The 253,587-nt window shown below is 33.8% G+C and overlaps 10 protein-coding genes and 2 long non-coding RNA genes across 20 annotated transcripts; 7 read left to right on the top strand and 5 right to left on the bottom strand.

Annotated features, from left to right (window-relative positions):
* Positions 1–340: 340 nt before the first annotated feature.
* On the top strand, positions 341–20,769 carry LOC123704282 (choline/ethanolamine kinase). The gene is made up of 11 exons (XM_045652591.1): positions 341–587; positions 8,594–8,715; positions 14,609–14,768; positions 15,169–15,321; positions 15,715–15,900; positions 16,449–16,578; positions 17,366–17,418; positions 17,488–17,640; positions 18,009–18,089; positions 18,410–18,595; positions 18,903–20,769. The coding sequence occupies exons 1-11, from the start codon at positions 504–506 to the stop codon at positions 19,011–19,013; spliced, it is 1,419 nt and encodes a 472-aa protein (XP_045508547.1). The 5' UTR covers positions 341–503; the 3' UTR covers positions 19,014–20,769.
* Positions 20,770–27,558: 6,789 nt separating this feature from the next.
* LOC123704248 (zinc finger protein 761-like) lies at positions 27,559–30,336 on the bottom strand (the record flags this gene model as incomplete). Its single annotated transcript, XM_045652556.1, has 2 exons — positions 27,559–29,990; positions 30,260–30,336. Coding segments are annotated over 2 exons (1,527 nt in total), but the record flags the coding sequence as incomplete, so codon positions are not given.
* Positions 30,337–33,587: 3,251 nt separating this feature from the next.
* On the top strand, positions 33,588–41,281 carry LOC123704326 (acidic fibroblast growth factor intracellular-binding protein). The gene is made up of 11 exons (XM_045652659.1): positions 33,588–33,792; positions 34,351–34,447; positions 34,934–35,035; positions 35,569–35,650; positions 37,309–37,454; positions 37,931–38,030; positions 38,314–38,441; positions 38,755–38,823; positions 39,503–39,589; positions 40,113–40,211; positions 40,816–41,281. The coding sequence occupies exons 1-11, from the start codon at positions 33,708–33,710 to the stop codon at positions 40,892–40,894; spliced, it is 1,074 nt and encodes a 357-aa protein (XP_045508615.1). The 5' UTR covers positions 33,588–33,707; the 3' UTR covers positions 40,895–41,281.
* Positions 41,282–50,740: 9,459 nt separating this feature from the next.
* On the top strand, positions 50,741–52,771 carry LOC123704455. The gene is made up of 2 exons (XR_006753134.1): positions 50,741–50,861; positions 52,698–52,771. It is a non-coding gene; the product is annotated as an uncharacterized LOC123704455 (long non-coding RNA).
* An 8,712-nt stretch (positions 52,772–61,483) lies between these two features.
* On the bottom strand, positions 61,484–63,937 carry LOC123704322. Its single transcript, XR_006753114.1, has 2 exons — positions 63,826–63,937; positions 61,484–63,104 (listed from the first exon to the last, which is right to left on the bottom strand). It is a non-coding gene; the product is annotated as an uncharacterized LOC123704322 (long non-coding RNA).
* LOC123704249 (tau-tubulin kinase homolog Asator) lies at positions 63,938–121,844 on the bottom strand (the record flags this gene model as incomplete). Its single annotated transcript, XM_045652557.1, has 30 exons — positions 121,730–121,844; positions 103,098–103,456; positions 95,196–95,263; positions 93,606–93,691; positions 93,234–93,292; positions 91,345–91,480; positions 90,442–90,592; positions 89,693–89,834; positions 88,813–88,885; positions 85,662–85,791; positions 85,067–85,206; positions 83,187–83,390; positions 82,708–82,782; positions 82,084–82,179; positions 81,240–81,326; positions 80,734–80,821; positions 77,087–77,164; positions 76,431–76,499; positions 75,776–75,864; positions 75,312–75,413; positions 74,090–74,344; positions 73,596–73,776; positions 72,950–73,113; positions 72,110–72,236; positions 70,878–70,971; positions 70,268–70,342; positions 68,340–68,397; positions 66,286–66,469; positions 64,628–64,739; positions 63,938–64,085 (listed from the first exon to the last, which is right to left on the bottom strand). Coding segments are annotated over exons 2-30 (3,327 nt in total), but the record flags the coding sequence as incomplete, so codon positions are not given.
* Positions 121,845–125,346: 3,502 nt separating this feature from the next.
* LOC123704316 lies at positions 125,347–129,348 on the top strand. 4 transcript variants are annotated; one of them, XM_045652645.1, is made up of 6 exons: positions 125,347–125,393; positions 126,723–126,807; positions 127,424–127,521; positions 127,996–128,171; positions 128,428–128,594; positions 129,029–129,348. In XM_045652645.1, exons 2-6 carry the CDS (start codon positions 126,764–126,766, stop codon positions 129,222–129,224), a joined length of 681 nt encoding a protein of 226 aa, XP_045508601.1. In that variant the 5' UTR covers positions 125,347–125,393; positions 126,723–126,763; the 3' UTR covers positions 129,225–129,348. The 4 variants fall into 4 exon arrangements, with proteins under 4 accessions (XP_045508601.1, XP_045508599.1, XP_045508600.1 ...); XM_045652643.1 differs by having other exon boundaries at positions 125,349–125,393; positions 126,723–126,811; XM_045652644.1 differs by lacking the exon at positions 125,347–125,393 and adding an exon at positions 125,424–125,597 and having other exon boundaries at positions 126,723–126,811.
* A 1,596-nt stretch (positions 129,349–130,944) lies between these two features.
* LOC123704319 (glia maturation factor beta) lies at positions 130,945–140,854 on the bottom strand. Its single transcript, XM_045652648.1, has 4 exons — positions 140,659–140,854; positions 139,375–139,484; positions 138,412–138,499; positions 130,945–133,137 (listed from the first exon to the last, which is right to left on the bottom strand). Exons 1-4 carry the CDS (start codon positions 140,761–140,763, stop codon positions 133,018–133,020), a joined length of 423 nt encoding a protein of 140 aa, XP_045508604.1. The 5' UTR covers positions 140,764–140,854; the 3' UTR covers positions 130,945–133,017.
* A 330-nt stretch (positions 140,855–141,184) lies between these two features.
* On the top strand, positions 141,185–194,814 carry LOC123704315 (copper-transporting ATPase 1). 6 transcript variants are annotated; one of them, XM_045652640.1, is made up of 32 exons: positions 141,185–141,461; positions 142,821–142,871; positions 143,102–143,138; positions 163,930–164,047; positions 164,454–164,578; positions 165,083–165,210; positions 165,788–165,943; positions 166,431–166,501; positions 167,162–167,273; positions 168,128–168,288; positions 169,439–169,539; positions 170,062–170,190; positions 171,115–171,304; positions 172,079–172,176; positions 172,977–173,112; positions 178,385–178,525; positions 179,815–179,923; positions 180,582–180,741; positions 181,406–181,505; positions 181,786–181,980; positions 182,728–182,884; positions 183,637–183,787; positions 184,621–184,747; positions 185,349–185,484; positions 186,226–186,368; positions 186,979–187,071; positions 187,987–188,097; positions 188,740–188,889; positions 189,414–189,484; positions 191,204–191,356; positions 191,635–191,668; positions 193,006–194,814. In XM_045652640.1, exons 2-32 carry the CDS (start codon positions 142,850–142,852, stop codon positions 193,030–193,032), a joined length of 3,642 nt encoding a protein of 1,213 aa, XP_045508596.1. In that variant the 5' UTR covers positions 141,185–141,461; positions 142,821–142,849; the 3' UTR covers positions 193,033–194,814. The 6 variants fall into 6 exon arrangements, with proteins under 6 accessions (XP_045508596.1, XP_045508597.1, XP_045508593.1 ...); XM_045652641.1 differs by having other exon boundaries at positions 191,635–191,681; positions 193,006–193,119; XM_045652637.1 differs by lacking the exon at positions 191,635–191,668.
* Positions 194,815–195,903: 1,089 nt separating this feature from the next.
* Positions 195,904–198,387, top strand: LOC123704318 (NADH dehydrogenase [ubiquinone] 1 alpha subcomplex assembly factor 3). Its single transcript, XM_045652647.1, has 6 exons — positions 195,904–196,074; positions 196,344–196,446; positions 196,730–196,788; positions 197,040–197,133; positions 197,511–197,647; positions 198,067–198,387. Exons 1-6 carry the CDS (start codon positions 195,989–195,991, stop codon positions 198,176–198,178), a joined length of 591 nt encoding a protein of 196 aa, XP_045508603.1. The 5' UTR covers positions 195,904–195,988; the 3' UTR covers positions 198,179–198,387.
* Positions 198,388–203,981: 5,594 nt separating this feature from the next.
* LOC123704320 (enhancer of rudimentary homolog) lies at positions 203,982–205,977 on the bottom strand. Its single transcript, XM_045652650.1, has 3 exons — positions 205,859–205,977; positions 205,557–205,742; positions 203,982–204,315 (listed from the first exon to the last, which is right to left on the bottom strand). The coding sequence occupies exons 1-3, from the start codon at positions 205,859–205,861 to the stop codon at positions 204,193–204,195; spliced, it is 312 nt and encodes a 103-aa protein (XP_045508606.1). The 5' UTR covers positions 205,862–205,977; the 3' UTR covers positions 203,982–204,192.
* Positions 205,978–208,325: 2,348 nt separating this feature from the next.
* Positions 208,326–235,381, top strand: LOC123704321 (RNA-binding protein 26). Its single transcript, XM_045652651.1, has 24 exons — positions 208,326–208,511; positions 210,892–211,010; positions 211,790–211,939; positions 212,504–212,733; positions 213,211–213,282; positions 214,040–214,128; positions 214,803–214,886; positions 215,358–215,501; positions 216,413–216,498; positions 217,125–217,238; positions 218,266–218,362; positions 218,715–218,797; positions 222,253–222,386; positions 223,878–224,009; positions 224,362–224,517; positions 224,925–225,123; positions 226,013–226,131; positions 227,509–227,553; positions 229,591–229,674; positions 230,167–230,270; positions 231,126–231,309; positions 231,970–232,098; positions 232,641–232,733; positions 235,274–235,381. Exons 1-24 carry the CDS (start codon positions 208,453–208,455, stop codon positions 235,361–235,363), a joined length of 2,796 nt encoding a protein of 931 aa, XP_045508607.1. The 5' UTR covers positions 208,326–208,452; the 3' UTR covers positions 235,364–235,381.
* Positions 235,382–253,587: the final 18,206 nt, after the last annotated feature.

Below are 253,587 nucleotides of genomic sequence, written 5' to 3' on the forward strand. Positions count from 1 at the left end.
GTTTTATCATTAATAGAAATTACTTCTACAAGTTTCTAGCAAAGAATACTTCGTACTAACATTCTCATTTAATTTTTAGACTGATAACCCTCACGGATGTTAATTGTTAGTGGATATTTTATTAAATATGTAATATAATATTTAAATGTATATTACAACGATATCGTTTGGTTCGAGATGGAAACGTAAAATAAAATAAAATATTTTTGCAGTAAATCACGACTAACGGTTATAGTAGACTATGAAACAAATATTCTTATTAGTGACAGTATGTTACGATTTAAATAAATAAAAATATTACATCAATATATAAGGTTGATTTCGGGAATTTATTTGGTATATTTAGGGCAACATATCGATTGTCAATGTCAAAAAATCAATAGCAAGGGGTTACGAAAGTGATGAGCGGACGTATAAAATAAGTCTTATGTCAAAATTCAAAATAGTAAATAAATGCAGTGTTTTATGTGTGGTGCACTTTGTGGTTTATAAACGAAATAACAATGTTTTCTTCAATTAAAAACGTGTTAGTTCGTGTGCGATCTCGTTACCGGCGTTGTGTAGAGATGAATCGCAGCAGTTATTGGGTATGTTTCCTTTACCTAATTAGTTTAACACGGTTTATCGTTTACTATTTTCTGTTCGCACTTTTTGGTATTAAATTCATACGCACGCTCTTAGCGACGAATCATAATATCATTAGTGTTTCAATTCAAATAGGTACAATCATAAGTTATAAATTAGTTTTTGCAGAATAGTTTTTCATTTATACTTAAAATGACAATGTTATACTTATCGTGGTTGTATAAGGTTAGATTACAGTATGAATGACGTCACACCGAGTTAATATTAATTGCATTCATATAATTAATATATTCCTCTCTAATGCAAACAAGATAGTTGAATCCATCCTTGCACTAATATTGTGTTTTCTAAATAAAACTGGCTGATTCTGATTACTCTGACTTGGTTATTTCATGGCTAAGTGATTGCATTGACACTGTATTTACTTGCATAATATTTGAATAAATTATTTACTAAAACCATTTCATCTGGATTTTTCTGATGCAATTATTTAAAAGCAAATTTTTCATTCAAGACTTTGGCAAGTAATAATTATAGATTAATTTCCCAAACTCTGTGCAAGTAGGCATTATATTATTGATAAAACTGTTGTAAATAATATTAGTCTGTAAAAAATAGAAGCTGCTTTTCCAATCGGTGATATTTATATTACAAAGTGCTAGTTGAAATTATGTGACAATTGAAAAGTGCTTCTTAGGGAAGTCTAGCTGAATTAATAAATATTTGTATTTGAGATCTATAAGTTACATGTAATGTTAGTCTTTAATGTCAGGTTTTAGACAAAGCAGGCAAAGCTGGGCCGTAAGCTAACATAATAATAAAGCTTAACCACATGTCTGATTTGTAAAGTAATTTCACTGTTAGATAGTCCATCTATCGAGAAGGCTATATATCAATAGCCTAATACCCAAGGTAGCAGAGCAATGCGGGTAAAATTACAGGGCACATTGACGGCGGTTTTATTAAAAAAAAAATATTCTAAGAATTATTATACCTATGCTCTATCTACGTACCTATTAGTCCTGCCCAAGAATCGGTTCCGGGATACCTCGATTCAACGCTCACGCGATAACCACTGTTCTAAAGAGGCGACCAATAAAAATAATAAAAATGTGACAATTTAAAGCTTTTAATTGTCACATTTTGTGATATTAATTAATAAAATGCTCCAGGAAAATTTCCGGCGAATGAACATGGCGTCATAGGAATTAATTGTCACAAATGAATGTGGCAACTAAATCAGAGTTGAGTGCAGTAAATTGGCTAATTGATGTTGTCTCACGTCTGATTGATATTGCACTGTTGTTGCTCATTATCTTATGGAATTGTCTGGAATCAGCGATCATTTGTAACTTAGATGATTCAGCTTATAATTATGTACTGAATTTTCATAATTGAATTAAATTCAACTGTTACAGCATAAAAAATATTCTATAAATTATTTACATATTTACATAAATAAGAATAAAGAAGTAAAAAAATCATCCAGTAATATTGTGTAAATTATCATTTCCTAGATATTTAATTTTCTCACTGTATTTTAGAATTTACAACAGAAATAAAGATTATACGACAATTTTAAATTACAAACACATTATGATTGATTACCTACTAAAACCAGAATATACAAGAGCTGAATCCAGTATATTTTTTTGAAGTGATTTCTTCTTTATCAGGGTTGGAAAAAAATTTAGTGTAACATTTTTTCGTTACGCGTGACATTTTTCCGTTACGCGCCATCCTTTTCTTATCCCTACCACGCGTGATTCGACGTATTTCTGTAAAGTTGCATACATATGTATAGTAAATTATTTTTTGAAAAATAAGGTCATAAAGAAGTTTCACTTCTTAGTTCTTACGTGTGTACACTTACTAGTACACGCACACATTTTTTTTACTTTTGTAAAACCGTTTCTGCAATTTTTCTGGTAATTCTGTACATCTGTCAAACTATACTCAGTGAACGATATAATCAGAAACTCTCATGACCTCAGACCCGTTTTTCTGGAAGACTACACTGGCTGATGATGATTAAAATAACAAAGGTAAATTTCTAGAGAATTTATTGCAAAGATGTATGGGCTCTAGTCCTTTTTACATTTAGTTTTACATCATCCCCAGGCATCTTCTACCTTTTGGTCTTCTTACTCGTAACATATTACCTTGTAGTAATTGTCGTCGCTCGCCACTAAAGAACAATGGCGCTCTTATCAAGGAGTGATAAAACAATAATAAGATGTAAGCCCTCAAATACATCAATTGTACATAAGTAATGAGGCCTTATCGTGAGGATTACGAGCCCGGCACGTGCCGCAAGCAGACAAATGCCTAGCAATAGCGTATCTAAGATTTAGGCTCATTGGAAAATGCCACAGAAACACTGATAGTATGTTATAGGCCTTCGATAATGTATTGTGTTGTAAAATATAAAATAAAAAAGACGTGTGACACTCGGGGACTGCCGCGGTAAAGCTATTGCATAGCATGCGTACAAGCAACACCTTCGTGCCCGTCGGAGTGGGGAGCGTGAGGTTTTTTCGTTACGGAATTTCTGGATACGGTCCCCGCGCTCAAGGCCCGCGATAGAAGCTATGCAATAGCTTAATAATATAATATTGAAGGACGATGAATCATGTTCCATCAAACAATCATGTTCTAATAATGGCATAAAATTAGGAAAATAATGCAAAATTAGAATATTTTTAGATCATCCGGCAAAGTATGTTCTGCCATCACACATCACCCTAGCACAGAATCTATACTAATATAATATTATAAAGCTGAAGAGTTTGTTTGTTTGAACGCGCTAATCTTGGGAATTACTGGTCGATTTGAAAAATTATTTCGGTGTTAGATAGCTCATTTATCGAGGAAGGCCATAGGCTATATATTATTATCATCACGCTACGACCTACAGGAGTGGAGCAATTGGGGTGAAACCGCGCGGAGCAGCTAGTACTAAATAATAACTAGTTCTTAAAAACATATTTTACGTCCGATTGTTTTTTGTTATTATAAATATTATATTTGATTCATAGCTTGTTTACAAACACTGTGACACGAGAATTATATATGAAGAATGTATAGTTATGTACGTATACATTGATAATTTTTGCTTCATATTCACAATATTATTAATGTGGCTTGACTTTGGAATGTACTTTGTTCAAAAATTGGTTCTAATGGTAGGTTCGTTTTAATGAAAATCGACCATTGCAGTTCCATTTGATGTAATAAGCGATGTTTATGGCTTTACAAAATGTGCTTTATGATAATTGCCTTAGCCTTTTCAGACATTAGATATTTCCATGAAAAGTTACCCTGTAGTTTGAAGTTATTAGGGCATATAACCCTCCCCTAATTTGCCACAGTTGGCTAAATTATAATCTTCACTAGCTAGGTATTGTGTTCACTCACAGACTTTAAAAGCTATACTCTATATATGTGTGTATGTGTACAACCTTAGCGTTAACTCCAGTACAAGCTACCAAGGTTATTCTGTTGAAGTAATCCATTAGTGAAACCTAGGTTATTTGAGTTTAAAAGAGCTACGCGAGTATCGAATATTTCGTGCAGCTACGGCATACGTCATAAAATCAATGTTAATTACTGTAAGAAATTTGTTTCAAATGGTAATTCAGAACCCGCTGTTTTTAACAGCTACCTTCAAATTTTGAAATACTAATTTTCCGCCGGCGTCTATAAAACCTAAAACCTTCCTCGAGAACTACTCTATCGATTAAAAAAAAACCGCATCAAAATCCGTTGCGTAGTTTTCTAAGCATACAGACACACAAATTAGGCGGAAAGTGACCATGTTTTATACTACGTACTGATACAGTAGAGAACCAGTGTAAAATCGAAATAAATAATAAAAACAGACTTATCGAGACATACCTACACACATTTGCATAGGTAGCATGGATGAATACAAAATAATAAGGTCTATAGATATTCCTGTTAAAGCATTATACATTTAAGGCCTCTGGCAATATTATGTAAAAACCGTGAAAACTGTCCGGCTACTGGGGTAAATTCTTTTGATAGTCCCCTAAGTAACATATCTAAAATTCAGCTTTTATACTATAATTATTGTAAGTGTACAATTATTTTTTTGAGTTTGGGGGTGTCCGACAGGGGGTTAAAACCATACTAAGTGTCCGGCAATGGATGACATCATTTTAAATATTATTCTAAAGAAAATATAAAAAAACCGAGCTTTATGCTTTAATGTATTTGAGGTGCTTTTTTTACACCTTTTTTACCTGTTACCTGTCAAAGTAACCACTACCCAAACTACATAGTCGCTCATCGTTCTTACCTGTGTTGGTGTCGTGCGCAGACAAACTTTCTGGTTTTATGAAATATTGTGCGCCTGGCTGAAGCGGGCTCTTGGACTATGTATGTTAATGTCAAATGACGTGTCTTGTATGCACATAATATAAAGCAACAAGAGAGCCTCGTCATCAACGGAAAGAGATAAAGCTGGAGAGTCATCACATACCAGATAGCGCTATCGGTCGAGTGCAAGCAGTTGTAAACACTATGTACTAACATATCACTTGATACATACATGTCACTTGACTATAAAGGTCTGTACTTACATATCACTTGGTAGGAGATGCGGCTGTTCAAAAGAATATAACAAGGCAAATGGGGGGGGTTACCATGATGTCTTTGAGCAGTATTATTTCCACAGTAGGAAAGTGATGATGGCGCTCTGTCATCTTGCCACACTGGAAGTAATACTTAAGACGTCATGTTAATTGCCATGGATCTTTATTTAGGGTTTCATCAGGTGTAGGTATGTCAAAAAAAATTGACTAGTCGGTGGTAGGCGCGAGTCGATGCGTGCAACGTAAAATATCTCGTATACTACAGTAATAAGAACTAGGTACTTAAATGAGTAATGGCAACTTTAGGCAGGCTAATAAGTTTGTGAAGTACGTACTATACGCAAATGTTGTTAACATGAAATTCAAAGAAACATTGAACTCGTAACATCTCAATTATAATTTACAACCATTATCTGCTTATTACTACACCGATTGCACCAAAGCAGGGTTCATTACCTCATATGTAATTTTATGAATCGAGTAAAGTATAGGTATGCTTATAGATTCAGTGCGATAGTTGAGCTAGAATTCAGCTGATTGTTCATAAACCCACACAGAAATGATAATACAGTTTGTTATTGAGAATCTGTCATAATAAACAAACAACAAAGTTTTTAGTTTTCTATCACAGAAATGGGACTGTTTTTTAAGAAGAGAATATAATATTATGTAGATAAATACATCCAATGGGAATAGTAATCTTTTCTACAAAAAAAGTCGCCGACACAGACACAAAAAGGATCACGTCAATTCTCTGAAAACCCACGGAGTTATCAAATAAAATAACCAAAGCAGAAAATACAGGCGTATTAGCAAAACAAAGGGCTTTAGAGCTCTTCATTCAAAACAGTACGATAAAAGAAAATACAGGCGTATTAGCAAAACAAAGGGCTTTAGAGCTCTTCATTCAAAACAGTACGATAAAATATCTATTTATGGAATCTGCCCATTATAACTCGGCCTCAAACATTTCCCAAATAATTTAATTAAATATCAATTTGAGACTAGATATGGTATCGTTTTAATGTGCCAATTAAGAGGAGTTATTACAGATATGAAACACTGTAATAAGTTTTATCTTAATTGTTTGGTATTCTTTAAACAAATCATTTAATGTAGCCATGGATAGCATATGAAATCTAATCTACATTTACTATTGTCCAAAGAAAGACATGTTATTTGTATCAGTACATAAAATAATGAAATGCCATGGAGACAGTGCATTATTTTCCCTATTAGTGTTTTTGTTACATGTATCAAACTTTACATACAAATGAAATAGTACAAGATTCCAGGGCCGCCAGACCTCACCTATTTTCTGACAGATGAAATGTGGACGATTGGGTAGTGTTAGTATGTGATACCATCGTACGCCTACCCGCTAGCTTGGTCAATGGCCCAATGTCCTCATATCAGGTGATGAAGGTTCATAAAAACAGTAGGTACTTACTTCACGTATTTTCTCATGGCTGATTTTCACATATGTTTAAGAATATTCACTTTAAAATCCCAGTCAGTCAGTCAGTACTCCCAGCCACTTCCTGTGGACCATTTTGCTTAACAGACGCCTTAAATCTCTTAAAATTATTAAAAAGTCATCGAGATAAGTGAAATTCCATCAACATCAGTCCCCGTAAAAGATAAGCTTCATCACCTGTAATCTGGAAAAAGGCCCATTGACCAAGCGATCGATGTACGATGGTACCACATACTAACAACTAACACTACCCAATAAATGCAAAAGACTATCTACTGTTGATAAAGCAATACTTTCCATAACTGAAAAATGTATTATTTTTAAGAGGGTAAAACCTTATTAGATATCCTGCATGTGTTTGGAACATTCTAGCACTTGGTAAGCATCCCTTGCTCTGTTAAGTCTTTAAATGATGTTTTCCTTGATGACATGAGAGCAGACTCGCACATTACTAAGGAAAAAGTTTATTATACAATGTTAGCTTAACTCCAGATTAACATTTAATAGCCAAATGATTTGCTAAGATAAAAGATTAGTGATATCTAAACATGGTTGGATCGGAGTAAACATCGTGAGTTGGTCGGAGTTTGGCAAAGCCGCTGAGTCGCGACAAATTAGCTATGTCATAACGCACCTGCCATTATATTATATTGTAAACGTACAATTTAGATTAGGTCATTAGGATAATACTATATACCAGTATTGTATAGTAGAATCTTTGACTAATAATAATTAATTATAGACTTTACTTTGGAATTCGATCGGTGTTGTAGTTAGTCATTGGGTTGCGTCGCAGTTTGATGTTATAAACACTTTGGAAATGTATTCTGTTAACGACGTTTTTATTACGTAGAAGATATTTAAATACATAATATGATATGAATGTATTTATATCTAGATATCAGTGTTGTTATTTGCTCAGTAAAAGACGAGAGCACCTTGTGATTTGTGAAATGTTTGGAATATTTCTCATACAATAGTTGAACATATGAATCAAAGCGAAATACAAACACTAGTTATCTGTTATCAGATACATCTAAAAGATAAGCAGGCCTGTTTAACTTGTAGGTACTTCAAATTCTATTAGTTTATCTTCTCCATATTGATAAATATTCGTACTGAATACTAGTCTATAGGAACTTTAATTAGTGGATTGTATAGGCTATAGACAGTCAACACGCTGGGTCATGGTCGGGTCTACCGTCTACCATACGTAGATCAAATTATGTAGTCGATACAATTACGTCATAAGTTAAGCTCTAGATAATCAAATTTTAGCCTAATTGTACGCCTAACTAAACGACGGTTCTTAAGTAACTTTTAAGTCTTCATTATATGGGGAAGTATATTCTAGCGGTTTCTGTGCCAATTTATATGGCAAGATAAAAATTAGGGCAAATTCGGAAGTTTGCGGTTGCGTAAGTTTATCTAGAACAAGTCATTTGAAAACATATCTTGAAACTTGAGCGAAGTTGACGAGAGGGTGCTTACTGCTTATGGCTCTGCTGTTTGCATTACCTTATTTTTTATTTGAGTGATACGGAAAGGGTTTTACTATTGCGAAATAATCATTATTTTATTATACCCTTTTTCCCGTGCCGCATTTAAAAATCTTATTTGATGTAACATGTTACTCTCTAATTGTGTTTAAATCTGCACATTCAACTTTCTAATTGCGTTTTTTCTTCTATTTAGGTACACGTATTTAGTCGACCTTAATCTACTAGCGCAGTTCAGAAGTATTTAATAATTATTTCACCTTTCAATAAATATACTGTAGGTGACTATATGAATATACCTATCCGCATCCATTGTTCAAGCTACTCCAGCGCTCGAACAACGTCATATGCAATAATTAAACTATAAATGACTTATGAAAGAACTGAATACTGAGAGACCTGTATCTCCGTTACAGAAGCTCCAGATGTGCGGCACGGAGGAGGAGATGCGAGAAGTGGCGGGCCGTATCTGCAGGAACTACCTCCATGGAGCATGGAAGACCACAGACCCAAGAGATCTGGACTTCAAGAGGATCAGGTGAGATATTTTCCACAACAGTCGATCTTCAAAAACGGCACACTTACGATTAGACGTCACAGTGAGATGGCAAGGTTCAATTGTCGTTAGCGAAAAGAGGCAACTGAAGTAAATTGTGGCTAATTAGCCACATCTCCTGGAGCACTATAAGTATCTGATCTATACCTTTTTACCGATATCATCGTTTAACCGACTTATTTTATAACTTGCACAATTTATTGAAGTAGGAGGGTAGTTTGATATACGATTCTGTCAATATAATTAACATTGAAAAGAGAAAATATAGTAAATAAATCTGTCGGTATCGTTTTGCCATTGTCAAGTATATGTTTATCTTAATTTTTCATGTGTGTTGTTTTTGTTTGATTCTAGTGTTTGCCAATAACTAGTTTTATTGATAAACAAAGGTATAACAGTATTTATACCCATAGCAGAACGTTTTGAATGAACTGCAAATAAATGGTAATTAATATTGTAGAGTACCATTAGTAACTATTTACAAATGAATGGTACCATGCCATAAATAGTTTTTTTAGGAAAGATAGAAGCAATAAGATGAATAAAATATTAAACAGTTTAGCGCTTGGATACAGGGATGATGCATAAAATGTCGTGCGACCCTGTAGACCTCGCGACCTCAACATCACAACCAATTATAAAGTTATTTGAATTGTAACATCGATAATGTTTTCCGTGTTGGATCAGATCTGTCGGATCGCGTGATTTCATAGCATTGTTTTTATGCGTTCCAATGTCGTTTGAATTATTTTGGTGAACTTCCAGGGACCATTGTCAATGCATAAAATAATTTTTCTTTAGACTGCTGTCTATTGCTCATTTAATTAATAATTTTGGTTTCAATGTTATACATTATATTGAAGTTTTATGTCCTCTAGATATGTAATTACGTATTACACCTTCTGTAAGTTATACAATACATATTTTGTGACAATTACTGGTCCATGTCGAGATTAGTAAAAAGTCTGCAAAGGACTCGAGACCTCTAGATCCAAAAAACACGTAAACTATATAAATACGAAACTCGGCAAAACCAGAAGTTTTTGTGAAATGAACAATAGCAAGTGTTTTCGTCAAAAAATCGATTGGTTTTTGCGAAATGCGATTATCTTTTACGGTGATCGGTTTCATTATGTCGTGACGTTACGGACTCGTGGGGGGGTACGGGTAGATTAATTAATGAGTTAATTTCATGAATAGATCTTTAATTAATGTTAATTTTTTTTTGCAGAGTATACCTATGTACCTCTTATAAAAACAGATTTGTATTGTTGATTTTAGTGGTACTTGAATTATTATTAATATTTTGTACTCTAATCCGCCACACTTACCCATTTTTCTAGAAACTTGAAGTAAATAAACTATGCCTATCAGTTGCGCCGCATGCCACTCCGGCCTGCCGTCAAGGACACCCTGTGTTTACGTTTTTTATGGCCACAGTAAGCGGATAATACGAATGTAAAAACATCTCTATTGTTGCATTTTTATACTGCTTTTTGCTCTTTTCCTTACTGGATACATTCTCTCGAGATAGGAGAATGGGTGCTTTAAGTGCCTTTTTGAAGGAGGTTCTTAATTTGACTGTATTTTTTTTTGAGTTTGTTACCTCAGTTCTTTTGTATGGATGAATAACCTATTTATGCATTTGAATATGTATTGCTATTCGTACGTTATGAACGAAGCTATGAGCGAAGAAGAATTATTATAGTTTAAAAGTTTCACGGTCCTGCTTTGTGATATGTGTTTTTAGAATAATTTAATTAATTTTAGCTGAATGTATAATGTAAAATTGCCTACAAAGATGTATGACTTCTTTGAATAGGCTCTACATAATTATATTTATTGCTTGATGTTTGTTTTAAGTTTTATTCTGCACTAAATTAGATAATTGTGGAATACGTGTAATCATCTTGGGCTAGCGCATACAACTTTTAGTTGAACAACTATTTTGTTGGGTCTCATATGAACGCGCGCATACTATCAACTCGATAGTTGATCGATAAAAAAGTCAAAGAGCTGTATCGATTCGCTTTTGATAAAAAATTTGGATTTGGACAATAATCAATCACGCGCTGATTGTGTATTGCAACGTATTGAAGTGCACATAAAATCGACTAGTTGATCCGCGACCGTTCAGTATTGCTTTAGCTTTGGAAGCGGATTCGAATTTTGCTATTTTTTTAAACCGTATGTAAAGCAAAGCACAAGCCTACAGAAGACTGTTTATAGATTTGTTCGGGATATAAATATTTAGACTGAAATGGATTGTATGCGCACCTTCAATACGTTGCAACTTGCAATACACATTGAGGGCGTGATCGATTATTGTCCAAATTTTTTAATCAAAAGCGAATCGATACAGCTCCTTGACTTTTCTATCAAACAGTATCGATACGAAAATTCTATGTATGTGCGTGCCCTGTGGTCCTGTGGAATTGGAATTTCTTGGTTTCAGCCTGGCGAAAAATTAAATGTTAGTCAGACTAAATGTATATAGCTTTCGAATGGAAAGATAAATTTAAAAATAAAATATTTTTGAATCTCTGTTGACAAACAGGTTTTTGTGCGATGGGCGCAAAACATCGCTGAAATATTATTCAGCGATGTGAACGACGTGATGAAAACGACGCACATTATTATAATTACGATTCGCGAGAACTAAAATAATGTTGTTTTTGTTTATAAACAAGTTTGATGTGCGTCGAATTTAATGGATAGGTACGCAGTTTCAGTTCATTTCCATTTCCGATGTTTTATGTTTTTATGTCCGACCGACGTCGCGTCGTCAAGGTTGTTTATTTATTATTTTTTTGTACATAATTCCACAGATTTCCTACTAAATAATACACATTTACAAAATAGGTTACATAATATATCATTATATAAATCTTAGTTTTTTTTGTGTTTGTTACCCCAGAACTTTCGATTGGGTTCACCGATTTTGATTAGTTCTTTTTTTTATATTTATTTGAAAACTAGCGCAGCGTCTCCCGATTGGTCCTATTAAAATTTGTTCTAATTTTTTCAAATTGCAGATTTTTTATAAATATTCTCGTAAGCGGGGTTTTCTTTTCTTCTGCAATTATTCGATAAAGTCTGTAGGTGGAATTATTGATTCTTCCCTCGTTATTGTGAAATTTTCTGTGTATTTGCGAGGGTCGCTTTGAGGGTTTGTCTTCAATGCGTATCGCCTGTTGGGTTTACAGGACTGAAGAGGCTTTTATTGTAACGAGTTATAGAAACGATATATTAATAACTTATGATTAAATTTATAAAGATGCTGGAAAGAAGTTTTTATTTATTTCTATGACCAGAATGTACGAATATTCAACCGACTCTAAAAGAAAGAAGTCGAGGTTTAAAAGGAAGAAACTCGACGGTATTACTATTTTAAACAGCTCTTTTTCATAAATTGCTATTATTATTTTCGTTGATAAAATTAGCCCACTAAATAGTTAGCTTAATGTAAACTAAACTACCCGCATTTACTTTTTAAATTGTAAGCATTCAGGGGCATTACCATGATGTCAAAAGCAGTATTATTTCCAGTGCACTTTTTTCCACCCTGGAATGAATACTGCTTTAAGACATCATGGTTACCCACTGGATTTTATCACTACCCCATTTCAGTATGTATGTTTATGTTGTATGGGATCTTGTTCGACTACCTCCAAAAGAATGTTGCTGCGTATTGACTCGATTATCAAAGGTCAAACAGTAAAGGTATTGGAGTACACTTATCGAGAGTAGTTTTCCGATGGCCTACATTCGTTTGATTGTGGCTCTTCAATGGAATCGCTTGTGATAAGAAACAAAACAAATACGTGAATGGCCGGAGCTTAGCGATTGTTGAAGTTATGATTTGTTGGTTTTTCAGTTGTGCTTTAAGGAAAATTCCGTCGGTTGATACATGATCTATTCGACTTTTCCTCCAATATTGCGAATAATAATAGAATTAAGAAGTCTTTCCTTTTTGTAATCGAACTTCATCGTCGATAAACATCTATTAATGTTATTTTTTTTATTTAATACATTTTTTTAATGCCAATATAGTAAAGTGAGTGAATTACGACAACAAAAATTTATTTGAAAAATAAATTTTTGTACCCGTACTTCGCCACTTGTTTACATTATTTTATGCCCGGATATAGTATTTAATCACATTTGATAGTATTAGACACTTTTGTTTTTATAACATATAGATTATTATCGATAGTTTAATTTTAGATTAATAATAGTTCGTCCTCACTTGGCCTTGTAAACACAGTTTTGCTTATATTTATTGAATACTTTGATGCCAAGTCTAACCGCTGTCAATACATCACCAAGTTTTATGGTTATCTTTATTAACTCATAAAGGCATAACAATGTAGGTAAAGATTTACTTTATTCTATGTGATCATAATGAATAATATGGCTCGCTACAATAACTTTTGGATTATCTTGCCATAACATTGTCAATTTTATGGCAAGATAATCCATTTCATTCCCATTCCCGCCCGCGGCTTCGCCCGCGTTTGCAAAGGAAAACCCGCATAGTTCCCGTTCCCGTGGGATTTCCGGGATAAAAACTATCCTATGGACCCCAAAATACAGGCTGTCCTAGTTTGGGGTCCAAATGTTACATGTTTGTACCTAACCCACAAATCGATCAATAATTAATGATTTTTATTTATTATTATTTATTATGTTTTAATCCAAGTTACCCTCTATATGTGTGCTAAATTTCATTGTAATCGGTTCAGTAGTTTTTACGTGAAAGAGTAACAAACATCCATACATCCATACAAACTTTCGCATTTATAATATTAGTAGGACTATATTTTTTATCCGTGGGTATGTGTCGTATTAAAAATTGATATAATGTTTCGCTTCCCAACCTTTACCAGTCATTAAAAATGATGCGATAAAATAAAGACAAACAAACAAACAAACATTCGCATTAATTTATGATTTATTAAACATATTTATGTTTAGTCTACCACAGTTGAATTATAATCAGATGATTGTGTCTAGTTTTTATGCGTCATTTAATTAATTATAGACATAAGAACTCAATGATACGGAAAAAATACTGAATGGATGCGAACTACGGGAAATAAATACAATTATGTATGTTAAATTATACAAAACGACACAAACAAATACATATATATAATACTTTGTTGATATTTTTCCTTTGCTTAGCGCTAAAAATAGATTATGAAACCTAATTAATTTTAATAGATTAATATAGATTTCCATTCAGAGCCACCGCATAGTAATGGCCTTATTTGCGACGCGATGACGTCACATCACCTTGCTGAGTTTTTTAATTTTCACACAATTGCTTAGTTTTTGTCTCTTCGTGTCATTATGGAACACGCGAAGGTACTTTTTTAAGGATCACTTTATTTTTTACTACTTTGTTGAGCATTTCTATACAAAATCGATCTTGCTTTTTGTGATTGTAAGTAGATACAATAGAATGTATGAGATTTACTCGTGATTGAACACTAAAAAGCTTGAAGCATCAATCCGTAGCAGTCAAGTTCTTTTTTGTAGGCAATTATTTTGCCACTCGCATAGTTTGGGCTCACAGTAGTTGTCACTTAGAACTTAACTACTGTTACAGTGTCTGGAAAACGACTGAAATAAATCTTCAAATTTTAGATGTCCATATGAAAATATTATTATAACATTCGAATTTCTATGTGTCCTACACCTATTTGAAATTTACAAAATTAATTACCGTACGTGTAACAATTGAGCAAAAAATAACATACTTGTTTAGCTTCAAAAGCACTATGTCCTACATGGAATTTGCGAACTTTCACTTCTGAACTTTTCAATTTTGTGCACATTCCTACTGACACGCTATTTGGTCGTACTCCAGCGGTGGGCTCTCCAACTTCCTGTACTACGTGGCGCTGCCGTCGGACCCGGCCAAGCTGGGCGGCTTCCGGCGCGAGAGCTCGCCGGACGCCGAGCAGGACCACAAGCTCAAGAAGCAGATGCTCAGCGCGCACTCCTTCTCGCTAGATGAGCCCAAGAAGGTATGCTATAAGAGGAAACTCTAATATGGGAACGAACAGAGACTCAGCTTCTAACTTAACTATTCTAATAGGGTTGGCAGAGGAAAATAAAATAGAATGAACTTTAATGAGCTTTATTATATACCAGCTGACCCGACTGACGCTGTCCTGTCTTCGCGCAAATTGTCAATTTACGCATTTTCTTAAGTTTTTGGCGCTAATTTCTTGATATTCTCTGTCATAAGATCCTTCTCCTGACAATAACGAACACATCAAAATAAGAATTATCGAAATCCGTCGAGACGTTCACGCGTGATGGCGTGACCCAGTGAAATGGGGATTAACTTTTATGAATAGAAGATTAGTTGAGCGAACTTTTGAATTTCTTAATTTGTATAATTTGATGAATGTTTACGTGCAGGTTTTACTGCGCATCTACGGGCAGGTGCACGGCGAGCGAGCGATGGACGCCATCGTGACGGAGTCGGTGATCTTCACGCTGCTGTCGGAGCGCCGCCTCGGGCCCAAGCTGCACGGCGTGTTCTCCGGCGGACGCATCGAGCAGTACATACCGGTAAAACTGCTACATCGTACGTTTGCTTACAGATCCGGCTCGAAGGACCACTAAATTTACGAATTTTAGTACGCACATACTACGTACATTTGTATTATTCATCTTGAATCTGTCCCTCAGTAAATTTTTTGAATTTTCGAAGTGAAACTTCTTTAGGCGCGTTGAGAGTAAAATTGCAAGGTAGTGTCATGACAAAATCGTCACGACATGGAATAAGGCGAAGATTTTGGTATGAGATTCTTGCCAATCTTGCCACAGTTGTTTCACTTATGACTCGTGTGCTTCGCACACATGCTCTTTTTTATATATTGCAAGTCATACAATTTTTTCTACTTGATTTGTATCCATTTTGTTTTATCTCATCATAAATGTTACTATTAATATAACCTCCAGGCGCGGCCGCTGCTCACAAAGGAGCTCTCGGAGCCGGCGATGTCGATGAAGATAGCGGAGAAGATGGCCGCCATACACTCGATGGACGTGCCGCTGTCCAAGGAGCCCAACTGGCTGTGGAAGACCATGGCCAAGTGGCTGCGCACCGTCAAGGAGGAGCGCCTGGCGGAACTGCCCCGCGACATGGTGAGTCACTCACGGGACTAACGTGACTAACCTGACCAAGGTGGCTAACGGTGGAAAATTGGGGGAATGACGCGTGTGATACATGCTGACTGATGTGTTTGAAGCTAGGTGGCTGATGGGTGTGCAACTTGGTGACAGATGTGTGTAATACGTAGTGACTGTCGCGTGTGATATTGGATGACTAGTGTGTGTGAAATTGACTGATTTATATTTTGTGAAACTTATTTGAAATAAGGTTATGGACACGTTTTTGAATGTCATAATATGTAAAACTTGAGGACTGATGCATGTGAAACTGGGTGACAGACGCGTGTAAAACTAAATGACTGACGTTTATAAGTAACTAAGCGACTCCTGTGAAAGCTGGCTACTAACGTATGAAAAATTAACTGTCTGACGTGTGTGATTCCAGCTGTCTGACGCGTGCGAAATTAACAGATTCTTGCGTGTTAAACTAGCTTTTTGGCGCGTGTGTGTATCGAGTTAAGTTTAGAGCTATGTTTAGAACTCGACGTAGAGCTTTATATGAGGTGTGTGTGTGTTTGCAGCGAGACGAAGAGCGTCAGGTGGCGGAGCGGCTGCGCGCGGTGCCGTGGGAGGCGGAGATCGAGTGGCTCAAGCGGCTCACTGCGGCGCTCGCCTCGCCCGTCGTCTTCTGCCACAACGACATGCAGGAGGGTGAGTGTGCACACGTACACGCACACGTGTACACATACACGCACACACACAGATACACACGCGGATACATAACACACATACGGATATAACACTCACACGCACATAGATACACATTACAAAAGCAAACACACGCACACGTACACCCACACGTACGCATAGATACACATACACACACATGTACACATACACGCACACACACAGATACACACGCGGATACATAACACACATACGGATATAACACTCACACGCACATAGATACACATTACAAAAGCAAACACACGCACACGTACACATAGATACACATACACACACATGTACACATACACGCACACACACAGATACACACGCGGATACATAACACACATACGGATATAACACTCACACGCACATAGATACACATTACAAAAGCAAACACACGCACACGTACACCCACACGTACACATACATGACACATACACATGTTGATACACAACACTCGCTCGCACACACGTATGCATAAACATTTGCACTAATATGCAATACGCGTATAGACACAAGCGCTAATGTTTATTTGGTAGGTATGTGTTTACATACCCCGATTATACGCACAGTTTACAAAATCCGATTTCTACTTGTTTCGTTGTCATTTCACGCTATTTAGCTGTATTTCTGTTATTAGGTTTTGAATCTTTACAATTTCCGTATTTGAATAGTCTTTATTACACTCGCATATATAAAGCAATTTTTACTCACAAATTTTCAATAAATCATATTTCGTTACCTAATAACATGTTATATTCAATTCCAGGCAACATCCTCATCTTTGAAGACGAGGTAGAAACGGGCGGCGAAGGGTCCGGCGTTGAAGGCTCGGGTGTGGAGGGGGTCGGGGGGGTCGGCGCGGGGGTGGGGGTCGGGGAGGAGGGCGAGGACGGGGAGGGGGTGGGGGGGGAGTACGCGTACAAGGAGGCGGACTCGGCCTCGGTGTCGTCCGCCGAGCTGGGCGAGCCGAGACTGGTGCTGATCGACTTCGAGTACTGCGCGTACAATTATAGGGCCTTCGATATTGCTAATCACTTGCAGGTGAGTGGAAATGGTGAATTTGTTGATAAATATTTGTATTTTTAATTGATTGTGTAATTTAATAAGTTTTGTATTGAGTCTAGGTAATTTAGTCGGATAGTACATCAACTTGATCCATATTAATTGTTCTATGCAGTGTACCACAATGACAGCGTATTTTTTTAGTGTATTGTACTGTAGTGCAGTGCACACAGTGTACTGTAAATATATATAAATTATGACATTAATTTGTAAAAAAAATATTTTACGCCATTTAAAATGACAGTATATATGAAAAAATATTGTAACCTATAACACCTAACTAGCCATATACGAGCAAGATATTTGATTTTATTTGATATAATGTATAAACACTAAATGACTTACAGGAGTGGTGCTACGACTACACGAACCCGGAGCACCCGTTCTACTACGAGAACTACGAGAACGCGCCCACGCTCGAGCAGAAAGTGAGTTTTTCGTAATTTATTTGGTTAATGATATTGATATGTTTACGTAATTGGTTATAGTCCGGTCAAATAAGACTAAAAAATAATATTCAGGTGAACTCGAAGTGAAATTAATTTTTATCTTTGTTAGTAACAGTAATTGGTAGGTTCTCTCACAAAATTACTTTGGAGTGACCGTAGAATCTCTTTATTAAATCTCTTTATAAGAACGGGTGCTCTTTGCATTGACTCGCGTTGCCATGGTGACCGCGCACCTCCAGGAGCGGCTGTGAGTTAGTTTATGACGTATGTACATTGACGCGTTGCCATGGCGACCGCAGGAGATCTTCATCAAGGAGTACCTGAAGCACGTGAGCGGCGACGCGGTCGGCGCGGGCGCGGACAGCATCGACGAGATCAACCGCTTGTTAGATGAGATCGACGCGTTTGCGCTCGCCAGCCATCTGTTCTGGAGCCTGTGGTCCATCGTCAACGCCAGCAAGAGCCAGATACCGTTCGGTTATTGGGTGAGCCATACATGTCAATAAATAATTCAAAAAAAAATAATATAATAAAAAAGATTTTGTGTATTTTATCATAGATAAGTAACCGGCGTGAAACAATCAAGTTGCGAAAATTTATCTTGAATTTTTTTTTTTGTTTTTTGAAGCGAATTTGCCTCTTATTCATATTCATTATTATTATGTTGAGTGTTGTAATTTCTTTCCCAAACAACTAGGTATACCCTTTATGTAATGGTTATGTTTATTTGACTTTGTTTTACCGAAAGAAGAGTGTTAGTATTTATTAATCTCGCCATGTTATTTTTTACAGGAATACGGTCTATCGCGCCTGGAAACGTACTTGCGTCTAAAACAGGAGCTGATCAAGAAGGACAAGTACGGTTTCCCGCAGAAGAGGAAAATCTGCGAAGTGGACATTTGAGCCGCGAGCGACTGAGCACTGCGGTGTGTACTGTACTGTATACTGTAGTGTACTGTAATGTACTGCAGCGTAGTGTATGTACTGTACTACGGTGTATAGGGTAATGTTCTGTATAGTGTGAGGTACTGCAGTGCGACGTACTCTAGTGTAACTTACTGTACTGTATATTGTACTGTACTGTGCTATATAATATAATGAACAGAGCAGTTCAATGTGCTGTAGTATGCCGCACTATATGCCACTGTAGTAGATTACATTGTTATGTAGTACTCTATAGTGTAATATACTATACTGTATATAATAGTGTACTGTACTGTGCTGTGTACGTAGTATACTGTTAAGTATTTTTGTCTCAACTATGTATAGAAATTTGTGAAATCTGTCTGTTCCTCGATGTACCTAAAATATTATTACAAAACCAAATATTATCTAAATATAATAAACATAATTTGTTGGTTTCAGTATTAATTGAACTATTGAAAATTATTTAATGTGATTTAAAATTATTTAAAGCATTTTGTGTTCTTTCGAATGTCAGTGAATTGGTGAACTGTTTTTGACGCTTTTAAAAAAAAGATAAAAAAATAGTTTATGTTATAGTCAAGCAATAATTTTGAGTGTGAATTTTGAGCTATATGTTTTGCTCACGAGAGTCGGATATTTGTCTGTTCTCACACGATATACAGTGTGTTTCATTTGTCATTTTTTGACAAAAATTAGTTATCAGTGATGATTGAAAGCTTTTTATCACTATTTTTTTTTTCAATTTTTCCCAAACAGACAAAATACTACTGGTTGTATTTATTTGTAAATAAATTTCACGGACTGTAAAATATCTCGTTTTAAAATTTTAATATGTAAATTCCTCATGTATCCGTATAAAAAAAATCCAAAAAAAAATCACAAAATCAAAAACTTCCTTGTGCTGTTTGTTCAAATAGATTTGTAGCAAGTCAATCGCCTTACAGTTGTCTCTGTGTAACTCCATACGATAGACAAGGACGGCACATCACAGCTTTTCGTAATTTTGTACATTCGTCTCGCTCTAGCGTTGGAAGTTAGACAGAGACGGCTATATCTCCAATAAGAGAGATATACTGTAAATAGTAAAATATGTAAGTTGTTATGTTATATAACACCTTGTACATAATATTTATAATTATTTGACAGTATATGTTTGCAATGTCACTTCGAAATCAATGGACATTTTTAAGGGCTTGGGAAAAAGTAGGTTATCAAGTAGAGTTTATATTTTTTGGTGTGTTATTTCTAACTCAGGGAGCTGATTTCGATAATTCTTTTTTTTATTTGAAAGCTGATGCTTTGGTTCCATTTAAATATCGTTCTGAACATAATATGAAGGCGGTTTGCTTTTTGTAAAAAAAAATTATTGTAGGTGACCAATATGGAAAAGTCTGGGAAAGAAATTAAGGTCGTATATGTAATGTAAAAAATATCGCGCTCGAGTTTTGTGTGAGAACTCGTGTTAAAATCTCACTGCTTCAGTATTCGCACAAACATTCCTTGTGATTGTCTATTTGTCTCGCTCTCCCTTATGTATAAGCGCCTGGGATAGAGTGGGAGGGCATGATTTTAGAACGACTGTTTTTAACCTTTATACGCGGGAGAGAAATGAGTGCCTTTGGGTGGAATTAATAATAGATGACGTAAAGTAGTTAGGTAGAACTAAATACGGTTGATCTACAAATCTTTTTTTACGCTGGACGCATATTTACTTCATACAAAAAGTATACAATAATGTAGGCAAGTAAAGACCATAGACAATTTATTTTGTTCATTGTCTCTTTGAATATCAATCAAGTTTATCTATGCGTCCAGAAGTATAGTCTATTGCTTATTATTTTATCTCTCGTTAAACACACTATATCTTACGACATTGAAGACATCAATTTTATAAACCATAGATTTCTCGTAAAAACATTTAGACCTCGAATAGCTTCCGCAAATTCTTGAATGTAAAAATATTTGTTGTGTAATCTCGATTATTTATTGAAAATGAAATGTTTGCCAAAAAGTCGAGTGAAGATAGTTAGTTAACGTTATAGTAATTGTAATAGTATAGATAGGTATATAGTTATTCACTTTTTAATAGTTTGTACAAATTTTTAATATCCCTTAATAGCTAACCTGCTTGGAAAAATAGAGTAAAAGTTTCGGTACAATATGATAAACATATTTTGCGGATTAGCCATAATTTTAGTTAGCAGCATTTAATATAATCGAATGAAAATTTTCAATTACAAACCTAGACTAGAGCCAAAAACGTTAAAATTCGGAGGTCTGCATTCGTCTCGCTTGCACGTAGGCGGTAGGTCGCATGCTATCTCGCTCGCACATATCATGTCGTGCGTCCATTTCAAAATTATTGGCGCCAACATCACAATATTACAATAATATTAAACAATAACCGCATTAATTAGAAGAAAAATATATCTCTACAATAATAATACTTGACAAATTAAAAACATATTTTGTTTCAATGAACATTAAATTATTTAGACTTATAAAAAAGGCGTTATTTTTTTTTATTTGGCTTAAATTTGTTTATATTTGCGTCCGCATTTAGTCATTAGTACTTTACTTACTAATGACTAAATGTACTTTTTTAGAAGCAGCTATTTATTTAAGAATGGTGTTGGTTTTCCAAAGAGGGTTGTCAATTTGTGCTTAATATATTTGTTTACATATTTTACAATGTACCTACGAGAATATGGTATTTAATATTAAATTATTATGTAATTATATTTATAGTGATTTTTGTTCCAATTGGTGACCCTACGTTAGGTTATTATTATTACCTAATTAGAGTTTTCCTATATTATTATGAATTAAATATTTTTTAAGTTTAGTGACAATACTCTATTCGTAAATTTTCGTCGAGAATGTGTTTCCAAAAGTTGTCGCTTGTGTGTGGAAAAATGTAATAATTACTATAGAAGCCCAATACTTAATACTTAATAGTATTTATTATAAAAAAAAGGTTATTCCTCAATTACTGAGTAATACCCTTATTGAAATGGCGAATTATTTTTTAATATAAAATATATGTTAAAATTGTAACAATTTAATCATGTATGTTTTGATATTCTGCTTTATTTTATACCTACTTAAGATTATTTTTTTCAACCATAATCATAGTACATTTTTATTAAAATAATAATAGTCTCTCTTAATTTTGTTCTTAGATGGAGGAATTATTTATTTTATTTATTTAAAGAATACGTACCTACCCACATTTTGAAATTTTACTTTTAATGCAATAATTAATGCATATTATGTATTTGTAAATCATGATCAAGTAATAAATATCGTGTTGAGAAGTGACTACAGAGTACTTATGTTTGTGATAGTTTGTGAGACGCGACTTTTGTATAAGTTATGGAATATAATAAATTGTTTTAAATTACCTAATGATGTTTCATTTATAATATATTCATCTATAGTACGACAGAATTACCCTGAGACTCCCTGTAAAAAACAATTGCTTTTAAGGATTGCGAACCCAAAAGGAAAAAACGGAACCCTTAGTAGTTACACTTTGTTGTCCGTCTGTCTGTCAAGTCCCATTAATAGCTGCTTATAAAGCTATGAAAAAATCACTCTTATAAACCAACGCAATCAAATGATACAGCCATTTACTGTAAATTTTCGAAAGTTTCAACACAAGCAATTAATTAAGCAAGGCAAAAGCAACAGAGTACTTCCCGTGGACATTTATTTATTTATTTATTCAATTTAATACACACAACAGGCCACGATCTTGCCGGGTCCATAGGCGCCACATCAATTATTTTACGAGCAGATCGCAGCCCAACAAAATGTGTACAATTACAATACTAAAACGGGATACAGTTTAAAGTTATCTAAAGCGTATTACAATAAATTCATATTTAAAAATTCGATAATTCAATATTACATGTATGAAAGAAAGACAATAAAAATAATGGTTACATTACACAATACATTACAACAAAACTAGGACATCATTTCAAGATTCGACAGACATGTTCTTTGAATATGTTCTTGGTTGTACAACTTGGTAGGTAGTTATCGTTCAGATCCATATGCAATAAATTCTGGTATCAGTCAAGGCAACCCTCGGTCCTACTCAATTTCTGGTAAGGATCAACGATCTTCCAGATGTTATTAGTTCTTACCAGTGTCTTACGTTTGCCGACGATCTAAAATTATACTTGGCTTAAGGTGATTGCTACGATCTGTTCCCAGCCAATGTCCCGCTAGATGGCGCTGAATTCTACATTTCTAGTTTATTTGAGTTTTTGCGTAATTGGAAAAGATTAAGGTCGTAGGAATAGTCATGGCGATTACTGAATATTATATTTTATTTAAATATGTCATATCATTGCCATAAAATCCACCCAATTCGGTAAAACCATGCGTTTTAACATCTGTCATTGCATACAGGGTCGTTTACACACACAGACGTATACAAAAATGATAAAGATTGAACTCTAGATGGCGTGAATGTAAAACAAGTTTGGCGTGTATGTATTTGAGTAGTTAGTAGCATATTATATTCTGAATTTCTGATCCATGCCTATTCACTCAAAACTACCTAATAACACTAATGATTTGTAACAGTAAATTATTTCAATAGGTAGGTATTTGAACATTTCCCAACAAGACGTAAGAATAATTATTCGTAGGTATACAAGATACAATAACAAATCTAATACACTATTTATTATTTTATTATTTACTAGCGGTCCGCCCCGGCTTCGCCCGTGGTACATGTTTACGTTTTCTCTCCATAAGAAGTAAGAACCATCCTCGTACTTCAAGGAATATAATAAAAAAAGAATTATCGAAATCGGTTCAGCCGTTCTCGAGTTATGCGCTTACCAACACATTTTGCGATTCATTTTTATATTAGACTAGCGGTCCGCCCCGGCTTCGCCCGTGGTACATGTTTACGTTTTCTCTACATAAGAACCATCCTCGTACTTCAAGGAATATAATAAAAAAAGAATTATCGAAATCGGTTCAGCCGTTCTCGAGTTATGCGCTTACCAACACATTTTGCGATTCATTTATATATATATAAGATTATGTGAAAATAACCAGGAAGGTGAAAAACATATTTACGAAAACATAGTAACATATGGCTGTCGCTACAATAATAATTATATTTCAATTTTATCTTTTTATACCTAGTAGAACTGGCCGACGAATAAAAAAAATCGTATTAGAATACAATATATTACGGAACAAAAAAAGGATTGTAACTGAATTAGGTAGGTATGTTTGTTTCTGGGCGCACCGTTTTCGACGACGCGACGCGACGCGCGACGTAAGCGTATAGGTATAGGTACCTACTTTGCTAAAACAAACTAATAAAATTGTGTGTCTGTCTGAAAATTCGGAAAAGCATATTTTGCAAGTTTGTGATTACTTTGATAGTTTACCGATTTATAATAATTGTAATTGTAATTGTATAATATATAATTTGCAATGTGGTGAAATTTCATAAAAATCACGGGCCAATTTTTTGTTTTGAATCCCACCGAAAATATAATTGCGTTATTAGAATAATTAATTACTATACCTACCCACGATCAATTATTACAATATAGTCTCAAATGCATACTAGAGAAATATTGCAATTTGATTCAATTAAAATGCATAGCATACAAAAATAAATTCACAACACAAGAAATTCCGCGCGCAAATCATAGCGCGTGTCAATGAAATCAAGAATGTTTTATATCAAGCCGACGCGGACGAGCGACGACGCGACGCCGAACAAAAGTACCTACGACGGACGACCACGCTTCGAGTTGCCAAACACACAGCCAAACAACAATAATGAGTAATAAATTGTTTACAAAAAAAACAAGTTTTCCATTTTTCTGTATGAGTAGACAGAACTTCAAAACGCCACCTGCTACGGTTTATATTATGAACGATGGTTATAAAAATAAAAGTTATATTTGTTGGTGTAAACTATTTTATTGATCAATAATTTTGGAATTTAAAACTGTCAACATTGATTACAATAAAACGCAGTTTTATTTTATTACACTATTGTTTTTTTATCAAAACATGTATTTGAAGTACCATATAATATTATGCTGATCCAAGCATTTTCACTCAAAACTAATATCACTAATGATTTGTAAAAGTAAATTATTTCAATATACATTTCATAACCAACAAGTAAGAATAATTATTATTATTCCTACCTACAACAACAAACCTAAAACACTATTTACTATGGGAAAATAACCAGGAAGGTGAAAAACATTATATTATTATTTACGATTTCGACGCACTCGACTTTTAGTAAAATATAGGTAGTAGGTAAACATAATATTATGGTTTTGATTTTTGCTACTAGTATAAGAAAACTGCGTGTTCAAACTACTTGTTTGTCTGTCTGAAAATTCGGAAGTACTTTGGTAGTTTACCGATTTATAATAATATTGTATATATCGTTGTTTAAAAAATATTCAAACACAATAAAATATGATATACTGATTTATCACTGGTTTCAGTGATGAACTGATGAGTCAATGTTAGCCACTATACTTTCGTCATACGTGTGTTATGTGTATGATTGATGTGATTTGCAACGTGGTGATATTTCAGAAAAATCACGGGTCAAATTGTCCCACCGAAAATATAACTGCGTTATAAGAATAACTATACCTACGATAAATTATACATAATACAATATAGTCTCAAATGCATACTAGTGAAATATTTTATTTGAATCAATAAAATAAAAAAAAAATAAAAAATAATAATAATACAAAAATAAATTCACAACACAAGAAAATCCGCGCGCAAATCATAGCGCGTGACAATGAAATCAAGAACTTTCGAGCCGACGCGGACGCGACGCGGACGACGAAGGAGCCTAACAAAAGTACCTACAATCATAGGCGGCTCGTGACAAAATTGTATGGCCGTGTTCACTTGAAATAAAACAACGAAAATAGGTACCTACAATAGCGTTAGCAGTACAAAAAAAATGAGCACCACATTATAAATGTCTATTTAATATTTATACACTAAAAATTATAGAGTATTTCAAAACGAATTCAATTATTATTTAGCAATAATTAGAAAATCCCCGAATTTGCATTCGTGATCGTATTCATAGTGTTTGTCTACACTAATATTATAAAGAGGAAAACTTTGTTTGTTTGTTTGATTGTAATGAATAGGCTCATAAACTACTGGACATTTTACCAATGTTTGCAAGTTTGTGATTACTTTGATAGTTTACCGATTTATAATAATTGTATACTTATATCATTGTTTAAAAATATTCAAACACAATATGATATAGGTACTGATTTATCACTGGTTTCAGTGATGAACTGATGAGTCAATGTTAGCCACAATACTAATCACTTTCGTCATACATGTGTATGAACTATGATTGATGTGATTTGCAATGTGGTGAAATTTCATAAAAATCACGGGCCAATTTTTTGTTTTGAATCCCACCGAAAATACATATATTACTAATTGCGTTATTAGAATAATTAATTACTATACCCACGATCAATTATTACAATTTACAATATAGTCTCAAATGCATACTAGAGAAACATTGCAATTTGAATCAATTAAAATGCATAGCATACAAAAATAAATTCACAACACAAGAAATTCCGCGCGCAAATCATAGCGCGTGTCAATGAAATCAAGAATGTAATTTATATCAAGCCGACGACGACGCCGAACTAAAGTACCTACAGTACCATTTACCTTCAGTGTACAATACAGTTTACAGACCTACGACGGACGAACAATAATGAGTAATAAATTGTTTACAAAAAAAAACATAGTTTCTAAGGTCATTAGTTTTATTTTATTTTATTGTTATTTTCTTTGAACGATTGGAAATGAAATTACTCAATTTTTACATAGAACTTTGATTTATTAGAATTATGCTCATTATGTATAAGATAACGAACGCGAATGCACGACATCTAGCGCGTCTTATGTCTAAACATCGCCTTTCGTTTAGACATTGACGCGCTAGATCTGTAATAAGTATATAGTCTATGCGCTAGATGTCGTGCTTTATGTCGTGTTTCGCTTGGCAAAAGTCACGCACACTACTGTAGAAGTGTCAAATTTTTCCGGTATTTTACTGTTGTTTTTCTAAGTAAATATTGTAAATTATTGATTAAAAAGGTCGAACGCGCACACATTTCATTATAGAGAAGTGATAAAATGATTAGTTTTAAAGAAATAGTGTCTGTGTTAAGTGTTTAGAGGTAATCAAAAATGTATGGAGGGACGGTCGGAACATCCACCTTAATAGGAAGAATTAAGGATTGTTAGATGTTTGAATGCTATAAAAGTTAAAACTAAATGTCAAGGATGAATATTTTTAGTGCTTTTAGAAACACAGACAGAGAGATCGAAACATAAAAATTAATGGGTACTAATGTTATAATATGAACAATGGGTGTACAATAAAATAACCAGTTTTAAGTAAAATTTTATTATTTACACAAAACATACTTTCTATGTTATTTATTTACAAATTACACATTGTAATGAGTTAAAAATATAAAATGGCAACAATTAATAATTTTTAAACAAAAAATAAATGTGATGATTAATTGCAGATTGGTAGATAACATACGAAATAATGAGAAATAAAACAATACTCAATATGAGAATATTAAAATTATGTTGTTTTTACCTTTTATTTTTAAAGTTGTTAACATAAAATAACACAAAGATTATATAGGAGGTATACCTTTAATTTGGGCTATTTATAGCGCCAAATTAAAGATTTTTTACATAATATATTTATTGTCTATTAGTGCTGATTTACACAGGGTCAGTAACTGACTACAAATTCGAGGCAAATCAATGCTGACCCGAAAAAAAACCCTGTGTAAACAGATTTGAAGTGAGTACACAGGCTTAAAGTCAATGTAAACAGTTAAAGTCAGTCGCGGCGCCGAAGTCTACTGACCCTGTGTAAATCAGCACTTATGTACAATGAATCACTCACAGCTTTAAACTTAAAATTAATTATATACCTACTTTCGGCTTTGTATATTTTAGTTTTTACACTGTATGATCAAACAGCAACAAAATAATATAACAGCATGGCTTTATGTTAATTATAAATCACAATAAAAATTAAATCAAATATAAAACTAAATATAGGTGACTTATGACTTCATAAAAATATGGATGAGTTTGACTTTATTGCATAAAAGAGTAAATTTAGAGGGATATGTGGTATATTTTCATATCTCTTTATTACAATTATTTTGTTATTTTCGCGATTTCGTATCAAAAATAATTGTTGTTATACCAAAGTGAATATAAAATATAAAACCAAACATGTGAAAAACATCAAATAAACTGTAATGAGCGATAATGCGACTTTTAGTATTTTTCTGAATTAGAGAGCAATCTTTTTCATGTAGCAACATAAACTTATATTCAACGTATTGCTTATAAATTTCTATTTTATCTTTACAATGCTACCTACACCCCACTCGTCACTGCAAATTCTCACTCATTTTAATTGTGTCCAGTAACATCGGCAAGGGAACTTTCAATGATTCAATTTTATCATCACTAACGATAGTCACATCAGTTTTAATTTCACTGTGGTACCGTTTCACATGAATATCGAGTAGCGAGCGTCTCACCGACATATATTTGCAATACGCACACTTAAAAGGTTTATTTCCTGTGTGTATCGCTTCGTGACACAATAAACTTTCTTTCCTCGCAGCTTTATAATCACAGTAACTGCATTTCAAGCCTTTACCCATGTGCATTACTGAATAATGCTTCTGTAAGTCGTACTTTTGCTTGCAAGAGTATGTACACATTGAGCATTTGAACGTGTAGTGGCATTTCTGGTGCATGGCGTGTTGGCACTTGAAGAATGTAACAAAATCACATGCGGTACAGGTTAATACTTTATCCGATTTACTTCTTTTGTTGTGTAGAGCGATTTGGTCCTTAGTTTTGGTGGAAAAATCGCAGTTACAACACTTGTATGGACGGTTCTGACTGCCCGTGTGATGGCGTTGAAAGTGACGTTGAACGGCTGCTTTGAATTTGGACGTATAGTTACACATTAAGCACATGAATGGCCGCTCTTTATCATCTGACTCTAGAACTTGAATACTGTTCCAGTCGAGGCAGTTGGGATCTATTAAATACTGGTCCTTTGAGGTTTCGTGATCTTCTTGGTATGGCATTTCATGGTCGATTTCTGTTTGAGGTGGAGGCTTGGCCGTTTCTTGTTCGATTTGTAGTGACTTGTTTTTATAGATCTCACCAAAATGCCTCTGTCTGTGTTTCTTCGATTCACACATGTACATAGTTTCGAATTCACAGTAATCACACTTTATTATGTCCTTCTGCAAGCTTCGTTGCTTGTGCGTGTTCAACCGCCACTTTATCTTAGTTGAAAAATCGCACAAATCACATTTATTAGCACCTTCTGATACTTCATTATGTATTTTTGCTAAGTGCCTTGTTATGTGTCCCTCGAACTTTGTAACAAAGGGACACTTATCACACTTGAAGTAAACCCCTTCGTTGTGTATTTTCCCATGCTTTATGAAGTTATGTCTGTAGGCTGTCTGATAGTCACATTTCGGGCATTTGTGCTGTTTCTCTAGCTTGTGTTTACGTTTATGAGCATTTAAATTCCATCGGTAAAATGTAACATATTCACAATCTTCGAAATCACACTTGTATTTGGCTATGGCACGTTTCTCGTCGACAGATAGTTGATGCCTCATTTTGCGATGTCGGTTAAGTGCTGTAGGGTATTTCGTGGTGTATCCGCAGTGATCGCAACTCAACGGGTTTTCGTCTCTGTGACTTATTATGTGAAATTTCAAACAGTTTTTATGTTGTGTCGTGTAGTCGCACTCTTCACATGATAATAGTGGCTTTTTATTCTTTTTTGAGCGCTTCTTTACCTTGCTGAAAATGAAATCGTGTTTTATTAATATTAATCAAAATTTAATTATTCTTTGGCTGGTAACTAAACTTTTATCCAATTCAATATCAGACCTTCGACTTTATATTATATACTTAAATTTTAACTCTTGTATAATATTCCAATTAATAATTTTTGAAGTTATAGTAATTAGACTGACAGACTACTGGGCTACTGAAATATTACTATGATGCTGTTCTATAAATTCACTAAAAATTCATCATATAAAGTTCATAATAAGTAGCATACTCACACAACAGGCTCTGCATTGTTCTCGGAGCCCGACTGCCCCCCCTCCACCTCCCCCACTTCCACCTTCACCCACACACTCGCAAACATGTTGGTGACCCCCCCCCTCCTCTGGCTCACTTGTTATGAGGTTACGCTCTTCAGAATCTGACATTTTCTGGAAGAATAGATGAATTTTATTGGAAATGGTGAAAGAAAACATGAATGTTATGTTTAAATAAAAAAATAAAGAGATGTTTTCTTACGTAAATGGATTATAATTATCTGTTAAGAATAGGGCATGCACCCGGGTTTACCCGGTTCCGAAAAACCCGGGTAAACCCGGGTTTTTTGGTGATCTTGAGAACCGGGTCTGAATAGTATGAAACCCGGTTCTCCCGGTTCCGACCAAAGTATTAAAATATAAAGTATTATTTATATTTTGCTGCATTATTTTAACAAATTTATTCTATCTGGCAACGTCAGACTCACGTGCATCACGAATTTTCGTGCCATGCCTCAAGCGTGGCTCTGATTGGTTGTCTAACCTTAGATGTTATAAGTTTCCTACGGGTGTATTTACAAAAAAAAAATTGGCTTCAAAAATGACAAAAATTAGGCTACTGAACCGATTTGTAAAGCTGTTGATTTTACTGTTTCATATAATGATCCAGTCATGTTTTTGTTTTTGATATTATCAAGCTGAAATTTATATGGAATACCGAATACTCAAGTCTTCGGTCCCTTGATGTTGTGAAAAAGTCAAACTCACAAGGCAACGCATCAAAAGATACGGCCGTAAATGCTGAAAATTTTCGCAAATTTCGATATTCGCATGGGACTCAAAACCTACAGGGTACTTCTCATGAACACAGAGCCTTTAAATTTGGTAAAAGTAACGTCTTATAACACAGATAATATTGCTAGAAACATAAATTTTAAAGTTACAACATTATAAAAAATAGGTTTGTTCGGAGCCCTCGGAGCGCGAGTCCGACTCGCACTTGGCCGGTTTTTTGCTTTACAGTTTGTAGTTAATGGTTTACGTTTATATGTGATATTATGATAACAAGGTACTTTTATAAGACTGATAAATGAAGAGAAGTGTTGAAATTTTTTTTCTTTATTAATTTAATAAAATAAGACACAAGCCGCGTAAAATAAAAGGCCCATCAGGTACTTTTACAGTTACTTTTGTTTAATTTCGTATTTTTTTCCGAGGATTTGTTTATTATTATAAAAGAACCGGGTAACCCGGTTCTACCCGATTCTGAGCTCGATTTGGAACCGGGTTTCAGAAACTTGGAACCGGACTCGGTTCTGCATGCCCTAGTTAAGAATTTACAAATATTTGAAAAACATTGATTGTGAAGTAGGATTTGAACCTACATCTAATGCTGTAGAGAAAAGAATCAAGTATACATTAAATTAATTCTTTTCAACATCTGAGAAACTAGTTTAGAACTTCTAGTACCTATAACGTCATAGAATCTGGTTTTGTATAGGTCAGGTACATTATTATTGTGAGCATGATTTTATTTTACAGATAAAGTAATGTGACCTTGTAGATAAAAAGCTCTAAAGAGTAAGTATTGAAGAAAGTATGAAAGAAATCACCAAGATGTTCATAAACTCGAACTTTAGTCGGCACAGATTTATAACTTTTACAATAAATAACATTATTTATGATAACAAAGTTAACTAATATAGACATCCAGGAATTGTATACTTTTACATATATTATTTGTGCTTTAAAATACTGTAGAGTGTAGATACTAATACCAGTGCCGATTTTGAAGTATTTAAGTAGGTATGTACCTAGTAATTCCTATAACTAATATTTTCATATATATTTTATGAATTGGTTGTTTTGTTATTTCAATGAATTTCTGTACCTTGAACGTAGTGAAGGACGAATTTGAATAATTGTTATATATAATAAGCATGCTGAATCTTAATTTTGAATATCTTTATTATGTTTATGAAATTACCTGTTTACAGTCGGCGTAAACTAAATAATTTTATCGTAACATTTATCCATCAACTGAGACGTTTCAAGGTGTTATCTGGTTTCCTATTTCGTTGGCAGACGTTTGAGATAGTTTGAGATACAACCACGCAAAATATAAAGCTTCATCTATAGGTTATTAATTACAAAACAAAAAGATAAAAGTAGGTACCTATTGTAGATACCCACTCAAATTCCGATGAATTTATTTTATGAAAAAAATCAATCATGGCTATGATGCGTTCTGAATGATGACCTTTGAGTTGATTACAAACACAACAAACATTTATTTTGTATTCTTGTTTATATGTAATCAATTATATTTATGTAATTAATAAAAAGAAAAATAAGCGATAACTGTAATATTTATAATAAATTTCATTTCGTTTACTTTGAGAGAATAAATATATATTTTGAGCGGGATATCTTGAAATTTCCGACACTATCCGAAATTGGAACACATCTTCGCAAATGTCAAAAATATGTCAAAATGTAGTACGTTCAGTGCCATCTATACAAATTAAGTCGTTAACCACTCAAGTGCGGGAGCCATTTTGCAAAAATCGGGAAATGTGCGGAACCGGCTCCCGGTGCCGCCGCAAATGGGGTTTTTGGCGGTCCAATATTTTTATAAAGTCGATTAACTCAGATTCCTATAACAATAGCACATTTCCAAGTATTTAAATTCATAGATAATAAAATAGTCTATGCCTTGTCAAAACATGGTAACATTTAAATTAATAAAACAACTTGTAAGTCAAAGCAAATGTACCCTTGTAATTTTTGTTACATTTTGTCTGCTAATAAAAAATTAAAACAGCTGTTCAGTGAGATTTTAATATATATTGATCCTTTGTTACACTCTTCTTACGAGAAAATAAAAACATCATACTCTCCCATACATTTTTTTTACACATTCCCTGTTTATTTTTTTGTACAAAAAACTACCTACTCAATGTGTCATCAAAAGTGGGCCACTTAAATCATGTGGTTATGTTGTTATCTTGATTTATAGCTAGCCTGTTTTTTCCTTAACATGTCATATAAGTTAGAAAGAGGAAGGTTATTAGACCGTTTTATAAAGCGAACGCAAAACCCCTGTCTGTGGATCGACCGGGAGCCGGTCGCAACGCACCAGCCCCTGTATGTGGATCGACCGGCTCCCGGTCGTTCAGCACTTGAGTGGATAAAATTTGCTTTAAACATAATGTACAGATTAATCGATAGTAATTAAATTATATTTTAGATTGCAATTCAATTTTTTTAATAAAAGGTGCGAACTATCTATCCTAACAATATGTATAATTAATAATAAATTATCTGTGTATACCTATCATTTTTCAAATGTCAACAAAGCGGAACAGCTGATAAGTTGTCAATTATATTGTAATGTAAATTGTAATTCTCTCACTTCTCAATTGTAAATAAATAAATCTGAAATAAATAAAAAGAGAAATAATATAAAATGTATACCGAAGTGGATGTTTTTGTGTCGAACTACACACTTATAGACCCAGAGATATATCAGTTATGGATAGAGGGATGTTCATGTAAGTTATTTTTCAGGTTTTATCTTATAAAGATAAATTGCAATTAATCAACTTTCGTAATCATATTCTTATTTGTATTCTAAGATTTATCAATCAGACAATCACTCGATTGATATAGATTTATTTGCTAGATCTTAGTTCAATACAATGTTATTATTAGTAGATAAATTTCTTTGCAATGGGACAGAGATTCTCAAACTTATTTGACCATAGTCCATAGCCCACCTAAATTGTTGTTTTAATTACATACCTTTATTATAAATTACTAGCTGTGCCGCGCAGTTTCACCCGCGTGGCTCCGCTGCAGTTGGTGCGTGATAATATATAGCCTATAAGAGCCTATATTACTCGTGGATAATGTAGCTTTCGAATGGTGAAAGTATTTTTAAAATCGGTCCAGTAGTTTATGAGCCTATTCATTACAATCAAACAAACAAAGTTTTCCTCTTTATAATATTAGTGTAGAAGTGTAGATAAATCTTAAACTGTGTATGTACATAGCTTCAAGCTTGACATATATTATAGTCCTGTTAATATGTATAATAATGTAATTTCCAGCAAGTGAAGCAGTGTCGACGCTCCACCAGCGCGCCGCGGTGAAGCAGACCGGCGCCACTGTGGAGCTTATAGCTAGCGATGTGCTCGACCATTATAGGTATGTGTATGAAACTAATGAATTTGTGTTTTGATGAAATCTATCATATTGTAATATGTGTGTATAAATGGTCATTTTGAATTTTTCCACAGTTGTGTACAAAGTGTATAGTAATTTTTTATAGTTTATAATTTACTAGCTTTCCACACGCGGCTTGGCCCGCTATGTCTTATAATAAATTATACACGAAAACCATTCTCTAGAATCTATCTATTATAAAAACACACCAAAATCCGTTGCATAGTTTTAAAGATTTAAGCATAGATAGGGACAGAGAAAGCAACTTTGTTTTATACTATGTAGTGATAATTAGTTGAAAAACTTAAAAATATCTGCATTTATTGGGTTCAAATCTTACCATGTTACTAAGACATACTTTTAACAAATTACAATGCCGACAGTCATAGAGTTTTGGTAACAAAAAGCAATATGTAACTTGGTTAAAATCTTGATTTTTAAATACTTATACAAATTTATCTTTCACAGGACATTTGCCTTGTTGGAGCGTCTACTCACAGTGCCGTCGAAACTGTCAGAGCAGATGATCTTCCAGATAGATGAGCCCACTAAACAGATGCTTATTGAGAAGTAAGTTAAATTAATAATAGTTGAAAAATATATAAATGAGATATTTAAAACTTTTTCAGAGAAAATAACTGGAATGCAGTGTTCCCTTTATTCCTACTTAGCAAGTAAGAGGTGTTCTCTTACTCGAGATGTTGCTATGGCAATACTTACCTGTATGGAATGTATAAAATGCATTTTTTTTAAACCCATCCTAGGACTAGCTTCGGATTATTCAGAAGATACTTTAGACGCGACGTTTTTGTGATCGACAGGATGATTCCCAATTTGAAGAATCCTACTAATATTATAAATGCGAATGTTTGTGAGGATGTGTGTGTGTGTGTTTGTTACTCTTTCACGCAAATTCTACAGAACCGATTGTAATGAAATTTAGCACACATATAGAGGGTAGCTTGGATTAACACATAGGATAGGTTTTATCCCGGAAATCTCACGGGAACGGGAACTATGCGGGTTTTCATTTAAAAACGCGGGCAAAGCCGCGGGCTAAAATCTATTATTTTTATAATCCATTTTATTGTATGAATTTCCAGATACTATGAATTGGACGATGCTGTGATACGAGAACTACTCGGAAGGAAGCTATCGTCGCGGCACAGAAAGGATTTAGATGAGGTGAGCGGAATTTAGTTTTATAGTGTTGTTTATTCCTTTTGTAGATGTTCATTTATTTATTTGACATTTTTTTGTAACACACTGATAATTAGAAATGGTTAATTGGCTGTGTTGAATTTTGTTATATTATTTTTATCACTAAAATAATAACCTCGCTAAGTACAGTTATACAAATGGGTGTCCCACAAGGTTCTGTTCTAGGTCAATTTTAATTTTTCATATACATATTTTAATGATATCATTACAACGGTTTTCCCGGTGCTATTATGAAATTTTATTATTTACATTGAAATAATGCAATAAAGAGAGAGATGTGTTAGTTCACACGGCTGATGGTTTCATCGAGAACTTATCAGTGAGTTCCTAAAGATGAGTACACTAACCTATTTCAATGGCTGGGAGCTGACTACCAAATACTGACACTAAATTCATGTTAGTACGATATATGAATAGTTTTTTCGTAATTCATGTCAGACGAATTCGTTACGGTTCGGTTTTTTATGCACAGACTTATACCATGTATAAAAATTAGTGATTACTAAGCATTTTGTTTTAAAGTTTTTCTAGTTATTGATGCATCCTTAAGGCGTTTAAATGCTTGTAGTAGCAAATGTATGACACTGATTTTAAAGTAGTTACACGTTAAATTATTAATTTCTTGATTAATAATAATTTTAAGTATACTTAAGAGGGCTTATTCAATTTAACGCAAGTCAAAATCTCCGCGATCTATTACGATAGATCGCGGCTTGCGCTATCCTTTTACTATGAACAGCATAGGTCCACAGGAGAGCGCCGAGCAACATGTCCTCTCTCTGGAAAGGCTCGCTGCCGACTGATTTTAATCGGGTCGCGCGCAGTGTTTTATAGTACTTTAAAAAAAATTGTAGAAAAATAATAGAGGTACCTTAGTTGATTTTTTAAATTTTATCTTATAAGTAAGACGTTCTTTTATTGCAATATGTAAAAATTATATTAAACTAAGTCAAATATCTTGCTGAAAATAATCATTTTGTCGACTATAATTTCTAAAAAAATTCACATTGTTCGGATTTTAATTTCGTAAGTTAGGAGTACAAAATAAAAAAATCTTTTAACTAACTATTTTAATAAGGATTTTTGCAGTTAGTTAAAAAAAATTGTGTGTTAGATCTGTCAGCGATTTCAGATATTTTTAGCTTCGAAATTGACACTAAAAGCGAAATCAAGTAATCATCGGCTCAGTTATCTTGATGGTATTCACAAATACTGTATTAATTGAAAAAAACTCTTAACTAACTATATAGACAATAAAATTTCCTAAAATTATTAGTAATTCATATGTTTGTAAGATAAGTGGTTGATGGACAATCTGGTTTGAAAAATCACATATTTGAGCCAAACAGCGCACGGACCGCGTACACGGCCTTAATTATAGATAACATTAATAAAAAATAAAATATTTATATTGTAATTAAATTATCTGTTATGTTCATAAATAATTCTATTTAATTTCGGGAACTATTGTAAATGCTTTGTACACCTTTTATTGATAAGTGCATAATTTTAATTAATTAATAACGTTAATTATATCGTTGTCAAATGTATATATTTATTGTTGGTGTGCCAACTTAAAATAAATAAATAAAAGTAAAATAAAGCCGCAATCGCTCGCGTAGGTGTCGGACCGTTCTGGCGCGCCGCTGCGCTGCTGCCGGCGGCAGTTCGACAACGTGCGGCGCGTGTTCAAGGCGGTCGAGGAGATGCCCGGCAGCGTCGTCGCCAACGTGCGCGCCACCTTCCTCATCTCCGAGCCGCTCGCCAGGTGACGCGCGCACACACACGCACACACACACACACGTACACACACACACACGCACACACACACACACACACACACACACACACACACACACATACACACACTTGCAAAATTAAAACTCTTTTATGAATCGTCAAAAATAAAAAATTACCAAATTTAGGTCAGAAAACAGTTTCTCAAGATGAGAACCGGCAATAAACTCCGTAGTTGCTCTCTGCGCGTACGCACACACACACATATGTAACACGTCTAGATAATCTATACTAATATTATAAAGCTGAAGAGTTTGTTTGTTTGTTTGAACGCGCTAATCTCGAGAACCATTGATCCGATTTGAAAAATTCAATCGGTGTTAGATAGCTCATTTATCGAGGAAGGCGATAGGCTATATATCATCACGCTACGATCAACAGGAGTGGAGCCACGGGGGTGAAACCGCGCGGAGCAGCTAGTGATAATATTATAAAATACATTTCCAGAAAGTACGGCGCCGTGGTGTTCCTCGCGTGTATGCGCTTCGAGACGACGAAGAGGAAACTGCAGTATTTGTCGTTCAACGACTTCTTCCATTGCGCACAGGTTACTTACTTGTTTATAATCTAACTGAATAATGAATATTGATTATATTGAGTGTTACATGTACATTGCTTTCGTCACTTGCTTTGATCTCAATCCTAATGTTACTATTCCAAAAGTGTTTTAGTAGCCATTGAATCGTTTAATAGTGGCCAGCGACATTCACTAGACACATTTTTTCAAATATTTTTGATCACCACTAGCCGTGGTCACTTATTTAAATGACATTAAACATTCGTATTCTAATTTAAATCGGTTAATATGTCTAAAAAAATAACGTGAACAGGCGATAATGGGCAGCTGGACGTACAGTTGCACGGGCCCGGAGTACTACGACACGGAGATGGACCGCGAGTTCCTGCTCGAGCTGCGCGACCTGCGCATACTGCTCGACAAGGAGAAGGAGCACAAGCAGTACGTGCCACTGACTGACCGACTGACCGACTGACCGACTGACCGACTGACCGACTGACTGACTGACTGACTGACTGACTGACGAATAGAAAAGTAATCTATTCGTCAGTCAGTCAGTTCGTCAACTAATAGAATAGAAAGATATGATCATCGATTACAATAACAACGTTTACAAAATTCATAAATGCATGATGTTTTGGTCCCCAAGTAAATCCCCAATCTTGGTAAAAATAATTAAAATAAATGTATTTCTTAATTTTTTATTAAACCAGCCACTATAATAAACCTTTAAAAATATATTTGTAATTTTCAGTTTGATCTGCATGCGGTTGAAACCGAAGCTGTTGGAAAAGTCATATCAGGAACTGGAACTTAATTTTAGGTAACATAATGTTATGGCTTCGCTCGTGTGGTCAAATACAATTATCGAACATATCTCGTTACTAGCTGCGCTTCGCGGTTACACCCGCGTGGCTCCGCTCCTGTTGATCTTACCGAAATGATGCCTATAGCCTTCCTCGATAAATGGGCTATCTAACCCCGAATGAATTTTCCGAATCGGACCAGTAGTTCTTGAGAGCAGCGCGTTCAAACAAACAAACTCTTCAGTATAAAAAAAACTATTTCTCCGTCTGTTTATTTTGTTAGAGCCACCTATCGGAACTTATAAATTTGGACTCTTGTGAATGAGATGTTTTACTGCGGTAAAGAGTAGCATATGATATCTTCTACTATCACTAGCTTCCTATCTCTAGACCTAAATAATAAATTTTTAACCGACTTCAAACAAAAAGGAGGAGGTTATCAATTCGGCCGGTATATTTTTTTTTTTTTTTTTTATGTATGTACACCGATTACTCCGAGGTTTCTGAACCGATTTACGTGATTCTTTTTTTGTTCGATGCGGGATGGTGTCGAATTGGTCCCATAAAAATTTTATTCGAATAGACCCAGTAGTTTTTATTTTATGAGCATTTTTGTCTGTAGGTATTTGTAAATTTTGTAAGTGCAAGTTTGAAGTCGGTTGTTTTTAACGCAGTTATCACTTGTGTATGTTACAGATTGTACACACGTGCACTGGTGGGTGTTGCGGTGAACTTGCATCGCGCGAGGGAACTGCGCTCGCTGTTCGTAGATCTGCTTGAGAGGTGACTCAGTATATATAGTTGTATCTGGATAAGTTATTATTTTAGTCCGTGCAATAATCTGTACAAAACATTTTGTATCAAATCTATTCTTTAGTAGTGTGAAAAAGTACTTCTTCACTTTCTGACTTAATAATATTGACATAAAAAAGATATTTCTCTGTCTGTTTATTTTGTTAGTTTTAGGGCCGATTTTTCAATGCTCGGATAAAACTTATTCGTCGAATAATGTGTAAAACTACCATTTTAAAAACGTACTCTAATTGCTCGTATTTGACAGTTTACGTGACATTTTAATATTAACGTGTAATACTTTATTGGACGGATAAGTTTTATCCAAGCATTGAAAAATCGGCCCTTAATGTATTTTATTGTGTTCTTGAAATAAACATTTATCTATCTAGCTTAATTATTATATTTATAAATTGAATACTATTGAAATGAGAATAAAAGAAAACTAAAACCAAGTGGAAAGAATAAAAGTAAAGGACCTCGATTGCTGAAATTTCCAATGTAATGACCACAGATGTATAGAGCCGCTGCGTCTGGGCAGTTGGCCGAAGACCGACCTGGCGCAGTTCCTCTGTGCGTACGAACAGTGCGCTCTGCAGATGGATGTGCTTAGGTGTGTACATATTGTATTTATAATAATTTATTAAGCTATTGCATAGCTTCTATCGCGGGCCTTGAGCGCGGGGATCGTATCCAGAAATTCCGTAACGAAAAAACCTCACGCTCCCCACTCCTTGGGGCGGAGGTGTGGCTTGAAGGCATAGCATGCAATAGCGCAACCGCCCCACTCCCCGAGTTACACACGTATTTTTTTTTTTTTATTAATTAGGGTCGTCTGCAGTAGGAGGTGTTTCTTGTATGCCAATGCACGTGGAGACAAAACTATCAAATATCATTAAAATCGAGAGCGACACAACAGTGTCGCTCTCGATTTATAAGGGAAGTAATTAACCCCACTGTTTTACACATTATGAATATAGAACTTAAAAAAGTTGTGCAATTTTATTAAAGATACGTTTTTCTCGAAAAACGCAGGTTCGAATCCTGTTTGACGATGAAATTTTACAATTATCAAAATATCTCGAATATGAAAACATTGATTTATAACCTAAGACATTATCAGCAAGTTGTGTTATCGGTCCTTATGGGTTTATAATAAAAAATCATATTATTAGATCTAACATATTAAGGTTTTTAACAAATATGTCTGTCCCCAGGGAAGCGGACCTCAAGTCGGTGTGGGAGCGCTACATGCGTGTAGTGAGTCAGTGCTTACTCACGATGTATCACACGTAGTGTTAAATACACAGACAGACGGACAGGTTTTGCGTGTTTTGTATTTGTGTCGCGTAGGTATATGGATGATTTTGTTGAGAATTTCATTGACCAAACCTAACAAATATGATGAAATAAAAATAAATACTAAGAGAATATACATTTGTTATATGTTTGTTATAGACGAATACACATTAAAATAAACAACAAAGGTAATGAACTATGTTTGTGCACTAATTAGGCCTGCCATTCAGTGTAAGATGACTGATTTGTCAGTGGATGCTAGTGAATAGAATCATTTCGTTGTTTTTGTTAGGTTCAGTTTTGTTAAAAATGTCATAAGAAGTATTAGAGCTAGCGCGCAAGAGCAACTTTTGTCTCGTTCACTATTGAGTCTCTCCCATCAACTCTATGGGGAGTTGCGTCGCTACGTGCGCGCACTTTCTTACTAGCCCATAGGCCGGTTGCAGAGCTTGACCGACCGTCAGTGCGTACGTCAGTCGCGCTTGTCATATGTATGGAAATTCATAAAACCGTTCATAGCTAGACCGACCATACGCACGCGTATTGTCATGCGCATTAGTGTCATAGTCATACACATTGTTGATGCGTATCGTCAGGACCGACGGTACGCACTGACGGTCTGAAGCTCTGCAACCAGCCTATGGGCTAGTAAGAAATTGCGCGCACGTAGCGACGCAACTCCCCATGTTGCTCGTGTGCGCTAGCTCTTTATAAGTCAATAAGCAATTAAATTAACCTATACTAATATAATAAAGCTGAAGAGTTTGTTTGAACGCGTTGTAGACTACAGGCCCATGTTGAAAAAATAATTACGGCATCTGTGTCATACTATTTCTATACTGCTTTTAATAAATTATTCCGCAACGCCGTACAAAAATCATGGAGACAAGGGGAGAAATTCTCTACCTCAACTTTCGAATTCTCATCTGAACTCAGGTGGACAGCTTACAAGTGACCTCATAGTGCTGAACCTTATTATTTTATGCTCTTATATCATTCTAGATAGGTCACCTGGTGGGTCAAATGATCCATAATTTTTTCAACATGGGCCTGTAGTCTTAGAAACTACTGGTCCGATTTGAAAAATTATTTCGGTGTTGGATAGCCCATTTATCGAGGAAGGCTATATATCATTACGCTAAGAACAATAGGAGCGGAACCACGCGGGTGAAACCGCGAAGCACAGCTAGTAATATCTAAGTACAGCTTTATCGTTTTTATTAATTTTGATGTGAATGAATTGAACTTAATGTAATTATTTTTCACTCTTAACGTTTGATAAAAAATTTCTACTAATTATGTATAGATTATTAAAAAACCTAGATGAATAATGTGTAAATATGCCAAGTAGTTTTAGCTCTTATAATTCTAATAAAACTCTTTTAAATTGTATAAGAAAATGTGGTTTTGTGGATTGTAATAATTATTTATTGTGTTCCTATTAAAAATATATTTTGATTGTTTTAAATGTTGTTTTATTTACTCCGTCATTTCTTGACTTTAGAAATTCTTCAAACTTGTTAATGTTTAAGTACTTACACATCAAATTTCAATAATCAATCTTCTTAATGCTATATAAAATTTACACAAGAGCTTTTGATTATTTAATAATCAAGCTCTTGTGTAATGCACCGCAGAGCCGTGATGACAAACTTGTACAATCATCTTTGATGCAATATTCTGAATCTAGAAATTTCATTCTAAGTACTTCTACGTCGTCATCGTCTAAACTTTAAACAGCTGAACGTTTAGACTAATTGATCACACTGTAGAAATAGTACAAGATCCCAGGGCCGCCAGACCTCACCTATTTTCTGACGGATGATATGTGGACGATTGACGAAGCGATTACTTATCTTTTACGGGGACTCATGTTTATTTAGGTATTATTACTAGTTTAACGCCCGCGGCTTCATCATCATCATCATCATTCCAGCCTTTCAAGACGTCCACTGCAGGACATAGGCCTCCCCCAAAGATTTCCAAAACGCCCGCGGCTTCGCTTTGTCTAAAACCTAAAAAATTATATACCTACTAAAACCTTCCTCTTGAATCACTCTATCTATTTAAAAAAACTGCATCAAAATCCGTTGCGTAGTTTTAAAGATATCGACTGAACGGTTGGCTTGGTTGGTAGTGGGCCTGCCTTCCAAGTTAGAGGTCGCGGGTTCGATTCCCACCCGGGGTAAATATTTGTGTGATGAGCATAGATGTTTGCTCCGTGTCTGGATGTTAATTATCTATATAAGTATATATTTAAAATTATATATGTATGTTTATCAACCATGGGATCTTACTCTAAAAAGATGACTCATTAAACACTACATAGTTAATTAAACAAAATCGCTTTTCCCGGCCTTATATTCCTATGTATCAGTAACCGCTTATATTTTTAGTAGCTTATACTTAGTACAACGCATCGAAATCGTAAGTAGGTAAAGTAAATAGGGCACGACACGAATTTCGCAGCATTTTCATAACAGCCGTAATAGGTAGCTACGCTTTTCGTCGTATCTTTTACTGTAGTCACAATGCATTGTGATTAATTCGTTTATAAGCGGTGTTTGAGCATATAATCAGTACCTACTTGAGTATTTAATTCATACTAATTTTGCTTGTATTTTTTGTATAAATCATATTTCAAACAAAAAATTGATCATGAGCCTATGAGGCGGGATTCTATTCTTCTATTCATTTGGTTTTATGTGCCTATTCTTGAAATATGTATATGTATGAGTAAAATTTAATATATACCACTATCTCTTCCACTACTTATTAAAAAAAAACCATCAAAGTCGGATGCGTAGTTTTAAAGATTGAAGCGTACACCGTTACGGGAACCTTTACATGGTTGTAAGATAAATTTTTATAATCTGTTGGAAGATTTGTTTGTAACGTGTGTTTATTGTTCTGCCTCCTCCACACTACTCGCGAAGTTCCTCGGCGAAGTCATAGAGGAAGGATGTATAACTGAGATAGAGTGGCTACTCTGTGGTAATAAGTGCATGTATGGAACGTGCTGCCATCTGCAACTTTGTAGGATAACTAATGCTATAAAGGGGTATATATATATATATATAGCTATGCAGTATGCATATCAAAGAGTATAGTAATATCACAGACTAATAATAATATACTACGTATACAAGTAATATCATATCGACATTTAGGATATGGAGCGAAAGTATATTTACAAAAATATTACTAACACCAAGAAAAGCGTCGTTTTCGTGACAGCACTCTTTTTGTGGCGTTAGTAATATTTTTGTAAACATACTCTCACTCCATAAGTTGCCTTGTAAGTTGAGTAAATAATAAATAAGTAATGAGAGCAACCAGGGGTGAGAATAAAAAACAATTTCTTTAGCGGTATTCACGTTTATTAAATTGAAATTGAGATTTATATACTATACAATTGCAAAAACCTCTAAAATCTGCTAAAACCAAAAGCTTTAGTTATTTCAGTGCAGTCACTGAAATAACTAAAGCTTTTGTTCTAAATAAATAAATCATTTATTGCATAAAAACATGGTACATACAAAGATATTAAGGACGCTATAACGTATTTTTACAAAAACACGCTGTTTTTCGGTACCATTTTAACTTAAAGCAATTACACGTGAGAACATAGTAAGGTAAACGCAGCTATCAACGACCCATCGAAAATCTGAAGGTATTACCGACCTATAAAAGTAATTCGAAATTTAAACGTTTCCAGAACTATTCTAGCTATAGGTAGGCAAAGTTATACACGAATGTATTAATTGAGCATCGTATACTTTAACGTTAGAGTGAGTAACTGAGCAAAAAAGAGTTAAAATGCGTAAGTTGCTGCGGGGTAGCGTGGAAGCAGGACGTGTCGTACTGTTCCGTTGTTCCTTCGGGTAAGTACTGTGAGTATCTTTTTAAGACATTTACAAACAAATGACATCTATACTTTAATTTATATTACTAAATGTCAATGCATTTAAGTGTCAACTTTTCATTTCTTACAACATTTTATTAATAAAAAGTAATTTGAAACGATAAAACTTAAAATTAAAATGGGACGGTGTTAGCTTCACCAGTTTAAGTCGTGGCAGGTATCAACGACCCGTAAGTCGGCAATGGCAGCAACGTAACTTTTTGTTTTATTTTCTTTTATGTTATTATATCACACTAACACAAGTGGTCTTATGGACCAGTTTAAATCTAAGCTATGAGTCTTCATAAAAATCTATTAGCGACTAAACTTTTTTGTCTAGTGTTGTGTCTTTTAGCGTTGTCAATTTATACAAAGTTATGATATTTTCGAGGATCCCTATCGAATAGTTACAGTAGTAAATCATTGTTTTTTTTTGTTTAAACAATATGCATTTGTTCATATTTTGTATGACATTAATCAATTATAATCTATTTTATAGTCTGATGGTCAAATGAATTAAAATAACCATTTTTTTATGGGTCGGTAATACAATTTAGGTTTATACTTACATACTTTAATACCGACCCATGTGGGTCGGCAATAGCAACTATAGGAAGCTATTACCGATCGAATATAGATTGTTTAGTTTCTCATCTACAAATTCAAATTCAAATTGCTTTATTTGCAGAATGTAGAATAAAGATGTTTGTATATACAGATAATATTGATCCTTAAACATTCCGCTCGTAATTGAGCGTGCAAATATATTTTTATTACTTTTATGACATAATAGGTGCCTATTAAAAATTATATTTTTTTTAGGTTCAATTAACATAAAACATATAATTAGGTATATTTTTTCCAGAAATATGGAGCCACGAAAGCGGCGAAAAGTATTCAGTAAAACACAACTCGCCGAAGCAATCAATCAAATAGCATAACGAAATATCCTAGAGTTTGAAATCCTTAATTTAATATAATATGTACATATATTAATAGTATTATGTTGATTAATTTAAAAGTTTGTAATTATTTAGTTCATTACTAAAAAGTACTCATTTGTTTTATTAAAAATAACTACAATAAAAAAATACGAATATATTTGCATTTTTATTTCATTTTATTAAGATCGGTAATCATCATCATCACTAGCTTCTATACATTCCATTGCTGGAAAAAGGCTTCCTCTCACATACGATCGGGAATAGCTGCATAAAAATCGTTAATAGCTTCACAGCCGTTTTTATGGGTCGGTAATAGCAACAATCGACTAAGTCACATTGTAAATTATTTTTTACAAGATAATCCTTTATTAGAATGTATTTGCTTCAATAAATACATTTTTTATACATAACACTAGCATATAAAATGAAATTATAAATCTTTAGAAGAACCAGTATACTTAAAAAATATGGTTGATTTTGAAATTGCCTTAGAGGGGTCGTTAATACCTGCGTTTACCCTAATATCTTAATTTAAAGATAATATATTCAGCTCTACGTTCATCTTATAAAAATTGTACGACGTCATACAAAATTGTCGCTGAAATACGTTTTTTCCATCACAATAAACGCATAAAATGCAAAAAAATGGGGTCTAAACCGGTACCATTTTAGGAAAATTAAGAGCCTAATCTATCTTCTTAACTATATCTTATTGAGGGATATATAGTCCTTTATATATGGTGTAATTTTTATGAATCTAAATCAAAATTTTATTTCAATAATGAGCTAAATTAAAAATACTTGTCGATTTCTTCATACATTTTGTTCTCGCGGTTCGTCAGACCGCGCTCAGAAGCGCTCTTGGAAGGACGGGTGTATCGCTCCTCGTGCCAAAAATAAAAACGAAATAAAAAAGATTATTGTGCGTGCACTGTCTTTATCGTGATTTGAAATATTTGATACTTTTTATGAGTAAACTGTATAAGTTTCATATTCCAATTATTTGTAATTTAAAATTATATTTTTAAAATTACCTTGCCTGATATCCTCTTTTTTATGGATTGTTGAATAGATTGGTGGGGTAAAACAATTCAAGATGGCGTCGATGAAAATTTGGCTTTTTTTCGTGATGGGTGTCATTTTCATAGTTTTTGGGGTAGCTATTACCGAATATGAGGTCAAAACTGAAATCCAAGATGGCGCCGACGAAAATTTTACATCTTTTCGTCATGGGTGTCATTTTCATGGTTTTTGGGGTAGCTATTAACCAATATGAGGTCAAAACTGAAATCCAAGATGGCGCCGACGAAAATTTTACATCTTTTCGTCATGGGTGTCATTTTCATGGTTTTTGGGGTAGCTATTAACGAATATGAGGTCAAAACTATAATCCAAGATGGCGCCAACAAAAATTTTACAACTTTTCGTCATGGGTGTCATTTTCATGGTTTTTGGGGTAGCTATTAACCAATATGAGGTCAAAACTGAAATCCAAGATGGCGCCGACGAAAATTTTACATCTTTTCGTCATGGGTGTCATTTTCATGGTTTTTGGGGTAGCTATTAACGAATATGAGGTCAAAACTATAATCCAAGATGGCGCCGACAAAAATTTTACATCTTTTCGTCATGGGTGTCATTTTCATGGTTTTTGGGGTAGCTATTAACCAATATGAGGTCAAAACTGAAATCCAAGATGGCGCCGACGAAAATTTTACATCTTTTCGTCATGGGTGTCATTTTCATGGTTTTTGGGGTAGCTATTATCGAATATGAGGTCAAAACTATAATCCAAGATGGCGCCGACGAAAAATTTGACATCTTTTCATCATGGGTGTCATTTTCATGGTTTTTGGGATAGCTATTAACGAATATGAGGTCAAAACTATAATCCAAGATGGCGCTGACGAAAATTTGACATTTTTCGTGATGGGTGTCATTTTCATGGTTTTTGGGGTAGCTATTAACGAATATGAGGTCAAAACTAAAATCCAAGATGGTCGTCGAATTTCAAGATCGCGTCATGGTAATACTGTCGCGTTATGGAGCAAGGCGGCGATTTTGGTATCTATGAATCTCGCCAAAGAAGTTTCACTCCTGACACGTTTTCTCGGCACACACGTTCTTTTTTATTTTATTATCTTCGTTTAAATGTTTTAGATAAACTTTATTTTAAATAAAGTTTAGCGAATATATTTAAAGAATATATTTAAAGTTACTAATATCTGTCAGAATATTAACATGATTGCCACAGAGTTGCGTTTTATATTAAATTTCTAAATATGCATTTCTTTAAAATCGTTTTTTTAAAGACTTTCTACAAAACTGTGGTTGTTAACGTTTTTGTTATTTTATTTAAGTTTACTTTAAAGGAGTAAGAAAAATATACCTAATTATCGACGGTTACATTGGGGATTTGGTAATAGCTGTCTCAAAAACCTTGAAAATGACACCCATGCCGAAAAGATGTAAAGTTTCGTCGACACCATCTTGGATTTTAGTTTTGACCTCATATTGGTTAATAGATACCCCAAAAACCATGAAAATGACACCCATGACGAAAATATGTAAAATTTTCGTCGGCGCCATCTTGGATTTTAGTTTTGACCTCATATTCGTTAATAGCTACCCCAATAACCATGAAAATGACACCCGTGACGAAATGATGTAAAATTTTCGTCGGCGCCATCTTCGATTTTAGTTTTGACCTCATATTGGTTAATAGCTACCCCAAAAACCATGAAAATGACACCCATGTCGAAAAGATGTAAAATTTTCGTCGGCGCCATCTTGGATTTTAGTTTTGACCTCATATTCGTTAATAGCTACCCCAATAACCATGAAAATGACACCCATGAAGAAAATATATAAAATTTTTGTCGGCGCCATCTTGGATTTTAGTTTTGACCTCATATTCGTTAATAGCTACCCCAATAACCATGAAAATGACACCCATGAAGAAAATATATAAAATTTTTGTCGGCGCCATCTTGGATTTTAGTTTTGACCTCATATTGGTTAATAGCTACCCCAAAAACCATGAAAATGACACCCGTGACGAAATGATGTCAAATTGTCGTCGGCGCCATTTTGGATTTTAGATTTGACCTCATATTGATTAATACTTATTTAATAGCTACCCCAACTCCTTGAAAATGACACCCATGACGAAAAGATTTCAAATTTTCGTCGGTGCCATCTTGGATTTTAGTTTTGACCTCATATTGGTTAATAGCTACCCCAAAAACCACCCACATATGCAAATGTGTTTGCTACTTAGGAAAAGTTCATATATATAGGTAATGTGAATGTGTGGTAACGAATTTAATTTATTTCATTCCGACTGTTTCTCGGAATAACATACATTTACTAAGAATTGCTTACAATGCCGGGTTTAATATATTGCCGGTAACATATAATATTATGTATGATAATAATTCTTAAAAAAGTATTTTATACATTTCTTAAAAAGCTTCGATATTGTATACAATAATACAATTCATATTCAAATTGTTGTAAAATAGTCACACTTTTTTAAGTTGGTTGAATACACTAAAATACTTATAAGGATCGTACCTACTAATAATATGTAGTAACAAAATGAATTTTTAAAGTTCCCAGTAATCTTCTGGAATCAATTTCAATAAAAATATAAAAAAAAATAATATCAAGTATGAAGATGGTCTATAAAATGGAATGCGCTATGTTTACGTGAGCGCGATGTTCCCGCGAACCACGTGGCGACGTTAGATACCTAAATTTGAGTAACGCAGATTTGTGACAGCGTCCTTAAGATCAGAATTAAGGAACATTCATGTTTTTACTATAACTACATAGCATACAATAATTATTATTAATTGACATAATGAATGAAAATGATTAGATATCTAAAGTAAAAATACGAGTCAGGAATATTGTCACTTAAAATTAGGTTATACATAAATCATTAGTCATACAGTCAATCAATTAATATCAATATCATTATTTTATATTATTTAGACATTTTTCATATCATACAGAAATTCATTTAGGTTGTAAAAACAATTCTCTAATAAGTATTTATTTAATTTATTTTTAAATCCTGGAAGAGGAACCCCTTGCAAGTCTTTTGGGATTTTATTAAATATCTGAATACCTATATAAGGAACATTTTTTTGTACAAAGTTAATTTAGGCCTCGGTAAAAACAAATTGTTTGGATATCTTGTTAATTTTCCAATTTCTTTATTAGTTTTAAAATATTGAGGATGTTTTTTTATGAAAATACAAATTTCTTTGATATAAATACATGCAAGAGGCAGGATTCTCAAGTTTTTAAAAAGTTCTAAGCTTCTAGCGTGTTTTCTCCTCCGTTGAAAACTCATGATCACAACGTTCACAACAGTTAACAACAATAAAACAAGTAACAAAATAACAAAACAAAACTTAACCAAAACAAAAACTTAAAAGATAACCAGATATATTTAACAAAAACAAATGAGATAACCTCGAAATCGCATCAGGGCATTTTCGCCAAAATGTCTACAATCCAATTCACGGGATGTCCCACACATAAAAATTGCAAAAAAACTCAGGATTTTTAATTTAGAAGTGTTGAATTAATTTTAAATAGTTAAGGATGACTTAAGATTTCTTGTTTTTTATTTTACTTATGAGAAAATTAACCCAAAGTTCCAAAATTTAATCCTGAAAACTGACATCTTACGGATTGCAGTACTGTCCCCTTTTCGAAATGTGATCTTTATTTAACAATTTCTCAGCAATTTCGCTATTTATTACTTACTGCAAACGTTTAAATTATTGTAATTTCGTTGTAGTTTTCAAGTGTAATAAACTCATAATACATTTTAATACAATTATATTATTTAAAATTAGTTTTAATCGTGTCCCCTTGGTATCTGTTAACTGGACATGTCCTGCACCGTTACCGTAAATGCTCAATAATTTCGTTCGGTTTTTTTTCTACCTTCCACAATTTTTTTATATAAATAGCAACACCAAATCGAACACGAGCTATGTCAGCAACCATTTGAAGTGTCAGCCGTTTTAGCGTTCATTTTTGACAGTGTTGTGAGCGGTAACGGTCATTTTGCAAAGTTTTCACCTCATACTGAGCGGTAAGTGTTTCACGATTTTAGAACGATTTTGTAATGTTAAAGGCCCTACTCACGGTTCAACACAACCAACAATCTGCTGAAACAATTTGTTGCAGTCGCGATTGAGCGTTCTCTACTCACGATTCATCCAACCCTCAATCTGATGACACAATTTCATTCCGCGATTGCTTGCCACAACGTGTGCACGTCACGTTGATGCCTGGCCTGATGCTAAACCTCAACGCAATAATACGCATTATTAATGGATATACTAATTTATGAAATATAAGATAATTATCTTTGTAAAGCTTGTATTTTTTCCAATTTTATTGATAGATTTCAAGGGCTATAAAGTATAAACGGCTATAAAATATAAACATCTTCCTCAAATATGTAAAAATGTCTTTCCCGCGTTTATCTCAAAACCGCCATTTTGCGATTACTGCGCAGCGCGATTGAGCCGAGATTGCACGGTTCCCAACTTAGGGGTTTTCCCCCCAGATTTAGGGGGTAAATAAGTGAGATAGGAATTTTTTAGGGGTCTGAAATTTTTAGGGGTATTTTTAGGGATTTTTTTTGACTGTTTAATATTTTTAAATTGATAATTACATAACTAGTTTTAATATTTATTTCTTGACCTAGCGACTCATAGCGACATCCAGTACGTAATTAAATAAAATTTTGCAAAGCATCATGATGGTCCGATTTACATTAAATCGAAATGGTGGATCTTGTACAACATATTTTAATCCATCCAATAAAATGTTAAATTTATTCAACATGTATGATTTCAAAAACGCTGAATCTTCAGATGAAGACGAAATATTTTATGTATTAAATAACTTGTAATAAAAAGACTTTTGAAACATATTACAGCATATTATTTCTAAATCATCATGAATTTATATTTGTATGTTTTTTTAGGGGGACAACTGAATAATTTAGGCGTTTTAGGAGTTTTTGACACAAACTTTAGGGATAAATATTTTTGAGAGTTGGTAACACTGCGAGATTGGAGCAATCACAATACTCACGTTCCAACACGCACACAATCTGCTGAGACAATTTGTCGGGTTGCTTCCGCGCCGATCCAATTCGCAACATGTTGGGTTACGCCCCCAACGTGCCCTCAACTATACTATTCACGACACAATCTGTCAGCTCACTGCAGATTGTGTCAACAGATTGTTACTGAAATTGAATCGTGAGTAGGCTACTTTTATGTTAAAACAAAGGTAGTTTCACATGGTGACATTATTTGTGGCTTTATATAGAATAAAGATATTCAATTATCTTAACATATATTCAGTTTATGATTAAAAATCTAAGAGAAGATGTGCGACCGTTACGTCCTTTTCGTTACCAAATGGCTGGTAACGTATTAGCTGGACAAAAAAAGTAACGAACAGGACAGCGTAAATATGTGGATACACTGAGAGAATTTTTAGTACTATTTAATTTTTAATTGCTCTGCTTATTAGCCACCTGCCAAATGTAACTTGAGGTTTATAAATTTGCTTTTGCTCTGAATTTAAATTTATAACAAAATGCATGTCAACTATGAGAAAAATATGCTAGCTACAAAACTACATTAAGTAAAAGCTTTATATTTTTTAAATTACGGCCATGGTCGAATTTTGCTAGGTGGCTCGATTTAAGTCTCTAAGTGTATTTTTAGAAGATGTTGTTTCGACTTTTTTTAAATTACGTATGTTAATTTAAATAAGATAATTAATTATTAAAAAAAAAAGATTTTTGATTTTAACTAATAGTATGAACACAAACCGTTTTGAACTTTCGTTATTTTTATATAAGTCGATTCTTGTCCGTCTGTTTGTTTGTAATTTTATGTTTTAGGTACTTATAAAAATGGCACATACCGCTGCCGAAAAAATTAAGCGGTATAGGGAACGAATAAAAAGTGATCCCCAAAAATATGAAGAGTATCGTAAGAAAAATATAGACCGACTTAAACAAAAGCGCAAGAAGATTTTGATTTTTTTTGAAGTTAAATGAAACAGCATTTTTGGTGCTATAATTGTGATTTTAGACGCCTAGACACAATAGATTTTCTATTGTGTCTGTGATTCCGGGGGCTGAGGGATTAAGAACAACTTTTTATACTAAGTGAAAATTTTAAAACCTAAGCTCGTTTTAAAAACAATTATAGACTGAATTGTTGATTTTTGATCTCATGTAAACATGCGCCTTAAATAATACCTAATGTAATGAAAGTCAAATAAAAATGATGAAAAGTAAGGTAAGCGGGTGTATTTAATTAGTCCCAGTATGTCCTCAACTTTACTATGTCAGGACCGTTACTGATTGGTCAGATATACGTGACTGTCCCCTGAAATATTGAAGAGTTTTGATAGTTTTTCTTTATTTTGTGAAAAAAATTTAATACTTTTTTATATAATTTCGAAACAAATGCATTCTCAAGTACTGATTGGTATTGAAATTCAAGATTTGCCCCTAGTTATTTCATTAATAAAATAAAAGTTAAGTATTGCATTTTCGTAAAAGTAACGGTCATGACAATTTGTTACAAGTTACAATAAGTAATTATTTCGTTTTTAACTAGAGTTTATGATCATTTGCTAGACAGGACAATTATTAAGCTACTACATGCCAAAAAAACCCAATTCTAACTTTAGTTTTATTTCAAAAGCAAAATATTCTTAGGTAACGTTCTGGACCAAAAAACGTGCCTAAGTTACTATTTTTCACTATTTCATATAAAATCGGGGTTTAAAATTAAATTCAAAAGCGTTTTTAGTAAAATTTAATTAATCTATTAATCTAATAAACCAACAATTACCCAAAAAACTGAAAAAAATATTCAGTAGCATATTTTGAGAGGTGGTACCAATTGAAAAAAAAATGCCCATCAACGTCCGTCCGAAAGTTGAAAACTATGGTTGACAATGACAGTCGCACATCATTACAAGATGGCGGCTTTTTTTTTAATTTTAGTTATACCACTCACCGCCCGCGTCGCTGTCGTCTATGCGTTTACATGACAGTTTTGAGTGTGCCCCCCCTGGGCGAAGTAGTCGGCCGAAGTTGACTGAAGTCCGCGGTGCTACACTACACACTCGTTCAACTTCGCGAGCAGCGCATACGTTCATATTCAGAACGAACTTCAGGTAACTTCGTGCCCTTTGACTCGGGCGCAAAAACCGACAACAAACGGAAGTCGGCCGAGGCGAGGTAAAGTTGGACGAAGTAAGCCGAAGTGCCTCTTTACATTATTCTATTCGTCTAACCTCGTTCAACTTCGCGAGTAATGTGGAGGAGGCATTCGAAATTTTAAATTTTAGGTATCATCATGCGTAATTCCGAAATCACTTGAAACAAACTTCTGTTTTTTGTTTTAAATATTTATAGGATTCTATGATCATTATTTCTATATAAAAAATAGAGAGGAAAAATAATTTCGAATGAAAAAAGCGTGTTATATTATTTTATATTTAGGATTTTCATAATCATGGATGAATGTTCCTACATACCTACTTAAGGACATATTTACAAATTGACGCGCATCAATTTTAGGTATTGAGTCTTACTACTACACGTGCACGGCTCACACACACATCGAAATGCGCGAAGCGGCGAAATTATGAGTAAACTGACACGACTTGATAATTGAGCTTATTTTTATTGCTATGTTTTTTTTAACTTTACTTTGATTTGTAAAGTTTGTAACGTTGAATGGTCACAAAAATACCATTTATCTAATTTCATTGGACAGTGATTGTTTGGTAAACAAGTACTTGCCAAAGTGTACTTCGAAGACTGGTACTGGAACTCATAGACGAGTGGAGCTAGGTGTGCCGAGTTTGGGCTCGTTTTGAAAAATTATACTGCGTCCATAGATAACAGGTATACCTGTTATCTATGGACGCAGTATAATTTTTTTAAATTGTACCGATTTCGTACAAAATCGATATCTGAGGATCTCTAGGATCGCAAAACAGGAAACTGTTACCAAAATTGAAAAAAAGTCAACGCCATTTTGAAATTTTCTGTTATTGTACCGATTTCGTTCAAAATCGATATCTGAGGCTCCCTGGGATCGCAAAACAGGAAACTGGTACCAAAATTTTAAAAAGTCAGCGCCATTTTGAAATTCTTTGTTACTGTACCGATTTCATTCAAAATCGATATCTGAGGATCCTTAGGATCACAAAACAGGAAACTGTTACCAAAATTGAAAAAAAGTCAACGCCATTTTGAAATTTTCTGTTATTGTACCGATTTCGTTCAAAATCGATATCTGAGGCTCCCTGGGATCGCAAAACAGGAAACTGGTACCAAAATTTTAAAAAGTCAGCGCCATTTTGAAATTCTTTGTTATTGTACCGATTTCGTTCCAAATCGATATCTGAGGATCCTTAGGATCACAAAACAGGAAACTGTTACCAAAATTGAAAAAAAGTCAACGCCATTTTGAAATTTTCTGTTATTGTACCGATTTCGTTCAAAATCGATATCTGAGGCTCCCTGGGATCGCAAAACAGGAAACTGGTACCAAAATTTTAAAAAGTCAGCGCCATTTTCGATTTTGAACGAAATCGGTACAATAACAAAGAATTTCAAAATGGCGCTGACTTTTTAAAATTTTGGTACCAGTTTCCTGTTTTGCGATCCCAGGGAGCCTCAGATATCGATTTTGAACGAAATCAGTACAATAACAAAAATTTCAAAATGGCGTTGACTTTTTTAAATTTTGGTACCAGTTTCCTGTTTTGCGATCCCAGGGAGCCTCAGATATCGATTTTGAACGAAATCGGTACAATAACAGAAAATTTCAAAATGGCGCTGACTTTTTAAAATTTTGGTACCAGTTTCCTGTTTTGCGATCCCAGGGAGCCTCAGATATCGATTTTAAACGAAATCGGTACAATAACAAAGAATTTCAAAATGGCGCTGACTTTTAAAAATTTTGGTACCAGTTTCCTGTTTTGCGATCCCAGGGAGCCTCAGATATCGATTTTGAACGAAATCGGTACAATAACAAAGAATTTCAAAATGGCGCTGACTTTTTAAAATTTTGGTACCAGTTTCCTGTTTTGCGATCCCAGGGAGCCTCAGATATCGATTTTGAACGAAATCGGTACAATAACAGAAAATTTCAAAATGGCGTTGACTTTTTTTCAATTTTGGTAACAGTTTCCTGTTTTGTGATCCTAAGGATCCTCAGATATCGATTTGGAACGAAATCGGTACAATAACAAAGAATTTCAAAATGGCGCTGACTTTTTAAAATTTTGGTACCAGTTTCCTGTTTTGCGATCCCAGGGAGTCTCAGATATCGATTTTGAGCGAAATCGATATCTGAGACAACGAATTTCAAAATGGCGCTGGCTTTTTAAAATATTGGTACCAGTTACCTGTTTTGCGATCCTAGGGATCCTTAGATATTGATTTTGAACGAAATCGGTACAATAACAAAGAATTTCAAAATGGCGCTGACTTTTAAAAATTTTGGTACCAGTTTCCTGTTTTGCGATCCCAGGGAGCCTCAGATATCGATTTTGAACGAAATCGGTACAATAACAAAGAATTTCAAAATGGCGCTGACTTTTAAAAATTTTGGTACCAGTTTCCTGTTTTGCGATCCCAGGGAGCCTCAGATATCGATTTTGAACGAAATCGGTACAATAACAAAGAATTTCAAAATGGTGCTGACTTTTTAAAATTTTGGTACCAGTTTCCTGTTTTGCGATCCCAGGGAGCCTCAGATATCGATTTTGAACGAAATCGGTACAATAACAGAAAATTTCAAAATGGCGCTGACTTTTTAAAATTTTGGTACCAGTTTCCTGTTTTGCGATCCCAGGGAGCCTCAGATATCGATTTTGAACGAAATCGGTACAATAACAAAGAATTTCAAAATGGCGCTGACTTTTTAAAATTTTGGTACCAGTTTCCTGTTTTGCGATCCCAGGGAGCCTCAGATATCGATTTTGAACGAAATCGGTACAATAACAGAAAATTTCAAAATGGCGTTGACTTTTTTTCAATTTTGGTAACAGTTTCCTGTTTTGTGATCCTAAGGATCCTCAGATATCGATTTGGAACGAAATCGGTACAATAACAAAGAATTTCAAAATGGCGCTGACTTTTTAAAATTTTGGTACCAGTTTCCTGTTTTGCGATCCCAGGGAGCCTCAGATATCGATTTTGAACGAAATCGGTACAATAACAGAAAATTTCAAAATGGCGTTGACTTTTTTTCAATTTTGGTAACAGTTTCCTGTTTTGTGATCCTAAGGATCCTCAGATATCGATTTTGAACGAAATCGGTACAATAACAAAGAATTTCAAAATGGCGCTGACTTTTTAAAATTTTGGTACCAGTTTCCTGTTTTGCGATCCCAGGGAGCCTCAGATATCGATTTTGAACGAAATCGGTACAATAACAGAAAATTTCAAAATGGCGTTGACTTTTTCAAATTTTTGTAACAGTTTCCTGTTTTGTGATCCTAAGGATCCTCAGATATCGATTTTGAACGAAATCGGTCAATTAACAAAGAATTTCAAAATGGCGCCGAATTTGGGTTAAATTTAAAAATGATGCAGGCGAAGCTGCCGGCAAACCTGTAGTATTTTTAAAAGTCGACACTATATTATTACATTAATTAATAAAACATATTTTGTAAATGCACCTGCAGGTCACTCCATCAAGTCCGGAGGTAAGGTCTCAACATAACTAACAAAATGAGCCCAAACTCGGCACACCTAGCTCTAACCATCTTTTAGTTCCAGTAGCAGTCTTCGAAGTACACCTTCAGGTCACGCCATCAAGTCAGAAACTAAATATGAAATTTATAATCCCATAAGTATAAAATCTATAAATAAAATGAATGCGTGAAGGATCAAGTTTCTTAGGTCAAATATTTTGTATTCGTACAGTGATCTTTTCGTAAACGAGGAGCTGTCCACTCACAACGGCGGCCGAGCGCAGACTAAAATATTTCATTACAAATTTTTGTGCAATAAATCAAGATGAGCCAGTAAAATAACCCTTATTTCAATCCAATAAGTATCACGCGTTACAACTAAATATGTGAAAAAATAAGGTTTGATTTTAATTTTTTTCTCAGCCTATTTGTAACATTTTGATAGTTTTCTTTGCTACCTTTTTGAGTTGGACATGTCTGCTTACTTAAAATATTTTTAAATCAATAAATTTATTTTATTAAATACAAGAAAAATGTTCCTTTATTCAGCACGATATTGTCAATTTTGTGTGAAAGGGCAACGGAAAATATTTTTTATAATATTATAAACCAAAATTTTCGACTAAAAAATTGCTACCATTTAAAGATGAAGGATTAATCTATCTATAGTAATTATTAGTTAAATTTGGTTTTGTATTATTTTGTCGCAAAATGTACCGAAAAACTGCTTATTTTTGTCAGATTCGTAAACGCGTCCTTAAGAACAATTATAATATGCTAAACATTAAACATAGGTGTAAAATTTTCATATTTTCTAGACTGAAGTAGAAATGGAAGTTACCTACTGTAAAGGTTGCTGGTTCCAGACGCTGATTTCCTATCTTAATAATAAATAATTAATATGTCTCGAAATCTACGACTTTCGAATGTATGTGATGATTGTACCTACCGTCGTCCGTCGATATAAGTATATTATACTACATTATAGGTAAATAGTATCTAATCGAAAATACTATAATAGTTTTTTCATACGCTCTCTATCAGCTTGAGCTCTATAACCAAAGGCGTTTTATTTGTAATTAAAATTGCAAAATACGTAGGTATGTTATGTAAATTTAAATATGTAATGATTACAATACAGCAAAATTAACTTCATCTGCAATAATTTATGTTAAATTTTTTCTCAATCAGGATTCAGGTTCTTTTGAACTTAAAAACTAAACGTTCATCGGATACCTACGGATCGGATTATAACATTTGATGCAAGTATGTGTGTATCTGAGCGACACATTCATAATGTGATTAAGCTCGTTAAATAAAGATATATAAAAAAAATGATGAATTGATATGAGCGTGCAATGAGGTCGTGTAATAAATTAGTAACTATTTGAATGTTGCTCAAAACAAATTGGTAGAAATATCGATTGTTTATAGATAATATTATATATAGTTCTCATGTGTAGTTTTTTCAAATTATGTACCTATTATATATATGTACTTTTATTATCTGGATAGCTTTCATTTAATTTCTTTCCAATAGTAAATGATTAGATATTGATGTAGTTGCTTACTCCTCGAAAACGACTTGACCTATCTGAATGAAATTCTATGTGTAGCTATATTCGTAAATCTGATTTCGAAAACAATTTTTTATACTTCTAATGTGTTAAGGGGGTCTCAGGACAACGTTTACTAGGATAGCTTAATTGTACTGTAGTTATAGATAAAATCATTTTTCAGCGGTAGTAAGGATTAAGGATAGCGACCAGTATCATTTTGATGGCCAGTAAAATAAAACAACAATATAAGGACAAATACCTTTTATTTAAATTTCATTGTGCATATTTCGGTAAATATAAAAAAAATATCGCAAAACAAAACGTAACCGAGCGTGCATCCTTGTAACATAAGACAAATTCAGCGCATCGCCTCAACATGCTCATTTAAAAAAGGGCCTAAGTATAATATAACAACAACTTTATACATAATTTTCATTTGTCAAAAATAATTTTCTCGACTTTTTTAATCTGTCACCGATATAACTATGAGACGGAAGCTGTTCGTAGACTAGAATGTGTTCCGGAACCGACGGGTTCCAAGCGATGTATCAGCTCACCTCCGTCAGACGCAACGCTGACAGCCGTCAGTCAGATCGCTGACAGACGTCAGTCAGATCGCTGACAGACGTCACACTCGCTGACAGCTGTCAGACTCGCGCCTGACAGTCACAGAAACCGCCCAAAAATTACCAATAAACCTTACCGCTAGATACTTTTTAATTATTACATACATTTCTCTATTCTAAGCAGCGGAGACTAGAGTTGAATGGCGTCTACGTAACGTATATATATAATATAATAATAATATAATTTATACATATGTATAGAACTCGAGGATATTAGACTATCGGGGATAAAAATGAAACGTATGAACCATCGTTGTCGAATGTCGCCGCAAAATAAATATTCTAATATCGTCGAGATTCCCGTGCAACACTAATAATAATTAAGAAAACAGATTATTAATAATTAAATATTAAAAATTTTACACCTTGGAGTCTCGGTCCAACCTCGCATACAGTCATATACCTCAAGAGACACCGAAGTACCTTCTACTTGTGCCCTCAAAAACGCTAGCAAATTACCTTACAAGCGTTTCCTTCACATTAAAAATTAAAAGCCGAGTACACACTACGCCACTAAAATTATTTCCGCGATAAATATATTTAAAATGTGAACACTGATGACATTAGTGGCGCAGTGTGGACGCAGCTTTATGTCACTGCCTGCACGAATAAACAGAGATTGTAATCGAGAAACGATTTACAAATGCAGCCAATGACATGACATTACAATCCAATACAATCATGTCATAAAATGTCAACACAAATGACACTTTTTTTCATTTCAGTCAATCCTAGCGACCTTTTTTAAAAAATGCGTTAAATCTAAGACAACCCATATTAATAAACCATTATAGTGTAGTACATATTCATTTCTATATTAGAAAAGTTACCGGGAATTTTTTATTAAAACAATCTAATTAATGTACTCATGATCACAATAAGTCACTATTAGTAAGAATATGAATTATTTTCTGAATATTTACCTGTAAAAGACGTATTAATATGGGTTTTTAGTTTACAATAAAAAAATATTATACATAAAGAAGTATTCATTCGAAACATTCAAAGGTACACATCACTAAAATCTCAAAACGCACCGAACGCAAATATCTCACGCGTCATTACAACATTAAGGAAATGTTTTTTTTTATTTATTTTTCTTTATTTATCGCACGTGACTCTTTAAAATACTAATCCGAAGGAAAACATTGATATGAAGGTATATTAAATCACCAATTTTTTTGATGATTTACGTTAAAAATTCGATGGAAGTTAATAAAAATATCAGCGTTAGCGGAAAGCTTGGAAAATAATCTATAGCATTCTAACGCACCAGTTTGTATCTATATTTTTCAATCCATAAAAATTTCGACGCAATTACATTTTTCATTTGAGTATGTTTCTTTCGCTTAATTCGAGCCTTAGAGTAATTAAATTATAAATATATTAAGGAGAAACTAAAATAGTGAGCGTTTAAGTCTTCAAAATAATTAATATAAATTAAAAATTGGATCATTGGCGTCTTAAATATATTTAATCTACCGCGCGTCATCAAAATAAAAACAAAGGCAAATTTTTAGTAATCCAAAATTAATAAATACACCAAATTTAGATCAATCTGTAGAATTATTAAAATCACACGCCGCAAATTTATAAAATAATGTTATAATAAAGATATATTTTTGTTTTTATAATTGTCATATTCTATAAATAAGTCCGTATAATTTCAGAAGATAAGCTTAACTTACTCGGATCCGTGTATTTGCGAGTTTTTGAGATGTGATACAAATTATTTTTTTAGTTTTAATATTTGTTTTTTTTTTCTTATGTAGTAGTTACAGAAACTGTTTTACGCCATAAAAAATGATTAATAAGTTTATTTGGCTCATAATTGATATTTTTAGCACATGGGATTGAGAAACGTTCAAAAACTCGCCGATACAATATGCACCGAAAAAATCGTAATATTTTTTACATTTTAATAATTTTTATTTATTATTAAACGAAGCTCACAAACCGATCAACAGTTCTTACCTAACGATAGCGAAGGCGAATGTCCTATCTAAGAGATCTAGGTTTTAAAATTACATGTCAAAGTGTCTGAGATTATGTCAAATAATGTCAAACGGTATGAATCGATTTGACACCACGGATTAACCAATGTCAAATAATGTCAAAGAGTATGAATCGATTTGAAACAATGTAAACCATCGTATAGTAAACTATATTGAATTTATTGACACACATAAATGCACTAAGACAATCAAATCTGTCAAATCAAATTTGTCCTCCATTTTGCACAATTTTCCGTCTTGCACTGCAGTTTTACTAATCATGTAACCTAAACATTTTAAAGGGTTTAATACAGTTATTATAGATAAAATATTTAAAAAAATCAGAGCACTAATCATCTTTTGTTTACATTTTAAAAAAGTTGAAATTTTTTTATTATCTGTCAAATCGAGGTAATAGTATACGTATTGAAAACATTTCAATATTTTTCAAACATGTCACTTTCAAGGATCTATGTAACTCTTAGCAATGGTGTAGCCTTAAGAGTTAGCTTCTGGGAGTTTAAATTTAGACACAGAATTTATTGTTACTTGAAACACTATAAGAAAGATAAATGTCACGTTGTGCCAAAAAAGATGGAATTTTTGCTTTAGTAAAATAATTTATTGTATTCATTATTTCAAGTAACTACAAATTCTTAATTTATCAAGCTACATCCGTTCTTATGTTACTCAAATAAAGATTTAAAAATTGCATAGAATCTAAACATTACATAATATAGAAAAATAAATATCTTAAACATTTTAGAATTCCCGAAAAAAAAGCCTCTCAATAGCAATTCATTTAATATTAAATTAAAATTTTACCAAAAATATTACTGAGATTAATGTCAAATGACGTCACGACACAATATCAACTAAAATCACTTTATAAACCGAATCCAAAACTCGTAAAAAAAGCGAAAAAGTATTATCCCATGAGGTCTTCCAAATTAAATAATTATATAAAATATATGTGATTTCAAAATAACATCTACTCATTTGTGCACTACCGTTAACCGTCATTAACTAAAGACCACCAATTTGTATTCACAACCAAATTATTATTCTTTAATCATAAATGCATTTCCTTCATTAGTGTATAAAATTCTTCAGCTTTTTAAGCCACCATCAAGAAATTTTACATTCAGAAAGAAAACGCGTCTAACACCGGCATAATCAGACGCCATGACATTTATGTCAAAAATTTCCACTTTGACATGACATTTTCGCTTTGACATATATATTATGTCAAACGTTGTGTAAATCGTGACGTCATTTGTACACTGTACACAAATAGTAAAGGAAAAGTATGGATATAGTCAGGTGTAACATATGTATAGTTACATATTACACATTGAGGTACGTATGTTTCGCCGTCACACTTGCTCGTCAGATCCTGTAAAATTATATTACAAGTAAATATCTTAATATATATAAATCTCGTGTCACAATGTTTGTCCTCAATGGACTCCTAAACCACTTAACCGATTATAATAAAATTCGCACACCATGTGCAGTTCGATCCAACTTGAGAGATAGGATAGTTTAAATCTCAAATCGTTTTAGAGAAAGCGGGCGAAGCCGCGGGCGGTAAGCTAGTATTTTGTATATTGATATAGAATGAAGAAAGAAAGAGACGAGAAAATAAAGTTTCTCTCGTCCCATATGAATTTTATATTATAATAATTGGAACTAGTTAAACTTTCAAAATAGTTTGTTCTCAATTACAGTTTTATGTTTGAAAATATTGTAATACATCAAATGAAAAATAATACTCGGGTAAATAACAATTTCTTTTGACATAAGCTCACTGTGCTAGAGCACAAGGTCTAGTTAAAAAGCAAATAATAAAATTAATGATATAAAAAAAGAAACTATAAAGGCTAATAACATTAGACGAACAAAATAAAAATAGTTATTAAGCTATTACGTAGCTTCTATCGCGGGCCTTGAGCGCGGGGACTGAATCGAGAAATTGCGTAACGAAAAAACCTCACGCTCCCCACTCCTTGGGGCGGAGGTGTGGCTTGAAGGCATAGCATGCAATAGCGCAACCGCCACAGTCCCCGAGTGACACACGTCTTTCTTTTATGAATTCACAATGAATAACAACTCACTGAGCTAGGGCGCTATAGACAGCGGTCGGAACCGCCGGGCCCGCGCCGCGTTGTGTGCCGGCGGGGCTGCCCCCGGGGCGGGGGGCACTGCGCCTGCCCCACTGGCTCCACTTGCCCCACTGCCCCCGCCTGCCCCACTGCCCCCGCCTGCCCCCGCCCCACTGCCCCCGTTGGCGGGGGGCGGCGGGGGCGAGGGGGAGGAGGACGAGTTGGAGCGGGAGGGGGCGGGCTCGCGGGGCGCACTGCTCGCGCGGCTCGTGCTGACAATCATAATTATTATTATTTATATAAATCTGCAATTATTCATTTAGGTAAAACAATTTAAATCGTGTGTACAAGAGATAGTAAAAAAATTGGTTGGTCTGTAAAGTCGGTTTACTGACGATAGTTGAACGTGACAACGTCTTAAGGCCGATTGTGCTTCTCTGTCGCTCGTTCCGCGCTCTCGCTCGCATTTCAAGCCTTACGGAACGCCTCAGAGCGAGGTAACGCCGTATGCGTCATGTTTTTTCGTGCGTGCAGCCGGCTTTATCGAATTATAAAACGTTGTCACGTCAAAATAATATAATAATTATGTAAATAAATCTCGTTTTGAATTCCGAGAAATTAACTGTGAACTGAGAATTTGTATTTAGTTATATTATTTTTTATAATATACTCGAACGTAATTTTAAGTAAAAAGTCTATGATTCCATGACATAACGCAAACAGATGTCATAGTTTTTACTAAATGTTGACATTACTTAAATACCAAATCAATATATCATAATACCCTAGTTATAAAATATATAAAAAATCTCACTTGTTCTGCGCCTGCGCGGTCTGTCTGTGTCTCGGTCTCGCGAACCGCAAGTTCAGCTCTCTCGCCGGATCCACCGCGTATTTGTCCGCGTTCTGGCGTCGGCGGCGTAGGGCTGTAAATAGTATTAAAATTTAAAATACGTTTTATGTTTTATAGTTAAATAAGTTTTTTTTTTAAGTTTGGATTTAACTATTTATTGTACCACACCATTTAACATTAAAATATTATTTTTATTATTTATTTATTATTTATTTATTATCTATTATTTTGTATTATTTATCTGTTTATTATCTATATTATTATGTTATTACTAGCGGTCCGCCCCGGCTTCGCCCGTGGTACATATTAACGTTTTCTCTACATAAGAACCATCCTCGTACTTCAAGGAATATAATAAAAAAAGAATTATCGAAATCGGTTCAGCCGTTCTCGAGTTATGGAATTACAACGAAAAGTGGCATTGATTTTTATATATTAGATATTATTATTATTATTATATTTATCTGTTTACTATCTATATTATGATTATTATATAGCAGTGGAAAGTCGAAAGCACACCCTCAAATCGGTCTTGACAGAATACCAGCGCTGTAGTCGCAGCTTGCTGCGACTATGGCAGAAAGCTGAGTCAAGACCCTTTTCTGGAAATGCAGTGCACACACAGTACGGAATTCTCAGCGAACATGATGTCTAATTTTATGTCTAATTTTATGTATCGTACTTTCTTTCTTGTTCTATTTTGTGTTTTCTTCTTGTGTGTGTACCTTTTTCTAGAAATAAATGTTTTTTCTTTCTTTCTTCTTTCTTTCTTTCAAAATAAATAAAATATATTGTTATATAGATTGTACGTAAATCATACAAGTGATAACTGCGTTAAAAACAACCGACTTCAAAGTTGCACTTGCAAAATTTACAAATACCTACAGACAAAAATGCTCATAAAATAAAAACTACTGGGCCTATCCGAATAAAATTTTTATGGGACCAATTCGACACCATCCCGCATCGAACAAAAAAAGAATCACGTAAATCGGTTCAGAAACCTCGGAGAAATCGGTGTACATACATAAAAAAAAAAACATACCGGCCGAATTGATAACCTCCTCCTTTTTTTTGAAGTCGGTTAAAAAGGTGTCTTTATTATCAGCAATTTCTTCCCTCATTTCACTCATAAGAAAACAATATTAAACGCTTGTCAATTTGATATTTCTTTAATAGGTATAATTAAGTATTTTGCTACAAATACTGCATCATTTATTTAGTATGCGGACAAAGCCACAAACGGAAAACTAGTCATAAAAATAAGGCTCCCCAATCACCGGGCGTCATCATGATATGCACACGACAATAAAACCCCCCACTTATGTCAATAAATTTTATTATTATGTTTATCTCCATTAGGAAGATACCTGATCCTTATTGGAAGGCTTACGTGGGGACACAGGGCCAACACGTAGAGGCCCTTTCGAGAACTTTACTGTGTTGTGGGACACCTGCAGCCTGCCCATGACTGCACTATAGAGATACAGTCCTAGGCAGTCCGCGGCCGATGTAGGACTATTGCAGAAAATGGGAATAAATAAATGGACTATGGAAAGAGGTGCTATGTAGACAGGTTGCTGGGTCTATATAGATTTTTATAATTATATTAAACTCACCGGGCGTCAGATCGTCCACTCTATGTGTATCCCCACCATGTGGGGCCCCAGCCCACGACGCACACTTGGCCAGTCTGTTCTCACCCCCACTACCACCAGTACCAGTACCAATACCAGTGGTACCAGTACCAGTGGTACCGGTACCACGCGCTACTGGTATACGGGAGCCGCTGCCCGATGAGCGCTGTGAATCAATAAAAATACATGAAAAATGTGAAATCCCATGTCCCCAAGTGGGGTAAGGGGCAGATGCATTGTACATCCGTTTCACTGATCGATTTTCTTTAGGGACAAGTAGGTGATCAGCCTTCTGTAAGTTTTTTCTTCGTATCCATCGGGAATTGAACCCAGTTTGAATTCCATGACATTTTTTTACAGGATTGACATAAGTCGCTTTGAAACAATTAATATGTACGTTACGTCTTGATATTTTTATGATAGGATTGAAATCCTTATTAAAATCATTTTTTTCTTGCCAAAATAACACTAACACACAATAATATTCTTAAAAATATATTTCAATTCATATGACCGTTATAAGAAATTTATGAAAATAATTGGCCCTTTTTTTACGTCACCATAACATTTTTTTATTAAATTTCATCATAGTTTGAAAAATATTCGAAAATCAAAAATTTATATATAGGTAAACCAGAATCTGATGGCAATTAGGGAAATCAAAATTTTGAGTGTGCAACCCTAGGGAAAATGGACTGAACGATCTTGATACTGCTTATTTTTTATTTTGTCCTCAACATCATTAGTCACATTACATAAGTGAACAATACTGTACTTAATAATGAGATATCCACTTAATATTATGTAGGTACATACTTACATGTATAATGTACATATTACTTTTATCTATGTAATACATAAGTATTATTATTTACACACACCTATATTTGTATGATAATGCAGATCAAAACTAGATAATGCTAATAATTTTTTTTATAAAATAAATAAAAACTATGTTTATTTTCGTAAGTATTAACAGATACACACTATATCAAATTGACTTGGACAGCTTGGACTTGACGAATAGCCGTATTGGAAACTCTTGTAATAAGTTTTCATAAAATTATATTGTAATCAATAGACATCGGATTATATTATGCATTTGCATGTTTGCATATGCAAATGCATATAACTCTCTAATTACGGCGTTAGTGCATATTTTAGCCTTTTTCCTCCAATCGTGCATATTTCGTTAAGTAGCGGGAGTTTTAATTGGTCGACTAACCTTTATTAGCCAATCAGAACGCTCAGCGAGTAAACAAACCCTATTTTGGCATGGTAAAATGGCAAAAAATAATGAAATGGGCTCCATTTAAGTAAATTTTGAGCCATTGAAAATAGGGCTAGGTTACCCTTTTCGGGCTAAAAACTTAAAACACGGGTTGAATTCCAAAATAGGCCTAGATTTACCCCGAAAAGGTGGCAACACTGGGCTCGCGGGTGAAAAACGTCACAAATTTGCGCTCGAAAATTTTCTAAAAGGCTTAATTGTATATTGCTACAAAAACTATACTTAATTTTAAGAAAACTTCGCTGTTTTTTGATTTTGTATTGTGCATATTTTAGGCATATCAGCTGTTTTTGGTGCATATTTCGGCCTTTTTTAGTGCCTATTTGCATGCATATTTTGGCATTTGGTTAGTGCATATAATCCGATGTCTAGTAATCAACAAACAATATTATAGTTACCTACTTATAATAATTTTAATTTTAAGTATCAAAACGGGTAAGTCAATTTACCAATAAAATATTCAAAATTGAAAATTGTGATGTGTTTGACCCTTCTTCATCGAATGTTTTTCCATACACATTATAAACAACACCTCTTGCTTGTGATCGCAGCGGCTTTTTCCACATTTTCGAAGATTTTTTAGACGAAATCCTAAAAATTATTCATCAATTCCAAAGAAGACAAATAATTTGACAACCAATTTGATAGTTGTCAAATAACATTGCCATATGAAAATCTTTTATTTCCTAATTATAAATATGCCATCTAGAGATGTAAAATGACTAAAGATCAAAAAGACACTCACATCTCTGAGACTCGACGCATCTCCCGCGGCGCTGCCGTCGCGTCGCAATGAACTGCTTCTGTAATATTAGAAAATTAATCATATTATAATTACTTAAAAATATGTTTTTTTGTGCCTATTAAATTTATAATAGATAGGGAGGCGAGGTAGCTAAATGGCGTAATTCAACGGCGTCGTCGAGACTTATCAAAATCGAAAGAGAAAATAATTTCGAAAAGAAAAGCTTCTATGGTAAAAACCATTTTAGCGGTGGGTTTGGCGTGTACGGATTTTCAAAAATGTAAAAAAAAACAGTTACTTGGGCATTCTCGAGCGCGTCAGATATTCATACTACGTATGCCCCAAGTGCCTCTGATAACAACGGTATACTAATCTGCCGGTTTGCGTGGTGGGGCTAGGCATATAAATTCGTCAAAAATGCACAAAAAAAAAATTTACTCGAGCGCGTCAGATTTTCGGAAGGGGTGTTAATTAGGCCCCAAGAAAGCTCCCCTTAAAAAAACTGACGATTACGGCATGACGATAAGTTACGATGAATTTTTGAAAATGCAGAAAAAAAAAGTCCTTTTGAAATACTCGAGCGCGTCAGATTTTCATAGGGGAGGTTTATCTAGGTATCCTGAAAGCATATTTTCTTAATCTGATAAAAATGTTGGTGGGTTCTCTTAATCTGACCGAAAAAGGTTTGTGGGTTTCTTTTTTTTAATCATCGTTATTTCATATCAATTTTTCTTACCACCCTCAGTTTTCGAGATATACTCAAAAAACCGGGAGTTTGAGTTTTTATGATGCTGCAAGTAAAAAAAAATTAAACTTTGGACAAAAATGAAAAGAGACCTTTTTTTGTAAAATAAAATTACCTTTTTTGTTTATTTAAACTTTTTTTTTGAAAAAGTAAAGTTCGCGACTTATATGCTACAACGCGTTTTTCGGAAGACGAAATGGCTCCTCCAGACTTCCGGTCATGCGGAAACCGGCAGATTTTGTGTTTTTAGTAAGTTTTAGATTATATTCTTCAAAATAAAAATAAAAAAAATCGCGCTCGAGAATGCCCGGTTAAGGTTTTTTTTTTACAAGTTCGCGACCCTATAACTCGGCGGCGTCAAGGACTTATGGTCAGATTAATTAAATTTAGTCTTAAAACACTAAAATCAACCCCCAATATCTTAATCTGACGCGCTCGAGTATTTCAGACTAACGATTTTTTTTTACTAATCTGATCGTCTATCCTAGGCGCGCGTCACTACATATAGAGCTAAATAGTGAAAAAGTTTGTTCTATTAGGTCTAAGGTATCTCTCATATCTTAAACTGCCACGCTCGAGTATTGCAGAAAATTCCCCTCTTCGCCTCCCTATCTATAAATACAATATTATCAATCAACAGAATGTGTGCATAATCAATGACATTATAATTATCATAGCTATATGACATTACTAGCTCTCCGCCCGCGGCTTCACCCGCGTTTTTTAAGGAAAACCCGCTTAGTTCCCGTTCCTACGTTTAAAACCTATCCTATGTTTTAATCCAAGTTACCCTCTACATATATGTGTGCTAAATTTCATTGTATATCGGTTCAGTAGTATTTGCGTGAAATAGTAACCAACAAACATACATACACATACATCCATATTCACATACTTTCGCATTTATAATATTAGTAGGATGTCAACGTCATAATATCATAGTGGAAAAAAGAAAAAAAAAATCATAAATTAACCTAAGTATACAAGTTTTATTTATGAGAATTTTATTACATACAATAAAATTATTGACATTCCTCTGTTATATAAGGTCCCTGTACTCATAATTGTTTTCAAACTCAACTACTGAACTGACTTTGAAGCTACATTATTCCCCAGTACGTGCTCGAGTACGTACTGGGGAATATTATTTATTATTTTATAGATATTAACGAATAAAACTCACCTATCTTGTATAGCATCAAGTCTAGTTCTCTCCACGGCCGGGCTGTGGCTCTTTTCCACACTGCGAGTTGACGAACTGTATCAATGTTATATATTTATATTATGTATAAAATGTTATTTCAATATCAATGTGACTTGTATTCTATTGTTTTATTAATAAAAAATGTTATATAACACGGAATTTGTTTTAAATGAATAGATTATTAGATTTTTTTTGTTGCTGTCTATGGAAGAAAAAAACGGAGGCTTTTTAAAGTACTATTATTTTGTATAGCATTAGTACTAAATATTTGGTGTAATTTAAAGTGTAAATATATAGGTCCAAGTGCAAATGTATATGTTAAGTGAAAGTGTACATGTCTATTATGTCAAAGTGTAAGTGTGCATATAAAGTATAAGTGTACACATTAACATGTTATTATATATTTCAAAGTGAGTGTTTTTTTTTGTTCATATAATGTAATATAATTTATGTAATGTGCTATAATTAATGTAATACCGTTTTAATTATAAATAAAGATATAAAGTGTACATGTCAAAGTGTTCACGTACATGTCAAAGCGTATATTATATCAGTCTCTGTTGTGTGTGTGTGTGTGTGTATATCTCACCGCTTGTCCCTCTGATGGTCGGTCGCGTCGTAATAAATGGACGCGTCCTCCGCGCGAGCCTCGCCCGCGCCGCACACAACCGACTGGATGCGCACTAACAATTATACATTGTTTTATTATTACTTCTTGACATTTAGAAAATTCTTTAGACGCGTTGAGAAGAAAATTTTAAGGTTGCGTCATGACAATATCGTCACGTCATGGAGTATGGCGACGATTTTGGTATCTTTGAAACTTGCCAAAGAAGTTTCACTTTTGACACGTGTGCTTAGTACACAAGCTCTTTTTATATGAAATATGAACAATATATAATTGTAAGATAGTTCTGAGCGACGTTGAACACACACTGCCCACCACAAAGTGTAAGATATTTCACTGTGCGGATACGTCCTCAAGATTAAATGTTTTACAGAATTGCAGAAAATATCGAAAATAACTTTAAGTAGATAAGTATTATTTTATATTTGAAGTGAAACTTCTTTATCGGGGTTGTAAAAACATTTAGTGTAACATTTTTTCGTTACGCGTGACATTTTTCCGTTACGCGCCATCTTTATCTTATCCCTATCACGCGTGATTGGACGTATTTCTGTGAATTTGCATTTAGTAAATTATTTTTGAAAAATAAGGTTATAAAGAAGTTTCACTTCTTACGTGTGTACACTAAGTAGTACACGCACACATTTTTTTTTATTCATCTGTCTCTTTTTTGGCTGGCTTAACTGGCTTGTTTTCTATGAGAGATCATAGAAAACGAGCCAGTTTAGTAACTTGGTTCCATCTTTTAAGTTTTTTGAAGTGAAAACTTCTTTAGCGGCGTTGGGTATAAAATCTTAAACTCGCGTCAGGACACGTGGCCTGATCAAAAAAGCGTAAGACGATTTTTTTTAGCCCTTATATTCCATGCGTAAGACGAATACCATTCCAAAATATCAAACATGCTGAACGTTAATAATCAAGTTTTCACTTCTGCCGGCACTCCCGGAGTGCAATCCGTCTTTTTTTTATAGAAAATATATCATTTTCACGTTGGCAAACGAAAAGCATGTCTGTTTGTAGAGTTATCTAGTACGTACCGGAGTGTGTGGGGTCAGCGCTGCCGGGTGCGGGCCGCACGCGTATCTCGAGACGGCTGGACACGGTACTCTCCCGGGCGGGCGGCGCGGGGGGCGGGGACGGGGACCCGCTCGACCGGGACACGCTCTGTGGGGGACGAGTTGTGTAGTACGTACCGGAGTGTGTGGGGTCAGCGCTGCCGGGTGCGGGCCGCACGCGGATCTCGATGCGGCTGGACACGGTACTCTCCCGGGCGGGCGGCGCGGGGGGCGGGGACGGGGACCCGCTCGACCGGGACACGCTCTGTGGGGGACGAGTTGTAGTGTGTAAGCATATACTAATTGTTTCATCATTAATCATGTACACGTGTAACCCAATTATATCGATATTTAAGCAATAATTAATACAAATAAAGGTGCAGTCTTAATCATGATCTCGTTGTTTTAATTCGTCTCCTAATACACGCCGTACAGAGTTATACGGTACTTTGGAAAGTGTGTCTGGTATGTTCGTTGTTATAACTGTGTTCGTATTTATACTTATAAAAACGGACGTGTTTTTTTATAATGGTGTGCAATTTTATAACTGTGGCCGTTTTTTATAACTGTGTCCGTTTCTGGAACTGTGACTTTATTAACTGTGTCAATTTCTAAAACTGTGTTTCTTTATAATTGTGTCCAGTACTAAAACTGTGTCTGTTTCTAAAACTGTGTTACTTTATAACTGTGTCCATTTCTAAAACTGTGTTTCTGAAACTGTGTCACTTTTATAACTGTCCATTTCTAAAACTGTCTCTTTATAAATGTGACCATTTCTGAAACTGTGTCACTTTATAACTGTGTCCATTTCTAAAACTATGTCTGTTTTTGAAACTATCTTTTTTTGCTGCTACGTTTGCAAAACGGCGGAATAATAATCAGTTAGAATCTATAAAATATGTAAATGTTTATAAATAAGTCCATAACTAGGTATGTATAAAACTGTATCCGTGTATATGTATGTGTGTATACACTCACGGGCAGGCTCCTCGCGCGGTGCGGTGCGGGCTCCGCTTCGCTCGCCAGCACGCGCGCCGCGACCCCGCGCGCCGCGTCCACGCGGTAGCGCAGCGGGGCGCCCAGCCCGTCGTCGAACGACGCCTGCTGCAGGAGGGGGGGCTGCAGCGCGCGGATGTGCGTGCCTGGGGGAGGGGTTGTAGTGTTGGGGTTAACATAAAACATGCATCGCGAATTGTGTTTGTATATAATAAACTAGCGGTCCGCCTCGGCTTCGCCCGATTTCGCAATAAAAAGCTTATGTTCTTTCTCAGGGTCTAAAGATTGTCTGTACCAAATTTCATCAAAATCGGTCCAGTAGTTTATGAGCCTATTCATTACAATCAAACAAACAAACAAAGTTTTCCTGTTTAAAATATTAGTGTAGACAATGATACATTGTGGCTATGAAAAATGACGTAATAACGCATTTGGATCATTACTTAATTAACGATGACGCGATAGAGAGGTTTCTACCGTCTGAATCAATTTTAAATTACTACAAAATGTCGATTCTAGCACTCGTCGGTCGCTAATTTAGCACGCTCGCTGCACTTTCTCGGCTCCTGTAATTTAGAATTGTTGTAGCACGCAGTAACGGCGCCGACTGAGTAGTTGCAGCACGCACCGATGGCCGGCAGCGACCAGCTGCGCGGCAGCGCGGGCAGCACGCGCGCGAACCGCTCGGCGCCGGCGCCGCGCACGCAGCAGCGCGCACGTCCGCCCCGCGCGCCGTCCCGCGGCCGACTGCGCGCCGACCGCGTGCCGTCCCGCTCCCGCTCACCCTCCTTGCTGTCTCTGTCTGCTGCCTGTAAGACAAAAAATACAGATTAAACAAAATTGCACTACGCTGCTATTGCGTCCTTCACTTCTACTACTGTTGTAGATATTGCGTCATTTATAACTACTATTACTGCTGCAGCTATTGCGTTATTCGCTTCTATTACTACTGCAGCTATTGCGTTATTCACTTCTATTACTGCTGCAGCTATTGCGTTATTCGCTTCTATTACTACTGCAGCTATTGCGTTATTCACTTCTATTACTGCTGCAGCTATTGCGTTATTCACTTCTACTACTGCTGCAGCTATAACTTCATTTCTTTTACTACTACAAACCCACCTGCTGCACGGGCGACACGCGTTCCTTGAGCACCTCCTTCACGCTCGGCACGTGCACGCTGATCTGCGTGTGTTGCGTCGGTGTCGGTTGTGTTGGTTGCGTCGCCTGTGTTGGTTGCGACGTGTGTTGTGTGTGCTGCGTGTGTTGTAGCGACGTGTGTTGCGTGTGTTGTTGCGATGTGAGCGGTAGTTGAGTGCGCGGTTCCTTCGAGCTGGAGGAAATGCCGGACGCGCGGTTCGCACGATGTTCTGGAGACTGGAAATGTACGAAACATTTCATTAATGAGGACTCTATATAAAAATTACGATAGCTTGAATGTTAAAGTTATCAGTGTCAAAGCATTTGGTAATATGTGGCTCTGTAATTTACTTCACAGAATGTTATAGTACATTAAGAATGAGAAATAGCTCCTATATGTATGGTGTGATCGTGGTGAATGAGCATTAGGTGTCTCACAATGTACTTGTTTGTTTTTTTTTTTTGATACACGATCTTGTCTCTCTAAATTCCAATACGAATGTATATTGATATTATAATTTATCTATTGATAATTATATTTTCTGTCATTTAAAAATTGTGTGTATAAAATAAATATATTTCTCATTTTCATTTTCATCTATGAAGTAACGGTTAAATTAAGGACAGTTGATGTTATGTAAATATATTTTATAATGACCTGTGACTGTGAGCGTGTTGGGGATGCTTTACTATGACTCGAATAAAAGATAAATCAAATATAAACTCAATTTATTTCACGGGCACATAGACTTTGTCACCGAACACAATTCTTACGCGCTGACTCAACACTACATACAATATAAAGATGCGCTGATGCCGAAACACATTTATTCCTTTGACACCATCATTTTATTTTATATTTACTGCACTGCAAACAAAGATTTATTATTATCTCTTTGCCTGTATATTGCATTTTTTACTATAATTTTTCTTTGCTTATTGTCCCTTGCCCTATCTACTTTCGTAATATCACATTTACTGAAAAAAAATGAGCATTATTATTATCTATTTATTGGCCTTTATATTGCATACATAAAGATAATTTTTCCCCATGCCCCATCATATATTCTGCACACAAAGATTATAACTAATCTCTTTGCTCCTTGAACCATATCCGATTTACTGCATATCATAAACTATCTCTCTATCAGAATTTTTTCTATATTATTATTTTTATCTGAACCATGCCCCTTGCCCCACTGACCTGCGCATGTTCATGCCTCCACTCGTTATCGGTAGTATCGGACGAGTCGTCGAACTGCGACTTCCACAGCGACACTAGTGTTAGCGCCCCGCCTCGTGTCACCTGTAGAATTCAACTTAAAATAAATAAATATTCCGGGACAATTTTCACACTCGGAACTGGTATATTGTCTGTACGATTAGGTACTTAATCGTACACACACCACGATCCATTCTAAATTTAATCTGAATAAGAACGAGCCGTAAAAGCTCTTTGTCGCGTCAAGGAAACATACCTACAAACGAACACTTGAAAAACGTCTGCTTCTATCGCAGTCAGGTAAAAACTGTCTGTCCAAGATCGGAACAGAACCAATCATATCGCTTCATTTAGTTTGAAACTCGAAGCGATACTATTGGTTATTTACAAACACATTCCTCACACTTGATTGGTGGAAAAGCACCCTAAACAATAAAAAAGCTGACCTGTTGCAAAGCGGAGACATTATCGTCGTCCATAACCGCGAACTGTGTGTAGCTCTGCTCCCCGCGAGCACCGCGACCGCGACGGGCACCTGTAACGTGTAAGTGTAAAGGTAAAGTTAAAGTGTAACATGTAAGTATAAACGTAAAGTTAAAGTGTAACGTGTAAGTGTAAACGTAAAGTTAAAGTGTAACGTGTAAGTGTAAAGTTAAAGTGCACCACGTGTTGTGTTAAAGGTGTAATGTTAAAGTGTTTGGGGTAAAGTTAAAGTGCTAGAAGTAAAGCTAGTGCTAACACCGTAATTTTAACTGTGTAAATTGAAAGTGTTAGTGGTCAACTTAAAGTGTAAGGGTAATGTTAAGGTGATTTAGTGAAGGTAAAGTGATAAATATTAAATGTTAAAGATAAAAATGAATATTATTCAACATTTATAACAATATAAATTAACACGTTCCATTCGAGTTTATGAGGAGAATTTGAATCAATACTAATACTGCATAAGTGAGATAAATTAATTAAGATAATTACAAACTTATATCGTTTTCCATATCTCCATATTATATCTTCTCAATAATTTTCGTCTTTGATAAACAACAGGGTAAACCAAAAAAAAAAGAAAACAATATTATTTATACCATTAAATAAAAAGTGACTTACCACGTTTGAAGTGTGTATCGGAGTGTACACTGTCCACATCGGCAACTATACGAGGACTGCTAGATTCGCCTGCAATCACAAATAAATAATAATAAATAATAAACATTTCAAGTCTTTTTTTTTTCACAAACCGCACGATCTGATCCCATACTAAACTCTCGCTTGTGTTATGGCAACCAAATGGCTATACATGTATAATTTTAAATAATTACTTATATAGATAATAATGAACACCCAGACAGAGCAAACATCAAATTTTTGCATACAAATATTTGCCCTGGGTGGCAATCGAACCCAACAATCGGTCAGTCAATATATCAATTATAAGTTTTTATCGATTTAACCGTTTCTTCGTTTTCATTTAAGATTATATTTTTATTGGTTACTAACTAACCCGACAGACGTTGTTCTGTCTTCGCGCAAGTAGTTAAGTGGCGAAATTTAATAAAAATTATCGAAATCGGTCCAGTCGTTCATGCGTGATACTGTGGGAAACAGGGTCAAGAGAAATTGATTGATTTATATCATATATGGAGATTACGTTTTAATTTTAATTTTCATAATGAGAAAAAAATTAAATTGACAATTATTTCTAACGATATTATTTTTGGTAATCGTAAATACCAAAAAGCTTATAAATTAAACAATATACACACCAGCCGGCGAAGCTTGTAGTTCTTGCACACAAGTGGGCGGCGCTGTGACCACGCGGAGACGTGCCAACGTCGGACCGCCTGTACAGTCAAAGTCTAAGTTACACTTTCACTTTACACGTTGAAATTGTACAGGTAAAGTGATAAAATTAAAGTGAAAACATGTTATTTACATTTTGAGTATATTTTAATTTATTTGAATGCTTATAGAAACTTATAGAAAGAGGGAGGAAAATTTTAAAGATATCTAATAATATGTATTAGAAAATTTGTAGAATTATTGTTTTAAAGTTGAAAATTTATTTTTAGCATAAAGTTGTAAGACAGTTTTTCCATGCCTATGTCTTATTCTGGGTCTTCAGCTACCTACATACAAAATTTAAGTGTGATGATATACAGGGTGTAATCGTTAAGTGTGCACAAGAGATTATTCCGTAAATATTGCAGATATCAAAAAACATTAAACTGATATCGATAGTACTTAACCTAATGAGTAAAATGGCCAGAATATTTTTTTAAAAATAAAACGAGAAATATCCAAAAATGTTACATTAAACGCTCCCATACAATTTCATTTCCCATGCATTTTGTATTCATAGCAGATTTTCGAAGTGACGTCCTCATTGTGTAGTACAATGAGGCGCTCTATTTACAGTTTCTAAATGAACTTCCCTTCAAATTTGCGTAATAATTAAAGCAGAAAATCAAAAAAAGAAAGAAAAAGCTAAAATCTTTCATATTAAATGTACATGGGATATTCATAGTAAAGTCATAGTAAAGAAGACCATGTAGAGAAGCAGCAGTAGATGCCTATACTGGAGATAAATTGAAACCGGAAATAATATCTCCCTATAATCGCACTAAAAATGAAGTGGATCTGGTTGATAAAAGTGTTCACTGTATCGTTTCTCTCGTATATTGTTCACGTCCAGAAATTTAGGAAGATGGCTTGTAACCGTGTTCTATTATCTGATCTGCCTCAGTGCCTTCAATGCGCTATGAACTTTGAATCTATTCAACGTCGTGATTTCATGCGATGCAAATGCCATGCAAGTACCATTCAAGTGCCCTGGAGAATGCATGGAAATGCCCGGAACATGCCTGGAAAATGTGTGGAAAAGCCCGGGAAATCCCCGGAAATGCGTGAAAATTTCCGGAAAATGCGTGGAAAATGACTGGAAAATCCCTGGAAAATCCGCGAAAAATTTCAGGGAAATGCCTGGAAAATATCCGGAAAATCCCCGGAAAATGCGTGAAAATTTCCGGAAAAAGCGTGGAAAATGTCTGGAAAATCCCCAGAAAATTCCTGGAAAATGCGTGGAAAATCCCAGGGAAATGTCCGGAAAATCCCTGGAAAATATCCGGAAAATGCGTGAATGTCCGGAAAAGCGTGGAAAATGTCTGGGAAATGCCTGAAAATATCCGGAAAATTCCCGGAAAATATGCGGAACACGCCTGGAAAATATCCGGAAAATGCGTGAAAATTTCCCCGGAAAATATCAGAGAAATGCCTGAAAAATATCCGGAAAATCCCCGGAAAATGCGTGGAAAATCCCTGGAAAATGCGTGGAAAATCCCAGGGAAATGTCCGGAAAATCCCTGGAAAATGCATGGTAAATGTCCGGAAAATGCCTGGAAAATATCCGGAAAATGCGTGAAAATGTCTGGGAAATGCCTGGAAAATATCCGGAAAATTCCCGGAAAATGCGTGGAAAATCCCAGGGAAATGTCCGGAAAATGCGTAAAAATGTCTGGGAAATATCCGGAAAATTCCCGGAAAATGTCTGGGAAATGCCTGGAAAAACCGCGGAAAATCCCTGGAAAATATCCGGAAAATGCGAGAAAATGTCCGGGAAAAGCGTGGAAAATGCGTGGAAATGTCCGGAAAATTCCGGGAAAATATCCGGAAAATGCGTGAAAATGCCTGGAAAATATCCGGAAAATTCCCGGAAAATATCCGGAAAATGCGTGAGAATGCCTGGAAAATGCCAGGGAAATGTCAGGAAAATCCCTGGAAAATCCCAGGGAAATGTCCGGAAAATCCCTGGAAAATATCCGAAAAATGCGTGAAAAAGTCTGGGAAATATCCGGAAAATGCCTGGAAAATATCCGGAAAATCCCTGGAAAATGCCTGGAAAATATCCGGAAAATTCCCGGAAAATATCCGGAAAATGCGAGAAAATGTCCGGAAAAAGCGTGGAAATGTCCGGAAAATGCCGGGAAAATATCCGGAAAATGCGTGAAAATGTCTGGGAAATGCCTGGAAAATATCCGGAAAATTCCCGGAAAATGCGTGAGAATGCCTGGAAAATGCCAGGGAAATGTCCGGAAAATCCCTGGAAAATCCCAGGGAAATGTCCGGAAAATCCCTGGAAAATATCCGGAAATTGCGTGAAAATGTCTGGGAAATATCCGGAAAATGCCTGGAAAAACCGCGGAAAATATCAGGGAAATGCCTGGAAAATATCCGGAAAATCCCCGGAAAATGCGTGAAAATTTCCGGAAAAGGCGTGGAAAATGTCTGGGAAAAGACCGGAAAATGTCTGGGAAATGCCTGGAAAATGCCCGGAAAATGCCTGGAAAATGCTTGAGAAATACCTGGGAAATGTCAGGAAAATGTCTGGGAAATTGTATAGAGCCGGCGACATGCATTCAGCGGCAAGGCGGTCTGAAACCCTGCGGCATAAGCCGTTGGCATGTGTAGATGAAAGAAAAAGAAAGCTAAAATCTTTCATATTAAATGTATATGGGATATTCATATTTCATACTAAATATATGGGAGGGTTGAAAGATAATTTTTTTGATATTTCTCGATTTATTTTTAAAAATTTATTACGGTTTATATCAGTTTAAAGTTTTTTGTTATCTGTAATACTTACGGAAAAATCGCCTGTGCACACATAACGATTACACCCTGTATAGCCATCCTCGATAAATGGGCTATCCAACACTGAAATAATGTTTCAAATCGGACCAGTAGTTCTTGAAATAAGCGCGTTCAAACAAACAAACTTTTCAGCTTTATTATATCAGCAAAATTGTAATATTGACATGATTTAAAAGAGCAACTATGGAGTTTCTTGCCGGTTCTTCTCCATAGATATTAGATACTGCTTCAATGTTAAAAATATGCAATGACAATTCGAAAGTGCTTCTAAAAGAAGTCTAATTGAATAAATAAAAGTTTCAGTTTGAGTATAAATTTGTTTTTTTATTATGTTTTTAAAGTGAAACTTTTATTACATCGTCTCAAACTTTTTGCTCTGTGTAGCGCATGTCGCGTGATGGTCGAAACGTACGATAATTATCGTACAAATACGATTATTTTGTGCCTAAGTTTCACTTTTACCGTGGTTTCATAAAACCACACAACATTTTTATTAATTATTTATTTATTACCTATATTGAATATTAACATTAAGTAAATCTTTTTATAAGTAATTAGATATATAAATAAGGTGTCGCTGAAAATCAGCTCTGCAGTGAAAGTCTATGCTTTCACTGTAAAATGCTGAGCGGCATTCCTTTTAGCTAGTAGGTTTTATTAATTAGATTGTAAGTACATAGACTGTTAATTTTTAATGTACCTGGCCTGCTTGCTAATAAAGATTTTATGAATATAAATAAGTACTGATAAACAAAGATCTCACCAGCGTTAGGTCTCGGCTTGCAGGGCGGCACGCTCTGTCGTTCCGGTCTCGTTGCCGTGTTGCTGCCCAACGCCGAGGTACTCGTTTCCTGTTAACATACATACAAACAAACATTATTTATTTATTTAATACTATCGGTTCACCCCGGCTTCGCCCGTGGTACATTGCTATTTTAATTTAGTTCGAGCTTGTATAATTTTAGAGAAAGATATTTTTAAACCTTTACATGTTTTACAAGATTTTTATTCCTGTAGCGCCACCTATTGATTTGAAAGAAAAAATAAATAAAAATTGCTGTTACAATATTTATTATAAAATTTGGGTAGAATAATAAATAAAAATTGAAAATACAATTATTACTTTAAAATCTTTACTAGTTTAGGAAATAATGATTCAATATACACTAATTTATTTACAATGCGGGTAGTTCTAGAAATAAATATTCGATATAAGTATAGTATTTATTTTAAAATGTGAGTAGTTGGAAAAAATAACAATAAAATTACCTTAGCATGTCTATCAGGCGATGGCGCGGGTGTAGTCCTCTGTTCCGGCTCTTTCTCTTTCTCCTGCTTCTCTGTTGTTGTCGATTGCTGTGGAAATATATTGTTTTAAAGATAAAAAAATTGTTATTTTAATATGTTCTTCGATTATTTTCTGTTCATTAATAATAATAAAAATTTTATCGATGTTATTTAAGAAAATTTTGTATATTATGTTTCTGTATTTATAAATATTTTTTTCGATAAATCCTTATAATTTTGAACGATATTTATAAATTTAACGACATAACATATTTAATAGCGCTGAAAAAGATTCGAATAGATTATTTTTACAGATCTGTTCGTTAATTTTTTTTTTATTGACATCCATACTAATATTATAAATGCGATAGTAACTCTGTCTGTCTGTTACTCAATCACGCCTTATCCACTGAACCAATTTGCATGAAATTTGGTATAGAGATATTTTGATAACCGAGAAACGACATAGGCTTCTTTTTACTCCGGGACATAGGATAGGTTTTATCGCGGAAATCCCACGGGAACGGGAACTATGCGGGTTTTTCTTGACTGCGCGGGCAATGCCGCGGGCGTAGAGCTAGTTAATTATAAATAAACTAAGAGAAAGATTGTATTTTTAAAAGGTCTAATATTTCTTTTGATCTAAAGCGATACATGAAAATGTCTCCTTAGTGTCTGTAAGATTAGGGATTCTTATTAACCCATTGAGCCCTAAGCGGCCCGATCGGACCACGACACAATAGATTTTCTATTGTGTTTGTGATTCCGGGGGCTGAGTTATTACAATGGGTGAACAAATAGCAAACAAACAAACACACAAACTCACATAGCCGTTGACCTGCGCGTGCCTGCGCTCGGCGAGCACGTGGCTGTGCGTCTCCGTCGCCGCTACCGTCTCCGCCTCCAGCCGGCGACGGGCTTGCTGTTGTAAATAAATAATGGAAATATATTATATATTTCGTGAATGCATCTATAATATGTGAATATACAAAAAATTAGGTACAAAAAATATGTATGTAAAATTTCATGAAAAATCGGTTCAGCACTTTTTGCGTGAGGGTATGACAAAAGTATTCATCCGATGTTGTTTCGCTCTCATTTTTTCTATATAAAAAACGTAGATTCTGTTTTTAAAGTGAACTTCCTTAGGCGCGTTGAAAGTAAATTCGCAAGTAACGTCTATTCGTAAATAAAGTCATGTTAACGACAATACGTTATCTTTGAATATCCAAAGAAGTTTCACTTCTGACACGTGTGCTCGACACACACGCTCTTTTTTACTAGTATATAAATAGTATTGTATATGCACACATTACATGTCAGATAAAATCAGTCAATAAGGATTTTGACCGACGCCCTCAGTCAATAACCTTATTGACTAACTTTACCGGTCAATAAGGTTATTGACTGGTTCAGGGTGTTGACTGTAAAATATATAAATATAACTCACAACTTCAGGCACGTCGGGCTGTGCGGGCTCGGGCGCCGGTTGCAGCGCCACACGCGTGCGGGACGCCGGCAAACTCTGCGCACAGAATGACAGTTATTATTAAACTACGAGCTAAATAATTATTACTTAACAGGACTTCAAGTCTGACTGTAAATAAGGTGGGCTTTAGTGAAACACACGTAGCGCTTTAGCGTTTATATTTTTGTATGAATTAGTATCACTGGATTAATACGCTTTCTTTCTTTCTGGAGAATTTTTATGCCATGTTTCGACTTTCGTCGTGTTACATGTTTCGATATTATAGCGTGTGGTTACGTCTATTAATATGTTTCAGAGTGTCGTGAAGTGTTTTGTGTGTTGTAACGTATTATAGCGACTGTTACGTTATGAAGAGCCGTTTGGTGAAGAATTTCGACATGTTGTTTATGCGTTTGTTGTGTGTGTGTGTGTGTGTGTGCGTGCGGGTGTGTGCGACCCACCGGCGCGTCCTTCTCCCAGTCGTACGGGTCGGCGTCCCGCACGCCGCGCCGCCGGCAGCAGCGCTCGAGCAGCGCGCCGAGCAGCGCGTAGTCCGGCGCGTCCGCGTACTCCAGCGCCTGCACGTGCTCGAGGAACTGACGCAGCTCGGACGGCAGGTGCTTCAGGAGCAAGCGGTGGTCGTACTTCTCCTTCATGAGCCCGACCTGCCCGCGCAATTACCGTTACGTATTACCAAAAGTGTACGGGATTGACCCGCGACAAAATAGATGTGATATAGCTGATAGAAAGAATGCGACACGCTATTATAACATAATAACAACGACAATTTTAACCCGGCAAGCGTAAGGTTGGGTGTGATACACCCAGACTTACAAATATCCGACAACCGACTCGTTCGAATTTTGACATGAAGTGACAAACACTTGCATTCAATAATAAACATATGTTCGAATTGTTAAATTTTTTTATTCAAATTCAAATTACAATTATTTACAAGAATGTAGTTACAAAAAAGGTGTTATTACAATGTTAAGGCACTAATACGATCTACCCACTATCTGGGTCTACACACTAATTCTTCGCGTCACAATAGTTAAACGTCACTAATTCTTCCTTGTCACAAACTCCGCAATGTATTGTATTCATAAATAAATATCAGTCATAACTTTTTGAACTAATTCTTTAAATTAATTAGTTCACAAAGAAGTTAATATCACACTACTACCATAATTAACATAAACTAAAATAGTTCAGTGACCAAGCAAACAATGTTTTGACACTTTTCAAAATAATCCGGCTCAAAGGACCATTTAACAAATTCCTTCTCTGGCTTAAATTGATCAGACAATTTGTTCTTATGCAACATACTACGATCATTAATTAATATATAGATCATTTAGGTAGGCAAATCGTTAAAATAATTGTTTTTTTTAATTTATACTAATATTATAAAGCTGAAGAGTTTGTTTGTTTGAACGCGCTAATCTCGGGAACTACTGGTCCGATTTGAAAAATTCAACGTCAACACGCTACGACAAACAGGAGTGAAGCCACGGGGGTGAAACCGCGTGGAGCAGCTAGTCATATATGTAAAATGAAATGAAGCTCTTTCCCAGGTACTTCATTGCATTTTGAATAACCCGCGCATTGTCGTAGACATTTAATTTTAAATTATTTAATCTGTGGTGACAGCTCTGCTCGTTATGGTTCATTCCTTAGACATTAGACTCTCTGGTTTTGTAAAGTGAATAAGCAACGTGGTTATAATTTATAAAGAAATATTTCTGAGCAAACATTATTTGAAACAATAGCTTTTAATGTTGTTTCTCTTGTTAGTTGTTACAGGTTAGTAATTAAGTATAACTTGTATTTAGTAATTAATTGTAAAATAATTGTGATTTGTGAAAATAAAAATAAATCTCTTGTTACAGAGCAACAACTTGGTTTTTTGTTTCTATAAATCACCTATTACATATATATTATATTTTATAAACGCAACAATTGAAAATATACATATACAATACAACGCGAAAGTGACTCAATTTTTCTTATAAAAGAAAACTTCGAACGAAAACGTGGATTCTGTAAAAATGGTCCTTCGAGCCGGATTCCGATGGAATAGGAGTTAATAAGCATTCGAATATTTTATTCTTCCACAAAAATCATAAAATAAATTGGATTTCTTATATGCAATAACCACATACATATTTTATAGTGTCCTAAGGCAAGTGAACACATTTATAGCAAACAATACCAAATAGTCAGAACTAGACTATGAGGGATAAACTTTTTTTTTTAAGTTTTACAATATTACAAACTTGTTGCAAATATTCAATATCTATATATAAAAATTTTGAGCAAACAAAAATTATCTCCTAACCTGTTCCTTATCCTTGATCTTCCTCCACGGCAGCTGTCCGTTCACAAACTCGACGAGCATGTAGAACAGCGACCACAGATCGTCATGTCTTCCCATTTCCTTGTTTTTGTGGGCATTTATTGACGCGTAGCGGACTGTGCCTGGAATTATTGAAGATGAATTTACATTTTACCGTTTTAAATTATTTGAACGCTGTGAATTAAATTATCTTTTTCATTTTTTTTTTCTCTTTCGTCATTTCGTTGCAATTTATTAAAGTTTGCAATTTTTTAGGGATATGACAGATGTGTTTATTTTCTTCTCTCTCGACAGTTATGTCAATGAAGACAATTTTTTAAATATTTGTGTACTTATTATTTTATTCATCATATTCTTGTATTGTTTGTTTTGAACACACAAAAATTAAATATTTGCACGTTGACATTTCAAATGATAGTTTATGTGTGTGCAATTGCACGTGTAGATGTAAATGTGCGTATATTATGTGTGTGTCTGCGAGTCGCTGCATGCACGTGTGAGTGTGTTTAGCATGATGTCTGCATGTATTTTCACGTGTGTATATGCACATGATGTTCGTCAGTCTGTCTGCACGCACCTCTGAACCCGGCGGCAGCTCTTGGCGGGCGCACGGCCCCCGTGCTGGTGGTGTACTGGCGCGCGAGACCGAAGTCCAGCATGTACACGCGCCGGCAGTTCGACGGGTGACGGCCGATGCTGAAGTTGCTCTACGAATGGAAGATTCTAATAAAGAATTTCGAATTTCGAACAAAGAATGTTGAATTTCGAATATCGAATTTCGAATGTCAAATTCCGAACTAAGAATTTCCAATGTCGAATTTCGAATGTTGAACTTTCAAATAAAGATTTTACAATGTTAAATTTCGAATGTCAAATTTCAAATATAGAGCTTCTATAATCACAATCTTTGAATGCCAAATTTCGAATGTCAAATGTTAAACGTCGAGTAAATAGTTTATAATGTCCAATTCAAACATTTATTTATTCAATTCTCTAACTGCATCTATTTTACATGTTTATGACCTACATGCACCTAAAAAGACTTTTTGTATAAAATATAAATATCCTCCTTGGTTGACGTACAATATAAAATTGATGATGAGACGCCGTGATGAGGCACAAGCTACTTTTCGACAATCCAAGCAGCCTTGTCATAAAGCTTTTTACACTGACTTAAAAAAATATGTAAGCTCCGCTATTTTTCGTGAAAAAACAGTATATTATGACACTTTTGTTAATGCAAATATTAAAAATCCACAAGTATTATGGAAACACATAAAGGCTCAGGTTAATGTTAAACAAAAGTCAGACTTTATCCTCCCACCGCATCTCAGCGACCCAAACAAATTAAATGTCCATTTTCTTGACATACCTGGACACAATCATGTACTTACACAAACACTTGCGCACTATCAACTCCACCGACATAGTAACGCTACGTTTGATCTAAAACCGGTATCTCAAGATTCTATAGTAAAGGTTTTACAAGAGTTAAAATCACAAGCTATCGGCGTCGATGACATATCACTAGATATGTACCAACTAACATCCACGATGACATTAACGGTGCTGACTGATATCGTTAACAGTTCCATATCATCTAGTACCTTTCCGGAATTATGGCAGCATGCAATTGTTAAACCTTTACCCAAAAAAGAGAACCCGTTAGTTTATAAAGACCTCCGTCCGATTAGCATTTTGCCCTGTATGTCCAAGGTGCTTGAGAAAGTTGTTCATAAACAATTGATGGCATATCTTGAAGACAATAACATACTGCCTGATTTGCAATCGGGTTTTCGTAAGCACCGAAGTACTGCCACAGCACTGACTGACGTGTTGGACAATATTTTGAACGCGCATGACGGCGGCAGGGGGACGTTGTTGGTATTGTTAGATTATTCACGTGCTTTCGATACTATCAACGTTCCGTTGCTCTTGTCTAAGCTTTCTTTTTATGGTTTCAGTTCGCAAACGGTAGCATGGTTCAACAGCTATCTTAGTGGTAAACGGTGCCAAACAGTAGCGGTGAATAAAGAGGATGGGTCTGTTTCTTTTTCAGAATGTACAGCCGTAACGAGGGGTGTACCGCAGGGGTCTATACTTGGGCCGTTATTATTTATCCTATACAGTGCCGATATTTTTAGCTGTATACATCACTGTCAGTATCATGCTTATGCTGACGATATACAATTGTACATCTCTTTCGATCCTTCAGAGACATTAGCGTCCACCGCAAAATTGAACAGCGATCTAGATCGTATATCAACCTGGTCTCGTGAGAACTCACTGGCACTTAATAAGGAAAAAACGAAATACATGATTTTAGGTACTCCTAATATTGTCCGTAGGATTGAGTGCGAGAATCCGATCGTCACCGTCGAAAATAGTTCAATAGAACGCGTCAACGAGGCTCGAAATTTAGGAGTAGTTTTTGATGAAAATCTTCGGTTCGAAAAGCACGTAAATACAACCATTGCAAATTGTTTTTATCGCCTCAAGCTGCTGTATCGTATTCGGCAACACCTGAACGTCGATGTACGAATCCGACTATGTGAGAGTTTGGTACTCTCTAAGTTTAACTATGCTGACGTCATGTACGGGCCCAGGTTACTATGCCGTAGTAAGAACGCGATACAGCGCGTTCAGAATGCTTGTGCGCGTTTCTGTTGGGACGTTCCCCCACGGTCCCATATTACTCCGTACCTGTTAAAGGCTGGATGCTTAAAAATGGAAAGTCGTAGGCGGTTACACCTCGCGTCTCTACTTTTTGGAGTTGTAATGACAAAGGCGCCAAAATATCTCTATGACAAGCTAGCATGGATGGGAGAGGGCAGCGTTTATACTACCCGTTCCTCATTTTGCAAATTAGCTATGCCAAGGAATGTCACAGCTGCTTTCAGGGGAAGTTTTAAATACTCCGCAACTAAGTGTTGGAACAATCTTCCACCACCAATATTAAACTCCAGCTCATTGAACTCTTTCAAACAAAAATATAAAAAATATCTATTGCAGGAGTTTAATTTCCAACCTTAGTTGTGTGATGGGTTTAACTTTCATTAGGTTCCAAAATATTTTATATTGTGTAGGTATATTATCTATCTGTCTATCACTATATTATGTATTTGTTATTATGACTTAAATTTAAACATTTATCTATTTATATGTCATGTTAAATTTATCTTAACTGTGTATTTTCTCCTTTTGCCCTATTTAATTCATATTATTTTATAATATTATATTTATGAACGTACTGCCGCTCTAATCGCCAAAAGACGGGCCACTGAAAATCAGTGTTGCAACTACGTTGCAATTTATGCTGAGTGGCTACCGTTTTTGGCTCCACTTCTTATATTAGCTTCATATTGTATTTTAATTTTATGTACTGTGTTTGAATTATATTGTCATTGTACTGTATTCTAATTGTATTGTGTGTTAATTGTGTTACTTCAACTGTGTGGAGTCAAATAAATTATCTTTTTTTTTTATCTTATCAATTAGATTTCTTCTTGGTGCTCCTAACAATATAGTTTTACCATTAACCAGTTTACCAGTTAAATTTAGAATAACAAATTTGGAATGTCGAACTTCAAATAAAGCATTTCTAAAGTCGAATGAAGAATTTTGTACGTTAAATTTCGAATGACGATATCACAATATTTGGTGTTTTATAAATAAGATTTTACTTAAACATAAATTGATTTTTTATTTAAATTACACGTTATACTTACTGGTTTTATATCTCGATGCAGGAATCCCACCGAATGTATTGAATCTATTGCTTTTAAAATTTGAATACCCAATCTGAAACAAAAGCAAAAATGTTATCTTCTTTATTATCTGTGTACTCGGGAAGAATTTCATGTATGTGGTTTCACGTGCAAGTCTGATTACACCTTTACAGATGTTTGCGAGAGCGTTCGTGTAAAATAATAAATATATATATAATAAATAAATATTTCAGGACAATTTTCACACACGGCACGATCTGATCCCATACTAAGCTTTCGCTTGTGTTATGGTAACCAGATGGCTGATAAACATACATATGTATATAATTTTAAATAAATACTTATATAGATAATTTAATAAAAAGTGTGCGCGTTTGTTTCAATCTATCAATGACGTCACGTGAGTGGCGTGTGCGTGTTCAATATATTTTATTTATTTTTATTAAATTTGCATGCCTCACTTTACGCATGTTTTTGTGGCTGTCTATATCTCTGTGTGGTTGTGTGCATATGTTTCTGAGCGTCTCTGGCTGCATTGTGTGTACGTGAGCGTGTGCGTACCTGCAAGTGGGTCATGCATGTGCGTGCGTATGTAAAGAAAGAAAGAAAAAAAGCTTTATTGCCAACAAAAACTTAGACTATCTTAACTTAAAAAGTAAACACATATTTGCAATTGGCAATCGGAACAGACTCAGCCATGTGGGCTAACACCCGAACAGCGCTGATTTTCAGTCTGCCCGCGTATGTGTGTGTTTGCACGTATTTGTGCGTATGGTGCGTTTTGCGTGCATGCGTGCATGCGTGCGTGCGTATGTACATACATGTGTGTGTAAGTTTGAATATATATTTATATGTGTGTGTGTCTGTGTGTGTGTCTCACCGCAGCGTGGTGGAGAGCGAGAAGGCGCCGCGCGGCTGTGCGCGCCGCAGCTCGGCGAGGTTGCGGCCCTGCAGCTGCATCACCACGTAGTTGAACCGCGCGTTACGACCGCACCCTATGAAACGGCACACGTGCTCCTTGCCTATAGACGGACGAAGGAATTAATTAATAAAATCACAATTTCAATTATGGAAGGGCGGAAAGAAAGTAAAACTGCAAGAAAAGTGTAAAAAGTGCAGTTACAATCAAATCAACCACAAATCGCTCAAAAACAAACTCATAATCATCATCAGTCAATTTTGTTCCCAATACAGCTAAAAGGTCTTCAACGACACGTTAGACCACAATTTCACATTTTTACCCAGTGACATACGACGTCGAACTTATCTTCATAATTTCCCCAATCAAAGCATCACAAACTAGGAAAATTTTAAATAAATCGAAAAATGACATCAAATCTTGCACGTCCAAAACCCTCAACCGTTCAAATTCAAATTACATTTATTTGCAAGAGTGCAGTTACAAAATGTGTAGGTGTTTTATAATGCTAATACAGTCTACCTGGGTATGCAAAATATATTTAAACAGAAATAAATTAAATTAAACTAATTGTTCGTGTCACAAATTCTTAGACGTCACCACACTAATTCTTCTTTGTCTCAGATTCCGCAATGTAAGAAAATCTTGAATGTCATAAAATTGTATCTCCATATCACCACACACTGCCAACCACTACAACTACCACTCACCCTGCAGCTTTTTCAGCACGGCCACCTCCATCTTCAGCACCTGCTTCGCTTGCCGCGCAGATTCCACCTTCAGCGCGACCTGTTCCTGCGTCACCAAGTCTAGTCCCTCGTATATCTCGCCGAAACCACCGCCGCCTATCTTCTTTATTACCTACAAATTGAAATGAATAAATTACTTACCTCTGAAGCATGCCCGAACGTGTAATTTTCTTTAATTTATGTATGTAACTTTAAGTAGAATACATAAGTTGGAAATTCATATGTATAAAACTTAAATTTAATTATTTGGTCAATTAGACGACTATCGTAGAACCGATAATTAACAGCACAGATTTTTACGAACAAGAATGGTAAGAAATGAATCTTTAGATATTACATTTGTACCGATATTAGCAAAAGTATTAGAAAATGTGCAACTAGCACTTGTATTTTATTTTTTTGACAAGTCTAAAGCATTTGACTGTGTACCACTATTGAATAAATTAGAAAAATATGAAATGAAAGACATTGTGGATTGATTTCAATCGTATATTCAAATCATTTAATGTTTTAACAATGTGCTACAATCATTAGAGGGAACGGATTTCAAAAACTAAGCACATCGATCTGTCTATATTATCAACAATTTCGGTGTACCTCAGGGCAATATACTGGGGCCACTATTGTTTTTAACTTATAATTATGAAATAATTATTTTAAATCATAATAACACAATCTTATTTGCTAACAACATCTCTATTGGTACAAAAATACAGTTTTTTTCTTCTAAATCATTGAGTTCCATCTCTGAAAATTGTTTTGAAAAATATGATGATGCAGTTTTTGCTTAAACAAAAAATCGTTAAAAATTCACTCCATATGTAACTGTTACCTATCCACCTATATAATATAGTCTGCACGTACCTTCCACCGCTCCTTGACCACGTGGCCGGGCTGCAGCAGGTCCTCCGTCGCCATGGTGATGTGGTGCGCGCGCCGCGACGTGTCGCAGCGGGACGCCTCCTTCGAGCGGTTGCCGAAGTTCGGGAGCGTGCGAGACCTGTGCACGCAGATACAGGTCAACTTACAGATACAGGTCAACTTACAGATACAGGTATAGGTACAGATTTTTTATTGTCGATAGGGAAGCGCTTGGCCACAATCTCGCCTGAATATGTTAAGCTGAGATGTGGTCTAAGATGGTACGCGCTTCCCTAGAAGGTACCTGATCACTCTACGCTTGAATAATATATTGATATATGTACAGATATATAAAGATGATAAAGATGTCGATGAAAACATTTAAATTATTTTATGAGAAATTTATTTTTTTTAAACCATATGTTTCTATACAGATTATACATTTAGACACAGATTTAGGAACACAGATAAAGGAGCATATCGAAAATATGGGTATAGAGACAGATGCAGATAAAAACATTTACATAAACGAACGTATCTAAAATATAGGTATAGATGCAAATTCAGACAAAGACGTTGATGTAAACATTTACATAAATAATAGATACAAATTTAGTAGATTTGTAGAAGTACACAAAGAAACCGCGCGGCACAGCTAGTAATTTAATAAGGTTTAATTTACACCAAGCGACTCGACCACAACAAGATATAAGAAATCAATCTGCAAAGTATAGAGTTACATCAAGGCTAAGTGACCGCTGTTACCTTTGATTTTAATTACAATAACGTAATATGCATTATAAATAAACAGAATGACAGGTAGATCTTTGTAGATAATAAAAAGGAATATGGACTTTATTGTAAATAATATAATCTATTAACGTGTCTTTCTACTTTTCAAGACTACAATTTTTTCCATGTCGTTCAAAATGTTTGATTTCCTCTTTTTCTAAAGTTTATTCTAGGATTAAAATAATAAAAAGATTCATTAATAAAATGTTTAGTGTCTCTGATCGTTAACCCAGAGAAAATATGTATAATCTATCTGTGGTACTGGAAAAAGATTTTGCTCTATAATATGAGTATTTACATGTTATGTCAAACACTCATTATAATATTATTATGTCTACAATTATATAAACAAACAATTTACATGTTTATCAGCTTTACAGAACCTGGGCCTTTAGACAAACGTACGTAACGCCATGGAATAGAAACTGCTAACGCTAATTATTGACATAAGCTCATGACATTTTGGTAATGGTTCGGTCACACTACCAAAGACGACGACGACCACGACCAAAATTCCAATCTTGCCGAAATTTGTTCAAAATCAATATTAAAATCTCCCGTCATTCTAGTACTCGGAAATAAAAAATTTCGAGGTCAATTAATAAAAAAATAGGGTTTTTTGCGATTTTCGCCGAGATGGTAAGTTTATCATACAATCACCTGAACCAAAATTGTAGATCATCTAATTATCTATAAAAAAGGTTAAATACATTTTTTTCCAGGAGCCACCGTTTCTATAAAAAACCTGTTTGTTTATCCATTGATCTCAAATTTTTTTTTCCAAACACCAATACGACAGGAAATTCTTAAATTTCATTTTTAATTGTGTTTTGCACAATTTTATTTAATTGCGACTGGATGAAAATTTTCTTGGTGGTCGTCGTTGTCGTTGGTAGGGTGACCGAATCCTTAGGCAAAACATCATACGCTTATGTCAATTTCTATCGATAGCGTATTCTATTCCTTGGCGTTTTGACGTTCGTCTCGGCGGGCAGTTGTAACTAGGTGGCAGTTTTTTTTTTCTAACCATATTTATTTTTAAGTTTCACTAATTTATTTGTATGGTAAATGGAATGAATCAGATTAAAATGGCATCTCACCTTAACAATGGGTTGGTCTGAACGCGGGGCGCTGCCGGCTGCGGCCGACGCACCTCTCTCTGTAAAATTACATAAATAATATTAAATATTATAAATATATTAATAAAAGTGGCATGGACTTGACTGAAAATTTATGAATCATCTTTTTTTGTATTATATTATTTTAATAGAAAATAATAAAATAATGATAGGGATTTATAAAGATATTTTTTCAATTGAATTAGAACTTTGATATCTCAATTTTATTTCAATTTCATATAAGAACGAAAACAACACATTTTTAACAATCTAAACCTTTATTTAATCAATAATTTAAACATTAAGAAGCCTTTTTTAAATTTTTTTAACTGACTCACAATAATTAATACCTACCTGCTGTTCATTTTTCTTATGTTTCGGCGCTTGCTCCGCAGACTCTGAGCCCTGGGATGCTGTGTCCGCTGACGACGACGAAGATTCTGGAACGAGATGACAAGAGCATTAGAAATGGGCTTTATGAAGTTATAGCAAAGTACAACCTGTGAAAATAATGGACAATATACTTTACCCTGATCTAGAGAACGGGGAAAAAAGTGTGCCCTAGAGGGCGCACTTTTTTTGAATAGCAAATAAATCATGATCTATTCTTTCAATGGGTGTAATATATGGATGGATGTATTAGCGTATTTTTTTGTATTTTTATTTACTTTGTATGATGTTTCAAAAAACTTCGATCTATTTGTATGAAAATGTCGAGCAAATTATTGGTGTCGTAAAATCGTAACAGACAGATAAATAAATAAATAAATATTATAGGACATTATTACACAAATCGACCTAGTCCCACAGTAAGCTCAATTAAGGCTTGTGTTGTGGGTACTAGGCGACGATAAATATAATATTTAATAAATACATATATAGATAATAACACCCAGACCCAAGAACAAATAATTGAGTTCATCACACAAATATTTGCCCTGACCGGGGATCGAACCCGGGACCGTCGGCTCAGTAGGCAGTTACTTTACCACTGCGCCAACCGCGTCGTCCTAGATATTGATTTAATATTGAATAGGGAATATTGCTTTAAATGGTAGAAAAATATAAAAAGGGAAAAATATTATGATCATAACGTGATTTACATTAAAGATATGTGTCTCTCGATAAAAGCTAAAGTATTGAAGCATAATTTATTATAACGTTATTTTTAGATAGGCTTCGACTGAGGGTCTGAAAGGGTAGTATGATGGAGACCGCAGGTATAAAATGAAATCAACCGAAAAATCGGGATATTATAGAGCAAGGAAAACAGTGTAAATATAACTAAAGAAAGTATCGTAGTATTAATTTGTAATCGATTTTATATTGTAGTGAAATTAGCTGTGTTTTGATTATTTTTTGGTAGTCAAAATTATCAATTTTTATTAAATAAGTACTCATCATACAAATACGTCAAAAGGAAACATATTATTATGAAAAATCTATTATATTAGAACCTTTAAACCACACTCATCATGTTTTAACGGTGCATTTACATCAAACGAGCGATTGCACATTCTAACCCCACTATGTCAAATTATTTTAGTGTAAACAGGCGTAGAGAATTCTTTCGTTGTTCTTAAGAGCGTATCGAAAATATTGTATGCAATGTTATAATACTGAGCGTGCAAATATATTATAATTTATAATATATTTGCACGCTCAACTACGAGCAGAATGTTTAAGGATTTATATTATCTGTATCTAAAATCATCTGTATTCTACATTCTGCAAATAAAGCAATTTGAATTTGAATTTGAATTTCTGAACAACTATGAATACGAGCTTTCGTTTACACTAAAATATCACGAAAGAATGGTCTTGCTCTAGCTCTATGTTCGTTTGATATAAATGCACCGTAAGACATATTTCGTTAAAATTGGCTTTTTAATAATTTTACCAACAATTTCATACATTTCTATATCTTAATATAATAAAACAAACCCTTACTAGATCGATGCGTAGGGCGCGGCGCTATATCGCCGTACGACGCTTCGCACCCCGCCTGCTCCCTGTAAACATTACAGTTTATTACTTTTATACCCTTTTAAATAGATCTAAGTAAATGATGATAAAAATGAAATAGATGTTTAAAAAAAAACATTTTGTAATTTTGTACACTGACTCTTAAACTATAAAAGCTCTAGCTTTCTTTATGACACATTTTATTAGACTTTTTTTTAGATCCTTATCTAATGCTTTATTTAGCTCCTTTAGTTTAAATCTTTCCGTGGAAAGGAATAGAGATTGCTGTAATTGAAATAAAAAAAAAACTAAAAAATATGTCCTGCATTATTATATTATGTTCTTGAAATAAATGTTTTTTCTTCCTTTATTTCAAATATTTAGTTATTAAGTATTATAATAGGCTTATATTAACTTCTAAATGCGACAATAAAGTTATTGATCTCCCTTTTTCAACATTTAGCCGTTACCAAGATTATCCCCATCAAACAAACAAACTCCTCCATAATATCAACATAGATTAACCTTAAAAACCCGGCTGACCTGCAACGTCGCAGTTTGTATTACTCATAATATTAAGCTCGTAACATTTTAATCAACGTAATACAATTATTAAATGTCAGCGCTCGGGAACATGACAAATTCAATAAAAGGTAACCACGTTATATGGAAATAGTACAAGAGCCCACCACTGGATTATGTACGTTTCTGTTTTTTAGAGAAAACTATCTGATTCGGATGAAATGTGATACATAGATATAATGAGACCTGAGAAAGGACCAAGATTAGGATTTTTCGAGAGGAACTATGCGGGTTTTCCATTGACATTCAATTAAATGTTGTCATTCAATGAACGCACTAGTCATTTAATCAAATGGAATATTCAACCAGATGACTGCAGCATAAACTTTATACCTATACATATAGGTATTCTCGCACAAAATTAGATCACTTAATTTTTTCGTATTTTTATACCTATGTCCTGTCCAGTCGCTATTTTATGTTCTACGCATTGACTTTCGCCTTACTTCAGCACGGCTAAATAATTTTGAGACTATGTAATTTTAAAATCATAATCTTCCCAAGCAACGTCGTAAACACATCGTGATATCGACAAAACAACTGTAAACAAGCAATAATCGTGTATAAATAAACAATAATTCTTATCTATCGTGCTGACGGTACGCGGGGGGAGCGATAGCATCTTAGACAATGTTTATGTTGTATCGAATATTCGATAATTCAAATCAACTTTGTTGGCTTATGACATGCTACTGCAGCGAACATTTGAATTGCGCTAGTTATGTGTCGCGAGAAAAAAGGACGTGCACGCACAGGTGTCAGAAGTGAAACTTATTTAACAACATACCAAAATAATCGCCTTTCTCCATGACGTGACGGTATTGCCATGATTGACCCCGAAATTTTACTATAAATGCGCCTAATGAAGTTTCATTAAAAAAAAAAAACATGAAGAACAATATACACTTTGTACTAACTATGAAATAACATGAAGAATACTCTATTTTTTTTTTCTTATTTAATATTATAAAGCTTTTTTATAAATAATCCAGTAATTGTAGAAAGTCTTATTATAAAACTCAACATTTATAAATTTTTTGTGGATTATTAGTAAAACTGTGTCAAATAATATGTACCTATGTGACAAAAAAAATAGGCATTGGAAACTCAACATTATTCACTCATCTTACAACAGGTTAAAGAATATCCCACCAAAAACATAAATGTAAAATTTGGAGCCGAGTTCAATCGTTGACTTAATTTGCCAAAAAAAGAAATGAGATCTAAATGTGTGCCAAGTTCTGCAGACTGCCCAGAAATTTATTTACAAGGATGTATTAAGTTCTTAGGTTGACTGAAAACTCAATTGTTTTATTTTCCCTTAGAGAACAATGTTTATTCCAAAATATAACTTTTTTAATTTGAATAATATAATTATTTTCACAAAGCAAACAACTAATGACCTATTGAACCCCATAATTTGATGAGGCTAGTTTTTAGAACCTCACAAAATATAAACAGTATGTAAAACTAGCCTCATCAAATTATGGGGTTCAATAGGTCATTAGTTGTTTGCTTTGTGAAAATAATTATATTATTCAAATTAAAAAAGTTATATTTTGGAATAAACATTGTTCTCTAAGGGAAAATAAAACAATTGAGTTTTCAGTCAACCTAAGAACTTAATACATCCTTGTAAATAAATTTCTGGGCAGTCTGCAGAACTTGGCACACATTTAGATCTCATTTCTTTTTTTGGCAAATTAAGTCAACGATTGAACTCGGCTCCAAATTTTACATTTATGTTTTTGGTGGGATATCATTACTTTTTGTACAGAAAATTACTCTGCAAATTTGATTTACTTTATGAATATAATACTTTTTTTATACGATTTTTATTATTTTTTCTTGCGGTTTCTCTGTATGGTTTGTTTAGTATTATTTTCTATATTTTCTTGTATATTATGAATGTCAGCGCACATTGCCCCGTCATTATCTGCATTTTTTTAAACCCATTGAGCCCCGAGCGGCCCGATCGGGCCACGACACAATAGATTTTCTATTGTGTCTGTGATTCCGGGGGCTGAGTTAGACTCGTTTTCTGTTTAAAAGATTACATGATTTTCTAAACATCCAGCGTGAATTTGTACACACACTATTACCAAGATGCAAAGATCGTTGTAGAAGAATCGTCGCCTTACTCCATGACGTTACGGTATTGCTATGACGCGATCTTGAAATTTTACTCTAAACGCGCCTAAAGATGTTTCACTCATATTAATATTACGCAAATTAAATCATTTCGACCTTCGACGAAGCCTTCTTCCATTACACTGAAATTAAAACTAAACTAAACTCTCATAAATAAAGAATAAATAAATGTGAATATGTAAAATTATATATTATTTTTAACTGTATGAGCAATATTTTTATTACAATTTTATTTTATTTTACGTTTAATAACAGTTTTGAATAAAGAAATCATGCAATCGAAGTAATCCGCCCTAGCGATACTAGCGCGAGTGAGTGTGATGTCAGAGGCGCATCGAATCTACAGATGTTTCGCGCTAAAATATGTAAACTTCAATAATCTATATCTCAGTCATTTATTGATGGATTTCAAAATTTTTTTCGGCCACTGACTAGTTTTGATCTATTTTTTAAGACTAGTAAGGTGAATATAATATTTTCTATCTTTTTAAACTTTTCCATTTTTCCATACAAACAAAATTTATGTCATTGAAAAAAAAATTAAATACAGATAAATTCAGTATTTTCTGATTTTTTCCTTTGTACACTCACTATTACCTAGTTGATTACAAAATTTGAACTGTCTAGGTCATCTGGAAGTGGGTTAGGTTTTGTATATGTCTATAAGTCAGTCAGTCTTAAAAATTGCGATTTTTGGATATTAATATCTACGCAACTGTTTAATCTGTATTTATGAAATTTAAGTTTCTTGTTTATCTTGAGGTCCTCTTGATATGTACCAAATTTGGTTTATTTAACTTAAATAGTTTTCGAGTTATAAGGGGGTGAAAAGTGGCTCGAAATGGTTCGTGTAAATATACACACGGCTGCTGCTCGCCAGTTCTCTTCGCTTGAACTCGGCTTGACACGCTGCCGCGTGTCTAGATTAACTTGTGCAAACATACAACTAACTATTGCAAATAATAAATTGCTAGAAGATAATAAATTGACAGTTCCAAGAATTCTCTGGTCAATAAACGTCCAATCAAACCAATTGATATGAGAGACTATACAATATACACATTTGTATTCATAGTTATATATTGTAAATGCCTTATTCTATATATGAACTAGCTTTGTCCAGCGGTTCTGCCCACAATGTTCCACTCATATTAGTCTTAGCATAATTTTAATCATATTTGCTTTTTCCAATTGGATATTAAAATTGGAAAAACTATAGATAGAAACAGATACTCAGGCAGAGACAGGGCGAACAGCTAGTATGTAAGATCATTAATAAGGGAGTAGATCACTAGTTGATACAATGATTTGTAAAAACTGCTTTCCGCAACAGTAGTAAATAATTTCATTAGAATTTTTGAATTTTGATGATTCAAAGTGCTTCCAAAGCAAGTGTAGTGAAATAAATAAATATTTGTCATAGTTAGTTAGTTTCTTATGTTACAGATTCTGTTATAAACTTCTCCAGTAAAGATTAACCATGTTCTGTTATTATTGTATATATTCCATAGATTTGATAATAAGTCGTAAACTTTCATATTGCCTTAAGTGATAGGGTGTTCTGGCAGACCAAACATTTTGTAGGTCCGCTAATCTACTATATAAAAATAAGTCGCGTTTTCCTTCCTGACGCGCTATAACTCCAGAATGCACGAACCGATTTCCACGGTTTTGCATTTGTTGGAAAGGTCTCGGGCTCCGTGAGGTTTATAGCAAAGAAAAGGTGTCTCTGGTGGCGAAACGGAGTTCGCCCGGTTTGCTAGTAATACATAAAACAATAGTAATATAATATATTAAGTAATACTATAGCTTAACGTATCAGGTATCATATTATCTTATAAACTCTAATATAATAGTATTTGTGGCTTGGCATCTGATTTCATTGAAATAAATAGTTAATTAATTTAGTTTAAAAACGTAAACGCATGTAATTTTCTATAATTATTGTTATGTCACCAATCGTTGATAAGTGTACAAAGTATGAAATCAATCTGTCTGTTTAGGATGGGTCGAAATTGAGTGTAAAGACGTCAGTTACATACAATCATGTCAGTTACATGCAAACATACATAAAGCTAATAGTAATAACTATAGTAGCATGTTAAAATTTAGTGGCCGAGAATGCAAAATAAAGTTTATTTTTCAATGTATCGGTACATTACCATAGTGGTATTTATTAATGTTAAAAATTTAAATAACCATTGATAGAAAATAAATAATTAATATTAAAAATATAATAAATTAATTAAAATACCAAAGCTTGAAACTTGAAAACCGCTCAATCAATTAGTTTTTTATGTTCTTTTTAAGGCGGACACGGACAAGGACGGTTCTTATACGAAGAAAAAACAGAAAAGGGGGCAGCTTTGTTTTTATAATCCCTACTAAATATTATAATTATGCGAAAGTAACTTTGTCTGTCTGTCTGTTACGCTTTCCCACAAACCTCTCAACCGATTTTGATGAAATTTGGCACAGACAATCTTTAGACCCTGAAGATAGGCTACCTTTCATTGCGAAATATGTACCACGGGCGAAGCCGGGGCGGACCGCTAGTCTTTTATAATTATTTATTACTTAATTTAATTGGAAAAATATAATGAAATAAATTCTATTTTAAAGATTACCTACTTCAGACCAATAAAATCGTTTTTATTCCTCTTTATTGGTGTGAAATTATATTTCTTTAGGTGTTATTTTGTTGAATCGTGAATCGTGATTATTTCGCAATACGTGATTTGTACCAGAAATTGAAATAATGTGCTAATTATTACGTGTGACGGTGTGTTGATCAATAAAATTATTGAATATAACTATTTGTTAGTTTATTGCTATGTTTTTAGTTAATAATATAAAAAAATACAACTCTATTGCGAATTACTGGTAATATAGTTTCGTGCATAGTCTGACCAAATATATCGATCATAATAATATTATTTCTCAATTTCCAACACGGAATGTTTTTTCTGCAATCATCGGAAAATAAAAATATCTTCAACTCTAAATTGGAAAATTGTGGGCCACGTTAGAAAGAGAAAAAACATAAAACCCGACCGAATTTTCTACACTATGACATTATGCACTGCGCTTGTATTACGTCACTTTTTAACATGACCGGGTTATACGCGAGCGAGATGGCCATACCCCGTCCTATCCCACCCACATCCAATCGATTTTTAGTAATTCACAGTGAAAATTCTCGATAAAACAATATAAAATTACGCAGTTAATTAAAAAGCGTGATTTATGAACACGCTAATGGACAGCGAGCGAAAAGAAAATACAAAACTCACCGAGAAAATTGAGTTAGTCGGTCGCTCCGTGAATAAATTTAGATACGTTGAAATCTCACTCAAAATACACTGCACTAGAAATCAACTCCGCTAATTTTTATTGTCTTACGCTTGAGAGCACTCGCACTGTGTTAATGGCGTGTTTTACCTCTGAATGCGACATATTATTCGCATTTTTCGCGATTTTTACACGGGAGACACATCGATCGGGAAACCATGACAGATATTTTCACTATTGTGAAGTTGGCTGCGTTCGCTCAGCTGACGGAACCTGATTTTTCGTTATGTCAAGTGAAGTTTGTATGGTAAAGGGTAACGACCTTAGCGGATCACTTTTTCTGTTTTCAGTTTTCTTGATACAATATACTTTTTTTAGTTGATAGAAGATTAGGTAAGTAACGTTACTTTCTTTTTTACAGAATTGATAGCATTATAAGCCGTAAAGTAGTCTATCAACTAAATAATGTGCTAAATTATTTTATCCGTGTAGAATAGACTTAGGTATTTGCCTTTAACTATTTCTCAGGCGTATTTTTTAATTCTGGTACAGTATTTGATGATCGATTATGAATTATAAAGTAGAAAATATATAACACTAAAAGTCTTAAACTTAGTTATGATTAAATACCACAATGTTATTAAATACATTGTGAACTTGAAAATGGTATTTCCTTGTTATTCATCGATTACTGTATTGAAAATTAATAAACCTTTGCCCCTACAATACGTTATTGCCATGATAATACTTTCTACCCCATATTACGTAGCCGAGTTTGATGGAGGGTGAATAACACCCATTGTATACCTAATGTAGTTGTGCATTTTTGTGCATTAGCATTGAATACTTTGATTGTGTACTTATTTATATATAAATTAATGACAAAATTAAAATTGTAATACTTGTATTTAAGCTATTTTCATTTATGAAATAGAGGCTTTTTTAATCTTACAAACTATAATATATAATATGTAGTAAAAAATATCTTAGAAGTACCTACTAATAAAATGCGTATAATAAAAATTAATTTTTAGCTACCTTCAAGCTGATTATGAATATTATATGTATAGCGCCATCTATCGGAATTTATGGAATTTGGAAATGACCACGGAGCTAGTAAAAAAATAGTCCCTACCACAGATATGAGTGAATTATTATTTGGGAGGCAGTGGTTAGGCATTATAAAATCAAAAAATGAATTCACAAGAAAAAATGTAACATAAAATTATAAGGTAGTTAGTGGAGACAAAAATAAAGTCGAACGTTAGCGAGAATTTCTTTGTAGTTACGTAGTTAGGTACCTATGAAAAAAACAAAGAAAATAATTGTTCTTGAATTGTTCTATCAATTTCATTGGAATTTTGAATGCCAGTTAAAAATTTATATTTCCATCTTGATTTTCTTGTATAACAATCGTTACCTAAATAAATAAAACGGGGGATAGGCAAATATATTTTTCTTTCAGTGATTAAAATTAACTGATTATTACATACCTACCGTTCAAATGGTAGGACATAATATTCGTTATATTTTAGCCAGAATAAAGATATTGTTCATAAATCAATATTCTTCATACTATCTAATTAACGAAGTTATAATTACCTAGATAGTATGTAGTATGTATTCCTGAATGTTTTAGGTTGATTTTCCACCAATAATGTGCGAGGATATGACGTAGCGAGGAATGTGTTTGTAAATAACCAATCATATTGCTTCATTTAGTTTGAAGTTTGAAGCGTGCGATACTATTGGTTATTTAGAAACACATTCCTCGCTACACATCCACGCACATTACCTATTGGTGGAAAAAATATATATTTTAAAGTACATATTAAATAATTTAAACAAATTACTTACCAAGGTATAGAGTGGGCCCAGTCTAGCTGGACCCTTCGCGGTGCTACTAGCGACATCTCTTTCTTTCCCTCAGCCACTATAGGTATATAGCTATCTCTTTTCAATAACCTAACAATTCGATTTACTAATAATAATTTGTATTGGCAGTTTTATACATTATTTATGTACAAAATCGAATAGCTACTGAAAAAGGACATAATAATTAATGTTGAGTTGTATTTTATTTTTGAGCAAATATAAATTTTTGATATTAGGGAAAACTTCATCTAATTATTTATTTATTTCTGATGTGAAATAAATTGAAGGAACTTTTTTCGATTGTTATCTACTTTAGAAGACGATTGGTTGACGATTTCCACCTGGAACAAACAAAAAATAAAATAGGTAAGTAACATGTAACTACCTAAGTACTAATGTGTGTGGTGTAATATGTACTGTATAATATGTTGTTACTAGCTGTTGTACTGTATATGTTACAAGCTTTCCGCCCACGGCTTCGCCCGCGCAATCGAAGAAAAACCCGTAGTTCCCCGTTCCCGTGAGATTTCCGGGATAAAACCTATCTTATGTCCTTCCTCAGGTCTGAAGTTGTCTCTGTACCAAATTTGAAGTAAATCCATGCAGTACTTTTTGAGATTAGCCCAGACATACACACATAAAAAATGTATTTTTGGCTTCGGCACGCTCCACCCCAAATATTATTTAAAAAAAAAATTCAATGTACAGTTTTGACTTTCCTACGATTTTATTGTGTGTATAGATAATTATGTATAGAATAGTTTATATTAGGTAGCTTAGAAATAGAATTCACTTGATTGAGCAAAATTAAAAATATATTTCTTATAAACATTTCCTTCTTGCAGTACGTTCAGATAAGGAGAGCTATATATTTTAATTTGATTAATGCATACATTTAACTAAGATATTTATTTTAAAGCCTATCTGTAACGTTTTCACGATTCAAATTATCGGATAAAGTTTAGATTTTGACCGATCTGGTTTAAAATAGTTTGGTTTTTTTCAAAATCATCGTAACTAAGCAATTTTTACCCGCGGTCTATAGAATTATAGTGGTTTTCTTTTTGTCACGTATAAATCGGAAATCATGTTATTTATAAATATGTATGATTGAATATACAAACGAGAGGCGTGCAAAATTCACTGATTTTCTTTTAATCCGTAGTTTCTAAAAATAGATGTTAAAGAATGCTCTGCGTGTTTTGTTTACAACAACGCGTATAGCTCAGTTACTAAATAAATGTTATTTATTGCCTGTCTGTCAGTTAATAGCTGATATTAACTTTTGATCCTTTACAGGTCTAAGGTAATTTTAAACCCGCGTTGATTTTAACCCGGGTTTAAAATACCTTAGAATTACTGCGGTTATCGATTCTTAGCATACGAATTGTACAATTTTGTTATCTATGAATGTTTATAGTTATTGATTATGTAAATTATCAAAGACTATGTTTAAATCACAATTCACAGTCTATTTATAATTTTTTAACGATCTGTTTTAAAAGGCCTACACCACCGAAACTAGCGCCACCGAACATTTTATTTTTTTACTCCTTAACCAGATCAAATTTAAAAAATCTAGCTCGGTACTTTGCTAGTATATTACTTGTAGTATTTTTGGTATTACTTTTCACTATTCTAACTGTTCATTATTCTAGAGAACTTTTGATTACCGCCAAAAGTGGCCACTTTTGGCGGTAATCAAAAGTTCTCCTAATTTACCGAATACAAAATAATGAAAAGTAATACCAAAAATACTACAAGTAATATACTAGCAACGTACCGAGCTAGATTTTTTAAATTTGATCTGGTTTAGGAGTAAAAAAATAAAATGTTGGGGGGGCGCTAGTTTCGGTGGTGTAGTCGCCTTAATTTCAAATACTTAATATGCCTTCACGTAACGCCATCTAGTTTCGGAATAAGTGATGAAAATATAAAATTTTCAGTACAATAATATATTATAGACGATAGGACGTATGTTAGATGCTTAGAAGTACAGTTTTAGTATGCTTTGAATTTTTTTTATATTTAAAACTAGCGGTCCGCCCCGGCTTCGCCCGTGGTACATATTTCGCAATAAAAGATAGCCTACCTATGTCCTTTCTCGGGTATCAAAATATATCCATACCAAATTTCATGCAAATTGGTTCAGTAGTTTAGGCGTGATTGAGTAACAGACAGACAGAGTTACTTTCGCATAATTATTATAATAGATAGGGAGGCGAGGTAGCTAAATGGCGTAATTAAACGGCGCCGTCGAGACTTATCAAAATCGATAGATAAAATAATTTCGAAAAGAAAAGCTTCTATGGTAAAAACCATTTTAGCGGTGGGTTTGGCGTGTACGGATTTTAAAAAATGTAAAAAAAAATAGTTACTTGGGCATTCTCGAGCGCGTCAGATATTCATACTACGTATGCCCCAAGTGCCTCTGATAACAACGGTATACTAATCTGCCGGTTTGCGTGGTGGGGCTAGGCATATTAATTCGTCAAAAATGCACAAAAAAAAAATTTACTCGAGCGCGTCAGATTTTCGGATGGGGTGTTAAGTAGGCCCCAAGGAAGCTCCCCTTAAAAAAACTGACGATTTCGGCGTGACGATAAGTTACGATGAATTTTTGAAAATGCAGAAAAAAAAAGTCCTTTTGAAATACTCGAGCGCGTCAGATTTTCATAGGGGGGGTTTATCTCGGTCTCCTGAAAGCATATTTTCTTAATCTGACAAAAATGTTGGTGGGTTCTCTTAATCTGACCGAAAAAGGTTTGAGAGTTTCTTTTTTTTAATCATCGTTATTTCATATCAATTTTTCATAACACCCTCAGTTTTCGAGATATACTCAAAAAACCGGGAGTTTGAGTTTTTATGATGCTTCAAGTCAAAAAGTTTTAACTTTGGACAAAAATGTAAAGAGACCTTTTTTGTGTAAAATAAAATTACCTTTTTTGTTTATTCAAACTTTTTTTTTTGTAAAATGTATCGTTCGCGACTTATATACTGCAACGCGTTTTTCGGAAGACGAAATGGCTCCTCCAGACTTCCGGTCACGCGGAAACCGGCAGATTTTGTATTTTTAGTAAGTTTTAGATTATATTCTTCAAAATAAAAATAAAAACAATCGCGCTCGAGAATGCCGGATTAACGTTTTTTTTTTACAAGTTCGCGACCCTATAACTTGGCGGCGTCAAGGACTTATCGTCAGATTAGTTAAATTTAGTCTTAAAACACTAAAATCAACCCCCAATATCTTAATCTGACGCGCTCGAGTATTTCAGACTATCGATTTTTTTTTACTAATCTGATCGTCTATCCTGGGCGCGCGTCACTACTTAAAGAGCTAAATAGTTAACAAGGTTGTTCTATTAGGTCTAAGGTATCTCTCATATCTTAAACTGCCACGCTCGAGTATTGCAGAAAATTCCCCTCTTCGCCTCCCTATCTATAATATTAGTTCCATATTTTGGGAAAAATATCGAACACGGATCTTTTTAAGAAGATAGTACCTACCATTATCACAGATAATATAATAAGTAAACTGTACTAGTAAATCATATTATCTATGGTATTATAATATTTGTCTGTGGTAGAAACGCCGCGGTTAAAATATTATTATAGGCCTATTTGAAACTTTTGTGTAAAAGTTTTATACTGTGGTTTTATATGCTACATATTATATAATCGAGATTCGAGTTGAAAAAGAAGAAGCAGCTAACGCATTCCTAGGAGTGACTTTTATAAGGTTGCAAATGAACCAATTTCGGTGTTATTTTTAAAACTGGAACAATATTAAACACGTAAACATATTATATAAAAAAAACTACAATGTAGGTAGTGGTCATTGAGATAATATTACTACGTAGTGGTTAGTCTGTGGTAGTGGTATTGTTTTGTGCTTTCTATCATTTTTTTCTGTAGTGCAAGTATTATGAAGCAACAAGGCTAAAGTTTAATATTTCATTTGTTCTTTAAAATAATTGATAAGGTCAATAAACTTCTAAAAATATAAATGTTCAATACATCTGTCTGATGCGCTCGTTACTCGGTAGCGCCATAAAACCGACATTAATCGTAATATTATATGCAAATGTATCGAGATCAAAGAAGTACCTCGCGTTCTTTGCTGAATTTTCTTTTACATAAATAAATATTATAATAATACTAGCGGTCCGCCCCGGCTTCGCCCGTGGTACATATTTCGCAATAAAAGGTAGCCTATGTCCTTTCTCGGGTATCAAAATATCTCCATACCAAATTTCATGCAAATTGGTTCAGTAGTTTAGGCGTGATTGAGTAACAGATAGACAGACAGAGTTACTTTTGCATAAATTATAATATTAGTATGGATGATAATGCGCCGCGCGGTTTCACTCGCGGGCAAAGAAATTTCCATAGCTTAGGTACATGTGTTATTTCTGATACATGTATCATAATTAGGTAAGCTAAATTGCTACATAGTTTTATGTGTGATTTCAACATAGCATAACAAAATATTATAAAAAGCTGCAGTTTATGTTTGAAATAATATGAAACATAGACCATACCTTCTTAAAAACATACATAAATGTTGACCGGTCTATTGACCAGCGTTTTGAGTGGTTTTGATGGATATCACCTTGAGAGATATCTTTAAATTTATTGTGATAGGTACTGATTGTGATACTGGCAATACAACAACAACAAAAAAAAGAAGATTTTGGCGCCAATTCTTCTCGCGTGCATATATTTTTTTAAACAACTCGTAATTCATGTGCATTCAATTAAATTTTGTTATTCTAGTATTACAAACAGGCACTTCGATTTCGTATATTTGTAGTGTGAAGTGTGAACATCGCTCAAACGTAACGACAGAGTTTTGCACTCAGCGTGAGTATAAATTACAATGAAAATAAACTATTTTGTAACGCCAGTGTTTCTCAAACTTTTATTAGGTATCTAAGTTAAATGATAAGATTGAATATAAGATGGTAATATGCTAAACTTTTCGATCAGATCGGATGAAATTTGGCAAAGATGTAGATTTCTAGAGCAATAAAAATTTTACAATTGTAAAGGCGAAATACGAGATTTGTAAACTTTAAAAAAAATATATTTTATTTGTGTTTTATTTATTGTTCCAGTGTATTAAGTTTAAAAGTAATGTTCGTTCATATGTATTAAAAACTTACAAACATTTACATATAATAGAAATCTGTGTATACAGTCATGTGACATAAATAAAATTATTTGTTCCTTTTTCCCTTCTTTTTCCATTAAATAGCTATAGATTATTATTGAAAGATGGATACGAAATATATTTGAAAAATTGCTTCATTAAAATCTCAAGTACTTTGTTGAGAAAAGGTAATAAACATCCATCCATCACGCATCAAACTAATTATTAATAAATATAATAATAGCCAATACAACTTCAAAACTTTGAGAATTAAATGCGAAACACTCGCGCCTTTTTGGAATGCCGCCAAATGTCAAAAGTGGACGTTCGGATACTCGCACCGGCTTATGTAATTCATAGCATCAAGTATAATGGCCATTTAGATAAATACGAGTGCTTTAGATTATTGGATTATATGTTAAATTATGATACAGAGGCTTCCTTGTTAATGTAGTGACTGATATTTTCATTGAAGGTCGTTTGTGTGGAAAATGTATGCAAAAGAAAAAATGCTAGTTTATTTCGTATGTCCAGAATACGTATTATTACTGTCTCCTTTATTTCTTTCAACCCATGATTAAGGTCTGATTTTGGTTTTGTTTCCTTATACTTTAACTTACTAAAGTCCTCAAAAACATTGTGTACATTTTTATTAATATTTATCTGTATTATTTTTTTTTTATCTATGGCAATAACAATCTCCACCATTTCAATAGGTGCGAAATATTATTTTGTAAGCGAATCTATAAATAAATCTTAAAAATAACTTGCAGTGCACGTGAAGTCTTCCGCATAAATATGTAACAAAGACTAGGGTTTGCGGAATTTTGTTGTGACTAAAATATAAATTTTATCTGTTTGAATTAAACGCTATTTTGACACCTACGCTAACTTCTTCCTTGAGAACACAAAGAAATCTTGTGAATTAAATATTTCTTCCTATTTTGTTAATTGATTTATATTTATGGCAATAAATGCATTTTTAGCAAAAATGCCACATTTTTGTACACATTTAAACACATTACATTCTTTTGTTGTAAATATTATTATAGTTTTTACGCTTTTTTTCTCTCTATCTTCAGTACTCAGTCTACTGCCCAACTAATATAAGCGCGACGGTTACTGTCTCTCTGTACCGCTTTCTCGCATAATCCACTGAACCGATTTTGACTAGGTACTTATAAGTATAATTTTTTCGTAAGAAAATAAGTACTATAGAGTTTAGCAGCAGATGCAGCAGCGCGGGCGGGCCAGCATGTTGGATTGTTGAAACTTTATCAATATTCCAGAGATGTCTCCTCGAAGTGAATATGAAAATGGACAACGATGATAAACTTCTAGTTTTGAAGAAAGATGCATTCAAGTGCCTCCATTATCTACTAATTTATTTACTACAATTACTACCATAATAATATATTAGTTATTTCAGATATTATTATATATGAAATGTTTATTTGAAAAAGTTAATTTACCTAAGTACATACCTAATTATCAGATACTATTGGTTCGAATTGAAAATACTCTCTATTTCTATTACAATGTTCATTTACTTATATAGCACAGCTTATATAGGTTTTAAGTTAAATACCTATACAGGGTTACTTGTAAAACACCAGCAACCTCGCAGGACAAGATAGCTAACATCTTAATAGTAACAACATTTGTTCTACGACTTTTGGCATAATCGCAATAAATTATTTTTAAATTATTGTAACCCGTATAATATGATACGATAGAATGATGTGGACAAGCAATGAAAATTGTTGAAAATACGTGAAAAAAATATTTCTTTTCAGAGCGGACAAACATGTATGGTTTGGCTAGTATCTGTACATTTGGCATCGTTTTAAGGGAAACAAAAATCATTACGCAGGTAAAGTTGTTGGCAACAGATAAACTGACGGCTATTTTTGTGATAAATACACGATTTCTTAAATACAACTCTAACATAAATACACGAATATCCGTCGTTTTGACAGGGCCGGTGTCTGATGCAGCATTTTCTATTTTTAATAAATCGTAAGTTATAAGTATAAAAGACTCGGGTGGAAAGTTATTTCCGCCCGAGGCTTTTCCCGCGTTTTTAAAGAAAAACCCGCATAGTTCCCGTTCCCGTGGGATTTCCGGGATAAAACCTATCCTATGTGTTAATCCAAGTTACCCTCTATATGTGTGCTAAATTTCATTGTAATCGGTTCAGTAGCATTTGCGTGAAAGATTAAGAAACATTCACATACATCCATCCTCACAAATTTTCGCATTAGTAATATTAGTAGGATAGGATAGGATAGTAGGTAGTCATAGAAGCAGAAGGTAAAATACAGAAGGGTTGCTAATCTATATTTAAATAAGATGGAGTTGCTATTTAATAAGATGGAGTTGCTGTCTTTATGGAGTTGCTCTTAGCAATATAGGTAATAACGAAGAAAATATAGAACCGATCTTGATTTAAGAATTGTAAAAACATAAAAGTTCCAAAATATGCATGTAATGTTATCCTTATCTGTTACCTAATCTAAGGTCCTAATCAATCCCAAATAATAATTTAATATTTATGTAATCGAAAGTGTTGTTATAATGATGACAGTCAGTTACTGTTACACTCTAGATCTACTGCGCAGATTTGTTTAAAAAATAACCTGCAGATAGATTAATTACCTTTTATTGATTCGTTAAGTTTTGAATAAATTGCTGTATAGATAATGGTAAGTAGTAAGTACCTACGGTATATTTCTGTAGTGTAGTATAGACAGAGAGACGGGTACAAAAATAATCATCTATTTTAAGACAAAATTTTTTCAAACATAAATTAATAGTTACAATTATGAATAATGACAAAGCTAGCACATACACCTGGCTTCGTTCCAAATAATACTTCAGTTCATTCACTCACTTCAGCTGAAACGAAACCTGATGTAGGTAATTCTTTGTTTAGAAAATAGGTTAGTATTATTGAAGCATACGAAAATAACTGTCTGTTTGTTTGTTACACTCACGGTCAAACCGTTGAACCGAATGTGATGAACTTTGAAAGAGTTTTTCATTGTTTACTTGAAGATATTTTAAAGTTTTGTTTGATTTTTAAGATTCAAACTGCTTGTATAGGCAAGTAATAAGTAATTAACAAATAATATCACTACATAGTATAAAACAAAGTCGTTTTCTCTGTCCCTATGTCCCTTTATATGCTTCAATCTTTAAAACTACGCAACGGATATTGATGCGGTTTTTTTTAAGCTATTGCATAGCTTCTATCGCGGGCCTTGAGCGCGGGGACCGAATCGAGAAATTCCGTAACAAAAAAACCTCACGCTCCCCACTCCAACGGGCGGAGGTGTGGCATGAAGGCATAGCATATAGCCTATAGGTTTACCGCGGCCTACCGCGGCAGTCCCCGAGTGACACACGTCGTTTTTTTTAATAGATAGAGTGATTCAAGAGAAAGGTTTTAGTATATAATTTATTAGGTTTTAGACAAAGCGGGCGAAGCCGCGGGTGGTAAGCTAGTCATTGATATTTTATTTCGCTATCGATATTCTTCGTGAAGACAAGGTGCAAATTTTTCTTTATAAGATAGATCATTTTTTGTTATCTCCATATATAGGTATAGGTATCAAACCCAGAACACCTCATTTTACGTTCACCATTGTACCAAGGTCATATAGTAAAATAAATAAATATATCGCTATCAGAACATAAAATCATTTGCAAAATAAATTAATTGATAAATGAAAACAGACGGGGCACTGAAAGATATATTGCACAACCTTCAAGCGATCGCTTATATAAATCAGAGTTATATAAATAAAAACTATTTTTATTTATCATTGATCTTGAGTAGAAAGTATACAATATAGAGTACTAACTTTTCGCCCGAGAATACTTCGCGTGTGAAAAACGTTTTATGTACAAAACATCGCCGGTTTTAGACCCTTTAATTTTTGCACATCGCTATTCTGCAATTTTCGTCATTATATAGATAGTTTTTATCTTTTTATTTGGGTATAAATAATTTTATGTCTAAGAAAGAGCAAGATAATCTATTTTCATCATGCTTAAAAGGATGTCTCAAGCTCAACGATAGAAGAAACTGTTAACTTGTTTCTTGTAAGTATATTTGCAATCGGAATTTTAAATGATAATTCCTTCGTAAGTAGATAAGGTTCAGGTAAGAAATTAAAACACTGTCTATTTGAAGGACTCTGTAGGTGGATAAAACTACATAAAAAGTGTAGGTAATTTTATTTCTGAGATGTCTTTATTAATGTATTTCTAATTTAGATGTAACCAATTAAATGTAAAACCACTATCGTATTGGGAAACTGTAATGTTAGTGTGTGTTTATAAATAAATAAATATAAAATATAAATATAAATATGTTTTATCATTTTGGCGCCCCTCGCTCAGTGGCGCCTATAGCGCCCTTTGGCAACGCAGCGCCGGCCCTCTACATTCAAGGTAGTTATGAATTTCGACGCATGTTCGACCGTATTATGTAACTATTTACTAATATTTGATATTTCCACATTACTAAACAGTAAATTATATTTTATAATTATAGCTGTGCTGTGCGGACCTACAGACGAACCCGAGGGTAAAGCAAGTATTTCTTTAGATTATAATGTTGTTCTAGTACATACCTATGCTACAACTACCAAGTATCATCAAAATTCGTTTAGTATTTTTTGTAAATGCATGAACAGATGTACCTATGTTTGTTACTCTCGTGTAAAAACAGTGTATCTGTAAGAAAATCGGCACAAATGGAGTATGGTTAGCTAGCTACTACTTAATATTCTGTGGTATGGTTAAAAAATTATTATTCTCTAAATAACAAAATTCACTTGAATTAATAAGAAAGCTTGAGTTCGAGCTTAACGAATTTCAATTTTAGTTTAAGTTTGAGTTAAAGTGTAATGAGTATGACTTTGAGTTTGAGTTCGAAGCTCCCGCCCTATATCCAGGTGCAACTTCCGCGGTCGACGACACAACATCTGATGTGACTCCACACGCTCCGATTTCATTGTTCTACATTCAACATGGCCGTTGATACTCTTGACGTCAAAAACGTAAACCGGAAAACAATTGTACAGAAAATGTAATTCCGAATTCTATATTTATATGCCCATCAGAGAAATAAAGCACCATTTGAGAGCACAATTTAGGTATATTTTAAACAAAACGACAATTATTAATATAGTTGGATATTATTATAAATAATATAGTATAAATTTATAAGATTGTTACAATATTCATGTTATTAAAGAATATAAACCATTGTTCCAATTACTCTTAGTTGCAAGGACTGAGAATGTCTTTGTTGCGACATGTTTTAATGAAACTGTAAAAATAAAAGAATTTTTTAGCGTTTACGCAATTTAGTTCCTCCTTGTGTGCAGTGGTACACATAGTTATTACGATTTGAATTTGAATTTATAATATCTACCAACTTACGAGCGTTAGCAATTTAAATAAAAAAAATTCGGTCTCTCAAAATGCTACCTTCTATAATTGTCTATGAAAAAATTGTTTGAATTTAGAAATGCACTTTCTTTTTGTTTCTATTGGTTCGAATTTGAATCTATTTTGATATCGAACTAAGATATTGAACTATTTATATTGAGTTTTTTTGAAGTCAATAATAATTATACCTTACATTAAATAATCCCCGATTTTACTTAAAAGCTGTATATATTTTTTTTCGAAAGCAGTTCAACTATTCAATTGTTTTACAAGTACATACCTACCTATCGTTTCATACAAGATCCTAGCCTCTAACAAATATGAATCATAATAATAGACTTCAGACCAACAAATCATAGAATCACAAGAAACAGGTGTCCTGGAAAGCTCGTCAAACAGGCGAGGTGTTTTGGCAATATGTCAATTACGACATTACACGAAATCAATGATAAATATGCTTTGGCCTATTTACTATAAATACACGGTCGATGACCTCCATCCACAGGCTAGCATGGTCCTTGTACGGGGTAGATGCATTTTATATGTATATCTCTATGTATCTCGTAAATAGCTCTACAATATTATGTTTATGTGCCCTTTCAGAAGATATTGTAACAGGCAAGTGGGTATATAAAACTGAATTTAGGTAGTTCGTTTGTTTGTTTGAAAGCGCCATCTACTTACTGGACTGATTCTTTTTTCTATTACTGTTGAATATCCACGTGATCCCTGTGTGCTATATGCTATGTATGTACCCCAAGCGAAGCCGGGATAGAGCGCTAATAATTTATAATAGACTAGCATTACGCCCGCGGCTTTGCCCACAAAGAAAAACCCGCATAGTACCCGTTCCCGTGGGATTTCCGGGATGAAACCGATCCTATGTGTTAATCCAAGTTACCCTCTATATGTTAGCTAAATTTCATTTTAATCGGTTCAGTAGTATTTGCGTGAAAGAGTAACAAACACACACACACACTCACATCCTCACAAACTTTCGCATTTATAATATTAGTAGGATGGACTCTTATAAATTAATTAACAGTATGTCTATTAATAATTAGTGACTATTCAGTCTTTCAATCAAGAGATGCAAAGTATAAAATATTGTTGATTTCGTATCACAATACGGATTTGTCGAATGTTTGTTTCACTTCGATACGTGTAGGAGAAGACAGATGAGAGTCGATAAAATTTCGACCATATGTGATAGAGTCATCAAAGTTTAAATAAATTTATCAAAAACAATATAATACTATCTATCGTATTAGGCATTGAACAAAGGTATTATTAATTTACTATTCTTCATTTCAAATAAAAACATTCGCCATGATGTCCAAAATGACATCGCAAATGTTCTTTTATTTATGAACACAGCTTCAAAGATAAAAATGATAAATGTGATAAATCTTAAGAAAACGATGTCGTAGAACTTTTTACAAAGGACTACAATGCTGTAAAGAGAAATCAAAACATACGTTTCAATTTAATTTATCTATAAATAAATGAATTGAGTAAAATGTTCATAGTTCAAACCGTTTAACATTTTGAAATCACGTTTATTTTTGTTTAACACGTGAGCATTCCCGCCAAAACCACATACTATCGTTTACTCGGCGATTTTACTCATAGACAATAAAACTAGGTATTTATATGTATAGTCGGTTTCGCGCTATCACGCGCGAATATCAAAAACATTGTGGAATTTCTTTTTAAAATACCGTTTATTTCTAACAATGAAAGTGTTTAATGGATTTCCGTATTTTGATTGATCGCAAATTCTACAATTCTTATTATAAGTTAATGAACGAAGATGAATTTCTAAGCCATTCTAAGTATATTTTTAGACATGTTAAGTAAATTAATATCATTACAATCTCTACAATACCTAGATATCGATATTAAAGAGCTTTTCTATTTCTTTATTGGTACAATTAGTGAAAATATTCATTTTTACATTGTGATTATGTACCTAATACAAACCACAGTTTACAAACGTAATATTGACGTTAAATTGGACGTTAAAAGTTAAAGAAAATATGTTCTCCTCCTGGAATTCTAAAACGAACGTAAAACTTTTCATTGTACATCTTTATGACCTTAAACCTTTGACAATACTTACTATATGAAGGAAATTAAATCGTTAATGCAATAAGAAGCATTCTTATTTCATCTTTCCTCAAAGTTTGTATTCATTATCTTGTCAAAATACGACCACAAAAAGCTTGTAAGTCTCAATTCACACACGTATTTTTATCACTTGCAACATATTTTGTGTACCACAAAGCACATCTGTTGTGGAAAGCGGGTTTTCACGTAAATTCATTGCAAATTCAACATACGGATATATAAGTTTGTGTGGAAACAAACACAAAAGTGCATTGAAACGTCTTTGTCCTCGTTATTTGGGTCGAGTAAAAATATATTCCTCTGTAACTGGAGATGCAAATCTAAATTCTGATTGTAACCCGCTAGCTGTGTCGCTGGCGTGGCTCATTTTTGAGTGGCTGTCGAAATATCGAGTATTTTGTTATTATGCCAATGAACAGGCTAAAAGTTTAGGTGTATCTGTTATTATCTACATCTACACTAATATTATAAAGAGGAAAACTTTGTTTGTTTGTTTGTTTGATTGTAATGAATAGGCTCATAAACTACTGGACCGATTTTAAAAATTCTTTCACCATTCTAAAGCTAGCTAGCTAGCTTATCCACGAGTAATATAGGCTAGGTTTTATCCAGGAAATCCCACGGGAACGGGAACTATGCGGAATTTTCTTTGAAAACGCGGGCGAAGCCGCAGGCGGAATGCTAGTCGGTCGGAATATAAATTGTAACTATAAGTAAATATTACATTTATTTACTGCAAATAAATAATACAAGTATTGTGTAGTCTAACTGCTCTACTTTATATTATACTAGTTATAGCCCGCGGCTTCACCTGCATTCCAACTCGCCCGTCGTAGGTATATATTTTAGATATGCAAACACATAAAATTATGGAATGATCATAACTTCTACTCCTGTCAATATTATATTTTAATAGTACTTAAATCTAATCAAATCTGAATAATTATCATCAATAGATTATTTAGATGTTTGTGTTGTAAAGCATAATCCATACTAATATTATAAATGCGAAAGTAACTCTGTCTGTCTGTCTGTCTGTTACTCAATCACGCCTAAACTACTGAACTGAAACATATTCATGAAATTTGGTATGGAGATATTTTGATACCCGAGAAAGGACATAGGCTACTTATTATCCCGGGAAAATGACGCAATCCCGGAAATCCCACGGGAACGGGTTTTTCTTTGACTGCGCGGGCGAAGCCGCGGGCGGAAACCTAGTAAATAATAATTTCCTTCCTTTTCCAAGTCGGTTGAAGACAACTGCATCAGATCTCAATAACATTGTCCCCGGGGACGAACAAGACACGTTTCAGACGGAATTACTACTAATTTGTTAAACAACGTCACGACTTTTGGCAAAAACACTCAGATACTATCTCGTACGGTTATTATAAATGTATCTATGAGTGTGTAGTGTATCATACTAATATTATAAACGCGAAAGTTTGTGAGTATGGATGTTTGTTTCTCTTTCACATGGAAACTGCTGCACAGATTTGTAAGACACTTTACAGGAATACAGGTTACTTCGAAATAACACATGAGCTATAGTGTAATATTATCTATGTATGTACTTGATTTTGCTCTCGGGTGAAACCACGTGGTAAAGCTATATGCGATATGTCGTTACGCCCTGACTAGGGTTGTTACATGGAAAGAATAGTTTTGACAAACGAAAACTAAAATGTAAATGCATCTGTTGTGTAGGTTATGTTTTTGACAATTTGTTCTTCTCTTACTAACATAAGATTATATTCATAAGAGAAGAACAATTTCAAAACACATTCAGCATTAACTTCATACATTTCCTTTCCCATCAGGTTGCCTGGTAGAGATTGCTGCTTAGCAATAAGGACGCCTCTTGTACAAACTATGCCTTTCTTTTGTATTTTAATGTTATTTTTGTCCTAATTTTGTTTGTGCAAAAAAGTGTTATAAATAAATAAATAAGAATACCAGAGAACATTTCTATGCTTATGCACCAAGAAGTGCTATAACATATTTAAAAAATTTCGCGTGCATAAACATAGAAATGTTCTACAAACATTTAAATCTCTATCTTTATTCTATTACTAGCTGCATTCCGCGGTTTTACCCGCAGTGCTCCGCTCCTGTTGGTCTTAGCGAGATGATATATTATAGCCTATAGCCTTCCTCGATTGATGGGCTATCTTACACCGAAAGAATTCTTCAAATCGGACCATAGTTTCTGAGATTAGCACGTTAAAACAAACAAACAAAAAGCTCTACAGCTTTATAATATTATAGTATAGATATATTTTTATTAAGATATATTTCGAAGAATGTGATATAATTTGCACCGAGGAAGACACCACATCCTCACTTGAGAACATATTGGCAATCGGCATTCTCAAGAATTTATTTACCAACTACAAAGTACAAACTATGAAGTATCATAACGCTGTAGGTATGGATTTAAATTGTATTCTATAATTATTTAATTAGTGTACTTTATTATAATTATTAATTATATAAGTAATCTTTATAACATGCACCGCTTATTCATAAAAATATATGAAATGTCTCGTTACGTACTTCCCGTTCGCAATTTCTAAACGCTTTTGATTTCTTAAAATACGTATTTGACATTGAAAATTTTTATACGCGCTGAAAATATAAATAAAATTTTAACATTGCAAATGATATACTTTAGTTTGTACTTTTTGTTATCATCTTTTGAAGATCATCACTATCACATACTTAATATTTAATAACAAGTTCCTTCCCGCTGTCTGTATGTCTCTACATGCTACTACGCAACGCATTTTGATTCATTTCTTTTTTTAAGATAAAATGATTGCAGAAGAAAATTTATACATTTATGCATAATATATTTACTCCCGACTGAAGACGGGGTGGATCACGGGTGGATCATTCCACGTTCGTTTTAATAATTTAAATTGGATATAAATAATAGAGCGATGTCAAAGAAGCTTTTGGGGTGACCGAAAAAAATGACAATTCTCTGTACATACCTATTATGATATTTATGATAATTATAAAAATATTTATAGCATAATAATTTGAATGAATTTCTATTTTTTCATGATTTATTACTCCGGAAAATGGCAGTGAGACTTAAAGGTAGAGACTTAAATTTTTACTTTTTCCCAGAGCTTCGTTAACCAAGTGCAATAAAAGAACATTATTCGTTTCACTGTATTTAATTTAAGTACCTATATTTATTTTAAACTCTTGACCGTAAAAAAGGTGAAGAAACGAATCTGTAAACATACAATTTGCTAGAAGCATCACCTTCAAGCCATTTGCCGCTGCCGTGAACTGTCGAAGAACTAAGAAACCATGCGAATAACATTGTAGTCATTCTCTGTTTGATAAACAATCGATTTTTATTAAATTTGTAGTATAAAGAAAAATAATAATTTACTTAGGTAAAGGTGTCATTTATAACTTAGGTTACCTAGTTCAGAAAAAGTTCAAATATGTGTTGTTTGTTGTTCGAAAATTTATTCGAATTTTTGTAGTTGTTAGTTAAACATGATTTTACTTTTCAATCGTTTTTCTCAGTATAAAAGAGCATTTTATTAACTACCGAAGGCTACATAGGCTACCTTCGCAATAAAAGGTAGCCTATGTCCTTTCTCGGGTATCAAAATATCTCCATACCAAATTTCATGCAAATTGGTTCAGTAGTTTAGGCGTGATTGAGTAACAGACAGACAGACAGAGTTACTTTCGTATTTATAATATTAATATGGATTATAATAATGTATACGTAACAATCAGTACATTTCAGTTACATAAAACTTTTAACGTGAACTTTAAGCCCTTTTTCAACTAAAACATAGTAACAGCATAGTTTGGCTAAACATCGATCATGACAAGGAATGTTAATAAAGAATCTACTTACTGTTTGGCAGATTACAACCCATCGCATGATTAGCAATGACTGACGAGCGATATGGACTTGATGAAAACAATAATAGAAACTCGTGGGGTTAAAATTATCCTGCTTATTTCGAATTTACAGGATGTTTGTTGAATGTTGAAACACAGCGTATTTTCTATGTTGCATTGTAAACATTATCTTTTTGAAATCTGTACTGATGAAAAGATCAAAGATATAAGGAATTATTTTCCTCATTCCTACAAAAATAGCCATAGGGCATCACTGATCACTGGCTGTGCCGCAAGGTTTCACCCGTAAAAGCAGTTTTTTTTATGGTTGTGTGAATGCATGCAACATTTACGCAAGAAAGAGTAGCAAACATAGGTACATACCATACATTTTTAAAAAATCTTCATAATAAATTGTTTAATGTAAAATGAAATAAAAGTTTATTTTTCGCTTAAAAAATGTAGTAGCATCGCATCGTTCTTTGTAAATTAATTAGAAAATTATTATACGTTTCTGTGTATTTCTTATACGTAGGTACATATCTAAATAATATAAACCTAGAGTATGATTAAAAAAGAATGTTTAATTACAAACAAAAACACATAAATTTTGAAGCTTTAAACATAACTATTTGAAGTCTGACTACGTTATTAAAAGTGCACTAGATTGTACCAACTAGTTATTATTCTGTGATTGTACTAAAAATTGCGCTAACAAAGAAATGTTTATCATAAAAAGTAGAGATTATTATACAATACAACGAGTTGTTTTAATTTCCTAGTCATCCTAAATTAAATTAATGATGCTTAAAAATTAAACAAATACCTAGATAAAACGCTACAAATTAAGAACCTATGTTTTTAAAATCGTTAAAAAATAAAGTTAACTACTTTACTGTGTTTAATTTCTACTCTTATAAATGAGATATCAAATCATAATGATGATTTTTAAATTAAAACACTCAATTCACTAGCTCTCGACCATGATTTTCCGAAAGCGGTTTGAGTTTTTGCATTTATACAAATTTAATTGAGTAAATAAAAGTTGAATTCAAGAGGTAACAATACAAAGTACCTACTAATATTATAAATGCGAAAGTTTGTGAGGATGTGTGTGTGTGTGTGTGTGTGTGTTTGTTACTCTTTCAAGCAAATACTACTGAACCGATTACAATGAAATTTAGCACACATATAGAGGGTAACTTGGATTAACACATAGGATAGGTTTATCCCGGAAATACCACGGGACCAGGAACTATGCGGGTTTTTCTTTCAAAACGCGGGCGAAGCCGCGGGCGGAAAGCTAGTACCTATATAATGTAACGATGATGTTGGATAAATCTCTGTTTGCATACAAACGTAGTCTCTCGCCGACTATAGAATTTTAAACTATTTTAAATCTTGGCATCACAAACGGTGAGTTTTTATAATTTCGGCAATAACTTTTATTTCGTATTGCAACAAAGACATGATTTAACTCACTTTTTAGTGTATTTTAATAGCTTTTGTTATTTGGTGCTTTAAAACGCGTTCGTGTAAATAAATAATGAAAATTGTAATGTAGAGTCGTTGTTTGTTTTGCTAAAAGTGCATCGGCCTTCCGTATTCATAAATTACAGGTAAGTAATTACATGTCAATGTTAAATATAATTCACATTAAAGGATGGTTTTTGAAATATAAGAAAGTTCTATTTTTTTAATTATTGGTAAAAAGTTAGGTTATATCAAAGATCAAAATATAGAGTTTCAGACGATTCGAACTGTTTTGTAGAGCCAAGTAATATTCTATGAAATCTTTAATCTATTGTATTAATAGGTCATATAATATGGAATAAATAGAGTTTAAAAACGAACATTTGGTGTTTTATTTCAGTTTTGAAACAGATAGTCATAAAAATAAAAACAAAACCAAAATACTCAAGTAAGTAAACTAAACTAATATCTATTTATTACATAAAAAATCATGTCCACACGCCACAATACTCACCCGTACAAAATCATATCCAACAGAACAGATAAAAATTATTTTTAAAACACTTATTTGTGAACGAAAATACGCGCGAAATCAAGATGGCGGACGCGCGGGCGTCCCGCTCGAAGCGACGAACAATCTGAAATCTGGACTGTAAGCCGGGCTAAACGGGATAGGAAATATAAAATTACTCTGCTAATTTAGTGATGTTTAATTTTACTGTCGATAATATTACCTTTCTGTGTACGAAATAGAGTTATAGTAGGCTTCCTACGTTACGTGGGATATTTTACTGGAGAAATTGGCATATCTATTCAATTTACAGGTCTTATTTTAATGCTTTTACCTACACAATTAGTACTGTGTTATGAAAGGATATAAATTGTATAGTAAAAGTACGTATTTTTAATATATTTTGTCATGAAGAGGCTCTTTTTTCTTAATGTAGAGTCAGCTGGAAGCCTCTACTACTCTATCTATAATTTATCTATATTGTCTACGAATTTTCTCTTTTCATAGTAAAAGCTGCGCTTAGTTTAAACTACCAAGATGGTGTTATCTATTACGACCTTTGTAGTTCACATATAATACAATAATATTAAATTTACAGGCAAAGTGTAAATAAATTATTATACTCTATCCATCTTATCCAAAGAACTCTATGTTTTTATTTTTTGAGCTTTTTCCTGTCATATGTAGATCAGCTATCCTATTTATTTAACTAGACATTCTAGAAGCACTTTTGAAGCATCATAATTTTTACTAAGTTAGTTACCATCGCATCGTTTCCACAAGAAATTTCTACAGAGAAGAACCATCAAGAAAATTTGTATGATCTTCTGGATGATTTTATTTTACTATGTTAAAATTTTGATACAATTATTCAACTTGACTTCGTTGAGAATCGTTTTTGAATCGAAAATATGGAAAAATAGAAATTTACTACAGGTTCAGAAAGCAGTGAACTATCATACAACATAATATAGCAGGCTGTTAGCAGATTATGATGCCAAAGCAGTGTCCTGTCGTTCCTAAATGGCAATTATTTCCTATTGCGAATATTTAATAATGGTGGACATAGGTACTTGCAAAAAACATCGATATCTCATCAGAACATCACTAGCCGAGCACCTGGAGAAAATTCGGGGAAACAAATTGTTTATTTTAGTTAGTACTGAAATTCAGTGTTACTACATCGTATAATGTTATTGGTGAATCACAGGAATAACTTGTCAATATGTTTGTTTGCCAATATAGTCAAAACAGATGAACTGTGGATAAATATTTAATTAGCTTGTCGTCAATTGATTAGGCACATTTTATTTGAAAACGTTGGTTTTATTTTAGATTCTTTTATCGATAGAACGTGGCTCGTTCATTGATTTTGATTAAAATATGAATAGGTACCTATCCCTACAACATTTACTTCACTGGCTCGTTATTTTAACAAAATCCAGTCAAAAATAAGGCACTATATGCTTGCAATATAGGTACTTAATTATAAAAATAAAATAATAGTAGTAAATTTGGCACAATAATATTATATGAATAGTCTACCTTACGGTATGAGCTTTCGGCTCTTATTGGTTACCTATGCTTGTAGTTACATATTTACAAAAATACACAAGGTGTTGTAGAAAATGCGACTCACTGAACTAAATGTGTCTTCATAACTTGTGCGTGAAAAAGTAAAAAAGAAGAGCGTGTGTGCCGAGCATGTGTCAGAAGTGAAACTTCTTTAGCAAGATTCAAAGATACTGAAATCGTCGCGTTACTACATGACGTGACGGTATTGCCATGAAATTTTACTCTCAACGCTAACCGTGCGCTAACCCCTCTAAAGAAGTTTCACTTTAAAAGCTGAATCATAAAGGCGTCTTCTTCTATTAGTTTAAAAGATGGAGCAAATACAATCTAAAAAACATGATTTAAGATTAAAAACAAGAGCGTGCCGAGCACACGTATCACAAATGAAACTTCTTTAGCAAGATTCAAAGATACCAAAATCGTCGCCTTACTATATGTCGTGACGGTATTGTCATGACGCGACCTTGAAATATTACTCTCAACCTGCCTTAAGAAGTTTCACTTAAAAAATAGACATATCCATTTCAGAACTACGTTGCGAAAGACAAACATACAGAAATTCACCCAATAAATATATTAAATACCCTGTTTTTACTGGGGATACCCCCAAATAGTATAAATATTTACAATTTATAAACATTATAGAATTTCCCTATCACGTGTGTTTACTGTTTACTCCTACGAGACAGCTCGACTGATTTCTACGAAATTTTTATGTACAATCTGTAGATCTGAGAATAGGTCGTAAAGTATTTACTAGCCGTCCGACCCGGCTTCGCCCGTGGTAAATATAGCCACAGATTACAAATAGCATAGCTCTCAGAGATCGTATATCTGGATATATGAAAGAATTTTTGAAATCGGTCCAGTATTTCCTGAGATAAGCGCGTTAAAACAAAAAACAAACTACAGCTCTATAATAATAAGTGTAGAAATTATAAATAATTATTATTATTAATAAATCTAGTCTCTTATCTACCTCTATTGTAATATCTAGATATTATGATAAACTTTAAAATTCTAGTTTTTTATTCAATAAAATGGTACAAACTACAGCGATACGGCAAAAGACACAGGTTTGAATCCCAGCTCATGATCGATTTTTCATTCATTTTCTAACATTTTTAAATAGTACATTTTCTTGATTTTAATTTAAAATCAAAGTAGTCATATCAACAAATATGAATTGTTCATAAATCGTTCCATAGATACTGGCCTCTGGTCAAGGTGACACACACACACGTAGTGAGGAAAACGACCGGCGCGAGCGCATGTGCGTGCCCGTTGTCGTACGACACGAGAAATAGTTGATATAGAATAGTAGTCGCTTATCCCTTAACTATGTTTACTTGGTTTATCCCGGGTTAACTTGGATCACAATAAACTTATGTTAAAAATAATCTATGTTAAGATGTAGGTTGTTAATTGGTAAAGATATAGCTTTCTTTTTTTAAAAGAATGTTAAAAATCGTCACAGTAATTTTTGGGGTACTTAGATCGTAACAACAAGTACCTAATTAAACTCTAAGCCTCGAACGGTTCTCATGAAATTTTGTGTGTACAAAAATTTAAATACTTTCTAGACCAGATTAAAGTTTTTTTCAGATATTATGTATTAGCATGGACCAATATGGTATCAGTTACGGAATAATCGCCTGAGCACACTTAACGATTACGCCTTCTATATTCTCGATCATTTAAAGTACGCAACAGATTTTTTAATAGATAAAGTGGTCCTTTAGGTAGATTTTAGTATACAATTTATTAAGTTTTCTATACAGCGAATCCGCGCGCGGTATTCCAGTCATTTATAAATCTAAAGATAACGCGGGTGGCTTTGAGCGGGCAGCATCTATAATTAAAACTAGATAAATATTATTTTTACTCTATGTACAATGGAAATACATTCTCATAAAACCTATAAATAGCTAATTAGATATGAATACACTCGTGCAATCCTTATCACAAAGAGATAAGGTCGAAATTGTGATAACACAAGGAAAATCACATAATTGTAATTTAGTAAACATTATTTGTGTTCCTTCGTCGATCAGTATTGCTTTTGAATTTGTGATATTGTGCTATTTGTAAGGTAATTACGCATAAAATTTTTTTTTTTTACGATTTTGCACGTATTTTCAATAATTGTAAACGCTATATTTGCATATTCCAAATGCTCTATAGGTAGAGTTTCACAGAGCAAGTAGAGTTTTAGATGAATATTCTTTAACGTCTTATTTCTAAAGTATTTTCCGGTCTATTTAACTATGTAAACAGTACGATTTTATTTGTATAGGTAAGAAATTACTTAATACTAGCATTGTCACCCGGCTGCGCTCGGATTGATAAAAAACAGTTTATTTGTATGAAAATCGGTTAACATGCATGTACCAGTATTGTAACTTTTTAATTATTTTTAAAATTAGTCAGCTAAGTAGTTTCTGAGTTCATAAAAACACACACAAAAATTCAAATCTTTCCAATTTAGCACACGCGTTTAAATTACGATCCTATATGTGTCCACGGACGAACAGAAAGACAAACACACAAAGTAACTAGGTATTCAATAAATATTTTACACTAGCTTCCGCCCGCGACTCCGTCCGCGCGGATGTCGGTCTTTGCGTGGATGGTTTATTTCTCCATTTTGAGTAACTCGGACAATGACATCTTATAAATATCTATTGGACCCAAATACGGCTAGGTCTATAATAATACGCAACGTGTGTTCGCGGTACCTACTACAGAACAACGTCTATGGATAACTGAAAAATTGAGATTAATTTTTTTTCTACGTATTTTTCCAGGATAAAAAGTATCCTATTTTACGCCCAGGATAATAAGGTATAATTATACCAAGTTTCATCGAAATCGAACCGGTAGTTTTCACGTGATGTCTTCACATACAGACAGACAGACAGACAGACAGACAGACAGACAGACAAAAATTTTTTTAATCACATATTTGGGTTTGGTATCGATCCAGTAACACCCCCTGGTAGTTATTTTTTCAATATTTTCAATGTACAGAATTGACCCTTCTACAGATTTATTATATGTATAGATTTTTGTGTTGTAATAACAAACGTAATCCTCAGTTCACTAGTTACTTTTTATTAAATAAATATTAGTTACGAACGATTTATAAATATTAAGGAATAACCGGAGTCCTGGGTTCGATCCTCATTAAAAACGAAGTAAAATTTCAGGAATCATATTTTAAAACCGGGCATTATTACGCTTTTAACGCTTTAATATAACGTTCAAATAAAAATAACATAATACTTACGTTACCATATAAAAATTCGTCTACTTATCTGTATGTAAAATTTCATTTAAATCTGTGCACCTGTTTCAACGTGCATTATATAGAAACATACCTACACATACATATATAATTTCATATTATTATTCTATTTAGATGCCCTGGAAAAGACCAGAGTCGGTTCCAGTTGGGAAAGTATGGAGCAGATTTCAAGGCAGAGAAAGGAATGGAAAACCAGCCTGTATGTGGGTATTGTTATATTAATAATACATAGATATCATATTCATTTAAACACATGTACAAAATAAATAATTTACTGATGTATCTAAGCACTGCGTGGCACTGCTCTTTCTTGCATAAGCATACATAGAGAGCTCTACATCTTTGTAATTACAACCATAATTATTAACAGAATAATAACCGTGGGACACCCTGTATAATAATAGGTTGGTATACTAAGCTCAAAGGAGGTTATAGTTTTGCATACGCTGAGTAAGTAAAAAATACTATATGCCGGCTGCGCGAAGCTAGAGAAGAAAACATGGATTTTCAGAAAAAATTTAACAAAAATTTTTTGACGTAAGTAATTTTGTTGTTTAAGTATTTTTTACGTGATCAGTTTATGCAGAACTACAAGTTCCTTCGCGCTTAGTATATCGATATTGGGACACCCTGTATAGAGACTTGAGAAAAAAAACACGTTTCAGATTCATTTTTGTTTATTAAAATAATATTTAGATATCAATGAATTTATCTAATAATATACTTCTCGTCAACTAATTTAATTTTTAAAATTTATTTAACATATACCTAAAAAATTGTAAATTAAATAACATTAATTATACATAATCTGTAAGGTATCAAATCCGCGACATGGAGGCACACGACAGGAAGCAGTGCCTGGACATGATGCAGCAGACCTTCCTCGATGATGAACCGCTTTGTCAAGTTTTAGGTATATTCATGTTTATTTCAACTGTAATAACTAAATAATTCGTAAGTGTTTATATTATTCGCATGATTACCTAACTTACCTGTATATATAATATATCAAAAAAATAAAACTTATTTATTTTTAAATAAAAAATTATTGAAAAAGATCTGGGCACAAGGATAATAAAGCTGTCCACGTAAAATTAGCTGCAGTTAACTTGTAATCCTTATCAATACATATTTTATGTTTGTAAAAAGAAAAAAAAAACGAATTTTGATGATACTTTGCAGTAATGTAGCTTTTATTTTAGCTTATGTGTAGAAATTTTACGTAGCAAGTGAAACCGCATGGCTAAGCTAATAAATTCAAAAAATGTCCATGTCTAAGGTATTTTATATTTTTTTATACCTTTGATATTTTTTTTCTCAAATACATCTCTATACTGTATTATGTATTAAAAAGTTTAAACTTTAAACAAAAATCCGAATTTTGCAGAAATCCAAAACGACCCTGCGTCCATACAAACCATAAGGAACAACTGGGAGGCCATGGCGGACCAGGGGCTGTGCATAGCTTGTTACACAGAGGAGAATGGACAACCAACTGAGTTGGTGGCTTTTAACATCCTCGTGGTGAAGAGTAAGGGTGATGGTGATGAAGATTTTGATAGTGTGAGTTATTTGACTAAATATGAATAAAATATTTGTTATTTAAAATATCGTCTAGGTATGTACTTACGTTTAATAAAATAAAAAAGTAACATTAATAGTACTTAATTTGAAGAAGTCGATTAAAAAGAATTAATTTTTTTTTAATTATTCGTATAAAAAGCTAATTACACATAAGGCGGGATTCAAACCCGCTTCTTTCGCTGTATCGACGTATGACATCAATTTTTCAACCAAATTCTAAATATTTTTCTAACAGATAAAAGGAGAACAATGGAAGAAGCTGCTCCTAACTCTAATAACTGCGGAAGAGTTGGTGAATCTCTTCGAACACTTTGGAGTGAGTGAGTTCTTGACCTCGAGTGGTCTCACTGTAGTGAGTGGCCATAGAGGACAGAATATTGGCGCTAGGATGATAGAAGCTAGGTAATTGTTCATACTAATAATATTATAAACGCGAAAGTTTGCAAGTATGGATGTTTCTTATTCATTCATGTAAAAACTGCTGGATGGATTTGGATGAAATTTTACAAGAAAATAAGCTGTACATTAGAATGACATTTTATAATCCATAGAAATACTTGGTTTTGCACGTGGTTTCGTCCGCAGGGAAAACCGCGTGGCACAGTTGGTAATAATATGTATTTATTTATTTAGTGGGACTCATTTTGTTGAAATTTCGGTTTTTTATCTACATGTAAAAATTAATGAAAACTGAGGAAGAATCTAGGCTAATTTGGAAGATCTAAATGTACAATTAACGAGACAAACTATTAGTAATCTGTGGTACTTCTAGTATAGTATTATGTTATCTGTAATTGTCGTGCTATAAAAAAATAAATATTTATTTATCGTTACAGAGAACAAATCTGCAAGACCTTCGGTTTAAAAGCAGTTGCTACAGTTTTCACAGCGATAACCTCCCAGGTTCTAGCAGCTAAATGCGGTTATCAAGTGTTGGCGGAACTACCGTATGTCGAGATGAAACAACATGGCGTCGATCTGACAGAATGTTCTACACCTAGCGCTAAATTAATGGGGATAAAATTTAGTTAGTTTACGACTTGATGATAATTCGGTAGTTAATTTAAAAATAGTTCAAAATATAGCACAAATATGTAGCGACACCTCGCATTGAAATTAATATAATTAATATTGAAATTAAATTGCAATATTGAAATTATTATTATATAACTAGCTTACCGCCCGCGGCTTCGCCCGCTTTCTCTAAAACGATTTGAGATTTAAACTATCCTATCTCTCAAGTTGGATTGAACTGCACATGGTGTGCGAATTATATTATAATCGGTTAAGTGGTTTAGGAGTCCATTGAGGACAAACATTGTGACACGAGATTTATATATATTAAGAAGATAATAATTATCCTACTAATATTATAAATGCGAAAGTTTGTGAGGGTAGATTTATGTCAGTACCTATGTGTATGTGTTTGTTTACTCTTTCACGCAAGTACTACTGAACCGATTACAATGAAATTTAGCACACAAAGAGGGTAACTTGGATTGACACATAGGATAAGTTTTATATCGGAAATCCCACGGGAACGGGGACTATGCGGGTTTTACTTTGAAAACGCGGGCGAAGCCGCGGGCGGAAAGCTAGTTACTTATTATAATGAAATGAAAATGTATCGTACATTTTTTTATAAGTAATTACGGAAAAATACTTAAAGCACAGACAATTTCATACTACTATATGTATCTTCTTTAATATATATAAATCTCGTGTCACAATGTTTGTCCTCAATGGACTCCTAAACCACTTAACCGATTATAATAAAATTCGCACACCATGTGCAGTTCGATCCAACTTGAGAGATAGGATAGAATCGTTTTAGAGAAAGCGGGCGAAGCCGCGGGCGGTAAGCTAGTAGTATTATAATATTATCTGTGATAATACTCAATAAAATACCACAGTACCTTGATTGAGTTGCTTTGGCTCTACCTCAGATAATATAATACTACTAGCTTTCCGCCCGAGGCTTCGTCCGATTTATCTAAAATTATATACTAAAACCTTCCTCTTGAATTACTCTATCTATTCAAAAAAACCGCATCAAAATCGGTTGCGTAGTTTTAAAGATTTAAGCATACCCACATAGGGACAGAAAAAGCGACTTTGTTTTATGCTATGTAGTGAATTAGTGATACGCTCGACTTAACTGTTTGTGGATGCCCACTTTCACGACATATTGTCGGTACATTAAATACTCCGTCTCGTATCCCACGAGAATAAAAGTATTTAGAATCCCCTTAATTAAATCGTTATTATCATGTTATTGTAAATGTTATGTCATAAAGTGTAAGAAAAATATTATAATATGTACTATTATTTCTATTAAAATTAAGAATTATTGTGTTAAGTTTGTACCTCTAAGTACAAAGTAAATTATTATTTTTAAGTATAAGGTGCTAATTAAATAAAACAATGTATTCAGTTATAAATAAAGTTTATTATAAAATCACACGAGTGCTTTATTTTCCTTCTCTACATATAAATGCAATACATCACAAAATGTTTACAAAATTCGAAAAACATCGAAAGTGATATACTTATAATTTATATAAAAATAAAGTTTTAGATGAAAACTAAAAAGTAGTTATAATATTATGTTGGCAATATTAATTAATGATATTATAAATAAAAAGGTGTAGATAGGTTACCAACACAACATTTGAATTTGATCTTAAAACACGGCACACTAGAGCTAGCGTGCAAGAGCAACTTTAGCCTCTCCCATCAACTGTATGGGGAGTTGCGTCGCTACGTGCGCGCACTTTCTTACTAGCCCATAGAGTTGATGGGAGAGACAAAATAGTTGCGGAGACAAAAGTTGCTCTTGCGCGCTAGCTCTTGTGCACACATGATTATAGACGTCAAAGTGAGATGGCAAGATTCAACTATCGTGAACGAGAAAGAGACAACGGTAGTAAAATGTGCTATCTACACGTTTTTACTTATAATATCACTGGTATTTACGAAAAACGTACGTATTAGATAAGTTATAATATATTTCTTATCAATAATGGCCTGCGCAGACGAGGGATTTTAGTCTCGGGCGCGGGCGTAGAAAAGCACGCTATGGAATCCAGTATGAATAGGTTAGTTCGCCGTGTGCGTTGCTTCGCCTAGTCACCCGTGTTCTATTTCTTTAGGGGACTCCCGCGTACTTTTATCCGCTCCCTGCGTGTCCGCGGTTATTCGGGGGACTTTTAGTACACGGTACTTTTAATCCCTCGTTTGCGTTACTCGATACAGTTGTAAGTATTCTATATTTTAAAATCCCTCGTCTGCGCAGGCCTTAAGAATACTTTTTTAATAATACAAAACATTGGATACAAGACAGGCATAAAAATTGATACAAATAGACAGAAAAAATGCGTTTTATTTCATTCTTCGGTACTTTTATACGGTTTAAAAATATGCAGGAGTTGCATAATATAATACAATTGAATACAATCTATATAAGCATTATTATAAACGTCCAAATATTTATACTGGTTTAAATATGATATGGTTTTGAGAACAGATAAATGTACCAATTTTTGCAGTATTAAAAATCATAATAACATTTTTAATGTGTAACGGTGCATTTACATCAAACGAGCGTATGCTCATTCTAACCTCACTATGTCTGTGTATTTTAGTGTAAACGGGCGTGCGTTCGAAAAGATTCTATGCAATGTTCTAATACTGAACAACACTGAATACGAATTTTCGTTTCCACTAAAAGATCACGAAAGAATGCTCTAGCTCAGGCTGTAGCTCTATATTCGTTTGATGGAAATGCACCGTTAGTAGCAGTGACGCCAAATCTAAATTTAGTGAAATTATTTGAAACATAATATGCATTTAAAAGGAAAATTATGGGCAAGTATCGGAATGTTATTTCATAAAAGTAATATAAAAATAAATCTTGCTCTACCAACATTACCCACACAATATATTACGCATCTACCACACAGATAAAACACATCCGCAATAATTCAGTAATTTTCGAGGTATCACTTTCACACTATTCAAAAAGTTTATAAATAGGCTAGATGCCGAAAATCGTAGGAATATATAAAATTGAAATTTATTTGGATATGAAAATGTACTCTTGTGTGCAAAAACTACTGAACCGATTTTATTAAAACACAAATTAATTAGCTAGCTGAAACTATAAAAGTACCTATATAATAAAATTAAAATTCGTTTCTTATAATATATGAAACTACTATCTTATTGAAAAATTATTTTACACTAATAAGCAATATATCGATTATAATTTTCAGCAAAAATAATATACAAAAATATATAATTTTAACCACATACAGTTGGCATCCAGTAAAATAACTCATACCATTCTCCTTTCAACTCTTCTTTTTTAATAAATTTATGCAAAAAGTTATTGCATTGGTACATAAATGTCTTGTATGTAGTGTTATTTATTTAATCTCTTCCCAACTCTATTCATCTCTTCTTCATTCATTAATATTCTCCTATAATATATTACTTTATTTTTGACTCATACTTGTGTATTCATAAGTATATGTTACATGAAAACGTTAAATATCATTCTAAACAAGTTTATTATTCCATCTCTACCAACTCTATTAAATTTTTTAACTCCCAATCATATATCTTCCATTCCCATCTCTTCCCAACTCTTCTCTACTTTTTTTATTAACTTTCCTACTCCTAAACACATTTATTCCTACTGCCTATACATATAACTCCACCTCTTCCCATCTCACGTCATCTCTCCCCACCTCTCCCCTCATCCCATCTCACTCCACCTCTCCCCATCCTATCTCACGTCATCTGATCCCATCTCACCCCACCTCTACCTCCGTAACTTATCGTTAAGCCACTCGTTAGTGAGCTCGTCAAGTTCGCGCACTTCCAATAAACGCGGCGCTCCGACCGCCGCGGCTAACGCGCGCTGTGTGCCCGCATACATTACCTGGAAAAGATAATAAATATGTATTAAAAATAATAATAATTTTATATTACTACACATCAACTAAAAATCTTTATATATAGAACGTATGTGTCACTTTGTTTGTCCGCGATGGACTGCAAAACTACTGAATCGTTATTAAATTGGATTTGCATGCCGTGTGCAATTTGACTTAACTTGACCGCGGGACGCAGCTAGTTTTTAAGGGGCCATGGATTGAAATTCATGTTTCTAAATCATGTTATTTTCAGAGAAATCATCATATTTAAAATCCTAAAAAAATATATAGTACAGATAAACGTTTGATCTAGTGGAATTTTTGGATAGAAACACAATATTAAACATTTCACTCGATAAAAAAAAATTCAGAAGTAACATCGATTTTGAAAGCATAATCAGTTTTATGAGAATTAGGGGAACGCTATGTTTATGAAAATTTTACATTTCATTTACTAATCAGGTTTTACAGGGAAATTTTTGGATAGATTTATAATTTAGCCCTTATTTTTTTCTATATAAAATTTAATACGTAAATTGCAACTCGCGAGCACCACCCCAGTGCCGACAGAGTCCAGCCGGACGTCATCGAAGGAGGACCTGTGCTATTTTTGCTCGCAACCACGTTGTAGTCGCCGTTTGCGTATATAATATTTAAGTTTATTCAAAATAAGTGTAATAATATAGAAATTACTTAAAAAAATACTCGTATCGAAGTACACAATAATAACCTATTTTTTTTAAACAGTGTTTGTAAATAAATACTTTTTGTAAGTTGTGATTTAATTAAAATGGCGAATAAAAAATGCAAAATTAGGAAAAGAAGCCTACCTAAAGTGAAGAAGATCAGAAAGTGTATTGCGTAAGTATTTAATAAGTTCCCATTTACAATAAAAAAATAAATATTCGAATAATTAGATATTATCTATTTTAACAGACTAGCTAAATCAGTATGATAATTTTTATTTTCATTTTACAATTTACCTTAGAGCAACAACCAGAGGCGGTTCGTGACAAAATTGTATGGGTGTTCACTTGAAATAAAACAACGAAAATACAATAGCGTTAGCGGGATAATATATTACAAACAAAAAAAAATTAGCACCACATTTTATAAATATCTATTTATACACTAAAAATTACAAAGTACAGGCTATTTCAAAACGAATTCAATGATTATCAATTAATAAAATTTAGTAAATCACCGAATTTGCATTACTATTTTCTTCTACTAACGCCTGCATATAATATAAAAAAAATAAAAACGAAAATCAGTAAAAATAACAATACTTTCGCCTCTATGGATAATATCGAAAATTTCAAAAAAGGGATAATTTGCGCCTGTAATCACACTAGACATATATTAGCAACATAATAAATTATCTATTATTATACGAATTTATTTAGATCAGTCGGCCGCGAAAATTCCAATATTTTAAATATTTTTTAATAAAACTCTGGGTGTTCTACTCGTGCATTCAAAAAGAGAAGCTCCTTAGATATTTAAATAAAACAAGAATGTCACTTTTTCGGGCCTAAAAACACATACTATATAGCCGTAGCGCCGTTCATAGCGGTTATATAAAACAAGTTGACGCGATCCTACCGCCATTTTGCTAATGTCAGTGAACGTGTAAAAACAGGAGCGAAATATCCCAAATTGTAAACAATAAATATGCGTAACAAAAACAACATGAAGTAACTTTCTATAGTAATTTTCTGGTTTTCAAAAATTGATAGCTCAAAAAGTAAAAGGTTCCGTCAACTGAAATTTCATATTTATGTTCCATAGGACAATAGCTAACCACAAAAAAATTTACGCATTTCAACTCGACGTCCGATAAAGTACAGTTTTACCTCGTATTAAATAAGTATAATGCAATTTATGTTGTTAATCTCTCACACTTTTTTAACCGCTATGTTTTGAAGTCAGGCACGACTTTTTCATTCGTGATAAATCTAAGTGATAAATATTTAGATGTCAAGACAAACACTTACACACTTTGTCACAAATATTTATTTAGTTGTCTATGTGTGTGTTTGTACCAAGGTTTGTACTTATGTGTGTTTAGTCTATGCTGGTGTTTCATTATTTTGTTGTGTGCGTGTGTAGCGACGTAATCCAAAAATGCGTAAGTGTTAACACGATTTGTATGTGTTGACTCGTCCCCCCCCCCCCCGCAGATAATGGCAGACTTTGGACAGAGAAAGCGACTTTGTTTTACACTTACTATGTAGTGATAAGAATACCGGTGAAATTACGAAACGTATTGCGCGGGTAAATCTTTGTGCGTGAAATACGGCTAAAACGATTTCCATGAGACCTAGCTAGATCGATTTTTCGTCCCTGTAAACCCTTAAATTGAAACTTTTATAAAATCGTTAGAGCCGTTTTCGAGAACTCATTAATATACAAACAAAATAGATATATATAAATATGCAAATATTGCTCGTTTAATGGTATAGGATAAGTAGTAAATTTATTTATCAACAACATTCCTACGATAGCAAATAAAATCGAACTACTGATTTATTTATACTGTGGCGTAATCGCCCGCCTTCATAGGTCACCGGAGTTCATGCCGCGCCGGCTCCTGCGCAACGCGGTCGCGAGCCGTCTCAGCGCCTAAAATGCCTAAAGTTTCAGTACAAAGGGCTCTTAATAAATGTTTGGAGAAATAAATTTTGTAGCAGTAAATATTATGCTTAGTCATATAATATGTAAAGTACGGCCAACGAGAAGCGATACCAAATGTAAACAAAATACTTAGTGTGAGACCCATTTGTAAAAAAGTCTTCAAATAACGATTTTCGTGGGACTCACTTCCGTCATACGGACTACTGATCCACTAATCACTTTATCGGCATGTTTTTCTGAACACAAAAAGTGCGGTAGTCACTTCCTAGGGGTATGGAGGGGGGCGGAGCTATGACGTAGCAAAGATGGCCATTGGGCCGTTCTATTGTGCGGTATATCTGGATAACTACTGAACCGATTTACTTAAAAAAGTTGTCAATTGAAAGATAATTAAATAAACATTATTTGATTCCTAAGATTCATAAATGTAAAACTAGTACCAACTAAAATATTTTTTAGTTGGTACTAAAAAATATGCGCTAAATCAGGAACTACTGGTACAATTTGATATTTTCTTTCGGTGTTAGATAACCCTTTTATGGAGGAAGGCTATATAGGCTCAATATTTGTCGTTCAATCAAAAATACAATCGTTTAATCGATCGATCGATCAATTATCGATCAATGGATCGATCAATCAATCAATAAATCGATCAAGTGATCAATCAATCGATTGAATCGATCAATTAATCGATCAATAATCGATCAATCGATCAATCAATTATCGATCGATCAATAATCGATCAATCAATAATCGATCAATCAATCAATAAATCGATTAATCGATCAATTGATCAATCAATCAATTGAATCGATCAATAATCGATCAATCAATCGATCAATCAATAAATCGATCAATCAATAATCGATCGTTCAATCAATAAATCGATCAATCGATCAATCAATAATCGATCAATCAATAATCGATCGATCAATAATCGATCAATCAATCAATAATCGATCAATCAATCGATCAATCAATAAATCGAACAATCAATCGATCGATCGATCGATCAATCAATAAATCGATCAATCGATCGTTCAATCAATAAATCGATCAATCAATAATCGATCGATCGATCGATCAATAATCAATCAAACGATCAATCAATCGATCAATCAATCAATAATCGATCAATCGATCAATAATCGATCAATCAATCGATCAATCAATAAATCGATCAATCAATAATCGATCGTTCAATCAATAAATCGATCAATCGATCAATCAATAATCGATCGATCGATCGTTCAATCAATCAATCGATCGATTGAATCGATCAATCAATAATCGATCAATCGATCAATAATCGATCAATCAATCAATAAATCGATTAATCGATCAATTGAGCAATCAATCAATCGATTCGTCAAACTTTGTAAATAATAGGTAATAAATATTTGCTATTTGCTGATCTAAATTTTGAGCAAAAGAAACTTATTCACTGATAATGATGACTTTATGCAGGATTTGTTAAGGGGTGCTGAAAATTTCTGGGAAACAAATATACTATCCCAAAAACGTTGGAAAGTGTTAAATAAATACAACTTTAAATATGCAAGTAAACAAAGTCTTTTATTTCAAGAAAATGATGAACACTATAGGCACTATTTGTATAATATATGTAAATAAATTGGTCCAACTCCAATCAAACAAACATCACGCTAATGAGATTAAATTAGAAAACCAAAACACAAAAACACGATTTAAAAGTTTGTTGACATGAATAATTCACAAAAATGACATTAATATGAAATTTGACACATGCCATACCCTGTAAATGTCAGCGATAGTTTTTTTTTTTTACTTTTTTTAAATTAGGCCAGGGCGCATTTTTATTCTTGGGCAGCTGGGGGCTCAATTAATATTATAAATACGAAAGACTGTATGTTTGTTTGTTACTCCTTCACGCAAAAACTGTTGAACCTATTTTCATGAAATATTTGACATTCATGTAGAGCAACTTGGATCAACACAGGATATATTAGAATATGTTTATATTTTTAGGATGTATTTATATTTTATATATGTATAATATGTATTATTATTTTATTCAGATATATATTAGCATTATTATAACATTATCTTGTATATTATATTCTATATTTTATTTTCAATGTAAGTATATAATATCTTATGGTATATTATATCTTATATATAAGTGTGTATATATATTTTTAGTATCATCTATTTATCTTTACTTTTTACCTACCTCCGCTGTACGTATTTATTGTTTTTCACACAATCTGTTGGTTGCCTGGAAGAGATTACTTGTTAGTAATAAGGCCGCCTTCTGTGTTGTATGTCCTAGCTTAAGTTTTATTGTTCCTACTATTGTTATTTTTGCAGCACAATAAAGTGTTTAAAATAAAAAAAATAAATAAATACCCACGGGAACGGAAACAATGCGGCTTTTCCTTTAACTTCGCGGGCGAAGACATCTTCGCCCTACAGAGATGCAAAGCTACTAAATACAATAATTCAAACTCAAACATTTATTTATTCAATTAGACTACTTTTAGTAGCACTTTCGAATCGTCATTACATAAGTATTTTTCATATTTACCACCGATTCGGAAAGCAGTGTCTGTTGTTCTTTTAAAATCATGTCAATATTACATAATATGTAACATTATTATTACCTGAAGCTCCATGTGCGCGTCGCGTGGTGTGTAGAAAATGAAACACATGGGGAACGACACTCTGCCGTCATTGTGCTCCAATTTATAACTGAAATTATAATTGACAACATTTCATTTTATTTAAGACTAGCGGTCCGCCCCGGCTTCGCCCGTGGTACCTACATGTTTTATAGCCTATGTTGCTCAGTGAAGATGCAGCTTTCTAATGGTGAAAGAATTTTTGAAATCGGTCCAGTAGTTTATGCGTGAAAACCATACATACATATATAATAACAAACCTAAAAGAAAAAAAAAACATTTCTTCATTTTGCTATAATTGTGCCCACGGAAAATATTTTATTCTATTTTTTACCACATATTTTATTTAAGAGAAAATAAATTAAATTGAACCATGATGTGATAACGTCATACATACAGTATTAGTAGAATAAAGATCTGACTTTGCTAAATTTTGACCTTTAATATAAATTAAACAATATAAATGAAACAATTTTTTATAATACATAATTAATATTGGTTCTGTTTCATATTACTCTGTGAAGTTTGTAGCATACTTGCATACTGTTGGATAAAAATATTAACCTGACAATGATGTTAAGAAACCTTTGTAGTTGTTTCAATTTTAATTTAAAAGAGAATAAAAGTGAATTGTGTTTTATTTCAAAACTAAATAACTAATCTACACTAATAATAGTAATAAACTACTAATCTATACTAATATTATAAAGCTGAAGAGTTTGTTTAAATGCGCTAATCTCGGGAACTACCGGTCCGATTTGAAAAAATCGTTCAGTGTTGGATAGCCCATTAATTGAGGAAGGCTATAGGCTATATATCATCTTGCTAAGACTAACAGGAGCAGGAGCACTGCAGGTAAAACCGCGGAGCACAGCTAGTAAACTATAAAATGCAGTTCCATCAGTACAAAGTATAGATTAAACTTAGTTCTGACTTGTGACTTACCTATACACAATGAACCTAGGCTGGTGTGACGGCAGGATGTCCTGCAGCTCTTCCAGCTCTATATTATGTACCTCTTCGTCCACTTCCAGTGTTTGTTTCTCTCTGTTCACCTGAAATTTATAAATGATAACAACTAACTGATATTGTCTTATCTTCTCTTGAAATAATAAATATTTCAGGACAATTTTCACGCACGGCACGATCTGTACCCATACTAAGCTTTCGCTTGTGTTATGGAGACCAGATGGCTGATAAACATATACATATATAAGTTTAAATAAATACTTATATAGATAATTAACACCCAGACTCAAGGCGAACATCTATGTTCATCACACAAATATATAAAATTAATATATTTGTGTGATAATATTTGCCCCGGGTGGGAATAGAATCCACAACCTCTGGCTTGGAAGGCAGGGCCACTACCAACCAAGCCGACCGGTCAGTCGATGGTAAATTATGTATTGTGACTAGTTGATTGAATAAATATTAAAATTTGAGTTTTAATTTCCATTGTGACGCTTGTTGAAATCAGTATTTATTTCAAGGAAACTCTATATTTGATATCAGATCTCCTGTAATTCATAGATATTCCATCAAAATTGGTGCATATTTAGCCATAAGGCATACCTAACAAGTTGTCCTTTCAGTTATTAGTATATATGGTTTGAGGTTTGACTTTAAATTAAATATGACAAGCCTTTAATAAAAAATATATAACACTAGCTATACACCCACATTTTCAAAGGAAAACCCGCATAGTTCCCGTTCCCAAGGGATTTCCGGGATAAAAACTATCCTATGTGTTAATCCAAGTTACCTTCTATATGTGTGCTAAATTTTATGTAATTGGTTCAGAAGTATTTGCGTGAAAGAGTAACAAATACACACATACACATCCTCACATACTTTCGCATTTATAACAACGGTAAGATACTAATCAATTCCTTGTCGGAAAATTACAAACGATGACGAATTTAGTGATTAATAATGATGCAGTTTGATAAAACATTTCCGCACAATAATTATCTTTGTGTAACAAGAATATAAAAATTATAAGCATTTAAAATGCACTAGGAATTGTCGATGGATGATTTTGTACACTTTATAGGAATTTTTTACAAACGGAGGTCCCTGTTACTTGTTTAGTTCTTAATATTTAAATAAGTCTTCATAATGATTAGCTTATAACTATACTATAAATGCAATTAAAACGTAAACATATGCATAATCTACTAAACACAACATAACTGTAAATAGCAGGAAATAATTAGCATTTACCTTTAAAATTAGTGCAGAGTTCGATTCATGTTTTTGGAATCGAAACTTCTTTAGAACCTCCTTCACGTCGTCTCCAATATCACACACATTTACGTTCGCCGACATTATTACACCACGAAACTTTTCTTTTTTATTATTTTATTTAGTTTTCGATAGTATACCGCCCACTTTATCAATCGGCAATCGCTTGATCGCTTCCTATGTTCCTATTGAAACTAATCAAGCGTAAACGTCAATTTTGATTGACTTTGACTCATAGTCATAGTTTTTATGTAATATTCGTTCTGAAATAGTTCACTACACATGTTTTTTACGGCTAATTTTATGAGCAAATTTCATAATAATAAAACAAGTGCACATTTTAACATTATTGTTGGTTTTAAAAGAGCAGTATATTGTATTATATCCACACATACAATTAATTTAACAGAAACAATATTAACTCGCTTGTTTTCAATAAGATTTTTGAACGACCCGTATGGGTCATGTCATCTGTCAGCTGTTCGAGCGTCACAAAGACATCCGATTTCGAAATCAGCCTTTCCCCATCTAAACCTAAAATTCCGAATAAATTGTATTTTTAGTGTAATATCAATAAATTCAGAGTTTTTTATTATTCCAATACATTTCCATCATTCGAATAAATAACCCTTAATGAGCGTTCATCAATAAAAAGTGTTGTAAATAGTACAAAGACAATTGATTATGTTATTAATTGCATTTATTGATAATTCCGCATTTTGCTAGTGTTTAGGAGTGTTTATGTGCCCTAAATAAAGGTCAACAACGTCTCTTTATGAACTGTAAGTATCCTATTTTAAGTGACAAATCACAACAAGTGATAAATACGTTTTACAATAACAAAACATGAAATTATTTAAAAGTAAAAGTGATCAGTTCTGCTTTACGTCAAAATTTGCATAAAAAATTGGTGCAAACACAAATAGAGAGGCCAACTATACATTATTATTTGGATGTTTATTTAAACTTATATTTATCATGTTTAGGCTAACTTCATTTTTGCATAGCAACTAAAACCACTGAATTATCTAAGTACTTCATCATTATATACGTTTTTACAATATCATTAACCCATGGTTAACAAGATATTTCATTAAAAAATATTTCTTTTATTCATTTGTAATCTACCCATTTTTAAAAGTTTCAATCTCTTTCTTCATTATAACTATTTTAAAATTGCATGTTTAATCAAACTATAATTTCATTAATTATTGTGGTTTTGAACAACCACAGCTGTTCTTCCAGTAATATTATATCATACCTTTTGTTTCTGTTTTTCATAGAGATAATAAATAATAATAACTATTAAAAAATGTTTATCAGTTATCTAGTACAAACTTTATCTATGTTTATACTAGTTGTTGTGTGAATTTTATTGCATACTAGTTGTGCTCTGTGGCTTTGTTTACGGACTAAATCATAGACAAAAACTTTAATACCCTATTTTTAGTCTTTATGGGTTGTTTCTCAATAGAAAAGTAGATAAGTTTGATGCTAGAAATAAAAGATTTTAACGGATTAAAAATGTGATTTATTCATTATATTATTACCCTAACGTTTTGCACACTTTGCGCTTTTCTGTTTGTATAATACTTGTGTAAAATCCAACACTAGAAAATACTATATTTGATGCTAGTTTTACAGCTATTTTGCACTTCAAATTTTATCTTAATCGGTGATGTAGTTTAGCAGTGTAGGAGTAACGGACGAACAAAGTTTTGCATTCATATTATTATTGTTACAGGATATATTTTTACACAGTTAATTCACTTAGTTACAGACTTAAATATTTTATATCTCGCATGGATTAAAAATATCTGCATTGGCAAGATAATTAGATAATCGTAAGCTATTTTAATGATATATAATATTATTTAGTCATATTTTTTTAAATGATGTAATTTTTAAATTAAATTCAAGAATTATTAACATAAAATCAACCCTTAATGCTAAAAATAAGGAATAAAATTTAGTTGTAATCACATCTTAAAAATAGTATCGTTTGAAAAATAAAACGATATTCATAGGCATGTTAAGCAATAACTTTACCGCAGCAGTCCCCGAGTGCCACACATCATTTTTATTTTTAAACAAAACACTTTTGTGGTAACTGGTATTAACATTATTTTCTTTGTTTATAGAGCTTTTGAGTGATAAGTGATGACTGGTAATGGCTGACGGGACGACACTACGTAAGTTATTTTTATGTACTTAAGTTTGGCAACTTATTAGGCAGCGTAGTCTGTAAGTTGGACGTATCAGAAATAGTGAAACATTTTTATGGAGTTTTTGTCATTTGATAGGCATTAATAAATAAGGAAAAATATATATGGGATACAGTTAGGTTAAAGTTACTTAAATATAGTTTTTAATATTAATCTAATTTACCATCAATTTTATTAATTCTTTTATTTATTTACAGATGAAACTACAGAGATGGTGGAGAAGGGAAAATCTGGGTAAGTATTAATTATTATAGCACAATACCTAGTTTTGTTTATCATATTGTCTGAATCTTTTTGAAGCTAAACCGCTCAAACAATTATGATGAAAATACTATAGACCTATATATAGATACCTTTTTTTTTTTATAGTGGGTAAATCTTCCAAAGATACCCACGGCCCCCGGGGAAGGAGCCGTGGGTTATGTCGGATTCTTACCGACTAAAACCCCACTGTGTTCCGTCGAGCCGCTTTAATGATGGGGCCGCGGGTATTGATTAGAATTCTTCCGCGACCATATATAGATACCTACATAATATAATTGAAGTAACGAAATAAATTGTATATTTTGACCTTTGAAATGGAAGATTTTCAGGCAAACAAAACCACGTACAAGACAGTTTATTTTATGTATTACGTATTATAAATAATTATCCTTAACCGTTAACATCGACCCCCTAAACAGGAATGTGCACCAAGCTTAAGTAGTAAATGAAGTGTGTACTTTCCTTATACTAAACATCTTTATAACGTCGTAAGGTCACAAGCAGCGCGTGTATTGTAAACTTTAATTGCATTGTGTTAGAGTTGTGTTTCGATTGCACGGTTCAGTGATATCGCGTAAGTGGTTTGATTGATGCGTAATCGTTAAAGTGTTGGAAAGGAGGGTTGTCGATAAAAGTGTCGATAGTTTAGAAAAATAATTGTGGTTAGAATATGTTAGGATATAAGCAAGAATACGAAGAAAACAAGCCTTAAATGAAGTTATTGAACATCGGTTATCGGTCTTCATCGAAATATTAATTTGTGAGTAAACTTAAACTTACTGCAGTTGTTCACTTTAAAGTCGATGCTGCTTTTTCCTAATGGACTGCGTTAAAACAACACAAGAAAAGACTGCATTCTTCGTAATAGTCTTTATTTTTTTGCAAAATCTGTAATCTACTTTCTTATTTTTTCATGAGTCTTAATCTCTTACTTTATCGAGTTTCTTAAATGCTATTAAAGTATCGATTAACGATAGTGTTCAACGCTCATAATCAAGCACAATAACAGCTTTTATAACGACTTTATTTCTTATATTTTCTGTAAAAGATTTAATTTCAGTTGAATACTGCTTTACTACCTACACTTTTCTAGACGCGCTTTTAAATCCTTTCATACATATAAATTATTAACTACCCGTTCGGAAAACAGAATCTATAGACCCGGCCCAAAACTCTGTAGTTGTTCTTTTCATGTCAATTGCATAAATTAACTGGAATATTAATAAATACATGTCGCCTTACTACCTACACTCGTTCTGTGCCCTACTTTTTCATCGACAATCAACAATCGACAGTCACACATCACTAGCTATCTTAATGTCTCCCATTCACCTCCGCGAGGCATTCGCAAGCAGTACAAGACGCGACGATATCGTGAATGGTACCGTGTGACTTTCGCGCACTTTTTTTTCTTAAAAAGTCACGCGATTCGAAATTCGAATATTTTTGTTTAGCGCGAAAAAGTTTTCTTTTTTACATAATCTGTGGATGATTTTTTACGCTCTGTGTTGTGTTTTTATTGCAATGGTAGATTTAAATTAGATATTAATTGTTGATTTTGTGTTGAGATTATTTACTGTATTTGCTGTGTTGTGTTGCGTTCAATTTCTAGTACTTGTGAAATTGTGAAATATAATTCCTGTGTGAATCAAATCAATTCAATTCAAATAAATTGTGATACGAACACGATTATTAAGTGAAGTAAATATTTGTTAGTTTGCATGTTCGATTTTAATGCAAAAAATATTGCAGAAATTTTGATGAATTTCAGCATAGATATAGTTAAGAATAAAATGATGAATATTGGCCACTTTTTGCATCGAAAATAGTTCTTGTGGGAGATAAAATAAGGGTTGCAAACGTGTGGGTGGCTATGACGTAAATAGGGGTTGGTAAACTGGTGGAATGTTAATTAAAGCATACTGTAATGGTTAGTAAGATATAGTTCTTATGTCCCAGGTTTTATTATGAGTGACTATATAAAATCTAGTATTGACGTAGGTAGGGCGTAGGTGCAAAGGGGCTACACGGGGGGCGTGGGACATTTTTATTCTAACCAAGTAGATAATTCTGTTTTTATTTTTAAATAGTTAGTACCTATAAAGGAATAATATATTTTAAAAATTTCCATGTAAACACGCATCAGAGGTTTTTCCTTATTTATATTTTTATTAATAATTCCCCATTCGTGATGTATCTTTAGATTTCCCTAATTTTAAAGATACATTCGAATGGGGAATTCTCAGCAATGTTAAATAATTACCTATCTTGCTTATTATTTTTTTCATTTATTTTAATTACATTTTTTAATCGAAATACGTTATGGATATCCGCTAATTTTGACATATAATTTTGTAATACTGACGTCACATCCTTCTATTACTTGTTGTACTTGACGTCGATTATTTATCACAACACCGTAAATGTTGTCTTTGAAATAAGTAATTAACATAATAAGTAATTAGAGTTGTAGGAAAATGTCTTTTAAATAAAAAGTAGGTAGGTAGGTTCATTTAGAAGTAGTAACTCAAACCTAAATTTTATGCGGTTAACTCAAACCTAAATTTTATGCGGGTTTTATGCGGGTTCTATTCATATTTCTATTGGTATCAAGTAGATCTATAAAAAATCCCGTGACAGCATGTTTGTAAGTAACTTTTGTATCTTCGAAACGGCTTGACCAATATTAATGATATTAATTTTATAAATGGATACTTGACTGTCTGTCAGTTGTCACTCAGTCAAGTCAAAATAACTAAACATCTACCTATATGACATTTGTTACTGAGATAGATTATAGTCTGGATTAGCACCTAGACTACTTTTTATACCTAAGCGTTATCATGCGAGAGAAGCCACGGGCTCGAACTACCTAGTGTTTGTATAAAATATTGTTTATTATAGGTACCTAGGTATTTCTTTTTAAATATAAAATTATCGCGAAACCGCAGGGAGTTAATGTTAGCAAATAGATTAGATTCGGACGATGTTTTTTTTATTAATTTGCCCTTGACATTGAGACAAGACGGCGCAACCGATTTCGATGTTTTTTTTTTTCTTTCGTTGTAGGTAACTACGATCAATTTACTGCGAAATGTGAAGTATGAAGTGTATTATTATTACCTATGTATGTGTGTTGCACAATTACTACGAAGCTACTGAACCAATTTGGGTTAAATAAGTGTGTTAAACGTGTGGCATGATATAAATGATATAGCGAATAAAAAATTGTAATTAAAAATGATGTAGTTAATTGTATTGAAACTGGTTTGTGTAGGTACAAATTCAGTTATCAAGAAAGTAGGTTGTTTGTTCAACTAATGATACAAAGCAAAACCAAATTTCTGTAAGTACATAAAAACTTCGATGTGAAGAATATATAAATACTTTTATTTTAGAGAAAATAAAATAATCTATTGAAATTAAACGCAATTTAAAGCCGTTTAAAAACACGAAGTGATTGGTTTGATTTTTAATCCACGTTTGTGATTTTTATCAGCACAAATATCAGCGTAATCCAAATATCTATACATATAATTTACTAATCGACATATAATATCGATTATATGTTATTATCTATTTTGTATTTGTGTTATTTTTAATCTGTGCATGATATCTTTTATCTAGAATACGAGTCGAAAAGTCGATAATTTGTGAAATAAATTTCGCTATTATTATTTTTTTATGTAATACCTACTTATGTATTTTAATGTATGTTAATTTATGTTTGTTATTAATGTATTTTATAAAAAATACTTTCACTTTAATGCAATTTATAAATAGATTGTTCTCATGAATATTATAAAAAATCAGAAATATCCATTTTTAACCGACTTCAAAAAAAAGGAGGAGGTTATCAATTCGGCCGGTATATTTTTTTTTTTTTATGTATGTACACCGATTACTCCGAGGTTTCTGAACCGATTTACGTGATTCTTTTTTTGTTCGATGCGGGATGGTGTCGAATTGGTCCCATAAAAATTTTATTCGGATAGGCCCAGTAGTTTTTATTTTATGAGCATTTTTGTCTGTAGGTATTTGTAAATTTTGCAAGTGCAAGTTTGAAGTCGGTTGTTTTTAACGCAGTTATCACTTGTTATTTATAATTATGACGTTTCTGTCTCTTGGATTTACACAAGCTAGCTTAGCTTATATAGATAATTTTTTCTAAAAAAAAAAGCAGAAAAAACACGCGATATTAAGATGAAATTATTGTTTTGTCACCGAGTACCCATCCTTGATTAGTGTACGTAGGTTTTATTAAATCGGTCAGTTTTAAACTGAAATAGAGACTAAAGGAGTCAATAATTAATAAATAAATATAAATAAATATTTCGGGACAATTTTCACACACGGCACGATCTGATCCCATAGTTACTAAGCTTTCGCTTGTGTTATGGAAACCAGATGGCTGATAAACATACATATATAATTTAAACTAAATACTTATATAGATAATTAACACCTAGGTCCCAGACACAGAGCATGCATCTATGTTCATCACACAAATATTTGCCCGGGTGGGAATCGAACCCACGACCACTACCTACCTGGCCAACCGGCCAGTCAACAAACAGTTCCTTCATCTTTAAAATATTACTATAATAGATTTAAACTTAATAATGGTAGAAAGTTCCATATCTTCGGTTTAGTTTGAGGAATCTTTATCTACAAGTAGTGTTTATCTAAGGAGTATCAAGGCGAAATATGCTGTTGTGAAATATTGTATAAAACTATTTTTTAACTCGAATCTTCGTAAATGAATATAATTGAAGGGTTTATTTGTTATGCTACTCAGGTGCATGTAAAAGTAAAAAGTAAAACTCAAACTCACACATATTTATTTATTCAATTAGACTTTTTCTAGAAGCACTTTTGATACGTATTACGTCAGTACATATTTTTAACATTTACCACCGATTCGGATAGCAGTATCTACGGAGAAGAACCGGCAAGAAACTCCATAGTTGCTTAAATCATGTCAGTTTTACAATTTAATTTAAAAAAATACATAGGTATGTAACGTCCTTACAGCATTAATTAATGCTCTAAGGTAACATCATAATATATTATAATAATATGCCAAAGAACTGCCTGTGACTTTTTACGGGACAACCCCACATGGGTTTTTATCGTCCATAAGAAGCGCTATAACTGTCAATGTACAAAAAATAATAATTAAATAACCACCGAGAAATGCCGTCAAGAAACTGTTGTTGCTCTTTTAAATTATGTCAATATAACAACATTAATATTTAAAACTAGCTTCCGCCCGCGACTCCGTCCGCGCGGAAAAATTAAGATTTACTTTTTTTTTACGTATTTTTCCGGGATAAAAAGTATCCTGTTTTATGCCCAGGATAATAAGATATAATTATACCAAGTTTCATCGAAATCGAACCGTTAGTTTTCACGTGATGCCTGAACATACAGACAGATAGACAGACAAAATTTTTTTTAATCACATATTTGAGTTTGGCATCGATCCAGTATCCAGTAACCCTGCTATTTATTTTTTCAATATTTTCAATGTACAGAATTGACCCTTCTACAGATTTATTATATGTATAGACTATAGATAATAAAGACGATTCTAGAGAACTGTCCGTAATCCGTATGTATGTATGCTCTACGAACTAATACATTTTTCACAAAATTTAATACAAAGTTATTTATTTTTCATGCCTGTCAGCTGTTCTGCTTTTAAAAGTAGATACTTATAAATTTTTATTTGAAATGGAAAAAACTTGAAGACTTCCAAGCATAAGTTATTTCTCTTCAAAAATCAACCCCTTTCGATTAAATATGCTATGAAAGTTGGTACATACGGTTGTACTACTTATATATATCAGATAGTTCATGTACAGTGTAGCAATAGATACTATCACAGACTAATACTATCGACGTCCTTATCAGTTAAAGATAACGTATCTTGTTTGTCGATATGTTTACTGTACGAATGATACGGTAGAGGTGGAAATATATTTATAATATACTAGCTGTTCCCCGCGGTTTCACCCCCGTATCTCCACTCCTGTTGCCTGTTAGCCATAGCGTGATGTTAAATAGCCTATAACCTTCCTCGATAAATGGGCTATCTAACACCGAAAGAATTTTTCAAATCGGATCAGTAGTTCCCGAGATTAGCGCGTTCAAACAAACAAAGTCTTCAGCTTTATAATATTAGTATAGATGTATATGTCGCAGTCATCTGGTTGAATCTGCTTTTTCATTGAATGACTAGGCCGAATGTTGATTTACTCTGCCCGCCTGCCCGCGACTCCGTCTGCGCGGAAAAATTAAGATTTTTTTTTAATTACGTATTTTTCCAGGATAAAAAGTATCCTATTTTATGCCCAGGATAATAAGGTATAATTATACCAAGTTTCATCGACAGTATACCATGTTTCATCCATATTGAACCGTTAGTTTTCACGTGATGTCTGCACATACAGACAGATAGACAGAGAAATTTTTTTAATCACATATTTGGGTTTGGTATCGATCCAGTAACACCTGGGCTATTCATTTTTTCAATATTTTCAATGTACAGAATGGACCCTTCTACAGATTTATTATATGTACAAATAGATATGTAATATGTTGTTACACCCATGTTTATGTTGTAAATAAATGTAGATGGTTTGATAGGGATGTTATCTAGCAGAATATTATGTGTTTATAGAATTGTGTATTTATTCAAATTTAATAGTTATATACGTACCTAACTCAGTTAAGCGTTTTTTTACTCTATATGCATAGTATAAAACAAAGTCGCTTTCTCTGTCCCTATGTCCCTTTGTATGCTTAAATCTTTAAAACTACGCAACGGATTTTGATGCGGTTTTTTTAATAGATAGAGTGCATTCTCGAGGAAGTTTTAGTACCTATATCATTTATAGGTTTTAGACAACACGGGTGAAGCCGCGGGCGGAAAGCTAGTTTGAATAAGATTGACTACCTAGAAATTAACAAAAATGCTCTATTTATAAACAGTAATTAAACTTTATATTACTCAAACTCAAACTCAATACCAATGACGTAACAACTTTCACTGTGAAAAGTGAAATTTTTTATATTGGTTCATTTTATGCTCTTTTAATTTTATTCGAATTTAACTATTATGTTGTATGGATTAAGGTTCAATTTTGTGTTTCATTTTATTTGTATACTAGTGGTGTTATTTTGTAAACATAAAGGTTTAAAGGAGAATGACCACGGGTGGTATCGGTAAAATTTTAGTTGTGCCACGTATTCGTGATATTGTTAATTCCTATTTGTATTTATAATGGTCATATGTATCAATATTAAGTCTTAATTATACCGGATAAATTGAAATAATAGTAAAAGTTATTCTTTTGAAACATGTATGACCACGTATGGAATCGGTAAAATACTAGTTGTGTCACGTGTTCGTGATATTGTTAATTCCTATTTGTATTTATAATGATCATATTTATCACTATTAAGTCGTAATTATACCGAATAAATAGAAATAAAAGTAAAAGTTTTTGTTTTGACACATATATCTATCTCTCTTGCAAGCGTCCTGCGTCATATGTCATAGTTGAATGAATGTGTTCGACGCATTGTTCGACGTTATTTATTTTGAAATAATGTTTATTACGATTTACTTTTCACATTTATCTTGTAAATTAAAATATTACCTATGTAATAAATGTAAAACTTAACGTTCATCGTTAGTTTAAACTCGATAAAGTATTTTTTTGAAGCGTTGAATAAAACTTTTGTTTTATTTTTATTGTCGTGAACTGCGGCTTATTTACATAAAAACTTTAATCGTTTCTAAAAGTACTAACATCAAGCTTCAAATTGAGCTATATTTCATCTTGACACAATAAGTTTGATTGCGATACCAAGTGCCATAGTCACTTGGGCAATCTCCTTTATACTTTAGTTTGAATTTATCAACTTGTAAAGTTTATCAACTTACAAAATCTTACTGAAAATGAATTTTATTATGACGTGGGATACCTAAAGCAGTGAAAGTGAAGTCCCATGTCCCTAGTGGGGTAAGGGGCAGATGCATTATACATCTGTTTCACTGATCGATTTTCTTTAGGGTCAAGTAGGTGATCAGCCTTCTGTGTCCTGCCAGACCGAAACATTTTTATTGTCATTTAATAAATTCGAGTTCGTTAACAAGTTTCTTTTAGATCATAAGTCGTCGGTATCTTTCAGTCGGTTACATACAAACATACAGGTGAAGCTTATAAAAGAATGTTAAAAAAAGAAATCGAAAATGATACTGAATAAAAATATTTTTCACTAGCCGTGCCCCGCGGTTTTACCCACGTTGCTCCGTTCCTGTTGATCTTAATTCTTAGCGCGATGATATAATTATAGCCTATAGCCTTCCTCGATAAATGGGCTATCTAACTGCACCGAAAGAATTTTCGGACCAGTACTTTCTGAGATTAGCGCGTTCAAACAAACAAACAAACTCTTCAGCTTTATAATATTAGTATAGATTAACTAAAGTTTGAATAAAATACAAATAGATTACCAATGCGCTATTTGAACCAATGTATTGGCAATTATAAACATCATTGTATGCAACAATGGTCCGACTTGTTGTTAGTATGTTTATTTAAAAACATTTTTGTATGAACTATATGTATATGTAACTAGCTGTTACACGCGGCTTCGTGTGAGCAAAAAAATTTTCATGGGAATGGCATGTTTCAACGCGGTAAAAAGTAACCTAGATGTCACTCTCTAGCCTCCTTACTCATAAACAAATCCTATCCTTCCTACTAATCCTACTAATATTATAAATGCGAAAGTTTGGGAAGATGTGTGTGTGTTTGTTACTCTTTCACGCAAATACTACTGAACCGAAAAACCTTAAAATGAAATTTAGCACACATATAGAGGGTAACTTGGATTAACACATAGGATTTTATCCCGAAAATCCCACGGGAACGGGAACTATGCGGGGTTTTCTTTGAAAACGCGGGCGAAGCCGCGGGCGGAAGGCTAGTTATACCATAAAATCGCCCCGTTGCAACGTGAAAGAAAGTCAAATTAACACATTCTCATATTTATAATATGTAGTAAGGACAAATAAACTGCGGCCCGCGGTTTCGCTCGCCATCTTTTCTACTTTTGAGAAAAAGTTTCGTACGAAAATACTTTTCCAACGCCTCAAGTTTTATTTTTGCTATAAAAATAAGCCATGACCTACCACAATATCTCATCTATCTATTAATCGAAATGTATCGAAATCAGTTCAGCGGTTCTTATTATGATGTCCCATTCCATACATTTAGATTTACAATTAGATATGATATTCAATAGTTTAAGGGCACTTGTAAATAATCTTTATTTTAATTATTATAATAAAATAACTCTTTGTTCTTTTGCGCAGATATTATTTTATAGTTATAGTGTTTCTGATAATATACAGATTAAAAATTAATTTTATTGATTTCCTACAACGGGCGATGTCACGTGATAAAAAATTCTGTTAGTAAAAAATTTCATAATCGGTTCAGTACTTCCGAAGATTAGCACCTACAAACATACAAACTGTAACTTTAATAATATTTAAGTATATTATTAAGTTTTTAAATTTATTAATGTTTACTTTTTTCCAATGCAATACAGAGCGTAATTAAATAAATATATAAAGTTATGTGAAAAAGTGTCAATATAAGTGTAAGTGTAAAGATGGAATAAGTGATACTTAGTGTCAAAGTGCAAAATGTTGTCCCGTGGATTTAAATATTCCTTGTTGGAAGATGAGGATATCGGGTAAGATTTTGTTTAATTTTTTAGTTTGTAAGTAGGTATGTCATTTCAGTAATGGGAAAAGGCTCAAATCCTTCTGATGAATCTTGTTGAAGTCTCACTCTTCTCTTTTACAATATAGTTTTTAGTTTTTACAATAGTTGGATTATCTATAGTAAGTAAATAAGGATTTTTTTGCTAAGCTTCAAGATATTTCGTATTTTTACCCGTGTTGCCTGGTAGAGATCACCGCAAAGTGATAAAGCCGCAATTAGCGCTGGATATCATAATGTACCTTCTGTATTTTTTATATGAATTGATTTGTTTTGTACATGTAAATATTTAAATAATTAAAAATAACAGAAACCAAGGCCCAAAAATCATTAACCAAAAATAGTTAAAACTACACTTTATTGAAGTCGGTTAACAAATAGTAAAACTACATGATTTAACTAACTTTATGCATACTGGATAGACACACATTATGTATTGTGCAATTAGGCGTGGTTATAACTATTAATTACAGCTTACAGAATAATGTATAATTAAAGTGAACAGGAAGACAAGCCTCTTCCTATTTGTTATAATGTTTTACGATTTCGTAAGATTATTTATTTCATACTAGGTTTCCGCCCGCGGCTTCGCCCGCGCAGTCAAAGAAAAACCCGCATAGTTCCCGTTCCCGTGGGATTTCCGGGATTGCGTCATTTTCCCGGGATAAAAAGTAGCCTATGTCCTTTCTCGGGTATTAAAATATCTCCATACCAAATTTCATGAAAATTGGTTCAGTAGTTTAGGCGTGATTGAGTAACAGACAGACAGACAGAGTTACTTTCGCATTTATAATATTAGTATAGTATATGGATTGTTTAGAATAATACTTGATGTATTTGGTTTTTCTTCAGTTGAACGACATAGCAAGAAAATTTTCATAATAAGTAGTTCACCAACTTTAGATTTTTTGCAGGAATCAGTAGACAGACATTCATATTTTTTTATTTAATACTTGCACAGCATAATATATTGGAGTAATTTTATATCTGTATAAGGATTTAATAAAATTTAATTTAATTTCAACGTCATCCATAACTTTAATTGATATAAACCTTCAATTTTCCAAACTCCAACATTCAAGTAGATTTCTTTTAGAAGCACTTATTTATAAATACACATTCATTGTATGGGAATAATCCGAAATGAGGGTAGAATGAGAAATATCTCGGTCAATAAGATCGTTCGTGGGTGAAGCGTGGAGGAATCTCATAGGAATGTTTAATATTGAACCCCTGTACGGCATTCTAATGAAGGTATGGCTCAGTGGTTGTAAACTGGGGGTGTGGGTTCGATAGAATTAATGTAATGTAGAAATTAAAGATTTAACTGATTTTAAACGCGATTTCTTCGACTTTTTAACACTTTACAGCGAGCAGGGCTAGGGTGAGACGGAAGGCTTCTATTATTATACAATGAATAAATCTCGTTTAAAATCCGTTAAAATTAGTTTAATTTCGAAATGTATACTCGCTTAAAATCAAACACAGGAAAATTCTAATTTTAATGTTTTTAATTAAATGAGGTTCTCCGCCATCATCTTTTCGTGTTACATTTCCTGTTATTTTTTCATTTTTGATGAAAATTTTTAATTTGCTTCTTAGCTAGTAGTTTTTGTGTAACTAATTCCACAGATAATAAAATGCTATTCTAGTAGTTATGCTTAAAAAAATATTTTTAGTAATAATATACTACTCGCCTCGGTTTCCTCTAGATATATTTAAAAGTATAAAAATAAATATTAAAATGTAAGTTACAACGACTTAAGTTGGACTTAAGCAATAGCGAATGTGTCCACTTCCTCGGTAACGTTACATAAAGTTAGAGAGGTGATTGCACACTGAAGGACAAACAGACAGTACTTAAATCCAAACTCAAACACAAATATTTTTTAATTCAAGTTCTTTTGGGAGCGATTTATTCGTAGAGAATGAATATTATATAATAGATTGTTAATTGTAAAATGTTGACCAATATTGATAGGGACTAACCAAAAGGATAAAGTATTGGAGTGACTATACTATTGAGTCGATCCCCGCGGTTTTGTTCCGCCCCTGTTGGTCTTAGCGTGCTGATTTATAGCCTATAGCCTTCCTCGATAAATGGGCTATCTAACACTGAAATAATTTTTCAAATCGGACCAGCAGTTCCTGAGATTAGCGTGTTCAAACAAACAAACAAACTCTTCAGCTTTATAACCTATGTTCTTTCTCAGGGTCTAAAGATTGTCTGTGCCAAATTTCATCAAAATCGGTCCAGTAGTTTATGAGCCTATTCATTACAATCAAACAAACAAACAAAGTTTGCCTCTTTATAATATTAGTGTAGATTTGAATATTCTACTAGCAAGTGTAGTCTGGATAAATTATATAAAGATTTAATCGTGTTTTTAAAAATATGTTAAAAATATGTTTGTATCGCATATTGTAATCTCCATGTATTTACATGTTGTTACCTTCTTATCACTCTTACATTATCCGTGGCATTTTAATTACTTATCTGTGCTATATATTATCGTTGTTTTATTATAATTATATATGACGGTGTCTTTGTTATCAAGTGGTATTTTTTTTTTTTTTTGTATGGTGTTTCTCAATGTTAGCCAGAAGGGCTACTACATTTTAACGCGGACGCGGGGGTGAACTGAAGGTTCACCCTGGTAGCGACATGCACAAGGGCGTCCCCCCTTGACGGGGACCACGAACCTCGGCTTGAGCTGTCGCTTGAGTGGAGGAGGCCAGAAGGGCCCTAATCGGACGGGTATCAAGTGGTAGCTGGTTCGATCCTTTATTTATTGTTTTTGAACGATAGTTAAGACATATCGTCATCTCTGTTGTAACTGCTTTCTTAAGATACCTACATATTATCATCTTCTCTGTAGAAACTGCTTTCCGAATCGGTGTACCATCGGCAATTGGTAAAACTATGTTATGACGATTCTAAAGTGCTTCTACAAGAAGTCTAATTGAATAAATACATGTTGAGTTCATTTTTTTTGCATAAAATAATTTTTTTTTCTGACATGTGATACAGCGCCATCTGGGGCCTTAGACAAAGTAACAATTACAAAACGATAACGAAGTTAGAAATCGCAAAAATGTATGGGATTGACATTAGATAGACCACGTGATCTAACGCGGCGTATGTCAATCCCACACATTTTTGCGATTTCTAACTTCGTTAGCGTTTTGTAATTGTTACTTTGTCTACGGCCCCTGGTTCGGAATAAAGCAAATATTTTATAGAAAGTAGATCCACTTAATTATAATAAAATACTATAAACTTTAAAGCATTTATTATTATTATATTTTCTGTGTGGGAAAGATATATAGTGCCGTCCTTTGTTCTACTCTGGAAGTAATACTGTTTTAAGAAAATGGTATGGGAGCTGATAGCACAATAATTTCGTTTTAGTTGTAAATAATGTGTGTTTATAATTTAACACATTTGTAGCTGTTAGCAGGAAAATATATTTAATTTAAATAATAAATAAAATATGCACGATCATGAAGGATATACTTATTTTAAAACAATATCTATGCAAATTAATTATGTACATTGTTGTGTCTGTTTGTGACGATAAACTTTTCATACTACTCGTGTTCATGCTAATATTATAATGCTAAGTCTGTTTGTTTGTAACGCTTTCACAGCTCTACTTTACGGAATGGGATGAAATTTTTAAAGAAAATAGATAGGTAGTTGAAGAAATAGAGTGACTTGTTATATTGTTATTGTTATAAGCGACTTGTTTCTTCAAACTCTGAAGGGTTGAAAAGGACTACGATAGTTTTATCCCGTGGTTTCGTCCGTGGGGCATAGAGCGCTCATATTAGTCACTAGCTTACGGCACGTGACTTCGTCCGCGTATGTAAAGGAAATTATTATAAAAATGAGATATTTACCGGTTAAAAGTATAGGTACTTTAAACCGGTAAATATCTCATTTTTGTGTCTGGAGATAGTATAGGTAGTCCATGGAAAACATTAGTTAGGACTAATGTTTTCCATAGACTACCTACTATCTCCAGACACAAAAATCATATCATAAAATCGCTCCATTGCGACGTAAAAGAAAGACAAACAAACACACGAATACACTTTCGCATTTATAGTATTTTACTCAAGCCAGTTACAATTAAAAGTTTTATATCAAAAAAGATTTAAGCATACAAAGGGACAGAGAAAGAGACTTTGTTTTATACTATGTAGTGATTATCATTTAATTAAATGCCCCTTTATTCCTTATCATCAAGTGGTTTCTAGTTACCATGAAAAACAAAACGGAAATGGTAACATTCGAGTAACTACTTAAGCAATAAAATTAATCCGGTATATTTGCAAACAAATGCGTTTTATTTCTCGTTAAAATGCGATAAAGCTAAATATCGCTTTAGCACGAGGAAAGTCAGGTTTATTTGTAGTACACCGTACACGTGGAAATTCAGTTTCGTAGTAAATGGGCACAAATCTATACTATTTATACATCTATACTAATATTATAAAGCTGAAGAGTTTGTTTGAACGCGCTAATCTCGGGAATTACTGGTCCGATTTGAAAAATTCTTTCGGTATTAGATAGCCCATTCATCGAAAAAGGCTATACTGCTATAGGTATATCATCACGCTAAGACCAACAGGAACGGAGCAACGCGGGTAAAACCGCGGGGCACAGCTAGACTGTTATAAAACTCGGTAAACCAGTCAGAATTTTGTGCTACCTTTAAGTAAAAGTAGTTTCTACTGCTTATCTGTTTTCTGCTAGAAAATATATTAGACTAGTAGATAGATACTAGGACCTAAGACCTTGATGGAGTTCAAAACTATTAGAGCTAGCGCGCACGAGCAACTTTGTCTCCGCAACTATTTTGTCTCTCCCATCAATTTGTATGGGGAGTTGCGTCGCTACGTGCGCGCACTTTCATACTAGTCCATGGGTGGGAGAGACAAAATAGTTGCGGAGACAAAGTTGCTCGTGCGCGCTGGCTCTTATATTTACTTGTCGAGGAAAAGTTTACATTTAGAAGGTCATTTATATCCTTGTAATGAAATACATACTTATATATAGGTACACGGATATGTATGTGTAATTATTGTAATACAGAATGGATATAGAATATTGATGAATGAAATATGGATAATGGTGTAAAATTTAATTGGGCGCGAATGTACCCTTAGGGTGGTTTTCCACAAGCAATGTGCGAGGAATGTGTGTAAATCCATACTAATATTATAAATGCGAAAGTAACTCTGTCTGTCTGTCTGTTACTCAATCACGCCTAAACTACTGAACATTTTTGCATGAAATTTGGTACCTCCACTGTTTATTTTGATACCCGAGAAAGGACATAGGCTACCTTTTATTGCGAAATATGTACCACGGGCGAAGCCGGAGCGGTCCACTAGTAACTAATAGTATCGCTTCGATTGTTTTTCGCTTCGGTTGAGCCGTTCGCGTGAACAAGGAAACAGAGATACTTTTTTGGTGGCGATCCGCACAAACTTCATCAAAATCCTGATCAGCCGTTTTTACGCGATAGAGTAACAAACAACCAAATTACAAACTGTTTATATTTAGAATATTAGTATACTAATCTACCCCTATATCTCAAGGATACTATATTTACCACGTGTAAACTCGGGTCATTACATTAGTCACACAGTTTTTAATACAGTACAATCGCTTACAAAACATAATAACCAAACAATAATTATATTTAAAATAAACATCGTGTTCTAAGTAAGGTGTTAAACAATGGTTCTAAGCGTATGACAATGGTCGGCCATTTTTTTTCTGTCAGTCAGTCGATGGTGTAAGTTGGGACTGTGTGCTTGGTTCAGGAATTAAGTCACTTAAGTGTAAGTACCCACATGAAAAATAAAATAGTACTGCAAAATCTAACCCGAATATATAGCCTATAACCTCTTCCTCGATAAATGGGCTAGCTAACACCGAAAAATTTTTTCAAATCGGACCAGTAGTTCCCGACATTAGCGCGTTCAAACAAACAAACAAACAAACGAACAAACTCTTCAGCTTTATAATATTAGTATAGATTGGTTGCACTACAATAATTTAACGAATTTATCTAATAAAAGCTTGTTTTTTAAACAATATTAATTATACATATATGTACTACGTAGTTATACTTCCGGGTGGAAAGGGAATACCCTACGTATAGAATATTAATTAAATAAAAACCATAATACATCACAATCGAGGAAAACAGAGTAATTATGAACATATAGGTTCGTGTGATTACATCTCGCAGGTGCCGTGTGAAATGCCTTAATAATGTAGCGCTTCAAGCGCTTTGAGGAAGTATAATATTAATTACTATGCTAGTAATTAAAACTAGTATATTAATTGATTTTATTGTATCGATTTGCACATGCAAGTTTGGTTGAAACAAATTAGGGAGGGGGTCACATACGTATGTGTATTATTATTGTTTATGAATTATGATGAATGAAAAAATATTGCTAGCTTCTCATGAATGTAACTCAAGAATCAAAAAAACTACTGATAACTAATTTTACAATATCAGTTTTAACTTTTAATTTAATTTTTGAATTGAACGCGTAATGCGTGTACATAATATAATTTTAGAAAAAATCAACAAAAAAAAAAGAGAAGAAAAACGAATGGAGAACCGCTTGATAAAAGTTCAAGCGCTTCAAGCGCTGACCGCGTAAAACATTTGCACTCGGTGCGCGGGAAAAAGTGACGACCGCAAATTGAGAATGGCCGGTTTAGTTGGTTAATTATTATTACCGTGTGAGTTTGTTTGCTTTAATTTATACGATAAAGTAATAAGTTTAGTTTAAAACTTTCGTGTTTAAATGTTGCACTTTATTTTTAACGTGAGAAAGTAAAATTCAAAATAGTTCTAGAAGTTATAGAACGCGCGAATTCTATATAGGTGACGTCACTCGTAAGTTGAATAGATTAACCAGTATATTGAGAGCTCTTGTTTGTATAGCAACTAGACTAAGTGTTTGACAGAGATCAAGGTACATATTACGGTGAATTTACATCAGCTAGAGCTTGAGTAAGATCATTCTTTCGTGATCTTTTAGTGTAAACGAAAACTCGTATTCAGTGTTGTTCAGTATTAGAATATTGCATAGAATCTTTTTGAGCGCACTAAAAACACTATAAGAATGAGCATTCGCTCACTTGATGTAAATGCACCGTTAATTTATTAAATGTAATAAACTCTTGGTGAACCTAAATTAAATTCATGAATCTCTTTTCCAAGTTACATACTACACATACATACATATTTAAAAATCCTAAGTTCATTCTATTTTAGTGTCATTCAGTAGTGTTACCAACATTTTAATTTATTTTTTATAATTAGTATTTATTATTTATTGTTATTTTGAACTAGCCATCGCGTGCACGGGAATCGAATAATGGACAATGAGTAGGTATTGAGTATTGTGTAACTATTGAGTTATGTGGGACATTCATCTCACCTTGTAAATCGCCTTGTACCTTAGTGTACATACAGGATGTTGTTTTCTGTTCGTAAATGTATGTACTAGTTATATGCGTGTGCTTTCTTCAAATTTAAATAAATAAATAAACTTAATTTTAATTTTAAAGAATTAAAATAATTTGATCACGAGGCCGGATCCGAACCCGCATCATCCGCCATTTTAGAATTTAATTATTTATTTTCTTCCAAAAATTTTAATTATAAAGCACTTGAATGTCATAAAACACATTTCAATGAGATAAACTCATAAAAATGTTGTATATATGTATTGTCACCGATTTTTGATAAGTGTACAAAGTATTATCTGATGTTCAATTTGTTATAAATATACTGTTGCGATGGCACGTGTCTGGAAATAAATGAAATTATGAAATTTCCTTAGATATCTTGACAACATACTTTCTAAACTATGTTGATTTGCAAACTGAATAAACACTTGTAAAACACTTGAATGATATTAGAATTGTGATAATTATGGCTAAATGCTAAATTTAGTAATAAATACATAGAATTATGATAAACTTTAACTGTCTTACCACAATAAACTTTAGACAGGGTTTATTTATCTTTAAGCGCGGGTTCTCTTTAATCTGGTTTTGTCGTATTTCACATAGACAACAATAAAAGTGACAGATCCCTGGTTTAAAGTTAGACTGTGTTTAAATTGTTTTGTGGTAAGACCATAAGAAGCTAAAGTTTTAACTTATTAAATTAGGAATGGTAAAAATACATTGTAACCATTTTCATCGACTTAAATTGTTGTGGTGTTCGAACCCGCATCCTCAAACGGGAATTCTGTAGCCACTGCACCATTGTGTTAAAAAATAAATCAATTGCCATAGTTAGTTGTCTCGCTGACACAATTTAATAATTATTGCTCTAGTTTTAACGTTTAAGGTCACCTTGTATGTTGTGGGGGCTTGTATACAGCGTGTTTTTTTTTTTGATAAAAAAATATTGATTTTATGTAGGTTTTGGCTAATGTTATTTTATCATACGTTTGAAGTTTCAAAATTAACAATTAACAAGATTTTTGAAATGAAACTTCTTTATCGGATTTGGAAAAAAATTTAGTGTAACATTTTTTTGTTACGCGTGACTTTTTTCCGTTACGCGTCATCTTTTTCTTACCCCTACCACGCGTGATTCGATGTATTTCTGTAAAGTTGCATATAATAAATTATTTTTTGAAAAGTAAGGTCATAATGAAGTTTCACTTCTTACGTGTGTACACTAGTACACGCACAAATTTTTTTTTGATTCCCTGACTATTTTAATCTGTCTAATCAGTGAATTATGTTATGTAGCATGCTTGATTTTATTATTTGAATATTTTTAACAGTTTTTGCTTTTATTGTTAATAATTACCTTCATTCTCTTGTTCTACTTCAAGTTAATCTTACCTAACTTGATCTTAGATCGATGATAACCAATGAGGTCGCCTATTGTACTTTATCTCCACTTTCTCTTATGTAGGAGTGGTAATAATGTAATATTTGATATTTACTATTGAGTTGAATATCATTTAACCCATCGAGACCCGAGCGGCCCGATCGGGCCACGACACAATAGATTTTCTATTGTGTCTGTGTTTCCGGGGGCTGAGTTATACATGTTTTATAAATGAGAATTTTTTAACGAATGGAACTTGGGTGACCCTAGTTTGACACATGAAACCGAAAGAGTGGAATAAATTCGATTGCTCAGCGGGGATCTCCGGTGGCCGAGAAGTCGGGTGAAAGACGCGGATTCGAATCCAGCCTTGTAATCGAAATGTTTACATTCTTTAAAATTTTCTCAATGCAATATTTTCTTTTGAGCACGCTGTATATGAAACCTTGGTAGCCATGGCTTATGGTTACAAGACAGAATTGTGATATATTCTAATAATTATCTACTATGGTTTAACTGACATACAACTTATGCGTTATTTTACATATTATAAATGCGAAAGTTTGTATTGTTTGCTATTTACAACGAGAAAATACATTGACGAATTCATACTTAGGATAGTTTTTATCCCAAAAATTTCGTGGGAATAGGAACTATGGGGGTATTTTCTTTGGCGAAAGTTAGTTGTTAGTTAAAAATAATTTGGGATTGATAACTTTCACTACTTTTTTTTGCTGTAGTTATACTATTCTTTATTTTTGTTATCATCACTACATAGTATAAAACAAAGTCTCTTTCTCTGTCCCTATTTCACTATGTCCCTTTGTATGCTTAAATCTTTAAAACTACGCAACGGATTTTGATGCGGTTTTTTTTAATAGATAGAGTATTTCAAGAATAAGGTTTTAGTATATAATTTATTAGGTTTTAGACAAAGCGGGCGAAGCCGCGGGCGGTAAGCTAGTTACATATTATATGTATAGTATAGATAAACAGAAACGTCTGTAAATCAAAACAACATGACAGATTTACATAGCATGAATAATATTGAATGTTTATTTGAAGGACTATCTCTGTTCCCTCATTCGACAAGATAAGTGAAGTAAATAGTATAATCAGAGTTTAAATAAAGCCTCGTTTACATAAATCTGTTCGTTGCAATTGATACTAGCTATTCGCCCTCGGCTTCGCCCGCGTAATTAAAGGAAAACCCGCATACCTCTTTTTGTGAGATTTCCGGTATAAAACCTTTTCTTTTCTCGGGCCTCAAACAATCTATGTATTTCATCAAAATCGGTCCAGTGGTCGGGGCGGGAAGAAGAGACTGACACTCGGAAAGACAGGCGGACAGAGTAACTTATACATTTATATTATTAGTTAGGATTAGTAGGGACAGTTTTATATTATAATTAGTAGTTAATTCATCATCATCATCATCATCATCAGCGTGCAAACATTCGTAAAATATACGAATGTTTGTTCAATATTAGCTGCTAATGAACACTCAGCTTTATTTAACATACGTGACTTACCTACCGTGAATGGGCATATTAGTCGATATATTTATGTAAACTTAGATATGGATAACTAGAGGTCCGCCCCGGCTTCGCCCGTGGAACATATTTCGCAATAAAAGGTATGCCTATGTCCTTTCTCGGGTATCAAAATATCTCCATACCAAATTTCATGCAAATTGGTTCAATAATTTAAGCGTGATTGAGTAACAGACAGACAGAGTTACTTTCGCATTTATAATATTAGTATGGATGTGCAAGTAATATTAGGTTAATACGTTGTAAAATTTATAGAAATAAAATACATTTTTCCTTGTTTTTTGTATTTTTCGTAAAATTTTATCAACGTTTCGTTTTTTCTTCAAAAAAAAAAATCCAAGGTTGCGTCATGGCAATAACGTTACGTGCCAAATCGAATTCGAATCTTGCCAAAGAAGTTTCACTTCAGACACGCGTGTGCTCGGCATATACGCTCTTTTATTTGTATTAGTTTATTAAAACCATACAGAAACAAAATAAGCTAATTGTTCTTCTCCATTCTTTCCAGGGACCCACCCCAGGAGCCTGTCTCGATACGCGTCCCGATAAATGGCATGACATGCCAGTCGTGCGTGAAGAGCATAGAGGGCTCCGTCGCGGAGCTGCCGGGGGTCACGTACGTCAAGGTGGGTGACGGTCTACTCGAAAGACTGTTGGTCTAATCGAAAGACCAGAGGTCTACTCGAAAGACCGGCGGTCTAATTAGTGCTTTTAAGTTTATCAATGATCAGAATTATTTGCCAAACCCACACGTTTTTAAAGATTATTTTCAGCTGTAATTCATCGCAGGTTTCCTACAAAAATATTATATAGTGGAAAATATTTTTTATTGTTTTTTTGAAGGAATACTTTAAATTAATAAAACATATTTTTCTGTAGGATACTCACATTACACCAATAAAAAAGGCGTGACGAATAAAAAACATTATTTACAAGAGCAGACGTATTTTTCGCGTAGTTTTTGTAGGTACATTGAAAAAACGCACTTGCGTAGTTCTCGTAATAACTTCCAAATAACTTGTATGTTTGCAGGTGGAGCTATCAGAAAACGCGGGCTACTTCAGATATGACCCGCGCGCTTGTTCCGCGGAAGCTATCCGGGCCCACATAGAGGATATGGGCTTCGAAGTGCCCGCGGACGGTGGTGACGAGACCAGGTAGTAGTTCCTGCTAAGCTTATGTTGTATTGTTTCTTTGGCATTCGTTTTTACTTAGTTTTATTTTATTTTTATTCATACTCTATTGCTCTGAAATAACTAGGAACTTAATTTAATTATAAATTAAAACAAATGTCGGTCTTATCGCTAAATAGCGATTTCTTCCAGTTGCAAAAGTCAGAATAATATAATGAGCTTAAAGCTTTAAAACGTTTTTACTTTATTTATTTGAAACTAGCTTTAACGTAGCGGACTAATTGTATTGTATGCTAATAGAAATGGGGAAAATGAGCATTTTTCGTATGATGTAGGTACAAATAAATACTCATGTGTGTCCACACACACAACCGCATGGATGCACACAGACGTATAAGCGCATTCAAGCGTATGAACGTTTGCATTTGTGTGTATGTGAAATTGCGCATTTGTGTGTGTGTACGTACTAAATTTCTACGACGTATATTCTAACCTCAAAGCGTATGTTTATTTATTTATCTTACACAGAAAACTGCTCCCCCGCGAAATACCAACGGATCTATTAATCGACATGACGGGCGCGGGGCCGCCGGAACAAGAAACCGTGTTGGCGGTGACGGGGATGACGTGCCAGTCGTGTGTAAATACTATTGAGGGTAGGTGGAGAAATTTGTTATTTTATCTCACAGAAAAGTGCGAAATTTTGTATTATCTCACACAGAAAACTGCGACAGATACCTAAGGATCTACTGATCGACGTGTCAATCGTGTATTAACACTATTGAGGGTAGGAGGAGAAATTTTGTTGTTGAAGTGAAAATTTTGACGTTTTACTGAACATTTGTTTTTGGGTATAAATTATTTGAAATAAGTATGCACTACTTTTTTAGGAAAGTATTCCATATTTATTTGAATTTTCAAATGATTTTGAATTATTTAATTTGATTTTCAAAAATTGTTAAATAGCGCAATTTCAGCAATTAGAAAAATACTTTAAATCAACTTTTTAAACGCGAGACGAAACTTTTTAACTTATTAATTTTATTGTTCGTCTCGAGTTTCAACGTTTTACAGCAAGCACGTTAAATGAAATAAAAATTTGTAATGGTAAAATGATTTTTAAAATGCATTAACTAGGTTTTTATTTTAAATCCTTACAAATATGAAAAAATATTCTAAAATATGCCTCTTCATACCATCACTAGTTATTTATTATATTTTTTTATATTCCAGGCACTCTAAAAGAGATGCCAGGCGTGATCCGCGCTAGCGTCAGTCTCTCCGAACACAAGGCTAGCGTCACACACTCGCGCGGATCGGTGACGCCGCGTCAATTGGCAGATGCGGTATATTCGTTGGGTTTCGATGTCGAGATTGTAGGTGAAACAGGTAAAATAACACTCAAAATTTAAATCAAACTCAAACATTTATTTATTCAATTAGACTTCTTCGAGAAGCACTTTTGAAACGTCATTACATATTTTTAACATTTACCACCGATTCGGAAAGCAGTATCTACGGAGAAAAACCGGCAAGAAACTCCATAGTTGCTCTTTTTAATCATGTCAGTATTTCAATTTAATTTTACAAAAATATGTAAATGTAATTGACTTCAAACTCAATAAAAATATAACTCAAGTACACTCCTGAAAAAACACATCTCGAGTACATTAAATTAAACTCAGAATCCAACTCATACTCTAACTTAAACTCAAATTAGAAATAAACCAACAGAAACACAAATTAAATTGAGATTTCTAATATTGGGTACTTTAGATTAACATCTATACATCTTAAATCTGTCATGTTACTTCGGAAATATTATCAATAAAAATTAAAAATATCAATGTATAAATTATTTTTTTGTAAATTTCAGATACACAGCACGATCAAGCGTCAGGTGACGGCGCCAAAAAGTCACCGGTTAAAAACAGAGCTCAAACTAATGTAGGTATTTATTTTTATTCCATTCGAGGGACTTTAAATTGATCATAGTACTTATATTTTTTTTATTTCAGCTAATTACTTCAATAAATAAAATTTAATAAATAATCTCGACGTCCTATAAAGTACAGCTGTTAAGCCTTACAATAAACAATTATAGACTATACTAGACTCACAATCTTGCTCAAAAATTGTTGAAACAAAACTCTACCTTTGCATTATAGGCAGAGTTGTCTCAAAAGACATACAATAGATTTTGAACATTACTACCACGAATTAAGGTGTTAATTTCAATGAATATTTCATACAACGCTGCTCAGACGTTTTTGACGACCTTTAAAATCTAGTTGTTTATAGTACTACAGTGGGATACAAATAAGAATTAAAAAAATGTGTGTGTGTAATAGTGTACACACGTAAGAAGTGAAACTTCTTTATGACCTTATTTTTCAAAAAATAATTAACTATATGCAACTTTACAGAAATACGTCGAATCACGCGTGGTAGGGATAAGAAAAAATGGCGCGTAACGGAAAAATGTCATGCGTAACGAATATATGTTACACTAAATTTTTTTCCAACCCCGATAAAGAAGTTTCACTTCAAAAAGTAATATTACAATACTTATTTTTTTCAAATTATTAATAAATGAATGAATTGCAGGGTACAATATCCCCCGTTCCCGAAGAGATATCAACGTGCACGCTAGAAGTGCGCGGTATGACGTGCGCTTCGTGTGTCGCCGCTATAGAGAAGCATTGCTCGAAAATATACGGTAAGTGTATGGAGATAGGGTGGAATTTCGCTTGGCAAAAAAGTACTTGGCAGTTTAGCTTAGCAATTAGTTAAATTTGCTTCGTCATGCAATACTACGGAACTTCGAAAATATATGGTCAAAAGTGTACGTTAAGTGTAAGGAGATAGGGTAGTATTTCGCTTGGTAATTATGCACTTGCCTGTTTAGCTTAGCCGTGCGTTCGGAATCTCGAAAATATGGTCAAAAGTATACGTTAAGTGTATGGTAATAGGGTACAATTACGCTTGGCACATAAGTTATTGTCATGCAATAATTCGGAACCTCGAAAATATATGGTCAAAAGTATACGGTAAATGTATGGATATAAGGTAGTTTTTCGCTTGGCAAATATCTGGATTATTGAACATTATATATATGTATTGAAAGTTTGCACGAATATATTCGGTAAACGTATAGAAATAGGGTAGATTTTCGCATGCCAATATTGTGTCGATGTTGATAGGGGAAAATTAACTTTATGTGTATTGAAATCTGTATGAGAAATGGTACGGTAGAGGAGTAGATTTAAGATTGAATTTTGCTGGGCACGTTTTGGAAGATAAGATGATATTTCGCTTTGCAATAATCTCGGATATGAACTTTATGTATAATAAATTTTGCTCGAAAATATGTCAATGCAAGAGATAAGGTAGCATTTCGCTTGGCAACAATTTGGTGACCTGCATAACGAAAATTAACTTTATTTGTATTGAAATTTTTATAATAAATTATGTGATGGTGACGTGTTTGTAAGATTGAATTTTGCTTGGCAAATTGATATACACCTGTACATTATTTTTATTACGAATTAATTATAACATATTTGCCCACAGGCGTCCACTCAATAGCAGTAGCGTTGTTAGCCGCGAAAGCGGAAGTCCGTTACGAGCCGCGCAAGATATCGGCTAGTGCTCTCGCTCACTCACTCACTGAGTTGGGCTTCCCGGCCGACGTGCTGAGTGAGAGCGGTGCGCCCAGGGAGGTCACGCTGGCGGTGAGTCACTCACTGAGTTGGGTCTTATGAAAGTCACACACTGACTGAGTTTAGTCTGATGATAACGCAATCAGAAAGAAAGAAAGAAAAAGAAAGAAAAGACATTTAATTCAACACACACTTAAAGACAAATAAAAATAAAACAGAAATTAAATAGAAAAACACATTGAAATTACGATATAAAACTTATATTAATTAGGTGTGATCCTGTGTGCTGAACAGGGACACCACTCAGGAATTCTACAGCTTAAGAGCTGCAGCACTGATTTTCAGTGGTTCCCATGTTCCCAAATGACGCCCATAGTGGCAGATAATGAAAAATATGAATAAATGAAAATAGATACCTATACACATATATACACTACATAAATATCAAAACAAAACAAAATTCATAACTCAAAAGAAATAATAATAATATGATTTATTAATAAATAAGTTAAATATTTATATAAGGATAACAGAAAATAGCAGTATAAAATTAGAAAAATTATTAATCATACGCTAACGAATCAAGCAACTAATGTTGATTGATTTGCCGATGTAAAATGGATTTCTTAAATTCATTACGGAAGCTTAGTACACTGCATTTATTACGCAATGGTGGAGGCAAATCATTCCAACATTTCGTTGCTCGGTATCACTCACTCATTCGCTGAGTTGGTTCAAACTCAAACATTTATTTATTCAATTAGACTTCTTATAAAAGCACTTTTGAACCGTTATAACATATTTTTAAAATTTACTACAGATTCGGAAACAGTGTATATTGAGAAGAACCGGCAAGAAACTGCATAGTTACTCTTTTAAAATCATGTCAATATTACAATTTAATCTTAAAAATGTGTAACTGCATGTAATATCATAATGTGCCAAAGAACTGTCCTGTGGTTTTTACGCATCAACCCTCCATGGATTTCCATCTGCCATTTCCTTAATGCTGTAATAGGCTCTCTGATCTAGTACATTTTTTCATCTATACCTTAGATATTCACTCAGAATCATTCAGATCACTTCTAAGTGATAAGGCCCGCCTAATAAAAAATACTTTTCTTGTTTTGTTTTGTATAAATTAGCAATAAGTTTCCCGTGTATAGTTTTATTAAAGGGTAATAATAAATATTCATTTTTAATCAAACATTATTTTTTTCAGATAAAAGGCATGACCTGCGCGTCTTGCGTTAGCAAAATTGAAAAGACTGTGCTCAAACTGAACGGTGTTGTGTCGTGTGTAGTCGCACTTACTACTTGCAAGTGAGTAATAAGTTAGTTACTTAAATGTAACTTTAACTTAAGTTTAGGTTGTTTTTGTTAGATTTAATTTTAACTTTGTAACTGTACCTGTAACTTTAAATTAAGTTTGGGCTCCTTTTCTTAGTGTAGATTGTGATAATAAGTTGAGCTGCACTTAAAAATGACTATCAATACTTAATTTTATATGTAGTTAAGTAAATGAGTAAAATATATGTCAGAAAACTATTTGTAAAAAATATAAAATGTATTTATCACGATTTTATAACATACTAGTTGTGTAACCAGACTCACAGTCGACTATAACAAGGTCGTCAAGATGTTCGAGCGGTGTTGTATAAAACATTCATTGAAATTGACACCTTATTCCGTGGCAGTAATGTTCAAAGTCTATTACTATTATTTATAAGAAAACTCTGCCTAATGCATGCGTAGGCAGAGTATTGCAGCGGACAATTTTTTATTATGATTGTGATTAGTTGTTTATTGTGAATCAGGATTTATACTTTTTTTTATTTATTTCAGAGGCAAAGTAAAATACGATCCGGAAATAATAGGGGCTAGGAAAATTTGCGACGCTGTGAACAGTCTCGGGTTCGAAGCCACAGTACTGAATACGAACCAGAGGAATGCGAGCAATTATTTTGAACATAAGTGAGTATTATAATGATATTTATATATTTATTTATTCGTGGTAAATGTTAAACAATGTTATGATGACTCAAAAGTGCTTTTAAATAAGTCTAATTGAATAAATAAATGTTTGAGTTTGAATACAGCATTACATTTCTCAATATATTAATACATAAATTATGAGCCAGTTAAGATTACAAAATAAGGTACTTACAGCTACTTACAGATACTTTGAGTTAAACGAATATGGTTTTTTTTGTTTTTCAACTGACTTCTAAAAAAGAGCTCTGACTCGACTGTTTTTTTTTGTTACCTTAGAACTATTGATTGGGTGAACTAATGCTGATGTTTTTTTTGTATTTGAAAGGTTAGTCTTATTTAAATTCTCTGAATGAAATATTGACAATTTGAGGGCAAATATATTTCTTTTATAAAGTTAAGTTATTATTACTCATTAGTATTTGTTTTTAATTGTACTTCTTACTAACTTTACTAAGTTATACAAACGATATATTAGAAATAATTACAATTTTATCATGTGACGTCGTATATCAATTTACTATCAAGCTACTTCCCATTTACTTCAATAAATTTATCCAACAGGGAGGAAATAAGAAAATGGCGGAACGCGTTCCTAGTGTCACTAACATTCGGCGCCCCGTGCATGGCGACCATGATATATTCCATTTAGCTCATTTATAATATTACTAGCTTTCCGCCCTGGATTCGTCCGTTTTACCTTAAAACTAATAAATTATGTATTAAAACCTTCCCCTTGAATCACACTATCTTTTAAAACAAATCACATCAAAATCCGTTGCGTAGTTTTAAAGATTTAAGCACACATAGGGATATTATTGGGACAGTGAAAGCGAATTTATTTTATACTATGTAGGGATACAGTATCTGCCCATTTCTTTTATGATCAGTAAAATTGTCCAACAGGGAGGAAATAAGAAAATGGCGGAACGCGTTCCTAGTGTCACTAATATTCGGTGCCCCGTGCATGGCGGCCATGATATATTTCATGTCGATCATGGGGGACGATGAAAATGGACACAAGAACATGTGCTGTGTATTACCTGGGTTGAGTTTGGAGAATCTTATTATGTGGGCGCTGGCAACGCCTGTACAGGTATGAGATTTTTAGGTATTTTTGTCAATAAAGAAATAGATACATGTATAAAATGATGAAGTTTAAGGTATCCCTAAACGTATTTAAAAAACGAACTAAAAAACAGTCTAAGCTTGTTGGTCAATAATCAAAATAAATTCAACCTTATTCCCATTAGTAAAAGTCGGAATTACACCAAAAATCAAATCAATTTTTCTGGAGTTAGAAGCGGTGTAACTATCACTATTTTCTATTAAAAAATCTTAATATCTTAATATATATTATAAAGGCGAAAGTTTTTAAGTATGGATGTATGGATGTTTGTTACTCTTTCACGTAAAAACTACTGAACCGATAACAATGAAATTTAGCACACATATAGAGGGTAACTTGGATTAACACATAGGATAGTTTTTATCCCGGAAATCCCACGGGAACGGGAACTATGCGGGTTTTCCTTTGCAAACGCGGGCGAAGCCGCGGGTGGAAATCTAGTTACTTATAAGAGTAACATCATTGACATCCTACAAACAACAAGATTCGAATTTGTCCGAAGCAAAACTCTGCCTAAATGTACATTAGGCATAGTTTTCTGATATACATATATAATTATAATAAGGTGATAATTACAATGAATATTTTATAAAAGGCCGCTCGGACATATTTTTTCCACCTTTTAGACGATTGTGAGTCTTGTGAGTTTACTTGTTATCGGTATCCACACAAAAACAAATATTCTTAATTTATTAGTCTCTTGATTTCGTAAAAACAAATAAACATTTGTTTGTTTTCCAGTTTATCGGTGGTTGGCACTTTTACAAGCAAGCGTACAAGGCGTTACGTCACGGCACGTCCAATATGGACGTTTTGATCTCTATGACTACCACTATAAGGTATATATTATTTTGCAGTTTCATTTAAGTATTTATTTATCTATAAAACATTTTTTCTGCTTCATTGTGAATGTGTGGGAATTACTGAAGTAATATTTTAAAGATGAAGAGAGGGTTTTGTTTGCATTTACGCGATAATCTCGGGAAATACGGAATCCATAAAAATATTAGTTTTTACTGAACTGATTTAGATGAGTTGATTACGACTTTCAATGATACTATCCGTATAAATTATATTATGTTTACTTTTTTACGTCCGCTTTTCTTTATGCTTAATGTTTTCCGTTCTTCTTAACTTCAAGATTCCGAAAACTATGCATCTAACTTAACTAATTTAAAAAAAAGGCAGAAAGAAACTATTTTATTTGGTTTTTTAAAGAACAGAAAAATTCTGTCAGGCGTCGGCATTGGAGCGGGTTCGAATCACGCCTCGTGATTGAATTTTTACAATTCTTTAAAAAAATCACATTCAATAATAATTCATTCATTTATTCAAGTAACCAGGACTCATTTTGTTAGTAACAATTAATAACTTAAAAATTATGTAGTAAAAATACAATTTAACATACAATTTATTACAATCTATTATGACTACTAGGAATGCACTCCACTGCTACAATACAGCAGACAGTTTGCAGCAGTGGTTTACATACCAGCAGTCGAACCGACTCGCTATACAGCGCATGATTACATTGGGGCTGTCCCGCACACGCCGCACCAGGGATATGCTCTTTCGCATTGTAGCATAAAAACAGTCTAAATACGAGCATCCCTGATGCAAAATATATTTTTTTTTTCAGTTACGCATACTCCCTAAGCGTGGTGATAGCAGCGATGGTGTTGCAACAAGACACGTCGCCATTGACTTTCTTCGATACACCTCCAATGTTGCTAGTTTTCGTCTCTCTGGGACGATGGTTGGAGCATATTGCTAAGGTAATATTACAAAAAACACCCGACACTTCAAACTTGACCCTACAAACACGACACTTTACACACGCCGCTGCAAACTCGACACTTCATTCACGACACTTCAAACTTCACACTTCATTCACGACACTTTAAACTCGACACTTCGCACACGACACTTCATACACGACACTGCATACACGACACTTCATACACGACACTTCAAACTCGTCACTTCAAACTCGACACTTCATACACGACACTTCATACACGACACTTCAAACTCGACACTTCATACACGACACTACAAACTCGACACTTCATACTCGACACTTCATACATGACAGTTCAAACACGACACTTCATACACGACACTTCAAACTCGACACTTCAAACACGACACTTGAAACTCGACACTTGAAACTCGACACTTCATACACGACAATTCAAACTCGACACTTCATACACGACACTAAAAACCCGACACTTCAAACTTGACCCTACAAACACGACACTTTACACACGCCGCTGCAAACTCGACACTTCATTCACGTCACTTCAAACTTCACACTTCATTCACGACACTTTAAACTCGACACTTCACACACGACACTTCATACACGACACTGCATACACGACACTTCATACACGACACTTCAAACTCGACACTTCAAACTCGACACTTCATACACGACACTTCATACACGACACTTCAAACACGACACTTCATACACGACACTTCAAACTCGACACTTAATACACGACACTTCAAACTTGACACTTCATACACGACACTACAAACTCGACACTTCATACTCGACACTTGATACACGACAGTTCAAACACGACACTTCATACACGACACTTCAAACTCGACACTTCAAACACGACACTTCAAACTCGACACTTCATACACGACACTTCAAACTCGACACTTCATACACGACACTTAAAACTCGACACTTCATACACGACACTTCAAACACGACACTTCAAACTCAACACTTCATACACGACACTTCAAACTCGACACTTCATACACGACACTTCAAACTCGACACTTCATACACGACAGTTCAAACACAACACTTCAAACTCGACACTTCATTCTCGACACTTCAAACTGGACACTTCAAACTCGACACTTCATACACGACACTTAAACACGACACTACAAACACGACACTACAAACACGACACTTCATACACGACACTTCAAACTCGTCACTTCAAACTCGACAATTCATACACGACACTTCAAACTCGACACTTCATACACGACACTACAAACTCGACACTTTATACACGACAGTTAGAACACGACACTTCATACACGACACTTCATACACGACACTTCAAACTCGACACTTCAAACACGAAACTTCAAACACGACACTTCAAACTCGACACTTAAAACTCGACACTTCCAACTCGACACTTCATACACGACATTTCAAACTCGACACTTCATACACGACACTTCAAACTCGACACTTCATACACGACAGTTCAAACACAACACTTCAAACTCGACACTTCATTCTCGACACTTCAAACTCGACACTTAATACACGACACTTCAAACACGACACTTAAAACTCGACACTTCAAACTCGACAGTTCAAACACGACACTTCAAACTCGACACTTCAAACACGACACTTCAAACTCGACACTTCAAACTCGACACTTCAAACTCGACACTTCAAACTCGACACTTCAAACTGGACACTTCAAACTCGACACTTCATACACGACACTTCAAACTCGACACTTCATACACGACACTTCAAACTCGACACTTCAAACTCGACACTTCATACACGACACTTCATACACGACACTTCAAACTCGACACTTCAAACTCGACACTTCATACACGACACTTCAAACTCGACACTTCAAACTCGACACTTCAAACTCGACACTTCATACACGACACTTCAAACACGACACTTCATACACGACACTTCAAACTCGACAGTTCAAACACAACACTTCAAACTCGACACTTCAAACACGACACTTCAAACACGACACTTCAAACTCGACACTTCATACACGACACTTCAAACTCGACACTTCATACACGACACTTCATACACGACACTTCAAACTCGACACTTCAAACTCGACACTTCATACACGACACTTCCTACACGACACTTCAAACACGACACTTCATACACGACACTTCATACACGACACTTCAAACTCGACACTTCAAACTCGACACTTCAAACACGACACTTCATACACGACACTTCAAACTCGACACTTCAAACACGACACTTCAAACTCGACACTTCAAACTCGACACTTCATACACGACACTTCAAACACGACACTTCATACACGACACTTCAAACTCGACACTTCAAACTGGACACTTCAAACTCGACACTTCATACACGACACTTCAAACTCGACACTTCAAACTGGACACTTCAAACTCGACACTTCATACACGACACTTCAAACATGACACTTCCAACACGACACTTCAAACTCGACACTTCATACACGACACTTCAAACTCGACAGTTCAAACACAACACTTCAAACTCGACACTTCATTCTTGACACTTCAAACTCGACACTTCAAACTCGACACTTCAAACTCGACACTTCAAACTCGACACTTCAAACTCAACACTTCAAACTCGACACTTCATACACGACACTTCAAACACGACACTTCATTCTCGACACTTCAAACTGGACACTTCAAACTCGACACTTCATACACGACACTTCAAACACGACACTTCATACACGACACTTCAAACTCGACACTTCAAACTCGACACTTCAAACTCGACACTTCAATCTCGACACTTCATACACGACACTTCATACACGACACTTCAAACTCGACACTTCAAACTCGACACTTCATACACGACACTTCATACAAGACACTTCATACACGACACTTCAAACTCGACACTTCATACACGACACTTCAAACTGGACACTTCAAACTCGACACTTCATTCTCGACACTTCAAACACGACACTTCATACACGACACTTCAAACTCGACACTTCATACACGACACTTCAAACTCGACACTTCATACACGACAGTTCAAACACAACACTTCAAACTCGACACTTCAAACTCGACACTTCATACACGACACTTCATACACGACACTTCATAAACGACACTTCAAACTCGACACTTCATACACGACACTTCAAACTCGACAGTTCAAACACAACACTTCAAACTCGACACTTCAAACTCGACACTTCAAACTCGACACTTCAAACTCGACACTTCATACACGACACTTCAAACACGACACTTCATACACGACACTTCAAACTCGACACTTCAAACACGACACTTCAAACTCGACACTTCAAACTCGACACTTCATACACGACACTTCATACACGACACTTCAAACACGACACTTCATACACGACACTTCAAACTCGACACTTCATACACGACACTTCAAACTCGACACTTCATGCTCGACACTTCATACACGACATTTCAAACACGACAGTTCAAACACGACACTTCAAACTCGACACTTCATTCTCGACACTTCAAACTGGACACTTCAAACTCGACACTTCATACACGACACTTCAAACACGACACTTCAAACTCGACACTTCAAACTCGACACTTCATACACGACACTTCGTACACGACACTTCATACACGACACTTCAAACACGACACTTCAAACTCAACACTTCATACACGACACTTCAAACTCGACACTTCATACACGACACTTCAAACTCGACACTTCAAACTGGACACTTCAAACTCGACACTTCATACACGACACTTCAAACACGACACTTCAAACTCGACACTTCAAACTCGACACTTCATACACGACACTTCAAACACGACACTTCAAACACGACACTTCAAACTCGACACTTCAAACTCGACACTTCATACACGACACTTCAAACTCGACAGTTCAAACACAACACTTCAAACTCGACACTTCATTCTTGACACTTCATGCACGACACTTCAAACTCGACACTTCATACACGACACTTAAAACTCGACACTTCATACACGACACTTCAAACTCGACACTTCAAACTCAACACTTCATACACGACACTTCAAACTCGACACTTCATACACGACACTTCAAACACGACACTTCATACACGACACTTCAAACTCGACACTTCAAACTCGACACTTCAAACTCGACACTTCATACACGACACTTCAAACACGACACTTCATACACGACACTTCAAACTCGACACTTCATACACGACACTTCAAACTCGACACTTCATACACGACACTTCAAACTCGACACTTCATCCACGACACTTAAAACTCGACACTTCATACACGACACTTCAAACACGACACTTCAAACTCAACACTTCATACACGACACTTCAAACTCGACACTTCATACACGACACTTCAAACTCGACACTTCATTCTCGACACTTCAAACTGGACACTTCAAACTCGACACTTCATACACGACACTTCAAACACGACACTTCAAACACGACACTTCAAACTCGACACTTCAAACTCGACACTTCATACACGACACTTCAAACTCGACAGTTCAAACACAACACTTCATACACGACACTTCATACACGACACTTCAAACTCGACACTTCAAACTCGACACTTCAAACTCGACACTTCAAACTCGACACTTCAAACTCGACACTTCAAACTCGACACTTCATACACGACACTTCATACACGACACTTCAAACACGACACTTCATACACGACACTTCAAACACGACACTTCATACACGACACTTCAAACTCGACACTTCATACACGACACTTCAAACTCGACACTTCATACACGACACTTCAAACTCGACACTTCATACACGACACTTCAAACACGACACTTCAAACTCAACACTTCATACACGACACTTCAAACTCGACACTTCATACACGACACTTCAAACTCGACACTTCATTCTCGACACTTCAAACTGGACACTTCAAACTCGACACTTCATACACGACACTTCAAACACGACACTTCAAGCACGACACTTCAAACTCGACACTTCAAACTCGACACTTCATACACGACACTTCAAACTCGACAGTTCAAACACAACACTTCAAACTCGACACTTCATACTCGACTCTTCATACACGACACGTCAAACATTTATTAAAAACAACTATTTAGTAAATCCCCATCAAAATCTGTTCTGTAATTTTAAAGATCTAGCCATACAGACACACAGACGCTGAAAAAACGACCATAATATTTTATACTATTTATTGATTTTTCAGGGCAAAACCTCGGAAGCTCTATCCAAACTACTCTCTTTAAAACCGACGGAAGCTGTGCTCATGACGTTGGACAGTGAGGGGAATGAACTTGCGGAGAAGAGTATCCCGGTAGAGTTGGTCGAGAGGGGGGATATATTGAAGGTGAGAGAAAAATTTAAATATTTGACGACAATTAGTATTTTTTGGTGTTAGATTTTACGCGTGTTTATACATTTAGAAATGACTTTAAACGCGATTTTAAACGCGATTTATTTTTTATTTATTTTATTTATTATACGGGGAGGCTGTCTCCCCGTTTATCGCGTTAAATCGCGTTTAAAATCCGTTAATAAATCTTTAATTTCTATTTCAGGACTATTTTCACACACGGCACGATCCAACTCTAACTCAAACATTTATTTATTCAATTAGACTTCTGTTAACTGTTAGCATTTACGAATCGTCATTACATATCTTTAACATTTACCACTCTGTTCTGATCCCATGCTAAGCTTTCGCATAATATGTTACGAAACCAGATGGCTGGCAGAGATTGACGATTATTAATTTTTCTAACTTCTTTTAAATTTGTGAAAATAATCAAATCGAGATATTGTATCATTGCTACCTCTGTTAGCTACCACAATTGAGAATTTTCGCATAGGAAATAGTTGGGCGACTCATCGAAACGAAGCTATTCACGAAGATTCAGCTTGATAGTAATTATTTTTATATCAAGGATCTGTACTACAACTTTTTAGCGTAGGACCGGGATAACGTACCACGCAATTTGTAGGACAATATGTCTGTTGAATTGTATAAATATTAACTAAGTGAACAAAAAAAAATTTGCTGGTTAGTAATCATTTATGGTGACCTCGTTATCGATACACATTGGAAAGAGGGGACTCTTTGATCAAACCATAGATTTTGTAGGACAAATATTTTTTCGAATAATTTAGATAATTATCTTGAGATTGAACAAAAAAAAAATCTGTTAGTAATAAATATTTGAGAACCATAGAATCGACATATTTTATCCTTGTTACCTCTGTTAGCTACCACAATCGAGAGATCCGTACAGGAAATTATTGGGCGTCTCCTCAAAATAAAGCTACACACGGAAAATTAGCTTGATAGTAATCACTCGCAAAAATGGGCGATGTATCCCAGACTATATATGTTCATCATGCACATCAAAAAATTGTTTCATCTTGACGATATTATATAAAACTAGCTGTGCTCCGCGGTTTTACCCGCGTGGCTCCGCTCCTGTTGATCTTAGCGTGATGATAAATATCCTATAGCCTTCCTTGATAAATGGTCTATCTAACACCGAAAAAATTATACAAATCGGACCAGTAGTTCCTGAGATTAGCGCGTTCAAACAAACTCTTTAGCTTTATAATATTAGTTAAGTAAATTGTAAAATTCTTCTAAATATATTTCAGGTAGTGCCAGGAGCTAAAATACCAGTAGACGGTAAAGTGCTATCTGGTCAGAGCACGTGTGATGAATCACTAATTACTGGAGAGTCTATGCCTGTGCCTAAGTCTAAAGGTAGGTGATCTAGAAATTAGTTTAATAATGTTTAATATGGAAGTGATTTCGCTAGATAACATATATATACGTAATATAACTGCATGTATAGTTCAGATGCGTTAATGACATCCGATAATATCCAACTAATAGATCTATGTGCAAAGATTTGCTGTTACTGGGCAGTAACATCAACAATAATTTTATATTATATTTATTTTATGATGGCTTAGTTATTTAGACGATGTTTTTTATTGCGCCATCACGTAAACGTTCAACACTCCTTGCAAAACAGGTTTACCTGGAAGATTGCATTTGAGCAATAAGGCCTCCTTTTCGTATATATATGTGTTGGGGGTTGGGGTAAATTATAAGGTATGAGATTGAGATAAATTGAGATATTTATTAATTCACTGTAATGGACTGATGGGATGAGATGAGCTGATGATCTATTATGGAGCTCAGCCCGGTGCGGAATCCGACTGCGAACTAACTATATTTTATGTTCAAATAATTAATTATAATAAAAGGTGCAACATCGACGGATTGTATTCCGGGTAGTTGCATTGTCTGTACGATTAGGTACATAATCGTACAATATGTGTGTTATTATCGTATCAAATGTTGTCTAAGTTTGATTGGTACAATAAAGCATAACACAGCACACGTGCGTGTGTAGATTCGCTAGTGCTGGGCGGGTCCATCAACCAGCACGGCGCGCTGGTGATGTTGGCGACGCACACGGGCGACGCGTCCGCGCTCGCGCAGATCGTGCGCCTCGTGGAGGACGCGCAGACCAGCCGCGCGCCCGTGCAGCGCCTGGCCGACACTATCGCGGGGTCAGTGAGTGAATGAGTGAATGAGTGAATGAGTGAATGAATTATCAAATTCAAATAATTTATTGCTTACCAATACATTTCTACATATTAGCAACCTTATGCAGGTATTGCAATATAATCATAATATTATAATATTTAAATTACATAATACTATCACATACATTTAAATTTCACTAGTGTAAACTCTATATAACGACACTCCATTTAACGTCAAACTCCGTATAACGTCAACAATATATACACATAATATAATAAAGTGGGATTTTGATCTGTTTTAGGTACTTGATTACTATATTTGTTATACACTCGATCGACTATAGAACAGGTCTAGTACCTAGTTTATTCGACCGTCGTGTCTTTGTTATTGTGTAAAAGTTTGTAATGTGTGTATGAATGAAGGTTTTTTCATTTTCTTATCATCTTCTTCATGCCTTAATAACATACAATTGCAGAATGACCGAGTGAATGAATAAGTTAACTTATTAATATTTATATTCCACTTGAGAATATATTCCGCATTAAGTTTAAAGTAGTGCGCCACTTTTTCGCTTTCATAGAACACTATTGAGTGAGTGAATGAATGAACGATAGTTTTAAAAATCACTATGAAAAGAGGAGCAAACGGTTTATATGTCCTCTAATAAAATAAAATAAATGTTTTCAGATATTTCGTACCAATCGTAGTCTTCCTATCTGTACTGACTCTTGTTTGTTGGATGATCAGCGGTGCGATAGACATATCAACGATAAAAAGTATTACACCGGTAAGTTTATAATCACAAAATACTATTAACTATTGAGTTTCTTACTTATTCTTTCACACCGACCTTTCGAATCATTAGTGGACTGAAAATAATGTTTATAAAAATATCTTGAAAAATGTGAATTTATGTTTTTTTTAGGTTGGATTTTCATTAGTATGTGACAATATGGCGCGATATTGTGGATTTAGAACAGTTACTAACTTACTACAAATCATTGCTGTTGAACTAACGAATTTAAACCAAAATAAACCTAACTTCTCAATTTTTTATTATTCCACAGCCAATGTACCGCCACTTCTCTGACTGGGAACTAATAGTGCAAACGTCATTCCACTTTGCACTATCAGTGCTAGCTATAGCATGTCCCTGTGCTCTGGGCCTGGCCACGCCCACGGCAGTGATGGTGGCCACGGGCGTGGGCGCAGCGCTGGGACTGCTGATCAAGGGCGCTGAGCCGTTGGAGCATGCGCATAAGGTATGTCACGGTCGTTGAGTTGTTGGATTTTCTTGCCTGCTTTTTTCCATAGATACTGCTTTTCGAATCGGTGGTAAATATTAAAATGTTATGACTCAAAAGTGTTTTTATATGAAGTCTAATGGAATAATTAATAAATGTTTGATTTTGAGTTAAAGTGTTGTAATCCGAAAAATCCCACTTTATGAATTTCAGTTTAGTCGCAGTCACTTTTATAAATTATCGTGGTCACGGCCGTCATTATTGTCGTCGTCACAGCCATGATTATGGACTTTAATTAAAAAACACCATACTCATGGTGTTTTTTAATTAAATTCGGTTTAACGGTTTTTTAATTACGAATCTTTTTGTCGTTTTTGAACTATTTTGTCCTTTTCATGTGTATTTTAGGCGATGTTATTTCTTCTATTCGTCCTTTTCATGAATAAATTAATTAATACTCTCTTTATACACAGAAATAAATTTTGTTATATAGTTAAGATAGCTTATAATAGAGATGTACAAAGAGCGGTTTTATCGCTCGTGAGCGATTTCTTTTCATGTGTATTTTAGGTGTTTTTCATAATTTTGCGTATATTTCTGCAGGTGAAGACGGATTTTTCTGTTTTGCCTTTCTTTATGTATTTAAGGTGATGTTATTTCTTTATTTTGCCTTTTCATGTATGTTTTAGGTGATATTATTTCTTTATTTTGCCTTTTCATGTATATTTTAGGTTCTTTTTCTCAGTTTAGCGTATATTTGTGCAGGTGAAGACGGTGATATTCGACAAGACGGGCACGATAACGCGCGGTCGGGCGCGTGTGGCCCGCGTGGCGCTGCTGACGGGCTCGGCGCGCGCGCTGCGCGAGCTGCTCGCCTGCGTGCGCGCCGCGGAGCTCAGCTCGGAGCACCCCCTCGCGTCCGGTGAGTGGGCGGTGTGTGAGTGGGCGAGTGTGTGAGTGTGCGAGTGGGCGAGTGTGTGAGTGGGCGAGTGTGTGAGCCACGCACATGTGTGAGTGGGCGAGTGTGTGAGCCACGCACATGTGTGCGTGGGCGAGTGTGTGAGCCACGCAGATGTGTGAGTGGGTGAGTGTGTGAGCGCTGCAGATGTGTGGAAAGGCCATATGCAAGTGAGTGGAAGTGTCATATGTGAGTGTGTAGAAATGTCATACGCGAGTGTGTGGAAGTGTCATACGAGAGTGTGTGGAAGTGTCATACACGCAGCTGCAGCTGTACAGCTACAAAAGACGAGCAGTTGTCATGTACAAGACGAGCAGTTGTCATATAAATGTTTAGTTGTAAAACACAAGCCGTGCAATTGCAATACGGACTGCTCAAGTTTTACCAATTTTTCGAAAAATTATACATATCGAAAATGGCGCACATTTTAAAAAGACATCAACAATTTTTTTTTTTACTTTCGCGTAATCTATACTAATATTATAAAGCTGAAGAGTTTGTTTGTTTGAACGCGCTTATCTCGGGAACTTCTGGTCCGATTTGAAAAATTCTTGTTAGATAGCCCATTTATCAAGGAAGGCTATATATCTTCACGCTACGGCCAACAGGAGTGGAGCTATGGGGGTGAAACCGCACGGAGCAGCTAGTTATTTATAATCCTAAATACCATTTACCTAAATACCTACCTATTTACGTGCCCATTTCACACCGTACAGCGATAGTAAGCTGGTGTACAGCAGTAGTAGGCGAAGAGCCCCGCGCACACTGCCGCAGCTTCACAGCGGCGCCGGGCTGCGGCCTCCGGGCTAAACTGGCGCTTCGCCCCCGAGCGGGGGACTCGGACTGGGAGCCGCCGGTGGGGGACAGGTAAGATAGATATTGAAATGAAATGAAATCAATTTATTTTGTCCAATAAGTTGTTATATTATTAACAATGATTGTACGACAGTGGGTCCCAAACTAAGTTAAATAATTGTTTATTAGGACCCTGACGTAAGTGTAGACAGAAAAGAAGATAAAAATTTAGCAGCGGCAGAGATAGATATAGATACTAATGTACATGTAGGTGTAGAAATTCATATTAATGTAAATGCAGGTAAAGATGTAGATAAAGGTGGTTTACATGTATTGGTAGATGTTAATGCAAAACTGATTAAAAAGGTACAGGTGTAGTTGTAGAAGCAGATGTAGATCTAGAAATATATAAAAATGTAAATACAGATGAAGATATAAATGTAGATGTAGAAACAGATGTAGCAGTGGTAGAGAGAGATATAGATAGAAATGTAGACGTAGAAATTATTTTAAATGAAGACACAGATAAATATACCGGGTGTCCCACTGTTGGTATACTAAGCTCAAAGGAGGTTATAGTTTTGCATACGCTGAGTACGTAAAAAATACTTATAAAATTCCAGGCGTACGTACGACGACGTACGTACGTACAACGACGTACGTACGTACGACGTTCCCTGTATAGATGAAGAGATATACATTACAGGCGAAGACAACTACGAGATGCAAAGAAAGATGCTAAACTAGATATAGAGACGGATAAAGATAGAATTATAAATGCAAATAAAGTTGATAATGCAGATGGAACTTAATAATTAAAATTGTTTTTTCCCATCACAGAATATATCACTGATCTTGATAAGAATCAACTAAAGAAAAAATAACTTCTAATCATTATTTCACAGAGAAACATCGTCGTTCAACCTGCACGGAGTACCCGTAGACATCATAGAGGGGGAGGGGGATGCTGCGCTCAGTTCCGCTCAAGCTGCACATAGACTGAATGCGATCATACGGACGGATAGCGATCAGGTTAGATTGGGGAAAAGTATCTATACTAATACTAGCTTACCGCCCGCGGCTTCGCCCGCTTTCTCTAAAACGATTTGAGATTTAAACTATCCTATCTCTCAAGTTGGATCGAACTGCACATGGTGTGCGAATTTTATTATAATCGGTTTAGTGGTTTAGGAGTCCATTGAGGACAAACATTGTGACACGAGATTTATATTAAGATAAGATAAGATTACAAAGAGGAAAGGTTTGTATGTATATATGTATGGTTTTCACGCATAAACTACTGGACCGATTTTGATGAAATTTGACACAGACAATCTTTAGACCCTGAGAAAGAACATAGGCTAACTTTTATTGTGAAATATGTACCACGGGCGAAGCCGGGGCGGACCGCTAGTAAGTAATAAAGTTATTATTTATCTTTTACGGCGACTTATGTTGAGGGAATTTCACTTATCTCGATGACTTTTTAGACTCGATTTTGCCCCATTTTAAACGGACTGATTTAATTCAAACTTTGTACACTTATCAAAGGATTGGTGACAATAATTTCATAAACTTAAATTTATTTTCTGTATTATTTTTTAATTTGATTTGTGTTAAACTCCTTCCACAGGAGGTTGAACAAATAATACTAATCGGCAACAGAGAGTGGATGGCCCGTAACGGTGTGACCGTGCCGCGTCGGGTGCAAAGTGTGCTCAGTGATGACGAGGAGTTGGGCAGAACTGCTGTTTTGGTGGCTATTAATGGTGAGTTCGAATGAAAGAAGAAGCTGTAAAGTACAATACACAGTAGAATTACGAAAAAAGAAAGGAAAGAAAAACACAAAACACAGTATAGTTACAAAAACAGTACCCCAATTACAATATAACACAAAATCAGTACCCTAATTAAAAATACAGATACATTTTTTGACAGGGACAATACATGACACAGTAGAATTATTATAAAAACAGTACCCTAAACAGTATAATTACATGAACAATACCCTAATTAAACAATACAGAGACATTTTTTTAACAGAGAAATATATGTCACAGTGGAATTATAAAAACAGTTTCCTAATTAAAATACGCAGATACATGTTTTAACAGGGACAATACATGTCACAGTACAATTATGAAAACAGTATACTAAATGATTAGAAAAAAGTTATGTATAACACAACACACAGTAAAATTATAAAAAAACAGTAGGTACACTTAAGAAATTTTTTTTACCTAAAATAATGAACCTAAGGTATCATTATTGAAAATTACGATCTAGCCGACTATAGGCTAATGAGTAATATAAATCTAACTTAATTAGCTAGGTAAAGTATGTCTAAGAATGTGTCCATTAACACTTTTCTTACTGTCTCTATTTAAGGCGAAGACACTTTGTTCATATTGTGTTCTTTATGAAAAGCACTCACTATATTACACTGACACTGACTGACTTGACTTAAGAAATAAATAAATAATAAAACACGTTAAAATAACAAATTCCAGATCAGCTAGTATGCACAATCGGTGTGGCCGACGAGGTGAAGCCGGAGGCCCATCTCGCTGTATACTGTCTCAAGAAAATGGGCTTGGAAGTTTGTTTGTTGACAGGGGATAATAGGAAAACTGCTGTGGCTATAGCTAGACAGGTGAGTGAATGAATGAACAACTGAACGAACGATATAATGTACGATAAATGATTTGATTCAGTGCCATGTTATGGCGTAGCTGTTAATTCGAACGAATAAGTAATATTATGTGGAAAACAAAACGTTATTGTGAAGCGAAAAACAGATTTTTGCAAAAGACCTAATTTTATTGAAGTGAAACTTCTTTATCGGGATTGGAAAAAAATTTAATGTACCTAACATTTTTTCGTTACGCGTGACATTTTTCCGTTACGCGCCATCTTTTTCTTATCCCTACCACGCGTGATTCGACGTATTTCTGTAAAGTTGCATAAAGTAAATTATTTTTTGAAAAAATGAGGTTATAGAGAAGTTTCACTTCTTACGTGTGTACACTAGTACATGCACACATATTATTAGTTTACTACAACATAAACTTGTCCATCCTGTGTTTACCTATGAACTGACAAGGACACTACTGAACAATGACAAATATTTTATTTAGATTGTGTTATTTTATTTAAAAGCGGAAAATACAATATACATAAAAGAATATGAATTATTTTTAGTCATTTTCGTGGCAATAACAATAGTTTGGTTTAACTTTAATTGTATTACAATTAATTTTCAGGTTGGCATCACAAAAGTGTACGCGGAAGTGTTGCCGTCGCACAAAGTGGCCAAGATACAAAAGTTGCAGGAGAAGGGACAGAAAGTTGCTATGGTAAGTGCATATTGTATGTTTATCAAAATTATGAGAGATGGGTACTTTGTAGGCACGCAGTTTTAATTTTGTCCAGTTTTGACAGTAAAAGGGGTGAATCTATATTTTTAGTTTTATGGCATTCAAAATGCTTTATAAATATAAATTTATAAAGAATAGAAAAAATTGGTTGAAATGGTTGTTAATCATCTCAATAGACGGCGCGCGGTGTGCCCCTTCAGACACATAAAACTGAAAGAATAGAATAAATTCGATCACTCGGGCGGGTCACGAGTGGCTGAGTTGGTGAGGCATCCGCCCCGGAATGGCGCGAAGGATGCGGGTTCGAGTCCCGCTGAGTGATCGAATTTTTTCTATTCTTTATAAATTTATAGTAAAAGGGGTGTTTATTTTTTTGTCTAAAGATCGTTTTATTTTATTTTCATCATTATCATCATCATCATTATCAGCCCATATACGTTCCCACTGCTGGGACACGGGCCTCCTATGAGAGCACAGGCATAATCCACCACATTGGCCAAATTCTGGTTGGTAGATGTCACATGTCGTAGAACTTTTGATTCTTCGAAATGTCGGTTTCGATGTTTTCCTTCACCGTTCGAGCAGTTATTTTATTTTATTAACCGACTTCAAAAAAAAGGAGGAGGTTATCAATTCGGCCGGTATATTTTTTTTTTTTTTTTATGTATGTACACCGATTACTCCGAGGTTTCTGAACCGATTTACGTGATTCTTTTTTTGTTCGATGCGGGATGGTGTCGAATTGGTCCCATAAAAATTTTATTCGGATAGGCCCAGTAGTTTTTATTTTATGAGCATTTTTGTCTGTAGGTATTTGTAAATTTTGCAAGTGCAAGTTTGAAGTCGGTTGTTTTTAACGCAGTTATCACTTGTTTATATACATATTATCAACAGGTAGGTGACGGTGTAAACGACTCGCCCGCTCTAGCGCAAGCTGACGTTGGTATTGCCATCGCTAGCGGCACCGATGTGGCCGTGGAGGCTGCTGACCTTGTGCTCATGAGGGTAAGTGGGTTCGATGACCACAATATTATTATGGAAAATGGAACATCAATTTCATAGAAAAAAAAATTATTATTTTTTTTTTGTGGAAGTAGGTAGATGTAAATCTATGCATGTAATCAAATAGTAGGAAAGTCAAAACTGTACATATTTTATTGATTCAGAAGTATTTAAGATGAAAGTATAAAAAATAATGAGAGATATGTAAATTTAAATTTTTAAAGAATAGAAAATTTTTCGATGATTCAGCGGGAATCGAATCCGCGTCTTTCGCCATATTGTGACCAGAGTGACGCCTTACCACTCAGCTGCCCGTGGTCTCAATAGAACGATCGAATTTTATATTTTTTAAGCAGCCAAATACGACTAAATTGCTTTTGAAAATTATTAAATCAAAAAACGATATTATCCCTCTGTAACATAAGGCATATTTTTCTTACTTTTCATCACATTTCAAATTATGCAATAAAAATGTCACCTAAAATCAAACTAAATTGGTGGTAGGCAAAAAGTAAAACTGCTAAAATGCTATGACAATTTAAATTTGCTTCTATTCTTAATGTTTGAGTTTGAAATTGAATCTTTTAACCCTGTCTTCTAATACTGGGTAAATAATAACTCACTTATAATATAATTATCTTCCAGAACGATCTCCTAGACGTGGTGGCGTGTCTAGAACTATCTAGAACAACAGTACGAAGAATAAGGCTGAACTTTATATTCGCGTCAGTTTACAATTTACTGGGAATACCGCTAGCTAGCGGGGCGTTTGCGCTGTTTGGATTGCAATTACAGGTATGTTTGTTCATTTCGTTCATTCATTCGAACGTTATTTCGTTCATTCACGAACGAATGAAAGACCGTAAAGATTTAAATGAATCATTCTTTCTTCGATTTAGATAGTTATTATCTGTCTAACCACGAAAAACTTTAGACAGGGTTTAACTTTAAGCGCGGGTTCTCTTTAATCTGGTTTTGTCGTATTTCACATAGACAACAATTAAAGTGACAGATCCCTGGTTTAAAGTTAGACTGTGTTTAAATTGTTTTTTGGTAAGACAATGATAATTGATTTTAAAATATTTATTTATTTCATTAAATTAGGTACTGTCGATTAAACGAGTGATCGTTCATTCGTTTAATTCATTCATTCATTCAGTAGTACGTTAGTTTATTATGTATGTAAATTAATTCATGAAATTATATTTCTAAAGATCCTTATATTAAATAACGTAAAATCTACTAAATACTTTTTTACCTTGCAACGCGTAATGCTATTTAAATAGATCTATTTTGATGTGATTTTGTTCCATTTCCAGCCGTGGATGGCGTCAGCGGCCATGGCGATGAGCTCCGTGTCAGTCGTGTGTTCCAGTCTCTTGCTCAAAACGTATGTTTTATTATCATTTTATAATTTACTTATTTACCTATTAACTAGGAAACTAGATAAATAATGATTTTCAGTTGCAGGAATAAATATTACAATAACAACCCGGCTGCTAAAATCAATGAAAAAGAAAAAATGTGTGCGTGTACACACGTAAGAAGTGAAACTTCTTTATGACCTTATTTTCAAAAAATAATTTACTATATGCAACTTTACAGAAATACGTCGAACCACGCGTCGTAAGGATAAGATGCATGTATGCATTAGCTGTATCATTGGATATCTCGAAAGCCTTCGACAAGGTTTGGCACGAATCCCTTCTAAGCAAGCTCCCTTCCTACGGCTTACCTCCAGTCCTCACAGCTTGGATAGCCGACTTCTTGAGGGAACGATCTATTCGGGTAGTCATCGACGGCTGCTCGTCTAATCAATTGGCAATCAATGCCGGCGTACCTCAGGGGTCTGTTCTCTCCACAACCCTCTTTCTGATACATATAAATGACCTTCTCCAATCAAACATCTTTGGGTATGCAGACGATTGTACGGTTGTGGAGAGATACTTGTCAAATGCTCGTGCAACAAATGTTACCATCCAGAACGAGAGAGAGGCCATGGTGCAGCGAATAAACCAGACTCTACAAAAAGTATCTCAATGGGGAGATGCCAACTTAGTGAAGTTTAATGCTGCCAAAACACAGGCGTGTCTTTTTTCTGCCAAAAGGAGTCCCCTCACCTTAACTCCCTCTTTCCGCGGTGTGTCGATAGAACTAGCCGATAACTTAGAAATGCTTGGAGTTTCACTATCGCCAACCCTCAACTTTGGCCAGTTTATTACGTCCAAAGCTCAACTCGCAGCCAAAAAACTTGGCATACTAGCTAAGGTGCGGCAGTATTTCACATCTGAACAGCTTTTAACTCTTTATCAAGCTCAAGTTCGATCTTGTGTGGAATACTGCTGCCACCTCTGGGCAGGTACCGCCAAATGTCACCTCGATGTTCTGGAAGCTATGGAACGTCGCGCCAAGCGAATTATTGGAAACGACCGGCTATTCGAAAACCGGCTTCTGAGTCTTGGTCATCGCCGCAAAATCGCCAGTCTCTCAGTTTTTTATCGACTTCATTTCGGGGAATGTGCAACTGAATTACATGGCCTTATCCCGGCTTCCCCTTTTTTCCAAAGAACGTCCAGGCGCACGGCGGGATACCACCCTTATCTGGTAGAAATGCCGACTGCACGAACAGCACGCTTTGCGTCCTCCTTCTTAATGCGAGCTGCCAAAGAGTGGAATTCTCTGCCGGCGTCCGTCTTTCCAGAGAAGTATAACATGGGAATTTTCAAGAGACGAATTAACAGGCACTTTCTAGGCGGGCGTGACTTACCACCTTAGATCTCGTCACCACTTTCCATCAGGTGGGACTGGGGTCAAGCGTCCGCCTATCTATGTATAAAAAAAAAAAAAAAAAAAAAAGATAAAGATGGCGCGTAACGGAAAAATGTCACACGTAATGAAAAAATGTTACACTACATTTTTTTCCAACCCCGATACAGAAGTTTCACTTCAAAAAACGAGTAACATTATAATGCTGCAGAAAGACAAAACTTAGTTTTGGTAAATCTATTTCGGCCGTAGGCAACAGATTTATACTTGTTTTTCTCATTTCAGGTCATTAAATTTCCTCTTTCCGAATCAGTTAAAAAATAATGTTTTTTTATTGTTAAAGGTTCAAAAAAGCCAATCCACAAGATCTCCGAACACCAGAATATGAACAAGCCTTACGACTCGAGCGAAGCAGCGTGCCCACAGCTATAGTGGCTCATAGAGGGCTGGATGATAAGGTGTATGCGCAGGATTCGAGAGCATCGCCGTTGGCCAAGTATGCATATGTATCTATATAGGATTTTGAAGAAAAAATATGAAAAAAAAATGCTAAAAATCACAAAAAATTCGAAAAAATATTTTTTTTACCATTTCTATGGAAAGTATTTTAAAAGTGTGAGAAGATAGAGAAGGTTTTTTTTGTGAATGAGGGTAGTTTTGTACAAAACCAGTAACGCATATTGTAATTTTAATTGTATGTACTATATTATATATATTAATAGAAACAGCACATTTATATACCTATCTCACTATCACTCTTTTGTTCCACTATAGCAAGAGGGACCCGCTGAAAACAGCACTAATAAAGGTCTAGCCGTTTGGTGTGTAACTGACTAATATATTTTCGTGTGTGTCCTGGTGGCGGCACTAACTAATTGGTAGCTTTTAAGCTTTTAAAGTACTAAAAATTAATTTATTTTGAAAATGTAGGGTCTGCACAGAAAGCTGGATCGCCTACCTATTAAAAAAATAGATATTTATGCACGCAAGGCTATTCACAAAGTTTATTTCATTTATTTTTTTATAAAGAAAATTGAGCAGAAAAAAGGATGTATGCATCTGTCCCCATGCCCCTCAAAAGGACATGGGACAAATTTGAAATTTTTATCACATAAATAATAAAATTTTCTACCACTAACACTAACATCCATATTAAGACATTAGTTTCATTAGTTTTTTTTTTTTTTTTTAATTTACATTTAATATTGTCACACTTCTATAATAATAATTGTCACTTTGACAGTTCTTTAAAAAATAAATAGGTTAACTTCAAAATCATAATTTCAATATCACTGCACTATAGTCGAGCCAATTTAATAGGCAACATTTGACGTCTATCAATTTTATCTTCGAAGAGAGGTAACCTGCTTAAAAACATCGATTGAAGTGTATTAATCCATGAAACATTTGTCAATCGAATTTATTAATTTATGATGATTTTTATTCACAAGTAATCAATGCATTCGATTCTAGATGTCAGATTTCGATTTTTAGAGTAACATCTCTAGTATTTAAAAAGAAAAAAGGTTTATTGACACAAAATTGTAGCGACGTCAGTTCTTCAATTCAGAAATTGTTTATTATGTTTAGGATGGTTTATCAGTAAAATGAAATCTTAAAATTACTTGGATCGATCATTATTATTATAAATATGTAATCGTAATTAAAAAAAAGTTAAGCAAATGTGCAGTTCTAACAAAACGAAATCTCATGTTATTGTATGTCGTCGTTACTAGGTTACGTTGTTGAATTTTGTTGAACTGTCAAATGTTGCCTATTAAAATGGCTCTACTATAAATGTCTCAATATGGTATATGCTTGATATGTGTTTAGTTTATAGATTTTCACATAATATTATTATTTGGTTAAACCTGTCACTATTTATCAAAAATATTATGTCAAAATACCCCTATAATTAAAAAAAAACAACGACAGTTAACAATATTCCATAGGGCATAGACAAGAAGAAATATTTGACAGTTTGTGACAGTAGGTACCTGTAACTACAAAAAGGCTTCGCCTTTAGTACCTTATTTAAAAAAAAAAGTAGTGACAGGTTCAACCACAGATGTAAAAAAAACATCTGATCACAGACAAAAAAATTCTAACTACAATCAATAAAAAATATAAAAATGGAATCCACAGATTATTCCAAAGGAACAAATCGTCTGACGGTTGTCTACTACAAGAGGAGGACGACATGTTGACCGTCTCGTTCATACCAAAGCGGCCGACGCGGGAACAGCCGAGCGTCAACGGAGAATTGTAGGCCAGGAGCTGGGGGCGGATTTGATTGTGTCATTTGATTTTTTAATGAAATAAATAAATGGTTTTGTTTATGGTGATGTGATATTGATGATAGGGTATGCTCAATTTTAATGTAAATTTTGCAAACATTTTCAAGTATTTTTCGTCAGAAATATATCTTAGTATTTAAAATGTTTGTTTAAATTTAAAATGTTATTGCACACGAATAAAGTTGAATAATTTATATCCAAGAAAGTAGAGAAAGGGTAATTAGAATCACTACCGAGTATATAACTCTAATAATAAGTAATTATAATAGCAGATGTTTATTTATTTATGTTATTGTAAGAGGGCTCTATAAGCTGTATCGAAAGCTACCTCAGTTACAAATTCATGTAATTAGTTTTTGCTAAGTTAGGCAATTTTTTGTAGCTACCATTGAGATATTTTTGCGTAAAATAAATAAAATATATAAAATTTACTGCCTTGCTCTGAAGATTTTGACATGTTTGATAACAAGCTAGATTTATCGAAATAAATTATTTATTATAACATGGAATTATGTTAATTAATAAATTTAAAGATGATTTTCACTCGAATTAGTCGTATTAGATGACATAAGAAAATTTCCGCACAGCCCCTGGCCTATTAGCATGTAGCATTTTGTAAAAAATTGTATCCATTTTTGACCAATAGTAACTTGTATGTAAATATAGAACTAGTCAATATCCAGTGTTACCATACATCAGCATACAACATATGTATAAAGAGGGTTGCCAATTATTAAATTAATTTTTTTTAGTTCTCGATAAATCAAGAATTTTATAAAAACCTTTGTAGAGAAAATAAAATCTATTTTTCTTATTTTTCTGTAATTTTAAAAGTGGCAACCCTTTTCGTTACAATTTTAATTAAAATGCACATAGTATTTTTCATTTTGTGGTAATATTTTTGTGAATAAAACTACAAAAATCTATGTAAACATGAGTACTCAGCAGAAAAAGACATAAAAGTAAATTAAAGTATTTTTAATATCATGGTCTGATATATCTCTTAAAAAAAATTATATTCGCCATAATTCATCACACAGTTACCAATCTTGTACAAATGTCACTTTTCGCGCCAAATACATGGCTTCCACGGCCGCCATTTTGAATTATGCACAAATTAAAAGTACCTAATAAAACTTAGGAATAAATAAAAATGGTGCGTCGTAATTTATTTAAATGAGGTTTTTAATAGAAAAAAAAAAGTTTTATTTCAATCAAGAGGCTCGAGGTCGGTTTTCCCAAGCGGTCTTTAAAGATTTAATTTTAGAAATATATTTAAATCGAATATTATAATTGTATCGACTATTTAATAAATTTGCTATAAATATTCCATTTTTATAATTTTACTGTAATACGTGTAATTTTGTTGGAAATGTTTAAATTAAATCTTAAATACTATTAAATATGACATATACTTCTTACAAGTTCCTAGGTATAAAAGAGTATAAGGCGTTCTATACACGAAGCTTAACGCTACGTTGCAACCGCTAGTGTGTACGACGCCTAAAGTTATCGAAATAACTCTGTAAAATATTTATACTCTGCTTTATTCGAGCTATTTGTAATGTAAATACATGTTTATACGCGAGTATTATATTTTTGTACTGATTTAGTCGTTAATTAAGATAACTTTGTAAAAATAAATTGTTAAATTAAATTTTTCGCATTTAACTTTATTCCTACATCGACTCATACCTATTCAATATTTGAAATAATAAACCGTATTATATCATCATCATCATCATCATCATCAGCCCATATTATACCTTCCCACTGCTGGGACACGGGCCTCCTAAGCGGGTACAGGCCATAATCCACCACGCTGGCCAAGTGCGTGTTGGCGGATGACACATGTCGTCGAACTTTTTAATTCTTCGACATGTCGGTTTCCTCACGATGTTTTCCTTCACCGTTCGAGCAGTGGTGATGTTACAACATGCGCAGATAAATTGAAAAATCAATTTATTTCCTGCGCGCTCGCCTGGTCTCGAACCTCGGACTTATCGATTCGAAGTCTGAGGTCTCACCACTGAGCCACCACTGCTCTCAAACCGTATAAGGTGACCCTATTCAATTAGGTCCTAATTCCAAAGCATGGGTTCGAATCCCATTTCTGTATAGGTATTTGTTTTTTTTCACCTCCCATCTTGTAGGTAAAATATTAAAGTAAATAATATAAAAAACACCTAAAGACCTAAAGACATATTGCCTACTCATGGGCGAATTGATTATTAATTAAAAAAAGATACAATATTCAAATGCAGAACCGAACACCAAATAGTGAAATTTATAGAACTAAACAACTGTAACGCTGCATTTACATCAAACGAGCGAACAGCGAATGCGAATGCTCAATGTTCTTTACGGCTTACGCCACTATCTCAAATTCTTGTACCTATAAACAGGCCTAGGAGTAGAGCATTCTTTCGTTGTGCGTTCGAAAAGATTAATTTATGCAATATTACAGAACACGAGTTTTTGTTTACATTAAAAAATAATGAATATAAAGAATCTCCCGAAATAATGCTCTTGACCCTCTTGCTGTAGCTATCTATGCTTATATTTTGATGTAAATGCAAATTTTTAGGAAAAGTAAGCTGCTGGCAGACCTCTGCAGACGATTTAATAAGTTGATTTTCTGTGGTTGATTTTATTACAAGACGTAAAAAATATTATATTATTTCTTTTCTGTGGCGTACGTTTAGAAATTGGTTTAGAATTATGTTGACAAATGACAATCATCTGTTTCAAATGTCAAATAAATGCCGATTTATTTTTGTCGCGGATTTTTATTATTATAAATGCGGCGCATTTATTAAAATAATTCGAAAATGTTGTTAAATAAACTTCGACTAGTCGGCTTGGCCGTTAAGCGATCACCAGTGAATGTAAATACGAAATATTTTTCATGTACAAGGTAAATGTTCCATTTTTTAATGTTATTTTTATTCACTTCTTTATAATCACCATATTTATTACTTTTTCATACACTTACCCAAATTATTAAGTCTATTTCTTATGGAATGAATTAATATACGCTCTTTAGATTAAAAACATAGGTTACCTTGTATTTAGGTATGTACATAGTGTCATATTTTCATTTATGTTTAGAATTTATTTTTATAGTTAGCTAAGTCCAAAAGTGCCCCTTACCAACTAAACTACATCATATATTTTGATATCCAGTTCTGTTCGTCACAAAACAGCATATGAGGGTGACGGCAAAACCACAGTGCGGGTTATCAATATGGAACAGGATCTTGGTCTGATGATAGACTCCTATGGAACGGTAGGTATATCCATAATTATAAAGCAATTTATATTAAAATTAAATATTCACTAGACATTACATTGGGTTAAGTATTAACCTCATTTATATTTGAGTTTTATATCACCTAAAAAAATTGAATTCATAGTGAACTTGTACTTAATAATTTAAGTTTTTGAATTATGTGGTTTATGTTCTATAAGTGTACTAATACTACATGTATAGTATTATATCTATGTATCTGTGTTAATATAATATCTGTGTAAATATAATAATAATAATATATATATTATGTATTTTTCAGTTTGGTTTCCGTTTAAACAATGGACTTACAGTACTCGGTCCTATGGCTATATTTCCAAGGTGAGTTTTGAAAAAAATAATTCTTAATATTTTATAAAAATTCTAATATCCTTCAATCGTCGCCTTTTACCATGACGTGACCGTATTGCCATGACGTGACCTTGAAATTTTATTCTCAATGCGTCTAAAGAAGTTTCACTTCAAATACCTATTTTACATTTCATAATTTTTGAAAAATACAAAAAATAATTGAATTTTCATTATATGCCTATTACGATTATTTTGTAAAAGCATTTACAATAATATTTCAGAACAGTGCTCTCTTGGCAAGTCCACAACGCAGAAGAAATAACAGCAGAGTCTCTCGCGTTCTTTAGATTGATTGTCCCGAAGATTGACCTTGTGGTAAGTATCCACAAAGACACACAAACTTACACCTATAAACTTAACCCTATTAAGATTTTGGTCAAGCTCTTCCCTACCCTATTAATATTATAAATGCGTAAATTTGTATCTTTGTTTGTTTGTTGTATTAGCATTCCTGCAGTTATTTCATTTATTATTTTACTCCTAAATATTGTTTTTTATTTAATTATATACCTCCTTAATACTTATTTCCAAACGAAAGGAACTTCATTCCAATTGGGTATTTTTTTATTTATTTTATCCAAATTCATTCAAATACCAACTTCATGTGACACCTCAGACATTTTTTTCACTAGGTAATATTTTGCAAAAAAACGATAATTATATCACATATTTATATTAATTATTTTTTTCAGGTCTTAGGTCTGGACTCAAAAGATCGTAAGACATTAAACACAGTGTTTAGAGCGAGTCGGGAAGCGAAACTCAATGTTGAGATATTGCCGACTGAACACGCGTGCTCAACATTCAACTTTCTCAACGCTGAGGGCAGGTGTGTACTTAAACTCACGTTGTAACTCAAACAGAAAAAAAATTGTAAAGTTTACTAAAGTGTAAAAAAATTGTAAAGATAAATTGTTAAACACTATCAGGACAGAATTTGAAATCTGTAACTCAAAATCAATCTGTAGGTAACGCAAACTCTAAAAATCTACTAACTCTAAAACTCTTACTCAAACTCAATTTTTTTTATGTAAACTTAACAATTTTATATTATTTTTTGTAAATCACGATCAAATCAAAATTTAGCATAAATGTTTTTTTCCAAGAAATTTACAAATTTAGTTATCTCAAAGAAATCCTTACAAATTTTTTATACCTACAGAAATGACAAAAATTAACCCATCTATTAAATTAAAAACACCAGATTATCAATTTGACAAATTTTATATAATTTTTTTTAAATTTCAGATCAGTAGGCGCCGCGATGATTCCACCAAAACATATAGAAGTGAACGAAGACGACATGTTAGTTGCGAAACAGCACTATGGCAATTTGTACGAGCGTTCCGACTTTCTGTAGACATACATACAAAAAAATTGTACGCGATAACATAAGACACATGAAAAATACATATTATAAATGTGCCTGGAATACTTTCTGGGTTAAAATACTGCACCAATTTGAATGAAATTTATAATAAAAGTAGCTTAATAATTGAAAAAAATGTTGTGTCTTGTGATATCGTTTTTAGATAATTAATAGATATGTAAATAGTAGATTATGATAATAAATGTTATGAACATTATTTTGTGTTTTATTTATTCAAAGTATCGAAATGATCGAAAAATAAATCGAAATGTATAGAATTACACATTGATATTATTATGCGATACCACTATTAGTGCTCAAATAATATGTAAATAAAATACAATGATGATCACTACATAGTACCTGTGATAGTACTTAGATTCAGATCAAATTCGCTTTCCGCCGTCTGTATGTTTGTATGCTTAGATTTTTAAAATGACGCAAAAGATTTAGATTGAGTTTTTTCAAATAGATAGTCCATCTATAAATTTTAGTTAACCTATAATTTAGCAGGTTTAGACAAAGCGGGCGAAGCCGCGAGTGGAATGCTAGTTAGTTCATAAATCATAAAAGTATAATTACAGTATTATAAAAGAACTATATGTGATTCAAGTAATGTGTATCATGAATTTAGTATAAATCCTAACGCACAAAGCTATTGTATATTTTTATCTTACACTAGCTGCGCCGTTTCACCCGCATTGCTCCGCTCCTGTTGGTCTCAGCGTGATGATATATTATTATAGCCTAACTCACCTAAGTATATAAGAGAAAAAGATAAGAATTTTTCAAATCGGACCAGTAGTTCCTGAGATTAGCGTGTTCAAACAAACAAACTCTTCAGCTTTATAATATAAGTATAGATACATCCACGGAACTATAGTCAATTATTATTCATGTATATTGGTCTAAGATCCGAATATAAGTCGACATGCGACGGCCGCGGCGTGATAATAGAATGAGACCAATTTTAAAATAAATTTAGTGTATTAAAAATGTATTAAAAATGGTAGGTATAGGTAATTAACTGGGAAAATCCTGGACCTATAATATTACCATGGATACAACTGAAAGTTTCAGTCACTAGCTCCATCTAGCGCCGTATTGCGTACTTTACTGTTTCACATGAATTTTCTTTAGCTTTCTTGAAAAATACTCCGAAAGGAGAGACATTTTGAGAGTTACGCTTCAAGCTGTACCAATGTGTATTTAAAATTTCTAAATATCTATCAAAAAGCTTTTCAATCTGACCTTACGAGATACGCAATTACATTTTTATGAGCCAACACACACACAACAGACTATTATTATAGATCATCACAAATTACAACATTGATTTGCTGTACAAAATACTAACTAAGCCTCGTTCTATCGATATCGATACTATAAAAAACTTGATAACTAATAATGTATTTTTTTATCGATAAAATAATTTTTCAATAGGCAACAATTTCTCTTTTTCATCATAAATAGATTTGGGTCTAAAAATAAACTATGCTACCGGTACATAACCGGAATTTTATAAATTCAGAAAATTTATGAGACTTACTTGACACTAGATGGCGTTGTGAAATTTTTACGAAAAAATAATTATGTAACTACCTATAATGATACTTGCCGCTTCGTTTGTGATAAGTTTGTTGCATTCCTTTTTTGTAGAATAATTATAAAATATGCTTGTTAATTATTACTAAGATACCTGTCCTAATTGATATTTAAAGAATACGTCTAATTCATGAGAATTTAGGTCCATGGTTGCAATATTGAAATAACAGATTTTTACTAAATGCTTTTAATTAAGGATGTACTTGAATGATGAACACTGTAAATAGTTTTTTTACAATTTTTGTCTTGCACCGGATAAATCTCTGGAACAGCTAGACCGATTTTGATGGGACTTTAACTTACATATAGCAGATGTTATAGTTACGGAGTAACTCTCACGTGATAGTATTATAAATAAATGAATTATAATTACATTCACTCCATCAATTAGTGTTATAAATTTAATTCCCATTTCTTACACAAGCGCATTTTTTGAATTATTAAAAGTAAGTAAGTACCTACCTATTTTTTTTCCTTTTCTCAAAACTCTGGCATTGATTGTTATTTGTTAAGTAAATATTAACGAAATATAGTCGAACTCATATATCTAATATAAAAACCATGACCCACCCTTTTTATATTTTCATAATAATTGATTATTTTGATAAAATCGCAATAATTTGTTATGAATTTAGAAGAAGTTTATGTGACGCTACGAGGCGCTAGCGAAGGAAATTTGGCCAAATATCCAATAATACTAAGATGGTTCGTTAAATGCAAAATTATAGATGGTAGGATAATATCAGAGAATTTCTTCACAAAATCCTACGAACGCCTGGATCCTAATCACGAAGGATTGACGTGGGTTCAATTCATTCAGTTGATCGGAATTTTGGCGCGAGAATCAAGACAGGGTGTCGATGTGTTTTGTAATAAATTTGAAAATGTAAGAGAACAGATTATAGAAGATATTAGAAGTAGACATTAAAAGTGGTTTATTGTCTGAATGTGTACACTAGCGACTTTTATTAGGTATATAAATTTAATTTTATCAATATCGAAGAATTGAAATCATTAGTTCTTAGAACTGATCTCTGTGTTTGTAGTTTATACTATACATACTAGCTTACCGCCCGCGGCTTTGCCCGCTTTATCTAAAATCTAATAATTATATAGGTACTAAAACCTTCCTCTTGAATCTCTCTAGGTATCTATTAAAAAAACCGCATCAAATCTGTTGCGTAGTTTTAAAGATTTTGTATGCTACAAAGGGACATAGGGACAGAGAAAGCGACTTTGTTTTATGCAGGCGCTAGACATGTGATCAAATACGCAAATACCTACAAAGTCGCGAAGTGTGGCACTGACATTTGCCTATTTGTTCAAAGTTTGAACACATATTTGAAGTTTGCCGAGTCGAGTCGGTTTTTCTGCGAACATCAAAGTAATCAAACTTCAAAGTTGCTTCAAAGTTTGTGCGCCCTGCCACACTTGTTGCAATGCGTAACGCGCGCGCCGCTGACCGGAGCAGTTGTGTGTGTATATTTTGAGTGTCATAATGGAGTGGAGTAATGAGTTCACGTCTTCTTCTTGGAGATTTAACATTTTGATGTAAAGAATGAAACCAAAAATTGAACGCACTCAAATAAAACAGATTGACGGCGTCCACAAAATCGTCTTCCGATCTATCAGCCATCTTTGCAATAACTGTGCCGTAAAACATTTGAAAACAAGTCTAGCAGGCATATTTGTAATCGTGTTTGCGTCAAAGTTTTCACTTCAAAGTTTGTACAAATGTTTGCTCAAACTTTGAAGCCAATGTGTAGCGCCAGCATTATACTATGTAGTGACTAGTGATACTATACTATGTAGTGATGACTGATGTTTTTCTACGAAGAGCTGCGGCTTTTAACTTTTAAGACGTAAAAATCATGCCAAATAAGACAAATAAGCATATTAATTATTATTATTATTTTGAATTAGATGATAGTTATGAGGAAAAATAAAACAATCACATGTCTTATATATTTAATCTTATATTAAACCTTAAATCTATAACAAAAGTAATATTCATACTCGTTAACAAAAAAAAATGAAATTCTCTTTTATAGTCTACAATCTTAATTGTAAATCATACACAAAATACTAATACAAAGGTTACTTTTACAAGTGATTCCAAAATTAGAAAAGTACAAAAAAGGGCGTATGGCATTGAGGTTATTATTACTACGTATAGAGAACACAACACGAAAAAAATTTTGACAAATTTTTGACAAAAAACTGTGTTTTTTTGACTGAGACGATTGACTCTAACTCATGTTACAAATAGTGTAATAGCGATGTCCTCTCTAGTACGTAGTAGGTACATAGTAACTCAATGGCGTATGGTTAATATTTTGAAAGAAAATTAATAATACTATTAAATGTAGGTACATATTTGAATAATTCTTCAAAACAGTATGAAGAAGCTAACATTTTTATTTTACGTCATGAAATACAGACTAAGTATATCTAAATTATCAAATGACATTAGGTTGTATTTTTAATCTGTGCTTTTATTTATCTTTTTTTTTCTAAGCTGGTCAAGTGACATACAATTTTGCATAGCCTATTTATACAAAATTTTTTCTATAACTATTTTGAAAAAAAAAATGTAACAATAAATGAGTCATTTTCATAATCAGTTTAGTATAGGTCTACCAGAATCTGATGGCATATTTATATTTAAGAAATATAAGATTTTCATGTGGCAACTTATTTGACAACTATCAAATTGGTTGTCAAATTGTTTGTCTTTTTTCCAGTTGATGAATAATTTTTAGGATTTTGTCTAAAAAATCTTCGAAAATGTCGAAAACGCCGCTGCGATCACAAGCAAGAGGTGTTGTTTAAAATGTGTATAGAAAAACATTCGATGAAGAAGGGTCAAACACATCACAATTTTCAATTTTGAAGATTTTATTGGTAAATTGGACTTACCCGTTTTGATACTTTAAATTAAAAAATATTTTATGTAGGTAATTATAATATTGTTTGTTGATTAGAATATAATTTTATGAAAACTTATTACAGGAGTTTCCAATACGGCTATTCGTCAAGTCCAAGCTGTCCAAGTCAATTTTATAATGTGTGTATCTGATAATACTTACGAAAATAAACATAGTTAAAAATAGACGGTTGCCTGGAAGAAATGGCTTATGGCCATAAGGCCGCCCACTGTATGCCGATTGTATCTTTTATTTTGTGTCGTCTTCATTTTGTATTTCCTATACAGTGAAGAATAAATAAATAAATAAATAGTTTGATTTTATTTTATTTTATAAAAAATTATAAGCAGTTTTGATCTACATTATCATTATATCGATATTTTCAGATGGCATACTGGTAATGAATATACAAATATAGGTATGTGTAAATAATAATATGTATTACCTGCATAAAAGTAATATGTATAATTGTATATTATACATGTAAGTATGTACCTACATAATATTAAGTGGATATATCATTATTAAGAACAGTATTGTCCACTTATGTAATTTGACTAATGATATTGAGATCAAAATAAAAAATAAGCAGTATCAAAATCGTTCAGTCCATTTTCCCCAGGGTTGCACACTCTAAATTTTGATTTCCCTAATTGCCATCAGATTCTGGTTTACCTATAAATCAAAATATTAGATACAAAGTTGCCACCATACAAAAATCATCCATAATTGGTGGAAAAAAAAAACTTCTTTGATGAAGCTCTGGATAGTCTTAATTTGACTTAATATAGAAAAAAAATAATTTTGTAACATGTCGCACATTATTTGAATATTATAAGTTTTTTCTGAGCATAAATAATATACCCGTAGATATCTATGCCCAATTTAATTATTAGATTAATATCTTTATTGTTTGTACATATAGTATATATTAAAATACAGTTTTTTCTTTAAAATCCTTGTTTTTTGACGTGACAACATTGTTATAATTCGATAGAGCCGGCTGCACGCACGAAAAAACATGACTCATGCATTACCTCGCTCTGAGGCGTTCCGTAAGGCTTGAAGTGCAAGCGAGAGCGCGGAACGAGCAACAGAGAAGCACGATCGGCCTTAAGTCATTGTCATGTTCAACTATCGTCCGTAAACCGACTTTACCAACAACCAATTTTTTTTTTGGTTTATCAGCTTGGTGCTAGTGTTTTACCTACTAATATTACTTTCAAAATAAAACATTTTTTGAACATTTTTTTATATTCTACGTTATTTTTATAAAACGCTATCAATTTAAATTAAACTATTACTGGGAAAGAGATTTTATGAGACCAAATACGCATAATCATACTAGAAAAAACATGTTTTTACCCACAAAACAACTATGCAAACAAATTTTCACCAACATTAAAGTTGGTATAATATACAAATAATGTGCATCACGTTACATAAAGTCAATAGTCAATATATACATATAATTTAAACACTCTGCCCGGCCGCTTGACGTAGAAGAACATATATCTTCTCTTTTATCCAATCTTTGTTGTATGGAGCGTAGGTGTTCGTCGATTTTTGGTATACCAGGCAACTGAGGTCGGCCAACTGTAAGAAACATAAAAAAAGGTTAATTCACTAGTGCTGTGTATGAGGTAGAGATACTGTACATATTATCACTATATATCTATACTAATATTATAAAGAGGAAAGGTTTGTAATTAGGTATGTATGTATGGTTTTCACGCATAAACTACTGGACCCATTTTGATGAAATTTTGCACAGACAATCTTTAGACCCTGAGAAAGAACATAGGCTACCTTTTATTGCGAAATATGTACCACGGGCGAAGCCGGAGCGGACCGCTAGTCTTATATATAAAAATGAATCGCAAAATGTGTTGGTAAGCGCATAACTCGAGAACGGCTGAACCGGTTTCGATAATTCTTTTTTTATTATATTTCTTGAAGTACGAGGATGGATCTTATGTAGAAAAAACGTAAATATGTACCACGGGCGAAGCCGGGGCGGACCGCTAGTACATTATAAAGCTGTTTGTTTGAATGCGCTAATTTCCAGAACTACTGGTCCAATTTTAAAAATTCTTTAGGTGTTAGATAGCCCAATTATCAAGGAAGGAAGGCTATACATCATCTCGCTGAGACCAACAGGAGCAGAGCAATGCAGGTAAAACCGCGGAGCACAGTTAATCATCTATAATATAATTTCTAAAGGAAAACTTGTGTAATACCATTAAAAAAACAGCGGGAACTTATTTTTACACCTAATAATTACTATTTTGCCTTGATAATACTGCTATTGTTTTATTCAAAATTGTTATCTGCAACTACTGTTGCTGTCCCGATCATTTTAGATAAATGGCAGTGTATAACTGTATATTATACCTATTTATTCCCAATTAATATTATGTACTATTATTTTATAATTAAATATTATTTAGATTCACGATTTTCTAACTGAAAACCATTACTATGGTAATTATTAGTACATACATCATTTCAATATGGTTCTACCCTCCTATAAAATCATATTATACCTACATGTGGAGGAATTTTATTATATAATGTATGTATAATACGTTCATACTTCATACAAAACATTTTAAAGTTAATTCACACTTTTAAATGCTTTATGAGAATTATTACACTAAAAACATACATCATGTCAATATACCTACCTATATTGAAGTGTACTCAATTTTAATATAAACTTAGTAGTTAATAAGAAACGCAACCACATGGAACATAAAAAAAAAGTCAGCATTTCTGATTGACGAGCTTTGTTGATAAAGCAAAAGCGTTTCTAAGAAACGGAAATTGATACTCACTTGGTCGATAAAGTCGAATAACTGCGATATATCGTAAGTAATTGTGGGTGTATTTGGATTTCGTCGTTTTAAATGCTCTTCGTATATCTTACATACACCCTCCATACAATCATTTACGCTTTCGTAGTCCGAGTAGGTCCGTGTTTCAGGCTTGGAACCCGGTTGCACTAATAATATTGTATGAGACTGCAAACAGAAAAACATAACCTGACTTTACCGCCATTTTTTAAGATTGGAATCCAATATTAACACGCTGTAATTGTAGATTTATGTAGTCCAAGATATATCTCAACATAACTTACCATTTCTTTTGATTATATGTAACAATTGTTATAGTATTTATATAAAAATAAGACCAGCAAACGGCAGAAATCTTTCCAGAATCCAGAACGCGTTCACAAATCACAAACAATGTTGCCACTTGTCAAATGCCAATTGCCATTTGCCAATTGAGTAATTGACTGGACTTGCCATACACAAAACTTTGATTTCCTTAATTTTCGATGAAGCCAATGCAATATTATTAAAAGTTATCCAAATGAGACATTTCAATTTTCAAGAACAGAAAATCATAAAAAGCTCTATAAAACAATTTTATTAATAAAATAAATTGCTTACGTTTTTTTCCAAATTATGACGTTGATAAGTAAATTTTGAATTCGACAATGGAAGTTATGCTATTAATATAACAAAACAGTCAATCAGTTAGAGCGTTTTCACATTATCCGATCCGATATCGGATATCGGAAGCCGATAGCCGATATCCGATATCGGACACAATTTGCCCTTTCACATTATCCGATAATATCGTCCCGATATCATGAGTGTTGCCAGAAACTGGAAAAGTAGATATATGGGGAATTAAAAAAAACAGTGGATGCATTTGTGTTACAAAAAATAAACTTTATTTTAAATGAAGTAAATAGTAATAAATAAACTGATGTTTTTCAAACCGGTTTAATCTGCTGACTGCGGAGTATGGATTTGTACCCTCTGCAGAGTCAGAATCTAGTTTCAATATTCAATTTCACTGTGAGGCTTGTTTTTTTTATATGCTGTTTTTCTTTTTTTAATAATAGAACATGTTGTGTGGTCGTAGTGAATTTTAGAACGTTTTTATATTAAATCATGTATGACTGTTATGTTCTTATACAAATAAAATAAAATAAAATTCAACTCAGTATTAAAGCGACGAAACTGGCAAATACAAATTCAAATTACATTTACAAATGTAGGTGCTGTTATTACAATTTTATAGTGCTAATATGTACATTCTACCTAATATCTGGGGGTGCAAATATTTAAACAGAAATAAATTAAACTAAACTAATTCACAGTCACAGATTCTGCAATGTACGTAGTACCACAGACTAATAATAATATAGGTAGCCATGACAACCAAAATAGTAAACAAGCTCAAAAGTCGCCGCGCGTTCTTGACAAAATTTAGGGTCGCCGCATTCTAATTCTGAAATTTTAGAGAAAACTAAACAAAATTGCCGTATTGTAAATTTTCTTTTCAATAAAAAGGGTTTGATTTAAAAAAAATTCAACTGATAGATCGTAGTTGTACATACAGTAAAAATAACTACAATAAAGAAACCGACTTCAAAAACAGCTGGAAAAGTAAAATATAAAAAAGATTTCATATTATTAATTACTTAATATTATTTAGATGTGCTATTTATTATACAGGTTTGATATCGGCGCTAAAACAAAGCACTAAATCTGTGACTCAATGACAACAATACAATAAACAGCTTACAGCACAACAGTAGTCCGAGTAGGAGGAGGAGCGAGGCAGAATGAGTAAATAAAGATAAAAGACACTAATATTTCGAAGATACGGTTGAATTTAAGAACGCAATATATTTTTGTTTACTTCAGTTCAGTTAATTGCCGTATATTATAGGACGGTATTAAAATAGCTCCCGTATAAATCGTATTTTTAATGCCTTTAAATACTTAAATGAATGTTTTCTTAATAAAAAGGTTTAAAGTAAATGAAAGGATTTTTTTTTTTACATTTAGCGCCTAGAAATGACTGAAAATACACAAACTAGTGCTTTTTTTGCTGTTGGTATACTACCTTTTCGAAAATTGAGTTGGTAACACTGAACATTATCGTCCGATAGTTCACGGGAATATATCGGTGTTGGCTCCGATATCCGATATCGGACCGGACAATGTGAAAGACAGGTACCTAAATCATACATTTTACTTAGCCTCCGATATCGGTTATCGGCTATCGGCGCCCGATATCCGATATCGGACCGGACAATGTGAAAACGCTCTTTAAATCATACATTTTACTTAGCCTCCGATATCGGATATCGGCTATCGGACAATGTGAAAACGCTCTTAGTATTTCTCGTTAACAGGTTTTCATTATCATTAACTTCACTTTACTTTTATGTATTTCTATATATTTTAATTTTAGGTATACATTTTATCATCACTAAATAGTCATTTTTACACTCAACTCGCTCTCCAAATATGTTTAACCGAATTATAACCATATAAAAAGGAGAAAAGTAATTTTTTGGAGGAAAAACAGGATAGAAATTCAAGACATGAAAAGAAAATTTAGGAAGTAACGACGTTTTGTATGTTGTTTAGTGATGATTGCTTTTAAATTTATTTTGTTTTTTGAACTACGACATGACGGGAAAATTTCAACAAATTTTAGTTTAATACGGGAAAAATAAAGTTTTCAACTTGTAGCTGGCAGCACTGCAAACATTAGAAAAAATAATTTCCAAGGAGAAGTGAAACGCGAAAGTCGTGGACTTATCCTGCGAATTAATAATCTTGTGCTTTTTTATTATTATAACTGATTAAACAATTATATTTTACATGGATTTTTGTGCGTGACATACGTGTTTTAGTATTTAAAATGATTATTGAAAATCCAGATGTGTTTAAAAGTTGGTTGACGTCCATATTGGAACCCCTGTGAGTACTATTTCGGCCATGTTTATATTATCATTTATTTTGCAAAATCTGTGCGATTAATTTAAGTTTATCATAAATTTTAACACATTTTACAGTAAAACAATATGTATAAATATATATTTTCCTTATCAATATTATTAGCAAAGTGTCACGTTACAATTTCGTAATCAGTCTCGAAGAAGCGATTTTGACATTAGAAACTTATCAAAGTTCTTTGCGACAGATTTTTAGTATTATCAATAGATCTAATCAATTATGAATAAAATATTTTTTTTATTGTGGTATTTTTCCTATTTAGAAATGAGGCTAATTGAAAATTAAAAAGAACTAGAGCACAAGCATAACCTATAAAGTAACTTTCGAATTTCTTCAAGAAGCATATAATTTGGATGTCAAAAAAAAGTTGTTTGCCAAATTTTAGACTTGAATATATTTGTACAAGATATTTATTTGATTTTATTCAATTAAAATGTACAGTAAGGTAATTATTACTACAAATATTTAAAATGGCATTTATTCATAATTATTTTAGCATTAAATAATATTAAATATCAATATGATAACTCAGAGAACGGTTTAAATAAACAAAATAAAAACAGATCTGTGTTAGTACCATCACTTTAAATAGGATATTAAAGATTATTAGGAGCTTGAGCTTATAAAAACTTAAAAATTACATCAAAAATGTATCACTTAGTAATATGAAGTAATCACAATCACTCTCACAAGACTAATATAAAAAGCTATTTAACCTAAATAACAGGCTACAGAGGGTGGAATAGCCATGTTCATAATATACATAACTAGCTTTCCGCCCGCGCCTTCACCCGCTTTGTCTAAAACCTAATAAATTATATACTAAAACCTTCCTCTTGAATCACTCTATCTATTTAAAAAATGCATCAAAATCCGTTGCGTAGTTTTAAAGATTTTAAGCATACAAAGGGACTTGGCACAGAGAAATCAACTTTGTTTTATACTATGTAGTGATATGCTAAAATAGGTATATAATATTTAAACCTGCAGATTCACCCACCATGTAGAACCTTAACAAATTATATACTAATCCCTTCCTCTTGAACCCCTCTATCTCTTAAATAAATGCATCAATATCTGTTGAGTAATTTTAAAGATGAACCTACTTAGGGAGAATAGGGACATACAGATACGAGGAAGCTTTGTTTTATACTATGTAGTGATGCACTTGAAAAACATAACACTTTTTAGTTTCAGTTGGTTAAAATTATTATTAACACATTGTTTACCTTTCAGTTCACATATAGACACACTATAAATATATTTGACTCACAGATTTGTTATTTTGGTAACATTATAAATTCTATTTTTGTGATCTCAGTGTTGCCACACACATGGCGTAAATATAGTACAATGTGTGTGTCTGTTTGTGTATTTTAGTTCATTGTGTGTGTGATGTTTCTATGTAAATAGATTTAATTTATTGGGCATTTAACTTAGGTTTCAAAACGCTATATCTAGTTTTTCAAAACCTGGAAGTTATTTTTGTATAATATTCCTTAAGTAAAACCTAAGTAACACAATAGTCTGTAATATCATAAATTTATTATGAAATCAAGTACATAATAGGCTTTATTTATACCGGAGAAAACACTTCTAAGAAAACAATCTCAATTTTTATAGCAATTTTGACCGCAAGTTTTAACAAACACAAAAAAAAAAATTCTTTGATAAACCTGTTATCAAAATTTAACCATGTCATTGATACAGTGTCCTTTTGGCCTAATTCTGGTTACATTGTAGGTTATAAACTCAATATTAATATGTGGAGCCAAAACATACTCCTTTTTACAATGGCAATGCAACATCAAAATATGTCCAGCGGTTTTGGCTCAATATTTAAATAACAAGTTACTAAAATTATATATCTCAATGTTATTTTTAAATATATTAAACACCTAAAAGAAATGTTATTTTCGAAGTTTGTAATTACTGTTACCAAATCAATTAATCTTAATTTCAATATCGATTTTTTTTAATAATTAAAAACAGTAACCGAAAGAGTAGAATAAATTCGATTGCTCTAGCACAATCACAGGTGGCCGAGAGGTCATGCGTCGTCCCGGAAAGGCGAAAGACGCGGATTCGAATCCCGCCTCATTATCGAAATTATTCTATTCTTTAAAAATTTATATTTATGAAGCACTAGCAGTCCGCCCCGGCTTTGCACGTGGTACATGTTTACTTTTTCTTTCAATAAAAACCATTCTCGTACTTCAAGGAATATTATAAAAAAATAATTAACGAAATCGGTTCAGCCGTTAATATCAAATAGGAAATCATTTTTATATATAGAGATTTGAATGCTATAAAAAAGTAAATATCAAATTAAAAACAATTTCAGATGCGACGCGGACCCGGCTGCACTAGCGAAGTACGTGTACGCGCTCGTGAAAAAGGACAAACCTTTGGAGGAACTGCGGGAGGGTATGCTCGACCAGCTTGATGTATTCTTGCAGCAAGGTAATTTGAATCTATACTAATATTATAAAGCTGAAGAGTTTGTTTGTTTGAACTCGCTAATCTCAGGTTTCTTGAAAAATTATTTCGGTGTTAGATAGCCCATTTATCGGAACTACTGGTCTGATTTGAAAAATTACTTCGGTGTAAGATAGCCCATTTATCGAGGAAGGCTATAGGCTATATATCATCACGCTAAGACCAACAGGAGTGGAGCACTGCAGGTGAAACTGCAGGGCACAGCTAGTAAATAAATATCATTGACGTTTTTCTAGTTCTTATCATTGAACAATGTTTATTTTGTAGTTATTATGGTGATAATTATGAAATGTACATACATAAGAAAATGAATTTAAAGAGTATAATTGATGTAATAACAGAGTTATGGAGCTTATTAAAAAAAAAAAAAAAACAATTATAAAAGTTTCCAGAATCAACTTATTTTGAAGTTTGTAATTTATGAATAGTCTTGTTTTAATTCAACTACTAATTTCTCCTCCATAATAAGTAGCCTATATGCTACTAATTATCTCCAGACCCAAAAATTGTACCATGAAAATGCCTCATTGTGACGTCAATTAAAGTTAAATGAGCACACCTTCCCATTGAGAATTTTTTAAATAATTCGACCTTACGTCTTTCGCCTACTACTATAAAACTAAAATATCACACTTAAGTATATATAATATTAATTATTCATTACATTATATATTAGCATAATTAAATAATTAGTTGTATTATTAGTAAAAATTCACAATAATAACCCAATTTGTAATTTACAGAAACAAAACCGTTCGTCGACATGCTGTTCAAAGCGCTCGACAGCCAGGAGTATTTGAAGCCTGTCGAGGGTCTGAAGAAGGAGCCCTCACCTGTGTTGGAACAGAATGAAGTGGAAGAGACGAAGCTGAACGAGGAGGTGGAGAATCATGGTACGTGTTTAGTTATGTTTTTAAATAGTTCATCAGATAAATGTTTGATTTTTAAGTCTATTTACATAACTAGCTGTGCCGCGTGGTTTCACCCGCGTGGCACCGCTCCTGTTGGTCTTAGCGTGATAATATATAGCCTATATTACTCGTGGATAATGAAGCTTTCGAATGGTGAAAGAATTTTTAAAATCGGTCCAGTAGTTTATGAGCCTTTTCATTACAATCAAACAAACAAAGTTTTCCTCTTTATAATATTATTATATTAGTGTAGATTACAATTTTATGTTGATTGTGTTGAGAAGTAATAGGCTTACTTGGTTTTGGTTTGTCTGTTAATATTCATTTAGTACCTATTTCTGGATTGAGTTTAATTTTAAGCGTAAACCAACATTAATATTTTTTCTTGGTATTGAGTCAAGTCCAAATTGGGTTTTTTTTACCATTTAAAAAAGTTTTTGCAATTTGTTATTAATTAATTTTTTATTATAATCACTGCCCATTTTTATAACATCATCGTCTGGTTTAGTCATAAACTCTAAAATAACACATATTTCTAACTTCCAGTACCACTAGCACCGCAAACAGAAGACAAACCGCGAATCCGATCCCCCATCACGGCGGAGACTAGAGAAGCGAGAGAGGCGAGAGAAGTGAGAGAGAGAGAAGTGAGAGAGGGAGAGGCGAGAGAGAGAGAGGTCAGAGAGAGAGAAGCGAGGGAGAGGGAGGGGAGGGAAGTGAGACACAGGGTTGTGATGCCGAGGAGACACCCGCACAATGAGCATACGCTTGTTAAGGTAATTTATTAAAATAAAATGGTTGTTAGATTTATATCTTGTCCAAAATAATGAGATGTTGGAACTAATGAATGTTATCGAATTACTCATATCCATACTTATATTAAAAATGCGAAAGTAACTCTGTCTGTCTGTCTGTTACTCAATCACGCCCAAACTACTGAACCAATTTTCATGAAATTTGGTATTTGGTTGACTGCGTGGGCGAAGCCGCGAGAGAACCCTAGTATGTATATTATATAATTCTAGTTTATAAAATTAGCGACCTCTTCTTAACCGTTTTTTCTTACATATAGAATTTCATAATCTTTGAATGCATTTCTTGTGTTCATAATATAAATAATAAGAGATATTTTTTTTGTATTTGTTTATTGCAATGTTCATGTTACAAATACATAATAACATATTCCGAATCTTCCTAATGATGTTATTGATTGAGATGAATAATAAATATTATGTTATTGTTTTTTCTAACAGGTATTACCCACAGAGCTTTTGGAAGAACCAGTCGAGGCTCCCAGAAGAAGAGATAGGAGAGGAGAGAATATGGTAAGAGATGATGTTATTAAATGATAATTTTTAATATTTATATTGTAAAAACAAATTTTGGCAACACTATTATTTGTAATTCTTGATAAAATTTATCTTCACTTAACTTTGAAATATTTTTCATTTATATCTAACTAGTGGTCCGCCCCGGCTTCGCCCGTGGTACATATTTCGCAATAAAAGGTAGCCTATGTCCTTTCTCGGTTATCAAAATATATCCATACCAAATTTCATGCAAATTGGTTCTGTAGTTTAGGCGTGATTGAGTAACAGACAGCCAGACAGAGTTACTTTCGCATTTATATTATTAGTATGGATAATCAAATTATGTCATTACACTTATTATTTATACATATTTGTAAATTTATTGAAGTTAATTCAATCATTTTTTTTATACTACACATATAAAGGAATGCCTGGAAGAGGTCGCCTTCTGTACAAGTCTAGTTATACCAGCACGGTAAAGTGCAACAAATAAATAATATCTTCAATGTATTTCTGTATTTTTGTGATGTCTGTGTCCCCTAGTGGGGTAAGGGGCAGATGCATTATCCATACACCTGCTTCACTGATCGATGTTTCTTTAGGGACAAGTAGGTGATCAGCCTTCTGCGTCCTGCCAGAACGAGACATTTTTTTTTTTTTCGTCTCCACCGGGAATCGAACCCAGGGCCCCTCGGTTCTACGCTCATGCGTCAACCACTGTACCAAGGAGGCGGTCTTCTGTATAGTAATATTGATTTTATTTATTTTATAGATTAGAGATAAAGACGATCGTCGCAGACGTCGTTCGCGATCTTGGGAACGGAGAGCGCGGGCCAGACGACATCCTAGAGATGATAAAAGGTTTGTTTATTTGTGAAAATGTAACGTAAACATGATTAAAAATTCAATTTTATTTAAAAAATAGCGATATAAAAAAAAAGAAATACTTAGTATTATTAAAAATATGGTTTTATTTTTAACATGCTATGCATCAGACAAATATTTTCCCCCGGGTGGGAATCGAACCCACGACCTCTGGCTTGGAAGGCAGGGCTACTACCAACCAAGCCAATCGGTCAGTCGAATATATTTGATATGTTTGATTTATCACCATAAAAAATGGGCCAACAATTACCAGGATATTTTTGGTTTATACGCCCTTAGTACACCGACGCATTCGCGTGCGGCAGCGAAACAACGAAAAATCTGTCAGTAGTATGGCAGGTTTTCGCATATGATATTTCTCACTCTAACACATAGATAGATGAAATAGTTGCGTCCTTGTCAGTATTGTTTCGCAAGGAACTGCGAAATGGCCATTACACAGACGCATTGCGAAAAAGTTGCGAAAACATTGCTGTTTACTAACGTTCCGCAGATATTTCGCTACACAGTAGTTTCGCAGAGATTCGCTGCCGCATACGAATGCGTAGGTGTACTAACGCTCATAATAAGTTCAATTTCTACCTTGCTACATATTTACTTCGTCACAATTTAAAAATTATCCATACTTATAAATAAATAATATATTTTAGACGTCCCCCGTCCCGTTCCCCGTCCCCTCGGGGCAGGTATCGCAACAGGAGTCCGCCCACCGACAGGCTGCCTAGCCGGTCTAGGTGAGTTCTACATCTATAGCTTAGTGTTAAAATTATGTATTATGTATAATATGTTAAAATGAAATATATTATCTGTGTCAAATTAGATTTTTCGCCTTCGTTCCTGTGGAACATTGAAGTTACTGCATCAGTCATAAGTAATTTAATTAAAAAGTTTTTAAATAAGTAGTAGTAAAGAATTTTATTTGCAATTATATCACTATATATTATAAAACAAAGCCCTCCACTACCTCTGTCTATGTTTTTGTGATAAACTCTAAAACTACTGTATCGATTTACATTCTGTTTTTAACGGTTACATATTTTGAAGCTTATGAATTGAGGCTTAGTTGTATTTTTTTTTTAAATCGCGTATCGTAAGCACGAGTAAAAGTTTAGATATAAAAAAAGGGTTGGTATATTTTAGATATTTTTTTGTTAATATAATAAATAGGTACTTACAAATAAATATATTTATTATCAATTAAACAGATCAAGATCGCCGGTCGGTGTGCGCGAGCGGGACGGTGAGAGGGAGCGAGACAGACTGCGCGTTCCCCGCGAGTTGGAGAGAGACAGAATGTCGAGGGACAGAGAGCACAGGGATAGGGTGTCGAGGGAGAGGGATAGAGAGAGGTTTGTATAAAATGAATGTTTATTAAAAATGTGTACACTTATCTACTACGTACGTACTTGATCGGTGACAATACAATAGTTTCACGACTTTACCATGTTATCATGAATCAACATTCAAAAATATATGTAACTAGCTGTTCCCCGCGGTTTCACCCGCATTGCTCCGCTCCTGTTGGTCTTAGCGTGATGATATATAGCCTATAGCCTTCCTCGATGAATGGGCTATCTTACAACGAAAGAATTGTTCAAATCGGACCAGTAGTTCCTGAGATTAGCGCGTTCAAACAAACAAACAAACTCTTGAGCTTTATAATATTATTATAGATTATAGATAAAAAAGTTATACATAAACATGATTTTTAACTATCTTTTTAACACCCTTATATTAGCTTCACCTGTATGTTTGTATGTAACCGACTCCTTTAGTCTCGATTTTGACTTCAAACGGACAGATTTAATTCGAACTTTGTACACTTATCAAGGATCGGTGACAATACAATAATTTTATGAGGTCAAGTGTGTTTTTTTTTCAGTTTTTTTAATTGTATTTAAAAATCTCGCGATTTTTCTCAATACTCTGGATGTGTTTATGTTTATTTATGTCGTATTATTTTTCGGAAAAAGCTATGGAAATACAAGGTTTCGTTTATGGTTTTAAATAATTGATGTAATTACTATAAATTACAAAAAAAAGTGAAATCCCATGTCCCCTAGTGGGGTAAGGGGCAGATGCATTAACATCTGTTTCACTGATCGATGTTTCTATAGGGACAAGTAGGTGATCAGCCTTCTGTGTCCTACCGACATTTTTTTTCCACCGGGAATCGAACCCAGGAATCGTTTCGTGATCCACTGTACCAAGGAGGCGGTTATAAATTTAATAATAATTTTATTTATTATTTATTTAACAGATCACGCGACAGATCGATGTCGCCGCATATTGAGACGCGAGTCGAACACAAGGATACATTCAAACGGAGATGTAGAGATTTTGATGGTACGTAGTATGTAATGATAGATCATCATAATATGATAATATGTTGGAATGTAAGTGAAATGTAGGTGTTTATGCAGTATTAGACATAAAATGTTATATTGCACATGAAAATATAGAATGAAATTAATGAAAATATAAAAAAGAGCGTGTACCGAGCACCCGTGTCAGAAGTGAAACTTATTTGGATGATTCAAAGATACTAAAATCGTTACCCAAAGAAATTGTGGTAATTATTTGTGAAAGTAGAGAGAAATAGATGTTATAAATTTTAAAATGATAAAAAAGTAAAATTTATTGTCCTAGACCATATTTTTTTATACCAGCTTTGTTTAAACTTCAGTCCGTAAACTTTAAAACGTAAAATTTTTGCATATTTTTTTGGTATAATTTTCTTGTTGTTGTTAATAATGCTTACTTAACTTTGAACAATAAAATAAAAAACAGAAATGGTAATAGTACATATTTAGCTTATGTGGATGATATTTTTATCAAATTTTGAAAATAAAGCATAAATCAAAAACTATGGTCTAGGACAATAAATTTAATTGTTTGTTTGTTATGTCGATCCATCTATTTTCTATATACAAGTGTATATTGTTTTATTAATAAGTAATATGTTACCGCAGTGAAAGGCTACTGCATGCGTGGGGACCTGTGCGAGTGGGACCACGGAGTGGACCCCGTTGTGTTGGAGGACGCAGCCCTCACCAGAGTGTTGGCTCTGCCTCCGCCTGTGCCCGGTGAGATTTTTATTTACTCTTTAATACAACTAAACAGACTTACATACTAGAACATACAAAAAGCAAGGAACAGTTTAGTGTATTTGGCGGCCTTATCACTTAGTAGTGATTTTTGTTAATTTTTAACTGACTTCAAAAAGAAGAAGGAGGTTATCAATTCGGCCGGTATGTTTTTTTTTATGTATGTACACCGATTAGTCCGAGGTTTCAGAACCGATTTACAAGATTATTTTTTGTTCGATGCAGGCTGGTGTCGAATTGATCCCATAAAAATTTTATTCGGATAGGCCCAGTAGTTTTTATTTTATGAGCATTTTTGTCTGTATTTGTAAATGTTGCAACTGCAAGTTTGAAGTCGGTTGTTTTTAACGCAGTTATGACTTGTCTATATTAGGGCTGACTTTTCAATCGTTGGCTAAAACTTATTCGTCGAATAACGTATTAAACTACCATTTCAAAAATGTATTCTTCTTGCCTGTAATTGATAGTTTAATGGTGACATTTTAATATTATCGTGGAATAGTTTATTCGTCGAATAAGTTTTAACCAACGATTGAAAAATCGGGCCTAAGTATAATTATGCAGGGTAATTGCAATTCCCATAAAACAAAAATACCTCAAAAGTTCAAACTGAAAATATATTTTTTAAACTATCTGAAAATTGTTAAGATTACAAAGTTTCGTTTATTTTTTTAATATAATAATGATCTGTACTGTGAGTTGTTACCGATTGCAAGTTCAGTATTTGTATTTAACCATGGATGAATCCACTGGAAAATTCGAGGATTTCTATAGTGACTTTTTGAGCCCCTTCGTTATATATTAGCTTAATAAAACAGACATGAAACTTGAAATAATACCTTTTTTTTAACTGTACTGACTTTTTTTTTAAATTTTGGACTATAGAATCACCAAAAAAAGTTTTACTGTTAGTTGTTTTAAATGAAAAATTTTATGATTTTATCTCAAGTGTGTTTTTTTAAACTAAATCTATTAGCAAATTACTAATAATGTTATTTTTCTACAGAATACAACCCAGCGACCCCAGATATTTGGGTGGGCGGTGGTTTCGGTGCATTCCCGCCCCAACATCACGCGCAACGAGAACTTGTGCCCATACCGAGGTATACTTATTTATTTATTTATCTAACCATATAATAAAATCGTAGGAAAGTCAAAACTAAATATTTCTACAAAACCAAAAATACAGTTAGAATTTCTGTCTGTATGTATGTACGGGCTAATCTAATAATTCTAAAAAGTACTGCACGGATTTACTGCAAATTTGGTACGGAGATAGCTTGAGACCTGAGGAAGGATATAGGATAGGTTTTATCCCGGAAATCCCGCGGGAACGGGAACAATGCCGGTTTTTCTTCAACTACGCGGGTGAAGTTAGTCATAAATAGTTGTCTTTTTTTTTTAATATTTTATCTTTTTTTACTATCTTTTTCTGTATCCTTTTTTAAATTTCAGAGTGAGACACGAAGTGCCGCCCGGAGCGATGCCGCCGCAAAGACACTCGGCGCCGAAGAAAAACTTCGATTTTAATAGATTAGGCAAGTTCGTTTTATTTTAGTTCCATATGATTTATGTTATGTTTTTTGTCTTTGGACACTGTGAAATTTTAAAATGATTACACTTTTGTAAGTTAAATATACTAGCGGTCCGCCCCGGCTTCGCCCGTGGTACACATTTATGTTTTCTTTACATAAGAACCATCCTCGTACTTCAAGGAATATAATAAAAAAAGAATTATCGAAATCGGTTCAGCCGTTCACACGTGATGCCGTGACAACGCGAAATGGGTTTCATTTTTATATATATATAATATAATATTATGTAATAATACGGCTATGATTCAACAAATCTTTTGTAATCAGTAGAAATTATATTACTTTTATAGCATTGAAGAACTTTCTAAATGATTTTTGTTAAGGCCGTGTACGCGGTCCGTGCGCTGTTTGGCTCAAATATGTGATTTTTCAAACCAGATTGTCCATCAACCACTTATCTTACAAACATATGAATTACTAATAATTTTAGGAAATTTTATTGTCTATATAGTTAGTTAAGAGTTTTTTTCAATTAATACAGTATTTGTGAATACCATCAAGATAACTGAGCCGATGATTACTTGATTTCACTTTTAGTGTCAATTTCGAAGCTAAAAATATCTGAAATTGCTGACAGATCTAACACACATTTTTTTTTAACTAACTGCAAAAATCCTTATTAAAATAGTTAGTTAAAAGATTTTTTTATTTTGGACTCCTAACTTACGAAATTAAAATCCGAACAATGTGATTTTTTTTAGAAATTATAGTCGACAAAATGATTATTTTCACCAAGATATTTGACTTAGTTGAATATAATTTATATATATTGCAATAAAAGAACGTCTAACTTATAAGATAAAATTTAAAAAATCAACTAAGGTACCTCTATTATTTTTCTACAATTTTTTTTAAAGTACTATAAAACACTGCGCGCGACCCGAATAAAATCAGTCGGCAGCGAGCCTTTCCAGAGAGAGGACATGTTGCTCGGCGCTCTCCTGTGGACCTATGCTGTTCATAGTAAAAGGATAGCGCAAGCCGCGATCTATCGTAATAGATCGCGGAGATTTTGACTTGCGTTAAATTGAATAAGCCCTCTTAATAATCGAAAAAAAACGATCATTCTACGGGATTCGAACCCACGGCTTTCGCCTTGCCGGGGCGAAGCCTAGCAAAAACGCTTAAAAAAATCTCATTAGTACCTATAAATAGAGCGTGTGTGCCGAGCGCACGTGTCAGAAGTGAAACTTCTTTGTCAACATTCAAAGATACCAAAATCGTCACCTCTCTCCATGACGTGACGGTATTGCAATGACTCGACCTTGAAATTTTACTCTCAACGCGCAAGAGTTTTACTTCTAAGGTTGGTTGCAGAGCTTGACCGACCGTCAGTGCGTATAAGTATATTAAGAAGAGCTGGAACGTCAACACATTTACACATTGCACATGTTAGGCCGGGAGATACTGACACAAAATTTCGGGTCATTTGTAACAGGATGGCGGTCTAGAGGGGTCTTACTTATCCGACGAGTGTGACTTACGCCCACGCGACTAGTCCGCCGGTACCAGCGTTCTGACCATCATTTTTCTTTTTGTCATTGCGTAATAAGACCTCTGTAGAACCGCCATTCTGTTACAAATGACCCGAAATTTTGTGTCAGTATCTCCCGGCCTATGTATGTGTCATATTTTGCAATTGTTTATAAATACAGGGTGATGTAATTGGTGTAGTACAAATATCTAAAAATCTATGAAGAATTTTGTGATACAGTAAATGGAAGAATTATATACTATTTTACAGTATTTAATAAAATCATTTAATTTTTTGTTCATTTTCATTAGAAATGTCAATTTTTCTCACCAAGGTGGAAATTGGGATGATAAGGATCTTGTTAGAAAAATATAAATTTTGACTAAAATCGGCATTTTTTTTTCAAAAATCAAATTACTAATTAATAATCAAAGTTATCCACATTATTAAAAAAATAAGCCAAACTATACACAATTTTTACTTGATGCAATCCTCAAAGATCATGGACATAGTGTATTGCGCCTTCCACCGTACCATCCAGAACTCAACCCAATAAAGTTACTATGGGGCATAATTAAAGGGAAAGTAGCATCACAAAATGTGAACTTTAACTTGAAAACTGTGGAAGAATTATTTAGAAAGGAAGCAAATGCCATTAGTCTGGATATGTTTAGTGACGTTTGGAGAAAGACGCGAGAACATGAGGAAAAATATATTCAATTAGAACCAAAAGTATATAATTACACTGACTCATTTATAATAACATTAAGAAATTCCGACGGCGAAACATCGAGTTCTTCGAGCGATGAAAGTTTCAGTGAAGTAGAAGATTACGATTATGATTAAATAGATTCTTCTTCTTCTCTATAGATACTGCTTTCTGAATTGGTGGTAAATGTTAAAACTGTTAAACTGTTATGACGATTCAAAAGTGCTTCTAGAAGAAGTCTAATAGTATAAATGTTTGAGTTTGAGTTTAAAACCAATAGTGTGAAAATTATACAATAAACATGTAACATATATTTGTTAGCGCGTATTGGTAGGTATTACGTACTTACTACAAAATATATAATGTGGAGGAAGGAAGGTGGAATTCCTCCATCGAAAAAGGGAGGATCCTCGACCAGTCAACTCGACTGGCCGGCCGTAAAGGCCCCGATGGATGATGTCGGAAAGTTGTATATATATCTCTGTAGCGAAAACATTTCGCTTGCGCGATTCAGAGCGAGGTGTCGCTACAATAATATTTCTTAGATATTTTTACTCGACCAAAGTCAGGACAAGACTGCTCCGCAACTGCAGAAGACGTCCGTTATTTAAATCATTATCAAAACAACCATCCGTGTGTTGGGACTTGGGAGTGAGTGCACGTCTTATTTGTATTGTTTTTGTGACCTGAAATTTAATTATTATTTGATAATTGAATGATTATTAATACTTTTATCCAATTGATTATTTTTAGAATAAATAATTAAGTTCATCAATTGATTTACTTTTAAATTATAATTTTACAGGTAAATTATGAGAGCTTTCATAATTATATTTGCATATATTTATCTACAACGCACCCATTTTACAATTCAAGTCTAAAATGAAACTAGAGTCGCATTTATTTTTGAACATACTGTAAGTGAAATTGCATAAGTGTGAGTACTGTGAACATGCCAGCTTTCCTTAATTGACCTTTACCGTCGGTCCTGACGATACGCATCAACAATTGTATGACTATGACACTAATGCGCATGACAATACGCGTGCGTATGGTCGGTCTAGCTATGAACGGTTTTATGAATTTCCATACATATGACAAGCGCGACTGACGTACGCACTGATGGTCGGTCAAGCTCTGCAACCGGCCTAAAGTATTATTTTCTTATATCACATTTTTTCTCAAACTTATAAACATTTTTTTTTTCAACAACAGGTGCCCCCCGCCCGCCCCTGCCCCCGAAAATGCCCAACTGCTCGCTAGAAGTGAAGAAAGTGCCCCAAGGCCTCAACGATATAACGCACTTGAACAATCACTTTAGCAAGTTCGGCAAGATTGTCAATATACAGGTGAGTTTGTGCTTAAACTCAAACTCAAACATTACTAATATTATAAATGCGAAAGTTTGTGAGGATGGATGGGTGGATGTGTGTTACTCTTTCACGCAAATACTACTGAACCGATTGTAATGAAATTTGGTATGCATGTAGCTGAAGACCTAGAATTAGGGTTACTTTTTATCCCGGAAATCATCAGGAACGGGAACTATGCGGATATTTTGTTTGAAAACGTGGGAAATCTAGTATTTATATACTTGAGGTTAACTCATGTCAGGCACTAACTCAAACTTAAGTTAGTTACTCAAACTTAGTATATGTTTGATTGAGTATAAGTGCTGATTTACACAGGGTCAGTAACTGACTACAAATTCGAGGCAAATCAGTGGTGACCCGAAAAAAAACCCTGTGTAAACAGATTTGAAGTCAGTACAGAGGCTTGAAGTCTATGTAAACAGTTTAAAGTCAGTCGCGGCGCCGAAAAGAAAAAAACAAAACATTGTAATTGTTAAAGTTTATTTCAATTGATTTCATTAAATTCTATATTGAAATTCGTAATGATTCAATTATGTGTTTATGTATCTCGATTATTTCAGATTTATGTTAATTAGCAATTATTTAATTACATTATTGCAGTCGTTAAAATTCAATTCTTAATGATCTTTATGTAGTTTAATTAAAGAAAATTTAGTTCTGAGTGTGATTTCATACAGGAAGGTTGGTGTAATATCTTTATTTGTGAAAAAAAATCATGTTGTGATTTTTAAAGTGCATTTGAAAAGTTATCAATACATTTTGAAGCTATAAATTACTTATGTTTGTGTGAAGTAATTAAAATGTCATAAATTTGAACCAATTAAGTGCCCAGTGGAATATAAAACAGTAATAAAAATAATCCTTTTAGTTCTGGTGTTAGTTTGTTAAATAGGGGTACCTCAAGGTTCTATACTTGGTCCATTGCTATTGCTTATTTATGTCAATGATAAATTACATATTATGTGATAACTTTAAACATCAATTTCTTCTACAGAGAATCATTTTAAATACAATAATGACAACATATTTATCTATATGTAACAGTATCTTACTGTTCACACCGTTAGTTTGTGAAACTGTACCAAACCGAATCGGCTATTTATTTTTAGCGATTATTTTAAGGCTAATACATAATAAATACATTAAATACTAGCTTTTCGCCCGCGGCTTCGCTCGCGTAGACAAAGAAAAACCCGCATAGTTCCCGTTCCCGTGGGATTTCCGGGATAAAACCTATCCTATGTCCTTCCTCAGGTCTCAAGCTATCTCTGTACCAAATTTTAAGTAAATCAATGCAGTACTTTTTGAGTGTATCCCGGATATACAGACAAAAATAAATAAAAAAACTATATTTTTGGCGTGTGTATCTATTTTATTCTCTTAAAAAAATATTCAATGTACAGTTTTGACTTTCCCATAATTTTATTATATTTGTATAGATGAAAAAAAAAATATATTTGTTTGTAGGTGTGTTTCGAAGGCGACCCGGAAGCTGCGTTGATAACTTTCTCGAATCCGACGGAAGCGAATGTAGCGTACAAGAGTACGGAGGCGGTGCTAAATAATAGATTTATTAAATTATTTTGGCATAATCCTGAGGTATGTTGTGTTTTTTTTTATTATTTTTGTACTTTTTGCAAAAAAAAAAAATTGGAGACAACTTGAGTTTTTTTACAGTTTAAATCATATGTTTGATTTTATGTTTTGACAAGTGGATAAAATAATTGTATGTGAATACACATAGTTTAAAGACGTGAGATATTCTGTTAAAAAGTATCAAATACTAAAAAAATTACATAAAAAATAGCTACTTAATACAAGTTTATAACCTTTTTCTGCGTGTTACTGTCTATGCGATGAATTAAAACAACAATTCATTTTTATAATTACTTATAGTAATATCTTATTGTAGTGAAAAAAAAACAAATACTAAATATTGTTCCATTCACAGAATAAACAAGAGAACGCCGCGCCCGGTGGCGGGCAACAGATAAACAAACAAACGGACAACAGACACCCGATGTCGCACAACAAAGTGTTCATAAACAGAGATAATATCAAAGCGAGCGAGAATAAACTGTTGGCGAAGGAGAAGGAGAAAGAGAAGGTAAGATGATAAGAGGTGATAAGGTGAAGAAAGTCATTTTGTTGTTGAATATTGTTGTAAATGTCAATATTGTCGTTTTTGTATGTGAGTTTATAATATCAACCAGAAAACATATTTTGCTGTTAATAATTTTGATAGAACGAAATATATCGCAAATTTAGAATCACCACTAACGTTAGATGATGATTCTAAAACCTGTACATAATTAAGCTATTGCATAGCTTCTATCGCGGGCCTTGAGCGCGGGGACCGAATCGAAAAATTCCGTAACGAAAAAACCTCACGCTCCCCACTCCGACGGGCGGAGGTGTGGCTTGAAGGCATAGCATGCAATAGCTTTACCGCGGCAGTCCCCGAGTGACACACTTATTTTTATTGATCATGATGATAAAATTATTCCTCGACAGCTAAAAGAAACGAACGGTGCTACCGACAAACCTACCCCCACAACCAACACAACAAGCAACACAAGCAACACGAACACAACGCAAAGTGTTGTCGCCGCGGACAAGAGGCAGCAAGTGCTCGAGATGCACAAGCGGGCGCAGGCGCTGCTGCAGACGCAGCTCTCGCAGCAGAAGCTGCTCATCGGCCGGCTCGAGAGCGGTGAGTGTACTTACACTTACACTTATAAGTACACTTACACTTTCACTTACACTTATACTTACACTTACACTTATACTTACACTTACGATACACTAACACCAACACATAACAAAGTGACGCAGCTCTCGCAGCAGAAGCTGCTCATCGGCCGGCTCGAGAGCGGTGAGTGTACTTACACTTACACTTATAAGTACACTTACACTTTCACTTACACTTATACTTACACTTACACTTATACTTACACTTACGATACACTAACACCAACACATAACAAAGTGACGCAGCTCTCGCAGCAGAAGCTGCTCATCGGCCGGCTCGAGAGCGGTGAGTGTACTTACACTTACACTTATAAGTACACTTACACTTTCACTTACACTTATACTTACACTTACGATACACTAACACCAACACATAACAAAGTGACGCAGCTCTCGCAGCAGAAGCTGCTCATCGGCCGGCTCGAGAGCGGTGAGTGACTTACACTTACACTTATAAGTACCCCTTATACTTACGATAACAGTCACACAAACAGTCAATCTAACACTGCCACTTACACTAAGGTAAAGACTGACAGACTGTGACTGACACCTGTATCACTAATATTAACACACTTAACTATACGCAACTAAACTATAATTTTCATTAAAAAATTCATGAAAAAAGGTTCAGCAGTTTTTGCCTATACAAAGTAGCAAACAAACAAACAACTACAAATTTTCACATTTATTATATCAGTAGGATTTCACTTGCTAATAGATTGTTACCTTGAGCTTGAGTATATAATTTTTTTTACTGCTTTTTACTCGCCTTCATGTAAAAATCAATATTTTTTCCTACCCTTCAAGTTTAAATCAGTCCTATTGAACCATTTTTTCGTTCATCTATCCAGGTAATGTCACGGAACAGCAGAAGAGCGCACTGATGGAGGCGATAAACGCGGCTCAGGAGGGTATAGAGAAGCTACGAAAGGAATTAGTGGCTTACAACGGCTTGATTAAGCATATGCAGGTTAGTTGACGGTGGCAATGTAGGAAAAGTAGGAAAAACGTAGAAAAAATGTAAAAAAAAAGTGAAAAAATTGTACTTTTGACGTTAATTTTGTTTTGGTGCGTTTCGGTTTCTTTCTTTATGTTTTTGTTGTTGTTATAAAAAAGACGTTTTATTGTGATTATTAAAACGATAAAATTAAATAAAAGATGTCTAAAAACTATTCAAAATCATATTTTAAGTTTTATTTTTTATATGATTTTCATTTACTTAAAATATAGAGGAAAGTCACCAAATATGGAATACCATTTTGTTTTTGGGATATAAAAATAAAACTTCACATAAATTAAATCAGTTTATTGTTTTTACTGATCAGTCATACATCTATAAGTAGTAATTAACAGCCTTTAACCAAATATATCAGTAATCAAATTAAAATATTACACAAAAAACAAAATCACAAAAGAGTAACCAAATATGGAATAGGTACCCATTTATGGAATATAAGCAAAAATCAACATAACAAGTACAAAAATGTAATGAATATCTTTGAGATCAATTAAATGAATATAACATATTGTGATAAATGAAAGAAGTTACGTAATTACTTGCAAAAGTCACAAATCCAGATCCATCTGGACCAGCACATCATAATGTGTTCAGAGTCCATACATCAAGCGTTTAATTCAACTTTCTCCACTTTCATCCATGGAAAGAAGTCTTGAACAGAACCTCCTGACTCTGCTGATGCATGTATGTTACTAAAAACAAACGTTACATATAGTTTTTAAAGAAATAATAGCAAGTTTATAATATTCCATAATTAGACACCGACGACTGTCCATATTTGGATTTTTATACTAGTCCAAACTCTTCTAAATATTTTTTCATTTCACAATATTTTAAAGACAAAAGATCACAAAATGGTGAAATAAACATAATACCAATATACTAAATAGTATAACACTTATCAAAAACAAAACATAATAGCCGGTAATACTCATTTATTACTTACCTTAAAAAATTTCTGCACGGCAGCAAAACAAAACACGCCTGCTACATGTAAACCGTTCGCGCAAATAATTCGATGGTGTTAGTGCGATATTTAGTACACCAAATGAAACAGAAGATGGTCGAATGTTGCGATTCATACTTATAGTCTTAGAGAAATGAAGGAATTCCATATTAGGATACTATTCCATATTTGGTGACTTTCCTCTAGTACATACATTCTAAGAATCAGTTTTAGAACAAAATATCGACTTAACCATCCAAATAAAAAATCTAGTAAATTACACAAAATAAATCTGACTTAAATGACAGACTAAACAAAAATTGATAATCACTGTTTTAACAAAAAAAGATAATAAAATAAAAAACAAATAATAATTAAAACAGGAGGAGAGTGTTTCCCGCTCAATGTCGCGTCTACAAGTGAGCCAGGTAAACGATGCGTGTGTGTTTGTATGTATGTCTAACTATATGTGTGTTTGTGTGTGTGTGTGGGAGACGCTCATTGGCCGAATTTTTGTAGGTTGAGTAATGATGATTAGTGTTTTGTAGTGTTTGGTTGTAACTTGAACAAAAAATGCGGGTATCTACAAAAAATGTAAAAATTTTCGACTACCGTCATTTTAAATGAATCTTTAAAATTTTGATTACGTTTTTTTCTTTGTAAATTAATACTATAAACTACAAATTATTTAATGTTTTTTATTTATTTACAAAATTTAAAATAATTTCCTTATTAAAAAATATCAAAGAAAAATAAAGTATTTTCGTTCAGTGAGCGTTTAAAATTCGAATCGTGTGTGTGTTTAACACATGTATATGTATAAAAAAACCTCATAATCGTTACTAATAATAATAAATACATTTTACATTTGTACATTATAAACAAAAAAAATGCACCATTTTGGTCGAAAATCGCTTGACAAATACATACAAATCCTTAAATGTCCATACTCATAAAAAATCACGGGAACAATATAGCATGGTGTATGTAAATATGCAATTATAATCTCTAATGTCTATTGCAAATGGTTCAAAATTGCATGGTTTGCGTTTTGCATATACATATACGGTATTTAAATAAAAATATTATATAGTATGAAAAATGTCTTGATTTTCCGTTCTGTACAAAGTTATGCATGATTGCATTTTGTGTTTTTTCTATTTGAATTTTCATAAAAAACTATTATCAAGAAAACTATTTTTTCTTCGATGTCATCTATCGATAAAGATACGGAGAAAAACTACCTATCCTTCTCTAAACACAGAAAAACACGAGAGCTAGACAGAGATAGTGATATTTAAATAAACTGTAGTTAATGCCAATAAAGGCTCTTTATAAAATACTATCCGCTCCGCGCGGTTTCACCCCCGTGGCTCCATTCCTGTTGGTCGTAGCGTGATGATATATCCATACTAATATTATAAATGCGAAAGTAACTCTGTCTGTCTGTCTGTTACTCAATCAAGCCTAAACTACTGAACCAATTTGCAAGAAATTTGGTATGGAGATATTTTGATACCCGAGAAAGGACATAGGCTACCTTTTATTGCGAAATATGTACCACGGGCGAAGCCGGGGCGGACCACTAGTAGCCTAAATATATATTATATATATAATATATAATAACCTTCCTCGATAAATGGGCTAAGAATTTTTGAAATCGGATCAGTAGTTCCCGAGATTAGCGCGTTCAAACAAACAAACAAACAAACTCTTCAGCTTTATGATATTATAGTATAGATAATAACTGGACACACAGACTTAGTTGTAGTAAAAATTTGCGATTTGCCACTAAAATTACGGAAAGATAAATGTAAATGGTATAATTTTGTTTATAAATAATTCGCGTTATATCCTAAACAATAGATTTTAACGCTTTCTCGCCTTGTAAATAATATAAACAATATACTATAATATACTGTAAATAATAACAAATGTATATAAATATAGATGGCTTAATTGCGACCAAAATTATGAAAATAGATAACAACTTGTAAAATAGACCTTATTTTTCTATTAATAAGGTTTAATTTATATAAATAGTTTGTAGCGTATTAAAGACAAAGATTTAGTTTAGTGTAATTCAAATGTAAATTGTAAATTTTTATTTAGATTGTAATTAGTACAATTATTTTGTAGGTGGTTAAATTTGATTAGTGATAAAGTAAATTGAACCCTAGTGCCATGTATTAAGATACATTCTTAAATGTATTCTTTAAACTCTTTCCAATTGGGTGCTTGATTGCGGTATAAATATACAAACAGACATACAAACTACTAATATTTATAGTGTAGTTAAAACAATATTTATTTAAATATCAAACTACTGTAGACGTACATGTAGATAAAAGTATAGTCAATATCGTAGGTACGAAGTAGGTAACAGTAGTTGCAGATAGACAAAGTGACATACACACAAACGAAAACATCGCTAATCATACATTTGCACGCGGTTTTGTCCGCAGGCTAACGCTAAGAAACCGAAGACTGCTGCGGAGGCTCAAAAGGAAATACTGGATGCTGAATTGGACATTATAACTAAACAGCAGGTAAATTTTTTTTTAATTTACTTTGTGTAATATTCGTAGTTTTTGAAGTGAAACTTCTTCATCGGGGTTGAAAAAAAATTTGTGTAACATTTTTTCGTTACGCGTGACATTTTTCCGTTACGCGCCATCTTTTTCTTATCCCTACCACGCGTGATTCGACGTATTTCTGTAAAGTATATAGTGCATATAGTAATTTTTTTTTTTGAAAAACAAGGTCATAAAGAACTTTGACTTCTTACGTGTGTACACTAGTACACGCAAACATTTTTTATTTATTTATATAAGAGGAGGCAACAGAGTAGACACGTCAAGTCACGGTAAATGTACAGAGCAATTAATTCATTATTTTACTATAAAAATTAATAAAATTACAATAAATATTCGTAATTTACTGTGAATATTCGTAATTTACTGTAAACATACTGTTGATTTTCGTTATTTTTCTACCATTTTATTGTCATGTTTCTAATAAATAATACTTCTTTTTAACAGGAAGGCCAAGATGTCACAGAACTAGCGAAGAAAATAGCGGAAATGCGCCGCCAGATGGCGATACAGTTCCCATCGCATGCTGGCGTGCGGAGGATACACTCTAGGTGAGTGAGTGAGTGAGTGAGTTAGTGAGTTGGTGTGAGTTAGTGTGAGTTGGTATACGATCCAAGTACAAATAGTATTGGAATCAGTGCCACTTTGTGACGTCATAGGTGTTTAAAATTCTCATCTCATTGAATTTCATTTATTCAAACGCATTTATAAATTTTTCAACATATTTAACTTTGATGCAAAATTCACTATACCGTTGTTTATTATTACAACAAGGATTTCGAAGTAAATCGTATTTTTTCATAATGACATTTGTGATTTGACACTTAAAAATTCATTGACGTTCCTATGCTTAGTTGGATCGCATTATGCATAAGCGTGTATTCATTAGAAATGTAATTTTAATATTGTGAATAATTTTATAGAATTATGTGTATATTAAATGATTGAATAATTATAATTTTCAAGCTATCGAATTATCAAGAGAAGGCTACGGTAAGATATACTTTAATATTTTACTTGTTTTCTATATCTATACTAATATTATAAAGAGGAAAGGTATGTATGTATGTATGGGTGGTTTTCACGCATAAAATACTGATCCGACTATAATAAAATTTAGCACACATAGAGGGTATCCCGGAAATCCTACGGGAACGGGAACTATGCGGGGTTTCCTTTGAAAACGCGGCTGAAGTCGCGGGCGAAAAGCTAGTTTACTATATTTCAGTCAGCTCTTATCTAAATCTATGTGAATTTATCAGTAGTTTTATGTAGTGAAATTAAGTTACTTTTGTATGATTTTACTCTAGTTGGCAGAATTAGGGAAAATTAATCTGCCTCATCTAGTGATTGCCGCATTTCTATATTATATTTTACTATACCCCTTAAATGTCTATATCACACAGAGGGGGCAGATTTAACCCGGCCATGCGGTACACGCGAGCCACAGCACTAGCCGGGGCAGGTTTAGGGGCAGCCAACAAATTGCCCCACGCCCCGGGCAGTCAGTCGGTAGACCACAGACCGCGCACTTTGCTCGTGTCGGGATTCGAACCGGACGACTTGGAAGCGCTGCAAGCGCACTTTGCGGTGAGTTGGTTTGAGTGTGAGTGAGTTTGAGTGAGTTGGTGTGAGTGTGAGTGAGTAAATAAATGAAATTACTGTACATAGAAACAAAAATAGTAACATAAGGTGTGAAAGGTACTTACATTAACTTGCACGTGTAAAGCACAGTACGCATTCGTTATGTATTTTTGACTTTGAATAATCTTTGTCAGCCTCGCGAGCGTACAAAATATGGTGTATCATGAACTGTATTATGTTTTTTTCATGTTCTTTTGTCTCTAAAAATACCTATCATCTCTCACTCTCTCTTGCAGTAATATGGCTTGTTTTTTCGCTCACATCTTTACTTCTAAAACTACAATATTGCTTGTGTTTTCAGCTCACTTTTTAACTCGTTAAACTAATAATATATCTCTCACTCTCTTGCAGTAATATAGCTTGTATTTTCGTTCACATCTTTACCTCTATAACTACAATATAGCTTGTTCTTCCGCTCCCTTATAAGTTTTTAATCATTTAACTAATAACTGTCTCTCTAGCATATTGCATGTTTTTTGACTCATATCGTTATCTCTAAAAAGAGAGTGGTTCGTGTTGTCATCTCTCTCTTGCGGTAATATAGCTTGTTTTGTCGCTCGCTTTTTTACTTATCCAACCAATAATCTTTCTCTCTCTTACACACAGCAATACGGAGAGATAGTAGGTCGTGTAGTGAACCTCTCGGTCCCGGAGCTGACGCTGCAGTACCGGGCTCGAGCGCACGCTGAGCTCGCGGCGTTGCGCGGCCGCCACTATAACGATAGGACGCTGTCGGTGAGTGGGGATGGGGATATGGGGATGGGGGACACTAAGTCAGGGGACGCTGGGTAAGGGGACGCTAGGTCAGGGGACGCTAGGTCTGGGGACGCTAGGTCAGGGGACGCTAGGTCTGGGGACGCTAGGTCTGGGGACACTAAGTCGGAGGACACAAAATTAAACGGCCTGTTTACACACACACACACACACACTGTATAAAACAGGGAACACACACATACAACGACAAGACGGTTCGGTTAGTGCGGGGATATATGATTAAAGATTTTTTAACGTGACAGTTAAGACTGTGACAGTCTCCCCGTGACCACTCTCGCTGTAAAGCGTTCAGGAAAAAAAAATAATATAATGAATAAATCGCGTTTAAAATCCGTTAAAAATATTTAATTTCTAAAAAAGTCATCGAATTTATGTATTTTTAAATTATTTTTTTATTTGATGGCGAGTATAGACAAAACATCTCTTAAGAATTGTGACGTAATAAAAGATAACAAGAAATTTTCAAATAGGTATTTATTAAATAATGTACATACATTTAACAGATAACATGGGTGCCGAACAACAAGCCGCTGACGAGCGTAGTGCCGAATACCGCGTCCAACGGGGACGCGCAGGAGAATAGCAAGGAGATACAGGTGCGTGATATTGTATGCAATATAAATCGTAAAAATGTATTTGGGTAGAGCGAACTTTTTGATTAATTAAAATTTTTTTTGACTTACCGGTTGGCTTGGTTGGTAGTGGCCCTGCCTTCCAAGCCAGCGGTCGTGGGTTCGATTCCCACCCAGACAAGATGTTTGCTCTGTGTCTAGGTGTTATTATCTATATATACAGTGGTGGTCACATAATTAAAGACACCCTCTAATTGACCATAAAATATTTACATTAGGAAGTACAATTATCTGAAAAAGGTATTTAATCTAGTATTATTTTTATTAAACCATACGAGACAATATGTTCTTTAAAATGAGGGACAAAAAATAGTTATATTCCTTGTTAGTTTCGACACTTGCTCTCTGTGGGAATGTAACCCAAACTTTGTTTACGTACGTATAGCTGGCCACTTAATTAAAGACAACAAGAAATGAGTTACAATTTTTTATAAATAAAAAGAAACAGCATTGTGCTTTACTTCCTTTTGTCGCGTAATTTCATAAATCGTTGACACTATAATTTATTCCGTTATTTTTAACTTTCAAAATTAAAATGAATACGTTTAATAGTTTTAATATCAATTACTATGGTTAAAAACAAGAGTTGCGACTCCTCCGCAAGAAAAAATATTTCTAACTTCCATGACAATTAAACTGTTTCAAGGATATGATTATGAATGCTATAAAATATGTCAAGATGTTCCACACGACCGAAAACGTACTCAGAAAAGCAAAACCAAGTGAAACTACTCGGCCGAACGATTAAAAAATGGTGTTGTTGGCTAAAAAGATCCATTTAAAGGGTCGGAACTGATACAGTTCCGAGTTGTATGGTGCAGCAGGCTTGAAGGGGGGTCTGCAAGCACAATTAGACGGAGACTGTGTGAGGAAAACTTGCACTGAAGAGTATCTCGGAAAGTACCACTTTTGAAAAAACAAAACATGAAGGCAAGATTTCACTTTGTTACAAAATACGAACACTGGACTGAACGAAAATGGAAACATGTGCTGTTTCTGCATGAAACTAAGATTAATATGATTAATTCTGTCAGAAAACAATATGTAAGACGCCATCTCAATAAGGAAATGGATCCAAGATACTCTAAAAAGTAGTCATACATGGGGGTGGAAATATCAAAGTGTGGCGCTGTTTTTCTGGACTTGGTGTTGGACCTGTCAAAAAGACAGAAGGCAACATGGATAAATTCCAGTACAAGTATATTTTAGAGCAATCCATGCTGCCCTATGCAGAGGAAAATTTACCTGTTGTTTGGACTTTTCAACACGATAATGATCCCAAGCACACAGCAAAAGTAGTGAAGTGCTTGTTAAGGAACCAATCTGTAACTGTTTTGGATTGGCCCCCTCACAGTCCGGATTCAAATCCGATCGAAAACTTATGAAATCAAGAAAGAAAGAAGTCGCGGCAAAGCGATCATCAAACGTCGACTAACTTTGCAAAACATTTTCGAAGAATGGAACCAATTTAGTGATGCAACTTGAACAAAATTAGTTGCCCAATTCAATGCCCAAGAGATGTAAACCGTCATTACTGCCAAAGGACATGCAACCAAATATTGAAAAGTGTGCAAATGTTTTGTAAATACGTCAGGCATTTTGTGTTGTAAAAATAATCTCATTAAAATAATATTTTTTTTTTATATTTCTTATAAGCGAGTCTAATGTCTTTAATTATATGGCCAGACCTTTGCTAGGTTAAAACTGCTAGTAGTAAGGATGAACCGAATAAAATCTAACAAACCGACAAGTTTTGTAGATAAAATTTAGTTTAGCATTAGACAACACATACCTGAATATTTTAAAATTATTTAACAAGTTCCAATGATAGTGTAAAAAAAAAATGTTGAGAGAAGTGTCTTGGGTAGTAAAATGTTCTTAGTGTCTTTAATTATGTGACCACCACTGTATGTAGTATGAGATCAGATCGTGCCGTGTGTGAAATATTGTCCTGAAATATTTATTAATTATTTACTAGCTTTCCGCCCGCGGCTAGGGCCGCGCAGTCAAGGAAAAACCCGCATAGTTCCCGTTCCCGAGGGATTTCCGGATTAAACCTATGTCCTTTCTCGGGTATCAAAATATATCTGTACCAAATTTCATGCAAATTGGTTCAGTAGTTAAGGCGTGATTGAGTAACAGACAGACAGAGTTACTTTCGCATTTATAATATTAGTATGGATGTGTTTATCAGCCATCTGGTTTCCATAACACAAGCGAAAGCTCAGTATGGGATCTGATCGTGCCGTGTGTGAAAACTGTCCTGAAATATTTATTTATTATTTATTTATTTTAGGGCCGATTTTTCAATCCTTGGTTAATATTTGTCCGTCGAATGAAGTATTACACGAACATTTTAAAATGTCACCTGTAAACTGTCAAATACGGATATTATTCGATGAATAAATTTTAACCAACTACTGAATAGTCAGCCCTTACTAGCAAAGCGTTAAGCATCATTTTAATTCTACAAATAATGTATATATCCCCATCCCCATCCTCAGAGCCAACAGGATCGCGCCGAGGATGCCCTGCTCCGGTTCGACGAGGAGGACGAGGATGAGGCTGAGGAGGATCGCACGTGGCGGCGTTGACGTCACACGCTCGTCCCCAGGGGCGTGGGGGGGTAGCGGGGGGGGGGGGCGTGGCTTACATAACGTTATAGTGTGAACAGTTTGGGTGGGACATAGTATATGGAATACGGACGGTATGATAACTAAGCCTTTTCAATGGAATTATTTTTGAAGTGAAACTTCTTTATCAGCGTTGGAAAATAATTAAGTGTAACATTTTCTCGTTACGCGTGACATTTTTCCGTTACGCGCCATCTTTTTCTTATCCCTGCCACGCGTGATTCGGCGTATTTCTGTAAAGTTGCATATAGTAAATATTTTTTTGAAAAATAAGGTCATAAAGAAGTTTCACTTCTTACGTGTGTAAACTAATACACATTTTTTTTTATTGGGAATAGGGAAGCGCTTGACCACAATCTCGCCTGATGTTAAGCTGAGATGTGGTCTAAGATGGTACGCGCTTCGCTAGAAGGTGTTCACACGCTTGTAGTTGCCCTACTGTTCGTATTCTTTTTACTGTGGTCAAGGGTGCGTTCAGTTTGTATGTGTAATTAAATAATATAGTATGTACTTTCTTCAATTTGTAAAAAAGTATTATTCTTTTAGAAATAGAGACGTTTTAACCGATTTTAAAGTGTGTGTGAAACGTTGAATAAAACGCGTTTAAAATCCGTTAAAATGTCTGTAAATGGATAGAAACTTATGTTCATGTTGATGTTAATTTTTTATTCATGTTTATTTCTGATCTGTCACTTGCAATCTGAACGCACCCCTGTGTTAGGGTTGTCACTTAAAATTGTAAGGTGGCAACCCTAACAAATGTCAAAGGATATTTTATATGGATGTATATTGAGGTTGCCAACATCATTTAATCGTGAGTCGACAATCGTAGAAAGTTGTAAGGTGTAAGATGGTAGGGTTGTCGACTTGATATTTATATAAGGTATATTATAGGGTTGCCAACTATTGTATAAATAACAGAGTTTATTCTGATTTGTTCATTACTAAATAGTGGTAAATATATGAATTTTAGTATTAGGGTTGTCTACGAGATAAATATTTATTTACCTTAAATATAATTTTACATTATTATTTCACACAAATTTTATTTGATAAATTATCAAGACATTGAAATTTTATTTTATTACCTTTTTATAATTTTTAGGTCTTAAAACTCGATTTATACACGTTGGCAACCCTAGGACGAAAACCATAAATTTTATACATTTAAATAAATTGTATATTTGTGCAAAATATTACTGATTAAAACACAAACTATATTCGATTCAAATTTTAATAAAAATCTTCATTTTAAATACTTTTCAAGTTGAATTTATTCAGATCAATGACTTACAAATTAGGACGCGAGATATCTAGTATTTACCATTTTTTCTCTGCGTTTTAAAATACTGATTTTCATATGATATAATAGATATAAATCTATATTTAAAACCGTCAAAAAGTACTCCAAAAGCTTAGATAATAACTTATAATGAACCTAACTTAAACATAAGTGTTTTTAACTTAGCGACGTAAAATGACGCAATACTAAAGATAAATTATTGAAAACATTAGTATGTAATTGAAAAACAACTATACATACACGCTTTATAAAAATAAGGTATTTAAATTATGAAGAAAGATAATATAGTTTAAATTCTAAGGTTAAAAAATTTACAATTATCTATACATGATTCTTAAAAACATGAGAAATGCATTTGTCCCATACTCCTTGTGGGACATATAATATGGTCATCCTACTATAGAAAGAAATAACAATTTTTACATGAAAACTAATATTGAAGTAAATATGGTCACCCTATTATGAAAGTCGCAAAATTTCATTAAAAGTTATTTACTAAAAAATTGTCACCCTACTGTGAAAGGCGCGAAGTCTAATGAAAAGTTATTTACTCGCGAATATACAATTCGTGGACACCCTAATATAAAAGTACTTCTTGATAATTACTTTGACGTAAATGTCGACTATCACATATTTGAAGCCTCAAACTATTCAGATTTCACATTTGTGGTCTGGTAAATCTAATCTTACGCTATCTAATTTCATTGCTGTTGAAAAAAAAAATCAATTCTATATATTTTGTGGCCATCATTTATTTTAGAAGATTCATTAAATTGGTCTTTAAAAGTATAGTAAATACCCTTCTATGAATTTCCTGTTATGTGCCATACAGCTTACTAAGCTATGGACACCCTATTTGTAAAATCTTTTGTCAATTTTGACTTAAAAAGTTAACAAATGTCTGGTATAGACTTATTCCCAATTTTGAGAACTACCCTAAATCGACTTTCAAATGAAAATTATGGACACCCTACATAACATACATATTCAAAAAGTACAGCTTCAGTCCTCCATTAAGCCTTTAAAAGCAAAGTTTCATGCTTTTCGGCTTAGTGGTTACGACCGTGCATTGATGACATAAACACTTACATAAAATTCGATCGATATTCGGTCGATACATCATTTTATCGATAACGGATGTACTAAAAACGATGTGTGTCTAATGTCGCGTAATCGTGATAAACATTTACCTCATATTGAAGCAATACTAGTATATGCGTAGCGTGTTCGCGCACAATTATGCTGTCCTAATTGGTAAGTATTCGTATTGAAACGTGCGGTGAAATGTAGGTTATATGCGGATTTTTGCAAAAGAAAGTAATTTTTATAGCATCTATGTTCTAATAATTGAAGAAATTGACAAATTATTATTTTTTGTTCAAACTCAATCATTATTTTGAATTTGTTCAACTAGCGCTTTAAAACGAATATGTAACTTATATAAGTTCAAAACAAATATATATCAAAAAAGTTACTTGGAACCCACAAAATATTAACATATAAACTAGGGACCTACCTACAACCCTTCGCATTTTGCGTGTAGAAAATTGCACGCGTTCGTACGAATATTTGCCAATCGTGACGGTTTTAGTGACTTTTACTTTCTTAGCCGGCTAGAGTAGACGTTTTAAATTTTCTTTCTGACGTAGCTTAATACGGAATATTAGCTTGTAACTCGGGAAATTCGTATATAAAGGGTCTCTACACATATGATCGTGTGAACAAAAGATTGGTAGGACAATTATTGAGGTGGTAAAAAAAAGTATTTGCAGGTAGAAATTTAGATTTAAAGTATAGAAAAAGCGTAATTTTTAATTCGGATTGTTTTTGTGGGAAAAGGGATAATTCAAGTTAAAAAAAAAAACTAACTTTCTATAAAACGAAATATGTCCGTATTCATGCAAAATAGAATTTAACAATAAAATGTTTTCATATACGACAACTAAAATACATAAATATATAGTTGTACTAGTAATTCGTGAAATGAGAATACGGTTAAATGTGCAGAGACTCCGCGCGTAGTACGATGTACGGTGTACAAAATTATTTTATACGCGTTATACATATGTCGTGGTCATATCGTAGATTTGATCATTTCATGATATGAGTGGCCATTTCACGAAATGGGCACATATCGTGAAATGGCCAATTTAGTTTGGCCACATCATGATGTGGTTTGGGCAGATCAATGATAAGAAATCGTTTCACGATATGGCCAATTAACGCACGGTTTTTTCATGAAATGATCAAAATTATTTGATCATATCGTAAAATAGTTACATTAATCGTTGGTAGAGGCGCTGCAAGCTCTGTGTTTAGGTATGTGATAAGATGGCGGCCGCTGGCGAAAATTAAATTATTCGCAGTTAAAAACTTCATAATTCGTTTAATAACAATATTATGAAGAAAGTCATAGCAAAGAAAATGTGGATATCTTATATGTATTTAAGAAAAAATGCGACTTAAATAAAATAATTTAAGAAACTACTACTATATTATTATAATTGTTTGTTTTTTAAAAAGCGATCCGCTTCTGGCATTGTTTATCAAAGTCTAACCTAACCTAACCTAACTGTTTTCTATTGCAAAAACGATTCGCTTCTGGCATTCGCCGGCCGCTGTCGCGGCACTAACTTAAATGACATTAAACAAGTTTTTAGAATATAGTTATTCTGAAATTTTTTAATATTTTATGGACTCTTTATATTTTATACGATCTGGCCAAATGTGGATGACCAAATCGTGAAACGTTGACGATTTAACGATCTGATCAAACTATGTTGGCCATTTCACGATATGCGACCATTTCGTGAAATGGCCACTCATATCATGAAATGATCAAATCTACGATATGACCACGACACATACATTAGATAATTATAATTATCGATATCGATAGATTCGCATATAGTGCCGTAATAATTCGATTGCTAGAGTAAGAGTAAAAAGGAAACGAATCCAAGAAATTGGTTATTGGCCCTCTTGATAATGGGCAGCGTTGGCCCAACAAATGATCGTCGATGATTGCCGCCATTACGCCATTACACTATCGTGATTGCCTCTGCTCGCCCAACCCTACCCATTGTGAAGAAAGCCCTTTATATATGTCGTTGGATCGATTTATTTTGAGGCTAAGCGTGTGTCGTGTATAAAAGGCTGTAAAAATGAAGAAATTAGCGGATAGCAAAAGAATAGAATAAATTTTTTGCATTAGTCGATAGTTATACATTTATGAATTTAATCAAGATTCCTATTGAGGGCGGTTTGGTTGTAAGAATGGTAAGATTGACGGTTTTAAACCCGATTTTTATTAAAGACTAGGCGTCGTTGGAAGTCAGGTTGCGAATAAGCTAAATGCCACGTCTGAAGGGACAATCTACATCTATTCATCTTTGATCCGAAATTTTGTCTCTTTTTTCGTTCGCAATATCGCTGTGAATTGAAAGAGACGGCTATATTATGATGTCGGCTCATGGGAAATGAAACTAAGCGATTTATTTCGCTCTATCAAATGATAATTTTGAATAATTATGATACGCGAGTATGAGGAAAATATAGTTTTTCGTAAGGATGTGTTAGAAAATGCAAGTACATTTTTCATGAAAAAATCGAGCGGAACAGGATTGAAAGTAAATGCGAAATGTTATTATTAGTGCCTATTCATTCTTTACATAGAAATAAATATATTATACAATTTATTATATACTATCATATTAATATATACAATTAACAGCCAAGTAACGCCTTACAATAGCGCTAGGTTTGTGTATTTGCATCAACATTATAACGGTGCGTCCACGCTGTACTAAATTAAACTTCCATATACATGAATATCGATTTTCTTTACATAGGTTAAAATATTTTCGAAAATACGCACCGGTTTTTATTGGTGCCGGCTCTGTGCAGACATACCATTAGGTTATTGACGTACAATAAATAAAACTCATAATCAAAATTTGTCCGAATCAAAACTCTGCCTACGCGTGTATCAGGCCGAGATTTCTAACGAGCGATACTACGACTTTGAACATTACTGCCACGAAATAAGGTGTAAATTTCAATGAATGTTTTATACAAAGCCGCTCGGACGTTTCCGACGATCTCTAAAATAGGCAATTGTGAATCTAGTTTTTTATAGTATGTCAATGTATTAGGTACATTTAGTAGGATCTGTGTAGACGGATGAGGTGGGAAAAAATGTCACAATATGTTGGGAAATTTTCCGCGGATGAAATAAATCGGGGAAATTTCCCATACCCCAGGGAAACTAGCTACATTTTGAGTTAAAACTCCTATTATACTTTGAAGAAATATGCTAATGAATTTGAAACGTAAACGATTTTTCGTGAATATCGTTTAGTCACATATTATAAATATTTTATTAATATGTTTTTTAGTTTATTCTATTCCCTAGGTACGGAGATGAAAACATCTAAATTAAATAAACATCTCATATTAAAACACCACAAATATTATATAATTTGGTTTTCCAAATGAGAAATTTTGTAAATCTATTCATAATAGCTTTTAATTTAACTCGCTTATTATAAAAAATGTACTTTACATTTGGCTTTGAGCCGTTTTTTTTTATTGTAATTGTAGTTTGCTTGCAACGAGTATATTAGAATTATTGAGCGCACACACGACCGCTCGCTAGCGCTGCCGAAGCTCGACTGACGCAAAATGAAGTGTTTCCTAAGAAATTTTTCAATCTACCCGCAAATTATGTCGGCTATAATTGTAATATGCTCGTTTAGTTATAGTATTTTTTTTGTTATTGCGTGGATTAAAACTACATTTTTTTTATTGTTAAATAGGTTAAGATAGCTCTGTAGTTGTGGATATTTGATTAACGTTACTTTTTTCAATGCATAAATATTGACTTAGAGGCGGAATGCGTTGTTCAAGTATCCATATTTTGTATATAAATTTCGTTGATTTTTTTTCTCTATATTATATTTAAGAATTATTGTAATAATTACTTTAGTTAATGTGTCACTGACTTGTTTGTAATGTACAAAGTTGAAAAAATAATGGGACCGTCTGAAAAAATGACACCAAATAAATAATATAAAGCAACAAGCGACGGCGGAAAAAATATTTTTTAAAATTAAAGTCAGTACATGTTTTGAGGCGGAGTGTAAAATAATTGTACACAAGAAAAAAACGACTTGTGATGTTTTTGTTTGTAAAAAATGTTGACAAAAGAGTGTGACCGCCCAAAAAAAAAAAAACAAAAAAATATTTCCCCGTTTCCCCAAGACAACGCATACAACTTATTTCTCTTTCAGCTGTTTGTATGAAAAATGGTAAGTATAAGGAGGCAAGGAGGCGGCGATTTACACAAAAACTACGTCATAACGACACAAAAAATTTTAATGGAAAGATAATCTTTAAGCGCGTCACACACGGAAGATACTATAATATTTTATGTTAAGATTCTCTAATATAAAATATTACAGTATCTTAAGGTACCCGAAATTTTGTGTCAGTCGGGTCATTTGTAACAGGATGGCGGTTCTACAGGGGTCTTAGTACGCAATGACAAAAATGATGGTCAGAACGCTGATACCGGATACCTTAAGATACTGTAATATTTTATATTAGAGAATCTTAACATAAAATATTATAGTATCTTCACCGTGTGTGACGCGCTTTATTTCGACCAAAACAGGATACAATTAGAAATTTAACAGTATAGGAAAAATTTCTGTAGCTAACACGTAAGAGTTTTGTCCAATAGAATAGATAATTATTTCTATCAAATTCATTGCAACATCCATACTAATATTATAAATGCGAAAGTAACTGTCTGTCTGTTACTCAATCACGCCTAAACTACTGAACTAATTTTCATGAAATTTGGTATGGAGATATTTTGATACCCGAAAAAGGACATAGGCTACTTTTTATCCCGGGAAAATGACGCAATCCCGGAAATCCCACGGGAACGGGAACTATGCGGGTTTTTCTTTGCTGCGCGGGTGAAACCGTGGGCGGAAACATAGTACTCAAATAACAAAAAGCAGCAAAGCAAAGTACACACACATTTACGCATAAAACACTTCCTCAAAAAATATATGTAACAGAATGTCTATAAAACACACCATGATACATAAAAATAATATAACTGCTTCTTATCAAACACTACAACACCAAATAGTATAGAGCAAGTGACCCACACATTTTCAAATCTACACTGTTAAGGCTAACATCTAGTGGAGAGCCTAGCTTCTAGCTCTATGCAGATTAACTCTTCAAGCACTAAGTTTACAAGTTCCTAACTATGCAGGAAAACCTAATTGAAATCCATACTTAAAAGTTGAAGAGTTTGTTTGATCACGCTAATATAGGAACTACTGGACCCGATTTCCAAAACAAATCTCCGTTGGATATGGCTATACCTGAGTCCTGAACCATGGATGAAGCTGGGGCTGACCGCTAGTTCATTGTCAAAATCAAATGTAATACTTATTCTGAAAAAAGTTAAACTTATTTTGCAGACGCAGCACTTTTTTTCCCATTACTTTAAATTTATAAAGGGAAGAATATATCCTACTAATATTAAAAATGCGAAAGTTTGTGAGGATGGATGGTAGATGTTTGTTACTCTTTCATGCAAATACTACTAAACAGATTACAATGAAATCCCAGAATAAGACAGGCTAATTTTTATCCCGGAAATCCCACAGGAACGGGAACTATGCGGGTTTTTCTTTGACTACGCGGGTGAAGCCGCGGAAAGATGGTAAATCATAACTGAATTCTCTTATTTTTAATGAATTAGATATGGTTTAGATAATTAGGTTTCATGATACACCTTGGCCTACATCATGGTTAATTTAAAAATAATCAACAATTAAAGAATGCAATGACCTTAGAGCATTAAACCAACTTTGCTCTAAGGCAAATGACCTTAGTGAGAAGAAATATTTGTTATGTTTTGCAAAATATCGGACGTATAAAAATTGATTTAATTTTGTACTATGTATTAGTAGCATCACAGACTAATAATAATATACTACGAAGTAGCATTCTGCCCACAGCTCCATTCGTATATAATCATAGAGAAACGCGTGGGTGAAACCGCGCGGAGCAGTTAGTAAAATATAACCTTCTTGTATTTTATTTTATACAATCACAGACGAATAATAATATACTACCTATACAAATACAATACACATTATATACATTGTAAAACTATAATAGAATCCTTATCAGTAGGTACTTAGTGTAATTTCATTTCTTACTTTCCAACATTGTTTAGTTGATGTGAGTTATTGTCTGAGTCTTAATCTTAAACTACATGTAAAGTATTAAGCAAATACAAAATAAGACAGTTTTATCATTTTATACTAAATTTTATACATTGACTATAAATTGCGTACTCTCTGTAGAACGGCCATCCTGTTACAAATGACCCAAAATTTTTTGTCAGTATCTCCCGGCCTATTGGTTATCTCAAAGCATTTTGCAAACAAGACATAGGTAGATGGCGCTGCCGCAAAGTAAACATTACGCTCCGTTAAAAATAAAAATTAAAAATATTAAAAGTGAATAAAGTTTGAAAGTATACGTATTAAACTGTTAACAAATATGTGTTTTTCAAGTGCAAATGTTATCTCCAAAATATGTGAACTCTAAAGCGAATTAATTAAACATTTTATAAGGCCGTAAATTATACTACTGCTGTGATGACGATATGTTTATGAAAACAATATAATAACTAGAATCAAACACCCAAAAATAACTGGAAAATCTCAGTGTGATAATTAAGAATAAGAAGTGTTGTACAGAAGTGTTTCACAGGTAAATTATAAACAATATTTCCTATAAAAACTGTTATTACTTCAAGTTTTTAAAAATACCTCCAACACTAAATAACTGAATGAGACATCTAGTGGCGAATAGCGAAAATTTCTCTCACATTGAATGAAGATCTATTTTTTATTAAACTTAGACTCAAACCCGTAATATGTGATGAGAACTGCCCCAATAGATGGCGCTATAATTAAAGATTAAACAATTGAATCACAGCCACTCCCCAGTAGATGGCGCTAAATTAAATTAAATAAATAAATTTATGAATTACAATAAAAACGTCAATTCAATAACTAGATATATATAAAAAAAGCTCATTAACACTCAGAAATGGAAAATGCAGAGAAGAAATTGTGTGTCAGCAACGTAACCTTAAGGAAAAGGAGAATAAATGTATCCTCAGAATCCCTAAACCTTTCTTTCACATCACTAACACCAAACTCTCAATCAAGAAGCCTACAAGACATCTCTACAAACAGCTACGATGAAATCGAGAGTCTTAAAGATGAAATACAAAAACTAAATATTGAATTACAGAACGCCCTAAAAAAGATTGACTCTTTAACATCGGAAAATATGCATCTTAAACAACAAAGTGCGCATCCAAACTCCGACAAGTCCCCAGAAAAAGAAAAAAACTCTTCTGATACTCACCCTCAAGAATATCCCCCGAAAAATACACAACCAGTTCATACAAACAGGCGAAATTCATCTTTATGCCCAAATGTACTTCCTATACTGTCTAGTCAATCATTACAAAATTCACCTGTGGCTGATAAACGTGTCCATTTCAGTGATACAATTAAATTGGAATATCTGGAGCGAAAAATTATGCAACTACAATGCAATTTAGATATGGCATGTAAAGAAATACTGTCGATCACTGAACGTTTACAAAATTTCAAAGTGGATGTTCCACGGTTGGCGAAAAAATCAACGCTTGTCTGCAGTCCAGCACCGTGTGTATCTCGTAGAAAAATATATATTTATGGAACTCAGCAGTGTTCAGGTTTAGCTGCAGCATTAGATTCTTCTAGATACAACACTTCGTACAAACAATATCAAGTGTACGCTGAAATAAAACCAAATGCTTGCAGCGAGGAGATTATTAAGAACTGTATTAACTTAAATTTGACGGCTCATGATAAAATAATATTGTGTATTGGTGAAAATGATCAAAACCCAAATATGGTACTTTCATGTTTGCAGAGTGTTTTACAAAAATTTGATAAAAATTCTATTATTGTATTGAATGTCAAAAATAACAATTACTTGAATCTGTATAAATTAAATGATAGTATTAATAGAATGTGTAGGTGGTATAAAAATTGTAACTTTATAAATTGTAGTAATAACTTTAGATTCTTTAATGTTTGTAAATCCATTAATTTCTATATCGATTCAATTGATTATGATAACGAATATATTATTAAACCATCTAATCTGATAAAAATAATTAAGGATAAAACCGACAAAAAAAATACAGCACACTGTGAGTCCAAAAAAGGTACGCTTCCCTACTATTGGTCTAAAAATCGTAATCATTGCACTCATACCAAAGACGTAGTTTATAATTTAAACAGTAATATAGAGAAAGAAATAAACGTTAAAAGTAAGTTTTTTCGCGTATAAAGCCACTCCTACAAATTTTAAAACTTTTCATCAAAATATAGCTAGTATTTTATCAAAAAAGGAAATTTTAGAATTAACGATAAATGAATTAAAACTTGTTGATTGCTATCCAGATGTCATATGCCTTACTGAAACATTTTTAAAAAAGGGCTATGAATGTTTTTTTAAAATTAATAATTATATTATGGCAGCATGTTTCTGCCGTGATCAGAAACGCGGTGGATCATGCATTCTACTAAAAAACAATTTACAATTTAAAGAACTACTATTTCTTAATCAATATGCTTCACAGAATGTATTTGAAATATGTGGTGTGGAGATTCCAAGCATAAAATTAATAATTATTTGTGTCTATCGAACACCTCTATCAGATCCGTATTCGTTTTTGAATAGACTTGACCGACTTTTACATGATTTAATTTTAAAATACAAATCAAAAACAAAATTTGTTCTTACCGGAGATTTAAATATTGACACCTTAAGGAAAGGCAAAGTCGCGGATGATTTTAAGCATTTAATGAAAAACTTTAATTTGAATATCCATATTAACGTTCCAACTCGAAAAAAAGCCTGTATAGATCATATATTAAGTAATATATCAAATGCAATTGCGTCTGTTTTGCCTCTTTATTTGTCAGATCATGAGACAGCACAATTAATAAGTTTTCCAACAAATACCACTAAACGCCTCTCCACCCCTCATTATACTTTTTTAAAAGAGACTATAGCCTCGATAACATAAAAAAGTTCAGAGAATGTCTAAATAGTCTCTCCTGGGCTTGTGTCTATGAAGAGATAGATTTTAACGCATCATTTAATACATTTCATGAACATTTGTGCCTTTTTTATAACCTTTGCTTTCCGTATATTAAAATCAAACTGAACACTATCGGAAATGTACCTAAAAATTGGATCAGTAAGGGTCTAAGAAAAAGTTGTAAAACAAAGCGTCTACTTCGATGCAATTACTATAAAGCAAAAAATGCATGTAATAAAATTAGATATCTGAAATACTCGAATGTCTTGAAAAAATGTATTTATAAGTCAAAAAAACTAGCTAACATTAAATTTATACATAACAGTGCTAATACAACTAAAGCAGTTTGGAAAGTTATAAAAAATGAAGTTGTTAATCAAAAAACCATAGATTTCATAGATAAAATAACATACAACAATATTACAATTACAGACCCTACACATATTGCAAATACTTTTAATACACATTATATAAATTCAGTTTCAACCATTACAAATGACAATTTTATGAGGTATAAAAGTAATATTAGTTTCAATGCGAATACTATGTTTCTAAATCCCATGACGACTGATGAAGTAAAGATAATAGTAAATTCTTTGAAATCGACTGGCTCTGTGGGTTATGATGGATTAAATACTAAAGTGATAAAGTCATGTATCGCTGAAATTTTAGATGTTCTCACCTATCTTATAAACGCCTCCTTTTTGTTGGGGATTTTTCCAGAGGCTCTAAAAAAATCGATAGTAAAGCCGTTATTTAAGAAAGGAAACAAACATGACGTAAATAACTATCGTCCTATTACCTTGGTACCCATTCTATCAAAAATATTTGAAAAGTGTATGCATAAAAGGTTGATTAATTTTTGCAATAAATTCAATATTATTGTTAAGGATCAGAATGCGTTTCAGAAAAATAAATCAACCACTTTGGCTATATACTCCCTGATGGATGAAGTTTTAGGTAGCGTAAATCAAAACAAACTAACTACAGCTCTTTTCCTTGACCTATCCAAAGCGTTCGACTTCGTGTCACACTTTAAACTATTAAAAAAATTAGAATTGTATGGTATAAGGGGGCAAACGCTACACTGGATAACATCTTACCTTCAAAATAGGCAGCAGTGTGTAGTAGTTTCTAAAGTAAATAAAGACGATGAAATAACGCATTATTTTTCAAACTATGAAATAATAAAATATGGCGTACCACAAGGCAGTGTCCTTGGCCCCATTCTTTTTGTATTATACGTAAATGACATAGTAAATGTAACAAATCACAAGTGCATTTTATTTGCTGACGACATTTCTTTAATTGTAACTTCTGACAAAAATAATATTCATGACCACATAAATGACATTAATTATAGTATTGACAACATAATAAAATGGCTTGACAGTAATGATTTAAAAATAAATCTGGACAAATCAAAATATTTACAATTTAATAAATTAAACTTTGACATTCCTAAAATTGAATCAAACAATGATATAAAGTTTCTAGGTGTAACAATAGATACTAATATAGACTGGAAATTACACATAGAAAATGTTTGTAGTCGATTAAATAAATTTGTTTTTGCATTAAGGCAAGTAAGAAGTGTTACAAACGTAAAAACCGCACTTATTTCTTATCATGCTTATGTGGAATCTGTTTTACGTTATGGACTTGTTATTTGGGGTAATAGTACTGATATAATAAGAGCATTTCTGGCTCAAAAGAGATGTATACGGGCTTTATATGGTATGAGGTCGGACCAGTCATGCAAACCGATATTTAAAAAACATTGTCTGCTGCCTTTACCATCTCTTTACATTTATGAGATGTGCGTGTTTGTGACTAAACATATGTACCTATTATACAAAAAAGCAAGTGATTTAAATAGCCGTAGTCGCAGAGATGCAAATAAATTAATTTTAAAAGATAATCCTCGACTAAAAAAATATAATAAAAATTGTCTTTGTATGAGTGTAATAATATATAATAAGGTACAAACTAAATTAAAAAACTTAGACTCTAAATTATTTCTAAAAAAACTTAACGAATGGCTTCAAAAGAAATGTTTTTATAGTGTTAAGGAATTTTTGGACTCATGATTGTATATTTGTTTCTTGATTTTTATGATGTATGTTAGGTATAATAAATTTTGAAATTTTTATTTTATAATGAATAATGTGAATGAATGACAAATTAATTGGATACTTTGAATATAGATATTATGTAATAAAATAATTTTGCACGCTGTTAAATAACGGCTAAACATGCTGTAACATTATATTGTAAGTTATAACACCTTAAAATACCATGTTTAAATGCAAATAAAGGATTTATTATTATTATTATGTGTATCTCATTCTATAATACTCGGGTACCATCATAAGGAAGGTACCCGGTCCTTTGGAAGGCTTACGTGGGGACACGGATCCAACACGCAGAGGCCCTTTAGAGAACTTTACTGTGTTGTGGGACACCAGCCGCAGCCTGCCCATGACTGCACTATAGAGATATAATCCTAGGCAGTCCGCGGCCGATGTAGGACTATTTCGAGATATGGAAAACAAAATAAACTGGGCTATGGAGAGGGATGTTAAATGGGCCGGTATTTGGGGACTATTGGAAACTATGGCACCTGCCTTTCTACTAAAAGAAAGTAAAAATATGTTGGCAGGTGGTGACTCGCCCTCTCACTGTATGGGCCCCCGAAATAAGCCGCTGCAATAGTGCGACAAGGGGGCAACATATTATTATTATGTTTCTCATCTCCATAATACTCGGGTACCACCAGAAGGACGGTACCCGGTCTTTTGGAAGGCTTACGTGGGGACACGGATCCAACACGCAGAGGCCCTTTTGAGAGTTTTAATGTGTTATGGGACACCAGCCGCAGCCTGCCCATGACTGCACTATATAGAGATACAGCCCTGGGCAGTCCGCGGCCGATGTAGGACTATTACAGAAAATGGAAATAAATGACTGGACTATGGAAGGGGTGCTATGTGGACAGGTTACTGGATCTATAGGAACTATGGCGTCTGCCTTTCTACAACAAAGTTTGTAAAAATATATTGGCAGACGGTGACTCGCCCTCTCACAGATGGGCCCTCTAAAAAGTCGCTGTAACTTAGCAACAAGAGGGCAACATGTCGTGAGCAGCTAAGGGTGGAGAGGCGTCCCTGGACTTTAAACTCCGATCACGCGCTCCCTGAGGGTCCAGCATCACGTGCCCACTCGCCACTTACGCTTCGCATCCACCCTTCGAGCTAAAAGCTCTCGCGACTCCACTCTGGCCGGCCGGTTAAGGCAAGCCAGAGGTGGGGGTCCTGTCCTCGTCAGGCTTCACTCCGACCGGCCGGTGAAGGCAAGCCGGAGATGAAGACAGGGGCCTCCCCCGGGAGCGCTCGGTTCCCGCGGGGTCGCTACTCCCCGACACCCCGCCACAAGGTGTCCTGCGGGTTGACTGATTGCACGGGTGGAATATCTATTGTCACATAGACAATAGATATTCCAACCGTGGGCGATGGGGTCGTCACATCCCTACGCCCTTTTATTATTATTTTATTTTTGGTGGTAAAAACCTCGCCCATTTCTGGGGAAATACGCTAAAGTAGCGGGCTTTTGGCCAAAGCAACTTTAGGGGGGTATATAAAAGTACATACGTATATATATTATATATTCAGTCTATAGATAGGAATTTCCTTACAATCCTGCAAGTATTTAGAATGACTGCTTTCTGTAGCAGAGCGTATGTTAGAGGGTGTAAGTTAAGAGTTTTCAGGCTGGTGTGTAGAGTTTTGGGAATAACGCCTGTACTAGAAATAATAATAGGGATAGTTTTAACGGTGTGTACCTGCCACTGGGTTTTGAGTTCTATTGATAAATCTGTATATTTTGATAGTTTATTTGTGTGGGTGGAACTAAGATTATGTGTGTTCGGGATTGCTATGTCTATTAAATATATAGTTTTATTTTTCTTATCGTGAAGTGTTATGTCTGGTCGATTATGGTGTACAGTTTTATCGGTCAGTATTGTTCTGTCCCAATACATCTTGAAGTCCGGTGAGTCTAAAATGATTTGTGGGGTGTATTTATAGTATGGTGTTTTTTCTGTAATGAGTTTGTGTTTATATGCAAGTGTCTGGTGGACTATAGCTGCTACCTGGTCGTGTCTGTGTTTATAGTCAGTTTGTGTGATGGATGAGCATGCGCCTGTTATGTGCTGGATTGTTTCAGGTTGTTTATGACAGTGTCGGCAGTGATCGCTACTAGTACTATCACGTATGATGTATTTTCTATAATTTTTTGTGTCAATTACCTGGTCTTGGATAGCCAGCATAAATCCTTCTGTTTCGGGAAACAGTTCACCTCGTTTCAACCATGCGTTTGATGCAATTTTATCAACGACGGGGTTGGTTAGATCAAGACGATGCCGGCCGTGAAGGGATTTTGTCGTCCAAACGTCTATTTTCTGTTGTTTGGAGGTTATATTAATTTGTTTAGTATGGTCTGCAAGTGTGAGTGGTGTGAATGAGTCGGCTTGACAAATGGCGTTGTGTAAAGGTGATTGATTAGAGCGCTTGTGAAAGAAAGTTCGGAGTAGTATGAGCTGTTTATTATGAAGATTCTTGATGTCGATGAGACCTCTTCCTCCTTCACATTTAGGTAAGGTTAATCTTTGTATACATGATCTAGGGTGGTGCTTCCTGTGCTTAGTCATTGTAGTGTTGATAATTCTTTGAAGTGTTGCGAGTTCGGTTTGGTTCCATCGAATGATTCCAAAAGAGTACGTTAATATGGGTATGGCAAACGTGTTAATAGCCTTAATAGTATTCCTTGCGTTGAGTTGGGTATGAAGTATCTTATGAAGTCTGCTCTTAAAACTTTGTTGAAGTAACTTTTTGATTTCTTTATGGTGGATTTCTTGTGACTGAGTATAACCTAAATATTTATATCCTTCCACAGGGTCTACTGTATCTATTATTTCGTGACTTGGTAGTTCATATGGAGCCTGTTCTACGACACCTTTGTTGATAGATTGAATTTTGCATTTGTTTATACCAAATTCCATGCAAATATCATTTGAGAAGTTCTGTGTGATGGTGGCAAGTGTATGGATATCATCCGATGTGCCTGCAAAGAGTTTTATATCATCCATATACATTAGGTGAGAAAGAGTTGTATGTTGGGTGTTGTGTTTAATTTCGAATCCTATACATTGTCTATTTAGCATATGTGAGAGTGGGTTAAGAGCTAGGCAGAACCATAAGGGACTCAATGAGTCTCCCTGGAAAATACCTCTTTTAATTGAGATGACATCAGTTTCGGTAGTTTTTTGAGAATTGTGTATTTTTAGTTTAGTGTTCCAATTACGCATAATAAGTATTTTCTAAAAAGTGAATAATTGTGTGATTGATTTTGTAATGTTTTAAAATGTATATCAGCCATGAGTGTGGTACGGAATCGAAAGCTTTTTTATAGTCGATGTACATGGTATAGATGCTACGTTTTTGTCTGAGTGCTTGTATTGATGCTACTGAATCGATGGTTAATTGCTCTTTACAGCCCTGGCTATTTTTGCGACATCCTTTCTGTTCTTCTGCCATAATGTTGTGTTCATGTATGTGTTTATAGATAGACTCACTTAAGCATGCAGTAATTATTTTATATATATTCTGTAAGCAAGTGATGGGGCGATATTTGGAGGGGTTTTCAGAATCTGATAGATCTTTTGGTAGCATATATGTTAAACCTTGTGTGATGTAATGTGGCAGTAAATCGGGTGATTGAATGAATGTGTTGATATGTTTAAGTAACAGTTCATGCGTACACGTAAGTTTTTTGTACCAGAAATTGTGTATATTATCTGTACCTGTGGCTTTCCAGTTGTGGGATCGCTCTATGACACTTTTTAAAAGATCTATCTGAATTTGTTCAAATTCCATATCTGGGACATGATTCAATATTTCTTTATCTTCGTCAATCCACTGGTTATGTCGGTGTTCAATAGGTTGAGACCAGATATTTGACCAATATGTTTGTAGTGATTCAGATGCTGGCGAAATACAGTTATTGTCGTGGGAATTATTGGGTTGTGAAAGTTTTCTATAAAATAGTTTTTCATTATTACAGAACTGTTTATTTTGAGTTTTTCTAATTGTTGTCTCCTTATATCTTCTTAATCGATTTGCTAGGGTAATAAGTTTTTGTTTCAGGGTGTCTAGAAAGTGTGTAATATCGGTGTTTTCGGATTCATGTTGGGAATGTATTTTGTATGTTTGTTTAATCCTAGTTATATGTTTGTCTAAGTTTGGAGACCGAACGCCTTTAACATATTCGTTAAGTCTACCTATGTTTGCTCTCAGATCTTTAATTCTGCCTTCTAGTCTTCTTTGCCACCATGGGATTCTCTGTTGTTTACTACATGTTACTTTATCTTCTATAATTCTAGCACCAATAAACTTAGCGGAGGTGAAGGCAGTACTGTATATTAATGTCTGTATTGTGTTAAAGTCTACGTCAGATTTCAGTAGTTTTGGAAGTATTTCATTGTTGATGTAGTTTACAGTAGACGATAATTTTTTAGAAGGTTTTAGTTTAGGAATATACGGCCGCTTTGTAGGATCTGAGTCTTTAAATCTAGTATAAATGTCTGTAAATAGTTCTTCTAATTGTTTAGTTAAT

This window comes from Colias croceus, chromosome 29 (assembly GCF_905220415.1).
Source record: "Colias croceus chromosome 29, ilColCroc2.1".
Taxonomy (NCBI): domain Eukaryota; kingdom Metazoa; phylum Arthropoda; class Insecta; order Lepidoptera; family Pieridae; genus Colias; species Colias croceus.

Coding starts and splice junctions, on each gene's coding strand:
- LOC123704315 (XM_045652637.1), top strand. CDS start 142,850: ATGGCTGACGGGACGACACTAC. Junction 165,944..166,430: donor CGAGATTGTAGGTGAAACAG/GTAAAATAACAC, acceptor TGTAAATTTCAG/ATACACAGCACGATCAAGCG. Junction 178,526..179,814: donor AGAGGGGGGATATATTGAAG/GTGAGAGAAAAA, acceptor AATATATTTCAG/GTAGTGCCAGGAGCTAAAAT.
- LOC123704326 (XM_045652659.1), top strand. CDS start 33,708: ATGTATACCGAAGTGGATGTTTTTGTGTCGAACTACACACTTATAGAC. Junction 38,442..38,754: donor AAGGAGAAGGAGCACAAGCA/GTACGTGCCACT, acceptor TGTAATTTTCAG/TTTGATCTGCATGCGGTTGA. Junction 39,590..40,112: donor TTCGTAGATCTGCTTGAGAG/GTGACTCAGTAT, acceptor TAATGACCACAG/ATGTATAGAGCCGCTGCGTC.
- LOC123704316 (XM_045652643.1), top strand. CDS start 126,723: ATGCCCTGGAAAAGACCAGAGTCGGTTCCAGTTGGGAAAGTATGGAGC. Junction 126,812..127,423: donor AATGGAAAACCAGCCTGTAT/GTGGGTATTGTT, acceptor ATAATCTGTAAG/GTATCAAATCCGCGACATGG. Junction 127,522..127,995: donor ACCGCTTTGTCAAGTTTTAG/GTATATTCATGT, acceptor CGAATTTTGCAG/AAATCCAAAACGACCCTGCG.
- LOC123704319 (XM_045652648.1), bottom strand. CDS start 140,763: ATGTCGGCGAACGTAAATGTGTGTGATATTGGAGACGACGTGAAGGAG. Junction 139,485..140,658: donor ACTCTGCACTAATTTTAAAG/GTAAATGCTAAT, acceptor TATAAATTTCAG/GTGAACAGAGAGAAACAAAC. Junction 133,138..138,411: donor ACGCGCACATGGAGCTTCAG/GTAATAATAATG, acceptor TATCTTTTCCAG/GTAATGTATGCGGGCACACA.
- LOC123704321 (XM_045652651.1), top strand. CDS start 208,453: ATGATTATTGAAAATCCAGATGTGTTTAAAAGTTGGTTGACGTCCATA. Junction 211,011..211,789: donor TGATGTATTCTTGCAGCAAG/GTAATTTGAATC, acceptor TGTAATTTACAG/AAACAAAACCGTTCGTCGAC. Junction 214,129..214,802: donor CATCCTAGAGATGATAAAAG/GTTTGTTTATTT, acceptor AATATATTTTAG/ACGTCCCCCGTCCCGTTCCC.
- LOC123704282 (XM_045652591.1), top strand. CDS start 504: ATGTTTTCTTCAATTAAAAACGTGTTAGTTCGTGTGCGATCTCGTTAC. Junction 17,419..17,487: donor CGGGCGGCGAAGGGTCCGGC/GTTGAAGGCTCG, acceptor GAGGAGGGCGAG/GACGGGGAGGGGGTGGGGGG. Junction 17,641..18,008: donor ATATTGCTAATCACTTGCAG/GTGAGTGGAAAT, acceptor AATGACTTACAG/GAGTGGTGCTACGACTACAC.
- LOC123704318 (XM_045652647.1), top strand. CDS start 195,989: ATGTTGTTAAATAAACTTCGACTAGTCGGCTTGGCCGTTAAGCGATCA. Junction 196,447..196,729: donor TGATAGACTCCTATGGAACG/GTAGGTATATCC, acceptor TGTATTTTTCAG/TTTGGTTTCCGTTTAAACAA. Junction 197,648..198,066: donor TTTCTCAACGCTGAGGGCAG/GTGTGTACTTAA, acceptor TTTAAATTTCAG/ATCAGTAGGCGCCGCGATGA.
- LOC123704320 (XM_045652650.1), bottom strand. Junction 204,316..205,556: donor TATTCGACTTTATCGACCAA/GTGAGTATCAAT, acceptor TGTTTCTTACAG/TTGGCCGACCTCAGTTGCCT.